At 48.0% G+C, this 283170-nt stretch overlaps 6 protein-coding genes and 2 long non-coding RNA genes across 25 annotated transcripts; 3 read left to right on the forward strand and 5 right to left on the reverse strand.

Moving 5' to 3' along the window:
- Positions 1-28309: 28309 nt before the first annotated feature.
- LOC138730943 (uncharacterized) lies at positions 28310-30526 on the forward strand. Its single transcript, XR_011339122.1, has 3 exons — positions 28310-28542; positions 29032-29220; positions 30385-30526. It is a non-coding gene; the product is annotated as an uncharacterized lncRNA (long non-coding RNA).
- A 5358-nt stretch (positions 30527-35884) lies between these two features.
- Positions 35885-60341, reverse strand: ST14 (ST14 transmembrane serine protease matriptase). 3 transcript variants are annotated; one of them, XM_069876500.1, is made up of 19 exons: positions 60211-60341; positions 49756-49906; positions 49393-49520; positions 48894-48964; positions 47865-48025; positions 47434-47473; positions 46857-47090; positions 46555-46694; positions 46028-46125; positions 44946-45055; positions 43333-43463; positions 42940-43044; positions 41810-41917; positions 41245-41358; positions 40953-41081; positions 40393-40579; positions 39494-39772; positions 39074-39206; positions 35885-37379 (listed from the first exon to the last, which is right to left on the reverse strand). In XM_069876500.1, exons 1-19 carry the CDS (start codon positions 60265-60267, stop codon positions 37218-37220), a joined length of 2538 nt encoding a protein of 845 aa, XP_069732601.1. In that variant the 5' UTR covers positions 60268-60341; the 3' UTR covers positions 35885-37217. The 3 variants fall into 3 exon arrangements, with proteins under 3 accessions (XP_069732601.1, XP_069732602.1, XP_069732603.1); XM_069876501.1 differs by lacking the exon at positions 60211-60341 and adding an exon at positions 59906-60099; XM_069876502.1 differs by lacking the exons at positions 49393-49520; positions 49756-49906; positions 60211-60341 and adding an exon at positions 49054-49211.
- A 9736-nt stretch (positions 60342-70077) lies between these two features.
- On the reverse strand, positions 70078-89874 carry NFRKB (nuclear factor related to kappaB binding protein). 2 transcript variants are annotated; one of them, XM_069876462.1, is made up of 26 exons: positions 89792-89874; positions 88131-88278; positions 87520-87721; positions 87298-87425; positions 86135-86309; positions 85836-85937; positions 85183-85256; positions 84687-84771; positions 84027-84207; positions 83590-83698; positions 82994-83120; positions 82057-82122; positions 81012-81091; positions 80882-80925; positions 80369-80426; positions 79378-79552; positions 78713-78819; positions 78147-78270; positions 77633-77712; positions 76763-76983; positions 76398-76671; positions 75230-75448; positions 73673-74458; positions 72856-72962; positions 71975-72110; positions 70078-71259 (listed from the first exon to the last, which is right to left on the reverse strand). In XM_069876462.1, the coding sequence occupies exons 2-26, from the start codon at positions 88263-88265 to the stop codon at positions 71134-71136; spliced, it is 3921 nt and encodes a 1306-aa protein (XP_069732563.1). In that variant the 5' UTR covers positions 88266-88278; positions 89792-89874; the 3' UTR covers positions 70078-71133. The 2 variants fall into 2 exon arrangements, with proteins under 2 accessions (XP_069732563.1, XP_069732562.1); XM_069876461.1 differs by having other exon boundaries at positions 80369-80429.
- A 2718-nt stretch (positions 89875-92592) lies between these two features.
- Positions 92593-139801, reverse strand: PRDM10 (PR/SET domain 10). Of its 6 annotated transcripts, none has more exons than XM_069876466.1 (23): positions 139690-139801; positions 130760-130949; positions 128788-128952; positions 127080-127139; positions 124171-124290; positions 122957-123164; positions 122333-122574; positions 121119-121322; positions 118662-118734; positions 117893-118010; positions 116844-116973; positions 114148-114375; positions 108619-108966; positions 105885-106040; positions 103299-103478; positions 102446-102556; positions 101201-101401; positions 100071-100214; positions 98763-98933; positions 97398-97538; positions 96211-96379; positions 95571-95683; positions 92593-94081 (listed from the first exon to the last, which is right to left on the reverse strand). In XM_069876466.1, exons 2-23 carry the CDS (start codon positions 130850-130852, stop codon positions 93845-93847), a joined length of 3612 nt encoding a protein of 1203 aa, XP_069732567.1. In that variant the 5' UTR covers positions 130853-130949; positions 139690-139801; the 3' UTR covers positions 92593-93844. The 6 variants fall into 6 exon arrangements, with proteins under 6 accessions (XP_069732567.1, XP_069732564.1, XP_069732566.1 ...); XM_069876463.1 differs by having other exon boundaries at positions 97395-97538; XM_069876465.1 differs by lacking the exon at positions 139690-139801 and adding an exon at positions 133912-134134 and having other exon boundaries at positions 97395-97538.
- On the forward strand, positions 139504-156009 carry LOC138730919 (uncharacterized). 2 transcript variants are annotated; one of them, XR_011339115.1, is made up of 5 exons: positions 139504-139780; positions 142801-142901; positions 148215-148356; positions 153639-154501; positions 155583-156009. It is a non-coding gene; the product is annotated as an uncharacterized lncRNA (long non-coding RNA). The 2 variants fall into 2 exon arrangements; XR_011339114.1 differs by lacking the exon at positions 142801-142901.
- Positions 156010-158861: 2852 nt separating this feature from the next.
- On the forward strand, positions 158862-209707 carry APLP2 (amyloid beta precursor like protein 2). Of its 5 annotated transcripts, none has more exons than XM_069876506.1 (18): positions 158862-159009; positions 182885-183058; positions 184264-184393; positions 188698-188810; positions 190330-190505; positions 191032-191249; positions 192936-193103; positions 195164-195279; positions 195642-195716; positions 196876-197034; positions 197435-197563; positions 200318-200417; positions 200960-201130; positions 201722-201757; positions 205458-205540; positions 206337-206411; positions 206837-206992; positions 208134-209707. In XM_069876506.1, exons 1-18 carry the CDS (start codon positions 158920-158922, stop codon positions 208233-208235), a joined length of 2271 nt encoding a protein of 756 aa, XP_069732607.1. In that variant the 5' UTR covers positions 158862-158919; the 3' UTR covers positions 208236-209707. The 5 variants fall into 5 exon arrangements, with proteins under 5 accessions (XP_069732607.1, XP_069732608.1, XP_069732609.1 ...); XM_069876507.1 differs by having other exon boundaries at positions 205458-205537; XM_069876508.1 differs by lacking the exon at positions 201722-201757.
- Positions 209708-221113: 11406 nt separating this feature from the next.
- LOC138730809 (transmembrane protein 45B-like) lies at positions 221114-228475 on the reverse strand. 3 transcript variants are annotated; one of them, XM_069876302.1, is made up of 6 exons: positions 225836-225980; positions 224887-225091; positions 224444-224656; positions 223345-223529; positions 222216-222361; positions 221114-221554 (listed from the first exon to the last, which is right to left on the reverse strand). In XM_069876302.1, exons 2-6 carry the CDS (start codon positions 225071-225073, stop codon positions 221431-221433), a joined length of 855 nt encoding a protein of 284 aa, XP_069732403.1. In that variant the 5' UTR covers positions 225074-225091; positions 225836-225980; the 3' UTR covers positions 221114-221430. The 3 variants fall into 3 exon arrangements, with proteins under 3 accessions (XP_069732403.1, XP_069732404.1, XP_069732402.1); XM_069876303.1 differs by having other exon boundaries at positions 225814-225963; XM_069876301.1 differs by lacking the exon at positions 225836-225980 and adding an exon at positions 228338-228475 and having other exon boundaries at positions 221115-221554.
- A 5652-nt stretch (positions 228476-234127) lies between these two features.
- On the reverse strand, positions 234128-247626 carry LOC138730914 (transmembrane protein 45B-like). 3 transcript variants are annotated; one of them, XM_069876554.1, is made up of 6 exons: positions 247611-247626; positions 239128-239329; positions 238016-238228; positions 236352-236536; positions 235133-235278; positions 234128-234405 (listed from the first exon to the last, which is right to left on the reverse strand). In XM_069876554.1, the coding sequence occupies exons 2-6, from the start codon at positions 239309-239311 to the stop codon at positions 234288-234290; spliced, it is 846 nt and encodes a 281-aa protein (XP_069732655.1). In that variant the 5' UTR covers positions 239312-239329; positions 247611-247626; the 3' UTR covers positions 234128-234287. The 3 variants fall into 3 exon arrangements, with proteins under 3 accessions (XP_069732655.1, XP_069732654.1, XP_069732653.1); XM_069876553.1 differs by lacking the exon at positions 247611-247626 and adding an exon at positions 246673-246688; XM_069876552.1 differs by lacking the exon at positions 247611-247626 and adding an exon at positions 239629-239743.
- Between the last annotated feature and the right edge of the window lie 35544 nt (positions 247627-283170).

A 283170-nucleotide genomic window follows, 5' to 3' on the forward strand; every position in this document is an offset into this window, starting at 1 on the left:
TCTCTAGAGTACTCAGCATAACTCTGTCATCACCAATCTTAGAGCAGAGAGCGCTGTGAGCAAGCAGAGCAGGGTAAATATGTGCGTGTTAGAGCCTCAGTTACAGCTCGAAGATGTGTCGGTTTCAGTCATCCTGATTTTTTGATCTGTTAACACTTCTTTCAGAGGAGACTGGACTCTTCAGAAGCAGATTTACGCTTGCTGATAGTAGCCCTGATTTTTCTTAGATGCCTTTCACAAATCCTTTAGCAGTGGGCAGCAGATGTGCAGAGTGAAAACCGGGTGTTTGAAAATCACTCTGAAGGCTTGAGTTAACTGCCTTTGACCACGAGTTGCTCACAAAGCCTCCTGTTGGAGATTAGAGAGCAACTCATGGAGGCATCTCTTTGTCTGTCACTTGAACCTTTGCCTGTGACAGCTGAAATTCAAACTTCTATCCAAATGTTGAGGCTAATGACCTAGGTGCGTTGCTTGAGTACATGTTAATTTGTGTGACTGTGCACTATCACTGACTCTTGGATACCCCTCCGTTTCGAATCAACTGATTGGATTGATGTGGGATTATCTTTGAGAATACATCCGCTGCATCTTGCTAAACTGTATTCCCAGCCTTCTGTATGTCTGCCTAAAGCTGGATGCTCAAGCCCTGTGTTTTGTAATACTCCCATCATTTCAGAGATAACAGTTTTTTTCTCACAAAGTACTGCTTGTTCCCCCATGCGCGCACGCGCGCACAACACAAAATCTGCATGTGCTCATTCAGAAGGAATTTTGAACAACGAATCTACAAAAACATCAATTGACCAACTCTTTCCTTGCTGCTTCCCTACAGAAACAGCTGGTATTACTGTCTTTTTGTTGGTTAATTGTCTTCCTAACCTAAGCCTCCAACAGGGATCTTGCTTCCCTTTTCTCTTGGTCCTTACAGACTTGTCTGGAGTGAAGAGCAGAGGCGCAGCTGCCTGTGACCCTGTGCTCCTCATCTCTAAACAGGCTTCTCAGAGAGACAGGACTTGCAGACAAGATATTGATTGTAATGAAGCAGATATATTTTGTGGACTTGTGAAGGGGGTTTTTGGAGGGCAGGAGAGTTGATGGAACCTCAGTGTATTTTTTCTCTTCAGTTTTTATTCTGTGTAGGACAATTTTCAGACTATTTCTGAGACTAAAAAAGCCAACGTCAGCTACCAACAAATTTCTGTTAAGTGTAAAGGACCATTGAGTAAGTATGGGCAGCAAACCAAAGCACAGTCCTTAATTATATGAGTCTTATGAGAGTGGCTGAGGGACCTGGGATTGTTTAGCCTGGAGAAAAGGGGGCTGAGGGGAGACCCTGTTGTTCCTTGCTGCTCATGAAAAGAGGTTTAGCAAGGTGGGTGCTGGTCTCTTCTCCCAAGTGACAGGTGATGGGATAAGACGAAATGGCCTCAAGTTGCACCAGAGGGAGGCTTAGATTGGATATTAGGAAGAATTTCCTCACCCAACGGGTTCTCCGGCACTGGCAGAGGCTGCCCAGGGCGGTGGTGGAGTCTCCATCCCTGGAGGGATTTAAAAGACAGGTTGATGAGGTGCTCAGGGGTCTGGTTTAGTAGTGGTCAGATACGGTTGAACTCGATGATCACAAAGGTCTTTTTTCAACCAAATGACTCTATGATTTGTTTCTTAAAGCATTCAACTGTAGCTTTCAAACTACCTTGGGCCCAAGGTAGCAGGGAGAATGCCTCTGGCATCTACACCTCTAGAAAGACCAAAAGCTAACAGTGAAATGCCTTATCTGGATTCTCCCAGGTGAGTCCAGCTCTGAGCTGAGGAGAATAACCAGAAGTGCTGGGAGAGGGGCTGGGAAACCATGATGCGTTTGTGGGTTGGTGGAGGGGGGTGACTCTCAATGCCAGGATCATTTTTGTGCACAGAAGTGAAGAGAACACTGTGACACACGCAAAGAATGATCCCGCAAGGTTGGATGCTCTGTCACCAAATAGTGACAATCCTCTGGTTTCAGAAGAGCAAGGTAAATTATGATCCCACTCTGCTTAGACATAGTCTGCCGTTCCAGAAACGTGTTTAAATTGCCCCTTAAGAGCTTACCCTGTTTGTGAACTCTCCTTTTGCTGTTGTTTCTCTGACTCAGCACAGTGTATTTTATAGCCTGTGTATTACTGGGGTGCACAGAGCTGGTTTTGGAGCCTTTATTTGCATAAACAGACCCTTGCACTGTGTAAAAACTGGAAAGAAAAGACACCAAAGCACAGAACTAATGGGGAACAGAGCTCAGAAAACCAAAACATCTCTCCAGGGTTGGACTTCATCTTCCCACAATGTAAACGAGAACAATAACAAAAATCCTAACAGACCCTTTTATGTAACTTCACTGTCGCAGCGATCGCTTTCAGGGTTGACGTGATTGCAATTATAAACAACAGTTATGCAACTGCCTCCTTGATTGAATTGAAATTAATACAGAGGAAGAAAGAGCCAAACAAAAAGAAATGGCTTTGGGTTCACTTGTTATGTTTTAAATAAATCAAAAAAATGCTCAGGTCTGCCTCTTCTAGAAGACAGTGCAAGCCTGGGATGAAAAATCTCCTTGAAGAACAGGCAAAGTGAATTGCTCTTAAAATTCTGTTTGTGTTAGAGACTGAATTTAGTTTATCTTCTAAGACTCGCAGCTCATTTTTTTTTTAATCTGACAGTGAGGTAATTCAATGTATTAATTTTGCTCCAGCTCCCTCTACCTTAAAACTCCCTTAAAAACCTGTTTTATAGTAGGTATTTTGATTCCAGTGTCACCAATTCACACCACCTTTGGAGAAGGTCTGTGTATGTGTGTGTGCATACACTTTATTTTCTCCACTCACCGTCTGGCAAACGTTCAGATGTTTGTGAGTGGAACTGAAGACAAGGTGGTTGGTATCTCGGAGCGAGATGCTTCCTTAGGGTGGTTAGCAGTCAGTAGTGCCTGAATTCACATAAAGAAAGGGAAATTCTGAGTCTGGCAGGCTGTGCTGGCAAAGCCTGAGTCCTGCCTGTACTGCACAGGAGTTGTGCCCAGCTCGTCTCCTGTGATCTGTGTGATGCAGGCAGAGATGCAGTTACTGTTCATCACCATTAATGCTTTTGTGTGGGCATGGGCTGGAATTAATTTGCCACTGCGAAGTAGGTGGATAAATCAATGCCAGGGTGGATCTCTTATCAAAGGAACACTGTGGCTTTTCTGTTTCTCCAGAATATCTCCAGCTGATTCAAGGAAGAACACATCCAAGAAGAGATGGAAAACGGTATTTAAACCTGTAGTTTCTCTGCTCCTTTTCACCTTTTCCAACCTGATTCCACCCTTTTCCACAGATAAGCCTCAACCTTGTTGCTTCCAGTGGGAGAGGGGGAAGCAAATTTTGGAGGCTTCTACCCATGATGGATTTGCTACACATCCCCCTGGCCTGTGCTCATGTGAGTCATCCCAGGAGTTCACCACCCTGTGTGCAACAGGTTCAGTGAGCAAAGTGCCAAAGGAAACCTGCAGAACAGAGCGGGCTTGCTATTCGTACGTGCGTGCTCAGCTGTGGTGGGCTCTTGTGCTGGATTCATATCCGGTTTGCGTAAGTAGTTGTTGGATGGATGGCTTCATCCCCGGTAGCCTTGTTGTTGAGGAAATAAAAAGCTGATCTTGGAGCTACCTGCCTTAGCTTTGAGTTTCCAAAGGCCACTTGTTTACAGTTGTGTTTCCTTGGCCAGACACTCAGTGTTGCACTGACGCTTGGTGTGCTGTGAGGTGACATCTAAGGTGGCCAGCAGGTTGAGGGAGGTGATTCTGCCCTTCTATTCCTCTCTTGCGAGACCTCATCTGGAGTGTTGTGTCCAGTTCTGGAATCCTCAACATAAGAAGGAGATGGAGCTGTTGGAACTGATCCAGAGAAGGGCTATAAGGAGGATTTGAGGGCTGGAGAACCTCCCATACGAGGACAGGCTGAGAGAGTTGGGGTTGTTCAGCCTGGCGGAGAGAAGGCTCTGAGGAGACCTTATAGCGACCTTCCAGTACCTGAAGAGGCTACAAGAAAGCTGGGGAGGGACTGTTTACAAAGGCTTGGAGTGGTAGAATGAGGTGCAATAGGTGTAAACTGGAGAGGGGCAGAGTTAGACTAGACATAAGGAGGAATTTCTTCACTGTGAGAGTGAGGAGGCCCTGGCCCAGGCTGCCCAAAGCAGTGGTGGCTGCCCCATCCCTGGAGGGGTTCAAGGCCAGGTTGGATGGGGCTTGGAGCCCCTGATCCATCTGGGAGGTGTCCCTGCCCATGGCAGGGGTGGAACTGGATGGGTTCTAAGGTCCCTTCCAACCCGAACCATTCTATGATTCTATGAAGAGTGCGGTTTCTGTAGCCAGCTCGTTGTCCTTGCATGCCTTTCCTGCTTCCTTCCTCCAGTCTGTTGCTGTGGATTCTAAGGAAGGAAGGGAAAAGTGAAAGCTCACATGGCCTTTGACATCTCTCCAAGCCAGAAATAAAGCCCTGGGAGGTTAAATTTTATGTTTTGCTCAGCCTTCCCCTCTGGAGACATGAAAAGAATTAGAGGAGCTTGATGTATAGTGTGTCTAGGCAGCTGTGATGGGTGCTTTATTAAAGTCTGCAGCAATCGAGCTAACAGAAACCAGAGCCTTTCCCTGTAGCTGTATGCAACCCTTTAAAAAGTGATGGATGCTTTTGCTGCAGGAGTGGAGGGAAATCAGTAGGTTAGATCAAACTGCACAACATGATAACCAGAACAATTAATAGCTCTTAATGCGGAATAGCGAGCTCTTGGCTCCTCGAATAGTACATAATCCAGGACAGACTGTCTTTAAAGCATGGCTCTCATCAAAAGAGTGGCCACAGAGCCTGTGCTACAATAAAGCTGCTCCATGGAGATGATCCTTCTTGCTGGCTGTGATGTCTTAAGTAGTTTTGCTACTGGTTTTGCCCCTCTGCCTGCAGCTTTGGGAGAAGGAGCTGCATTTCTTTCTTTCCAGAACTGGCAGCCGAACTGTTCGCTGGACTCCGGTGGCACTGGTGCCTTTTCCCCATCAGTTGCCATTTGTGCAAATTCACTGAATCAGCTGCAGAGCAGTAACTGGGCACGATCTGGTTTTGTCTTTATTGCTAACAATGATGCCAGAAAGCCTGCAGCTTGAATTCCCATCTCAAAGTGGGTTTGCAGGACCCGTGTTCTGAAAAAGCCTTTCTTTTGTTTGCTGTCCAGAGACTCTGAGCTGGATGTTGGGAGAGACAAAGAACCTAACAGCACAGAATGCAACTTGCTTGAAATACCAGGGGCACGTTTTCCTCTTCTTGAGAGCCCTGGCTGTTTCAATCCCTTAATTAACCCAAAACATTCCATTTTCTGGGTGTCTGCTGTGGATCAGGCAGCTACATATCTGTCTTCTTTCCTAAAGCCAGAGAAGGGGGCATCAAACCTCAGCAGGAAGAGGGACGAATCAAACCACAGCAGGAGGAATCAAAGAGAAAGAGGCAATTCCTGCTGAACAAATGTCACTCTTAGGGTATAAAAACCAGCCTCATGGATCTTCTTGCTGTTTCAGTCTATGCAGGGGCTGGAGGCGTGAGGCTGTGTTTTATCTCCTCAGGCAGCAGCTTAGTGTTTTATGCAATGCTCTGTCTTACTATGACATTGCAGCCACAGCATTGCAGAGTTTCTCGTGTTGTGAGACTGGCCCAGAACTGTTCTAGTGCGCTTACAGACCGAGGTCCTTACGCCCGTAGTGTTTTTAATACAGCTGCATAAAATTCATTACTGTGTTTTTCATCAGGGATGTCAAGCACGTCCTCTTTTCTCATTAGAGCTAACTTTGTTCTTAAACTCCTGAAGGGAGGCGGAGGGAATGAAGAAGTGGAGTTTCGGTTTTCTAAAAGCGTCTCAAAAAGAAAATTACTGGATTATTGTAATTATCCCCAAAGCAAGAATATAAACCCCGCAAAATTGGAAGTTAATGTTCACTGCAACTTTTTAATTTAGAAAGTAACTTCCATTCCGAGTCGGTGGTTCAGTTTGGAAAGACACAGCCTTTTTACATTTTGACAAAATACCTCTGTGATTTTGAAACTCCCCCCTGAAAAATGCCTCCAGTTTCTTTTCTCTGACATACCTTGCTATTAAAGGTTTCCTTCCTGACTTGGAAGACGAGGTAATTTCAGCTCATTAACATTTTTCACCCAGAGGACGCGGTTCCCCGCAGGACTTTGGCTCAGCCCTCTCACAGAAGAAGCAGCCAGCACTCCCTTACTTGCATTCAAGTCATGTTTGGTAGTTTGGCTTTGGGGCAGAGGGGGTTTTGTTGAAGCTTTGAAGAGTAGAAAACAAACCCTTAATTCCCCTTGTGAAAACCGAAAGGAACTGAGCTGGAAGATAGCAGCTCATGGCAAAAGTGAATCGAGAAGGGCAGGTATTTGCAGCTTTCTTTCAACCATCGCCTTAACCATGGAGCAAAATGCATGCCCTCCTTTTTCTAATTATAGAAAATAAATATGATATCATTAGAGCGGGAGAGAGGCTGGACTTAGCAAATTGCATATTGGCAGAGTCTAAATTCCTGTCCTGGAAGAGCATCCGTAACAAAGCAATCTGCTTAATTGCCCCTGGGTCCAGCAGCCTTGAGTGAGAAAAAACAGATTTTTGTGAAGTAAAACCAGTTCTGCTGTTACCTTTCCAGTCCTTAAACAAAGCAGTTACATCTCTGCGTAACCTTGTGGTGAATGAATGTCGAGTCTCTAAGCCAGGTCTGAATTTAGCTTGTGTTTTTTTATCTCCAGAGGTGTTTCATTAGCTCAATTACCAGTGACATGTTCCACTACTGAAAAAACTCAGCCAACCTAAATCCCTCTCCCAGTGGAATCCAATTAACCTCTTACTCCCCCTTCCTTTCATCCTCATGCCTCATGACTTGTTCGCAGCCACACCTTTTAAAGAAGACTAAAGTAAACTACCTGAGATAACAAAGTGAATAACAACTGAGGTGTTTATACTTGATTTTTTGGTTCAGCTGGGCTAGGGTGTATGCTGATATTGTTCAAGAAATGCAAGCCTGTGTTTTTATAATGGTGCCCAATGAGAGTTCCCTGTTGTCCAACCCACCACCTGAGCAAGTGCCCCCCTGTCCCCATCTGTCACAGATGGGCAGTGACCCTCAGTAACATGGAGTAAAGTTGTTGAACGTGAGGATGGTTGGTTGACAGCGACTGAACGTGAGCCAGCAGTGGCCCAGGTGGCCAAGAAGGTCAATGGCATCTTGGCTTGAATCAGAAACGGCGTGGCCAGCAGGTCCAGGGAGGTTCTTCTCCCTCTGTACTTGGCACTGGTGAGACCGCTCCTCGAATCCTGTGTTCAGTTCTGGGCCCCTCGCCACAAGAAGGATGTTGAGGCTCTGGAGCGAGTCCAGAGAAGAGCAACGAAGCTGGAGAAGGGGCTGGAGAACAGGCCTTATGAGGAACGGCTGAGAGAGCTGGGGGTGTTTAGCCTGGAGAAGAGGAGGCTGAGGGGAGACCTCATTGCTCTCTCCAACTACCTGAAAGGAGGTTGTGGAGAGGAGGGAGCTGGGCTCTTCTCCCAAGGGACAGGGGACAGGACGAGAGGGAATGGCCTCAAGCTCCACCAGGGGAGGTTCAGGCTGGACATTAGGAAAAAACTTTTCACAGAAAGGGTGATTGGGCACTGGCAGAGGCTGCCCAGGGAGGGGGTTGAGTCACCTTCCCTGGAGGGGTTTAAGGGACGGGTGGACGAGGTGCTGAGGGACATGGGTTAGTGATTGATGGGAATGGTTGGACTCAATGATCCGATGGGTCTTTTCCAACCTGGTGATTCTATGGTTCTATTATGCAAAACTCTCTGTAACTGCAGAGACCACCCAAGGACATCACTGGTAGTGTGAACGTGCTAACGATCCAGTTTGCTTATACGAACATCAGATCCCAGCTAAGCATTGTTTTGAAGGTGGTTGATGTCCCTGGGTGTTACACCGGCTTCCTGCTTGGGGCTGAGTCTTGCCCTAGATCCATTAATGCTTTGGCAGCAATGCTTCCTCGCTGCTGTTGTCAAGACAGTGAGATGCTGAAATCATCCGCAGAGCACATAACCCTGAATGGATGGGTTGGATTAATGACCTACTTTAACATACAAGCCTTGAATGAGGCTGACCTGCTGCCCATGACCCACTCTGAGACCTCAGCAGCTCGAGACGTTTCACAGCATCCCATGCACTGTCCTGGTTGTTTGTCGAAGTCTTTGCAAGCAAGACTTTCTGTCAGCTGGGGCCAGGAGCTGTGATTTGGAAACCCCGCGTGCGTGATTTGGCTACATCCTGGCCTTGAAAATCCACAAAAACATCTTGATTTTTTTCCATTGCATCCACAATCCATGTCCTGAAGAGCTTGTACTCCCTGTGAATTAGTGCTAGGATTATTAATGGAATTTTGCCTGCTTGTGTGCTTAAATAAGCTCTCAACCTGGGCTGAGATTTAGACTGCAGTAGTTGCTGTTGTGCTGCTAGCAGGCAGTTTTTAAAATAGTTCTGGTTTTGTCTTATAAGCATTTTCCTCCAAACGTGACTACAACAAATTAGCAGTAAAACTTCTAGAGGGGCATAAACGTTCTGTTGAGGATCAACCAGCCCTAGGGGACTGATTGGAACAGGTTACGGCAGAGGTGTGTGGCTACACTCCATAAAGTGAGGAATACAGCAAAAGACAGAGAGAAAAACCCAATCTCTTCCACTAGGGATGCTCTGTGCATTTTGTGGGTCTTGGATCAGCGTGATCCAACTCTCTGCATCCCAGGCAAAGCAAGTTTTGGAAGTGGTGCTACAAATGGCATCATAAAGATTTGTATCTTTGTTGGGTTTTACTTTTTATTGCTGTAGGACTGAGTAGTGGGAGGTGTCCCTGCCCATGGCAGGGGGGTTGGAACTGCATGATCTTTAAGGTCCCTTCCAACTCAAACCATTCTGTGATTCCATGAAACACGTTTCCTAAAAATCTGGTGCGTGGAACAAGAGTGGTGACTGTCCAAAATGAGTCAGTGCATGATGTGGGATAGACTAGAAATCCAGGCATCTGCCTTGGGAAGGCGGACAGGTTCTGGATGGGAGTTGGGATGAGTGCCGACGTGGTGCTTTGGGGGAACAATGGGGGCAGATCCTCCAGACTGCTGCGTGCCTGTTTTTGCAGACATATGTGCTTTTGTGCTGCTCGCTGAGTGATAAAACAGGATGAATGCCCTGTAACGTGGGAAGGCAGTGATGAGGCTGTGCTTAACTGAAAAGTCAATACGGAGAGAACTAGTCTGGTCAGGTTTTCCTCAGACAATTAGCTATATATTCGTTTCATATAACATCTCTCTAAAACCTGTTTTGGCTTTTCGACTCTTCATTCCCTTTTCCTCCCCTAAGCTGAGCATCCATCCTTCCTGTCTTTGGCTGCCTAAAGCCTATTCTTGCCAGGGTCCCAGCGGCCTTCAGACAACACATCTCTCCCTGCTTCCCTTGTCATCGAGAACAGCAGTTTCTCCACCAGCATCCTCCTCGGCCAACCCCCAGGCAGCTCAGAACTGCTGGCAGAGCTTCTGTGGTTTCTCCGCCGAGGTATCTGGGTTTTACGTAGCGATGGACCCAATCCCAACCCTGCCCTAAGCCTGCCTAGAGGTGCTTCCCCACCGCAGCCAGGCTGAGATGCTCACAGGTGTCTGTTCGGTTCAAAACACGCGTGAACCGTGTCCTTTGGCACTTATGCTGTTTGGAACCCACACACCCTTATGTGACTTTAGCCTATTTCTTCATTGAATACTTTCTGTTCTTGGAGATGTTTGTTCCTGCCTCTCCCCTTAAGAGGTCAAGTGCTTCCATGGGTGGTTAGCCTGTAGTTTTCTGTGCACCCAGGCTACTCCGTGCACGAGTGAATTTGTTCGGTGATAATACAGCCGAGCAGGCAAAACCACAAGTAAATCAGACTGAGTTTTTTCCCACTTTTAATAACAGTTTACTCTTCTGTAAGTGCATGTAAAGCACATGCCCTGTTCCCTCAGCCAAGGAGCCTGACAGCTTGTCAGCAAGAACTACCATAGGTCTAGAGTGACTGATTTGTACAAGTAAAACCACATGTGCCAAGACCTGGCAGCAGCTTGATCCTTCTCTTTTTTTTTTTTTTTTTTAACAACTTGGCAACCCTCTCTCTTTTCCTTCATCCAAACTTTTGCCTTTTATAGTCTTTGAATAATGCTTTTTTTTTTTTTTTTAATGTATGGAGCAGTTTCCCCTCCCTTCTCTTTCAGCCATTTGCTCTCCTTATCTGAATTGGGTACGGGACAGGAGATCTTGGCTTCAAGCAAGCTCTTGACTGGGTAGGCACAATCACAAACCCAATTACACAGGGTCTTGTGTTTGTCTGCATGGGAATGGTTGTATCAGGGCTTCATAGCACTTTCTTACCTGTGCTGTGATATTCCCATGCTCATGTGCTTGTGCTAAAACTCACCTTCCTTTGTAGGAGCTGCACATACATGAGCTTGCACCAGTGCAATCATGTTTATTAAGATTAATTCTCACGTGGAACACTCATTTATGGCATTACACAAATTTTACTGCATATCCAAGCAGGAATTCTTGCCCGTGTGCGTACACAAACACCCTGCGTAATCATGCGACCCCCACTGTAGGTTCAAACTTGATTATGTCTGAGGGTTTCCTGATTTGCTCCAGCTCCCTGGAGCCTGTAGTCGGGTCTGGGCTCACACACAGCTGTGCAGCCACGCGGTTTCTCAGACACAAGCATCCTTAGGCACAGACAGTCTCTCACACACAAGCTTATAGATTTATGATTTGTTGTGAGAGTGGAAAACAGCTGCTGCAGGCTAATCAAACACAGCAGAAGATTTAATGCAAAATATTGAAAAACACTGTCTGGTAGGAGGGTGAAATTCTTAAAAACATGCTGGTCGCATGGCGCTAGGCCAGTGCAAGAGGATTTGCACCTGGCCATGATAAACCTCAACAGCAGGTTCGGAGAAGACTCCTTCACCCTTAGGGGGCTGCCAGACACACGGGTGAAGATTCCTATTGGGTTTGGCCCCGTGGGTAAGCTACACACACCTGAGGCTGTGGTTTTTCAGGGGTATGTGAGAAAAGCTGCTTAGCATGGGCTGGTAGGAAAGAAAAGCCGTCCAACTGGAGCACAAGGTTTGCAGCGCGTTGGTAGAGCAGGTTGAAGTTCTTGCTACTGGCTCATTTCTACCCATCTCTGTGGACAAGGGGAAAGTCTCTTTCTCCAGGGCTGTCAGTTCAGCACCTTCCACCAGCTCTGCTAAGGCTGCAAGGGCTTGGAAATAATTAACGGCAAAGGAAAGAATTTCATCTCAGGTTTCTGCTGACTGACGACACAGGCGGTTTGTGATGCCACAAGAAGCTCAGGCTGGGATTAGTTCTGTGTAACTCCCAACGCTGCTGCTTGGCAGCTTAGTGACTGTGTTGGAAGTGACTGAACTAGATTAATACCTCATGGATTTGAACTATAAACTTCCACGAGTTTGGATTTGGGAGGCTTGGCTTCGCTGGGTACAGACTAGACCTGAGGCACTTGCAGCATCCTCCGCTCCCTTTCCCAGTGCTGGTAGGTGGGAGATGTCAGCACAGCTCTCCCCTTTCTCAGCCAGCAGCTATGAACTCACTCACCATCTCCAAAGGTGAGGCCACAAAAGGCTTGGCTGTGAAAATAGTGTAGGATCAGTCTTCAGTGTCCGTCCCACGAAACACTGGCTCGGTGGCCTCAATGGATCTGGAAAATGCAGCAAGTGGCTCCTGCTTCCTTGGGTGCTAGGCAGAGAAAATGTGGTATCTGAGCAGGGCGTTCAGATCTTGCGGCTAAAGGACACGTGTTTTGTTCCTGTCTGCTCTTGCTCTGCTGCAGGACACGAGAGGCTCCTGCGCCAGCAGTGGTTTTGGCTGCAAGAAGGGATTGCTGGTTTGCTTGTGGGTTTTAGTCCCTGTTATTTACCTGCAAACGTGCATCTGTCTTTCTGTTTGGAGACTGGCTGAACCAGCAAGTCAGTCCTCCCTGCAGCCTGCGGTGAGCTGAGAGACAAGGTTTTCTGAAGAGCAGAGCTGATCGTGCCTGTGCCTCTCTGCACAACCTTCAGCCAGCAGCTTACATCCCAATTATTCCCAGATCTGTCCCACCCACACGTGCTGTGAACCCCTCTCTATATTTGCGATGCATTTCGAGATCATCGGGTGACCGGTGCTGTTCAATCTGTTCTTTGCAGCGAGTCACCAGCTGCACGTCTACAAATTGGTGAACCAAGAGCCCCCTGGCTCGTGGCTGACGGGTATCGCTCTGCCCAGGAGCCCCTGTGCCCTTTCCTGGTGGGTAGACAGCCCTGGGTGGCATGAAATACACATTGAAATCCACCATCTGGGGACATGAGAAGCATCTGTTCTTTCCAGATGTTCAGTCATCTCATTGTTTGTTAGATTTGAGGGCAGGAACCCCCCTCAGATATGTGAGGCACTTGCTGTTCTCGGATGTCCAGGAGACCGTGTGGGGTGGAAAACCGGCTTTGTGTGACGACAGCAAGGAACAGAGGCAGAAGTTTCATGCTTTTTGGAGAACACTTGAAAGGCCTTTGAGCTCTGGCTGATCTCCATTGTTCGTGTGCTTTCCGGCAGCAGAACAAGAGAGGAAGAATGGAAAGAGGCAAGAAAGCAGAGCTGAGAATTAGAACTGGAAGCCTTTCCCGTGCTCAGGCGAGCTTGGCAGAATCCATCGTGGCAAATGGATGCAACAGAATCCAGGCTTAAGCTTGGCTCAGATCTTAGACCCAGCAGAGCCTCCTTAGACCTGCAGGAGCTTTGTGAGTAGATGAATGCATTTCAGGCAGCCTCCCTGAACCAGATGCCAGTGCAGCTGTTGAATTCAGCTGTGGAACAGGGCAGAGGGTAGCGTTGCCCAAATTTGAGGCCTTTTTGCCCACAGACATTTTGTGGGTTTGATTCTTCTACAGAATTATTTTCTTCTTTTGCTGTAGATCTCTCAAGACTGTTGGAACTACACATGCTTTGCAGGCTTCGACCCATTAATACAGGTGAGCTGAGACACAAAACTGCGAAATGACATGGACAGAGATGCCAGTAAATGTTTAGCAGAGCTGTGCATTGATGAGCTGATGGCTGGAGAAGAGAAGGCTGTGGACAGACCTTAGAGCAGCTTCCAGTGCTGAAAGGGGCTCCAGGAAAGCTGGGGAGGGGCTCTGGATCAGGGAGGGCAGGAGTAGGATGAGGGGGGGCGGTTTCCAGCTGAAAGAGGAGAGATTGAGATGAGATCTTAGGCAGAAATGTTTTGCTGTGAGGGTGGGGAGGCCCTGGCCCAGGTTGCCTAGAGCAGTGGTGGCTGCCCCATCCCTGGAGGGGTTCAAGGCCAGGTTGGATGGGGCTTGGAGCCCCTGATCCAGTGGGAGGCGTCCTTGCCCATGGCAGGGGTGGGACTGGATGGGCTTTGAGGTCCCTCCCAACCCAAACCATTCCATGATTCTGTGATTGTATCTGAAATACACTGAATTCCACCTTAAACTTCAATCCCTTCCTCTCCATTTTAGCACCGTAAGGGCCATTTGCAGGGTGCATTTTTGGACTGTCTGTGTCGCATCCAAGCTCCAGGTGGACAGTTGGAGACGCAGGATTTTCCCATCTGAGTTTCATTTCTGATGGAGGCATTTCTAAGTGCAACAACACCCCAAACAAACATGACTTGAGGAGCAGAGGTAGAATAGAGACACTTGAATTAGTAGGGGCTTTTTTTTTTTCCTGTATGTGTTCAGCCAGGTACAGAGTAGAGCAAGGCTGGAACAGAAGCCTGACATTGGCTTGAACAGTACCAGAAAGGGCTGTCCCTTCAGGATATCCCCCCATGTCTGTCCGCTGAGGGAAAACACTGTGCAGCCCCCAATCTTTCCCACTAAATGCTTGTTCCCTTTCCTCTGCAACAGCAGAAAAGCTTTGTTCAAAAAAAAAAAAAATAAAAAAAAGAGTAATTTTCAAGATTTCAAATGTTTTGTTCCTGACGGTGAGTCAATGACTTTTCCAGTCCCTCCCCCACAATAAACAAGTGCAAACTGAGTGTGGTCCAGAGGAAAATGTGAGTTACACATGTCCTGGCTACATGCTTCTCTGGTACCAATGATAACCATATGGTGGCTTTCAGCCCCCCACTCTCCAACGAGCAGAAGTGTTAGCAAGGATCAGCGCAAGCTCCTGCAGAGCCCATGCGTAACCTATCTCTGCCTGCGCGTGCCCAGCAAACGCCTTCACAACCCGGTGTGGTTTTAGTGCCTGGTTTTGTGGTTCGGCTTCACCTAAGCTGAGGAGGGTCGGGCTAACGAGCTTTGTTGAGAAGCTCCTTAGGAACCCTCATGTAGCAAACTCATCACTGAGCTTGCAGCTCCTGTTGCACTTCTCTGCTCCAGGACTTTGCTAGGGAGAGGGAATCATACTGCCCATCTCTGCTCCTTCCTGTCTGAGCACAGAAACTGTAGTTTCTGCTCTGGGAAAGGAAATTAAAGGGGGTTGGGGAAGGGCTCAGACAGGCTTTGGGCTAGTTTCAAGGTTTAGGGACAAACCTAGGACAATAGGTACCTTGAAATTCTGTCATCTCACTCATTCAGGATGCTGACAGTACCTACCATCACCAGCTAGAACAGCCTATCAACTGCTTGCCGGGTTTGAGGACTGTCGTAGAAACAACCCTGCCCCAAAAACCAGTGCAGGAACCACAGTGGGAAGCAGTGTCACCTCATTACACCCCTGCATGATGCTGTTTGCACGCCATGCATGCAGCTCCCCGTCAGGCATCATCATCACTATTTCCTGCAGAGCAATAGGAAAGCTGAAGCCCAGATATCCCAGAAGACATTATTCCCATCAGGTACCTAAATACCTTGGCAGATTTGGTCACAGCAGAATCACAGAATCACCAGGTTGGAAGAGACCCATCGGATCACCAAGTCCAACCATTCCTATCAATCACTAACCCATGTCCCTCAGCACCTCGTCCACCCGTCCCTTAAACCCCTCCAGGGAAGGGGACTCAACCCCCTCCCTGGGCAGCCTCTGCCAGTGCCCAATGACCCTTTCCATGAAAAATTTTTTCCTATTGTCCAGCCTGAGCCTCGCCTGGTGGAGCTTGAGGCCATTCCCTCTCGTCCTGTCCCCTGTCACTTGGGAGAAGAGCCCAGCTCCCTCCTCTCCACAACCTCCTTTCAGGTAGTTGGAGAGAAGGAAAAGGAAAAAAAAAAAAAAGGAATTATTTCAGAGCCCTCTCACTTCGAGGCTGGTGTCTTAGTTTCCCTCACAGCGTGTGAGATTTCCCCTTGCACAGTTTCCCATCCCTCTTCGGAAGCAGCTCATGCAAGCTCTCCATCTCTCTCGCACCTGTATTTCTGCTTCCTTATTTTGAGCTACTAAGGGAGCAAAGAGGAGGCTTATTGATTATTCCCTAGCGTAAAATCTCAGCTAGGTAACCTTTATTAAAGCTAAGCTAAATACACAGCAAACATAAGCTTTACTCAGGCAGCAGTTCACAGGAACTTGGCAGGGCCCTGCCTGTGTTTCAGAATCCTTGTCCTTTTTCTAGATGAAAGCCCTGCAGAAGGATTTGTTTTTCAGACGGAAGGCAAGCCAAGTTGGTGATTTCATCCCAAGGCAGGCTGTGTCAAGCTGGTCCTCTTCAAACACGCAGGAAATCAGCTTTGGAGCTCGTTCAGAAATGAGGATGGAGAGTGGGGGTAGGAAGGGGGGCCCTGAGGAGGATGAGATCTCGGATTCTGAAGCCGAGCTCGAAACGAGCAGGGAAGATACCTGCTGTCAGCGCAGAGCTGCAGGGACCTGTCCTTCACCCTTTGAAGGATGAACTGGCAAGGGTTCAAGCAGCATTTCTTGATTTCCAGCCCTTCCAAGAAGCTGCCCCATCTCTGTCCTCGTGGCGCCCTGCGAGGGCCGCGATCGGAGGTCAGGTGGGCGAAGGCAACCCTTCCCCTCATCCCAGTACATTTTTTTTTTCTGTTTAAAGCAATCATTGCCTGATTAAAGCAGTTTAAACGGAGGTTGCTGAGGAGAGGAAGGTCTCTTGCTCTGAACATGGGAGAAGGGAGTGGAAAAGAGGCCCTTGCGAGCTCATTCTTTACCAGCTCATCTAGTGATCTTCACTTCACCCCTTGCGGAGCAGCTGCCGAGCACCAGGGGTGGTGGGGGGCGACGGGTGGCAGAATTCATCACATTTGCTCCTGGTTCTGCTACAAAATCTCTGTGATCTTCGGAGGGTCCCTTCCCTTGCAGTGAGGGGAGCGCAGGGGAGAAAAATCTAGCACAATGACACCGGCTGCATTTCTGCAGCTGCAAACGTGCCTGTTGATCAGCAAAACTACCCCTCCATGAGCCTCCGTCGCAGCGTTTCAAACGGAGAAATCACACAGGAATCTAGGGAGAGAAACCTGCTTGGGATGTCTGGCTGGGTGTGTAATTCTCCATCCCTAAAAAACATCTGCAGAGGCTTCTGAGCAAGGCAGGGAATTTGCTGCCCTGCTAGGAAAACCTCAGACCTGCCCCTTTGCACTTATTCTGTCTCAAGCAGGACTTCAAGGACTCCAGCCCTTCCTTTCTAGAAAATTGCTTTCACGGATCAAGACTTTAGTGGTTTTAAACTCAAGCACTTTCTGATGTGAATAATACCAACAAAATGTTTGCAGCTTGGCCTGGAGGATGGGAAAAACGCAGACAGTGAAATCCAAGGCAGTTTCTTAATGTCGATGCTCATTAAGTACTTTTTAACATTAGTGGCTGGTGCTGGAATCTGCCCACGCAGGCTTGAGGCTGAGGAAATATCATTTGAACACATCTGCTCCAAGAGATACTGTCAGACTTGGGGAGCATCTTGTGGTAATTAGGGGAATTCATTTCCTTATTTAGTCCAGTTGAGTTTTTCCCGGATTTTTTTGTTGTCGTTTATAGGATCCTTTAAAATTTTCTTTTCTGCATTTTTCTTCACCGACTGAAGGGCTCCCAGGTGCTGTTAAGACCCTGTGTCCACATAGCACCCTCCTCCCTGTTGCAAAGCACCTGGTAAAGCTTGCTCAGAAGTATTTTGGAAGTAAAGGAAGAGAAACTTGCAGCCATGTGCTCAAAATACAACATGGAGTTGCAGACCCTAATTGCCTTTCCCCTTTCCTGTCCCTGCTGTATCTTCTCTCTCCTCATTTTCCAGCCAACAGGTGTTGATCTGCTCTCCTACAAGCCCCTACAAGACCCTAGAGTCGGGGTTAGAGCAGACCATGTTGACTTGACTCTCGTGTCCCAAATGGTGCCTTGAACAACTCCCCGATGCCATGGGCAGGGACACCTCCCACTGGATCAGGGGCTCCAAGCCCCATCCAGCCTGGCCTTGAACCCCTCCAGGGATGGGGCAGCCACAACTCCCCTGGGCAACATACTCCAGGGCCTCCTCACTCACATGGTGAAGAAATTCCTCCCTGTGTCTAGTCTAAATCTGCCCCTTTCCAGTTTATACACATTGTCCCCAGTCCTATTGCCACAAGCCTTTGTAAACAGCCCCTCCCCAGCTTTCTTGTAGCCCCTTCAGGTACTGGAAGCTGCTCTAAGGTCTCCTCGGAACCTTCTTTTCTCCAGGCTGGACAACCGCAGCTCTTACAGGTGTCTTCATATGGAAGGTGCTCCAGCCCTCACATCATCTTTGTAGCTTCCTCTAGACCCATTCCAACAGCCCCATCTCCTTCCTATGTTTAGGATTCCAGAACTGGACACAATCCTCCAGATGAGGTCTCACAAGAGAGGAATAGAGAGGCAGGATCACCTCCCTCAACCTGCTGGCCACACTTCTTTGGATGCAGTTTCATTACAAAATCTTTTAAAGAAGAGGACAGCTTCAAGTCCCTGACCTTTCTTCTGAAAGAGGGGCCTCTAATATTAATTTTTCATTGTTTTTAATTAAAAGCTTATTCTGCAGAGCTCATTTGATGTCAACTTTGAAATCCTATGCCTTTAGTTTCCATCTTGACTCTTTCGTGTGTTTAGATCAGGACATTTCCAAATAAGGTTTTTGCATGCTCTCTGTACTCACTCCTGAACCTCAATGCTTTTTGTAGCACTGAGCAGTGACAGGGTTATGTTAACCTCTCTGCTTCACTAGGCACGTTTGTTCCCTCAAGATCAACACAGCAGCTGGAGACGCTGACATCTGAAACGGGGCTGGCTCTCTTTATGGCACAGAGTTTCTCTTTGGGCTCTGTGGATTGCACAGAGCATCTTGCAGCAAGCACAGGCCAGAAAAGCAGGTGCTCGAGGATGATGAACCCATAGCTAGGGAAGTATAAGCTCTTGGGCAACCACTGCCCTCTGAGACACAGCAGCGTGGGAAGGAAGGAGCTTGCCAGCAGCTGAGAAGCTGCTTGGCATCAGCTTTTGAGTTCGCATGGGAAGGGTGCGAGTCCTGGACCACGGCCACCAAAAGGTCCCCATGGAGCACGGGTCTAATCCTGACATCGGAGCTGCAGCACAGGGGAACAGTGTGACTTGCACAAAGCCAGGAGCCAAAAGCAGGCAGCGTGACCCCCAGTTCAGCTGGCTAACTGGTCATCTGGGAGCAGTTTTATTTGGCGTGGAGGAAGCTGCTTGGGCAGCTGGCTGGGCTGTGTGGAGTTTGTGGTGGGAACAAGGTGGGTTCACTTCAGGCCAGGCTTGGTCTGACCCAAATCTGCCACCTGGCTGGGTTTAGATGCTGCTTCTCCGGGGAGGACAGCTGGCTGACCTTGTCCTCTGCTTGGTGAGCTGCTGTGGCCCTTCCTGGGGAACAAGAAGTTTGAAGGAGAGGAGCTCTGGCAGAGGTATGGTTTTGCAGGAGATGGATGTGGGAGAGCCTGGCTGAAATTCCTCTGCCTCAGATCCAGGAGACCAAGCTGTGATGCTTTCAGGGTCCTGTGGTTGGGAACATGCAGGAAAACCAAGGTCAAAAGCGAGTGGTACAGCATGATGCTAAAGTACAAATGAGAAGACAAGGGTATGTCTGGTTTAGTTTTTGACAACCCCTCTCACTTTAAGAAAGCAAAGGTCATCCAGAAAAAGCCTGAATTGAGGCCAGGAACTAAGAAACTTGCAAAAGTAACGCAGAGTTTCCCTTTCTAGCTTGACCACCTGCTAGAGACCTTCCTTGGGTGGCCAAGGACCTAGAAGCCCTCTCCTCTCCTTGAAACAGGACAGATAACAACAAATGGCTGGCTTGAAGAACTGAAGCTTTTATTGGAGCAGCTCCGTTCTGCAGCTGGATGAACGTGCTGAGAGGACAATATGATCAAAAGGTGCCCTAAGTGCTGGGAAGAGAGAGCTGACGTGAAAGCAGGGGGAAGAATTTACTGTGTAAGCAGTTTAAGGTGCCTGGGAGGTGGGCTGGGAGGCAAGGATGCTGCTTTATTCCATGCTTTTTTCCCTGTGCCACCGTCGCGTTAGTGCCGAGATCAGAATAGTTTTAATTTCATTCCTAATTTTATGCGCCGTGCACACATCATAAAAATCAGTGATGTGGTTGCCCAGAGGAGACGAAAGCTGCTTACCTGATGTGTACGGTGAATAACAATGAGAATGAAGTTCTGTCTTTCAGAACCGTTTCTGCTGTTCTAGATGGATGAAACTCAGCCATAGAATAATGGATTTCCTTAAGCTGAGGCTGACTCTTAGCACCTATATTGTCAATATTCCTATGACTCTCCCATTTGTTTCTCTCAGCCTTTGGAAGCCAAATACTCTGAGGTGACTGCCCTGTGTATTAGTTTTGAAATAAGGAAGATTGTGACCCAGAAGTATGAAATTTGGCAGCTTCCCCTGTGTGAGCTGAGGGGAGGGATGGTTATCAGGGTCTCTGCTCTATCAGGGGAGCTTGTGGATTCCTGGGTGTAGTCCTGCGTGTGACATGACTCCTGGAGAGCCCTCCCAGGACAGGGGGAGTGGGAGCTGTGTCCATGGGGCTGCCTTTTCAGGAGTCATTTTTGTTGTTTGATACTAAGAAATGAGTGGTTGTCATGGTTACCGGCCTCCCCTTTCAGGTCTTGCCAACTCTCTTCTCTGGAGCCTCAGGCTTGGAGCAGGATTCAGTGTTTCTCTCTTGTTGAGATCGCGCTCTGATCCAGGCACCCTGGATTTCAAGTGTGCCTGCTTCATCAGGCTGGTGTGACGTTTACGTGTGCTTGGAGACCTCAAGAGCTTTTGCTGCTCCTGTCTTCCTGCTGATACCAAGAACAGGAGAGAAGGAAGTGCAATAAAAACGACCTACGGGTGTACTTTGGGAGGTAGCTCTGTGTTTGCAAGGTGAGCACAGGTGTAGGGTGTCTGGAGGGTGGTGGGGTCGTGGATCACTGTACCATAGAATAGAGTCATAGAATCACCAGCTTGGAAAAGACCCACCAGATCATTGAGTCCAACCATTCCCATCAATCACGAAACCATGTCCCTCAGCACCTCAGCCACCCATCCCTTAAACCCCTCCAGGGAAGGTGACTCAACCCCCTCCCTGGGCAGCCTCTGCCAATGCCCAATGACCCTTTCTCTGAAAAACTTCTTCCTAATGTTCAGCTTGAACCTCCCCTAGTGGAGCTTGAGGCCATTCCCTCTTGTTCTGTCCCCTGTCACTTGGGAGAAGAGCCCAGCTCCCTCCTCTCCACAACCTCCTTTCAGGGAGTTGGAGAGAGCAATGAGGTCTCCCCTCAATCTCCTCTTCTCCAGGCTAAACACCCCCAGCTCTCTCAGCCGTTCCTCATAAGGCCTGTTCTCCAGCCCCTTCCCCAGCTTCGTTGCTCTTCTCTGGACTCGCTCCAGAGCCTCAACATCCTTCTTGTGGTGAGGGGCCCAGAACTGAACACAGGATTCGAGGAGCGGTCTCACCAGTGCCGAGTCCAGAGGGAGAAGAACCTCCCTGGACCTGCTGACCATGCCGTTTCTGATCCAAGCCAAGATGCCATTGGCCTTCTTGGCCACCTGAGCACACTGCTGGCTCATGGTCAGTCGCTGTCAACCAACACCCCCAGGTCCCTCTCCTCCAGGCAGTTTCCAGCCAGACTTCTCCTAGTCTGTAACTGCACAGGGTTGTTGTGCCCCAAGTGCAGGACCCGGCATTTGGCCTTGTTAAACCTCATCCCGTTGGTCTCAGCCCATGGATCCAGCCTGTTCAGATCCCTTTGGAGCCTCCTGATCCTCCAGCAGATCCAGCTTCCACCCAGCTCAGTATCATCCACAAACTTTCTCAGGGTGCACTCGATGCCTTCGTCCAGGTCATTGATAAAGACATTGAACAGGGCTGGACCCAGCACTGAGCCCTGGGGACACCACTTGTCACTGGCCTCCAGCTGGATTTCACACCATTTCCCACCACTCTCTGGGCCCTCCATCTAACCAGTTTTCCACCCAGGAGAGCGTTCACCTGTCCAGCCCAGAGGTGAGAGTTTCTGAAGCAGAATGCTGTGAGAAACTGTGTCAAGTTTCCCAGGCATGGGGAAAGCTTTAAGGGATAGACAAAGCTCTATCTTCTCTCTCATTCTTGTTTCCTGCACGTCTAATGATGCAGTGACCTGAACCACGGAGTTCAGTCTTTGAAAACCTTCAGGCTCAAATCTGACCTTTTCTCCTCCTTTAGTCTTTCCTTTTTTCCCTCAATGCCGGTAGAGGAAGCTTGAGTGAGAGGTGAACAGGTTAAGAAGGAGTCTGTTTGGGTTGGGTTTGAGCTGAATTTGGCTGGCATCGCTTTAGAGGGGGAACTGAGCTCTGAGAAAGGGCTCGTGTGAGCGGCACCGAGTCCCATGCCCAAGGGGATGGCTGGGATCGCAGCAAACCATGTGGGAGAAATACTTGGAGCAGGAGGAAGGTGAAGAGTCTCAAAGGAAGCATGAGGTCATCTCCCTCTTAACACAGCACATTTCAGAGATATTTTAACGATTAATCAATATCTAAATCTGCAGGCCATGATGGGGTTTGGCAATGTGTTATTTTATAGCCCAGCAAATGGGAGCCTGTCTGTGCTAACAGGTTGAATCCCTGAGCTACAATAAATGTTGCTACGACATGGCGAGTGACAACTTGCTCCTCCCTGCCTCTTTTGAGATGAGATCAATGACGTTTGCCATTTATGGCACTTATTCTTCCAATTAAAATGACGAAGATGCAAGGAATCCACTTTTGCTTTCTTTATTTTAAACTTTTAAAGCAATAATTGCTACCAAAAATCTGGGAATGAGGGGCAGGGGAACCTCTCTGCAGAGCAAGCCAAGCGTTATGACATAGCTTTGGCTTCAGGCACCCGAGCTGCTGCTAAGCCCATTCGTAGCCCATGCTGGGACATCTGGTCCATCTCGTGGTGCAGGATCAGCCTAAACAGCCAGGCAGAGGAGCCTGATCCCAGCAGCCTGGACTGTGGAGGCTGAACAGCTGCCTGGTGTTCTCGGCACAGAGCTGGGAGCTGCAGCGCTCGAGACTCTCCTGAGGGAAAGAGCTCAGCCTGCAAGTTCTGCAAGTCGGTGTCCTCCATCCCCCTCCTGGCTCCTGGGTGGCTTGAGCACCTCTGAGCAGAGCACAGGACCTGCAGGTTCCCTGGGCTTCCCCAGCCCTCCGAAAGGGGTCCTGGAGAGGTCTTCTTGGCATGATGTGCACCTGTATGGAGACCTTGTGGTGAGGGCAGTGATCCCATTCTACTTGCTAGCTCTGTAGCTGGAGATGTTGGCCAGTATTGCTCTGCCCTGCTTACAGGCTTAAAAACAAGCTTGGTCTCTCATCCTTTGGATTAATTGACCTGCCCATGAGTTTTCAGGGAGCTGAAAGAGGGGAGATTGAGATGAAATCTTAGGAAGAAATGTTTTCCTCTGAGGGAGGGGACACCCTGGCCCAGGGTGCCCAGAGCAGTGGTGGCTGCCCCATCCCTGGAGGTGTTCAAGGCCAGGCTGGATGGGGCTTGGAGCCCCTGATCCAATGGGAGGTGTCCCTGCCCATGGCAGGGGTGGAACTGGATGGGCTTTGAGGTTCCTTCCAACTCAAACAATTCCATGATTTTCTGATCTTTTTTATTTTGCATCCCTCCTTCATTCTCCAGAAAAACAGATCATATTTCTCTAGCTTCTATCTGGAAGCTTATTTGGAGTAGTGGGCACCAAGCAACTCCTGACTTTCCTGCTAACTAACCTGGGTCCCTCTGGAGACGGAGAGGGAATCGACTGCGTCTGCTTTAGGGGTTATCAGTGAACAGCGTCACGGAAGCGTAAAGGCATTAGTCATTTAATTAACATTAATAGGGCAATTATTGTCTTAATAAAATGACTGATTATGACATTGAAGTTATATTTGAGGTTTAACAGCTACAGCTGCCTGACTGAATTGTATGTTTGTTAATCCTCAAGGAGGGTGTTCTATTTCACTGAGTGATGTTTAGCTAACATGCAATAAGTGTCTTAGTGAATCTCTATTGAAGGCATATGTGGAAACCTTAATTTGAAGCATTACAGAGGAGAGTGAGACTGTTCAGTTCATAAAATCCTATTCAAACACTGTGAGCTCCAAACTCCAGCCAGTGCCAAAGCAAACTGTCTCCCTGCAAGCCCCATGCCAGATGTCTCATGTGGGGTAGGCTAAAAGTCCAAAGAAAATAAGGTCTGAAGGGAACAGTTTGGCCATTGAATCTCCAATCCAGCCTATATAAAGGGGTTTCGTTTCCATTCAGGAAATACAAACCTCTTCTATATGGATCCCGTTCAAAGTGTGTTTGCTGAGCGATTCTTCCCCACAGCAGCGATTCTCGGTATCACCTACGCTTGGGAGCAGAACCTAGAGCTGGTGGGAAGGTTTGGGGAATGTCCTCAACCCCTCTCTAAGTTTTTAAGGAAGGGACAGTAAATCAGAGGTGTCTCTGGATGTCGGTGAAGCTCCAACTCATGCCTAGCCTGGTGCGAGGCACCCCAGATGGTGTTTTGGGTTGGACACAAGATGAAGCTTTAGCCTCATCTTATATTTCTTGTGTGTCCTACAACTTCAGGTAACTCGCTGCCCTGGCTCGTCATGCCAGGCACTCCAGAGTGTTGGAGAATTAACCTCTGGGAGGCTGAGGTGGTGACCTGGAGAGCCTGACTTCACTCTGGATCTGGCCTCTTTCTTTCTGGGTGCCTTTGTACGGTATTTTGCAGGTAGGTGCGTGTTTGTTTTGTCTGTGTTCAGAGACATTTGGATGTGAACCAGGTCTGAACCGGCACCCTGTAGCCATGGTGAACTCAGTTGGGTGGTGGGATCCTACAGTGCTGATTTAAGGCAGCCACAGGACTTCCAGTTGGCTCAGACACAGGCTTAACACACGTGTAGACGCGACACGGGCTGTATCTTGAGCTTCTCTGAGTTTTGTGGCAATGCAGCTCCAAATCCAAATTTGTGAGCTCTGATGCCCTCTGGGCCAGGATCAGGACGTGTGCTCAGCTTTCCTTCCACCTATTGTAGAATAGAATCATAGAATAACCAGGTTGGAAAGGACCCACTAGATCATCGAGTCCAACCATTCCCATCAATCACTAAACCATGTCCCTCAGCACCTCATCCACTCGTCTTTTCAACACCTCCAGGGACCCTTCGTGCTGGCTGAGGGAGGGATGAGCAGCCCTGGCAGCCTTCACGGTGTGAGCTGTGTTTGTTTTGGGTGAAATGCAGTAATTAGAGAGGGACCGATGCTTGAGGCTCCTGGGAGCTATTCCCAGCTCTTACACTGCTTCCTCAGGTGAGGAAACATCATCTCTGAGAAACATACTTGCTGGGGTGGAACCTTCCGCGTGTCTGTATGAGGTCATCTGCTGTAATGTGATGTCTTACATGTTTTCCCATTACATAGCGGGTTCTGAAGTACTATCCTGACTTACAGAAGGAAATGGGGGCACTGAGAGGATCGCTTGAGGCTATTTGACAAGGCAGCTGGCATAGAAGCTGTCTCTTGTCCAAGAGAGGTTATTCAGATCCTGCATAGACAAGACTGTCTTCTCCCTCATCCCTGGCTTCTAACACCTGCATGGTTGGACTCGATGATCCAGTGGGTCCTTTCCAGCCTAGTGATTCTATGATTCCTCCAGTCTGGTGTAAGGTATGGATGAAACATCTTCCTGAGCTCTCTTTGCTGCTCTGACCCATGTCCCTAGCCCAGGTGCCAGCAAAGGGCAGGGTGTTCGGCTCCCAAGTTTTGCTTGGGGTGGGAATTCAGCTCCACACATCCTACCTGCTGCATGGGCCAGAGACCTTGCCGCTCTTGGCTAGCGATTTGCCTTTCCTTGCTTGTAGTTTCTTCAGGGCAGCAAGCCAAGGCCCATAGGCATGACCGAAACATGGGATGAATATTCCAAGTGGCTTGACCTATAGGAACAAGCACATGCGGGAGGGAATGAGTTCATCTCCTCCGTGTTCTTGGCCATGGCAGGGCTGTTCCTATATTCCCCCGCATGCCGCAGCTGGGCGATAAGCTGGTTGCAGAGAGAATGTTCTGTCCTTCCCTGGAAGAAGAGATTCATCTGCATCTTCCTCCTGGGAGCAGTCCTTGGTAGGCAGCTGAAATTTTCCTTTTCCTCTCGTCCCATGACTGCTAGGGAATATACCATCCCTCGCATTGTCCAGAATAATTCCATTGTCCACAGGATGAGTGTGTTTCAATATCTTCAGGCTGGCTGTTGCCTTCCTTGTGCTTTCCAGCTGCTCTCTCCCAAGTTGAGGTGCTTCCAGCCCTTGATTTCTCTTGTTCTTGGAATCGCAGGATGTTGCAAATGGCTTGTAGGAATCTCAAATGAAGCAAAGAGCATCTCTGCTCCTTCCCTGGCTCTGCCCCAGCCCCGGTGACCATGGCTGTAGTCGTGCTGTGGACCATGCAGCCCTTCTAAATCAATACTGGAATAAAAGTGAAGTGGATCCTCACAACCCTGGTTTCAAAAGTGTCTCAATCTGGTGTCTAACCCAGTCTGCAGCCTTTCCATTTCTCTCAATCCCTTTCAGAAAAAACACCTAAATGCACAAAAAAAATACAGAAGCTTAACAACAGAAGAAGTTCTAAGTACATTTTTTTCCTGTACACCTTTGCCCAAAGAGATGAGGTGAAATCGCTGCCAGCTCATACGCCACGAGGTAGATCGAACCATGAAAAAGGCACATGGTGAAAGGTGAAAGGAGACCCTGTCATGTTAAAAATGTCTTGGATTTCTGGCACAGAGGGGTGGGTAGAAGGGTGACTGAGAACTATGTTTGGGGGAGCAAGGTGAGGTGATGGTTTTGAGAGGTTTCTTTTCTGATGGGAAGTGGTCTGAGTTTCACTTGCTCTTCTCTGCTTTCTCTTTCCAGCTCCGATAACTCTTCCGTTCCTCCGTGTGCTTGCCCGGGGCTATTGTATATGACTGTTTAAACAGTGTTTAAACAGCCCTAAGCCTGTTTATTTGCTAAAGCTATAAATTATCTTGAAATCAGAATTCATCACCCTGTAAATACCTTGTTTTAACGGGCAGCCTGGCTCTGCTGGGATGGCAAGAGTAACAGACCTGCTGGCTCCTCTGCCGAGGCTCTGTCAGGGGCGAGTGTCCTTGCATGGGCAATTGCTGCCTTCCTGAGATCCAGGCAAGCTTGGAGGGTGATTTCCCTCTGTGGATTCTTCCACGAGGGTGTTGGAGAATGCAGCAGCCAGCGCTGGCCTCTGATGGATGAACCGTGTGTTCGAGTGATCTAGTGCTTGCTGGGATTTGCTAGGAAACTAATGATCTGCCTAGTCCAGTGTCTTCCAGGCATTAGCAGTTGTGTCCAAAAGAAGCACGAGAGAGGCTGATATTAATCAAGGAATGAGCTTTTCCTAGTGCAGTATTGTCCCTCACCCCAGCTAGTAAGGCTGAAGCATGTGGCTTCAACAACACAATCAGGAGCATCCTGAACAGAGGATGCTGGGGGGTTACTGGGGTCGTTTCCTCGATGAAGAGGTTTTCTAAGGCATTGGACTTGGTAAGTACCTGGAAGAATTTGTCTGAAAACACGTAAACATCATGCTTTCACCACGTGAAGTGTAAATTCCTTATCACATAACTTCTGTCTCTATTTGAGCTTGGAGGTTGAACCAGTCGCGATTAAAAGCCACCAAAGTGACTGCTGGAAGCTGACTGCCTTCTGCTGTCCTGGCTGGGTTCCATAGGCTCTGGGTTTTCCTGTGGATGCTGAAGTTTTTTCTCTCATTAGAAGCTGCTCCTCACCTCAGAGTGAGTGTGGTCCTGGCAATCCAGAGCTGCTGTATGAGCTGTGTTCATCAGGTTGACTCATTTTGGCAGGTTTGGTAGCAACTGTTAATCATCGGACGTACCTGTTCTGCACTGCGTAAGCTATCGCCTCTGCAAATTTCTGGAGCCACAAAAACTGGAGATGGGAAAGTTCTGAGATCATCCAACTTCTCCATTTTCCCCCCGTGAGAGAAGTCTTGTTCCCCACATTGGATTTTCCTGTCCTGGGTCCAGTTTTAAGTGACTCAGGCAGCAGGTTTTTTGTTGTTTCCCTTGGGAGCCTGGCAGATTTCTCACCATGAGAGATGTTTTCCTAATCCTCCACCTGATCTGTTCCCCTCCTTGATTCCAGCCTCAAACTGGGAGAGTGAACAGCACAAAGCTACAGCGGGTTAGTGCTCATCAGATTGCTTGAGTACTGGTTAACTCTTTCTGGGTCACTTTGATGCATGAATAAAAAGAATATTGAAAGAGGGGAGGTTGAGATGAGGTCTCAGGAAAAAAAACTTTTTGCTGTGAGGGTGGGGAGGCCCTGGAACAGGTTTCCCAGAGCAGGGGTGGCTGCCCCATCCGTGGAGGTGTTCAGGGCCAGGTTGGATGGGGCTTGGAGCCCCTGATCCAGTGGGAGGTGTCCCTGCCCATGGCAGGGGTGGAACTGGATGATCTTTGAGGTCCCTTCCAACCCAAACTATTCTATGATTCAATGTTATGGTGCCACTCTGGTGACTCTTGTCTCAAAGACTGACAAGTATGTGACTACCAAGAGCTGTGGTCCTCCATGGGAGTTACAGGTTTGTACAAGGTTTTCCACTGGAGAGTACAAACATACCTGCAACTGGTGGAAGATTGCCCCTGAAACATTGAACTGCAAGGCAAACAGGGCATGCGGTGATTCCTGTTTTTATTTTAGGTTTCGCTTGTGCCTAGCACTTGGTCAAGAAGCTTGGTTTGTCTTCAGAAGCTGAGGTTATTCTCATGGATTGCTTTCCTTGCTTATCCTGTCTGGGCTGCTAATGCTGTGTAACCAGTAGCTTGACTGTAGTGCTAAAGTAATTCTTAAAACAGTCTGCTAAATAGATCGGTCATGACGGGATAAAGCCATTTTCCATGAAAAATGAGTTGGATCAGACCTTGGACACACTGTCAAGCGGGAGCCCGCACAAGAAGGAGGAAAAATATGTTTAAAGTGTGGCTGTGCAAGGGACAAAACTAGAAGTAAGTCCAGTGGTCCCTCACTAAGATGATTCCAGAAATATTTAGGGCAGGGTGGGAAGTGAAAAGTGGTTAAGAGGTCTGTGGTACTGTAATAACTCATGCGATGGGAATCTTTGTAGTTTTTTTTCTCTCAGGTCACTTGGGAAGCTGTTTCATGGCTTATCCAGAATGAGCAGAGGGGTCTTCAGCCCTTGTTCTCTACCCTGGCTTGATGGGACGCAGGGAGTGATGATGTATTCACACTTCTACCAGGGAAATAGAAGGTGGTTAGTGGCTCCGTGCTCCCGTCACGACCCTGTGCCACACACCAGTCCTATAAACATCTGTGTGCAAAGCAGGAACTGCTGCTTTCTTGGGAAAGAGGAGTTTCTCTGCTCTGATGAGCACTGTGGCCGTGCTGGCAGGGCAAAGCCCGAGAACATGACTAACGGTAACATAAAAAACCACCTTCCACGCAGCCTGATTCACCCGATCCTTGCACAGATTCAGCCTTTCCTCCAGGAATGGTTGATAATGCGGAGCACACCGCTGAGATCACCCTTCTGGCAAGTGCCTGCTGTGGTATGAGACCCAGTCATCTGGCAGCACGGTGCTTACTGCAGTCTCCAAGGCAACTCTCCATGCTGTTCTTCTTTGGAAGCTCTGCGTGTTCGTAAAGAAGCTGTCATCCTTCTTACAGTAAGTGCAGCAGATGTGAAAGATTTTACCTGTGCCAATAACTCTAGACCAGGAGGCTGTTGCTCCAAGGAGCAAATGCTGCCTTGGGTGGCTTCCTGCTATGTCTGTCCACTCGCTGTGTCATAAAATTCTGTTCTTTCCTGCTGTCACCCTCTCTGCAAGCTCCGCAAGCCTGCTGCTCTGTCTGTGTTCATGCAGCCCTGTGCTTGCATGAAGAGGCTGGGCTGCATCACCACGTGGCGAGTCCCAAGGTGGATTTGCCAGTCCTGCAGTTGTTTGCTCTTGGTAGGGAAACAACAGAGCTGCAGCTCATGGTTACGTCCCGCAGTGGCTTCTCTGAGCTTCTCTTGAGGAGAACCTGTTGGTCGTATGGCTCTGGAGGAGCAGCCAGCTCTCTGTTTTAGGTGCAGAACAAGGCCAAATGCCGGGTCCTGCACTTGGGGCACAACAACCCTGGGCAGCTCCAGACTAGGAGAAGTCTGGCTGGAAACTGCCTGGAGGAGAAGGACCTGGGGGTGTTGGTTGAACATGAGCCAGCAGTGGCCCAGGTGGCCAAGAAGGCCAATGGCATCTTGGCTTGTATCAGACACAGCGTGGCCAGCAGGTCCAGGGAGGTTCTTCTCCCTCTGGACTCGGCACTGGTGAGACCGCTCCTCGAATCCTGTGTTCAGTTCTGGGCCCCTCACCACAAGAAGGATGTTGAGGCTCTGGAGCGAGTCCAGAGAAGAGCAATGAAGCTGGTGAGGGGGCTGGAGAACAAGAGGAGCGGCTGAGAGAGCTGGGGGTGTTTAGCCTGGAGAAGAGGAGTCCAACCAGGTCTAATAGATGCTGCGTGCTAGATAGAAAGGAGCTCTACCGGTGTGATGCTCACCTCTGCTAAAGCTCAGTAGGGAACTGCAAGGCTCAAGGCTTGTGTTCTGCCTCCTGTAGCTCACTGAGGGCTGCTCTTATCTTTCCTTTTCAGGTTCATCATTTCAGGTACTACAGAAAAGGGGGTCTGGGGCTGGGCTCTGTTGGGGTGAACAAGCCCTCCCGTGCTCTTTGTGGGAACACCCCCTGGCTAGACTGTGTATTGACCTGAGACCAAAGGGCTTTGTCCAGCTTCTTCCCCTTACAAAGGGGCATTTAACCTATGTTCTTGAGCTTGGGGTCATCTGTGAGTAGGGAGAGACTCCTATCTCTTTGGAGAAAGCCAAAGCCCCTGTCTCAGAGAGGCTGAGCCCTCTGACAGCTGGAGTTAACTGAGGTGATGGTAAGAGCTGGCTTAGCTGAAGCATCTCGAGTTCCCTGTGGGTGACACGGTGCTCCTGAATTATAAAAACTCTGTCACTCTTGTCCTCCACCGTGAGCCCTGGGAGGGAAAGCGCTGGGTTAGGTGCAAGCTCTGGTTCACTGCGCAGGTGGTTTGCTTGCCAGCTCCGTGGCGAGTGGCAGCCACTAGGAACAAGCTCCCCTGGATCTTTCCTTTCCTCCTGCCTTTCTGTCAAAGTCTGTGCTCCCTGAGCTGGCAGAGCCTCCACCCAGCACACCTCAGTCCCTGCTTTGCTCTCCTGGCCCCAGATTTCTCTTGAGATGCCAGCCAGGATGCCGGCGTGTGCTTTCCAGGAATTCCGCAGTGGCTGCCGTGCCTGCAGATAGTGTCACTTGATATTTCCCAAGGGACAGAGGGGAGGAAAGGTATTTCCCTCTTGCTATCAGGGTGACACTGCGATGCTCAGGAGGTGGGAGCTGGTTTGCTTGGTGTGTCCAGCATCTGGGTTTGGAGAGGGAGGGGGGATCCCATCCTAGGCTGCAGGGCCCCAGTTCATCGGCACAATCGAGACTGGAGTTGCTGGGCAGCAAAACCAAGAGGGGCCGAGGCATCCAGCACTCGGGGTGAGCCTTCAGCTGTGATAAGATAAGAGTTGTGAGGTAGAAAGCCTGCCTAGTGGATTGAGATCATCGCTGTTGAAGGATGTTATTGAGACAGTCCACTTACAATCTTGGCTGCTGTGCTGGATTTAGATTTTTTTTCTTTCCCTGTTCATCTCCCCATCAGCGAGCTGGGGAATACGTGTGGGAAAACAAATCAGCAGACAGTGGCATGTGAAGTGATTCTCCCTGCTGGCACAGATGTGATTGCAAAGCAACAATACAAGTGGTGATTTGAAGGCCAGAGAAAACTTGCTGCTTTCTTGCTTGCAAGCCCTAAAATGGTTTGGAGGAAGGAGGTGAGAGCTGGAGCCTGCTAGTTGGTGAGGGATGTCGGATGCTGCTCAGCTGCTATTTTATCTAATTGATTTTCTCTAAGCTCGTAAGCAGTGGGGCCAGGCAAGTGTTACAGCACACGACAGCTTGAGCTGATGCTTTACTGGCGGGCAAGCACGTGTGTTTGTGCCAAAGGCTGTTATCTCCCAGGTAAGACAAACCTGAATAGATCTGTAGAGGTTTCCCACCCTTCAGCTCTACTTGGGGAACATGCAGGGTCTCCATCCCCAATGGGTTTGCTGGGCAAGAAGGAAGCAAGGTCTCCTCCAGCTCTCGCCACGCTCAGTTGCAGGAGTGAGCAAGCTGCTGGAGCTGGTCTGTGTGAGCACAAAGGAGAGCTGCTGGCAGGAGGGCGAGCCAAGAGGGAGTGAGGGAGCTGGGGACTCGCGGTGTGCATCCACGCAGAAGGGCAGGAGGCAGGGGAGCGGGGCTCGGCCAAGCAGAAGGAGACCTGGCACGAGACCCAGGGCTGGGAGGGTGGCAGGCGCTGTGCCGCGTGTCATCAAGGGAATTGCAGCCTGGGCACAGAGCGGAGCAGGGTGCAGCTGCTGCATCCATTAATCGTGGCCAGGGGGCATAAAGAGTATTTCTGTAGAGCTTAACTGCAGCCGTGGGTCCGTCTGGTGCCCTGCAGGGCGTCTCTGAGCCTTAATGCCTCGTCTGGAGACAGCTGAGAGCTCTGAGGTGATGAAGAGTAGGGGAAAGTGCTTCATGTACCCTGGATCAATTCATCTTTGATCCCAAAAGGGCTTTTTAAGCACCCAAGGCTTCTGTGGGTGTGAAACTGCCTGCAGTAGTGTGTGGCGTCCAAGAGAGCAGGGTTGATGAAGAGGATGGTCCCTGCAGCTCAGGGCACAGATGCAGCCCCCCAGCCTGGTCCCCTTGCTGTGCACGTCCACGGGAGCAGCTGGGCTGCCCGAGAAGGCTTTCCGAGCAATTGTGTGGGATGTTTTCCTTTGATTCATCAGCTGTAATTCTTCCCAAAGACCTGGCGTGCTTTCCTGGTGGTTTGCCTCCTTCAAGTCATCTCTTCCCACTTGGGATGGGCCGCTCGGGGTGGTGACCTGCAGGCAGCCTTGCCTGGGGTCACTTCCATGGGATGCAGCCCTTCCTGCCCCCTTGGAGGTATCCAGAGAGCTCCCAGTGCATGAAATCCTCCCGGCTCCCCGTTCCCTGACCCCGCTGTTTGTGTTGGCATCCTGGGGTGAGAAGTTGCCCCCAGTGACTGCACTGGGTTCCCTCATCTCTTTACTTTTCTCACGGTTTCTAAGACGACCGATGCAACGAGACGCCAATGCCAGACCCTCTTATATTTTGTGTGCCTGGGGCCAAACCAAATTCAACTCCACCTCCACGCTGCTGCTGGATTGTACAAGCCCCTGGTGTTGCCCCTTCTCAGTGTGACTGTTAACAGTGCCCATCCTTGATTCCGTGGCGTTTCGTAGAATCAGAATCACCAGGTTGGAAAGGACCCACTGGATCATCGAGTCCAACCATTCCCATCACCGGTAGGTTTCACTCTTACCAGCACAAAACCAGGGCTGGGTTTACGTTCCCCAAGTCCCGTGGTATCAGAAACGCCCTGCGCCAAAACAAAATGCAATATTTGAGGTCTGACAACTGGTTTGTTCTAGCAAGAAACGTAGAGGGTTTTTTCCTCTACTGCCTCCAGGTGCCAAGGCGGAGGTGGAACAGTTTTGGAACTGCAGGTGGACTGAGAGGGAGAAAAAAAAATCCAGTGGGCTGCTGACCATCCGTGAACTCTTCGATTTGGCTCTTTAGCCTGAGAGATGGGACTTTCCAGGCTGATTCAGAGCTGCTTTTCCCCCAGAGTGCCTCATTTAGGCACCTTGCAGGCAGTCCAGCTGCTGGAGCTGCCAGGCTCCATTCCTCGTCCCGCACTGCCTACACTTGTTTCCCTTCCCTGCCCACTCACTCCTTCTCTCTCCTCTTGGCTCCCTCCTCTCTGGCCTTCAGGGAGAGGGGTTTGAGGCTTGCAGCTTGCTGACCTGCGCCTTCCCTGCTTCCCTGGAGCTTCTTCTTGGTGATGCCTCAGGAGCAAGCGTGCCTTGGCCAAGGGAGACATCTAGTGGGATCTGAACTCAAGGACCTGGCATTGAGGTTTTTTTCCCACCTTATTTCTCACATTTTTGTTTATTTATTTTATCATCCTGGTTTCTGTAGGAGCAGGAGCAGAACTGTTTCTGAGCAGAACTGGGGGCAAAGCAGACCTTTGGTGGGCCAGTTCATTGGGTGTTTCTCAGTGTGACTCTTCCCAAGGGGTTCTTGGTTCCCTGGACACTCTCTGGAGGTGCTGCCCCTCCAACGAGGAGGTGTTTTCTGTCTTAATCTTGCATCATGACAAGATGTGTTGAGTCCTTTGGAAACTCCCTGGTGGTCAGCTGTGCGCTGGAGGAAGGATTTTGCCCTCACCGGGGAGCATCAGAGAGGAACACACTTGCATGACAGCAAAAAGACCTCTTAGTTTTGGATGCATCCAGGCCTCCCAGAGCCCACCTGCCCCTTGCATGTCTCCCAGCTTCCCCAAGGCAGAGCTAATCTTTCACTTACCATGGTTTATCTCTTTCTGAGATCCCGCTCTCGGCACTCCTCCTCCTCTTCTCACCCTCCCAGGCGGCAACGAGCCAGCAGAAGTAGCTGGGAAGAAAACATGTGAGGGGAAAGACTTCTGTGTCCTCGTGCGCCGCTGGGGAGCAGTGGGGTTTGTCCTGGGGAGAAATCACGGAGCCTGGAGGTCTCTGGTCCTACAAGGTGCCTCCTAGAAGGAAGCAAAGAAGCCTTGCAGTTATCTTTTCCTTTCTAGTAGGGGAGCATACAGATGCATCCATTCCTGCACCACCGAGCCTGAGTGTGGAGGGACAAACATCGAGCAAGAGGGTGTATGCAGAGGGCCAGTTCAACAGTGCCCTTAAATCTGCCTCTAGGGTTTGAGAACTTGATCCAGAGTATTTCTGTTGAATAGAGAAAGGAGAGAGCATAATTCCTCCTGGAAGGGGGAAGAAGCTGGCTCTACAACAACTGCTCTACCCCAAAGCTTTGCAAGGACTCGGCGCATTACAATAGCGCGATAACAGCTTTGGTGAATCAGCCAGAGCCCCCACTGCTTATATTTGTGCCTTGGTTGAAATAATATTTTTATCCATGTCCATTCTTGTCCTTTTCCTAGACCATGAGAGCTGTGAAAGGCCGTAACCAGACTACACTCTTGCACCCAGACACAGGCAAGCGCTGCCGTGTCCGTGGAAGCCGAAGTGCCTCCCTTACAACTGCACAGTGAGGCTTGGGAAGAGAGACCCACGTCAACACCATAATCTCCAGCATACCAGAGCAAACCGAAGTGCTGTGCTGCTTCGTTACTTCTCTCCTGGCTCCTGGACTCGCCAGTAGATTTTAGACACCCCTAATATTGTCTTGAATTAGCTGGGAAGGAGTCACAGCTCCGTGTTGGTGCACACCAGTCCTTGGGATAGGGCGAGCACAAAAGCTGGGCAAGGAGGGAACCAAAGCAGTTATTGTACCATTGTAAAGCACTGAGTCATAGAATCACCAGGTTGGAAGAGACCCACCGGATCATCGAGTCCAACCATTCCCATCAATCACTAAACCATGTCCCTCAGCACCTCATCCACCCGTCCCTTAAACCCCTCCAGGGAAGGTGACTCAATCCCCTCCCTGGGCAGCCTGTTTGCAGTCCTTGCAAAGCTTTGGGGTAGAGCAGTCGTTGTAGAGCCAGCTTCTTCCCTCTTCCAGGAGGAATTGTGGTATCTCCTTTCTCTGTTCAACAGAAATACTCTGGATCAAGTTCTCAAACCCTAGAGGCAGATTTAAGGGCACTGGCCTTTCTCTGACAAGGGGAAGGTGACACTGGAGTCATAGCTGAGCCCTCCATTAATGTTCTCTGCTCTCCTGACCTCTTCTTCGATATCACCTTTGCCAAACTGGAGACCTCGAGAGCTGCAATCCAAACAAGCCTCCTCTTGAGTTACAGGCGCAGTAAACACGCATCCAAAGCGACGCCAAGAGCGAGCACGGCCTTTTTGTCTCTGTTCGCCTCCCTCATGCACCAGATGATGTTACACGAGGCTCGCAATCGATCCCCTCCAGCTGGGTTGATGTTCCAAGGCTGTGGTGGTGGGAGAAAGGAGCCCTTCATCACGAGTTCATGGAGAGGTTGCTTGGAGCAGAAGGGAATGCAGTCTTCCCAGGTAATCGGATCCCAGTTATGTCTGCGTGTTTGGGGCATAGAGGAAATGTGCTGGCAAAAGCAAGGATGATTTTGTGGCCTCAGCCAAAAAGGCTTTTAAGGAATTCTCCCATCAATAATTCAGGGCAGATGATGCTTGGTGTAGAGCCGATCTCTGAGAAGCGCTGCTGATCCCTGCGCCAAGGTGGAATGAGTCTGCTGGGCTGGAGGGATGACTCCTACGGGTTTCCAGGTGGGAAGCTGCCTCAGAAACTGCACAGTGTGACACTTGGCTTCAGTCCTAGGTCTTCCTGGGCTCTGGAAATGCTGGAGCTTGGCTGTTTTGTTGAGGGTGCCCCAAGCCACCCAGCGGAGTGGCCACACACTGGAGGGTTAAAGCCTTCTCCTTTGTGGAGCTCAGCCCCCACGCAGCACCGGGGAGCTGTGCCTCAGGTTTCCCAGGTCAGGAACACTCTCTCAGCCAGTCGTGAAGAACCACACAGCCAGAGTAGTAGAAAATATCCCAATTTATTACAGCATCTCCACTTCATAGAGAGTTTTACAAAACAATGTATTTACAGGCAAGGAAGGGGCTAGCTAAACTAGGTCGGAGTGCACTCTTCTAGGACAAGGGACAGGCTACACGGAAAAAAAAAAGAAATCAAATCAGCACATTCATGAGTCAGACTGATGCATTTTTTGTTACAGAAGTAATAAGGGTCTGGGTGGTGCGGGGACAAGCAGGAACGCGGTCAGCATGGTCCCTCTGCCCCTGCAGCGAGGGAGAGGAAGGCGTCGAGTGCAGCACAGCCCCACAGGGATGGAGCTCGGAGGACAGGTCAGCGAAACCACAGCGCAGCGCGAAGGCACAGGGCCAGATCTCACTGGGGGACGACCTGCACGCTGTGTCCCTCCAGGTAAGCGACGGCTTCTTGCAGCCAAACCTCTCTCTTCCAGGCTCACAGTCCTCCATGTGATGTGGCCAGATGCTCAGAGAGAGGATGGAAAGAGGAGAGCACAGCGTGGGACAACACCAAGAGAGGGTCCCCCCCAAAACCACGGTAAGAAATTCTCCCCCCACCCAGGACTGAAGAGTGGAGAAAGGGGTGCGGACGGCTGTTTGAAAACAGGTGATGGAGGTTAGAATATATTCTGAAAGCTTGTTTTTGAACCTGTCTCAATAAAGTTTGCCTCTAAACACACGAAGTGTTTGTCTTTTTTTCCTTTTTTTTTCTTTTTCATTTAATTTATTGTGTATTTTAATATGTGTCTGGGATGGGAGCTGTGCTAGCTCACCCCAAAGGGAAATTTCTTCTACTCCAAACATTGATTCCAAAGTTGAGCTGTGGGAACACTAAGGGCTAAACTCGGCCATTGGCTCTGACAAGTCCCAGGCACTCGTGGCGAGGTAGAGGGAGGGTTGAAGAAGTTCACAGTAGAGGCTCTGCGCTGCCGGAAGGCAACGACAACTCCGAGCATCCCCGGGGCGCCCTCCAGCCGGCTGTGTCCGAGAAGTGTCCGTGTCCACACAGGGCTGAGCGTGTCCCTAAAGGCCGGTCTGCACTTTGATCCAGTCTCGCAGGCTGGTGAGGCGGGTGTAGACTCCGGGCTTGTTTCTCTGAGCGCAGCCATTGCCCCAGCTCACGACGCCGGCCAGGAACATCCGACTGCTCGGCTCCACGCTGACCAGAGGCCCCCCGGAGTCGCCCTGCACAGACAAACGTTGTAAACACTGACCCAGCACATTGCCCAGTGCAAAAACCACAAAAATCAAGCCTTGAGAAGAGGAGAATGGGGGAGACCTCATTGCTCTCTACAACTGCCTGAAAGGAGGTTGTGGAGAGGAGGGAGCTGGGCTCTTCTCCCAAGGGACAGGGGACAGGACGAGAGGGAATGGCCTCAAGCTCCACCAGGGGAGGTTCAGGCTGAACATTAGGAAAAAATACTTCATGGAAAGGGTCACTGGGCACTGAACAGGCTGCCCAGGGAAGGGTTTGAGTCACCTTCCCCGCAAATGTTCAAAAGACAGGTGGATGAGGTGCTGAGGGACGTGGTTTAGTGATTGATGGGAATGGTTGGACTCAATGATCCAGTGGGTCCTTTCACAGAATCACAAAATCACCAGGTTGGAAGAGACCCACCAGATCATCGAGTCCAACCATTCCCATCAATCACTAATCCATGTCCCTCAGCGCCTCATCCACCCGGCCCTTAAACCCCTCCAGGGAAGGTGACTCAACCCCCTCCCTGGGCAGCCTCTGCCAGGGACCAATGACCCTTTCTGTCAAAATTTTTTTCCTGATGTCCAGCCTGAACCTCCCCTGGCAGAGCTTGAGGCCATTCCCTCTTGTCTTGTCAAATCTAGATTTCCAATCTAGTGATTCTATTATTCTAAGAAATAATCAGTAACTCTGCAGAATTGTTTTGGGGAGTATATCACCTGGCTGTGCAGTTTCCGGAATCAAGAAAAAAATTGTATGTATACCTGATACAATTATTTAAGTACGGCAACCAGAATCACAGTGCCAGAATAACAAGCTAAAAATGTGGTCTACTGTCACACTGTTCTTCCTCATGAGGTGGTTTTTGAGTCTAAGCTGGCTGAACATGAGCCAGTAGTGGCCCAGGCGGCCAAGAAGGCCAATGGCATCTTGGCTTGGATCAGAAACATGGGGTTAGCAGGAGAAGAGAAGTGATTGTGCTGCTGTACTCAACATGGGTGAGGCTGCACCTTGAATCCTGGGTTCAGTTTTGGGCTCCTCACTACAAGAAGGATGTTGAGGGGCTGGAGAACCAGGGTTATGAGAGGTGGCTGAGGGAACTGGGGTTGTTTAGCCTGGAGAAGAGGAGGCTGAGGGGAGACCTCATCACTGTCTACAACTGCCTGAAAGGAGGTTGTAGCAAGGTGGGTGCTGGGCTCTTCTCCCAAGTAACAAGTGATAGGATGAGAGGGAATGGCCTCAGGTTGTGCCAGGGGAGGTTCAGACTCGATATTAGGAAAAACTTCTTCACTGAGAGGGTTCTCAGGCACTGGCAGAGGCTGCCCAGGGCGGCGGTAGAGTCCCCATCCCTGGAGCGATTTACCAGACCAGCAGACGAGGTGCTCAGGGACCTGGTTTAGTAGTGGACAGGTATGGTTGGACTCAATGATCTCAAAGGTCTTTTCCAACCAAACGATTCTATGATTCTATAAGCCATGCTTTGGTGGTCGACAGTTTGAGACTGTCATGGATCAACCCAATTTTCTGCTCACACTCATTCCAAGTTGTCCAAATCAAGGAGGAGCCATTTAGATTTATTGTACATCGAAGTGTGGAAGTGCTGGCATAAAAAAGGGCTGAACAAAGGAGCTACTGTGGCTCTGCCTAACAGCAGCGACCCCGAGTGCTGCCGCTGGCGTACCTGGCAGGCGTCCACGCCGCCGGTCAGGATCCCCACACACATCATGCGCGGCGTCAGCTGGTCGGTCAGCAGCTGGTTGCACACCGTCTGGTTGATGACCCGGATTTCTGCTTTCTGCAAGATGGAGGCTCCTCTGCCTGCGAGGAAGGAGGGGAGGTGTAAGTACAAGCACACAGCATTTTTAAGCAGCATTTCCCTCCCCTGCATGCTCCGTTCAGGCACTGAACGACTGGCTAATTGCCAGCTATATCCCCATTGCAACAACCTGCTTGTTTGTAATACTGGTTTTCCATTAACTTTGTACACTCCCACGGGAATCCCTTTGATTCCAGCCTCGAGGCAAGCTAATAAATTTAAATCATATACAGCCTGCTCCCCTTTTCCCTAAAGCCACACGTGAAAAGAAGACAATGACAGCACTTGCCTCCTTCTGAGGTCGCTCCCCATCCAGTCACCCACAGGTCCTTGCCCACAGGGAAGTTGTGGGTGGCATCGGGCAGGCAGATGGGCTGGATGACGGAGGAGAAGGCGACAGGGGTCTGCAGCTCCATCACAGCGATGTCGTAGTCGTACGTGTAGTCATTGAAGTAGGGGTGGGAGATGACGCGCTTGATCTTGCGTGTTTGCACTTGAGGGTCATTGCGGTTGCCTTGGTCGGTCAGACCCAGGTAGGCTGTCCACAGGCTGGGGTCTGAGTATCTGCATGAGACACCATACACAGATGTGAGTCATAGAACCACAGAACCATAGAATCACCAGGTTGGAAGAGACCCACCGGATCATCGAGTCCAACCACTCCTATCAAACACTAACCCATGTCCCTCAGCGCCTCATCCACCCGTCCCTTAAACACCTCCAGGGAAGGTGACACAACCCCCTCCCTGGGCAGCCTCCGCCAGTGCCCATTGACCCTTTCTGGGAAAAATTTCTTCCTAATGTTCAGCCTGAACCTCCCCTGGTGGAGCTTGAGGCCATTCCCTCTCGTCCTGTCCCCTGTCCCTTGGGAGAAGAGCCCAGCTCCCTCCTCTCCACAATCTCCTTTCAGGGAGTTGGAGAGAGCAATGAGGTCTCCCCTCAGCCTCCTCTTCTCCAAGCTAAACACCCCCAGCTCTCTCAGCCGTTCCTCGTAAGGCCTGTTCTCCAGCCCCCTCACCAGCTTCGTTGCTCTTCTCTGGACTCGCTCCAGAGCCCTCGCTATCTTAAACAGGTCCCTTGAGAAATGACTGTAAAAATTGCTTTTTCCTATTCAGAGAACTGTCTGAAAATGGAATCACAGCCAGCAGGGCGTCCTGCCTGTCCCTGACGTGGCTCTCACCTACCTGGTGCCCTGTAGCTCCACGAAGCAATGTGCAGCGGACACCAGCCAGTGCTCTGAGACCAGTGAGGCTCCGCAGATGTGGCCCTGGCCCTTGACGTGGAGGCTGACCTGCCACGGCCATTCTCCCACGTCCGAGTCCTGCCCACCGACGATCCGGGACTTCCTGATGTAGGAGCGGGTCCCACAGTCTGCGGTGGGGAAGAAGGGGCACTTGGTTATGTGAGTTCGCATCCAGCTCGTCTTCTTTGTTCCCCTGGGATGTCTCCCACAGAACAAATGCCCTGCTACCCATGTCAGGGATGGCTGATGCCATCAGCACAGGAGCACAAATGCTAGATTTGCTAAAATATTTACCGGTCAAGACCATAAATGTGCAGACAAAGCCCTGAATTATCTGTGCAAGCCTTCTCAAACCACACAGACATGAAGTGTGCTACTGAACAGCACAGCTGGACTCTCATCAAACCCCAGGAAAGCCCAGGGGCTCTCTCCACCACGCTTTAGGATTTCTATAAGGAGCCCAGGCAGAAACCCACGTCCCCTCTTCCCCAGGGCACTCACTGCAGTTGTCCTCATCAGAGTTGTCATCGCAGTCCTGCTCCCCATCGCACTCCGGGTTCTGCTTGCTGATGCAGCGCCCGTTGCGGCATTTGTAGGTGTATTCCTTGCAGGGGACAGTCGTGTGGGTCGCTGTGGGCAGGAGAGAGGGAGAAGGGTCAGCCCCAGCTCTGGGGATGTAGTTCACCTCTTCTACCCAAACCCAGCACGTTGCCAACCCATGAAAAAGTGCCTGTCGACGAGGAAAACCATGAGAGGTCTCATCTGGGGTGTCCCCTCCACAGCCCATCCTCACCAGTGCTGCAGCTGCCCTCGTCGCTCCCGTCCCCGCAGTTGTCTTTGCCATCGCACTGCTGTGCGCTGGGAATGCACTTCCCGTTGTTGCACTTGAAGGTGTCATTTGCACAGCCTGGAAGAAAAGTCACTCCTGAGTGACAGCTCAGCACAAATCCCACGGCTCCTCCAGCACAGGGCTACGCCCGTCTCCCTTCCCTCCCTAAGGAAAGCTCTGCAGCTCCAACACACCAGCACCTATTTCCTGCATCCCCAATCTTCTCTAAACTGCACATCACAAAATCATAGAACGGTTTGGGTTGGAAGGGACCTCAAAGCCCATCCAGTTCCACTCCTGCCATGGGCAGGGACACCTCCCGCTGGTTCAGGTTGCTCCAAGCCCCAGTGATGCCCACCACCACCGATTCATTGAGCCCTTCATTTCCCAAAATCCAGACTTCGTACACCTCTGCTCATCCTCATTTTTCTCCTCCCAGCTCTCACTCGGGGCTCGAGGAAGCTGCTGTGCCTGCAAATAGTGGCACGTTTTGTCCCTGGCCCTCCCGCCGGCGGGTTGAGCTACTCACTGCACTGCAGCTCATCGCTGTTGTCGCCGCAGTCGTTCACGTTGTCGCAGACCCAAAACTTGGGCTTGCACCAGCCATTCTGGCACCTGAACTGCTGGTTGGTACAGGCTGAAAAAAGGGAGGGCAAGAAATCAGAGACCTGCAAAGGCACCAGCGACCCATCTGCCATCATGTCTCTCCACAATCTCCTTTCAGGGAGTTGGAGAGAGCAATGAGGTCTCCCCTCAGCCTCCTCTTCCCCAGGCTAAACACCCCCAGCTCTCTCAGCCGTTCCTCATAAGGCCTGTTCTCCAGCCCCTTCACCAGCTTCCTTGCTCTTCTCTGGACTCACTCCAGAGCCTCAACATCCTTCTTGTGGGGAGGGGCCCAGAACTGAACCCAGGATTCGAGGAGCGGTCTCCCCAGTGCCAAGTCCAGAGGGAGAAGAACCTCCCTGGACCTGCTGGTCACGCCGTTTCTGATCCAAGCCAAGATGCCATTGGCCTTCTTGGCCCCCTGGGCCACTGCTGGCTCATGTTCAGTCGCTGTCAACCAGCACCCCCAGGTCATTATTATGTAGGAGATAGCTCTGCTAATTCAAGAGGAAAACGTGCTGCCCAAAGAAAGAACCCAATGAATCACAGAGTTTTCCAGACACGCTCCCCAATTCCTGCCTGGTTTGGTAACAACACAGTCCTTCGTAGCAGCCAGCTCAGCCAGGCACAGCCAAACCCACAACAGCCTTCAGGATTAAATGGAAAGATACATTCACAGCTGGGAGGGACTGGAAACAGAGGGAGATCCCACTGGGAGAGGGACGGATTAGCAGGAATCCATGGCTCCTACACTGGGAAAGGATCCCACATTGATCATAGAATAGAATCACAGAATGGTTTGGCTTGGAATGGACCTCAAAGCCCATCCAGTTCCACCCCTGCCATGGGCACGGACACCTCCCACTGGATCAGGGGCTTCAAGCCCCATCCAACCTGGCCTTGAACACCTCCAGGGATGGGGCAGCCACCACTGCTCTGGGCACCCTCTGCTCTGGGCACCAGTGTTGGTGCTAGGAAGAAGCCCAGAGCAAACACTTGTGGCCACCACAGAGCAGGGAGGCCCTTCTCCAGACAAATCAAAAGAAAAAGGCTTACTGCAGGATCGCTCGTCGCTGCCGTCTACGCAGTCCAGCCACCCGTCGCAGCGCATGCTTCTTTCAATGCAGCGGCCGGTGTTGCAGGTAAACTTGCCAGGGCAGGCTGGGAGTGGGAAAAGGGATAAAACAACGTGTGAGCCTTCCAGGTGTCCCCTCTCTGTCCCCTTGCCAAAGCAGACAATGTTCTCTGAGCCTGCATACAGCATCCAGCATTAAAACCACCTTTTCCTCGGAACAGGAATACAAGGAAGTCCGCAGGAAAATAAGACATGCTCCTGTTCCCCTGGGAAAGTGTGTTTCCCAATTTATGTGGCAGCATAAGTGGAGGAAGGAGAGCCTCCAGACCTCAGATACATCAGTTCTACCCCCCAGCCCCAGGGTTTTGACTCACGATCGCTGGAGTCGTAGGACAGGTACTCAGCGAGGAAGCCAGTGTCCGTGTAGGACTGGTCTGAGTGGAACCGGACCTCGATTTTGTTGGTGGTACTGGCCACCACAAACTGGGTGAGCTCCCCACAGTACCTGCAGGGAGAGGAAGCAAAGATGAATGGAGTGTTGTAGGTCAGTGCTGAGCAAACAATCTTCCATCCATGCCCATGGGTCAGCTCCCACGCTCAGAGAGCGGGTGGGAGAAGGGAGAACCAGGATTCCAGCAGGAGCTGCTGGACCAGGGTCTGCACAGGAAAGATGAATTTTGCTCCCATTAGCAGATGTTTGGAGCCAGTTGCAAACACCAAGTTGTGACCTTGGAAACAACAGGGTTTGAGTTGATCCAAATCCCTGCCTGACATGGTGATAACTCTGACCTCAGATCATAGAATCATAGACTCATAGAATCACCGAGTTGGAAAAGACCCATCGGATCATCAAGTCCAACCATTCCTATCCAACACTAAACCACATCCCTCAGCACCTCATCCACCCGTCCCTTAAACCCCTCCAGGGAAGGTGACTCAACCCCCTCCCTGGGCAGCCTCTGCCAGTGCCCAATGACCCTTCCTCGTAAGATGCACCGTGTCTCTGGATCTGTGGAGGCTCTGAAGCTGCAGGATGCTGTCCCACCACGGGAATCACACAGGCGCCACTGCAGAACCCACTCAGGGCCACAGACACACGTCCTGACTTTGAAACTCTCTCTCTTCATGGAAGAGTCAGCTCCCTTGCCCAGGGCACTCTCAAACAGCCCAGCTCACTTCCTCCAGGCAGTGCAAGGATGTTGAGGCTCTGGAGTGAGTCCAGAGAAGAGCAACGAAGCTGGTGAGGGGGCTGGAGAACAGGCCTTATGAGGAACAGCTGAGAGAGCTGGTGGTGTTTAGCCTGGAGAAGAGGAGGCTGAGGGGAGACCTCATTGCTCTCTGCAACTACCTGAAAGGAGGTTGTGGAGAGGAGGGAGCTGGGCTCTTCTCCCAAGGGACAGGGGACAGGGCGAGAGGGAATGGCCTCAAGCTCCACCAGGGGAGGTTTAGGCTGGACATCAGGAAAAAATTTTTCACGGAAAGGGTCATTGGGCACTGGAACAGGAAGGGGGTTGTGTCACCTTCCCTGGAGGTGCTGAGGGACATGGTTTAGTGTTTGATAGGAATGGTTGGACTCAATGATCCAATGGGTCTTTTCCAACGTGGTGATTCTGTGATTCCATAGCTTACATTTAGTGGCATTTATTGGCAAACGCTAAATGTAATAGTAAATGCATCACAGAACATGATGTAATCACCCTAACAATGGAGACTTGCTCATGATAGCAAAACCACAGCAGATGCTCCTGCCCTTTGGCACACAAGGCATGCCGTGCGACGCCCACGTGTGCTGCTCCTCTCCCACGGGGCACCGGGCTACAAGGGCAGGTCACACCCCATCGCCCTCCTGCTTCATCCCATCCCCAAACCCACCAGCACATTTGTTCCCACAGCAAGTTTAAGGAACGCAGGAGGTGCCACAGAGCTAAACGCAGCCCTTTGCACCTGACGGGCCAAAGCCACAGGCAGCAGAGTGCCTGACACCTACTTTGTGCTGTTGACCTGTACGTAGTCCTTGGTGCAGGAGCTGACTGGGATCCCAGGCTCTAACACGAAGAACATGTTGAAACGCACCTTCACGTTCTTTACAGAGGGAACCTGCAAAAGGAGGCAGAGTCAGTGGCACACTATTTTCTAGAGCATGGAAAACAGGAATGTTTCATGGGAAAAGGGCTTGGAAAGAGGACAGAAGACACTTGGAAAGGAGTCCAGCAGAAGAAGGAACATCTTCCTGAGAAGCCACTACTGTTCACTCTGTGAACAAACCTCCTTTAGTTGGGCTCCCTGACTCCAGGATGCCAGATCAAACAGGCGCACAGAGCAGGGCTGAAGCCAGGCCCCTCTCAGCAGTTCCTGCTGTCCAGGGCACAAGGTTTCCCCCACCACCAGTTTTCACAGAATCACAGAATCACCAGGTTGGAAGAGATGCACTGGATCATCAAGTCCAACCATTCCTATCAAATACTAAATCATGTCCCTCAGCGCCTCATCCACCCATCCCTTAAACCCCTCCAGGGAAGGTGACTCAACTCCCTCCCTGGGCAGCCTCTGCCAGTGCCCACTGACCCTTTCCGTGAAAAATTTCTTCCTAATGTCCAGCCTGACCCTCCCGTGGCAGAGCTTGAGGCCATTCCCTCTCATCCTGTCCCCTGTCCCTTGGGAGAAGAGCCCAGCTCCCTCCTCTCCACAACCTCCTTTCAGGTAGTTGGAGAGAGCAACGAGGTCTCCCCTCAGCCTCCCCTTCTCCAGGCTAAACACCCCCAGCTCTCTCAGCCGTTCCTCATAGGGCCAGTTTTGCCAGGAAGTGACCTGCCTGTCCCAAAGCCCACGCGGTGTAATGGTTTTTGTGTAAAGCTCTGGTTACTGGGAGCTACAATTAGCATCATGCCCTGCATGGTTTGGTACCCTTGCAGCCTCTTCTGCCTTTGGCTCCAGCTCCTCAAGCCTCCCTGCAGTCAGGGCAGACTCTAGGTCTCCAGACAGCGTCTGCTGTAACCTCCCTGCACCGTGTCCTGCATAACCCAGCCCATTTGACAGGTGAATTGAGGCAAAGAGAGGACCTCATCTCACCTCAATGTTCCAGACACAGTCCATGGCAGGTGGGTAGTGTGCTGGGTAATAGGGAGTCATGAAGGTGCCACTTGATCCTTTCAGTGTCCCGCCACAAGCTAGAAGATAAGCAAGAAGACAAAAAACAGGTTAGAGATACAACAGGACTTGGTTTTCCCAAGCCTTAGCTGGCTACAGCCCGGGGCAGGACGGGAGGCAGATGCAACAGTCTCTAACAAGGTTAAATCAATCTCTGGAGAGAGCAGCTCTGCTCCGAGGCTTGGAGAGAACCCAGGAGCTCAATTAGGTGCTTCCTGCATATATCAGTCTGCATGTCTAATGCAACAGAATTCTTATCTTGCTCTCCTCAAGGGACATCATTAGAGCAGCCAAGAGCACCACGGGCAAGGCAAGCTCCAGGAGCCAAGATGTGATGTGCTTCCAGGTCTCCCAGCCCTGGAAACAGCCCTGGCAAGCTGACTGCAGCCACAGCTGCACCTCCGTCCGCAGGGAAAGATGAGGGGAACCGGGCCAAAGCCTCTGCTCACCTTTCATCTTCGGGAGCTGGAAGAACTCAGCCTTAAAGCCGGGGAACCTCCCCTCCTTGTTGGTAACCAATGTGACGAGCATGACGTTCTGGGAGGACAGGAAGGTCAGGTTGTAGGAAGGGGCATAATTCCCACAGAGCCTAGGAAGCAGAGGGCAAGATCTGTTAGACACGACTGCATGGAGAGCTTCAAGAAGCAGAGATCACCTCTGAGCTGGGACAGGAGCTCAGTTACCGTCAGGACTTCTCAGTATCACCCTCCAGCGTTGCACCACGATGTGGTGCTGTACAGAAAACACTCACCTGACCAAAGCGTGGGGCTCCACGGGGCTGAGAGAGTCGTACACCTTGATGTAGTCACTCCCATCCGTGCACTGCTCCAGCTCCAGCGTCTTGAAGGTCAGGCTGATGATGGAGTTGGCATCTGCCCTCAGTGCCCAGTAGCAGAGCGCGTTGTTGGGGTACGGGCTGTTGGGGAAGCCCGGTGTGGTGAAACTGGTGATCTCCCCTTCCTTGGCATGGAGGGCAAAGATGCAGCTATCTGCCCAGGAGAGCAGGGAAGAGTTAACAAGGCAAATGAGGAGGCTCTACTTGTAATTCCTCCTGCCTGCAGGTTGTCCCCAGGCAGATACCTCTTGAAGGAAGCACCATTGCTCATTAACATCAATCTACAAAGCCAGGCACTGGGGAAGGACACCTGGGGCCACCCACTGCCAGATAACGGCAAGGCCACCTCCAAACCAGCTCCAAGCAGCACACGGAAGTCTGTCCTGCATTTAGAGCATCCCTACTCAAGCCCTTCCCAACCCGACAAGGGAAATCGCCACCCCAAAGAGATCTGGGGATGCACAGAGGCTGTTATGAGACTGAAGAACTGTACTTACTGTCCCGAGAGGAGTAGGCTATGCTGGGGTCGACGGCTGCAGGAGAAAACAGAGGTGGTGTCATCCTTTGGGCTGTAGAAAGTCCCTAGGTGCAAAGCTGATCCCTGGGACCCACTCTGATTTGGCCTTGGGCTCTGGGGAGGGGAGCGATCAAGCTTTTCCTCTGCAGGGCTCTCCCCTGTCCCCCTCCAGGTGGGCTCAGAGTGGAACGCAGGGTGTTTGAGCTAAGGGGAGCGGGTCTGCATGGTCCATCAAAGCAGTGCCACGAAAGCCGGGTCTGTAACTCAGCCTTCGAGCAGTCCCTGCAGCCAAAAGCACGCGAGCCGCGGCTGGCAGCTCGCCCCTCCAGAGGAAAGCTCCCCCCTCCAGAGGAAAGCTCCCCCCAGGTCCCGCGCAGAGTCCCGGGGACAGCAAAGCCAGCACTCACGGAAAGCGACGACCGACTCCACCTTCAGCATGGGGTTTCGCAGGCGGGGGTTCAAGCTCTGGACCAGGTTCTGCTTGTCGGCCATCGCCCTGTCCAGACTCTGCTCCTGGTACTTGGGGACAAGGAACTCTGACCAGTAGTAGGCAATGACGCTGCCTTCGCTGCCAGGGAAGGGCGATTACAGGGTGAGAACAAGGAAGGCTCAAGGAGCAGCGGAAGAAGGGGCCAAGATACTTAGTGAGCCATTTTTGGAGGATGTCCATGGGGAAGGGAGAGGCTCAGTGACAAGTTAAGCAAACTGCACCCAGCAAAGGTCTCTGCCGGCCCAGGGAGTCCCTTTGGAAGCTGCCAGCCACCACCCACTGAGGCTCCCAGGGCTCTACTGCCCAAGACATTCCCTTCAGCGCACAGTGATGAGGACTGGCAGAAAACAATACGCATTTTCAGGTTGCTCTTCGCTGCCCACCCTCCACTGTGTCTCCCAGGGTGGCTACTGAGGCACCTCCGTCCCCAACAGCCTGGGAATGAGCGACAAAGCTGGTGAGGGGGCTGGAGAACAGGCCTTATGAGGAGCAGCTGAGAGAGCTGGGGGTGTTTAGCCTGGAGAAGAGGAGGCTGAGGGGAGACCTCATTGCTCTCTCCAACTGCCTGAAAGGAGGTTGTGGAGAGGAGGGAGCTGGGCTCTTCTCCCAAGGGACAAGGAACAGGACGAGAGGGAATGGCCTCAAGCTCCACCAGGGGAGGTTCAGGCTGAATATTAGGAAAGAATTTTTCACAGGAAGGGTCATTGGGCACTGGCAGAGGCTGCCCAGGGAGGGGGTTGAGTCACCTTCCCTGGAGGGGTTTAAGGAACGGGTGGACGAGGTGCTGAGGGACATGGTTTAGTGATTGATGGGAATGGTTGGACTCAATGATCCAGTGGGTCTTTTCCAACCTGATGATTCTATGATTCTATGATTCCATATGGCTGTGTGACATCCCAGCATCACCCTCAGCATCCCAGACAGTTCTCAGACAGCCAACACTCACCTGAACGCAGTTATCACTGTCTCCTTGTGGTAAGGGCCAATACTTGCATGGTTCCTGTAGATCTCTTCTACCTGAAAGGTTTAAAGAAGGGTTTGCAGCACGTCTAGAAGTGAGAAAGGGGAAAGGCTGAAGACAGATTGTGGAAAATCAGGTCACACACCCAGCATTCCTGGCTGCAGGAATCTGCAGGGGTCAAGGAGAGGAAGAGGGAGAGTTGAGAGTCCCAGAAGAACCCAGACCTGCACATCACAGCATGTTCTGACTCAGCTCACCCCACTCTTCCCCAAGGGAAGCGCAACGAGTCCTCATATCTGAGGGGAAAGGCAAGACCAGCCACGGTGAGGAGATCCTGTGGCACTGGGTAGCCCAGGGTGTCACAGCAGGGAGAGCTGAGCAGAGCAAGATAGCTCCAAGCAGACTTATATGCAAGATCCACACAGCCACAAGGCAAGAGGAAAAAGTCTTGCTGGCAGAGGGAGGGGTGCAAGAAAGCTCTTACCGTGCTCTTCACCTTCTTGGCCAGCATGATGAAGTCTGGAGAGCTGGAGTTCTCGTAAGCATCAAGGAATTCCCAGTTCAGAACCCGTAAGTGGCCATTGAAAACCTTCCGGACAGGCACGTTCCTGTCTGAAAGGCAGGTCAGAGGCAGAAAGGGCAGTCAGGGCTGGGATCAGAGCACAACAGGTTCCCACTAACAGCATCCAGGGCAGAGGGGTGGAAATGCCATTCCCTCCACGTCCTGGAGCCTTCCCAGAGCTAGAGAGGGCACAGGTGAGCAACACAGGATAACAAAGCTTTTCCACGTGGACATGCTCCCAGGATACGACCCTAGATGCCACCACCCACCAGACGTCACACTCACATTTGAAGTGCCAGACCAGGAGGCCGGTGACGAGGGAGACGAGTAGGAAAACAATGATGAGGACAGTGATGACCACCCTCCGCTTTGGGCCACGCTTCTCCATCTTCTTGGAGTTCATGGCAGGGAGGAACTCCACCCCTTCCTCCATGTCCTAGGAGAGGAGAGAAGCCAGGATGGTGGGAAGGACATTCCCAAAGGTCCAACCACGACACGGTGTAGAGCGGAGCAGCAGCTCCCCATCACTGACAGCTCAAGGCATGTTTTGGCATCGGTGGCTCCACAGACCCTACAGGCTTTGGCTTTGCTTTTCCACACACATCTAATTCCTTTTTGGACCTAATCAATCAGCTCACGAGAACCATGGGGTGAGTCCACAGGTCGCACGCCTACAACCTCCAAGATCTGTGCCTGCCAGCAGATGAAACTGCAGAGAAAACGTCACATGTACAAAAGGCTGGTGGTGTGGCAGGCGTCACCCACAGCTCGTGGGGCACAGACGCTATAAATAGCATTCCTGTCAAAGAAGAGAGCAAGCTACTTCCTCCCTTTGCATTCACCCAGCTCTCTGTTCACCTCCAGGGCCAGCGCAGCACTCCTGTATTTCTGCTTGGCATCTCCTGTTCAGCAAATACCGATTAAAAGAAATCAATCATTAGCCGAGGTGAGAACACAGACGGCATCCCCACAGCTTGGCAGGCTCTCACGATAAGACGCGTTTGCTAATGAAGAGAAGCCATCCAGGAATGAGGAATGATGCCTGCAGCTCTCACTGCTGTCCCTGCCCCGTGCCAGCCCGGGTGACGAAGAGGAAGGGTGATAAAGAGGAAGCTCTCCATCGAGGTGCTGCATCAGCTGCAAAACCCTCAGTGCCCAGGGCTTCACCTTCAGCTTGACTGCCCTCCGTCCTTGCCCTGCTCGCCTACCTGCGCCTCCAGCCCGGGGCTGCACTCCCCACTGTTTGCAGAGGATGCTGCGCAGACCAGAGCATCCTCAGTTTGAGCAGATTCTGGGGACCCAGATCTGCAGTCGCTGCCCCAGCACTTCCTCTCCACCCCAGGGCTGGCCAACCCACGTCAGGAGCACAAACCACATCTGCTTTCTTTGTGAGCCTCCCCTCAGGCTGGAGAGCTGCCTGGAGGAGAAGGACCTGGGGGTGTTTGTTGGCAGCGACTGAACATGAGCCAGCAGGGGCCCAGGGGGCCAAGAAGGACAATGGCATCTTGGCTTGGATCAGAAACAGCGTGGCCAGCAGGTCCAGGGAGGTTCTTCTCCCTCTGGACTCGGCACTGGTGAGACCGCTTCTCGAATCCTGGGGTCAGTTCTGGGCCCCTCACCACAAGAAGGATGTTGAGGCTCTGGAGCGAGTCCAGAGAAGAGCAACGAAGCTGGTGAGGGGGCTGGAGAACAGGCCTTATGAGGAACGGCTGAGAGAGCTGGGGGTGTTTAGCCTGGAGAAGAGGAGGCTGAGGGGAGACCTCATTGCTCTCTCCAACTCCCTGAAAGGAGGTTGTGGAGAGGAGGGAGCTGGGCTCTTCTCCCAAGTGACAGGGGACATGACGAGAGGGAATGGCCTCAAGCTCCACCAGGGGAGGTTTAGGCTGAACATTAGGATAGAATTTTTCACAGAAAGGGTGATTGGGCACTGGCAGAGGCTGCCCAGGGAGGGGGTTGAGTCACCTTCCTTGGAGGGGTTTAAGGGATGGGTGGACGAGGTGCTGAGGGACATGGGTTAGTGTTGGATAGGAATGGTTGGACTCAATGATCCGGTGGGTCTCTTCCAACCTTATGATTCTATGATGAGCTCTCTGCCTGCTGCAAACTGCTCTAACCACGCAGATCCCTCGCCCGCCTTCCCATTGTCCCCATTCCCCAGCCTTACTGGGCATCCGACAGCTTCCTGTGCAGCGGCACGGGGCTCCCAAAGATGATACAACACAAAGTGCCAGCTAGCACAAAGCCACCGCTTCCTGTGCAGTGGCACGGGGCTCCGGATGACAGCAGGGATGCCACAACACAAAGTGCTGACCTGCACAAATTCACCGCATTCAAACGCATTCCTGCGCTCCCGGAAGGGGTAACGTTTTCCCACAAACATGATGCCAGGTCAGATGATGACTGACACAAACAGGACACTAATGGCTTGGGATAATTTGATGCAAATGGCACCAACCCCTCCAAGTCAGGAAAACCAACCAGCTAAGGGCAGCCTTTTGACAGAGGGATCTCTGAGACCCTGTGCTCTCATGATGAGCCATCCTCGCTGCACTTCCCGATGGCTTCATGGTCTTATCAATCCCAAGCCTCTCAGCTCCTCCTTGCATCATAGAATCATAGAATCACCAGGTTGGAAAAGACCCACAGGATCATCGAGTCCAACCATTCCCATCAATCACTAAACCATGTCCCTCAGCACCTCATCCACCCGTTCCTTAAACCCCTCCAGGGAAGGTGAATCAACCCCCTCCCGGGGCAGCTGTTCCAGTGCCCAATGACCCTTTCCGTGAAATATTTTTTCCTAATGTCCAGCCTGAACCTCCCCTGGTGGAGCTTGAGGCCATTCCCTCTTGTCCTGTCCCCTGTCCCTTGGGAGAGGAGCCCAGCTCCCTCCTCTCCACAACCTCCTTTCAGGGAGTTGGGGAGAGCAATGAGGTCTCCCCTCAGCCTCCTCTTCTCCAGGCTAAACAACCCCAGCTCCTTTTACCCTTTTCTTCACCCAGCCTCTGTCCTCTCCTCCCACCCTCCACACCTCCTCAGAGCCTCTCCTCCCTGCGGTATTCGCCTGGGGCGCTTTACAAAAGAAAGGGAGGTGGCAGGGAGGCACCTGAGCCTGCATTTTTGTATGGGACTCTCCAAGTTTAATCCTCTGCAAACACTTACTGCGAAGTCACCAGGGCCAGAGCAACCTACCAGCTTCACACCATCTGTCCGCAGAACAGTCTGAGTTTATCATTCAACAGCTCTCGGGGAAGGAAACCTCCATGAGATTTAGCACTCAAGGTCATTCAAAAGGAAACCAACAGGAAGCCCACCTGCTCCAAGGTGCCAGGCTTTTTCTCTCACCAACATCCAAGAAAAAAAACATCTAGCAGAACCACAGACAACAATCCCATGGGTGATGCGCTGATTCTCAATCCACTTCAACAAACACAGAATCATAGAACGGTTTGGGTTGGACGGGACTTTGAAGTCCATCCCATCCCAACCCTCTGCCGTGGGCAGGGACTGGATCAGGGGGCTCAAATTTGATAGGAATGGTTGGACTCGATGATCTGGTGGGTCTCTTCCAACCTGGTTATTCTATGATTCTGTGATTCTATGATACATACAGGATCAACTTGGAAACGTAAGCCAAGAAAACTTCAAAACAGAAGACACAAAATAAGGCTTAAATGCTTACAGACATCCTAAATCAAGAAACTCTTCAATCAAAGTCAAGAGTGGCACCACCTCTGAAAAAGCCATTTGGCTCCCATCAGTTTCCAAATCATGCAAGAAATACCCTAAAACCAGGTAAAGAGAAGGAACTGGCCACAGATCTTGCAAACACCTCCCTTCTCCCACCATGGGGCTGCTTGCAGCACCAAGCCTTCCCAGGACTTCGGATACATCGCCACTGCTAGGAGAAAAAATATTATTTAATTCTTTTCTAATGTCTGCAGGAGCCTGTGGAAAAGAAACAACCTCAGGGCCTGAAATTATCTCTATATGCACGGAAGCAGCTTTCCCAGACTACCTGGGGCCAGCGAGGAAGAAGCACCCGCCCGCAGCTCGTGGTGGGAAGACAGCATCTCTGTGTTCTAAGAAACAATTTTTGGACACACGTTGTTAAATCCTGGACTGAATAACATGCTCCCCTGACACACAGAATTCAAGTAGATGGCATTTCTTCCTTGAAAGAGGAGGGATCGCACACTTCTTGCAGGAGAGACATCATGTTACGGGGGACTAGTAGCAGCAAAATGTCACGATAGCGAAATAGCTACGAGGAGAGCAAAGAAAATCCTATTTTCCAGCAGCAAATCCTTCAGCTAGGAGTACCTTCAGCTCTCTGCAGAATTCCCAAGATTCAGTTTCACCAGACTGCTAGGAAAAAATGGGGCTCAGCTGCACTGAGGAGACAGCGCTGGAGCAAACACCTTGTGCTTGCCAGACCACACAACCCTGTGGCTGATGCATTTTAACATCCTCTTCGAGCTGTGTCTTTGCAGTGAGAAAACTCTTAGAGGGGAGCAACAAATCCCTGTGAGGAGATCCAAAGGCAAACACAGCTCCCCTGCCTCCGACACACACAGACGGGCGCCTGCAGCCGCAGCGTGATGGTTAGACAAGAAAACTCACCAGCTGATCTTCCTTCAGACTATTTCTCTGCTTTTCTTGGGGAAAAAAATGATCCAAGGAGGGGGGCTCTGAGGGGATTTTCATTATTACCCCTGTACAAGGTGCAGAAGCAGTCCCTGACGCTGTTACTTGCCAGAAGTCACCCAGTGATTAGAGGCAGATAGGGCCTGGGTTCAAAGAGGTTTCCCCCTTGATTTGTATTCCAGATCTCGTCTTCTCCCACCCTCATACCTCATGTCCATCATTACGTTCCCCAGCCAACTCTGACGCTCGTGGGAAGCTGCTTTGAAGATCTGTCGTGTGTTGCAGCCTGGGTCAGCAACACTGAATCCCTGCAAACCATCTCCTCTTGACGAGGCAAAGGCTCTGAAGCATCCCCCAAGCACTACAGGAATGCCAAGCTGGGTCGTGCTGGCAAGATTTCATACAAGTCCTGACCTCTGAGTAAGACCACTTCCCTGCCCACACTCAGCACGAAAATCACTCATTTGACCTTGGTGCTGGAGTTGTTCGGTCCAGAGAGCACTGCTCAGCCTCCACTCCCTCGCTGTGCTGCACACCCTCCCTGCTCCCATTCCTCCCTGTTGGGGAAAAACACCTCGTCTGGATGGTCACCACCCTCCGAGCTTGGCAGAAACCGCACGGAATCAAAAGCAAGAGAAAGATAACTATGCTTTTAATCTCCTTTAGCTGGTGGTTGCTGCACGTTCCCCTCACAGGTACATCGCAAAAGCAGACGTGAACCGGGGAGGATCTGAACGCTCCTCCTGCTCTCACCTTCTCCACGATTCCCCGAGAAAGAGTCTCCAGCCCAAAGTGACTCAAAGCCTGACTCTCTCGCCCTTCTCGAGGAAACTACTCCAATAAACATCACTAACAGAAAACCTTCCTTGATATTCTCTCTGCCTTAGTCATAGGGTCAGTTACTTCCTCATGCTTCTCCTCGCTCAGCCCTCTCCGTCACAGCAGAACCCAAGGCTTTCTGGTGCTGCAGCCACTCCATCCCCTGACAGAAAAGCCACAAGCGAATGGGTCATAGAATCATAGAATCAGAGAATCACCAGGTTGGAAAAGACGCACTGGATCATTGAGTCCAACCATGATCAGAAAGTCAGAAAGTCAGAAAGTCAGAAAGTCAGAAAGTCAGAAAGTCAGAAAGATGTTGCCCCATTTCTTCCATGTCTCGGTTTACCGACTCCACCAGGAGCCTTGGAAAAGAAACACGCACAGACTTATACGGTGCTTGGAGGTCTCCTGCATATAACTGCCCCGTGCAGAAAAGTCCCGCACATAAGCAAACTCTTCCACTCCTCCTCTGTAAGCCAACTACACGATTTATTTTTAGCTGTACTCTGTTGGACTGGACAAACCAGATGCAAAAGTGACTAATTCTGTCAGCAGGAAATCAGAGAATCATTAAGGTTGGAAAAGACCTCTATGCTCATCCAGTACAACCATCAGCCCAGCCCCACTGTGCCTGCTAAACCATGTTCCAAAGTGCAATGTCTACATGTTTTTTGAACCCCTCCAGGGATGGAGACTCCAACACTGCCCTAGGCAGCCCTTTCCACTGCTTCATCAGTCTCAATAAAGAAATTTTTCCTAATCGCCAATCTAAACCTCACCTCGTGCAACTCGAGGCCATTCTCTCTCATCCTGTCCCTTGCAGAGCCCAGCACCCACCTCACCACAAACTCCTTTCAAGAGCTGCAGAGAGCAATGAGGTCTCCCTTCAGCCTCCTCTTCTCCAGACTAAACATCCTGAGGTCCCTCAGCCACTCCCAGAACCCCTGTGCTCCAGCTCCTTCCCCAGCTCCATTCCCTTCTCTGGACACACTCCAGCCCCTCGAGGTTCTTCTTGGAGTGAGGGCCCCAGAACTGAACCTAGAATTTGAGATGCCGACTCACCAATGCCAAGTCCAGGGGGACGATCCCTTCCCTGCTCCTGCTGCCCACCTCATGGCTGATCCAAGCCAGGATGCTGCTGGCCTTCTTGGCCACCTGGGCTACTCCTGGCTTATGCTCAGTCCCTGTAGACCTGCGCCCTCAGGTCCTTTTCCACCGGGCACTCCTCCCCAAGCCTGCGGTGCCACATGGGGCTGTTGTGAACCAAGGGCAGGACCTGTTGAATGTCATACAACTGGCCTTGGCCCATTGATCCAGATGGTGGGAACTGCCACAGTCAACCCTGTACTGGTGATGCATCACAGAAAGGCGAGGACTAGCCACAGAGTACAACTCTCCACTAAGAAGATTTCTGGGATGTTTACAAAGTGGGGTCCAGCTAGGGTTGGCAATGGCCTCAAGCTCCACCAGGGGAGGTTCAGGCTGAACATTAGGAAGAAATTTTTCATGGAAAGGGTCACTGGGCACTGGCAGAGGCTGCCCAGGGAGGGGGTTGAGTCACCTTCCCTGGAGGGGTTTAAGGGATGGGTGGATGAGGTGCTGAGGGACATGGTTTAGTGATTGATAGAAATGGTTGGACTCGATGATCCGGTGGGTCTCTTCCAACCTGGTGATTCTATGATTCTATGATTTCTTCCTGAGATCTCATCTCAATCTCCCCTCTTGCAGCTCCAAACCGTTCCCCCTCACCCTGTCCCTGCCCTCCCTGATCAAGAGGAGAGCTCCCCAGCTTTCCTGGAGCCCCTTTCAGCACTTGAAGCTGCTCTAAGGTCTTCCCAGAGCCTCCAGGCTGAACAACCCCAACTCTCAGCCTGTCCTCGTACGGGAGGTTCTCCAGCCCTCAGATCATCTCCGTGCCCTCCTCTAGACCCATTCCAACAGCTCCTTGTCCTTCCTGTGCTGAGGATTCCAGACCTGAATGCAGATGAGGTCTCACAAGAGCAGAGCAGAGGGGCAGAATGTCCTCCCTCACTCTGCTGGCCACACTGCTTTGGATATAAGAATAATCTCATTTCCCTTCTTACTCTTAGTAAGGAAATACATGGAAGAGCACACGTACGAGCTATGTTTTCATAAGGCATATTCACACTGTGTTGCCCCTACACAGGCAGTGAAGCACTGAGGAAACTTTCCCAGCGTGTTATTTTTCATTTTCAGTTCCTTATTAAGGTCAATGACACTATAAAATGATGGCATCCGAACTAGCGAGGGAATACAGAGCAGGAAATAAGGGACACGGAGTCCTCGAGACCGTCTGCCTTCACAGAATCACAGAATCACAGAATCACAGAATAACCAGGTTGGAAGAGACCCACCGGATCACCGAGTCCAACCGTTCCTACCAAACACTAAACCATGTCCCTCAGCACCTCGTCCACCCGTGCCTTAAACACCTCCAGGGAAGGCGACTCAACCCCCTCCCTGGGCAGCCTGTTCCAGTGCCCAATGACCCTTCCAGGCAGAAGGCAAAGGCAACAGTGAATGACACAAGTCACACACACCTATTTCACACACCAACCTCAAGCTCAGCCCTCTGCAGCATTCAATCGTCTTGTGACCATCCTGAGTCATACGAGAAACCAAATTCCTTTAGGTTTATTACCGAAGAAACTGAAGTTAATGTTTGCACAGGACAGCACGGGCTTGGCCTGCTGCCTGGCAATGAATCATAGAATCATAGAATCACAGAATCACCAGATTGGAAAAGACCCACTGGATCATGGAGTCCAACCATTCCCATCAAACACTAAACCATGGCCCTCAGCACCTCATCCACCCGTCCCTTAAACCCCTCCAGGGAAGGTGACTCAACCCCCCTCCCTGGGCAGCCTGTTCCAGAGCCCAGTGACCCTTTCCATGAAAAATTTTTTCCTAATGTCCAGCCTAAACCTCCCCTGGTGGAGCTTGAGGCCATTCCCTCTCATCCTGTCCCCTGTCACTTGGGAGAAGAGCCCAGCTCCCTCCTCCTATGGGCTTATCACTGCGGCTACGTCATGCAAGACAGCAGCTCGGGACAGGCAACCACGCTTCTGATCACGTTTCTGTTGCAGCAGAACCTTTTACATGTAAGACAGCAATTCTTGGGGAGAAGTCAGAAATAAAGCTGCCTCACAGGTCTGATGCAGGCCCTGAGGAGGCCACAGAAAAGATCAGAGGGCTGGAGAACCTCCTGTATGAGGACAGGCTGAGAGAGTTGGGGTTGTTCAGCCTGGAGAAGAGAAGGGTGCAGGGAGACCTTAGAGCAGCTTCCAGACCTGACAGGGCTCCAGGAAAGTTGGGGAGCTTTCCTCTTTATCAGGGAGGAAGGGAGAGGATGAGGGGGAATGGTTTGGAGCTGCAAGAGGGGAGATTGAGATGAGATCTCAGGAAGAAATGTTTTGCTGTGAGGGTTCGGAGGCCCTGGCCCAGGTTGCCCAGAGCAGGGGTGGCTGCCCCATCCCTGGAGGTGTTCAAGGCCAGGTTGGATGGGGCTTGGAGCCCCTGATCCAGTGGGAGGTGTCCCTGCCTGTGGCAGAGGTGGGACTGGATGAACTTTTTGGTCCCTTCCAACCCAAACTATGGTTCTATACGTGTAGCTACGAGCAATGAAATTCCTTCTTAAAACCTACCAGGAAAGAAGCATGCTGCCGCTGCAAACAGCTTACTTAAAACACTCTTATATAAGACTTTCCTGGTACAGAAAGTACTGTTTGTGCAATAAAAATGCCCTCCAGCATCCTAAGAAAAACAGCTGCGCTCCAGACCTCGATGAAACACTCCATACTCATCATGACATTTCACCCACGCTCTTGACCGAGTCTTATAGCTTTGAGGTGGATCTGGGCCACAACTTTTGGATGTTTGGAGTCAACAGCAGGGGAAACATTAACATCTCTGACCCGGTGAAGCCTTTGTCTGGCGAGCCCATGTCTATTAGCTGCTCCCTCCTCCGCCCGAGTCTATCACCCAGATATCGCGGTGCATTCGCCCCAGCAGCCTTTGGATGGAAACGGCAAGGCCAGAACCTTTGGTCTGATACATTCCCCGTAGCCAGGCCCTCGAAACCGCTTTTGCTGCTCCCTCAAATGCTTTTACAAAGTGATCTTTTGTTTGCTGAGCAAAGGTCTGGCGTGCTCATGATGAGCCTCAGCCTTTTTCTCACTGTGCCTTCCTTATCCCTGTTTGCTTTTGGCACCAACAGCAGCAAAACTGGCCTGAGCAGCAGCCGATCCACCAGCCACTACCCGAGAGAAAAGCTCTTCCCAAGGAAGAGGAGTAGCTTCTCCTCACTGTGCCCAAGAACTGCGGCAGCTCCTTCTCCGTCGCAGGAGGAGACGCGGTCATTGCAAAACCACTCATTGTATTTATAGGAAGCCAAGCCCAACAACTGTTGGCCCATGGGGGACAAACTCCTCAGACTCTTTACTTCCAGGAGAGCAGGTGCTGCCTTCAGGGAAGTTCTCCTGGATCAGCTCAGCTCCTCTTGGACTGGTGCAGAGGGAAAACTCTTGCTGTCAGCCAGCTTGCTGAGCAGTCGAATACCTGTAAATCCTTTGCCGCTGCCACATAACAACTTCTACAGCCTCAGAGACCCACACCTGACAGCCAGCAGGTGAGCTTCTAACATAAAACCCCAGCTTTGAAAAGGCTCTGAGGCACAGTACGGGGGCTGGAGGTGGAACCCACAAACACCAGTCCCTGCCCGACCCTCAGCCTTGAAGACACAGAGAAAATCACGACCACAAGTGAAGCTCGCTCCCATTTCAAAGCACGTTGAAAACGCACTGGTTAATCAACAAAGCCCCAAAGCCCTTGGTTAAACTCAGACCTTCTGTTGGCTTGAACAGGTTTAGTTAGATCTGTTGCTAAACAACATGGCCCCACGCACTCTCAGCAGTTCTTCCCTGCACAGTTTAACTACACTCACAGCTCCAGTGCCGAGCTCAAACCAAAATCAAACCTGTCAGAGTGATGATAGCACCGATATCAACCTGCTGCATTCCTAGTTTTTCTTTTCCTGCTCTGCTGGGCTCGGCAGCGTCCCCCAGACGGGTTCTCCTGCCCTTACTTGACGGTGGAGGTGAAGCAGGAATCTCCCAAGCTTCTCAAGGGATCCAGAGCTGCCCTGGCCGGTCGTGACCCGAGGCTCAGAGGAACCAGAGCGAGCGAAGGACGAGGCAGCTTGGCAAAAGGTTCCTGGCAGAGCCCCACCGCCCTCCCAGCTGCTCTCACCTGAGGCTGAGCGCTGTACCTCATGCCAAGCCCGTCGGCCGCGGGGCCCCGCTCCATGGCGAGGGCGGCTCTGGCTCAGGCTGCCATGGCGTGGGTGCTGCTCACCTGGGCTCCGTGCCCAACCCCTCCTCTTCGTGCTCCTGGCAGGTGCGGCAAGACGGAAACACGCTGTGGGTCCCCAAACGCTCCCGCGTCCGGTGGCAGCTCCCGCCTCTCCCACGTCACAGGCGCTCGTGGGAAAATCAAGGAAAACGTCGGGCCCCGAAAGCCGTACCCCAAAACGCCACGCAAACTCCAACACCATCCAAAGACCATTTTGCTACGTGCTTTGCTTTAATAAATAAAACCAGAGAAACCTTCTACCACCAGCAGCCACCCTGCAGTGGGTGGGAGTGTTTGCTGGCACTCATGGACACAGCGGTTTCCAGGACAAATCCTTATATTCTCAAGGTCTCATTCCTTCTCCAGTGACAACTACCATGCTATGAAACCTTTCTGCAGAGTTTGCACAGGCACTTCGGCCCCAGAGACAAGACTGGTGTTCCTCAAAACATTCGGTACACAGAATCATAGAATCACCAGGTTGGAAAAGACCCATTAGATCATCGAGTCCAACCATTCCTATCAAATACTAAACCAAGCCCCTCAGCGTCTCGTCCACCCATCCCTTAAACACCCCCAGGGGGCTGCCAAAATAAAATATTCCCTTTATCCCAGCCTGAAAACTGCTCCCAGTGAGGCTACAGCACTTAAGGAACGAAGTTCTCTTACTGAACAGAGACCAGATGCAAAATGAGCAGCACAGCAGAAACTGCACGTGTCTTCAAATCTGGCTCTCACAGTCACATATCGACCATATGGTCTAATATTAAACAGTGCCTGCAGAGAAGAGGACCAGCAGCAAAGCCCTGGGTTCTGAGAATACTCAAAAGCAAGTTAGAAAGAAGGCTTTTCACACTGAAATCTGCATCACTGACATAGTTTTAATCCATTATTTTCCCATTCTTGGAAAGATGACTCCCCCCCCCCGCCCCTCCAATATTTAGATTTCTCACATTCAAGAATAAGGGAAGATTAATGGTTGGACTCAATGATCCAGTGGGTCCTTTCCAACCTAGTGATTCTATGATAAAAGAAAGCTGGACCAACATCATCTTTCTTGGAAAGCAGCTTCACTTCTCTGCCTTACAGGTGATAGTCCACATGGCCATCAATCTCTGAAAGCTGAACTGGCCACCTCAACGCTGATCTGAACCCCTTTACACCAACCACATCCAGCTCTGAAACTGATTTTTTCCACACTTGAAGGTTTTCATCTCCCAGAAAGCTGTTTGTGGGGTAATAGGGGTTGCCCACCACTTCTGGGTCACCTTCATGGCCCCTTGCTCTAAAATGCCTCTTGCAGAGCACAGACTTTGTATCCCTTTTGCTGGTGTTTCTCTAGGGGAAAAAAAAGAGATGATATCCAGTCTCTGATCCTGCTCTTTCCTCTTTAGGTGAAAAATATAACTGCTGTGCTCCTACCACAGCTTGCCAGGTACCAGAATCCCACCTGCTAGCAGGAAGTATCTGTGGATTTAAGGTATTCCCCTTCAAAATGTGCCTTTGTTAGTCAGCCTGGTGAAACCACCCGGCTGATGTCAGGAGCTGCTCTCAGCTCTCCAGCCGATGCCCTGCCCAGCGCTCCACTTTTCCAGCCACTCCCTGCCTGGCTGCCTGTAGGTGCTCCAGCCTGGCTTCATACCCCTGTCAAACACCATATTTTAGGTATAAAGCTGAACCACTGCCTTTTTTCTCTGTAAATTCCTCCTCTTCTGCACATCAACCCATCTCCTGCAGGCGGGTGCCAGGTGAGCTCTGGGACGTGGCTTTAGCAGGCATGCTGGCCTCTTCTCCCAAGGGACAGGGGACAGGACGAGAGGGAATGGCCTCAAGCTCCACCAGGGGAGGTTCAGGCTGAACATTAGGAAAAAATTCTTCACAGAAAGGGTCATTGGGCCCTGGCAGAGGCTGCCCAGGGAGGGGGTTGAGTCACCTTCCCTGGAGGGGTTTAAGGGACGGGTGGACGAGGTGCTAAGGGGCATTGGTTAGTGATTGATGGGAATGGTTGGACTCGATGATCCGGTGGGTCTCTTCCAACCTGGTGATTCTATGATTCTATGATTCTATGTTGGTGTTAATGGTTGGACTGGAGGACCTTAGAGGTCTTTTCCAACCTTAACGATTCTGTAAGGAGAGAGAGAGATGCAGGATGGCTCTTTGAGGCCGAAGGATCCACAGCTCTTGGTTTCACACCAGGGTTACCTGCCACTGAAGCCTCTGACATCGGACAAACTAATTCATCAGCCCAACCGGCTCTTCGAGCAAGGGGCAAAGAGAAAGCAATAGTGTGTGAAATAGAAAATATCCCATAGCTGGGAAGCTGCTGCTCTAGAGCCTCAGGGATGAGATTCCCGTTCTGGGGTGCAGAGATGTGCGTGGTGGCTGAGTCGCCAGGGCTCAGCGCAGCCCCAGAGCATCACAGAATCCCATCAGCGAGCTGCCATCTACTTTCTCTCCAGTTTGGTGAAGGATGCTGAGCCCAGCAGAGGAAAGGTGAAAGCCCAGGCCACTTACCCCAGCGTGGTAGTAGAATTCAGGTGGGAAACAAGGCTCTGTTTGTCCCCAAATCCTCGGCTAGAAGCTGTCACCTCCTCCCGACCTTGTCTCCTGGTCTCAGTGTGGCCCCAGCAGCATCACGAGAGCGGAGATCCAAGGTGTAACACGCCTCAAAGGGAAGAACCAAGCCGGTCGTTGTCAGATGTGTGAGCTGGAAGAGTTAAAACAGCCGGATTGCCAGGAGAACCGCAGAGGAGGCAGGGCTGGAGCAGCAGGCAGAGCTCTCCCAGCCCTGGGAAAGGGCGTCCAAGGGAACAGGGAGCCGGCAGGGAAGAGTCTTGTGGCCGAGGCAGCTCCTGGAGATGCCACCATCCAGCAGGCAGGCAGGGACAAAGGCTCTGACCCCGCAGAGCTCGGTTTGCAGCCGGACTCCTCAATTCAAACCCGGGCAGCGCCTCCCACCCGGATTCCTGCCAGACAGCCCGAAACCAGCCCCGTCCCTGCCGGCAGCGCAGGCCTCCAAGCCGGTTCGGCAGCTTCGGCAGCGATACGGGAGATGGGGAGAGATAAAAACCCCGCGGGGTGTCCTGTTACTTTGCATTCCAAAGGGTGAAACGCGGGGCTGATTCAATGGGAGGAGAGGAAAACGTCACCCGGGAGGCCTGCGGGGCCCAGCTGGAGCAGCAGCCCCGGAGCAAAGCGAACAGGGGCCTGCGGAGAGCTTCCTGGGGCACAAACCCACAGAATCACCACGTTGGAAGAGACCCACTGGATCATCGAGTCCAACCATTCCTATCAAACACTAAACCATGTCCCTCAGCACCTCGTCCACCCATCCCTTAAACCCCTCCAGGGAAGAGGACTCAACCCCCTCCCTGGGCAGCCTCTGCCAGGGACCAATGACCCTTTCTGTGAAAAATTTTTTCCTATTGTCCAGCCTGAACCTCCCCTGGTGGAGCTTGAGGCCATTCCCTCTCGTCCTGTCCCCTGTCCCTTGGGAGAAGAGCCCAGCTCCCTCCTCTCCACAACCTCCTCTCAGGGAGTTGGAGAGAGCAATGAGGTCTCCCCTCAGCCTCCTCTTCTCCAGGCTAAACACCCCCAGCTCTCTCAGCTGCTCCTCTTGTTCTCCAGCCCCCTTCCCCAGCTTTGTTGCTCTTCTCTGGACTCGCTCCAGAGCCTCAACATCCTTCTTGTGGTGAGGGGCCCACAACTGAACACAGGATTTGAGGAGCGATCTCACCAGTGCTGAGTAAAAAGAAGTCATTACTCTTCCAAAAAAAAATTGGGATATTTTTGATTTAAGCTAAAGCAGAGTTAAGTTTCAACCGAGTAATCTCTCCCCGCCCCCTTTTCCCTTTTCCCCTTTTCCCTTTTCCCCTTTTCCCTTTTCCCCTTTTCCCTTTTCCCCTTTTCCCTTTTCCCCTTTTCCCCTTTAACTTAGACACAATGTCCCTCTGACAGCAGGTTTTCCTTCCAAGTGTCTTGCCAGGCACTATTCAGTGTGTTCAGCCTCATCTGTTGCCTGTTCTTCTCTAATCCCCTCTGCCTGCAGCCTTTCCCCATCGCAAAGAGAAGGTCAGGTTGAGAGCTGGAGTCAGCTCCGCATGAGCAAGAGCTTTGACTGTTGTGAAGTTGGTCACAACGTTAAAATCAGACCTTGGAAAGTAATAGAATATGTATAAGATTGCTGGGAAAGGTTATACATATGCATGTAAGTGGGAAATATATTCTATAACCAGCTCTTGTCTCCCTACATCATTGATGGAGATCGCTCCCTCGTGTTGCCCAGGTCTAATAAAGGATGCTTGCTTTACTAAAACACTGATATGAGTTTTAAAGAGTCAATTTGCTGGCATTTTCGATATCATCTGGGGCAGGATTCATCCTCACCATGTGTATGCAAGAATAATGACTGCCTTTGGAGAACAGGACCTGTAGAAGTGCAGTGAGTTGCCTTTAGTTGGCCACACGCTTCTTCCAGGCAGAGCCTGGGGGTCCTGCTGCCTTTCAGAAAGCTGTTCAGGTGTGATTTGGATGGGAACTTCCCCTTGGATTTCAAAATGCTGCCTTCAAGAGCTCTGGAGTGAGAGTCCTCCTTCCAAAATGTGTCCTGGGACATGGATCACAAGGAGCTTTGCCCTCCTGAGATCATACAACAAAGGGCCCTCCTGCCCAGCTCCATCCAGTGGAAGGTTTGGATGTGAGCGACAGGAAAGGTTTGCCACCAGCTCGCCAGGAGAAAGCCTGCCCTCAGCCCTCAACACCTCCCAGACAGCTCTGACAGCTTTCCATATTAAAGGGTTTCATCTCCAGTCCCTCTGTTGCTCATGGAACTCCAAAGGGAATCCAAAGCCCTAGGAAACACACCATAGGGTGGAAGCTAGCTCCCAGGACTGTGCTATTCCCTGGGTCTCTTGACCTCCTCTGTGGCTTGTGAAAGCAGAGAATCTCTTTTTTGTGAGCTGTGAATCAGTGACAGCACTATTCGCCAGCCAAACTCTGAGTGCAGCCGAGTGGATGGGCTTGACTGCCCGGTTTCTGGCACTGGGTATTTTGAAATCTGGCCGCACGCTCGGGCACACCCAAGATTCAAAGTCAGTTAAGGTCTGTCTGCCTAAGGAGCTGCAGAGGTATAAGCTGAGGCCGTGATTTTGCTGGCGAGAGAGATACAGACCATGCCTTGGAATTACTCATTTCTCTTTGGTTTATTACCAAAGTAGAGATGAGCCACGTTCACCTGCTCGGCCACCTTATTTTCAACAAAACAATAGAAGTTCAGGCTTTGTGTTGGCACTACCTGAGCTGTTTACAACCAAACCAAAACAAGACACCGCTTCGACATCTCACTTACTGCCCTTGTGTCCCTCCTTTTGTCAGTGCAGAGGTCAGAGGGATGTGACACGGGGTTCTTTGCTGGTTTATGGTCCAGCTCCCGCTGTTTTCCGGACAACTGATTGCCTGATGTTCTTCCAGCCGTCCCTCTGGTGGGTTACGGCCAGACTGCACACGCTGCTGCCGTGCCCACCCTAAAGCAGAAACCCAGCTGCGAACTCTCCCACGGAGTTCAGTCTGTCAGAGGTGAACGACAATACCTGCTCTGCTAGGTGATGCTGGCCTCCCGGGATGAGGTGGCAGGCTGGATGAGACACCCTGCTGGCTGAATCAAGCTTGCAGACCTGCTCTAGTCCGTTCTCCACCCCAAAAGCAGGATTGCTACCTATAACATTTCTCTGGAAACTCCCCCCTCCCAATAAGATCTATTGTAGCATCGAGGCGTCCTTACTTTCTGTGAGTTTTCATCACATCCAACCTAGATCTCCGTCACGGCATGAAAACTGGGAAGCTCTGACTTATTTCCTATGGTTCTTCTACCAGTTCTCTGGTGCACAGAGATTTGTTGCTGGCTTACAAGTATTTGTAGGGAAAAGGCTGTTCCTGAGCTGGAGGAGAGACCACAGGCGCCTTCCACCACCTGCCTCACCTTGCAACCCATCCGAGAGAAGAGAGCACTTCTCTTCAAGAATCAGTGAGCCAGGAACAGAGGTTCCTAGCCAAGTAGTTGTTGCTCTCTGGGACACTTGGCTTGTATCATAAAAAAAAGCAGGGGAAACATAAACAGGGATTAAATCTAGCCCTACTGTGAACTTCTTGATAAAATGGCTAAAATCCAGGCACGTGGATGTAGCCAATGAAAGGTTTCTCCCTGCAGGAAGAGCTCCTGGGTTTGCTGGCTCTAATCACAGTTCCCTTTCAGCATGCTTGCCTCTCTTCGACTCCACAGCAGGAGCCGAACAATAAAAATGGAACAAATCCTATCAGCCAGACACAAACTCAGCTTTGAAATCACAAAGGACTCACCCCTCTGAGAGGGGGCTCTCTCCCTTGGTCCCAGCTATCTAAAAACACAGTTTCGTTGCAATAGGTGCTAATTTTGTGACAACGAAGCACTTTGGGCTGTTGGAGAAGTCCCCAGCTAGGCACATTAACACCTCCCGCCTGCCCAGCTGTCCCAGCCCATGCTCGGAACAACTACCCAGTTAAGTTTATGATTTTTGATAAACTATCAGCTTCCCACACAAAACATTGTGACAATAAAACTGCCTTGCTCTTTGCTTTCCCCCAGCTTTAAAAACCATGGAGCCATTACAGGGGCCAACCAAAGTTACTGCACTTCCAGTAGAGGAACAGGGCTAAAAACAAGCCTGGGTCCATGGCTTACCAATTTATTCCTTCTCACTTAAGCTACTCAGGCTACCCCAGCTATGAAACAGAACTTACTCCCTTACACAAGCAAAGCAGTGCAAAGGGAGATCAGTAATTCAGAACACTGTAGTGACTCAAGGGCTTTTGACTCATAGAATGGTTTGGGTCCAAAGGGACCTCAAAGCCCATCCAGTTCCACCCCTGCCATGGGCACGGACACCTCCCACTGGATCAGGGGCTCCAAGCCCCATCCAACCTGGCCTTGAACCCCTCCAGGGATGGGGCAGCCACCACTGCTCTGGGCAACCTGGGCCAGGGCCTCCCTGCCCCCACAGGAAAACATTTCTCCCCAAGATCTCATCTCAATCTCCCCTCTTTCAGCTCCAAACCATTCCCCGTCATCCCATCCCTGCCCTAACCAAGACCCTTCCGCAGGTTTCCTGGAGCCCCTTTCAGCACTGGAAGCTGCTCTAAGGTCTCTCCACCCTTCTCTTCTTCAGGCTGAACAACCCCAACTCAGTCTGCCCTCATACAGGTGGTTCTCCAGCCCTCAGATCACCTCCATGGCCTCCACTGGACTTGTTGATGATGCTAAGTTTGTATTCAAACAGCTCCATCAGCTACAGTGATGCCACCCTGAAGCTTCTATCAAGTCAATGAATATATTGAGGCACTGTAGAATGGTCCAAGGTAGCACCGAGGATCCCCTTTGATGTACAAGACATCAGACCTACCCCAGTAGCTATGATTCAAGTAAATCTCAGGCTGAGCTGAATTGCTTGCTGTGGGGCAATGGTATTAAACCTCATTTATTCTGGAGCCAGTTTCCACCTAGGACACAAAACCAGGTTCTTTCCCCACAGCTCCCTTGGCATGACATCTACCGTGACTTTGCTGCAGCTTCTGCGGCTCAGGTTCACCGCGTGAAAAACAAGCATTAAGGCGTTTGTATTTACCCAAGAACTGCACCAGTGACTTCAAGGCATTTGGAAAAGGAAGAGCAACCGTTACAAACATGCAGGTTGATGTCCAATTAACTGCTTGCTTCTGAAAAGGAACACTTGAAGTAACCCCAAGGTGAGTTCGTTGGGTTACGAGGGCACCCTGCCGAGGCACAGAAATGGAGGTTGCCACCTGGAGTTAAATAAAGCAAAGCAATTCTAAAAATAAAGGTTAGGAGGCTCTAAACAGCCCTTGGCAGTTTATGTAGCACGCTTGGTTTCTGTACGCAATGACGACACAATATGCTTTTGCTGGAAATAAACACCTACCCCACAGTTTTCAAGAAATAATTGAGGCTCTTGGATAACTCCAGTGAGCAGCTCACTGCGAGGAAACAGGCTGTGCTTACATTTCTTAATTAAAAAGGTAACAGAAAAGACATATCAGGCTGAAAGCCCCTTTAGTTTCAGGCAAGACAGATGGAAAATGGGTCATATCAGTGTAATACTTACCCTAGGTGAGAATCAACTCTGCACGCCTGCTCCCCTGGGCAGCTCTGACTGCAGCGCTCAGCCCCAACAGCTTCCAGCCTCCCGAGCAAGAGGACACGGGAGCAAACACCACCTGGAACACCGTCTGGAAAATCCACCTTCACCCAGCCCCAGCACACCCCAAGCCCCTCTCTACCCTTCAGCTCGCTGCAAAGAAGGAAAAGTTACTTATTAAAAACACGGGCTCATTATTTGCAGTAGTTTAAGGGTTATTTTTCAACCAGGGTGGACGCAGCCCATCAGCCAGGTGACAGCTGAACCTGCACTTTGTTCCTGAAAGTTGAGTGTAAACAGGTACGATTTAATCCAGCGTTCGAAAGGAGCCCACACAGCAACTCGTGCTCTTTCCCTAAAGATTGCCTACTTCAAACAGCCAGGCTTCAGCAAAGCAGTGTGGGAATCAAAGGTTGCTGACAGGTTAACAACAGGATGAGCAAAGGTAGGTACGGAAGGAAGGAGATGGCATTGACCCGAGCTGCAAGACCGTAAAAACTCAGACCCTAAAAACTCAGACATATTGAGCTCATGGCATCAGATGGTTTCTTGTCCTTAATACTCCATAGACTCGATGATCCGGTGGGTCTCTTCCAACCTGGTGATTCTATGATTCTACTGCCAAAGCCTCCTGTGTCTGGTGACAAGTTCACAGTTACCTGCAGGAGGATTCACAGAAACATGAGGGGCACCACGCCGGAACCACCTTTCAGCGCGTGACTGTAGGGTTTGACATGGAAGAACTTTTTTCATTACGAACCGAACTAAGGCAGCAGGATTATCTTGATTAGGTTTTGAATTTAGAGCGTCTTTCACATAAGCAAAACCAGGCAGTGACTTGCTGTCTCTTTCATTTCTAATTTTAGCATCGCAACTAAAAGGACTTAAGAATGTCCTCACCTCCCTCCCAGACCTTTCTGCTGGACGCGTCCAACTCAGTTCTTTAAAGAGGTTGCATTCAGCAAGGGGGGAAAAAAAAGACTGTAATTGGGCTTAAAAGAACCACCTTACAAAGAAGGTTCCCATTCCAACAGCACCTGGTGAGCTCACCGGCTGGAGCGCGTATGGAGAAGGGAACAGAGCTGGGGAAGGGGCTGGAGAACAGGGGTTCTGGGGGCAGCTGAGGGACCTGGGGTTGTTTAGTCTGGAGAGGAGGAGGCTGAGGGGAGACCTTATCGCTCTCTGCAGCTCCTGGAAAGCAGATTGTAGTGAGGTGGGTGCTGGGCTCTTCTTCCAACTAAGATGTCATAAGAAGAGAGGAAATGGCCTCGAGTTGGGCCAGGGGAGGTTTAGATGGGATATTAGGAAAAAATTCTTCACTTCCCTGAAAGGGTTTCTCAAGGCTTGGCAGAGGCTGCCCAGGGAGGTGGTAGAGTCCCAGCCCTGGTGGGATTTAAAAGACACGTAGATGAGGTGCTCAGGGATCTGGTTTAGCAGTGAACAGGTACGGTTGGACTCAATGACTGCAAAGGTCTTTTCTAACCAAATGAAAACATGACATGGACAACCTATTAGCCCTTGACAAGCCAGACAATGGCTATACACAAAGCGGCATGCTGTACAAAACTGAAAGGAGCTATAAGGCTTTCTGCACTTTTATTCTTCTCCTGGTACAACATGTTTTCTTATCTTTTTCCAAGAAAGCTTCAAAGTTCTGTCAGAATAGCCATGAATTCATCTCTAGTATGTGCAAAATTCAAACAAATTTACATAAAGAGATAAAATTGCAAAGGTAAAAACAAAACTAAAGGCCAGGATCATGGGTTGAAGTAATTCTTCTGCATCCAAGGGAATAGTTCGGGTATAGCTGAAAACATGTTCCAAACTTTTCAAACAGGCTACAGTCTTCTTTCACTGATAAAAAGGTTTATTTGTTGAGGAATACTAGAGGATCGTCCTGGGGAACACTTCCTTTTTTCTTTCCACTGTATTCCCATCTACTGACAGACTTGTTCACATAATGACTTTTGTTACCTCCTCCACTTCTCGCTCTTCCACACGGTCCCTAGCTATTTTACAGCAAAAACCGTCCTGACTCATGGAAGTGGTTCAAAAGAAGTTTGAGCTCAGAGATAGGGGAAGAGGTATTTAAAAAGTTGATAAATAGTTTACCGAATGTATTATGGATCTACTTCCAGGCTATGTTACAAAATCTGGTGTCCCAGTCACCATCCTAATTCATCCTATAGAAAAGTAGTGACAATAGGCTCCAGCAAAATGAGGCATCTTCTTCATGACTTTGAAATCTAAATCACCCTTTCCAGGCAGGTTTCCCTTGTTAAAGAAGGCCCGAGATCAACTGCTTCAGCTACAACTCAAAATGCACTGAAATGATATTCACAAAAAGCCCTTTGGATGGGAACAGAACCAAGAAGCAGAAGACACTTCTTAATCGATCCAATGCCACAGCACTTGGCTTTACAGATCTGGACTGAAATTTTTTGTTTTGTAGGTACAGCATCGTTTGCTGCTGAATATCTACCTAGACACACCACAATGCTGACTCCAGACAAGCAACGCGACAGAATCCAGTCCAATCCGTAGCCGTGACTGTGATTAGGCAGCCTTGGATGGTTGGATGGAGGATGACCAAGGGCTCAGGTTTTGCGAAAACGATCCGTTTTCAAACCAGTGTTCATAGCTGATCTTGAGTCTGTTTTGGAGATGGAGCTGTTGTCACAACCACAGTGGAAACCGCTTTAGTAGAGCCAGACACTGTTCCCTGCTGGAGATGGGAGGCTGGTACTGTTTGAATTCGCACCTGTGTGAAATGAAGAGAAACAAAACTCGGCTCACGTCAAGAACAACCCAGTGACACACCACATTTGTATCCTACTCTGTTTCTGCTGCCAATCAAAATTCAGTTATATGAACAAGATCAAGCACGAAAACACATCGAGAACAGAATCTGTCAGAAGATCTCTCGTCTCGATCCACTGTTCATGATGGTGGCGAGAGATGTCAAGATAAGAAAAACGAGTTTGAATAAAACCCTACATGTCAGCTGCTTTTACAAGTTTTCAGAAGGACTTGGATCCATTGGATACCCCACTTGTACAGCCTTGTTACTGGCAGCTCTCAATGCAAATTAACTCTTTGGAATTACAGAATATTTAAGTTTCCAGACAGAAAGACGGATATTCAAAGATACAATGCAATTTCGGCAAGAAACAGTGGCCCACAGAAGCCAAAGTACAAAGCACGCCAGAAAGAGCAAAGTCTACAGAAACAATCCTTCAAGCAGCTGGGAATATTCCCTGACAGGATTTTTGGGTTTACATTCATCCTACTATCAGGGCTTCAAACCTGGATGGAGGGAAGGTGGAGGAGATGAAGCACTGCACGTGCTTAATGCAAACACCACAACTGAGTGGTGTCCCTGTGCTTTATAGGGAACCCCATGTATCAAGCGTAAAGCTGTCAAGGAGACTAAGTCATAAAAAAGCAAGCAATATTATCATTCTAGGTGCCGTTACCTGTGTGGCCTGGCCTTGCTGCTGCAGCTGCTGCAGTTGCTGTGCAGTCAGAAAACTCACCGGCTTGTTCCCAGCAATCAGTTTTGTTCCTGCTGGCATTGTAGTCAGGATGATATTTCTACCTAATCCACTGATGCTGAGAAAATAGAATCGTTGGAAGGTTAGTAAACAGCACAGTGGGCGAGGGCTTTCAGGCTCACAAATGGTTTTTCAGTTGCTAGGAGATTAAAGTTACTTATCTAACTTACTAATGAGCCTAAATAGTGGGGGTTTTCTCCCCTCATAAAAGTGGCAAATAAACAAATTTATGCCAACATTTATCACTATGATAGAGAATTGCTTTATCACACAAATTAAACCCCCTAATTCTGGCCCGTGCACATCACCGGGTTGGGTCTGACCAGACCTGAACACTTCTTAAGGAACACAGTAAATAGTCAAGCACAGTGCTCTGCCTTCAAATATTAACTACAGGAGACGCTACCAGAATTCATGGAAGAATAAACAAAAGGACTTCAATATCTGAATGCCAGAGGAGTTCCAACAAGGCAGTTAACACTTCCCTGGTTTCTCTAATGGAGAGATGACCTCAGATTACACATATTTTTAAGGTATGCCAGCAGATTAACTCTTGCTCGAACACACAGAACTAACCTAATAGCTGCTTCGAGGCAAAGAACATGTTTTTCTTCAGTATATTTGCTAGAACTTATATCTCAGGGTAGCTACACACCAGAGACTGTATTCATTCAGCTTATTGCAGCTATCAACGGGCTGCAGGTCTATTCCGCTCCCTGCTTGCCAGCTCCCCAGGAATCTTTGGAACTCAGGCCTTTCTCAGCTTATTGCTAAAGCAAAACTACCAGATGCAAAGTACTCACTTGGCCCCGAGGTTGCCCTTGATGATGGGGGCTGTCACCACACTCTTGCCTTTCACCGGCTGGCTGATCACTGACAGCGGCACCGTTATTCGTGCTGGCAGTTTACCCTAAAGAAGTTGAAGAACACATGAGGAGCCGTGGGGAGTTCAGCAGAGAAACTGCTCGACAACATGCAATTACTACTCAGCTTGCTTTTCAGGAGCCCTGGGAATAGAAACCAAGAGCAGCTTTGCTGATGAAAACTGTGCTCCATTTCAGGCTCATCAAAATTCACCTCCATCTCTTTCACTTCACAGCTGCCTCCGCCCTGAAAACTCGCATCATCTTTGCACCACAGTATTTTTCTGGGAAGGATTATTGCATCCCTCCATGACTTTTATCCTTAGAAAGCTATGCTGATGTCAATTAGCCTACTCAACTTTCACAATAGAGAGCCCTCAGCTTTGGGCATTAAAATTGCATTAAACAGGGAATTCTGTACTAAAGTTAATCCCTAACAAGGGTTCCTAGTTCTGACACCATTCCAAAGGAGATTATTTCAGAGGTGCGGGGCAAGACGCTGAGCTGTACAAGGCAGAACTTCAGATAAGCAAAGTTTATTTCATTCACTCACAACAGGAGGTAAGGGAAGACATATCTGATTTTTCTGGTTATTCGGCAGGTAGCTACAATAACAACACCACGAAACGAGTTGCAGATCCACATCCTGCTGTACTTAACTGGAGCCTTTGTGGACGTGAAGCAAAGTTTTCAGCCTTCAGTGTATTTCAGCATTCCCTTTCTCACCCCCCTCCAGAAGAAGCTTAGCGTTACTTACTGCCTGGGATGTGGATACCACTGTGGTGCTGACTGGTACCTGCCGCACGGCAGTGGCTCCTGTGCCTATCGTTATGGGAGTCCCAGTGGCTCCCGAGGCCACAGCAACCGCTTTTGACACTGTGGTGCTCATGGTTGGCAAAGAGACAGCCGAGGTATGGGCCGTGCCGGCCACGCTCACTGCCGAGGAAGAGGGGACTTGCTTGGCATGAGTAGCTACAGCAATAGTCTGCCCAGCTTTGGGTGGCATCACCCCCAGCCCCTGCACGATTCTTATAGTTGCGGCCGGCTTGGCCTCCGTGGATGCCACCGTGGTTACAGCTTTGCTCTTTTGATCTGCCACAGTCATGCCCAGAGCAGGCATCAGTCGGAAAGCGGAGCCGCTTGGCTCCGCAGTCTTTATGTCAGGAGTCACTTTAACCACTGCGTTCCCAGCCGGGCTGGAAGAAGCGGAAGTAGCCGTACTAGTCTTAGCTGGAGAATCAGCAGTCTGGACAGGGTTGGACGTCACGTGCAAAGTTGCCGAGATGCCTTTCCCACTAGCACCGCTTCCCGCAGCTGCTGTGAACAGGTCCTGAGTCAGTTTGACAGTTGTAACTTGAGATTTGGCCAGCGTGGCCATCATGTCCGGGGTGATGCGCAGCACGGTCTGTCCTTTCGCATCCGTGGTGATGGAAGACGGGGGCAGGCGCAACACATCCTTCCCTTGGATCCGAAAATTGGTCGCTGTGAGTGGGATGCCACTTCCAGGCTGGGTCTTCATGCCAAGCTGTCCCGTAATAGCCACCTGGAAGAGATCAGAGAATGGCTGTATCAGACCAGGACACGGTCCAAGGCACAGTAAAACTTGCCAACAGGATGTTTGCTCCCACCAGAACTGAAGCAGCATGATGTTAGCGTTCGATACACTGCTGAAAACAGTTTTGCTTGCATATCAGATGGCATTCCCAAAACCATATAAAGTACAAAATACTGTGGAGCTGCTTTGTCAAACAAGATGAACGAAATCAACACCTGAAGATAGTTAACTTGGGACCAACACATCTCATCTTCAAGGAAACTTGAAGATCATCCAGTTCCAAGTCCCCTAGGATGGGCAGGGACACCTCCCACTGGATCAGGCTGCCCAAGGCCCATCCAACCTGGCCTTGAACACCTCCAGGGATGGGGCAGCCACACCTGTTCCAGTGCCTCATCACTCTCATGGTGAACAAATTCTTATGCCTAGCTTAAATCTGCTCCTCTCCAGTTTATACCCATTGCCCCTCGTCCTATCAGACGAATGCTAGAAGTCAGAGATACTCCACTATTTCCCTGCAGCCAAACCCACCTGACGAAGCACTATGGTCTGCGTGGATGTAGTTGGAACCTGCATGTGAAAACAGGGCTCAAATACACCACACTAGCAACTGAGTGAACCTGTACGGTCCATAACTCATACAGCATTGCAGCTTGCTAGTTTTCACTGCCTTTTCACATCTACACACCACACCTGTCACCACAAACAGGAAACAACTGTGTCATGGAGCCTGGTTCCTTGTCTCTCCTTCTTTCTCACCTGCTTGATGATGTTCTGGCCAGCTACGTTCTGGATGACAGTGGTAGAGGAGGTGCTTGTAGCAGAACTGCCCGGAGAGCTGGTTCCTGGCTTTACAGCAGGACTGGCTGCTGCAGACAGTCCTGTCACAGTGATGCCCGCCTGTCCCGCCACGGAGCTTCCTGGTCTTTGCACTTGGACTGGGCTGGTTTGAGCTTTCACTGGCAGAGTCATCACAGCCTACAGCAAGACACAGAAGCAGCCTATGAGCAGGCTAACACAATACCAATCATTCACAGAATCATAGAATCACCAGGTTGGAAAAGACCCACCGGATCATCAGGTCCAACCATTCCCATCAATCACTAAACCATGTCCCTCAGCACCTCGTCCACCCGTCCCTTAAACCCCTCCAGGGAAGGTGACTCAACCCCCTCCCTGGGCAGCCTCTGCTAGTGCCCAATGACCCTTTCCATGAAGAATTTTTTCGTAATGTTCAGCATAAACTTCCCCTGGTGGAGCTTGAGGCCATTCCCTCTTGTCCTGTCCCCTGTCACTTGGGAGAAGAGCCCAGCTTCCTCCTCTCCACAACCTCCTTTCAGGTAGTTGTAGAGAGCAACGAGGCCTCCCCTCAGCCTCCTCTTCTCCAGGCTAAACACTATTTGTCTCATGCCTTGTAGCTAACAAGCTCTATGGACTTTTTACTTTAAGACACAATTTAATGGTGCCACATAAGCAGGCAACAGGGAGCAAAAATGGAGCTCTGGGCAACGTTATTCATGCACAACTGATTCTATGCTCCTGCTCTGCAGTTAATGCATGTTTCAAGTGAGCAAGTCACCCCTGTGCACCATATCAAAGTAATACAACCACAGAATCACAGAATAGTTTGGGTTGGAAGGGACCTTGAAGATCATCCAGTTCCAACCCCCTTAGGATGGGCAGGGACACCTCCCACCAGATCAGGCTGTCCAAGCCCCATCCAACCTGGCCTTGAACACCTCTAGGGATGGGGCAGCCACAGCTTCCCTGGGTAACCTGTTCCAGTGTCTCACCATTCTCATGGTGAAGAAATTCTTATGCTTAGTTTAAATCTGCTCCTCTCCAGTTTATACCCATTCTCCCTCGTCCTATCAGACAAATGTTACAAGTCAGAGCTACTCCACCATTTCCCTGCAGCCAAACCCACCTGAGGAAGCACTTTGGTCTGCGTGGATGTAGCTGGAACACGGATTTGAGGCACCGTCGTGGGTTGCTGCTGCGTTACCACTGGGGCCTGCTGCGACACGGCTGGCAGGTTGGACTGGGCAGTGACCACCCGGACCTGCGGCAGTCCTGAGGAGGTGGTTTGATTTACCACCCGGGCGGGAGGTGGCTGCGGCCCCGGCTGTGCCTGTGAACTCTGAGCCGTGGAAAGCAGCGTCCCGAGCTGTGGCATGGTAGGGGATGATACCAGAAGAACACTACGGAAAAGACAAAGCCAGTAGGTCAAAGATGTAGGAAATGAGGGAAAGAACCGGTTACATTCACAAGCGACGTACGAGACAGAAGTACCTTTGGCTGGGTTTTGCTGGCTCTGATCCAGCGCTAGAAACACTCTTGCTAACCACAGTCACTGGTGGGGGTGAAATAGGTGTTGCTGGCAATGCCTGTGCAGTCGGCGTCACCGGAGTCACAGGAGTTGGTGGCATGCTGGAGTCACTAAGGCTCAGCTGGCTGGGTTCTGATGTGCTGCTGGGCAGCGCTTTCACAGAACTCTCCTTGCTACTGGACTTCTGCAGAGAAACCACATCGAGCATGAAGGGCTCCACAAAACCTGGGTTTGATTGCCACGCTCCGGAGAGCAGGCTGAGCTCTTTAGGCAGAGCTCTGTACCGTTACAAACAATGCCTCGGCGCCAAGTCCTGAAGTCACAGATGAGTGACTGCTTCCCCCAGCTGCAGCCACAAGCGGGCTGGTGTGTTTGGCTGCTGCTCTTCTCAGGGAAAGCGCATCTCAACAGCAACGAACATTCAAAACGTGCAGATTTCTACCTTGGTTAATTCACCAACAGCAACTACCTCAGAGACATCCAAATGCTGACAGCTTCAGCACAGCAATGGGAAAGCTGAAGACATCTTATACACTCTCTGCTACAGATTAACCTCAAACTGGATCTGAAAGCCCATCCCTAAGATGGGGAGCGCAGGCAAATTCCAATGACCCTTCTGCTGAGATCAACAAGGATAAAAGTGGAAGCCAGGAGGAGCAGAAGTTCCCCCTTTCCCTGTGCACTGGTGCTAGACGAGCATTGACATTCATATACCTAATGAACTGATAACTCAAATAGGTGGTAATTTTCATCAGCCACTATGGATACAGAATTTATGGATGAAGCCCATACCTCCTTCCCAATCCCAAAAGCATCAGCACTAGGAAATTTACCATTTTAGCTGGAGGTTTTGGCTTCTGCTGCTGAGCTTTCTTGGCCTTCACTGCAGCAGCTTGAGCCTGGTGGATCCGTTCTGCAAATACAAATTAATGGTTAGAGCTTCAGAACACAAGGAAATGGATTTAAGACAGAGGCCAATTCAGAACTGCGAGTTCACCTTCAGACAATAAATCTAACATAGATTGTCATGTAATTCTGCAAAGAAAACAGCAAGGGAAATCAGCCAAAAAAGCTAAAACAAAGAGATGCGAGATATGAATGTACTCAGACACCTGCAGTTCTTGTACACAATGTGCTATTTTCTAACAAATAATTCTAACTGACCCTGCTCTGCAAGACTGGATTTAAGTGCCAATGGGCTAACATTAGCTAACTGACTAGAGAAAAAAGCTAGGCCAACAAATTAATGCTCATTCTCAAGCTGGACCAAAGCTCAAGAGCATGGAAAACAAGAAGAGATTTATATAAGTGCTTTAAATTCATAAGACAACACCAAGCCAGGCTTACCAAACTCTTCCTCGCTCCTGTCCCGGTGCAGGTAGATCCACAACTTGCGTCCGATATCGTATTTCACACAGGGATCTTTCTCATAATGTAGTCGATCCAAAGCACCGCTAACAACAGTATTAACCTGAAAGTTCAGAATTTACAGAATTACAAGATGCTCCTGGCTGGGCTGGCCAAAGGTCACAAATAGAAAAGTAATCCTACTTGGCATAAAACCTGAGCAAGCTTCTAGAAACCTTCACTGGAGTAAGAACCGACAGCAGCACAGGATGCTGTTTGGATTAAACAGAGCTCCCACCAAAGCTGAGGGCTCTGAAAACTGACTGTTTCTGACACTACAAAGCGAGCAGATATCAACACTGTGTAAATTCTGTGGCTTTTCTAACTGTTTTATCATCATTCAGAGTTCGGTGCAGATTTGCAGCAGCTCACAGAGTAGAACATAGCTCTCATAACCAGTCAGAGCAGCATAAAAACTTACTGGACTGCAGCCACTGAATGCTGCCCGGATCTGTGTGGTGCATCTCTAAGAGAATGTTTGAGGCCAGACATGACAACCAACTTACTTGAGCACTTGTGACATCAGGAGCTAGGAACTGGGAATCTTTAAGCAGCTCACAGATTTCAGCACGAGTTCCTTCCCCATTAGGAAGGCGAGCAGCAGCGTCACGAACTGAAATACAAAATCAGAGGTTAAAACTTTCAGCCGTGACTAGGTAACTGAATTCAGGTGCTTCAGCAGATACATCTTGGTATTGCTCTCTTATTTCTGCCCTCACGGTTGCTCATTGAAATCCAGCCCCCAAGATCCCTCAGAGATGAACAGAGATTATAAAGGATGATTTTAAAATACATCAACTGTGCTTGGTGCCAGGAGTGATGACTTTGGGGAACAGCATAGAACATCATAATGACTTTGCAATTTCCCAACTTCACAACTCCGTACTTAAACCACCCTCATTTGTTTTCAGGGTTATCTGAGCCTTAGCTCTAGCCGCGCCCCACAGAATCTCTGCTGCATTTCCCCTTTTGTCTCAGGCCAACAGCAATACACAGATGCCATTTTTTGTAGTTATTCTTGTTCCCAGCATTCCATCACCTCTATTCCACAGGATATATTTCTTCTTCTTCACTTACGTCATCCCAGTCTGCCCACCCTTTCCCTTTATAATGCCTAAAGTCATTGCTTAGGAGGCTGTTTTAAAAACACTTTTTTTGGCCATCACCTTACCGAGGGACAAGATGGTGACATAGGCTGGTCTGTCTGAGCGCAGGAGAGAATGCTCTCGGGCTTTGTTTAATGAGGTTTCCTTGTCAAACACCCCCTTCACAGGACCCACAACTGACTCAAAGCCATGCATGCGGAAAGTAAAAGCTTTGTGGGGCTGGCTGTAACGGTAACGTTCCTGTATTTGGAAATAAGAGGATTGAATTTAGCAGGAGACAGAGCAAAATCTTAAGGCTTGTGCTGTGTTATAATATAAGTTATTATCATTCTCTAGAGAAAAAAGTTTTTTAAACTAGAGGTTAAAATACTGCAGTATAAACTCATTTTGGATGAAGACAAGCACAAACTACTCCAAGCAGAAAAGAAAGCACCATCTAACCAAAGTGTGCAGGTGCAATACCTCAGGCTAATTGTTAAGCAGCTGCACAGACTAGAGGTGCCAGAGACAGACTTTCTGCCCAGCAAACTGCCCTTCGCCCAGAGCCTTTTCTTCCTCCTCTAATCTGGCAAGAGATATTTCCAAGATCCAACCTGGATGTTCTATGAGGCACACAGCACATGCAGCCAGGGGGAAGAATCGTCGTCGTGTTTTTACCCCTTAAAACACACTTGCATCTAGAACAGAGAAGGTACTCAAGTGTATGGGTGACCTTACTGCCACTTGTCTTCTGCCTGTACTCATACATGCTCCAAAAATACAGAGACGAGTTATCCTTATATGTTGGGGGACGGCAGAGGAGATAAAAAGATCTGCACTACCGATTTCAATTAATTTTGCTCGATACAGATGTTTTTGAAGTAAGCAGCTAGGCTGTATTGTTAGCAAGTTTTGTGAGAGGCCAAAATACCTGCTTCAAGGCAGAAGAAACATATGAATTCTTTACAGTACCAAAGTTTGTGTAAAGTATAAAGCTGCCATCCCATACCAATCACCTTCAGTGGCCACCAACCATTTCAACATATGTGTTTAAAATTAAGAAGATTCTCTCCTTACCTGCTCCTGAAACACACGTTTCTCCTCTCCAGTGCTAGGTCGGACTACATAGTCAGTCCTTCTGAAACAAAGGTTCATCATCAGTTCTGAGCAACACCAAGCACACAACAGTCCAAAGAACATCCCAAAGCTCAGTCACCTCACCTGCAAACTATTCTGAACAGATTCTGAAAGCATTTGATGATATAAGAAAGCCCTGCAGGGATCTTAAAATATGCCCTGTACACTACCTGAAGGTCAGCTAGGACTGTAAATAAACAAATAATCACAACATAAGTTAGATTACAGGTTAGCTCTGATAAAATATGTGAATGTGGAGAAAAATCAGCTGGCTTTGTGAAATCTAGTTACTGCATTTATAAAATCAGAGTCTCAAGTTCCCTCCTGCCCCACGATGTAAAATCTTCTAGTTTTAAGCAACCCATCATTCAGACTCGGAGGCGCGAGGACCAAGCTGCACAGCTTTAGCACGCACTATAAAAGCTTTCAAGCAGTATTATACATCACACTTACACCCTGGGAATTGGTGTCGTGGCATCTGAGCTGTCTTCATTTTCCTATGGAAAAACAGAGAAGTGTCAGTGTTGGATATACCTCAGTCAGCCTTTGTGCTGCTAGAAGGTGATTTTTTTTTCCGACTCACTTTGAAAAATGTCTGGTCTTTGGTCTCCAACCAGAGCTGAAACAGTGCTGCCAGTTCCTTTTCATGATCTTGGTAAGAACCTAGTTAGAGAAATCAGGAAAAATGGGAAACAGGAGGTCCTTTCTTTGTTATGAAACCAGTTACTTGTACTTCCCAGTCATCTCCCACTCCCTTCCCAGCTCTACGCATCACAAGGTATCTTCCACACTTCAAGGATGCTCCAGTTTCAATACTTGAACACATCCAGGCTCAGAACAGTGCTAAAATGTGGTCAGTCCCTTATGCTGGTCTGCAGGATGGCACCTCAACTCCTGGCCCAGCAGGCAAGGTTCTGTTTGAAGTACAGCCACCCGATATTTAGAGACCATTCCCACCCTCCGAGTAATCCCAGCCATCAAGTCCCTGAGCTTCTGCTTGCTCCTACATAACCTCCACCAGAGGGGAGGTGAAAGGGGCCAGGAGAATAGCTTTCTGACTCCAAATCTCTGCCAGCTTAAGCCTGCAAACGCAATTGCTAGAATCACTATAGTTAAGGATGGCAAATTCTGCCTAGCAGCTAAATGAATGAACATAAACAAAGAAATCTAATTCACTCAGCATGAGCCTGCCAATTTAGTCTCTGGTTCCCACTTTTAAAAAGGAGAACAGTATCACTTCGCTCCACAGAGAAGCTAAATTCATTTATAGTTCTAATAACTAACAATTACTCTGAATAATCAGAAGGCACACTCTACAGAAGGGGAAATATGAAGATGTTCAGACAGATCTGAAGGGCGAGATAAACACAGTTTGGTCAGCAACACGGAGAAATACAGCCCAGCGCCTTTGCTCACTTATTCCCTGCTGCTGCTGCTGCGGCTAACATCCTGTGAAAACCCAATTCCAAGCCATGTCTGTGCTCAGCTAAAAGACAAGAAAAGGCCTAACTAATTAACAGCTCTGTCTGTCCCTCTCCCTGGGCTGCAGCAAGCTGAAAAGTGAAGTTCCGGAGAAAACAACAAACCTTTCCTGCAGCAGAAGTCACAGAAAGGCACAAGATACTCACCAAGCAATTTCCACTGCTGAGTTTTTTCCTTGAATTCAACAAAAGGTGAGAAGCTGGAAGGAATATCTGCAATGAAAAATGTCCATGTCAGAGACATCACACAACTGTCCAACCTCCAGAATCCTACTGCTGTAGTGCAAACTGTTGAATTAGACTCATGATGGAAGAAAAAGGATTTTAAGTGATTGTGTAAGCACCCCTCTAAGTTCATGCTTGCCCAAAGGGAAGGTAAGCATCTCGGAATCACAGTGCAAGCACGAGAACAGAACACGATAATGAGTCTTTCGTCTCCAGGCTGCCAGATGAGATCCTGTTCATGTTGTGAGGCACCTGGAACTGTTACTGGATGGTGACTACTCATGGGGACGGAACTCAGGATCGATAGCATTCACCAGCATCACGGGAACATAACAAATCCATGCTGCAAAGGCCACTATGATCTACATTATCTCTCCCTTTTACAACTCCCCACTAAGCACATGAGAACCACAGAATAATCTAGTTTGAAAGGAACATCTCAAGCTTCACTGGTCTAAGCCCAGGTCAACTTCACGTTTCCAGTGGAATGTTCTGGGCATCATCTAGTTTATTTTTTATAATCTCTGAAGACAACCACAATGCCTTCACATCAGGAAGAGTCTGATTTCTTCCTGCCTCAAAAGTCCTGCCTGAAGCACATAATCTAAACAGGAGAAACTGCCTGTCTAGAGGCAATTTCACACACATTTTCCCTTACTCTGAAATCAAGCTGAGTCTAATCTACTATCCACATGCAAAACAAGTCTACTGCAATCAAGAAGTCAGCCATAAAGCCTGTAATAGAAATGCTGACAAGAAAACAATGACTTATTGTAGTGATAAATTAGAAGTTGATTTGCGCTACAACATAAATGAGCTCTGTACAAGAACGATTAGTGCTTTTAACAGCCATCCTTACCTCTGCTGTCACCTGTCAAGTACTGCAAGGCAGGCAAAACCAGTTCAGACCAGTTAGGGGCAAAAGAGAACCAGTTATTTAGTGCGCTGGCAGGAGAAGATTGCCAATCTAGGACTTTATCTTCAAGCTGAAGAGGAAAACGAAACATTCTATTAAAGATCTCATGCTTTAAACTGTGACTGTTTTAATAAAGAAGAACACAAAACAACTAAACGTATCCAGAGGAAAAAATGGTTTTAGATACATGGAAAATAAAATTGCTTGACTTTTCAAGTAACCATAAGGTGATATTTCAGACAATGGACATCAAAAAGAGGGTAAAAAAACCCCTTCCCTATCATCTCAGGCCTTAATACATAGCACATATCTATCACCTAAAGAACAGGTATGGAAAGGACTTACAGATTCAACCAACTCAATTCACGCAACATGTGAAAAACAGAACGTGTTACACACTCCCAAAGTGAGTAGTGTAATCTACATCTTGATATAACTTACAACAGGACAACTCTGGAGAAAAGTCACCATTACAGAGCTCCAAAACCCTCTACTGTCACTTTCTGCTGATATTCCTAGATAAGTGGGTGGTTCCTTACCACAGAAAGAGTAGCAGGTCCTTCCAGAAACAGGATCTCCAAAAGAAGGAAAAAGAAGCTGGAAGATATTTCATTTATCCCAAGGCATGGCTTCACATCTTCAAGAGGTCTTCAGATGAAAGAGACCATAAGCAGAGTAAGTTCCCCAAGTAAATATTCACCAAAGATGAACACCACACACTTCACATCCCCAAAACTGTACAAAACCAAAGTCAACGGCCTCTGCGTGCGCCTTCCAGTCTCAGGCAGCAGAAATTCACAACAGCAGCTCACAGCTAAAATGCTTCACCCCATCAAGGGTGAAAGAACCAGACCCAGCAAAGGCAGAGCTCGCTGCACAGCTCTGCAAACATCCCACATGTATCAAAAAAACTGTGCTGCAATATCTGTTGCTCTCTCCACATGTGCAAGGGTTCAGAGCCCTTTGAAGCACTTACTCGTCTTTGACAGATGACAGAGGAATGGGAGAATGATCCTGAGACATTGATGGGATTCCATCTGCGTTGCTAAGAGAGTCAGCCAAATCTTCCACCTCAGATTTAATCATCTTCAGCTTTTTTTTCTTCTTATCTTCCTTTTCCTTCACCTTTTTCTTGAGGGTTGCCAGGTCATATAAGGCTTTAGATATGATAAAAGTGAAGATGAATGAGAAAAACTTCCTACTCTATTTCATTGAGAATCAGAGACTCGGACACATTTAAACATGTATTCAGAAATGTGAGTATGTGCACACCCATTCATCACCGGCTCATCCCACCCTCCCAGTCATTTCCATCAATCTTTATTTTTCTCCTTAAAGTTTTAATAGAAAACTTCTAGTTCTTAAACCAAGGTACATGAAATGAGAAAGGCCAAGGTGACTGCTTAGAGCAGAGACAGAAATTAACTTCCATTAATGGGTTGGAAGCACCTTCAGTGGAAAATGGAGCTGTCTGTGAACAACTGAGATGGAACAGCTCACAACCCCAGAGCAGTCAGCCAGCTCTGGGAAGAAAAAAAGGACATAATCTATCCAGACCACCTTCACCCTTAGCACCTCACATACACGGGATCCCTCTATTCATGCCGTGCATGAGTACCACGTCCAAGCCACTGACCTGCCAAGGAACCTTTCCTGCCAACATTCACTCGAGTCATAATGTCCTCAAGAGTCAAGTCTGTCGTCACCAGGTCGGGGTGGTCCTACGCAGGGCAATGGGAGAGAAATCAGAATTGGGAAAGGACTGTGTTAAGGAGGCAACAGGGGTTCAGAAGATGACCCAAGCATTGAAATGCCCCAAACTAATCCGGGGTCAGCTTATAGAGTTAACTGCAATGGAAGTCGGGGAGTCTCCTAACACTGAAATCCAAAATTCTGTCTCTCCAAAACACATCACTAAAATTACAAAGTAATTCTAAACAGATCAGCATAGACAGGAGTTGCATATACACACTGACAATTAAATATGGGTTGTGAGAAAGGGCTGAAGGGTGAGTGCACACACAAAAAAACCCAGCGACCATTGTCACCCAGCAGCGCCCTGAACTTTACAGCTAACAGATAGAAGACTAACAGATAAAACACAGCCCTGGCCCCCAGACTTCACATCTTACCGGTTGACGTTTTCGTTTCTCACGGTGCTTCCTCAACATCATCTTCAAATCACTTTCCCCAAGTTCTATTTTGTCTGCAATGAAAAATATTCAGAGATTATTTCCATTTTTCCACAGCTGTTACGTGACAGACTTCTAAGAATGCCTTCTTCTATCTGTTCCCACTTTCAACATTCTCCAAATAACCAAATTTTCTTTATTTGAACTTGATTCTTTTACACAATCAACTTATTTCACTACTGTTTTCCTTGGGTCATCAGATTTCATTGCTGATGCAAGTATGGAAGTGAACAGAAGTGAGAACCAGCTGTGCTGCATAAAGGGTTTGCAGGCTCGATTGCAGTAATCTCCAGAGGGATTCCTTTGGCACCTACAACAAACTATTTGGACTACGGCAATGCTTCAGCAACTAAAGGCAAAATATAACAGAGAAATCAGTGGTATTACACAACCTGTAGATCCCTGTGCTAAAATACTATCCTTCCAGGAGGAAAAGATTAAATAAACTGGCAAAAAAGCCAACCGATTTTTGGGATTGCAAAGATGATGCACTGCAAGATTTCCCACCAAACAGATATTCAAGCCGACTTCTTACAAGGTCTCAAAGTAATTGTCACCCCAAAATCCACATTAACCCCTAGCCTGGTTCTCACCTGCTGTTTTCATGTCCAAGGTTGACAACGTGGGGATCACTCTCAGGGGAACTGGTGGACTCGGACAGCGTGCTGGAGAACTTGGAGGCCAGGACCTTAGATCTGAAACAAATATACAAATAAGCAGTCCTGCAAGACTCAGCACAAATCTACAGAAATCTATTCTGCTGCGTTCATTAGAGCACAGTTAATAAAACCAGAGTCCAGTTTCCATTCTTCTATCAAAGACGCTGTCCTCACATCAAAAATAATCTTTCCCCATTCCCACAGCCAGTGTTGAACTCAGTCGAAGGCATTACCTTCCTCATCAGATGACAAGGTGGTGTCTCCACACTCCTCTTTCACCTCCCTCAGAATCTTCAAGTAGCGCCGATGTGCTCGCCTGTCTCGTTCCTCTGTGTCGTACGTCGGTGGGATGTGCTTTCTCCTCAGGGTCATATCAGGGCCTCCCTTCCGAGCTAATTCCAGCAAGTGCTGGAAGATGAGATACGTGTGACATGAGCTGTCTCTGAACAGACAAGCTCCACGAACACACTTCCAGCAAGTTTAATGTTTGGAGTTGGTGTCCTAAGCATCTCCGTTCTTTATAAAATAACCCTTCCCAAGTACCAGTAAATGCCACAGATGTGATTTTAAACCCAGCATTTTAGACCACCATGTAAAGTGGAGGAAAGCAAGGATGGACACAGTAAGACCTTCATCTCCACATCCACCACTGCACTGCTATTTTATGTGGGCTGTTGAGAAGGAACTAACCACTGTTCTGAGACACCTGTGCATTTTCTGTGCCCAATATGTAATACAAACATGGGAGACTGCCTCTCTTGAAGAAAACATTTTACCCCTTACAGCTATAGAGGAATTTACCTCCTACGCAATTCTGTATTCTTTTGCCCCTATTATAAAGGCAGACTTGCCTCTTCATCCACACATCCCACATATTTCAATGCCTAATCTTGACAAAATACTAAGCGAGCAAGTATTAGCAATGAACACGTTTCAGTTATCAGCCAAGAAGAGTATCTACAGAGGAAGAGTTCATCAGGGAATTACATAACCAGAACTGCTTTTGTATCTATTCTACACCAGTATCCAACAAAGCTGGGGAATCCACACAACTATGTGTTTAGCAACCTTTTTTGTTTCACAATGACAGAAATGGTAGAAAATGAAGGCAGAATAACTTGTTGAAAGGACAGCAAGGTGTAAAGCAGTAAATGCCGGAAAGGATGGCAAGGTGGGCAGGGAAAAAAGACACTATGCAGAAGTGAGAGCTATCAGAGCTTCAAAACCTGAAAACTGCAAGCGTGTTTCCAGTGTTTTCACGTTATAAGGGCCACTGGAAAACTGGAAATAAAACAATCATTAAAGCAAAGACCTCTGATAATTGTGAATGCACAAATAGCAAGGCACATCATTATAGAACACAAGAAAGCCACGACTGCACCCCGCAGACACTCACATTGCGCGATGCAAGGATCTGCTTGAGCAGTCGGTAGAAGTACTGCTGCTGAGAGCTCAAATAGCGTTTGTACTGGGACTTGAAACAGAGCTGCCGGTACTTCACAACCTCTGGATTGAAGTGTCCATCTGTAAGAGAAAGGTAAAAACCCCTCCAGTTCTCATCACTGCCAGACAAGAGCTTAACCCCCAAACCACACAGATATTTATTACACTCACTGACCTCGGAAGAGTTTCTGGGCAATGTGCAGTGGATTTCCAAATCGGAAGTTTTCACCGCTGAACAACACGGAGATGAGTTTGTTCTGATGCTCTCGGTTGTTTTCAGGAAAGTGAGGCAGGAATTTCTTTAGGTGCTCTCGCTGCGCTTCTGTCAGCACCTCCTGCCACGTAGACAAGCTGATGACCTCAAAGAAGATCTCAGGCTAAAGAAAGCAAAAAACAACAGTGAAGAAAATGCATCCGCATCCTTGGCAGTTTTCTAGCCCTGAAAGTTTTCTGCGGTTAAATAACACAAGTGATAGGACAGTGTCTCACCTAGTGCAGAAAACAGAGTAAAGAGGAAAGGTGAGGAAATTAATGACACTACTGGCAACAAGAAATTAAATTCAAACCTTATTCTTAAAAGCATTTTTAAGATAAGAGAGATTGTTATCCAGAAAATCAACGCAATGGATTGGTTTAAAAAGATGTTTTCCTGATATTAATCAAAGCCCTTTTGACAGTCAGAAACATTTTCCCTCTTTTTCTGGTTTGCTCTGTAAGCCCCACAAAGGTAGCCAAACACAATTTCGTCAAGGCTCTGAAAAGGTGAGGTAGCCAGGCACTACTCACGTCCTCCAGAAGGTCCTCAGGCAGGCTCACCCTGGTGGTACCCAGCATGCAGTCCTCCATGATGCGTGTCCCATGTCCGTCCCCACAGGGTCCCAGCTCCAGCGGATCCGTGAGCATGTGATCCAGCGAATCCATCCCTCACCCCTTCCTGCACAACAGAAGCAAAGCCCTCAACAACCCTGAATCCCCAAACCCAGGTACATTCCCAAGTGAGCAACGACTAAGACACCGTGTTCAATGATGTGGTGGTTCATTCACAGGCTACCATGAGATACACACGATCACAGAATCATGGAGGGGTTTGGGTTGGAAGGGACCTCAAAGCCCATCCAGTTCTACCCCAGCCATGGGCAGGGACACCTCCCACTAGATCAGGTTGCCCAAGGCCCATCCAACCTGGCCCTGAACACCTCCAGGGATGGGGCAGCCACCCCTGCTCTGGGCAACCTGGGCCAGGGCCTCCTCACTCTGATAGTAAAGAAATTCCTCCTTATGTTAGTCTAAATCTGCCCCTCTCCAGTTTATCCCCATTGCCCCTTGTCCTATCACCACAAGCCTTTGTGAACAGCCCCTCCCCAGCTTTCTTATAGGCCCTCCAGGTACTGGAAGGTCACTTTAAGGTCTCCTTGGAGCCTTCTCTTCTCCAGGCTGAACAACCCCTACTCTGTTAGCCTGGCCTCATAGGGAAGGTGCTCCAGCTCTCGCATCATCTTTGTAGAATCACAGAATAACAGAATAACCAGGTTGGAAGAGACCCATCGGATCATCAAGTCCAACCATTCCTATCAATAACTAACCCGTGTCCCTCAGCTCCTCGTCCACCCGTCCCTTAAACCCCTCCAGGGAAGGTGACTCAACCCCCTCCCTGGGCAGCCTCTGCCAGGGACCAATCACCCTTTCCCTGAAAATTTTTTTCCTAATGTCCAGCCTGAACCTCCCCTGGGGGAGCTTGAGGCCATTCCCTCTCGTCCTGTCCCCTGTCCCTTGGGAGAAGAGCCGAGCTCCCTCCTCTCCACAACCTCCTTTCAGGGAGTTGGAGAGAGCAGTGAGCTCTCCACTCAGCCTCCTCTTCTCCAGGCTAAACAACCCATGTTGAAATTTCCAGAACTGGCCACAACACTCCAGATGAGGTCTCACAAGAGAGGAACAGAGGGGCAGAATCCCCTCCCTCTCCCTGCTGGCCACACTTCTTTGCATGAAGCCCAGGTCACGGTTGGTTTCTGGGCTGTGAGCGCACATTGCTGGCTCATGTGGAGCTTCTCACCCCCAGCACCCCAAGCCCTTCTCCTCAGGGCAGCTCTCAATCGCATCATCCCCCAGCCTGTACTGAAACCAGGGAATGTCCCGACCCAGCTGCAGGGCTCTGCCCTTGGCCTTGCTGAACCTGACGAGGTTCCCACAGCCCCTTCCGCAGCCTGTCCAGGTCCCTCGGGATGACATCCCATCCTTCTGGCGGGGTGACTGCCCCGCTCCCCTTGGTGTCACCTACGAACTCCCTGCGGGTGCCCTCGATCTCGCTGCCTGTAGCACCGAGGGAGGTGTTAACCGGCACCGGTGCCAGCACGGAGCCCTGAGCGGCCTCGGCCCTGGGAGCCCCGGCGAGGGAACCGCACCAACCACGCGGACGACCCCTGAAACGACCCGCAAAGCGCATCTCGTACCCGCTCCGCCGGCGCCGGGCGGGGCTGGGGCTCGGTGCCAGCACCCGGGGGCCTGGGCCCGGCGGGGCCGAGGGACGCAGCGCGGCGGACAGGCCCGAACCGGGCCCGCGCGCACGGACCCGGAAGCGGCGCCGCCCGCGCATGCGCGCTGTCAGCGAGGCCCCCCCCACGCCTGGCCCCGCCCCCTCGCTCTGGCCCCGCCCCCTCACTCCCCTCTGTCACTCTGGCCACGCCCCTCGCTCTGGCCCCGCCCCGCTCTGGCCCCGCCCCCTCCCTCAGGCCCCGCCCCCAGTCACCCACAACGGCTTCTATTTTTTGGGTTTTTTTCCTATAAAAGGGGAAAATGTTTATTGTTTGTGTTCTTACACGATGAGCAGGGTGCCGGCGCGGACACAGGGGCACAGAGCACGGGGCGAGGGCCGAGCGCAGCCCCAAAGGCCGCCCAGGAGCCCCGAGCAGGCCCTGAGGAGGCTCCTTGGGGACGGATCTTTGGGTTGCTCTGCTTGAGAAACATCAACAGCAGCGAATCCTGCGCCTTCTGCACTGCAGAAACGGGGGGGGAATCCATGCAAATGCGCCTCGGATTTGTGCGATCGCTGCTCCTTGCTGGGGAAAGGCGCCACAATTCCCAGGGATGCTGCTCTCACACCGGGGCGTTTGTTAAACTCAGGCAGAGTCACTCACGTGGGACAGAGTAGAACCATTAATAAGGAAGATTTGAGTCCCAAGAGGTCATTGTTTCCAGGATCACCTTGTGGTGTCCAGCTTTCACTGATAAAAGTGTCCATCCTGTGATCCTTTCCATCAAAGGTGAATAGAACAAGCTATTTGCTGGTTAATACCTTCCTCAGCGCTACAGGCAGCGAGATCGAGGGCACCCGCAGGGAGTTCGCAGGTGACACCAAGCGGAGCGGGGCAGTCGCCACATCGCAAGGACGGGATGTCATCCAGAGGGACCTGGACAGGCTGCGGAAGGGGCTGTGGGAACCTCGGGTTCAGCAAGGCCAAGGGCAGAGCCCTGCAGCTGGGTCGGGACATTCCCTGGTTTCAGTACAGGCTGGGGGATGATGCGATTGAGAGCTGCCCTGAGGAGAAGGACTTGGGGTGCTGGGGGTGAGAAGCTCCACATGAGCCAGCAATGTGCGCTCACAGCCCAGAAACCAACCGTGACCTGGGCTTCATGCAAAGAAGTGTGGCCAGCAGGGTGAGGGAGGGGATTCCACCCCTCTGTTCCTCTCTTGTGAGACCTCATCTGGAGTGTTGTGTCCAGTTCTGGAATCCCAAACATAAGAAGGAGATGGAGCTGTTGGAACGAGTCCAGAGGAGGCTACAAGGATGATGTGAGGGCTGGAGAACCTCCTATACGAGGACAGGCTGAGAGAGTGAAGGTTGTTCAGCCTGGAGAAGAGAGAGCTTCTAGGAGATCTTATAGTGACCTTCCAGTACCTGGAGGGGCTACAAGAAAGCTGGGGAGGGACTGTTCACAAAGGCTTGTGGTGATAGGACAAGGGGCTATGGGGATAAACTGGAGAGGGGCAGGTTTAGACTAGACAAAAGCAGGAATTTCTTCACTATGAGAGTGGGAAGGCCCTGGAACAGGTTGCCCAGGGAAGGTGTGGCTGCCCCATCCCTGGAGGTGTTCAAGGCCAGGTTGGATGGGGACTTGAGCATCCTGATCTAGTGGGAGGTGTCCCTGCCCATGGCAGAGGGGTTGGAACTGGACGATCTTTAAGGTCCCTTCTGACCCAAACTATTCTATCAGTCTATGATTCTATTTAAAAACCCCACATCTGCAAAATCACTGAAGGGCAAAAAGTTTGATGTTCATCTATACAGGCTGCAGGCCTTTTAAGACTTAAAATTGTAGGGCAGCATCCACCTGGAATATTCCATTTCCAAGTCTCCTATTTCCTATTGCTCATACAACTTTTGACTCACTATCAAACCCTCTAGCAGCCTGAAGATGGCCAAGACATATCTCCCTTCTCTTCTCCCACACCAAAAATGTGACAGCACCTAATGCTGTAATTGATTCGCCCTCAGCAACACGACTTCAAGGGAATTGGTGGGAACTGCAGTTGCTTTGGCAGAGCTGCTGAAGTCAGTGGGCTCCCAAACCCATTGAATTGAAAGACACCCCCCACTAAATGGGAGCTCTGGTCCTCATTAACTGACCCATCCCGTTAATGCCCCAGCAAAGCACGAGAAGCCAAATCCCAAGAACACATTAATCCGCTTGTTGGCAAGTCACTTCAAAGCCACCTGAAAACAGTTCTGAGCTGGCTGCTGTTTTCAGTCTGATTTATTTTACCACGCACAGTGACTATTTCCACACCATATTAACAGATATGTTAATTACCAAAGCAACACAAGGCTTTGCCTGCGAGGAACCGGACTTTCTCTTGTCCAGTCTGAGTGTGAAATTCTCTCATGTCTAGGAGCTCCATAAGGCCTGATACCACGACCTGTAAAATCTGTAGCGCTTACTCACACAGGTAACCCTCATCTAAACCTGTGAGAGGACTTGTGCAAATAGTCCTGCATTTAGACAAGCAGCACAAGAGAGAATGAATCAAAAAAACCTCTTCCAGTTCTTCAGTCTCAGGGGCCATTAAGAGAATACATCCTTCTTTGTTTTTGTTTTATAAATAAATGTATCCTGGAATGCATAGACATTCTGGGATGAGTTTTCAAGCAGAGAGAAAGGAGGATTAGACATACACAGTATATCCCGTCGAGAGGCAATAGAGTTGTGGTCCTGTTCTTGCAAGTACCAGAATATATTAAATAACCAACCAGACTTGTGAAGGAGAATTATGTAAGAAAAGAAAAAAAAGAAAAAAACACTGCCTGAAAAGATAAACCTTCTCTTACCCCTTCTCCTGGTCCCTAAAAGTAACACAAATTCTGTCCACAGACCAGGCCCACCAAAGCAGGCAACCCTCACAAACGGCTTTCTGCGTCCCGTAAACAGTGGTCCACGAGCACGTTCCTTGTCTGTCCCACAAGGAACTATCCAAAAGAATTACAGTGCATTGTTAACAAGGTATTTGGAAATCAGAGTAACACCTCTCCATCCAGTCTTCAAGGGGGAAACACATCCACTTGGAGGCGGCAGAGATGTCTACCCCGCATCTTCCCCGAGGTGTGCTCCTATACCCTTGCTTTCTCCTGGCACAACAATTTAGATCACAGATCAGGCCAAACTGAGCCTTTCGTGTTTACAGGCAAAAAGGTCATTTTCCCTGCAACCACTGGAGGGGGAAAAAGGATAACAGCATCTTCGTTCTACTGTCACGTGCTACCGTGATTTTGATCAGTTTATTCCAAACAATACGGGTTTAAGACCGCACTATCCCTTCTTTCTGGAACTGCTTGGTAAAATAGGGCAGGGCAGACAGCATGTAAACACTTCCCAAGGGTTGGAAAAATAATAATTTAATGGACTGCTTCGGCACATCTTCACAGCTTCATTGTTATGTCCATCCCTGCACACGTGGGCAGGAGCCACTGCTTTGCTCCTGCTCTGTTTCTCCAGGCAGCCTGCTTGCATTGAGCTGGTTTATTCCCTTTCACCTCAGCTGCTGAAATCAAGACCCCAAAAGCACGTTCTGGCAATTTACACGACGTTTTCCCGTTTAACGGCTCCTCTTAAAAATATACACACAACTTAAGCTGCCAGTTCGCCTTCAGGGAGGCAAGCTCGCCCCCATACAATTGAAATAAGAAGTTGATTACTGGAGACACTTCCAAAAAGGAAAAATAAGGGTCAGCAGACATGCCAAAAATGAAGTCCAGAGCAAGCAGAGGTTTCACTTCTCCTCTCATTCTTTTCGTTCAAAGCTGCATAAAATGGCACCCCAAGAAGGATTTTGAGGGTACTTCATGGTCACTGGGGACTTAAACCCACTTAAAGCATTAAGAAGAGCTCCGAGATTTTAGTTGAACTTAAGTGAGCCTTTACTTTAAAACAAACTGAGCTCCGGGGTAGCCACACATCTGGGCTTTTGGGGAGAGGTAACAAGTACAAGCGAGTGACACCACAAGGCTTCTTCATTCATGTTCTGCGGAGAAAGTTCTTGGTTTAGAGATGTGCACTTCACTGCCACCGTTCCCATTGGTGGTTGTAGTGATTATGTACTGGGTGGTTTGCTGCTGATTGCTCGTTTGTGATTCCAAGGTATCCGTGTGGGCTGGTGGCTGGGAAACGCCGACCGGTACCTCGCTGGAGAGCGAAGAGTTTTGTTTGACGTCCAGATCAGGTTGACCTTCAGATATCACGTAGTGAGTCTGCGTGGGGAATATAAAACATAAGTAATAATTGTTGCATCCTCTGTAACGTTTCTGTTCCAACAGTCTATAACTTTTCTGTGGCTGTGCTGGAAGATATTTCTGTAGGAACAAGGTGTTTTGAATTTCATTTGTATTTCATTCAAATGAATTTGAGAGCGAGTCCAGACAAGAGCAACAAAGCTGGTGAAGGGACTGGAGAACAGGCCTTATGAGGAGCGGCTGAGAGAGCTGGGGGTGTTTAGCCTGGAGAAGAGGAGGCTGAGGGGAGACCTCGTTGCTCTCTACAACTACCTGAAAGGAGGTTGTGGAGAGGAGGGAGCTGGGCTCTTCTCCCAAGTGACAGGGGACAGGACGAGAGGGAATAGCCTCAAGCTCCACCAGGGGAGGTTTAGGCTGGACATTAGGAAAAAATTTTTCACAGAAAGGGTCATTGGGCACTGGCAGAGGCTGCCCAGGGAGGGGGCTGAGTCCCCTTCCCTGGAGGGGTTTAAGGGATGGGTGGACGAGGTGCTGAGGGACATGGGTTAGTGATTGATGGGAATGGTTGGACTCGATGATCCGGTGGGTCTCTTCCAACCTGGTGATTCTACGATTCTATGATTCAACATAAACCTTGTCCTTTGATTTGAAGGACGTCGGACTACTTTACATTTGGTTAGCTTACAAATCGTTAAAATAATTACACAATTAACATAACAGTACAAATTAAAATGGCAATTTTTAACACAACCATTTTGAAAGTTGTTTCCATTTTCCACTTGTTTTAGCTGAAGCTGCATTTCCAGTGTCCAATACCAATGCAGTACAACAACCTGCCTCCTGACACTGGACTGCTAACTAGGTAAGATAGCACTCTCCTTATTTTGTGATCCTGCAGATAAGAGGAAGCTATCAAAATGTTTCTAGAAACTGTTCTTATATTTGATTTAATGGATACAGCTTAGTCATAAATATTTCTAATACTAATTGATACCACTAAATCATCCTTGTCCTGCAAATGTGACTGAGTGAACACTTTCAATTCCAAAGAGCCATCCATGCAGAGGCCAGACAGCGTTGGCCTTGCAAACGGCCAGATGCAGAACTCTGTGATCACCACATAGATGAATATGATGCTACTTCAAGGAAAGAAACCAGATCTTTTCCTTGAAGCTCATGAAATTATTTTCTGCCTTTTGTAACCTCCAGTTTAAAACATTCCTAGGTTTGAATAGTAGCACTTTTATCCTTTGCTTATGCCACAATACATCGTATCATTTCTTATCCGCTTTGCCCACAGATTCTGCCCAGTGTGGAACTCATGACAATTGTTACAGAAAGCAAATAATGCCCTTTCAGACTATATGTCCTGGACCTTCTTTTGGCACACCAGAACCCTCTACTCTGCCCCAGTTATCAATTTGGCACTTCTTTAACCTTCAAACTGAAGGCTTTAAGCCTGATGCATTATTCTGGATGGAAAAAAGGTCCATGATTGTTTCCTTACCTGAGTAACCGCTTTCACTTGCCCTGTGTTGACAGTGGTGACCGGTGTACCCACAGCGGTCTCTGTGATCACGTACTGGCCTTGGGGAATGGTCATCATCTGAATCTCGGATGCTAAAAAATGGAAATAGGAGAATCAAGACTTTCAGTAAGACTCAAAGAACCCCTTGAACGATAATGTCTTATGTCAGTAAGATTTGAAGCGTGAAACGGTGGCTGTTGAATAGAAATTCAGGTACTGTGAAGCCTTGTAAAACCCTACAGGCCTCGATGGAATTACACCAGTCAAGAAATCATTTCATGTCACCCTCATCTTCTGTAAGATTCTTTCAGGCATCCCTCCAAATTTGAACAAGCTGCTATGCAACACATGGATTCTTGCTGAATCCAAGTTCTTTGGAATAAAGGAAGCCAGTCTGCCCTGCCCAGAACACGCATCGCATAATTACAGATCTATAGGAGAAAACCTAGGACAACCATCGTCATTTGTATAAAACCATTTATCTTCTTCGACCTCTATGAATATTAATCATGAAGCTTAATAAGCTCAGAAAATACTCTCCCAGTCGGTAGCTGGAGGAATGGAGCTCTTATTATTCCCCTATACAAGACAGACCTCTAGTGAGAGCTACGCTACTTACAATAACTCCGAAATGAGTTCCACGTGCTGGGAAGATACGTGTGCTGAACTGGAGCCCCTTGCTGCTGCTGCTGGAGGGCTTGGTTTGGTGTAGATGTATTTGCCTGCATCTGCGAGGGGCTGAGTTCCTGCTGAGGCTGTTGTGAGGAGGGACTCAAAGGCTGAGCTCCCTAATGAAAAAAAAGGTAAGTGTTCCCAGTGTACTTGGGATTGCACCCCTCTACTGTTACAAGCATCCTGCTTATTAAGGGAAAACACAGGTGTGGGCAGTGGGTTCTGCAGTTTATTGAGCACTAGAACCACAAAGCTCCTCCTTCTACAACTCGCTTCACTCTGCAGTTGGGTAAGCAGACATCAGAAACAGAAATGGAGACGCTGCTCACCAAAGGTTACAGAGTGAGTCTGTGGCAGAGAGCTGAGACAAGAGGCTAAATACGACCCAACAGCACGAAGAGCTGAACCTCAAATATTTGAGGGATGCCAGTTTCCATTTATCCTTTCAGCTGGCTAACTTTATTTAAGCTGCAAATTTGTCTGTTCCCAAGCCGTTAATCTCTACCTTGTATACAGAAACCCCAACCCATAGCAAAACATCCCCATACACCGTAGGAACATCTGGGAGCTACCTGATGATCTCAGAGATGTTCACGTGACAGTCACAGGATCATAGAATAACCAGGTTGGAAGAGACCCACCGGATCATCAAGTCCAACCATTCCTATCAAACACTAAACCATGTCCCTCAGCACCTCGTCCACCCGTCCCTTAAACCCCTCCAGGGAAGGTGACTCAACCCCCTCCCTGGGCAGCCTCTGCCAGTGCCCAATCACCCTTTCTGTGAAATATTTTTTCATGATGTCAAGCCTGAACCTCCCGTAGCAGAGCTTAAGGCCATTCCTTCTCTTCCTGTCCCCGGTCACTTGGGAGAAGAGCCCAGCTCCCTCCTCTCCACAACCTCCTTTCAGGGAGTTTTAGAGAGCAATGAGGCCTCCCCTCAGCCTTTTCCAGGCTAAACACCCCCAGCCCTCTCAGCCATTCCTCATAAGGCCTGTTCTCCAGCCCCTTCACTGCATGTGTGGCCCTTTAGATGACACAGAAAAGACGATCTTCTGCATCATCAGTACATGCAATGTGCCAGCAGAGCAGACTGGTGGGGCAAACATTTCCTGCAAGAGAAGAACGCACTACCTGCGAAGACGGCTGAGCGGCTGGCGATGGCTCTGTGACCTGGATGTGCTGCACCTGGATGGCATGCTGGGTGTACGTCTGGGGGTCATGCAGCTGCCCAACGTCCACTGTGGAGTGCTGGGACTGGTGAGGTGAGGTAGCCTGGAGAAAAAAATCACAGCAGAGGTGTAGACTTCACATTCGTTGCAGAAGGAGCCATGTAAACCCCCTCTGTGCTACAAGGTCCGGAACAACGAAGTATTAGTGAGGCCATGAGCACTCCTTGTTCATGTCCCTCTTTGCACTCCTGGGAGGTAAGGAAGTACACTCAGCGGGTGTACTGGGATGGTTACATCTCAGCGATATCAGTGGAAAGGACTTGCCTAAGGCCATACAAGCTGTTTGTGGTAGAGGCTGGACTCAAATCAAAGGGTCTGAAACCCAGGATTAGTGTCAGCCACTGGACCACCCTCCTTTATGAGCATCTTCCTATAAAATGTACACATCCTCAATATCTGCATATACAGTACTGTAGCTTGATGTAGTTCTGTATCAAGATTAGTGCTGTGTCTACTTTTTTGAGCAAAACCTACTAATGCTACCAACTGGAGTAAGTTAATTAAAAGTCTCAGATCTTGATAAAACTAATATTAGCTGCAGGAATCAGTATTCATGCTCTGGTATCATTAGGAACAGCCATAGTCAATATTAGCTGGAGCTATTTAGGCCTTCATTAACCAAATTCATAACCTAATGTGTAATGAGGGTCTGGAAAGAACATGGGATATCAGAATCAAATACAAATACGTGGTAGTTTCAGCTTTACCCAGTGGGTAACAGATTTGATGGGGATTTCTTACAGCTGCCCAAGCTATTTTCCTCAGCTCAGTTACTCTAGTTACACTCTGTTTTCATTTTTAGGAGCTGTTGAGCGTCACAGAGAATGAATATTCTAATAGATCACATGAAGGGAAAAAGCAAGTGCTTTCCGTACTTCCAAATTTTGGCTGTGGCTCACTAAGAACAAGGAAGTACAAATTAGTCTTCTCGACTGCAAAATGGGTCACCCACTGACCCACTTTCCCAGTTGCTGGAAAACCTTCCTAGAGCAGACTCGAGCGAAGAGGCCCAGATGGGTAGAACTAAATTAGGACTGTATTGTATGTCTCCAGCAAGCTGATCAAGACTGGCAGGACTATTTGTGGCCAGTACGCGATGCTTACAGTGGGAACACTGGGCATTATCGATCCATTTATCCATAAAAATGGTCTGCACCACTTTTTGTAACTATTCCTTAACCAGCTTGCCAGCAGTACAGCCCCAAGAAAGTGCAGGGTCGGTACGGAGGGAGTCAAATCACATCAAGCCTGGCAGCAGGTAACTCACCTGGGCCACTTGAACGACCTGCAGCTGTATGTGCTGGGGCTGCTGCAAACCGGTTGTGGACTGCGACACGGGGATGTACTGGATTCGCTGGTAATCTCCCTGGGGAGTCCGATAGTCCGTTGTGAGGGTCTGGGATATCTCTGTCATTGCTTGTGTCAGTAAATCTGTTGTCTGAGCAGGTAGAGATACACACCATCACCACTTATTGTCTACTAGACTGGACACTTTGGCAGGGCTGTCGTTCTTCCACCGATGCTGCATCTACACTGACACCACTGGGCTCAGTCATTTATTTCCATGAGCTGAATGCGTAGAGGGGGTGGGGTCATAAGCGATCACCAAGGATCACCCAGAAGGATTGCTCTCTTCTGTCTAGATGCAGGCCAGGACCATTAAGGGCTAACTTAACATACAATAATAATACAGTGATTTTAATCTTTTGGCTTAACAGTATTCTATTTACCATCAACCCCCCTGCATTTATACAGAGCTGACTTGATTTCCAAGTGAAAAAGTGCTTCTTGGATGCATTCCACCCTTCCCCCTCCCCTACCAGAGTGTTCCTTTCCTCAACAACTCTATTTCTAAAGTGTGTAGAGACATTTAGCACCAAACAAACCAAGTTTTATGAAAACAACAGCATACTGATTGAATCTGCCCATTTTCAAGCAAAATGGTCCAATTTTAGTCTTCAAATAGGAAGTTTTGAACTGCAGTTATTAAGATTTTTAAAACTATGCAGCCTCCCAGCACCAGTGAAAGACACAAGACTGATTTTCTAGTCTCAGCTTGCACCTCTGCAGCAGCTGATGCATTAACAGCGGAAAGATCAGCCGCTGGAGGTACACACCACTCGTTTCGGTGCTGTCCAAAGGATTACAGAAAAATTTTGACTCCTCTGAACAGTTTGGTCCTCAGTCATCGTCCAGCATGTCCTCTTGAACCCAAGGACTGCAAGCACCTCAGGAGAGCAGTCCCAGAGAAAATCCCTGGGCTGCATATTCCTGAGTTAATCAGGCATGGGTGGAAGTATTACATGGAGTCGGCAGCATATGGGTCTGAATCAAAGAAGGGAATGGAGCAGGAAAAAAGACACTTTCTCAGAGCTCCAAAAGAGAGAAATGCGTAGCTCCTGGCAGAGCAAAACTACAACACACAGATTCAGGAACAGAAGTGATCTCAAATAATGTCTTAACACACACTTTAAAACACTGTCTGCCACATAAACACTGAGACTACTACACCAGAGGGTTTCTGTCCTGCTTGTTTCCCTCCGCTGGCCTGATCTAATGTGTTTTGAACCCTTACCACGACGGTCTCTCCAGTAGCGCTGTCGGTGGTTAGAACAGCAGGAGTGGAACTGATGACCGCGGTGGCCAGCGGGGCATGGATGGCGTTAGGGTGTTGAGCAAACTCCGGGTGCTTCTTGCGAATGTGCTGGACCATCTTTGTCTGCGGAGAGATGTAAAAGAGCATTAGAAAGATGCTCAGCAACTGCTTCAGGCCAACTGCAACCAGACAGCCCTGCGGACTGCAGCTTTTAAGTTTCCCTCAGTAAGGCTGCATCAAGATTCACACTATGGATGCTCTGGTCAGCAAGAAGGCGACAAGGATCACAAACTTGCTGCTAATTAGAGCAATCTGATACAGAGATATTGCCCCCAGTGTCACAATCTGTAAGTCTTTTACCCTAACACAGGCCTTATGAGGAACGGCTGAGAGAGCTGGGGGTGTTTAGCCTGGAGAAGAGGAGGCTGAGGGGAGACCTCATTGCTCTCTCCAACTACCTGAAAGGAGGTTGTGGAGAGGAGGGAGCTGGGCTCTTCTCCCAAGTGACAGGGGACAGGACGAGAGGGAATGGCCTCAAGCTCCACCAGGAGAAGTTTAGGCTGGACATTAGGAAAAAATTTTTCACAGAAAGGGTCATTGGGCACTGGCAGAGGCTGCCCAGGGAGGGGGTTGAGTCACCTTCCCTGAAGGGGTTTAAGTGTCGGGTGGATGAGGTGCTGAGGGACATGGTTTAGTGTTTGATAGGAATGGTTGGACTCAATGATCCGATGGGTCTCTTCCAACCCGGTTATTCTGTGATTCTATGATTCTAAATATTTTGGGGACCTTTTCCAGGTCACCGTTTCTACATTTAATTTCCCTATTCCTTTCCCTCATTGCTGCCAGTGAGCAGCTTCCAAGTTTTTCCATTTGTGGCCACACTCTGATAACATTTCCATTTTTTTTTTCAAGCTCATGCCCTCTACTTAGGGAACCTTTTTGCCACAAAATGAGCAGGCTGTGGCTGTTTTATCAGCACGCAGCATGAAATCAGTGCTCTGACTCAGCCTAAAAGAGCCCTGCTGGCAGACTGACAGAGGCCAGAGACCGTGGTGGAAGAGGATCAGCAGGGAGAGGCTGGGTTCTGAGGCTCTGGAACAGCCCCGTACCTTACTGCTGTACTGCTTGGAACAGTGTGGACAGCAGACCGGAGGGGTGGCTATAGTGCCTGTCAGCTGAGTGTGGGTGCTCAGCATGGGATCCGGCTCTCCTGGACCTGCAGGCCGCAGTTTCCGGATGCTTGGAGGTAGCTCAGCACCAGGATGGTTCTTCAGGATGTGTGCTTTGCGTTTACTGGCACTCTTATACACCTGCAGGGTAAAGGTTTGGAATGAAAATGGTGTAAACGTGATGTCAGCACAGGAAACAGCTACCCGTTACCTTTACCTGGAAGGTCTGCACGTTGCTTTAGACAATATGTTTAGTTAAATCCCCAAACAATGCCAACATGATGCATGCAACCAGCCTCCAAAAGCAGCATGCAGACACCATTTGAGAACATGGTGCATGCCACAACAAAACATCAAAGCAGAACAGAAGGGAAAGAGGAAAAGCTTTTTTGCCAGATACTTGAAAGTCAAATGTCAGAGAAGCCACCAGTCTCCCCAGCTGCAATTTGCCCAATGTTTGTTTGTCACAAGGGCTGATGCCTCCACTCTTGCACAAGGCATCAAACTGTTTTAATAGCCTTCAGCGATCAACATATTTTTTAGTTCTTTTTAGGCACATGAAACAAGTCTTCTGTAACTTATATAAAACTATTTATGTTTTTTCCCCTTTAAACAAATGGAAGGAGGCATCACGGAACGATGTACTGAGGATAAGAACAGGCAGTCAAAATACACTCCCTGGTAACTAACAGCCCATAGGCACTAAAAGCAAAAGCCAGGGAGTAAGAACAGGAACCCAAAAGCAGCTCAGAAACGGCTTCAGGCTTCACTGAACACTGGGAATCACTGGCATGTGACTAAGTAAGCAGCTTAAACTAAAAGGAGTTAAAGACTAACCTTTAGAAGCAATATAGAAACCAAAATACATCAGTGCTTGGGAATTACAGATAGGATACTCAGTCCTGGGTTGCTAAGGGTGGGTGACTGCTGGCTGGATCATAGAACTGAAGTTTTACCAACTCCAAAGACAGCAGAAAAGGAGAACTACAGTTTTCAGTTAGCGTTCAGCTGCCTTGGCCTAAGCACATTTTGTCTTTCTTTCTTTTGGATACTGCTGCAGAAAAGTTGCTGGCAGGCACCTCAAAAAAACCTCCAAACCCTGCCAGATGTTTCTTTGCTAAGAAAAATTGGTTGCATAAAGGTGTAGGATGAAGCTACCCTCCGAGGGGTGACTTCCTTACAAACCTTATCACAATACTGACAGAAGTAATCTCTGTTGGGTTTGATGATGGGCAATGTGAGTTCTGGCACCTCTTCTATTTTCATGTCTGGATGCCTCTTTGATAAATGATTCACCTTAGGAGAATGGAAAAAAAAAGAGAACAAGAGAGCATATTAAGAAGAAAGCCAAGCATTTTCTTTTCCTGGACATGGATAATAGCTAAACCAAAATTGTAACGAGCCTAGCCAGCAGCACCAGAAGCATTTGCTGCTGCAAGGGTTATTTGTGCACTCCCAGGCAGTTGAAGGTAATTGCTAGATCATATTTACAGTTTCTTTAATCAAAATAAGATGGAGGAGGGGTAAAATAGCTTGCCAGCACTCTCCTGCAGCTCAGGGTGAAGTAATGTAAAGGACCCATGCCCAGGGAGGCCTTTGCTAGCAGAGATAACAACCCTCGTGAAATGTTTGCAAATAAGATCTCTTGCTGCATAAATCTCTACTCAGCGGCAGTGACAGGGCACAGCCAGGAGAGGCCCCTCGAGGAGGAGGAGAAACAGAAAACCAGGAAAGACAATCAGGAAAACCGAGCCAGTGAGGCCGAGCTAGGCAATACATTAATCTCGTGTTCTGCTAAACACATCAATCAGCGTTCGCGTGGCGATATGGTAGTGACAGCCAGACAACAAAATACACAGACATACATGTCTGCTGAAGAGACAAGGCACATCGTTTTATAAAAAAGATTTATAATCTCAACTCAGCTACAAAATTCTCCCAGTTTCACTGCATCCCCACGTTCCAACCATTGGAATTCCAACTTTTTTCCTTAGCTATTCATCAAAATTGAGTACAGAAGATGCACACAGCCACTCACCAACATCCCCCTCCGGCGGAAACCCATCATACAGAGGCGGCACTTGAACATGAAGCTTTCGTAGTCAGTGGAAGCTATCCGAGGTTTGAATGTCTTTGAGCGGCTGATTCGATCAGCTTTCTTGGCCTCCCTCTCCGGGTTGTGCATCCTCTGCATGTGCTCTCGCAGTTTGTCTTTCCTCTAGGCAAAGAGCAAATTGGGGAGAAAAATATCAGCACTGCTTACCTGTTACAAGGAGAAGCCACTCCCTAAGTTCCTCAGAGATCTTGCTCCAGCTTTTCCTCTCTAGTGAGACAGAGTTGCATGCTCAGTGTTGGAACCTCAATAGAAACCCTTTGGACTGAGGTTTATCCTTCAAACCGAGATGAGGTTGCTCAGCTACAAAAGCAGGAGCCAAAGTAATGCTAACTTAGCAGCATCCTGAGAACCAACCCCTCTGCTCTGGCTTTTCTTTGGAATTATGTAAAATGTTAACGCTCAACCCTGTACACATGGAAACTCACATCAAATAATGCTCTGAGGAGTCCCTCATGTCCTACAACAGCACTGAACCTACTGCCCAGATATAATCCAGACTTGCTGGCACGCACTGTCTAGAATGTGCTGCTTCACCTGCAAATATCTAGTAGGAAACCGGGTGACAAGGAGCAGGCTGCTGCTGCCACAGTTTACCTGGCTGACAGCCTGCTCCATCTGGAAAGGCATCTGCTTGTCATGTGTGGACAAGACGTATCCCATGGACACCAGCACCCTGTTGTCAGAGTTGTCTTTTCTGCCCTTTTTAAAAATAGGCACAACACTACCCTTCTTCCAGTCACCAGGGACTTCTCCTGATTGCCATGACTTTTCAAATATCATGAAGAGTGGCTTGGCAACCACATCTGCCAATTCCCTCAGGACTCTGGGATGCATCTCATCAAGTCCCATAGACTTATGTATGTTCAGGTTCCTCAGGTGGTCACAAACCTGATCCTCCTCTACAGTGGGAGGGGGTTTATCCCCCTGGTCACCATCTTGCTGTCCCATGACCCAGGAGGGGTGAGGAGAGCAGTTATTGGTGAAGACTGAGGCAAAAATGTTGTTGAGTACCTCAGCCTTCTCCTGGTCTGTTGATATGAGGTCACCATTCCCAACCATCAGTGGGGGTACGTTCTCTTTGACCTTCCTCTTTTGATTGATGTACCTGTAGAAGCCTTTCTTGTTAGTCTTTACTTCCCTTGCCAAGTTCAGCTCCAGCTGCACCTTGCCCTTCCTGACTTCTCCCCTACATAACCAGGCAGTGTCCCTATACACGTCCCAGGTTACCCGTCCCTGCTTGCTCTGCCTGTGCAGTTCCCTCTTCTTCTTTAGTTTAACCAGCAGGTCTCTACTCAGTCATGCCGATCTCTTCCCTTCCCTGCCTGATTTTCTACATACAGGAATGAGCACTCTTGTGCTTTATGGAAAGCATCCTTGAATATTTTCCAGCTCTGTTCTCGGAGGATCGTGTCCCAGGGGGTCCTACCGAGTAACTCCCTGGAGAGCTAGAAGTCCACTTTCCTGAAATTTAGTGTCCTGACTGTACTCCTCACCTGTCCTATGTCCCTCTGGACCTTGAACCCCACCAGTGCATGATCACTGCAGCCCAGGCTGCCTCCGATCCTGATATCACTAATGAGTTTGCTCATATTGGTGACCACAAGGTTCAGTATTGCACCTCCTCAGGTGGGGGTCTCTATCAGCCGGACTAACAAGTTATCCTCAATGCACTCCAGGAGCCTCCTGGATTGCCTACAGCTCTCTGTGCTACTTTTCCAGCATATGTTGGGGTGGTTGAAGTCCCCGAGTAGGATGAGAGCTTGCGAGTGTGAAGCCTTCTGTAGCTGCAGGAAGAAGACTTCATCAGTTGGTACTCCTTGATCGGGTGGCCTGTGATATACACCAACCACAATGTTGTTTTTTCCATCCTTAATTTTGACCCACAAGCTCTCAACCTGTTCGTGGCTACTCTTCAACAACAGCTCTTCACATTGTATCCCTTTCCTGTGATAGAGAGCAACACCTCCACCCCTCCTTCCTGGTCTGTCCCATCTGAACAGCCTGTAGCTGTCAATCACCACACTCCAGTCATGGGATTTGTCCCACCATGTGCCCGTAATGGCAACTAGATCATAGCTTTCTAGTAACACGGCAGCTTCCAGCTCCTGCTTGTTACCCAAGCAGGATATCCACTGATATCAGCAAGAAGTTTTCTTAACTCAACTGATAAAAGCAATACAACCCATGCACCTGGCAACCAAGCTGTATAATGACCCAGTTCTTAATCAGAAGATGAAACTTCCTTTGCTATTCAATGATGAGAAATAATATATGATAGGTGAGACACGCTGTTCCAGCAGAGCATGCTGGGGTGGATCTTGCCCCTCGTCCATCAGAAATAAACGCCACAGCAATGCAAAGCAGTGCATGCGACTGGCAGGCACATCTAGCATGTTTACACACGTTAGCTTCTTCCACCTTTGAGAACACGAGCTTCTCTCCTTGAGGAGAGTAAAGACTGGTGTTCTCCACCTACATCAGGAATGAGCCAGCCAAGAGCCATCTTACTTTGAACTGCTTGCCACATGTGGAGCACAGGAAGTCTTTGCGGTCTGAGTGTCGCAACATATGGAGTCGTAACTTGTCAGGACGGCAGAAAGCCTTGTCACATTCCGTACACTGGTAAATCTTCTCTGAATGGAAACTGCGTACATGTTTCTTGACCTAGAATCACAGAATCACAGAATTGTTTAGGTTGGAAAAGACTTTTAAGATCATGGAGTCCAACTGTAAGCCTAACACTGCCAAATCCACCACTAAAGCATGTCCCCAAGTGCCACATCTACAGGCAAATGGAATTTATTCAAAGGAGAAGAGTGCTGGTTTGGGCTAAGGCAGAACATTGTCTCTGAGTTTTCAGCTAAGCCTGATAGTTCTCACCATGGCAATGGGCCTTCGGTGTGTAGAGGCCACTGCTACACTTATTCCTGTGTAAATCAAGGCCATCTCGGTGTTGGTGGCCAAGGGGAGTCACGCCTGCTGGGAGGAGAGGGTAGGACAAGTGACTGAGCCTGGCCAATGATGTATTCCATGACATACACGTCATACTCAGTATAAAACCTTCGAGATCACAAGAGTCAGCTCCCTTCTTCCGTGGCCGATGTTCAGGGAGGACCTCACCTGTCTGTCTGCCCCTGAGCCCTTTCACATCTCCTGAATCCAGATCCTGGATCCAGTTCCTGAGTCCAGCCTGAGACCTTCCCCATGGCTGCCATGCAGCATCTTATACATATATATTATTTTTTCCTTTTAATATTATCTTCCTTTTATAATAGTTGTTGCATTAAAGCTGCTTCAGTGTTAGTTTCCAACCCACAAATCTCTCTCTTGTCTCCGCTTTCCCTTTCCTGAGAGGGACTGGGATTAACAGCTGCCCAGTTTTGCTACTGACCTGGCCGGGATGGGGGATAAACCCCGACAACTGGTAAATCTTTTCTGACTGAAAACTGCATATGTGTTTTTTGCCCTAGAATTGCAGATCATAGAAAAATGGAATTTACTCAAAAGAGAAGAGTGTGCAGTGAAACTGCCTAGGAAAAACTCTTAGCGAAAAGGATAAAAAAACAGAGGAAAAAAGTTCTAAGAGTTCTCTAATCTGCTCTGTCTTAAAAAGTACGTTATCAAAACAGTCAATACCTTGGCAATGGTTTCTGTAAAACCATAGTATCTTTGTCATCCATCTGATGGACAATTTGATTTCCTCAAGACTGATTCTCGAAGGCATCAGCTACTGCACAGTTGAACATCTAATGGGCAGCAAAAGGCCATGATGTACCAGTTTCATTGAACGTTCGTGACTTAACACTTTCATCTGAGGTTCATTATCTTTACTTCATTGATAAGAAACCTAAATGCAGGGACTAACTCTTTTCAGCCGGAGAGAATGAGCTTGCAATTACAACTGGCAAAAAACCTCACCAACATGACAACTTTTGCATACTTTGAGACTAACCTTGACCTCTTCAAGCATCTAGTGAGCTTTTTTCCCCCAATAAAGTATCTAATGAGTCTCGACATTTGAAATCCAAGCATTACTCAAGAAATTGATCTGTAATGAAATTGTTACTGACCACACATGGAACAAGTTGGTGTCTTTATCTGCTCCATATACAAGTATTTAAGCAGGCACCAGCCTATGGTGACCACACTTGACTGTTCACATACTACCAAATTAAAAAAATCCCCTTTAAATTCCAAAATAGAGCTGAACAGCTGGGGAAAAAAAAGTGGGATCCTCTTCTGAGTGGCTCATTTTCACTGGAATGTTTATGGGGAAACAGGTTGCAGCACAGCATTTCTGAATCAACATTTTTTCTGGTTCAACACTTGCAGAAGACAAAGGGTTTTGCCAGGATGGAATTCTATTAGTAAATCACTTTCTCCCATCCTTTCCTCTCTAACCTATCAGATAGTCTATCAGTTCCTATTATTTGATATAAACTCGATTTCTACATTTCAATTTCAGCCAGGCAGCTCAGCAAGACACATCAACCTCTTTGTCCCTCTGAATATTGAACATGTACCTGGTACAACTCAGTTGTTTTCTTACTGAACATCGAAACAGCATCCTTAAATTCTATTAACGATCTTCTGCAATGGCTCCTCGCACTGCACAAAGTAATTACATCACTCACTACTCCAGTGCGACCTCTCCTAAGCAGTGTGCAGAGAAAAGGAGGAATAAAGCACGGAGCTGAAGCCCAGGGGGGAAGTCAGGAAGCAGAGTATCCTGATCTGTTCTGGCATTCCTGCAAGGTGCTCAAATGAATTGTCCTGACAAAAACTGTCAAGGCACTAAAAGATATTCGGATCATGTAAAACCACCTTTTTTTTGGTTCAGAGTTTTAACGACAAAGGACAAGGTGTATTCAAGTTCAAGCTGCATACAGCAAGAGACAATTCCTTCTTGTTCCATGGATCTGTACCAAAAGCAGTCAGGAGCTCTGCTTTAGGCATTTCCTGGGGCTGAGGGGTCACCCCTCCACTGTACAGTGCCTTTCAATGCCAGATTCAAGTACCTCATCTCATGATCTGGTGGAAAGAGGACTTCAATTGCTTAAGACCACATCTAGCAATGCTAGGTCCCTTTTCCATTTTGATTTCCAACTGGCATGGACCCCTTTCTTTTGTGAGAAAGAACCAGCATGCTGTGTTACATAGGAGGAGTAATGAAAAATCCATAAACAGGGCGCTTGCAAGAGTGCTGGGGAAGCCAGCGCTTCAAATCAGTAGGGCATCTCACCTGGATAAAATCTGGAAAGCGTTTTTTGCAGGTAGGGCAGGTGAAATAGCCATCATTGACATGGATGGCCACGTGATCTTTAAGCAGGTCCAAGCGGTCAAAGGATTCGGGACAGAAAATGCAGGAGTATGTTTTCTGGTCCATGTGGAACTTCATGTGGCTCTCGAGAGCGCCGCTGTTGATGAAGCCCTTGTTGCAGATGTCACAAGTCAGAGGGCAGTTCCCTTCGCGTCCGTGAAACCGCAAATGCTGATCCAGTTTGTCCTTCTCGCGGAAGGCCTTCCCACACTGCAGGCATTTGAACGGGCGGAAAGATTTCCGGATGAACAGGTGCTGAAGAGCTGCGTTCTGGAAGAAACATCAAAGACACTATTGGCTTTTATTGCTATAAATAGATTCCACATCCAAATATTTTCAAGATTAAATATACCAGATGATCAGTAAGCCTAAACTTCAAAAAGTGCTTTTGTTTAAGAGACATTGTCCTCATTTTACAGGAGGGGAGGCTGTGCCAGGCAGAAGTTAAGGGACACATCTGCACTTCCACACCCAGTTAGGAGAACACAATGTGGGGATTCCCTCCCCGTCACTATTTTCTATTGTTTTAGCTAACTTTTGTCTTTAGCCTGACATTCTTCTGTAAAATAAAACTAAGCCCTCTCCAAAGCACAGACCTGGGCCTCAGAAAGGTTGCAATTCCAGCTGATTTTCAGAGATTGGGTTAAAAATTCAGCCACCAAATAAAGGAAGGGCAAGCTAATGCCCCATCTTCCATGCAGGAGCAGGGCTTATGACATCCCACAGCCCTTTACAAAATCAGCTTCTGCCCCAAAGATCACCAGAGGTGTGCAGCAGTGGTTTAGCATTGCCTGGAAAACTTCTGGTGGAACACACCTTTAATCTTTATTATCACAAAGAAGACAGAGTTTCAAAACATGACAGCAGGGGCAGAACGGCAGGTTTAGGTAAGGACTTGTGAGCAATTGGCTCGTCTTTTCCACTTAGCACATATCACGTGCAAGAGCCTGAAAACGAAGTAGAAAGATGAAAGATAAAACACACTGGTGCTAAATCAAGAGGAATTCTGATAGATTTTGTTGTCTACTCAAAGGGTAGTTGATGGTACGGAGTCAAACCTGAAACTCCTTTGCTTGATATTGTAAGAAACTAAGAATATTATGAACTGAGCATAATGTGTGTGGTGCAAATATTCGTTTTAAAATTTAATATACTGGGCTGCAGTTCTCTTTCTCTCCAAGCCTACCATGCACAATTTCTCTCCTCAGTCCCTGCTTTGCTTGGTGTGTGCTTTCCTTCGGTCTGCCTTTTCTGTAATATTTCCTAATTGCTATCTCTTCCCTTCCTCCCCTTCCCCTTCAGATCAATGTTCCAGAGCCAGCCCAGCCGGCTGGAGGGACAGAAGCCGCTGGATGCGTTGCCTGGAGGAAGAGGCAAGTGTGCCCTGCACCTGTGTTTCAATGTTGGATGAGAACGTCTGTGTTGGGTAGTTGCAAAGCTGGAGGTCAATCGTACCCCAGCACGCAGCAAACCCCACAGCATGGATCACCCACACTGTGCCCTCAAAGCGCGCTGCAATATTGCCATTTCTCTGCAAGAGGCCCAACAAATACTTAGTCTTCTCCAAAATAAGATCTGTATATCAGCAGTTATTGATTGTCTTCTCTTTTTAGATGTTGCACACAGCTCCTACGTCACAACAGTTAAAGAAATGGCACTAGAATATGGCTGGCACCTACGCTTACACACATTCTCCATGAGATAGTTTTAAGACTTCCCTGGTGTCTTCTCTCCTTTTCTTCTGGTAATGTCAGGGCTCACGTTTGCTGTGACCCTTAAATGTGCACCAGCAGCTGTCACCGAGGAGGTAAAGTCAGGAGTTCTTCTGCTGGAATGAGGGAACAGCTGGGGAATACTGTGAAATGCTATGGTAGGGATTAGATTAGTGAATCTGGATGATCCTTTTCACCATCTGAACTGCAGAGGGAAACCTACGCTTTCATTCCAGAAAAAGGAACATGAGAACAACTGTTCTGCGGTAAAACAGCTCAGTTTCCTACAGGAGCCCCAGATGAGCCCTCCCATGGATTGTCACAATCTCTATTCTCCATTTGACTCGTGGAGAAGTGGAGGCAATGGGAAAAACAGGGATGCGCTGTAAGTCACACCGTGAGCTGGAAAGGTAGATGAGTGCTGTGTGAAAATTAAGAAGTTGCTTGGAGTCAGGAGTGCATAATTTTCCCCTTAACTACAGTTCTTAGCTGCACTGTTACCATGTTTTGCTGTCCGTAACCCACAACAGCCTAAGGGATAAGGCAGTGGGCCAGACCTCTAAGCCAGGGAAACCAACATGGTCCCACTGTCTCAAAGGCTGCAGAAAGGCAAAACGTTTTACTGCTCTTTGGTTAGAAAAACTATTCACTATGAAAACAGAAACAGAGAACTAAGTGTTGTCTCATTAACTGACAACACTGATCCAGTGCAAATCCTCCAACACTTTAAGATGGGTATTATAGTACTTCATTCAAGCTTCACTCCTATAATATTCACCTCAAGTTTGCAATTAATTATTATGAGAAAAACTAGAAGAGTGCAAATTGTTACTCAGATAACACTTGGTTCTGGACTCTGCTTGTTTAAAGAACATGACACGTGTGATGCGGGGTCAATCAGGAAACACCAAATGGAAGTTGGACAAAACAGCATGGAAGGCATGTTACGTACCATTCAATTAGATACAGCAGAAAGCTAACAAAACAAAAAACCAAACCAAACCTACCTGCAGCTCCAGCTGAGCAGGCAGCATTGGGGGAGAGAAAAATACTTGTGTTATGCAGTGGACTTCAAACAGAAGCTTTGACTGCTGCAACAGTCACGCTTCTGCGGGTCAGTATGAGGGCAGCTCTTTTAGCTGGAGTTTACTCTTTACTTAGGTAAAACTCCTTGGAGGTTTTTGCCTCAGGAAACACTAAGCAGATCTTCAAGAATTACCCTGTAGTTAATAACTGCCCAAGGGAGTTAAAGGCCAAAGATAAAAACCACAGATAATCTTGAAGGTGTTTTGTGACTTTTCATGTTTTCTGAGAGCTGATTAATAATGATGTAATGCGTACTACAGAGCCACAGTGAGGATGAAACACTTCTAGAGAAGTGAATAGGGTAGGATGACAACTGGGCAAATATTGCAAGAGTGGAAAAGTTAAGGAGCAGGGACTTTTTTAAAACTCCTTTTGTTTATACTCTTTGTTATAAAACTGTTTGCCTTTCTTTCAGCATGAAGAAAATGTGCTTTCCAAATCATATCCCTGGCACTTGCATCCTCTGGGTAAAGCGCTCACCTACACAAAGGACATTTTAAGATCAGGTTTCTATGCAAAAGATAAAAACAATTTGGAAATGCGGATGTTTCTGGGATCAGCCCATAGACACTGCCCAGAACTGAATTAAACACAAATATTCATTTTGGCTGTGGACCAAACATCCCTCTAATCTGTTGCCAGAGTAGTTGGAGGGTAGGTGCATCTCTTTCCAGCATTAAGGACATGACTGCCACATTCAAGGTCTGATCTCCAAGGTAACTCCACAGGCTCTAAAGCAGATGCTGAAGAATGGACTGATCCTACCAGGACATGAGCCCTGGGGGGCCAGAGATCAGTGCTTCCAGCTGGAATGAAAGCACTCACAGAGCATCACTGCCTTAAACCTTAGAAGACTTGAAGACATTCACAAAGAATTATTGGGTTTGAAAGTTAAATCCTACTTTAGTAATAAGGAGGAAGTAGAGCTACACAGGCCTCCGGATCATAATCAAGAGTCAAGACTCCCGCCTGTTCTTTGGAAGTGAATGATGTACTACACATCTTCAAAACAAACATTTGCTTGCTTATATCATTAAATGCATGTTGCTGTAAGAAGGTGCTGGAATGGTTGAACTGAACGAGAACTCATAGGGTGCAAGGGCTTGCTGTGATTTTTCAGTGTTTAAAAAACCAATACTTGCTAGTTTACTCTTATCTCAGGTTCTCTTTGCTCACAGTCTGATGCAATACAAAAGAAGTGCTATGCACCATCCCTCTGCCATTCTGCCAGTGCCCCTAGCTCAAAACATCTCCAGGACTTTGCTGAACACAAGCTGTCATGGGAAGTTTGGGAGATTTGGGATACAAACATGTCACTGAGGACTAAACCACCACTGCACTCCTCTTAGTTGTGATCCATTTGTGATGAATTTCCAGGCAACAAAAGCTGAGTCACAAGACAAAAAAGCAATTTCAGAATTTTTGTCCCTTTCTTCCCACATTCACTCTTTAAGATCTTGAGTTCACATCTTGGGTTCAAAAGTTTGTGGAAACAGGCAATACGTTCTCTTCCAATCACACCCAGGTCTCAACTTGCTACTGAGGAAGCTGTGGCGTATGGTAAAGAGTAAATATCCATGCTCTTTACTGTCAAAACCTCTGCATCTGTTTTTGTGCTCTGTCATCCACCCTTCAATGCATTCAGAAAAAATCCCCCAAGCTTTTAACATATGAAAATCAAATTACTGGTAGGAATTTGTCATTGAGAGAGTCAAGCGTTTTACATGGTTGAAACTTCTGCAGTCTTAATGAGCCCAGGACAAATTCTTCCTTCAAGATATGCCGCTGTATTTACAGAGTAAACGGCACTGCTGGTCACACACACATTGTTACAAACCTAGAGCAATATTTGGCTCAGCATCGTCCCGTATGGAACAGTTACTCAACTCTTTTCTAATCCTTTCTCAGCCTCTAAAAATGAAGTCTTACCCCAATCACAGCTGTTCCTTTCTGTAATCAAAATTTTACACATGGAAGAGAAAGAAAAAGATTTTAGGCTAAATAATCCAATCTCACAGTTACATGGCTTGAAGGATTATTTGCTTGAATCATTTCCCTCCCACACATAGTTGAGAAAAAACAGCTCACTCAGCTGACACAAAGCTCAGGCTCAAAGTATTTGCTGTCAGTACACAAAGGTCTTAGCACCTGTTTCAATCTCACAAAGACAGGCAGGTTTTTCTACCCCAAGAAAGTACTTTATCACTAAATACCATCATCATCGTCCACTACATGGATCTAAACTGAGGTTCTCTTTGGCAACTATTTGCAAGACAAGAGTTCTGAGAGACGCAGATGGTGCTGTGAGCAAGTCATTACTCTGCCACAGCACCATGATTCAGCCGGCTGCTCCAAGCATTCCTGCTTGCCAGCTTGGATGGACTGCATTTCTGTGAAAGAATTACTGTGCTGGAATTGAATCAGCTCCAATCGGTGATCAGCATTTATGAGATACTAGTTCTTTACATGAGATTTGTCTCCCTCTCAGTGCAAAGCAAATTGCTAGGAACGAGACGCTTTATTGAGGATTTGGAAACGGACACAACGGTGAGAGAAAGAGACCAGCTGGTCCTGCAGGCAGAGCCAGCGTTCTCTGGGCTACAGCAAATGGAGAGGGTGAGAGAAGCCACGATCCGCCATCCTCTTTGCTTACCCTGATACGCTTTGCTCGCCTCATGTCATCTGCTGTCATGGTGCTCTGCGTAGGCACCGTGCTCTCATCATGCTGCGGCTGGATTTGTAGTGGGTGATTTTCTGACTGCTGCTCCAGTGCCGACTGCGTCTCTGATGGCACTGGAGTCTGTTCCTGCTGCTCCAACCCATTCAGTGTGGCTTGTCCGGCCTCATCAAACTGCCCCTTGCTGGAAAAATGCAGCAAGTCCTGAAATCGCAAACCATACAACCAGTGATTATTCCCCCCACCCACTGAAAAATGCTTCGATAATACTCAGCAGACAACATGATTTCTACATATTTTATCAGAAGCTGTAAACGAAAGATGTCTATGCTAATGCATTCTTGCTGTGTTCCACTGATGCTCTCAGCAGATCACCTCCACCTACAGCAACAACATTCACAGCTGCAGCAAGGAGACTCTTGGCCATCATAATGTGTGATCAGACACAGCCAATTTAAACGACCCTGCTGTGAAAAGCCAAGCAAGTTCTTCTGCACTCGTGACCCTCCCACTGCTTTAACTAAAGGTGCCGTAGGCTGACCTGTGAGCAATGTTATGACCATAGTGATTGGCACAGACCAGGGAAAGCAGAGAATTTCTGTCTCGTTGAAACTGTTGTCACTTTGAACCATTATCACATTATGCAGTGTCCTGTCCTCTCCTCTCTAACAAACTGGCTGAAGTGCTGAACTGCGGAGTGACAAACGAGGTGATGATACTGTGCACTGTGTTTTGCTATCCAGTTTCCAGGCTCTGCATGCTTTCACCTACCCAGCAGCATACACCACCTACACCAGGAGGACAGGCTGAGAGAGTTGGGGTTGTCCAGCCTGGAGAAGAGAAGGCTCCAGGGAGACCTTATAGTGACCTTCCAGTACCTGAAGGAGCTACAAGAAAGCTGGGGAGGGACTGTTTACAAATGCTTGTGGTGATAGGACGAGGGGCAATGGGGATAAACTGGAGAGGGGCAGATTTAGACTAGACATAAGGACAAATTTCTTCACAATAAGAGTGGTGACACCCCAGCCCAAGCTGTCCAGGCAAGTGGTGGCTGCCCCATCCCTGGAGGTGTTCAAGGCCATGTTGGATGGGGCTTGGAGCCCCTGATCCAGTGGGAGGTGTCCCAGCCCATCACAGGGGGTTGGAACTGGATGATCTCTAAGGTCCCTTCCAACCGTAGCTATTCTATGATTTATCACACAAAGCTGTTTTCCTCCTCTTTTACATTAGCATGAAAGCAGAGGGAGAGTGTTTGGAGCAGGGAGGACATGCCAAAAATCTACATTCTTTTGGTATAAGTTCAGTAACTTCTCCAAGAAAAAAAAAAAAAAAGACATAGTGACATCACTTAATGCAACCAAGGAAACTGAAAAGCATGAGCTTTTTAGAGAAAAAGAAACAGAGAACCATAAGTACATGAGCTCAAGGCAGGTACTGTCAGAATGCAAAAACAGCATGGGAGAAGAAAGCCAGGGAGGTGCCAGGAGCGTAGCTGTTACAAATTGGGAATGCTTACCAGGGAGACACTTAGCAGAGCAACACGCCAGCCAAATGTCCCGTCCTGGTTTAAGTGGCCAGTTTCCACACTCGCTGCGCTCACAGCATCTCAAGTCTCAAGTTCTCAGGCAGATGAACTTGTGCCTAGTCAAGAGCAAAGCAGGCAGACATCCAAAGGCCTGGGACACAACCACGGCCCTGCTCTGCTGTGTAGAGAGATGTGAACTAGCTCCAGGCCATGCTCCAAGCTGGCAGGATGGGAGCCATTCAGACACACTGGCACGGGATGGAGCCCAGTAAGCTCTGTCTCGCTGGAGCGAAGAGTTTGGGAACAGCATTATGCTTAACTTCGCTAAATGCAGCTGGCTTCTGTCAGGTCAGCTTGCAAAGAGAGTGATCTTACAACTGTCTGCACTTAATGCAACGTTCAGGGCAATGAAAATGAGCAGCAGGCACTCGTAATAGACAACATATACATTCCTCCCTCTGAGTCAGCACCAAACTGTGACCCAGCATGGTGCCAGAGGAAAATTACCATTCCAGATATCAACTTGCAGCAAAGTCATAAAACAGAGCAATTGATCCATTGTGACACCTTTCATAAAAGGACTTGGTGGCAACTTAAGCATGGTCAGCAAAAAGGATTTAGCATTTCACTCATATAAGTACATCACATTAGGGCCCTACAGAACACAACCTACAGCCACAAGCAAAAGAACGTTTTGCACGTGGCTGTGCCTACAGCCACCCTTTCCATTAATATTAACAAGTTAGAAAGAATCATAGCTCAAACTGATTTAATTCTACCAGCAACAGTTGTAAGACCAGACTCTGACCTCACGTTCCAGAAAGGACAAATAGGAACCTAAATTCCCATTACAGTTTTACTGTCTAAATTACTTCTGTGATGCTGCTAAACTGCCGCAATAACCTATCTCACTGCTAAGTGCTTTGAGATGAAAGTTGCTGTAGAAATTCAAGTGATTTTACAGTTTTTATAGAAGCTAAGTAGTGCGCTCTCCTGGCAGAGAATCACAGCTGCAAACCCAAGAATTACTTGAGTATCAATCCACAGCACGCCTGCAATTTGCACTGATGCCCCAAATTCTTTTAGTTAAGAACTTATGTCCCACGTGATTGATTTTTTTTCCTCCTCCCCAGCCCCCAAAATATACCTGCGTCCCTTCTTCACACTTTTCCCCATTTTCACTGGTTACTTCCATACGCATGAATTTGGGAGGGCGCCCCGGGCGTCTGCCTGGTCCAAACCTCCTTTTTCCTCGCCCGCGACCTCGGCCTCTGGCTCTGCAGAATACATAGTGCTCCAGGTTAGACAAAAAAAGATGGATTGGGAATCTCCACTGATTTTATGCTTTCCTTCTCTGCATCACTATTTGCCCATTCAACTCTGTAACAAAGACCTGAAGAAATTCTGGAAGCAAACAAATGGGAGCTGGCTGGTATCTATTTTGTGCTCTATGAGAAACCAAAGTCCGGAACGCATCACAATTCATTTCACTAATCATGAGACCAAGAGGACTCCTGGCTTCTAGCAAGTCCTCTGCCACGGCAACTCTTCTACTTCCAACACCCCAGTGTATGGTGTGCTGGAAAGCATTTTGAGCAGGATGGAACAAACGCACACGGAAAACAATTGAAAACCTGAAGCCGCAACATCCCTGCCCAACAAGGCCTTTACCATTGATGTCAGGCAATAAACTGAAGAGAACCATTTTCTGTGTCAAAACAAAGAAAACAGAATGCAACCACTTGCTAAGTTTCCAGAAAAAGGCACCAGTGCCTTCTGCTCGCTGATGGATGTTTGTGGATTCAGCTTTTAATAGATCAGGATAAAATACCTTGCCAGCCCAATGAGGTGCCAAAGCACTCGAAGTTTTGTTCTCTGAGCTCTGTATCTACAAGCATCTGAGAAGCATCATTATCTCAATATTGTGGTACTGAAACGATATTTTAAGCCATTGTCAAAAATCCAAAAGAGAACCAAAAAAATCTCATCTTTCCCTGGGATATTTATTTCTCTCAAACTGCTTCTTTTGCAAAGTCTCTTGCATCCATCAGCTTCCTGGTGCCATATTCTAACCTTCTGGTGCTGAGCTGTTCCCTCATGGGTACCAAAGTCGGCCAGTGAGATCTGTGGGGCAGAAACCCTCCTTTCTGCCAGCACCACAGTGACACACACAGACAAAACTAAAGCTCCCAGTACCTGCTGAAGAAGTCCAGCTTCTCATCGTGGGAGTTGAGGTGCTGCTGAAGTTGCTCTGAGCTCATGAAACGACGATTGCACTCATAACATGGCCAGTTCTTCTCTTGCTCTCTGAGAACTATGTTCAATTGGAAATGTCAATAACACCATTTCAGTCACCATCAATTAAATGCCTCATTTTTTCCCCAAGGCATTCTGTCCTCTGTGGGCTGTGTTTCTCCCCTGAAGGTTAGAGGGACTGAGGAACACCCAGCATTGCTCCACTGAGCTTTGCTTTTATCCCCTCTGCACCGTGGCACGGCTACAGTTCATTGCAGAAAGACAGAAAGGTCGCTGGGGACAGTTCACACGGATTACGTACACTGCTTGCAATTCAGGGAGCTTTTGAAATGTACCCTTGTATGGAAGGACACCTACAAGACTCTGTCGCTGGCATAAATTAGGGGAGGTCAAGAGAAACTTCTCAATGCAAGGCAGCAGCATATCAGTTTATGACAGGCTCAACATTTGACATCAAGTACTGAAACATGCCTCTCTCCAGCAGCAATGTAACACTTCCCAGAAACTAAAGCAGAATGTTATACTGTAATGTTAGCATGAGAAGAATGAGTAGAAATAAGTCCAAATAATGCGATCTAGATTTGGTTTAACTGGCCTTAACCTAACAGAAATCTGGGAGCACTGTACAGGCCATTTACTTGTGACTAAGAGGTACAACACCCAGCCACCCTCACAGCGCAAACATCGAGAGCAGAAGAGCCCGAGTTACCCTTCCTTTCCTCCTCAGATATGTCATGGATCTTCTGGTTCACAAACTCTGCGTACGAGGCAGCGTACCACACCTGCAGCAGGAACACAAGGCAACAGAGCACTTAGATGGAATCAGAACTACAGGGAATTTGTTTGAGAATGTTTTTAAGCAATACATTTACTTCACTCGCTTTAACCACTGACTCCTATTGCTCCTTTCCTCTTCAATAACAAAACCTATGGAGATCAATATGCCCCTACTGAGGAATAAAAGAGCTTTGCTCAGAAAGCATATCCTTTTAATTTTAAGGTATAGCCTCCTAATGTGAATGTTAATCTCACACATGGCTACCAGTGGCTGTAAAGGAAATATGATTAATCTCTTTAGACCTAACAATACGATTGTGAAGGATGGATATCAGCAGAATACTGTTACTTGCTGTACCAAGAGGAATGGAAAAGTTTTAATTTGAGAGATTTCCTATTTCTTTGCTGCTGTCTTTACATAGACAACAGGCACCACCGTCCACAGAGACCCATTTGAAACGTTTCTGGTCTTCTGAAGGACTGGAGAAATACGGTCCTGCTTCCCAAAACAAAGAGTTGATGCCCTGCAGCATGCTGAACCTGTCTTCATTATAAGTGGGATTTAGGAGGCCATCAGCAGAGAGGACCACAGGAGGCAGAAAGACGAAGTTCATTAGAGTCTAAAATCAGATGCTTACAACGGCTGAGAGAGCTGGGGTTGTTCAGCCTGGAGAAGAGGAGGCTGAGGGGAGACCTCACTGCTCTCTACAACTACCTGAAAGGAGGTTGTGGAGAGGAGGGAGCTGGGCTCTTCTCCCAAGTGACAGAGGACAGGACGACAGGGAATGGACTCAAGCTCCACCAGGGGAGGTTCAGGCTGGACATCAGGAAAAAATTCTTCACAGAAAGGGTCATTGGGCACTGGCAGAGGCTGCCCAGGGAGGGGGTTGAGTCACCTTCCCTGGAGGTGTTTAAGGCACGGGTGGGTGAGGTGCTGAGGGACATGGTTTAGTGATTGATGGGAATGGTTGGACTCGATGATCCCGTGGGTCTCTTCCAACCTGGTGATTCTATGATTTAGCTGAGAATTTTTGCATCATTTCTCATTTCATCCTACTGTTTGATTAAAAATGTTCAATTTTAGAAGAGGCTTCTTAAAGAAGGCACGAACAGATTTTCAGCATGAAACCTGGGCAAGTTTAAACTTGCAGGGGGCCGCAGGCATTTTCACAGCATGCTAAGTGGCATTTCTAATACCTTCAGAGACTCACTAAGGGGAGCATGTTACGGTGCAGGCATCTCCCTAGCTATACGAAGAAGAGAGCCTGTAGCTCCCATGCTACTCAACTGCCATGTCAGGCAAAAGTTCTCTAATTGACCCTCCCAGTTCAGTCTTCGAACAAAATCTGTATGAAAGCCCCACATCCACTGAGGGAGGAAAACACTCTACAGAGTACAGGTAATTAGCTTTAAATTATCAAACAGATTTTACCCTAAAAGACACTACCAACACATGAAGCAAGAAAAACAGTGCTTCTACTGGCAGGTCTGTAGAGATTTAATTGACGTCTGATTTCAAATTCATTTAAAAATTGTTGAGAAAATTATGTTTGGATACGCTTAAAATGGGTTAACAAGGTTTCTAGCAATTCAGCTTAAATTAAGGACTGATTTTGGGGAAAAGGAAAAAAGAATCCTACTTTTAAAAATCAACAACAAGCGTGTAAGTGAGCTTTTGCCCTGGTTTAACTAAGTGTGTTTAAAACAGTTTTTTTTTTGTTAAACTGTTGAAAATTACATCCAAGAAAAGATTTGAAGAACAATTTCCTGATATCAGCCTATTTTGGTTACCCCCAGTTCCCCAAAAGATGTTGAAAATGAAGGTCATCTCAGCCAGCCACACTGCTTTGAGCTCAAAGTAATCAATACATTTTCAGAGGGAACAAAATGTAACTCACAGGACAGTCACAATATCCCTTATCATTTTCCACATGCAAAGTTTCAAAAGTTCCAGGAAAGGCAGGCAAAGTGAGAGACCACATTCACTTAAGGGACCAGAAAACAAGTGAAGGGCACAGAGGACTAACGGGGAAGGGCACCCAGAACTAAATGAATAAGACCGCTGCAATAAAAATTAGATTGCATCAGCAAAACACAAGCAGTGTAAAGCATGACAGCGACAGACGAATCATTTACATACTTTTATTTTAAACCTCCTCATTTTATGCTTGAGCCAAAGCTCATTGGAAATCCCTAGGCTGGTGGCTAACTGCTTACTGACCGTAGTGACATTTGATTCAGGCCATCATGTGCTTTATCAGAGAAAAAAGACCTAAAACTATTTACAGCAATCATTTCTGGCACTTGGAGATGCACTTATTACTTAGCAACTCCAAGATTTGATTTCATCAGTAGAAAAACGAGTCATGAAACATGAGTGATGCCATACCTTGAGCTCCTGCTTGGGCTCCACATTCTTAATGGTTGTGTAATAAATATGGTGGCCGTACTGATAGGCAACCAGGTTCTGCTCCAAATGGTTTTGAGCTGGACGCACAAACATCATCCAGTTACAAAGAGCCTCGCTGGAAAGTTCAAACCACAGATCCTCTTGCAAATCTCTGTCTTTTCTGTCACCCTTATCAAGGGACACCTGTAGCAAAATCCAATTACATGTGACTGAAACTGCCTGGCAGCAGGTTCAAAGGAATCTAAGTTTCTAAAGTACTGTGACCATGCAGCTTTTACATTAGGAAAGCAATGAAGGCATCACTAATTTCCTCCTTGCTAACAAGGACCTGAAACAGTAAGCAGTTAGAAAAATCCTTAACAAATGGTAGAGATTTAATTATGGAGACACGACAGCCCTTTCCACGGCTTTCAAGGTCAGGAAGCATTCGTTACAAGGGTCAGGATCTAACACGTGGCTATGAATGAGGCACAAGAAGCTGTAGCTTTAGCAGGCTATATGGCACCAGTTGGAAGGTATTTCTAACCGGCAGACCCACTTCTCCTTTCATTTCCTGACTCGTGACACTGTCTTAAGGTGGAAGCAGCATTTCCTTCGCTGAACTTCTTGTGGGTTACTGAATCTGCCTGTGGTCACAACCTCCTTCCCACTAACCATCAGAGACCAGCAGTCCTAAGACTGTGGACCTAATCTCTAGCAAATAAAAGACCAATTTCTATAAAGAAATCAGTAAATAAGTGGATAGAACTGAGTCAAGTCCATTATACCTCACGCCTACAACCTGGCACGAGGAAGGGAAGAAACAAAAAAAAATCTCTGCCCTACATCTTGTCGAGGAGGGAAAGGGGAAGAGAATATTTTTAATTGAAGTTACAGCATGACACAAAGTAATGGCTACAATGCATCCTCAGAGGGGGCTGCTATTTTTATGTCCAGATGCTGCTTCAGCCCATGTGAGAGTGATTCACAGCACTAAACGTTATGCAACCTGTATATCATAACCCCATAGTGCCAGTATGTTCCCCACGATTGTGTCTTCATGAATAACGGTAGATTAGAAGCCAAAGCAATCTGGGTATTTCTGAGAAGTAACACAGGAACAGCTCTTGTGAAATAACTGATCGCAGCAAAGCAACAAATACATGAAAACCAAAGCTTAAGCACAAATTATCTCTCGTGCACACCTCTCTTACCTTCAAGTGGATGTAGCAGTCTTTGAGTTCAGTTTGTCGAACAAGAGGTCCTTCCACAGGTCCAAACTGTGTGCGTTTTGGGATGCGCCTTTTGGAGAACACACCTCCCAGGAACCTGTCTATATAGAGCACCAGGGGGAGGCTGGCTCTCGCCCTGGTCAGCACAGGCCGGTTCGGGATTGGATGCAAAGGTCCGTGTTTTGGGCACACCGAGGGGTGTGCATTATTACACTCTTCACACCCTACAACATCAAGTCAGAGAGGATATGACTGTCAGGCAGACACTCACGCACCAGCTCAGAAGAGACAGCCTTATCTCTCTCTAAACATCTTTGGCTCAGCCATGGGAATGTTTATTCCGATAGACTGTCTACAGTTTAAAACATTAGAGAGGGCAGCCTCCTGCAAAATGAAGAACAAAGCAGCTCAGAGTCTCCACCTGAGACAGAATCTTGCCTTTTCAGTAAAGCAGCCCGACACGAGTCTGCATTTCTGGATATAAAGGGGTTTATTTATAACTGATAAAATCTGAATGATTTTGACTCTATTTACTAGACTCCAAATGGAGAGGAAAGAAGAAAGGGGAGGGCAGCTAAAATACCACATACTACTTCATATGCTTACACAAATCATTGGGATCAAAGGGTCGAGGTGGATCTGGATCCCATTCATCCATGTCAGTGTCTTCCCCATCTTCATCTTCATCTTCGTCATCATCATCTTCCTCTTTTGTTTCCATCCTTTCCATTTGCTCCTGCAGAGGTCCTAAAGGGTCGGAACCATCCATTCCCTCCATAGGAGGTAACACCTGGTTATGCACCGGTAACGACGCCTGAGGAGAGAAATCACAACGAACAAATGGATCCACAAGGAAAAACACTCTTTCAAGGACAAGCAATGAAGGTTCTTACTAGTCCGCCCTTTCTGCTTCCTTTGGTAATGGAAAGAAGGACAAGGGAAAGTAAAGTGGCGTGATAAACGATTGCTGAGGGATGTTTCGCATCGCTGCTGCTGACAGTCTCACTCAGGACAGCTCTGTGTCACTACCCAGCTCTGCCCTGACAAGGACTGACTTCTCAGGAGAAGGAAAGGATATCAGAGAAGTTCTGGATCCTCACAGAAGGCCTGAAACAAAGTCCAGGCTCTGTGGAAATTCTCAAGAGCCTAAGGCTGTGTTTTAACTTCTGGACAAGTGAGAGAATCCTGCACTTTGAAGATGATCTTTTCTCTCCTGTTGTACAATCAAACACACACAATCCCAGAGTACACACAGAGATCAACAAGGGATGAGACAACACCGGGACCAGATATAAACTATGGGACGTGGAGGATAGCTAGGGGCATCGTATTCTTTCACTGATTTTGAAGCTTATCCCTTTTATTCCCTACAAAAGAAGGCAAAACATTAATTGAAGTGCACTGCACAGAGTAGTCCATCACCCCACGCAGGTTTCTCAGGTAGAGAACAAGAAATACTACACACAGTAAAGCTGCCTTAAAGAACTGGCAAAGAGACCCAGTGGATGCCAGTCGCATGTGACAGTCAGCATCACACCTTCTGTTAACTCTGCTCGTCAAAGCCGAGAAGAGCATTTTAAGGGGGTTGCTCAAGACAGAACAATCTGCAGACCAGGTGTCTCTGTATATTAAACACATGATCTCTCCTAAAAAAACCCCACACATTCCATGGTGAGACTACGAAAGACGGTACAAATCTGTGCTACAGCCTTCTCGCATCTCCTCCCGCATCACTCAGACGTGTTTTAGCACTGGAGACAATGGAGCAATGAAATCGGTGTAGTCGTACATTTAAAAGAAAAGGGTGCCTGGCGACTTACTCTATCTGCTTGTGGACCCTGCTCCAGAGCCATTTGCTGGGGGCAATCGGCAACGTTGCCGAGCACGGACAGGTTGGTGGGATTCATGCTCTGAGCAGCAGCAGGCAAGAGCACAGTTACCTAAAATTATAGGCACTCATTTTAGCACTGCGTCATTTCTGTCAGTCATTTAAGATACGGGCAGTGCCCTGCATGCAAAGCTCCCGGAGTCCTGCACTAGGTCAGAAACTGCAGCAGTCCAATGATTTGGTATTTTTCATCAAGGATATGGACTTGGACAAAACCTGCAGATCCAGCAATAAAGGGTTCAAATCTCAGTCTAGACTTTGTGGCTTTTGAATCTCCTACCTCCCACCTTTGGCTTTAAACGAAGGTCTTATCCAGCTAGGGTTCAAACTGCACTACACGCAGATGTGAGGAGCTCTTCAGCTCTTGGTAAAACCAGTGATTCGGGGTCTTTTTCTCTTCTATCGTGAAATTTACTTTTAAGGGAAAAGGTAAAGTGGGAAAAAGAAACATCTCCTCTTTCGGCCTTTCTTTTTCTCAAGCCAACCAAGATCCATTACAACACCAAGATGGTGCATTGACCTTGCTGGAAGATCAAGCGCTTTAAGAGGAGGATTCCAACAATTATTTTATCTTTACATTATTTGGTCATATCATGCATTTTCGGTTGTTTCCGTGCTCTTTTTTTGTGTGTGTAGTAACAAGGAAACTAATGCATCTTACTGTACTGCTCCCATCCATTCAACGATAAAACACAGCAGAAGTAAGATCCTAGGAATCACCTTTCCTGTCTCTTGTTTCCTGCTTATCTATGCAGGAATTTGCACTGTTATCCTGCATGATTTTTCATCCCTCTCTGAAGTTGACATCATGTGGCTTCCAGTTTGTGCCCCTGACTGTTAAACAGCTTTTATGCTAAAATTAAATCCCCTGCCCCTCTACAGAGTGTTTAATAAATATCAGACAAAACTGAGAACAGTGAGTTGTGCCAGCAGTGAAGGAGCAGGCAAGAAAATCCATAACATAAGCAGACAGCCAGTCTTAAAACTTGAAATCTAGTTGTTTTGTTTAAAGATGTATTAAGAGTAATTTATGAAACTGCTTAAAAAATACAGCGAGAGACTTCAGGGAACAGTGTGACAGCGAGGAGGAAACCGCCAAGATGACAGCTGAACCAATCTGTCTGGTATTGATAGTTCTGATGCCAAGTGGCAACAGAAAAGGCATCATTATCGAATGGCAGACCTCCAGGTCTGCCAGAAATGAGGTTCACACAAGCTTGTGTCTGTTTGTACCTCGTATTAGCATTTCCTACCACTAATCACACTCCAAGCGTCTCCCTGCTTTCACTTCCATGTCAGACACTGCAAGGAATATAGGCATCATTTTAAAAAAACTTGTAGTTTCTTTTTAAGATAAAGTTTCTTTTGAAAGACAAGGGGAGCTTTAGTTAACATTTGTTGTCAGTTCACGGATGTCCCACACAAAATGCTGATGTAAAAAACCCTGCAAAGGCAGGAGCTGCCATAATGAGGGACTAACTGCTCACAAGCAGATGAACATCTCTGCTGGGGCTGCTGCCAGCGAGTGCTGGGAGGGAAAATGGGCTGAGGACACACGGACACGTCCTGGTGCCCTGGTACTCAACACCGGACAGCAACAGCACGGCCACCTCTGCTGTCAGTGTCATCTGCACGGCACGCATAAGTAATCTCTACTTTTAATTAGGTCTTAGATTTATTTGCTAAGTGGCCTTTTAGACAATTAAATAGGACTCTTTGGCCTCTTAACACAATGAAACCGATGTGGCAAAAACATCCAGAATGACACTCCAAACACCTCCAGAGAACTGGAAGAAAACAGGTGACACCTTTACTGTGTCTGTCACACCATTTCCTGTCTGTGCCTCAACAGCTTCGAGCACCTCCTTCTAGCGAGAAGAAAAATTCTTTTTCAGTGCACATTTAGCCCATCTCTCTGCCCCAAGAGTGTCAATAAGCACGCATTTTAATGATGGCGTTAGTGATGCTTCAGATCTAACATGTCAATGCACACACGCCATTAAAGATTCACCAAGCAGTAATGATTTTAAGTCTCTATGACAAGCAGAGAATGTGAACTGGAGATCTGAAAGCACCTAGACCTGATTACCACACTGCAGTCCCCAAGACACTAGGAAAAGTGAACAACAAAACCTTCCTAGCCATGACAGATGAAAAAGTACAAATCATCAAAACTTCATAACCACAGGCTCAAATTTTGTTCTGTTCCTCACTCGCTTCACATTGGCAGGTGCATCAGACCTGGGATGCTCTGGTAAGGTACAGCAGCCAGTAACTGGTCCTTTTAGGACCTCTGCAGGTTGTGCAATGAAATTTCCTGTGAAGTGTCTGGTAAATTTAGAGTTTGATCCAAGCTTTCTGTCCTTTGACAGTCTTTTATGAATTTTGAATCATGGTTTGGGTTGGCAGAGACCTTAAAGCCCATCCAGTTCAACCCCTGCCATGGGCAGGGACACCTCCTACTGGATCAGGGGGCTGAAAAGCCCCATCCAACCTGGCCTTGAACCCCTCCAGGGATGGGGCAGAGCTTGCTGACTTAAACGACCACAGTTAAAAGATTTTTGCATTATATCTGGGATAGTAAACTAGGATTTTTGTTGAACATAAATTCAAAAAATCAGTCTCGTAAGCTTTTGCTATCATTCATGTACAAACTGGCCAACATAAAAGGGGTTTGTTATTGTAACCTTTCTGCTCTTGGTCTCTGAGGTGACAATAAATAAGTGAAGACTGACAAATACAGAGATAGCCGATTATGCTCCAGCACCACACCAACGTCCCTTTGCCTTCAGTAACAGCTTTACAGTTTCAGGCCCAAGGAAAATAATGTCTGTCTCTTACCTGCTGGGTGGTGGCATCCTGTTGGACGTAAGCCACTTGGGACGGATCTGTAAACAGAGTCTAGACAAAGTGAAAAAGGCTTATCAAACCGGCCTTGGGGATGTTTCCTCCCAGATCACACATAAACCACCCTGCTACCAACAAGTGACCCACATCTGATCCTCTGCTAACTTCTAATGTGCCTATTAGCACAGTAGATTAGTTTAACTTACCCAAGGGGCCCTATGTGCAGAGAAATTAAACTAAAATTAGGTACTGTTCCATAAAAAGAGAATATATTCTTGTGGCACTTTTCATCTATGTACTTAAAGTACTTCACAGGATTTTTTATTAAATACAGAAGCACTTTGCCAATTGATGACTTGATAAATTCTACAGGATGAAATTCAGTAGTGGTGTGATGATTACGTAACACTTGAAGGCAGGGTAGAAGATAACGGTTAGCTTTATCTTTCTGCAAATTCACACCACATATGCCTGATAGTTCCTCAGAAGGAAGCATGCAGATCCTCTATGTGAATCTGAGAGGGCCCGGAGGCTGAGGGTTTTAATTTCATAGAAGACACAGCACCTTCAATGTTCTTACAGTAGCCTGCAAGAGCAGCCCTGATGCATGAGCTTCCCCCTAGGAAAAGCAAGACTCAAATGAAAACTAATTGTTGGCTGAGGTCAGACTTGCTTGCTTTGCCAAAACATGGAATATCTGAGCTTGTAGCAGTCTGGCTCCAACAAAACACAGCATGGCATCACACAAATTCCATTAGCGCTTTGGTAATTTCATTTCAGTTGCATGACAGTGTCTCAATACCACACTTTATTTTTTGACAAAATAATAGTATTCAGAGTTTTGGAGCTGTTTGGTCAGTGAGATTCCTGGGAGATACCCTCTCAGAACACCTTAACCTCTCAGAACACCTTATCCCCTCAGAAAATCCCACCAGGTAGGAATTGTTTTTATGTAACAGCTAAAAACTGCACAAGAGAGACCATGCTGTGCGAGACTATGCCAGCGCTGCTGCGGGTGTCAAGTACGTGCACTTTGTAGCATTGCTAATCCCTTCTGTCAGCAAAGACATTCTGAAACACTCTCGACACAGCGTGCCTGGTCCTCTTTTTTTATCTGCTCACACAGAGGTACAGACACATCCTATATTAACCCCATATAAACACACGTTGTCAGAGACTAAAAACTATTTGCTAGAATTAAGAAAATAAAGGATCTAGCTCTATAAAATCAACAACTTCTCTGAAAAGAGACTACAAAACTAGATCGAATACACTGAGATCCTCTGCAAAAAGACATGAGTTATTGTAATTATCAATTACGAGAACTGTACTATGGAGAGACTCTTCCAGAAGACACATAGCTTGCTCTTAGCTTCTTACTGAATACAACACAGGCAGAATTTCTGAAGAGATTATCAATGTTTTGTAAAACACCTGTGATTTAATTATAATCTCATCCACCTTCAGAGAAATAACCAGCATTTCATAATTCATAGCCTCAACATCCTTTGATTACCACATTTGCACATCAGACAAATGAACAGCACAAATTCCCTGTTCAGACACGGGCAGATAAAAGTGTTAAGAGCAACTGCCTGCTATTTTCCAGTCCCAGCATTTGGCTGGTAACTAACTTTCATCTCAGACAAGATTGTTTTGTTTTCTAAGTGCCAAAATGGGGCGGGCTCAGAACCACACATGCCTGCGTAGCTTCCACGGGATGGATGTAAACAAGAGTGTGCTCTGAGGTGTCCACGGAGGTGTAGGAGGTGCCATCCGCTGTGTAGACAACCTGCTGCGAGGGACGGTCCTGCTCATCGCTGTACACAATCTGTGCCACCGCCCCCCCCTCGGGGACAAAGTGCACCTGGAACAAAAAAAACGTAGATCCTGTATTGAAACTGGAATGTTCACCGATGAGAGACAAGGTTGTAAGGTGCCTTGGAAAGCTGAGAGTACCCTGTGTCCCACTACCTAGCCAATGGTTTTGAAAAAAATACAAACTGCATCGTATAATACACATTTAAAATCTCATTGCATTATGCTAGCAATACAAAAATCTGGACATAAACTACCATCGCTTTCTGCCCTTGCCCTGCGTTTTAACTCACCACTTAACTGGTATAAAGGGCACCTACCCATACTCAGTTCTTGCACAATGCTTTGAAAATGCATAAAAAAAAAGTGAGCTGAGATTTGAATTGATGTATCTGTGTAATTTATTGGTATATTGTTTCCCTTTATTCTCATATTCCTTTCTGGATTTACGATTATTGCTTTATTCCGCCCGTTCTGTAGTTGGAGGCAACGTTTTGTGTTCGATGAGCAGCTGACAGAACCTATTAACTTTGATACTGCATCAAGCAATAGTATTGCACCTTTTCTGAGGCAGCAATAGGACATGTTACGTTGCTGCTCTGCAGTGCGTAGATGCAGCATCAATAGGAAATTCAACTCTATAAACAGAGAAACATATAACTCAAAGCATTAAGCAATGATTCCAAGGCCTACTGGAACAAATTCTGTCTAGTGCAGCAGGTTAAATGCACTCAAGTTGATTTTGACAGAACATGATGATCAGCAGCCCACCTTAAACAAGCCAGAATACTTAATTCCAGTGGCAATAGGAACATGTTTATCTTTTGACAACCTTTACAGGCTGAAAACCACTTTCAGCACATGGGAAAAATAGGACTGTTAGCAAGAAACCTAGTTTTAGTATCCACATTCATATTCACATAAAATGTCTGCACATAAAACGATGCCGCAGTTAGTTATTTTATTTATTTTGTTTCACCTTTTAGCTTATGCTTCAGGAGACACCTGATACTCCCTGGTGGATGCTGAGTGCTGATTTTGTACAATAAATCCTCATGCAAACACTACAGCAAGGATGCATGGAGGGTTTCACGTTTGGAGAGCACTCTGCAAACAGTAATTAAGCTTTAGAACTGCCACGAGCCAACAAGAGTATAGTTATCCCATTGTACAGATAACGGAACACAGGCTGTTAAGAATTTCCTTTCTTTGCAAATTTCAAAGCTGGAAATTACCAGGAGAGCCAGATTTTCTCAGTTTGGGGTCAAATAACAAGCAGCACCTTCTTCATAACGTTTTCAAAAGAATAAACCAATGTGCAGCCTTCTAGAAATCTCAGTGGCATCGTCTCAGGGACAGAAAGACAAGCTGCACACTTCAAAATGTGACTGTATTAGTCACTAACAATTAACATTTCTCCCTTCCTCACTACTCAGATGTCTGGCTGGAAAAAATTGTTCATATTACTTTCCCCAAGATCCACTCACAGTTCTACCTGATTCAACTGATTTCCTCAAAATGGGCTGCCACAAACCACAGATTTTGTTAATATTCATTAATCTGAATACCCTTTCACTTTCCCACAGGGCTATACATATATTTAGACACCGAAACTCCTATAGCCACTGGTTGGTTTTGTTCAGCTTGTTTCAGGTGTCTGTGTATTCACTGCTGTGGTTTGCACAGCTCACTTCCCAGAGCTTTAATCCAAAATGATCACAGATATGTTTGTGTTTCTCCTCAAAGGAAAGCTGCATTTACAGACGGGTCGAATGGGAATGCCTGCTTGCTAAGCCCCCGCAGCCAGCCCAACTCAGCCTGAGCAGACACCGAGCACTCTGGAAGGCACTAGTTACCTGAGCAGTATTCTGTTCCTGCTCAGCGGAGTCAGCCCACACCTGAGGACTTTCCTCCTTTGAGTCCAGGTCCTCCCTGCCGTGGTGCTCCATCGGGAGAGAGATCTACTGGTGGAATGTCTGCCTGAAGGGATTCATCTGTTCACTGTGTTACTACCTCCAGAAGATAAGGTGATCTTCAGTAACATGGCTATAGAAAGAGAAGAGATAGAGCTATTAAAATGAGCGTGACACACACGGAACAGAGGTACGAGGTCCCAACATCAGTTATTGCACTGCCAAAGTAAAGCAGGCTGGGCTCTACAGACACGTGCATTCTCATTTACTGTGCTGCATGATACTTTCCACGTCCTGTAGGAGGAAACAAGTCAACCATCGCTCCAGTTGCACTGAAGGATCACACTGAATGCCTCCTGCACTGAAAGACTACCTTGAATTCCTCCCGCTCTTCTTCCCTTGGCCGCAAAATACTGTCCACATTGGCCTTCTGGCACATACAGGTCAATAAATGATGCAGAAAACTGACCTTCAGCTTGCAACAAGAAAACACTACATTCAGAGATGCATTGCCAGTTTCTCAATTTGTTTGAAAGAGGTTTTGTTAGAGAATCAGTTGGCTTTACACCTACAGGCAGCTTTCACCTCGCACAAAACTGCAGTCCCAGTTGGTGCCCAGGCAGCGTTACAAAAGACAATTGTTAGAAAAAGAACAATGACCCTTAAACTCTAGTTCATGTGAGTCTGAAGAAGCTGACAAATTACTTCCAAGGTAGGCTTTATTCACCTCTCGCAGTTTTACTGGGGCCTCTCAATCTGCCACTGGGAATCTCCAAAGTGTAATTTACAGCTCCAGTGAGTGGTTTAGTCAGTGGTTCAGCACCTTCCCAACCCTTTATGTCTAACGTCATCTTAAATCACAGGCCCAGGAATTAGCACGAGGCTGAGCCCATTTAATTTTTCAGCTAGCCCAATTAACTTGATTTTATCCCAAGTGCTTCACTGGGCTGATCCAATGCCAGTCCCCTGTCTATGCACCAGGAAGAAAGCAGAAGGTTCCTTGCTGATGCTTTCATTCATTTGCATTTTAAATGCAAATTATTTTAGTCATAATTTATTCCCTTAAATGTTAGCAGTTGGCTTGTCATTGACAAACTAAAAAAAGATAAGGAGGGAAAAAAAAAAGGCAGCAGGAACTTTCTGCTAATTTTGCCAGTAAAAAATAAGCTCTGCAGACCCGAGCACTGACTGTATCGCTGGTCCAAGCCAGAAGATCTGAATCAATGGGACAGGAAAGTCTCAGGCTCACATCACCGAACTTCACTGTGGGGGAAAAAAATCATAATACTTCCACATATACAAAGAAAAACTGTGAGAAAGATATTTCTGGTCTTTGCTAGACATGCAATTACTGGTGACTAGAGCCTAACATTTGCTGTCTCACGCTCAGCAGCGCAGTACACGTGTGCCTGGCAGTCCCTGCACAAGCACAGACTGAGGAGCAGTATGACGGCTGTTCTGACTTCTATTAGACCCACACATCCTTAGGTTCTGGAATAAAGGAACAGAAATCTTGCATTAATATTATCCAGAAAAGGCACTGAGGAGAAAAGAAAAAAGGAATTACTTGTAGCTGTGCACAATGCTTTAGCCAGGGTATCCCATTGGCATGGAAAAACAAAGTGCAGCTAACAGCAAGGACTGACAAACACCAGCCTGGCTCCGCACATGCTGAAAACCAGGGCCATTTCCAAATAAATAGAATTATTTCTATAAATATAATTACAGCACACACAAGCTCTGATACGTAAATAAATACTGTCTATCCCTAGATGATACCTTCTATCCAGCTATCTCAAAGCTACTTGCAATGGTACTAAAGACCAATTCAGGGATTTCCTCATACCTAATCCCACTCTCCACTCTCACTGAGCTCCATCACTCACTTTATCAGGTACATGATCATCACAGCATCTAGAACTGCTGGTGTGAAACACGACAGCATTCGTGTCACTAACACCCTGAACAACTTTTGCATAAAATTAAATGCCTGTCCTGTTAGTTTGCTTTGGTTGGTTTATCCCAAACAGGTCTTTTTCTTGACTGTCACTACTAACCAAGAGCCAATGCAGCTAATTGCCCTAACAACAACAAGCAGTTTAATCAATTACCTAATTGCTTAGAAAAATAAAAATAAATGCTAGAGATTTCAACTTTGGGTGGTTTGGGTGTTTGTTTTTTTAATATAATTATCCTGCTAGTAATAATGCAATTAAATTAACCAGTGACTGAATTAAGAGAAAGGCATGGTTCTGGCTAATTCTACATGGTGCAACAAGTGGCAGAATGTTTTGGCTGACCTTCCCTACAAGCAGATACTGAAGGTCTGAAGGGAGATGCTGACTCACTTCTGCAGATGCATTTTGGCACAAATAACTTACAACTTGAGTGAAAAGGAGACCAGAGAGCTCAAACAAGTCTTTAATAGACAAAAATGGGCATTAAGATTCATCTCTGCAAAAAAAAACCAGTACCAAAGAGCTGGAAAAGAAAGCAGAAGACGGTCGTTGCAAGTCTTCCCATGGTTCTAAAAGTTAGCACTAGTCTGAGATCTCAAGGGAAAAAGTGAGGTTGAGCCAAATTCTGTGGCTCAGTGGTGCAGTTTTTATAAATGGTACTGTTATTGCTGTTCTTCACAGAAACGAAAAACCACCCCGCTCAGCCCCGCCAACTGTGTAGTGATAACAACAAGAAAATATCAGAAGCTGTAGGATTTGCTGAGGATTTCAACTTCTGTACTTCAAAATACACCTCTGGTACGTATTGCTACCAAAGACTTCATCTCCGACAACTCTCATCATTGCTATCATCACCAAAATACACAGAAAAGCACGTTTCTCTGGGAATGTAGATGCGCCATGTGGGAGGGGCGGAGAGGCCACATCCCAGAGAGGTCCCAAGGCCTGTGGCAGAGATAAGAGTTGAAATTCAAACGGCACAAAAGCCAACAGTGAAACAGGAACTGCAGTTAGGGTCAGGAGCTGGGAAGCATGGCGTGGTCCAAAGTCACAGACAGCAAAACTACCAGGAAACACGAACACACAAGTAAGTTTTCCAACACTGAGGACAAAAAAGCCTGTAATGACTTTGCTCACTGGTCCTCCATAGGATGCTCTCCCTCATTCATCCTGCACAATCTTGCTTTCTTCTTTAAATTCCCCTCTCAATACCCATTACAGCTGTGATGCTGACAGCCCCAGTGCCTCGAGATTTAACGACTTCCCTGTGCTTTTCCCTCGCAGAGCTGTCTCGCTGCACAAGGAACAGGCAGACATCCAGCTCAGCACAGAACCACAGCATTTTTCAAAGGAGCTGCAGAGGAACCACGATGAGTACGTTCAGGTATGTGGCCTCTACACCAAGCACATCAGCAACGCCAGTTTGGGAGACACAGGTAAAGAAAACACGCATTTTCTTAAAGGGTCCAATTGGAAGCTTGGTTGAGCTTTTTGACAAAAATAAACATGAAACTTTGGGCATAAGTATTGCCAAACAGCTGAGACGCAAGGGAACACTCTGCTGCTCAGCTTGCTCTCCACTCAGATTAACCTATTGAATTGTTGATTTTCAGACAAGCTAAGTGCCATGGCAAGCACCTCAATGGAAATTCTGTGTGCCAAAGGACACACACACACACACACGTTATCATAGAACGGTCTGGCTTGGAAGGGACCTTAAAGATCATCCAGTTCCAACTCCCCTGCCGTGGGCAGGGACACCTCCCACCGGATCAAGCTGCTCCAAGCCCCATCCAACACCTCCAGGGATGGGGCAACCACAACTTCCCTCAACTGTGACTCTCACCACCCCAATGCTTGCGCACAACCTGATAAGCAGCACACTTCTGAAAAGGAAGCAATGCCAACACGCGAGATGCTAAACCAATGACAGTGACTGTGAAGATGGCATTTTCCTCCCCAAAATAGCAGGCGTGCCTCACCCAGTCCGCTCTGGGTGATGACACAAGCTGAAACAGCAAGAGGTAAAAATATAACCCAGCATCACTCCAGTATGTCACTGGCGGGATGCAGCACGTCAGAGAAAGTGAATCAAAAGATAAGATACAATGTGATTTGAGAACCTGCAGAACTCCTATTGCTTTAAAAGAGACATATTTAAATCCAACATGGAAGTAACCCTGCACATACCCAAATGACGGCGCACACTCCGGCACATAAAATATCTCCTCCACCCATGGGTGCTGCTCTTGAGCTGCCTTTGATGTGTCCATGTTTTTCACGGGAAGAAGCTTGCTCAGAGTTAGGAAGCGACACTTGTGTGGGGCTGTGCTTATCTCTCAGTGAGGCTTATCAGTGCAGGAACAACCCAGTGCTAACCACAACTAGAAAGCACCTAATTTAGAGTCGGAATGCAGTCAGCAGACACGTAGGGCAGGACGAGCATTCTCTGTGCACCCATAATATCCAGCTGCATGCCTCATCAGGCGAGTGCAACTAAATCCACCACTTCTCCAACACAAAGTAGGTTTCAGTATGCCGTTCACATTTACCTGCCTTTTCTCAACACCCTCTGGGGACCTGATGGTGTCAGAGACCTCTAGCCTTCCTCTCTAGTTGTTGCCTTTTATATCAAATCCAAAAATCTCATTAATGGCGAAGCTTCTCCTCTGCAGCTCCCGGAGCCTGCAAAGCGCCTTTGTGTCATTGTCTGAACAGTTCTTCATCTTTTTGGAGATCTCGCTGGAAAACCTGTTTTGACTCCTGTGATATTACCCCCCTCTGCTGCTCCTGCAGCATGTGTTTTATCAGAAGCTGTATGATTAAATCAGCAGCTCTCCCCATCCACTGCATTTGGCTCCAGAGGACAAGAAAGCACAGCTCAGGGGCAAAGCACCTCAAAGCTCCTCAAGAGCAACGTCCTTGCTGGCCTCAGCATCCCACAGCACTCACGCCATGGCACCTTGTAGGTGCACTTCTGACTCCTGGCACCTCAGGAATGGGAGTGAACTGTGCTTTCCGAGAAAACCTCCAGCAACAGCAAAGTCGCGGTTGTTTTGTAGTTGGCATGTAAGAATTTTTGACACAAGCTGAATATAGTGAACTCGCACAGTGTTTCAAAGGAAAGCTCAGATCTGAAATTCAGACAATAGCATTGCCAAAAACCCCGAACCCACAGTAACCCTATTTTCTTGGCATACCTGCTATTAAGGAAGAAAATTTCTTTTGATGCTGCAGCTACACAAGGAGATAAACAGACAAAATCCCTGGGGACTTCATCTGCAGCAACCTCTCCAAGTCTAATTAAGGACGTTTTACAGAGAAAGCACTCGAGCCAGTGGCTGCCAAACATTCATTTTTGTCCCCTCTCAGAGACAACAAGAATGGGAGAATATTAAAGCTGGGCAAGGGGAAGAATCCACCTCCCTGCTAAGGGAGCCATAAAGCCACTGCAGTATCTCAAATGAGAATCCACTTTACAATAATGGTGCATAAAACAGCTAATGTGATTTACTCCCCAGCGTAAGAGAGGCTTGCATGGAGACTGGGGTTCCCTGCAGCAATAATAGCAGGGGCTATTAGCTTAATCCTTTAAGTACTGAGCTCACTGACCACTATTTTTCACCATCAACCATATGCAAAGACAGCAAGAACTGCTACAAAAGGAGTTTTTATGACTACGGGTCTTCCTCCAGCTTTTAATATGAAAATGATTTATTATACTCAAAAGGAACATCACGTGTGTCTGCAAAAAGCTGTATCCCACACTTAAGTTAATTATCCCAGCCTGCCTAGAAGGCAGAGTCGGTGCATTTCCTGAGATCCCTTGGCAAGAGCACTCTCTGATTGCAGCAAGAAGGTTTCTAACCTCATTGAGGACTGAGTCACGACTGCTGTCTCCCCCTCTGCATTCTCATCCATCAAAAGCTCGTATTGTTTCAAGGAACTCTGGCTTGGTGCATTTTGGCTGAATATTAACAGTCAGGTAATATATAACCACAATATTTTACGGTGAGTTCAAAATGGAAATCATAGGAAGGGCTGGGGCAGCAAGGATTATTTATTTCCACAAAAGGAAAAATGGCTTCAATTTATTTAGTCGTATAATAAAGAGAAGAGCTCAGCCAAACACAAACTCACTCTTAACTCAAACCGTGCATAATTAATCGATCTATCTATAGCTTTATGGCGCATCCATCATCAAAGCAACAATGATCTGGAAGAGATCTGTCAGATTTCCAAGGCCAGTCCTCTGCTACTGTGTCCCACGTGTGCCACAGTCCTTCTCCTAAAGGGACACTGGCCCAAGCACTGAAGGTGAGAGCATGGCAGTTCTCTCACAAAGCATCAGGTGATTAGCTGTGAGTTTAAACTGTTTCTACCATGAAACATAGGAAATAATCACACCCCCCAAGCGAGCCCCAAGAGGAGAGATTAGCATCCTCCAGGGGGAATGCCACGAGCTGGGCTAGAGACCTACTTGAAGATGCAGTTCTCACTTCTAGGGCATCTCTATTTATTCCTCATTCTTGTATAACCAAGTGCTTCTCACAGTATCTGTCCTTCACCTTCAGAAGGGCTAAGAGACAAATCCATTACGCTTCTGTACATGCAATGCTCTTCTCGGTCAGCTCTCCTCCCATGTGCTCAATATCCACATATCCACTCCAGGAACTAATTTATTCCTCGCATCTTTGGCCTCCCGAACATGTGACCGCATTCTTCACATCATCTTCTTCCAAATGTTTCATAGTCTGAGGCCCCTATGATACCATCGTTTGTTACTATCACACACTATGATTCTCAGGCTCTGACCCTGTCTAATTAATTGAATCGGTATATAAATGATAGAGGGAGAAGGAAAAAACAGGAAAATGTGTACTTAAAACTACAATGTGACAAAAAAAGAAGAGAGGTCTGTATCAAAACACGTGCTATACTGCTGTGTACACAGCCTTCAAGGTGGCACTCTCAGGTTTCATTGAAAGAAAACAAAACCACACCAACACCACCACATCGCTCAGTTCCCCTCCAGCTTCCTCTCACCCTCTTTTCTGCCTCCTATCCCCTCTCCTGCTCAGGCAACTCTTCACAAAGCTGCTGACAATTAGAGGAGGAGGAAGATGCTCCCCTTCCTGCAAGTGGATGGTGGTTGTACTTCCTCCCTCCCTATATTGTCCTATCACTTGTCACCTGAGAGAAGGGACCTGCACCCACCTTACCACAGCCTCCTTTCAGGCAGTTCACAGAACTACAGAATCACATAGAACGCCCAGTTGGAAAGGACCGCAAGGATCATCTGGTCCAACGTTTTTAGGTGATACAGAGTTTAAATGAGATGACCCAGCATCATGTCAAGCTGAGCTAATGTAGAGGAATCTACCATTTCCTCACAGAGATTATTTCAATGTTTGACTATTCTCATGGTGAAAAATTTTCCTTGGGAATCCAATTGGAATTTTCTCAAGGGCAACTTATAACCTTTACCCCTTGTCTTCTCCACGTAACTCCTTGTAAAAAGGGAGTCTTCATCCTCTGAGCAGACAGTTGCAGACAGTGATGAGGTCTCCCCTCAGCCTCCTTTTCTCCAAGCTAAACAATCCCAGTTCCCTCAGCTTCTCCTCAGAACCCTTGTTCTCCAGCCCCTTTCCCTTCTCTGAATGCAGTATGAACTCCAGCAGAAACTGCAGAGGGGCAGATTTAGCCTAAACATTCCTGTAGTGAAGAATTCCTTCACTACAAGAATGATGCACTGGCCCAGGTTGCCCAGGGAAGCTGTGGCTGCCCCATCCCCGGAGGGGTTCAAGGCCAGGTTGGATGGGGCTTGGAGCCCCTGATCCAGTGGGAGGTGCCCCTGCCCATGGCAGGGGTGGGACTGGATGGGCTTTGAGGTCCCTTCCAACCCAAACTATTCTACGATTCTATGCGCTGCAGCCTCTCACTGTCCTTGTAGCACGGGGCCCAACCCGAGCCTCAGTGCTGAGTACACGGGAAGGATAACTCCCCAGCTCTAACCGACCACGCTGTTTCTTATACAGGCCAGGATGCTCCTGACCTTCTCGGCCGCAGGAGCCGCTCCTCAAGGGGCGCTGAGGGCAGGGCAAGAGGGTACTAGGCAACCCCTCCACGCCCTCGAGCCGCACTGAGCAACCCCTCTCGCCCTCTGCCCCTTATATACCCTCGGCCCGGCTCCGCCAGCCAATCCGGGCCGGGGGCGCGCGCCCCCTCCCCCACGCGGGCCAATGGGAGGCGGGGGCGCGAGGCGCGGGGCCAATCGAGAGGCGCAGGTGGCCCCGCTCCCTTGGGTGAGCGCCCCGCGCGCCTCGCGCCCCGAGGCGCCCCCCCCCGCCCCCCCCCCCCCCCCCGCAAACGGTCACTCGGCCCCAACCACTGCGGCCCCCCGGGGGGTGGGACCGGAGCTGGCGGAGAGAGACGGTGCCAGGCAGGCGGAGGAGAGCGGGCAGCCTGGCAGCCGCGGGAACGGAGATGGTTTAAGCACGGGGTGTGGGGGGCGAGCGGCCGTGTGGGATGTGGGGGGAACAAGATGGCTCCGCTACCACCTCCACCCCACCCCGCCGCCGAGGTGCTGGGGTCCGGACTGTACCATCCAGGGAGGGGTGGATGGGGGTGGGGGCAGCCCCTTCTCCCTCTGCCCGGGGCGGGTGGGGGATCCCGGCTGGGGCGGGGATGGGGGGGGGAGAGCGGACTGTACCTCTCCCGCGAGGGGGGGGGGGAAGGAAATGCCCGCCCCCCCACTCCCGCGAGCGAACGGTTCGTCCCGTCCGCAGCGCTAAAGGCGCCGCCGGCCGCGGGCGCCATCTTGGGTGCGACTAAAACAACAAACGCGAAACCCCCGGCGCGGCCCCGCGGCGGCCCCGCACCGCGCTGCCCTCCCGGGCCGTCCCATCGCGTTACCTGAGGGGGTCCCGTGCGGGTGCCGCGCCCCGGCCGCCGGCGCCGGCGCCGCTGCGGCCCCGAACGTCCCACCTGTCCTCACCTCACAATGGTAGCTGCAGCGCGGGGGGGGGGGGAAAGGGAGAGGGGGGGCGGCGGCCGCCCGCGCCTCATTAGCATAATCTGCCTGGCAACCGGACGCGGCGCCGCGCGCCGATTGGCTGAGGCCGAGACGGGGCGCGAGGGTCCTCGAGAAGAACACGGCGAGGAGGGCAGGGACGGGGAGAGGAAGGGGGGACCCCGAGCTGCGGGGGCTGGGGCGGGGGAGCGGACCCCTACCCGGGCCTTCACTCCAGCCCCCGCCGCGGCCAATCACGGCGCCGCTCGCACCCGCGCCCCTCGCGGCCAATCAGCGCGCGGCCCTCGCGGCGCCCCCTGCCGGCGGGGCGGGAGCGCGGGGCCCTCGGGGAAGGGTTGTCGGGGGATCGTGGGAAGGTTCGGGGTGGAAGGACCTCAGAGCCATGCAGTCCCACCCCATGCCATGGGCACGGACACCTCCCGCTGGATCAGGGGCTCCTGGAGCACTTTTCAGCACTGGAAGCTGCTCTAAGGTCTCCTCGGAGCCTTCTCTAGGCTGAACAACCCCAACTCTCTCAGTTTGGCCTCGTACAGGACGTGCTCCACCCTCAGTTCATCTGCATGGGCTTCTCTGGAGTTGCTCTCCAACAGTTCCATAGCCTCCTTACGCTGGGAATTCCTGTGCAAACCTCATGAGGTTCAACAAGGGCAAGGGCCTACACCTGGATCGGGGCAGTCCCCGATTTTGGTACAGAATGGGGAATGATGCGATTGAGAGCTTGGAGGTGCTGGGGATGAGAAGTTGGACATGAGCCAGCACTGTGTGCTCATAGCCCAGAAGCCAACCGTGTCCTGGGCTGCATCCAAAGAAGCGTGGCCAGCAGGTCAACGGAGAGGATTCTGCCCCTCTATTCCTCTCTTGGGAGACCTCATCTGGAGTGTTGTGTCCAGTTCTGGAAACCTCAACGTAAGAAGGTTATGGAGCTGTTTGAACGGGTACAGAGGAGGCTACAAAGATGATGTGAGGGCTGGAGCACCTTCCCTATGAGGACAGGCTGACAGGGTTGGGGTTGTTCAGCTTGGAGAAGAGAGGGCTCCTAGGAGACCTTATAGTGACTTTTGAGTACCTGAAGGAGCTACAAGAAAGCTGTGGAGGGGCTGTTTACAAAGGCTTGGAGTGGTGGGATGAGGGGCAATGGGTATAAACTGGAGAGAGGCAGATTTAGACTAGACATGAGGAAATTCTTCACCATGAAGGTGGGGAGGCCCTGGCCCAGGTTGCCCAGAGCAGTGGTGGCTGCCCCATCCCTGGAGGGGTTCAAGGCCAGGTTGGATGGGGCTTGGAGCCCCTGATCCAGTGGGAGGTGTCCCTGCCCATTGCAGGGATGGAACTGGATGGGCTTTTCCAACCCAAACTATTCTATGATTTCAGAACTGGATGCGTGGTTACAGATGAGGTCTCACCAGAGTGGAACAGAGGGGCAGAATCCCCTCCCTCCCTGCTGGCCACGCTGCTTTGGATGCAGCCCAGGACACGGTTGGTTTCTGAGCTGCAAGCACACGTTGCCGTCTCATGTAGAGTATCTCATCCCCAGCATCTCGAGTCCTTTTCTGCAGGGCAGCTCTCAACCGCATCATTCCCCAGCCTGTCCTGAAACCGTGGATTGCCCCAACCAGGCGTAGGACCTTGCACTTGTACTTGGATCAGGTTGCTTATTATCTGAAATGAGGTCAAAAATAGCATTCCAGCAGGCTTCACTATAATTTTATTTATCAACCTTTAAATTAAAAGCTGAAGCAAGAGCTAGTTGCATCTGTTGAGGGACAGCCCATGAGGAAGCGTCCCCAACAGGGCTCCTTCTGCCTAAAGAGACCCAGTCTGGAACCTTTCATTTTTTTTCATGGTTCCTGTGTCTGAGCCCTAAATGTCAGCTCAGAAAAGGTTAATAATTACTATTGTTTGGAAATTTAACTGATTGGTCATTCCAGTGGAGTTATTGCTGTACTTTTGTTGCTGCTCGTCTTAAAGAGGTGTTTGTATTATGGTGATATGGAAAAATACTGCTTTTCTTACTCTGTTTTTGAAATTAGCATGCACTCAGAAAGCTTTTTGATCTAGCAGTGCAGTGGATATTTCTTTAATAAGGCAATCTCTGTGTTTGGTACCTTTTAAGTTTATTCCAAATGACTTCATGAACTGCATGTGTGCACGTACACAATGAACACTGTTCCGCTGAAGCGTGGGCAGCTGCTGACCCTGCAATGGGCCATTGTAGCAAGTAACCCAAACCTTACTAATAAAGGAAGGGTAAATTTTGGTTAAAGATGACTCGCTGCTTTTACAAAAACTGGTTCTGCTCATTTTCTGCCCCAGGAGAGCAGCGAGAGGGTCAGGTCTTGGGGTAGTCAAGCTTCCATCTCCACCAGGTCCGTGTTTTTAAAGTCTTTTAAATTAAGAGGCACAAGTGTATGTTGAAGCCATAGGCGGTTGTATTGACCTATCCATTTCATGAACGTTCAGCATAAAAAGCAAAATGCTTGTGCTTCGTAACTTCACCTTAAATTGTTTGTCGAGAAAGAATTTTAAAACTGAAACGAGCAGAATTAGTTGCTCAGTTACCAGGGGCTTTTCCCCTCCAAGATGCTGCTTGACTCCTCCGAATTGTGAAAGTTATGGAGTCAATTTATTCCTCTAGCCTACAAAACCACTTTACATTGCAATATACCATCCTAAAATGCGATTAACCAGTAGCACAAGGAAATACATAAGACCCAACAAAATGGCTTTATTTCCCTTAAGCCTTAACAGTTCTATGTATTACTTCTAAAAAAAATGTTGTGCTGTCAGTGTCGTATCTTTATTTGGGATTCCCTAGAGTCTCCCTAACCTTTTGAAGATGTACTGACTGTGATACGAGCACACCATTGCGCCGTGGTATCATATAAACGTGTAGTTCTACACCTGGGCACCAAACAGTGCTTGCCTTTGGGGCTGCTGTCCCTTCCATGCTCTGAAAGTGATTCCACAGGTTGGTTTTCTTCCCCTCCTCTTAGCCTGGACAGACCAGTGCAAGTGGCCAGTGGATGGAACAAGCTGCCAGATGCAGAAGCAGCCTGCTGGTCTGATTCATCATCTGCAGTATCTGGAGGCTGATGTAATGCCCATTGTATTTCCCACATTTGATGTGTTGTTTCTGGTGCTCCAGTGCAGGCTTTGTTTTCCCAATAGCTTTGTGCAGTCAGAGAGGGAGAAGCCTTCACATTAGGTTAATTTGTTTATTCCTAATCATCATAGCTGGTCTACATAAGCCACAAGAAGTAATTTCCCCTTTTTGCCTGGATGACCTGGCCCAGTGCTGTAACCCTTCACTGAATCTGCTCTTCCCCCTCACCGCCTGGCTTATCAGATCCATATCTACATCTCTGCCTTGTCTCCTTTCTGCACTGCAGTTTCAGCGCAGCCTCTGGTGCTGGTGTCCTGTCTTCCCTGTTTTGTCTCTTCCCTGTTTTGTCTCTTCCCTGCGGCCACTACCCAGCTCACTTTTCCAGGCTGCAGCACCCTCTAACACGTGGAAGCGTGCATACTGACATCTTCCTGGCAAGGCCCATTTCCTCCATCATTTCAAGTTCCAGCTGGAAAAAGAGCACTGCAACCCCCCCGTTTACTTTACTTGCAATTATCTTTGTGACCTAACTTAAGGACATGAACCTCTTCTTCCATTCTCTTTACGTCAGAAAGCCACTGCCTTTTCCTTAAACGCAAATGTCCCGTGCCTGGACCCCAGTCCCCTGAAGCTGCTCACTAGTCCTGTCGTTCAAGCCTCCTAGAAACCTCTCCTGTTCTTCTCCTGTCCGTACTTGTTCGTTTCTGGATTTGCTGGGTTATTTGCTCTTTCCTCATGGCATGATCCCGTTGTGAGAAGCATGTTGATTAAACCATGACAAAGAAAAATGCTCAAGTGCTGTAAACTCATTTGAGTTATAGAAGCAGACGGTGCCTCAGTGGCCCTGTTGACCTCCCAGCCTACATCTGTGCATGATAAGTAGGTACTTGTGCCTCGATTTCCAAATTAAACCATGCACAGAATCGGGCTGCGTATTGTGGTACCCGTCTGCCTTCCCTTGTGCGAGGCAGCTGTGATTTAGAACACCAATCTAGAAGATGGAAAAACTTCAGCGCTCTCCATGTTTCTGTTAGAATCTGCTAAATTATAATGCAACTCAAATGTAATTGCTTTACATTCTGCACAGAGAATACAAAACATGAAGGTACTGATACAAGTTTACTGGTTTAGAGCAAGCCAGAATAAATGTAATTAGGATGGCATCATGTAAAACATACAAATACCACAAAGTTATCCTGTTATGGGTCTCAGGGTCATTTCCCCCCTCAAAAAAGAGTTTAACTTGTGTTTTTAAGCAAGCTGAATTAATCCCCTTCAACTGCAGAGTGAGGTTTGACTAAAGGAAATCTGGGTGCTTGTGTGTTTTAATAGGATCTACCTCATCATCTCAACATTTTAAAAGTAGTTTTACTTGAAACTAAATGAAAAACATAACATTAGGGAAAACATTTTATCACATACATTTGCTATTGGCTACCATTTTGCTGTACCCACCCTAATGGCCTTTATCCCCCAATATTTAGTGAAAAATCCAGCCAATAGGTACAGCAACAGATGAGGAAACAATTGACAGCCCCCCATAGTCCTTACTGAGCGCTTGGTGTTAGGAACAGGGAGCATTTCAGTTCACCATAAAAACCCATTTAGCAAAGCCGCGCTGTTACGCGGGGATGGGAAAAGTGAGTTCTGGCTGCAGAAATGCCTGCGGGGGAAACGCTTTGCCATCACACACCATCTCCCCAGCTCCAGCGTTTAAGCCTCGTGCTGCTGCTGCTTCTGATGGTGTCTGGAGATCTCTGGGTTTAGGGGAAGACAGAAACCAGCCAAGGGAGTTCTGTGTTTCACAAGGTTGATGCAAACTGTTTTGCAGGCATTTCTTGGGTGAGAAAGATCTTTTCCCTTCTTGTGCCCGGCTGCTCCTGGGCAGAGCTGGCTCTAAGCAAGGCAGGCGGGTGGCAGTGGTGCCAGCAGGTGCCCCAGCTCACAAGCATGGCAAGTACCAGAGCATGGATGCAGCAGAGTTGTTCTCTGTATTGCAGGACTTCTTAATTATTGGAGCACTTCCCAGAAACCTGCACTGGGTAAATGTAGCTCAGTTTCAAATCCGGGTCAGCTACTTCTTCATCTGGGATCGCTGTTTATTTAGTACACATGATTCTTCTCAGGGAAGGGTTCAGCCGTGATCAGCCTTGCGAGGCGCGATGGAGAGCACCCGCCGAGCTGGCTGTCCTTCCACTCGGGTTCAGGTGTCGTCTTCATCCAGTTCTGGTTATACAGAAGCATTGGCATTAGCAGGACATCGTTTGTGCATCAACTGCAAAGCAAACACAGAGGCTGTGTGGGTTTCCTCTCCATTAAGCAAGCTGGAATGACTCAGAAACCATTAGAAACTTAGACTCATTTGGTTGGAAAAGACCTTTGAGATAATAGAGTCCAACTGTACCTGTCCACTACTAAACCCTGTCTCTGAGCACCTCATCTATCTGTCTTTTAAACACCTCCAGGGATGGTGACTCAACCACTTCCCTGCGTTGCCCGTTCCAGTGCCAGAGAACCTTTTCAGTGAAGAAATTTTTCCTGATGTCTAATCTGAACCTCCTTTGGTGCAACTTCAGGCTATTTCCCCTCATCCTATGATTTACAATGCTTTTTGTTACTCATGCGCTTGCTAGAAAGTTGAATAAATGTTGAATATTCTGTTAAAGTGAATCCTGCATCTAGGCATTATAATCTTTACAAAATCAACATAAAGCTTTGCAGGATTTAAAGGGGTTTTAAGTCTTCTAGAAAGTTTCCATGTCTCCAGCCCTGGGAAAGGACTTGTTATGCACAGCCTTTGATAGCTGTTTTCAGAAAAGCGATGGTGTGATGATGGAGTTGGTCTTACCCAGCCTCTGTCAGGATAAGAGGGATCTTCAGAGAGATTCCTCCTGCTTCTGGATACCCTTGGTAGATAAAGAAGAGAGGCAACATGGAAAAAAAATTAGTGATAGCTCGTGGTGGGTGTTTATACAGCAGCCATGTTTTTAAAAAAGCAACATATTTTTTAATTTTATTTTGTGTATGTGCCAACCATAGACTGTTTATCTGGGATTTTTATAGTACAAAAAACCCTAAATCCCCTAGCTGGGAATATTCTGTCTTATATTTCAATACGAATGAAGACATTTATCTGTCAGATGGTCAGTTTTTCTCCTTCCCCAGAATCAGACTTTAAGAAATCTGCCCTTCTCGTGGATGTAGGAGGTGGCAGGGGGTTTCCAGGCCACTGAGCCCTCTCAGCACAGACACCACAGTACGTAACCTGAGCAGCCTTTCCCTTAAGAGAAACTAAGATCTTTGTTCTTGAAGCCTTGAATAAGAGACTAAATTTAAACATCACTGGCAACAAGTTTTTTTCCAAGGCCTTTTCCTACTTATTTGTTCTTGTGCCAACATTTTTATACAGTTTAACTGGGAATTTTTTTCATTCCCCCGTGTTTACTCTCCTGGTGTATTTATAGACAGCAGTCATATCCTCTCCCAAAGTTTATTTTGTTAGACTAAGCAAGCTACATTTCTCTCATCTCCTCCTGTACAACACATTCCTCATCCTCCCATCTGTCTCACTGGCTGCTGTGCTGGTGTGGGGCAACAACGCCTTTAACAAGATGCTTTCATCTTGCATTTTCCTCAACAGCTTTAGAAACATTTGTTGATTTCTAAGAGTAAAAAAATCTTCCTCTAGGATGTCTGTAGCTCTTATGCAAAAGTTTGGATCTCCAGGCTGTACCACCAGGTACAGCCTCATCCTTCAGCACCTCAACAGGATGAGTGAGGCTTATCCGGAGATGGCAATCAATCAGGGTCATTCAAAGATCCAAGCCAACAGGCAAGTTCCAGGGCGTGAGACAGGCCTGAAGTCCAGACAGGAATTCAGTCTGCAGGCTGGGATGCAGGCTGGTGAGAGCAATTTGGATTAGACAAAATCCACTAGTCTTTTACCATGCCCAAACAGTGAGACAAGTTCAAGATCAAGCTGGAAAGTGAGATCGGAAATCCATAGCCCGGTACAAATGTCCCTAAGCTGAAGGCCCATGCTTGTCTAGGGTCACTCAGACAGGGAATGAGGTCCCAGAGCTCAGCTGAAAAAGAGCTCCTGGCCCCATGGGTGGAGGCCATAGGCAAAGCTCAGTCGATTTACGAGTGTGCTCAGGTCCCTGGCAAGGTGCTCCTTGCTGCCTGGGTGCTGCAGGTACAGCTTGGTCCCTGCAGCAGCCCTGCTTTTAAGCAAAGTAGGTTGGGGTTTTCCCCTTAAGTTTTGCTTTAGAGTTTGTCTTAAACATAATGTTTCTGATCTTATCCTATTTATTAAAATGCTGTGTTCAAAAATAAACAACTTAAAATTTTAGAGGAGGTTGCATGTTTGTTTTTTTCCTGCGGTTTGGGTCTTCACTGATGATATTTTCACGCTTTTCTTCCATTTTCTATCAACAACTGGGAAGTTAGACTGCTGAAAAGAAAAGCACCGCTGAAACTTTCCCACAGGGTTCTGGGGATTTGTGGTTAAGCAGAAGTGAAACAACCTGTGCACCATCAGCAGCAGGGGTATCGCTATCAGCACCTCTGGCCTCGGAGCTTGCAGTGTCCGGTTGGAATGCCAGACCCTGCCGCGACAGCCGGCACCTGCAGCGCTGGGGGCTGCACTGATTCCGATGTCACTTTGGATTGCATTCAAAACCTTTTTGCAGAGTGGTTCTTTGCAGTTGGTTGTGTCCTTGGAGAGGGTAGTTGTCTCAGCAGAAGAGACGTTTTTGCTTTAGTGACTGATTAGTTTAAAGGAGGAGATATTTTGAAACTAAACTGAGCTTGGAAGGTAAGTGTATTCCACCCACACCATAGACCTGAACGCCTTTGAGAACAACTGTCTTTGCAGCACAGTGGGTATCAAATGGAGTAAATGCATAACAAGTGCCAGGATTTGTCAGTGCATTCGGTGCTGCCTTCTCTCTACAGCAGACAAAAAGAAAACAATATCATCTGAGACAGCCATTAAGATTGAAGCCGCAGCCTCTGCCCCAGTGCAGATGGCTATGAGTGAAAAACTCCTGTTGTCAGCCAGGCAGGAAAAATATGAGAATTTGCTGCTCAAAGGAAGAGCGTAGAGCTGCCCAGAGCAGGGAATTCTGGCAGGTCTTCTACTGCGCTTCAGACAAATGACACCGGAGGAGGGATGCATGCACTGTAGGCTACAAAGAAATAATACAGCAATGCACTTCCCCCAAATCCTTCCTTGAACACAACATAACCCAATTATTTTGAGCTGGTCTCAATTTTTTTTTTCGCTTTTCTTTTTCCTTGCAGGAAACGCTCCTCATTGCCAAAGCCCATGTGATGCTCCTCAGGTGCACCCAAATGTTCCTGTGTTCCAGGTGTGCCCAGGCACCTGGCCAGCCTGAGCTGAAACAGAGGCATTCTCTTCAAAGCAGCAGAATTACACAGTAAGGTGAGAGCATTCTTTCAAATGCACTTATGACAGTACTTAGGGATTCTCTGTTATTACAGAATTGTTCAGCTGTTACTTTGAACTCTTGTAACCTCAGCCTGCATACAGTGGAAAAATTCAGGGTTTGCTCGCCCGAGCGTGAGGCTGCAGCTCACAGTATTTCCTGCAGTTCCAGCTGAGAGCGCTTGTGCGTCCTGTGTTTGGCTTCGTCTGCCTTAATTTTGCAGGGACCCTTCTGCAGCTTTGTTTCAAGAGCTCTGCTGCTAGAGTAGAACTCATATTTCCCAGTTATCTAAAATCCATTTGTTCAGGAAGATAGCAGGAGCTGAGGTAGGATTTGGGCTGTAAGTTTTATCAGTGGATCCTAGAATTGGACCCCTGGTTCTCAAAATGCTCTGACATTTGCCACTTAGTGAATTTGCCTGAACAATAGAGGCCCACAGTAACAACAAGGGCATTCCTTCAAACAAATTTGGAGTAATTTTGATCAAGAGAGTTGCCAGCTGCAGGCCCATCCATTCAGAACCAAATTTTTATACTGGAATACCTTTTTCGCCACCGTGGTCTTGAAAGTTGTTATTTTAGTTGATGAGGTATTTAGGAATGCAAAGGACAGGAATACGCCTAAAATGACTGTTATTTTGTACTTCTCGGATTGGTCTGATGAAGCTGAATTCATCTCCCCACTAAGTTCTCTTTCTTCCAAGAATGCCCTGATAAGTTGAATGAGCCACTTCACATCCTTGTGGCCCTCCTTAAATGCAGAAAATTGTAATGACATCTCTCCTTCTGTGTTAATCTTCATAATGAATTCCAGAGCCTGCCTCCCTTCTCTGCCCTCTCCTCGCTAATTCCCTGCAGAACTTCTAGGAAACATGCTGGCAATGCCCATTTTCATTTTTTTCCTTCCCAAGATTGGCCCTTACCTGGTTTAATTTTGACCATTCACTGTTTCTTATAGTGGTTGCAGAAACCATAGAAAAAAAATTTTACAAAATACCATTTATTTTAATACAGAACAACTGCAACACAGCAAAACTATGTTAAAGGTGTAATTAAGACTAAAAGACAATTGAGTATTCCTGTAACACCTGCTGGGGGCTTATCTCCTTTCACAGTCTTTCACCGGGTTTTCTCTAACAGCTGACATGTTGGTTGGTAACATAAATACGAAATAAAAAATGCATGAGAGAGTCCTCTACCATGCAGAACGCAGGCTGCTTCCACGATGAGGCACTCAATAGTGAATCACGCAATTGTTGAAAAGCTATTGGCAAGCATTTGACTCGAAGGCAGAAGAAAGACTTAACATGAGTGGGGTTTTTTCTTCCCTTGCTTTGAAAAAAATGTTTTCACAATGCATGAACCTTTCATGAAGAGAAAACCTTACGCAGCCGTAGACTTGTTTGATTCCTATTTTTCATTGCTGTCCTTCTTGGATGCTCTTTGGTAAATTATTTCCTGCCCCGTGCCAGATGCTGTTTTCATTCACAATGAAGTCACAGTCCTTTGTGAGTGATATCACAGTCTTATACCAGAGACCTTATTGTGGCTTCTCAAATTTAACCTACTGAAATACACGCTTTGTTGGTTGTTTGGGGACTTTTAGATCTAGGGGTTGATTGAAGTCAGACTGTAACAAAAAGGAGAGAACAGAGCCCAAAGAACTTGGACAATACACAATTTGCAGACAAACATGGAAACAAAAGAAGGGCAAAAAGTTTGAATATTTGATATATTCTGTCTCCTCTTGTATAGGTAAAGGGAAAACTTGAAATGAGACCTGTGTCATTTGTTGGTTTTCAGGTCATGAAGTGGTATAGATATTTAATTGCTGACCCTGCCAAGGGATCTACCCCATGCCTGCACTGAGATGCTGTAGTTGATGCTGGATCGGCAGGTAGCATTGGCTGGGGGGCCTGGGTTGGGACCCGCTCCTGTTTCACACAGCACTGCGTGTGCCCCAGCTCTGCGCCCACACAGTAAAGCAAATGTATCCAAATATGGCTAATTTCTAGTTCTTCAATTAGGTCACAGGATTAGGTCCTTCTAAACGAAGGCTAGAAACCATGCAGTTCCCTTTTCAACATGTGTCCTGGGGGTTTCACACCATTATGACACAGCTCCATCCTCTACGAGTATCAGGCTTATTAAAACTGTTTGTGCCAGTGTCCATGGGCACAGAAATGAGTTCTTGTGAAGGGTTATGTAAAGGTATATTTTCCAGAAGACGGAACAAATACAAGGAATCCAGTTGAGTTACTCTAGGCCTGATTGTGCAAGGAGTGGAGCACTCTGAATTCTAAATGCAGGTTAGAGCACTTGGCATCCCCCAGGTTCGTGGAAGGCAGCAGGGCTGTGTGTGCACACGTACACGTATGTGTTTCAGCATAAACTGAACTTATGGTCATAATTATATGTGCTTATTTTTTTTTCCCTTTAGAAGTAAACCAGTAATTATGAAAAAGAAAGCGAGATGGAAAATGTTCCTTTTGAAATTGGTATGTAAGTGTGGGTTTAACATCTTTGCTTAGTTGACACTTTTTTGGATAGCTTTTTTAGCCTTTCTAGTCACCAAAGGAGCTGGCAAAAGGGCCTGTCATCCAGCTATATTTTCAGGAAATATGGAAAAGGTCTTGTTAGACTTTTTAACAGAAAAGAAGGGAGATATTTATAATACCTGATAGAATATTGATATTGCTAAATGTGCTGATATATGACATTTTAGAAAGTGTGGTCAGATTTTGTCCTCAGTGTAGTCCACTGAGACTGCAGCAGGTAATATGTTGAGGAAAAATTTGGCCAAAAGCAGTTTTGAGGGAAGCTATTAAAATGCAGATTAATGAAGATGTCTGGCTGACCAGAAGAATCTGTATTCATGTGGCGAATGTTTCATTACTTATACTGCAATGCTTTCTGAAGTATATTTTTGTATCATCATTTCCCATTTTAAATTCAGCTCATAAGTCCCAAAAGGGAATTAACTACCATCCATTTGCATTTTAAAGGGAAAACGCAAACCTCAATAGAGTGCTCTACTTAAAACTCCTTTTATATAACTTAGCCAATGAGCTGCATCTCGGTGGAGACCTGAGGGAGTCAACCGAACGACAGAGACTGAGACAAGGCAGGAAAACCTGGACCTGGTAGAAGCCTTGTTGTTTGCTTCCTAAAATGCAGAATACTCTGGTATCCTGCAAACTGGTGCTTTCATTATTGTGGGGCAAAGTGCCTTTATTGTTGGTGAGGGAAAATGGACCTTCAACCTTTGGCAACTGGGACGGCTAGAGCTCCTCTCTCTTCTTGTGTGTATGGGAATATCCTAGTGAAAAGAAGTTGTAAAATGAAAAGAGCAACTTTTAATTCAGCCCTTTGCAAGACATGGGAGAAGACAACCAGAGTTACAGGAGAAGTGATATGGGTTATAACAGAGATATGTCCGAGGCTGACTCATCTTCTGAGAAGATATGATTCAGGACAGGAGCTGAGGGGGCCATTCTCCCCCTCAGGCCATGGGTTTGCAGTGGAAGTTGTAGGTGGGTGGAAGTTGTAGGCGATCCACTCCTTCCCTTGGAGACATTGGGATTCATCTCCTACTCAGATGGCCCAGTTCCTTCCAGCTGTGCCAGCCCGCATGCCTTTATTCAACAGAAACAGACTTCAAGCACATGTGTTTCTTTATTACTTATCACCAAGAGAACTATAATCTAGCTTCTTGCTGCCTTAGGAGTTGAAAGCTGTGGAAGTACTATTACTGCTCTTTTTGTGTGGCCTCCAAAGATCTGCGCCTTTCAGAGGTTATAAAAAACCCAGTGCAGAATGTGAAGCCTTTCCTCATTGAGTTTATAAACAAGGAGCACTGGAGAGCACTGTCTGTATGGGGGGCATTCAATGAAGTGGTAGAGCTAGGTCTGCAAAACCAAATTCCTGTGGGTGGTCGTTCCAAAACGCTGCTGATTTCCCCTAACTCTTGAGTTGAAGAGCAGGCTGCTGATCAGCACAGGACCCTGCTACTCACCAAGCGTGGGCTGGTGACAAGTGCTCCAGGGCAAAGCTGCAGGCTCCTGCGCGGCCCCGTGTGCAGCTCCCTCGTCTCAGGGTGTGCATGTCAAGAAACTAAAATACATATTGCTGTGTTGACATAAGAATGATTGAGTGGTCAGGAGCCATGAGGCTTCTAATGATGATTGTAACAGGAAATGTACTTTAATATTTGTTTAAATAGAACAGCAGCCGTCTATGCCGAAATCCAATTAAAGCGAGTAAGGAGGGGATTTTTAGTGGAGTTCTTATGCTTTTAAGCACACCAGAAGATTAAGTACTTAAAGAGTATCGTGCAGCTGATGGAAAACAACAGTTCCCAGTAACAGAGCTTTGTGGTATCAGACGTGATGTGTCACCTAGACATTTTAAAATTCCTCATTGTCTGTTCCTGTGTCGTAAGTTACTTCTCAACACACCCTGTTGCTTGCAAACTTGAGTAACTGCACAAACAAGTGATGGGGAGGAAATAAAAGACGGCTTCCCTGTGCCATAGAAGAGCTTGTCAGCACAGGTTATTCCATGATGCCTGATGTAACAGGCGCTGAATCAGACCTGATTGCAGAGGGAGGGGTAGTTTTTTTTCTGTTGAATTGCACTTATCTTCAAAGCTGCTGGAAATGATTCTACCTTTATTCAGCAGGACAAGTCCTGAGGTTTTTATATTCAATGTTGTTCATCACTGTGCCACTTGTTAAGATGATTTGGCTTTTAATCCACCGATGAATACTGAATAAAAAATTCAATCATGAGTCAGATCTCTTCTTTTGCTTGCCAATCATACAAGCCATTTGTATTTTCAATTTCAGGTTTCTTTTACAGTGCAGGACGAAAATAAATTATGAGTGGAAAGAAGTTAAAATTGTTCCTCTCGAGCAACTCTCCTGCATCAATGCTGAAGCCCTCCATTATGTATGACATCATTAATCACTCTGCTGTAATATTTGACACACGCCTTTGTGGGACAAGTTCAGATCTAATGTAAAAGCTGCAATAATACTGACTTATGTGGGACTACAGCTAATTATAACATACTTGAATTTTCATCTTTCATGAAAGACCTCTATAAAATGCACAACCTTTCACACTGTTGAGATGGGACTGTCTGAGAGAGGCAAGCAGATGCGAGGAGAGGAGAGAAACATTGTCCAAGGACAACAGGAGAAATCTCAGCCGATATCTGTGGAAAACCTGCTCAGTTGCTGCTGTGGATTTTTTTAATTGTGCTTTTTCCTCTTTAGGTTCTCATATGGCTTCTCCACCACAAACTGCACTGCTCAGCTTACATAAGGTGGAATGGTTTGGTTGCCTTGGTATATGAAGGACTGATTCTACCATCTTCAGAGACTAACGGGCACTTCTATCTTCACAGAGGGACTAGAAAAGAGAAAGATGACAGTGCGCCTTCAGCCCATGATAGGAGATATTATGATATGAGAGGGTGAGAATGTACTAAATATCTTCTGCAGTACCTCCCTTCTCCCAGAGTCTTGACTGTACCTTTATTTCTAGACTTCCAGACCCCCTGGCTTTTCAGTTCTGCATTTCAGGTTAAACAGTTGCGACCATTCTTTGAAAAAGCATCAGGAATTATTCTGCCTTGAGCTCCTGCCAGTCCCCAAAGCTTTGGATACTTCGCCACCTATTCTGTGTTGATGTGCTTCAGTAAAACAGTAATATTTCCAAACCTAAAAGAAGTGGTTGTTTTGAAGTTTGGAGTTATGGTTGAATGCGTGTTAAGTGTGTGATAGGTTCCTTAACCATACATTGTATGCTGTAGGCCAGGATCACGCTGGTTGGGGTTAATGTAGCACAAACTGCTGTTTAAATCTCCCCCAAAATATCTCAATACCTGCACGAAAGCCAGCTTAGTGGCATTGTTTCAGGCACAGAACAAAGCAGTAGGAAATAAAGAGTTAAGGATTCAGGGATACAATAAAGGATCCACTTTTCCTCCCTTCCCTGCCAAGCCCTTTTAAAGATGTCTTTGAGCAGAAACAGAAAGGCTTGTTGTCCACCACTATTCACTGTGTCACTTCCTTTTCAGATCCCTGCACTGTTTTTCCTCACTCCTGCAATTACTCCTTTTATCCCTGTTTTTAAGGTACGACTCCATTTGCCATACATCTGTTCTTATTTATTCTCCATCCTTTCACTTTTATCAGCTTCATTGTGTTCCCTTAGAAACCACCTTTCCTTTTTTAAACTCCTCTCTGCCTTGCATTGTGTTCCAAGGCCTCGAAGGTCTCTGCTCTTTGTCTTCCTCTATGTATACCTTGTATCTCAACCTCCGTGTTTCTTCAGCAGTTTCCTACATCTCATCGCTGCCGTCCTTTCTACACCTCCTCTATCACATGTTGCCCTTTAATTACACATGGAAAACTGAGTCGCAAAACTGCAGGAACTCTGGACTTGCTCAAAGAAATCCAGCAGCCTAATAGAGATGTCCAGTTCCACTTTCTGATGTTATTTATGGGCTTTGGAGAAGTATTATTTCCCAAAGGCGCTTATATAGCTGGATGGTAGATAACATTTTAGTTGACTAGTAAATAAGTCTTGCATTGCTTTGTTAACAGAAAAGATGTCCCGTCCTGAGTGTAGTATGGCTCATGATGTGTTGTGACAGTTAACTGTGCATCATTCAGGCAAGTTGGGCTTTGTATTTTTCAAGAAGCAACGTTTAGTATTTCTTACATTACTGAACTGTGCTGGAATGAGTTCTCTTTACTCAAGCCCACCATGTGCTGTAGTCATTTTCTAACTGAAGTTTGCATTCTACCTCCTAAAACCAAGGCAACTCAGCTTTACCTCTGCAACCTTGAACTTGCACCTATCTGTCACGCAGAGTTAGTACAAATCATATGACGTGCTGCTTAGATCTTCAATCAAGTTTTTTTAATTAAGACCTGCATAACATTACCATTAACAGGCTAGATCAATTTTGTACTTTAATTTGTGGAGTTTTAAGAGAATGGTGGGAATACTTAAAGATTTTCTCACTTCTGTGAACTCGTTTGCAGGTACTTGGGGGATCTCAGCACATCAGTTTGCCAGAGCTGCTGCTCCCAGTAAATTTATCTGGCACGTCTCTCACCACCTTCTCTTCACCTTTATCAAGAGTTTAACCTCTTGCTTTCTCAGGGCACATTTTTGCAATCACAAATGCACTCTTTGTGTTTACTCAGGTGTGGTCTTGCAAGTGATAATGGCCAGAGATGTTCTCTTGAAACATTTCTTACAGAATAAACAGCAGCAGCCAAAGGTAAGGATGAGATTTTCAGCGTATTGTTAGCACAGATGTTCTGGGAAAAGGGCACTAAAAGCCCTGGAACCATATAGAATGAAATTCTTAGAAGGAAATGAAAGCTGCCACCCACCTAACAGGGTTAACAATGGGAAAGGTGTTCTAGGGAATGCCGCAGCCTTGCAGCATTCACTCAAAGTGGTACTGTTGTCACAGGCAACAGCTAATACCAGTTCTCATCTGGAATATATCGACATGGTAAATTAACCACAGCCATTACGAGTGTCAGCAGACCTGCTGTAGCATAACCGGCCATTCCTGTGTTGATTAGTACTGATCTGAAAGCTACCACCTCCAAAGCCTTTCCCTGCTGAAAGTGTTTGGTTATTTCCAACTGCCAGAATCACATTTGCATTTTGCTGGAGCCACTTCTCAGTCTTCCTTCCTCCCACCACCCAGCAGCCACATGAACTCAGCTGCATTCAGAGCTCTTGATGAACACCAAGGAAAGAACAAGGTCTGGTGGGTCAGAACTGTTTTTCTGGGGATTATTCTTCCTGGGGAATACTGATCTCTACATGGAGGGGATTCTGTTATTCTTCAAATTTCCATTTGTCACTTGTTTTTTAGGTAGAGAACTGAGTACTGTTGGTCTTGCTTGTGCAGCAGAACATGCTGCGTTGCAGGCTCTTTTCCCTGGTGGATCTGCAGTGTGGTACTAGGAGAAGGCTGTGTCACTGGAGGGGAGGCTGCAGCTGAGGTTGTACCTTGTGCTTATCCGTGAGACAGCACCGAATGTCACCAGACTGAAACTCCTTTTTGGGAAAAGGATAACACTGTTGTAATACAGGCTGTCAGTAAAAACACTCCAAAGTGAATCACGGATCTGTTTGTATGCCAGGCCTGTGGATGGGAATGCTGCTTTTTATGTTAATAGCCAATGTCCTGCCCTTAATTATTGTATCCAAACAGGCTGAGGTAGAGGAGTAGGTGTATTCGGGTCATGCTGTTGCTCCAGCACTGGCACCGCGTGGCTGTGGAAATTCAGACTCTGAGGAGGGCCCTCATGCTTTGCATGCCTCTGTATTTAGACATTTGTGACGTGATTTCAAGAGCTACTCGGTAACACGCAGCCAGCTACTTCAGTATCTGCACTACCCCCAAAATCATGTCTTCACATACCCCAAATTAACAAGCCCTTTCTCTTTTTGGAGCCTTTTTGCCATCCTCAAACTGCATTGCCTCACAGAGGGGTCGAGAACATTAATTCATACTCAGCAAGCACTATGTAAATATTAACTGCATTAATTTATACAGCACTTTAAATACTATATAAATTCAACCTCAAATGAAAGCCTCTATCCAAAGATTTACACAGAGCTTGTACACTTTGGCCTGTGGAAAAAAGAAAAATACTTCCTTTTTTTTTAAGAAAAGGGAAAAGCTTAACTTGGAATGTCCTCAGTTATTTACTCTTGTATTCATATTGCACAATAAAATATTTACATTAAAATCGGTATCAGTTTTCAAAAGGAACTTGTTAACTCCATTTTCCAACTGAAGACAGAAAGAAAATTATAAATGCCAGAGGACTGCAGTAAAAGAGATTTAAGGGTTTTCAAATACTATAAAAAAGGGACTATAATAAGTGAGTAGTGGACCAGTCAGCTGTTTTAATTAAAGCTGGGCTGCTTATTGATCTATTGTACACATTTACCCCATCTGCAGCATTTCAGCAATGTTCCCTTCAACCATTTCAGCAAATGGCGCTTGTAAAGAAACACTAAAGAATATGGAAGCTGTGAATGGAAATGTTTTATAACTGTGTCATTTTGTACAAAGATCTTTTTTAAATTTCATTTTGTTAGTAATGTGGTGAAATTAAAATAGCCTCAATGCCAATTTGGTGCAACTGGATTTAAAGCCAGAAACGTGTCCTTAAATAAGGGCACCAGATATTGAAAGGAGAGGGGAGGCAGGGCTGTTTCACCCCAACCTGGTGGAGATGAGACCTCTGATGGGGTCATAGAATCAGGGAATGGTTTGGGTTGGAAGGAACCTAAAAGCCATGTTCCACCCCCTGCCATGGGCAGGGACACCTCCCACTGGATCAGGGGCTCCAAGCCCCATCCAGCCTGGCCTTGAACCCCTCCAGGGATGGGGCAGCCACCCCTGCTCTGGGCAGCCTGTGCCAGGGCCTCCCCACCCTCACAGCAAAACATTTCTCACTAAGATCTCATCTCAATCTCCCCTCTTGCAGCTGAAAACCATTCCCCCTCATCCTCTCCCTGCCCTCCCTGATCAAGTGCCCCTCCCCAGCTTTCCTGGAGCCCCTTTCAGCACTGGAAGCTGCTCTAAGGTCTCCCCAGAGCCTTCTCTTCTCCAGGCTAAACAACCCCAACTCTCTCAGCCTGTCCTCGTACAGGAGGTTCTCCAGCCCTCTGATCATCTCTGTGGCCTCCTCTGGACTCGCTCCAATGGCTCCATGTCCCCCCTGTGCTGAGGCCTCCAGAGCTGGACGCAGGGCTCCAGTTTGTGTCTCACCAGGGCAGAGCAGAGGGGCACAATCCCCTCCCTTCCCCTGCTCTGGGTGCAGCCCAGGACGCGGCTGGTTTCTGGCTGCGAGCGCCCATTGCCATGTGGAGCTTCTCATCCCTCACTGCAAATATCTCTTTTACGGAAAAAAAAAATTCAGCGACCCCCCCCCCGTCCCGACTTTTATTGCAAACCGCGAGGTGCCGGAGCTCGCTGGCAGCACCCAAAGACCCTCACGGATCCCTTCCCGCAGGAGGGATTCGCCTCCTCACCCTCAAATCCCTCAGCGGCCCCGGCTCCGCCGCCATCGCCCCGCGGGCGGGGCACGCCGCGCCGCTTCTCATTGGCTGGGAGCGAGGAGGGGGCGGGGCGTCCCGCACAGCGACACCCGCTATTGGCTAACAGCGGAGAGGGGGCGGGGCGTAACGCACCGCACAGCCTTTCATTGGCTGGGAGGCAGGAGGGGGCGTGGCGAAAGACAACCTGTATTCCCATTGGCTGGGAGGGAAGAGGGGGCGCGGCACGTCGCAGCGCGCGGCTTTCCATTGGCTGGGAGCGGGCAGGGGGCGTGGCTCCCAGCTCCCCTTCTTCCCTCGCGATTGGCCGGGCGGCCTGCGGGCGGCGTGACGTCACGGCGGCGGCGGGCGGCGATTGGCTGAGCGGGCGGGGGGCGGGGCTTGGCGCGACGCGCGGCCGCGGGGGGCGCTGGGGCCGCAGTCGCGCTCGGGCGGCGGCAGCGGCGGATGGCGGCGATGGGCTCCGCGCTGCACTTCCCGCTCCTGCTGCTCCTGGCACTCGCCGCGCCCGCCGCCACCTTCGCCGGGTACATCGAGGTGGGTGGGACGCGGGGGGGCGCGCGGGGGCGGCGGGAGCGGGGATCAGGTGAGGGGCGGGGGCCATTCCCGCCTCTGGGGACTCCCACCCCCCTTGGGGATCACCCCCCCCATCTCGGGGTCCCCCCCTTAACGTTCCCCTCCTCCCATCTCGAGCTCCCTTCCTTTGAGGTTCCTTTCCTGCAATCTCGGGGTCCCCCCCATTTAAGGTTCCCCTCTTCCCATCTCCGAGGTCTCCCCCATCTTACCCTCCCCCCCCCATTTCGGGGTTCCCCCTCTCCATCTCGGGGTTTTCTCCCCACTTTGGGGTTCCCCCCTTCTCTATTTCGGGGTCTCCCCGTCTCCAGTTCGGAGATCCCCCCCCCTATCTCGGGCACCCCCCTCTTTTCTCAGGGTTGTGTTGTGTCCCCCCCACCCCCACCCCAGCTCGGGGCTCCTTCCCCTTCTCAATTTCGGGGCTCCCCCTGAGGTGAGGGGTCCACCCCAATCCTAGGGCTTCTCAGCCTCGGGGCTCCCCCTGAGGTGAGGAGTAGGGACACCCATTGCAAGCTTCCCCCCCTCCTCCCATCCCGAGGCTCCCCCTGAGGTGAGGGCTGAGGGTTCCCCCCCAGTCCCAGGGCTTCTCCATCTCGGGGCTCCCCGTGAGGCGAGGGGGTTTCACCCCCCAGGATGGGGAACGCACTCGAGCCAGGGACGTGCACGTCGTCTCATTGGGATGCTCAGGTTTGGGCTCTCTGAGGAGTGACCTCTGCGTTCCTAGCACGGTGGGAAGAGCTGAGCTTCAGATTGGTCTAGAAGCGTGTTAAGAGGGCGATTTCGTAGGGAGAAGCCTTGGCTAGGGGAATCCATTTGGTTGCTGTCCGCTCAGTCAGTCTTCAGATTGGGCTGTTCCCTCGTCTTTTGGAGGAAAAGATGCGTTTAAAATAGAAATGACCTGGATGCTGCAGTTTGTTTGTCTATACACACACATGTATCCTTTTGATGGGAATGGTTGGACTCGATGATCTAGTGGGTCTCTTCCAACCAATTTTATGATTCTATGATTCTATGTACGTATATGAATGTATATCCCATTCGTATCGCTATCATATAATTTATATTATACCTATAATATCATTTATAGCTCTGTATACGACACTAATCAGAGAGAGGATTTCCCAACTTTACCCCTAAAACCAAAACCTTCCTGTAATCTCACTGTCCAAATGACAAGATGGATGGAAAAAAAAATCCTGGCAGTTTAAGAACTTCACGCTCTAACCTCTCTATGAGGGTGAAACGGCAAAACAAGGAACAAAGTGCATGCGGAGCTTCAAACGCAGCATGTAGAGAGAGTTTAATATCACCCCAGTGTTGATTGGAAATGCCAAACTGGCTACGTCTGTTTTGTATAGATTGGGGGTCATTTAGGGATGAACAAAGAGCAGTCTTGTGGCTACTTGTGAATGGCTGAATTTGACAGTTCGCAGTAACAATTAACAAGCTCGGTTAAGCAGAACATCTCCCTCTGTGTGATGCAAAAATCTGAGGCCCTAAGCTGGCGCTAATTACCAACTGGCAATGAGCACGGTTATTTAGTATTTTTAACGTGTCATGTGAAATTAGCCTAGTTCTCTGCCTGCTTCTCCAGGACCAGCGTTCCACCTACTTTGTACCAGTCCTGTTAAATTTCTGTAAGTCAATGGAATGTGGTGATAATCTGGAAAAACTTGTGCAGAGGTTATCTCGCAAGAGAGAGAACTTCAGGCTCTGGGGGAGTCCACCCTTGCCAAGATCAGGTTCTTGGCATCGCCGTGGAGGCTGGGGACTGTCCTGGCTGCTCTGCAGTGCCCGTGTCAAATCTGATCTCTTGCGCCTGTTTGGAAACTCCTCCGCTGTAGGTCACTTCCTCTGCCATATCCGAGAGAAATGCGGCTGCTCTTCACGTCCCAGCTGGAAGCTGCTGCTGGTTATAGAATCATAGAATAACCAGGTTGGAAGAGACCCACCGGATCATCGAGTCCAACCATTCCTATCAAACACTAAATCATGCTTGTGGACGTGTGTTACAAAATGCCAGGCTGGAAAAATAAACCCAACTCTAAATTTTATTCCGAAGCCTTGTGTCCTTCTGAAGAAGCAGATCCCAGGCGCAGGGTTGGCAGAGGGTTTGGCATAGAGGGGAGAGCAGCGTGGCACCGCTCGGCACCCCGGAGGGGCGCGCAGCCCCGCAGAATGGGGGTGTTGACCTCTTTGAAAAGGATTAAAATGAAACCGTTTCCGCCTGGGTTCTTTCCCAAAGGAGGCGATTCCTCTAGCAGGGTTGGATTTGGTGGCTGCGGGCTGGCTCCTGACCCGCATCAGTGCTGGGTTGGTGCTCCCGGCTCTCCGCGGTGCCGTGTCGGTCTGTTCAGCCCTTCCTGCTGCAGAATGGGTGTTCTCGAAAGGCACGGTGGCCACGAAATGTCAATGGTGGCATTTTAATTCTTGGTTTTGCTGCATTCTCTCCCATTGTCTTGTCTGTGGGGGACTGCGGCTCTCGCGTCTTTATTGCTGCCACGTTCTCTCAAGCAGAGCGTCTCGATGCGGAGCTTGGGGAGCGAGATGGTTACTGTTCTTGGTGCTCTCGGGTAATGTGATGAGAAATATGCAAGAGATTGATTGATTTAATAGTAGAGACGACGATTGCAAGTGTGCTGGAGTTAAAGACAATGCGCAGCGATGTCTGCAATTATTAGTTTAGTTGGATTGGCACGGTCCCATTAGGGGGATTTTCTTTCGCTTGATTATCTTAGCTACCAGTCCCTGTCCCTGGAACACCCGCTAATCTTCTTATCGACTACAATTTGTTTTTCTTTCTTCCCTGCACAAAGCAAGAGGAGTGGCAGGGTTGTTTTTTTTTTTTTTTTTGTAAATTATTGGTATGTGAACCCTTGCATAGGGCGTTCCCAAGGGCTTGTCGGTGGTGACAGCCAGTCTCCCTTCCAGATCATCATGCGTTGACGGCAGATAACCTTTGTCAGCCTCTTCCAAATGGATTTGAATAGAAGGGCTTAAAGAAATCATTGATACCCAGCAATTAACGTTTTCTTTCCATAGCGGTGCGAGTCCCAGGGTTGTGTCTGAATTCAGTGACTACTCTGTTTTGCTTGTGCTTGTGTCCCCGACAACTTAAAACATGACGCTGATGCCAACTGGATAAAGAAAATAAATCTATTCTAATTTGATCTGTATTGCAGCGATAAACTGCTTCTGCTGTGCCCTTGGGGACTTTAAAGATGCAGAGCTTATTTTTTACCACTTGACCTTTTTGTGTAACCAAATCTGAGGAGATGCAGACTCGATATTGCTTTTTTTAATCACGTTTGGTTTTAATGGTCTTTTTCCAAAGCTCTCTGGAACGCTGATGCCTGTTACCTGTCTGGTTCAAATGACCAGGATTCAGGACGAGGAGAAACAACAGCATGTTTTACAGCAGAACTGTGCGTTTCATGTTATTATTTTTGTATTGTATGCTTAAATCCTCACCGACATATCAGTCTTGTGCCACTTCTGCAGACCTTGGGGACTTGTAATTGCCTGCTGCATTGAACAAAGAACTCCACCTAGGGGAAATTTCCACTTCTCTGTTGAAGTCCTGGGTAGAAACAGCTCCGTAAAATTCCAGTCTTGAGCGTGTGGCCTTTAGCTTGCTTTCAGTTCCTGAAACTTCACTCCCCAGTAAATGTTAGGAAATAGACTTTCTTATGAAAGTGGTTGTATGCATTGCCTCTTCTAAGCCTCAACAAAAGCTTCTCTGAAGCAGGGATGCCTCTAAGGAAATAAAGCAAGTAGTATGGACATCTGATATTGCAGAGAGGCTCTGGAATTTCTGCTGCGTTGTAGAATGCCACAGGAAGGTAAGCTCTGCTCTTGGGAGGATTCTACTCTCCTTCTTTCACATGTGAAATATCAATGACCTCTCTTAAAAGTTATTTAGGCATTAATATTTCTACCAGGGATTAAGTGATTTTTTTTTTTGTTAGTGTGTTTGTTGGGTTGCCCGGGAGCTGCTCAAAGCCTATTCTGTAGGTGGCTTCAGTGGGCTGTGAGCTTTATCAGTGCCTGCTGCTCCTCCTCTGGCACCTTGTAGTGCCTGGAAGGGTGAGCGCAGCATCTGTTCTACAGACTGGTTACGCTTTCCTCTAGAGGTTGCTTATAAAAACTCCTTTGCTTTTTTGCTGTGCCTCTCTTTTGGGGGTGTGTGGACTCAGTCTTTTAAAAATTTGTTGTTTTGACTGCGGCATCTCCTTCTGCAAATGTAGTTAAACCATACCCTGCTCTTCAATTGGAAATACAGGAGAACTGTAGTGTCCCCAACTCTCTCTTTCTCTGTTAGAACAACAGAGCCTTTGCCTCTCTTTCTACACTCGGGCATTTCAGACTCCTGAGGTTTTCTGGATTGATGCAGTCCTTCAGATGCTCGCTGTCATGCCACTTAGGTGCAGTAAAACTTAATGCAATTGATTTTTAGTTCATGCAGTCAGCACCTCTGAAACACGTTGTTAATTTAAGATGGCACTTGCTTGTAATCGGAATGCTTCAGATACTTGCAATGGCCTAGAAACCCTTCTGGTAAGGCTTCTAATTCAGAGCTGTACTTGAACTTGCTAGATCACCCCTTTTTTCTCCAAAAGTGCTGTCTACACCCCTAATAGGTAGCAGGTAGCAAGTTTGTCATGGGCAAGCAGCATATCCTAGCACAGGTTTTACCTTAAACAGCGTCCTTAGGGTGCTTTGACTTATTAACTTTGTCCTGGCCCTTCCAATAGTGTAATTTGCAATGTTTTTCAGGATGTGCCAATAAGGCTCAGGTTTGTGGGAAGGGGGAGAGGAAATGGATTGAGTGCATTGTGCAAGCCTCAAAGTAATTCTTCTTCCACTCCATCTGTCTTCTCAGTTGGAGTTAAATATATATTTCTGACTGCTTCCTCTAAGCTATACTGCCTCTTGTGAGAACATGGAAAATGCACATACAAAAGAAGACAGAAGTCAAATTTGCCTTCTAGCATGGCTTTTAAATGGTTGATAAGTTCTCATGCTTGCCCCACGGGCTGACTGGGTTGGTCAGCTTACTGGAACAGGCTGCCCAAGGGAGGTGGTTGAGTCACCATCCCTGGAGGTGTTTAAAAGATGGGTGGATGAGGTGCTCAGGGGCATGGTTTAGTGGTTGATAGGAGTGGTTCGACTCGATGATCCTGGAGGTCTTTTCTAACCTAGTGATTCTGTGATTCCATGTTTAAAATGCAAAACTTTGTCTCTCCATGTGTTTGTAAAAAGTTTAACTTCCAACTTAAGATGAACGATTAAAATACTAATATTCTACAAACGACGTTAAACTAATCTTTCTAGCAGCAAACCTCTGCACGCTTGGCTCTGTGTAATCAGGTGCCCACCTGATCAGAGACGCATGTGGCTAAGCTGCTTACCAGCTCTTGATTTGGAACTATTACTGTGGACGGTATGTATACAGCCAGTGAGGGAAAGAATGCGCTCCCTGTTTTCTAGAGATGGACCCACGTAGCTATTTAGTTATAATGTGTTGTTGCATTTCATGCTGTCAGTGATAATCATGTTTTTGTATGCATTTATACATCACAGATGGTGTGATCATCACAGACTTTGGGTTCTGTCTTGATCCAGTGTGCTGCTCACTCTTAACTAGCGTGCAGAGTCAAATGTCGCCGCTCACTGTGGCATTCAATATTTTATTTCCATTTTCATTGGCGACACTGGAAAGTCAAATCATATGTTGGTTCTCTGTGGTCTGTGAGGGAGAGAACTGGGGCATGAGGCATGGCTTTTGTTTGCTGTTATGGACCAACCTGGTTCCTGAGCATCTACACGCATATTCATCTGTTTTGACATCAAGACTTGACCTCTCCGGGCCAGCACAACAGTTGTGAGGGTGGCTGCTGCTGGGCCACCACTGTACTGGTGTGCTGGCTATATCATTTCCACCCCCCTGCCCAGGCAGGGACACCTCCCACTGGATCAGCGTGCTCAAAGCTCCATCCACCCTGGCCTTGAACACCTCCAAGGATGGGGCATCCATGACTTCTCTGGGCAACGTGGGCCAATGCGTCACCACCAGTGAGGAATTTATTCCTAATATTTCATCTCACTCTTCCCCTCTTTCACACAGATAACTGTGTTATGCCATGCAGTAACTTCTTCCAGCAGTGGTGTGGGGGAATTCTTAGCTCTCAACCTCACTGAACAGTGTCTGGCTACAGAGTTGAGTTGAATCTCCTTTGGCTTTCTGAGGGATTCCCCTTTTTCCTTTGCAAATTCCATCAGTGATTTCAACTGCCAGGCTTCCCTGCACAGGCGAGCAGTAGGGCAGGTGGTTATAGCTGGACAGGCCCTCCTGTTATTAAGCAGGGTCTGAAGTTGGTATTCTGTACAGTGCCTGAGCTTCAGAGAAGTTTACAGAGGAGACAGAATCAATAACTGTTTGGCTCGGATAGCTTCTCTGTGTTTTGAGGCTAACTGAAAATCTTTATGAATTGATGACTTTGAGTTCAAGTTTTTCAAGTCACCGAATATGAAGGGCTTAAAAATTACCAGGGTAGGTTAGATGCCGCCTGACAAAACCGTCAAAGCCACAGAAGGTGGGAGCTGACTTCTTTCCTGGCTGTCTCAGAAAAGCTTCCCTTGTCCTGGATGAGGCACAGAGTCCTCCCTAATATTAGGGTTCACCTTGACTATTGACTGTGTGAGGAGCACACGGTGTCGTGCAGAGGTGCTGCCTGGGCAGTAGCTGCATTTCAGCACTTGGATCCCAGGCTTGGGATCAATGACAGGGCTGCATTTACGTGATTTCGTACAGTAAGATTCTCTCTAACAAAATTACAACAGTCAGAAGTGCGTTTTGATGCAGGACAAGGGCAGAGAGAGACATACAAGCACTCGGGGCTGGCTGGGGCCAGGGCTCCTCAGAAACACTAGGTTGATACTTGGAGTTTCCATTTATGAGCAGCTGATCATCATGTTCTTACTGGTGACTTCATGGTTGAATAGAAGCAGTGTTTAACCTTGGAAGTTTCCTTACTCGTTCAGGTCTTTTTAACTTGAACAAACATTTGCTGCTTAGGTTATGTTTTCAAATGTCTGGTGTGTTCTGAGGTTTTGGTCAGTGTTTGGGGTTCTTGCTGCAGAGAGAAGGTTTTATGTCATAACATGGGCTTGCATTTTCAAAGGCTGAAGAACTTGAGCACAGCACCTGCGTGAAAAAATTCCCTGAAGTAGTCAGTGAGGAGACCTCAAAAATCATCTTATGATGATAATGTGAAGATGAAACAGCCGTTTTGATAAACTGGTATTTTCCAGGGGTTGCCCGATGCTGACTTCAGTACTGAGATGCTTAAATCAGAAGCCAGACATTTACATTTTTAATCTTTGGGCTTTTCTTTAAAGGCTCTTACTTTATTTTTAGCTCCAGCTCCCTACCAAAAGCTTTGTCCCCTTGGTTTTGGATTTTGAGTTGATGAATCCCACTGGTTATGATGTCATTGGATAGTGTGAAGTGACAGCAGCAAAAAGAAAAACCTTGCCGATACCATCTGTTACAATAAACATTATGCACTCCTGTTGGATTTCGAGCGGATTTGGATTGCATATTCACAACAGAAGCTGCTCTCTGCTTAGGCGTATGGTGACCTCCAGCGTAAAGCTTTTAATCACCAAATTCTCTAGATGGTTTTGGACTTGGCATGACACGTTGCCAGGTCTGAGTTAAGTAGTAGGGGGGTTTTATCAGTGTTTAATCTTTTCCCATTCATATTGGGGCTAGTAACTTGCCAAAAATGGTCCTAGAGGAATCTACATGAATTAGCATAATTCACTACTACCAAATGCTGGTTGGCTTCCTTTGCTGGTAGTCTGACAGTAATTGTGGCGTGAAACAGAGAGGAGCAGATATCCTTTAATCTGCTAAATATTCCTCTCAAAAGATTAAATGCAAAATGTTGATTCAAACCTGTGGTTCGAGTTCCCAGTGAGTATATCGGCGTTTGAACGTGAGTCTCTCTCTGCATAATTTATCAAAGCTCTTGCTGAAGAAATTGAATTTGATGTCTGGTTCGTTTTACACAGAAGGATCACACAGGCATTTAGAAACCCTGAAGAATGAAGCGGTGTCAGGATCCAAGCTGAGCACGTTAGCCTGTGTGTTCGTCCTGGCCAAAGGTTAATAATCCTCGAGTGTCGGGTAGGGCAGTGCTCATGCGTGGACTAAAACCTTGCTGCTTGTCAGGAAAAAAGGGAAACTGAGAAATTGTTGAGGGTGCGCGTTATTGGAAAAACCAATTATTACTCTTGAATGGAGCGGGATGCTCACAGCTTCCGCTTGGACTGTTGGAATAAGATTAAGTGCCTCTAAGTAGTTTGAGTTGCAGATTTTCAAATAACTGCTTCATTTCCAGAGTTTTTAAGTACAGCCTCACAGCCTAAGCATTGGAAATGCCAAGTGGTGGAGAAGGCTTTTTTCTTGGTATCCAGCCAAAATAGCTGTGATTTTGTGTTTGTGATGTACATGTTAGAGCTCAGCCTTTGGATGCGAGTGTCCACGGTGCTGCAGACTTGAGCCACCCGACCCAGTTGGGAGTCATCCCTGCCCATGGTAGAGGCTTGGAACTGGGTGGGCTTTAAGGTCCCTTCCAACCCGAACAACTCTGTAATTCTATGACTTACCTGGGTAAGAGCCAGACCCCAGAAGAGGCTGAGTGAGCTTTCGTTGTGGGCTGTGAGATGAAGTTAGGATGTTCCTATGGATGTGTGAAGCTTGGGCTTGGGACAGAGCATCATGTCACAGCAAGAGAAACTTGCTGGAGGCTTTAAAACAGGGAAAAAAAAATGTTCCTGCCCCTGTCACTCCTGATAAATGCTGTCTTGTTCAAATTGCATCAATGCTTGCTCTGCAACAAAGCTAGTCAGTATGTGGATATTCTGTTTAGGGCAACAGCCGCTTTCTCGGAAGCAATTTGCCAGTAACAAAGGCAGGAGATGAATGGCCTGCCAGAGAGCAGCCTCGGTGCAATGTAATATTTTGCACTGCTGTATCCCTGTGCTGTCTGCTGCGGGCTTTGTGGGCTCAATCACAGCTTGCCATTTGCTTAGGTCCCTCACCTTCTGGCTCCCTGCTTAGGCTTTTATTGGTCCTTCCATGTGTACAAGATAGATTTGAGCCTGCGAATAAGAACTTTTATTAATAGTAAGAGCTGAAAACTGTTACCTACGTTTGAATCCATAGTGCTATATATTATGTGTAGTGTTTTAGATAAATTAATCGTAGAATCATGAATCACCAGGTTGGAAAAGACCCACTGCATCATCGAGTCCAACCATTCCTATCAAATCCTTAATTTTAAATGCTAGAGTCTTGCTTCAGAAGGTCTTTGTTCCTCAGGGTAAGAGACAAAGACATAAACGTCAGCCAGCTGATCACCTCCAAGTCCTTTTGCCTTCTCTCCCTGTCCAGCAGGTCCGTCACTCAGCAGTGTGGCTCCAAGGAAGACTACAGAGAAGAGCTTAATTTGCAATGTAACGGGACAGTTAAGATTGCAGGAAATCTTTCGGATTTGCTTAAATGTCAAATCCACAATACAGACAAAAGACATTTAGAAGTTGAGACTGGAATTCCTAGCTTTGCATGGAATTTTTGCACAGTTTTATTGAGCAAGCATTTGCAACTTGCTTCATGTGAGCATTAGTGTGATGAGCAGAATACTTTTCAGAGCATAACCATATGGGAGGTTTTCCACAGGGCATCTATAGCATGTTAATTCCCTCTTTCATTACAGGGCACTGACTAGAATGCATCCTTGTAATCCTTTTGTAATAGAGGCTGATGTATTTCAAGAGCGTTACCATTTTGAAATAGCCAGTGTCATACTTGCTTAGTCTGTATGCAGAAAGCAAAGCTGGTTGCTCTAGAGAGGAACGTTATGAAGATACCCACAAAACTTTGGGCCGCAAGCTCCGTCTGTAGCGTAGAAGCGAGGAGCACCGTGTTCTAAGACTCAGTGGTCTTCTGCTTCAGGAAACACACAGGTGACCTCACTTCATTTGCCTTGCTGCCCTTGCTTTCAGCTGGGCTTTTCATGTTTCCTGTTGCTGTCTTTAAAGAGTTATGCAAAAAGTTAAGTCGTTATTCCCCGTTACGTAAGTGACTTTACTGATGCTGTTCTGTTATCTCATAGTCCGTGATTATTAAGTTTATGTTGATCATATGATTGAGGGCATAGCAAGCACTGAGCCACAGCTGGCAGCCGAGTGGAAGACGGGCTTAACACGCACAGCTTTTTGTAGCTACACTTCAGCAGCTATTCCCCCTCTGTTAACTTGGGGATGTGTTGCCACTTACATAGTTATTCATTTAGTCTTTTTTTAAGAGGATGCTACTGAGCTGCCCATGAGCTGCTTCTTGAACTGTAACAGGGGGCTGGTAGATTTTCAGTGTTAGCAGCTAGCTTGGAATACTCCAGATCAAGTAAAGCAGAGATTTTTTTGTAATATTTCCCTTCTGCGCCTTGGAATATCTCTTCAGATACATCTCTTGAGCAGCATCCATCGAACAGTATGTATCTGCATCACATCTAGGATGACGTTCATCAGTGATGAAGAGGATTAAAATAGTCATTAAGCTGCAAAATACACCACGTGTCATGTAAAGTACAAAATAAAGACCCAGCCAGACTGAGCATGCTGGAGTGGTACAATCTGTTGGGATGCACCAGGATGTGAATGCCTTTAACTCGAGCCAAATTCCGAATGCTCCTATTGCAGGAAGATGAAACTGGGGCTGTGTTTGCATATGGAAGTGCTGGGCCGGCTGCTGTCTGCACACATGCTTTCTGCTTTCTTTTTCTGTGCATGAATGGGTGGTTGGGTCTCTGTAACACCTTGACTCCTGAGAGAAACCTAACATTGTGTGCTTAACAGCACTTGCTGGAATGCTTCCTGTAGTGATGAGAACTAACTTCAGGAACAAACAGTGGCAGAGGGCTGTTCATATTATTCCTGCCTCTACTGGTCTAACATTTACATCCCTCTTATTGATGGAAATACAGATGACCTCTAATGGAATCGTGTGACAGCATAGCGAGTCCATTTGTCTTTACTGTCCAGGCTTTAGAATTGCCACACAGCCTTGACCCGTGTGAATTCATTCTGTGCCGCTTACCCAACCTGTCTGCCTCCTCAAACTCATTTTAAGATCAGATAAAAAAATTCTTAGCGCAATATTCTTGGAGCCTTCTGGATGTTCCTGGCCTCTGAACGCAAATTCACCTGTTACTGGTGTCACTGGGGACCGTGCAGGCTGAGGCAGCCTCAAAGACAGTCAAGACATAGTTTAAGGAGCTCATTTGGGCTCTCGGTGGTTTTAGTTTTTATGTGTCCAAAGAAAGGGTATGAGAATGAGCCACGTTCCTAGCTGTCTCTTGCTATTGCATCATCAAGCTATAATTTCAGCCTGGCTTTCTCGGGTGCTGATCTGTCATGATGCGAGACATCTGGATTCATTCCATAGGACTAATGCACAGCAGTGATTCGCCAGATTGCAGCCAGGTTAATATTTGCAGCTGAGATGCGTGTGCGGCCACGATTCTGAATTAAAAAAAACCTCAGTGGGCTGTGTCTGAGATGAACTGGTGACAGTGAAACCCACCGCTCCCTGGGCTTTGAGCTTTATGCAACGTTTCCATCCTTTGCCTTTGAGAAAGCTCTACTGAAACTGCTCAGCCTGTGGCTGGGAAAACGGTGAGTAGCCGAGGGCATCGGGGCGCAGATCTGTCTGCCCTCCCACCTCTGCCCCAGAGGTGGGATTTGCATGTTAGGTCAGCATTTCCATTGCTCTCCACGTCTGCTTGTAGGGTGAAGGAAAGTAAATCTGGTTTGTGGTGGCTGACTAGTTATTTCTTCCTTGCTTGAGTGTGTACCATGCTAGAGAAGAGCGTCTGAGCAGCTAAAAGAGCTTCTCTGAGAAAAAGTAAATAGTCCCCCTCTTCTCCTCTCTTACAGTTCCTTTCTAAGGCGAAAATAAAGAATAATTTGGAATCTTTGTGTTCAAAATGCCGTATCTTTAATTTTCTCCTTGGTGCTCCTCCAGCTGGTTTTAGGGGGAAACAGAAATGGTTTTGCTCCTGAGATGGCCAGCCTGGACAAAGGGTTTAAATAAAATAAAACAAATAACAGCGCCTTTCAGAAACTTGAAGAGGAGTTTCCCTTGAGGTAGAAAGTGCTTCAAGAAACCTTGAGGAAAGCAGTATCGGTGTACACAGAGCTCATTCTTCCCACTGAAACCTGGATGAAATTGCTAACGAGCTGAAGTCTCATTTTATCACAGATAAAAATCAGTTCTCCCATTTTGTTTTATTTCCATGCAGTGTGATACAATCTGATACAGCTCAGTAGACTGGAGAGCTGTGAAACTCAGGTACTGGTGTACAACATACAAAGCCAGCAATAGCCTGGAAATATTTGAGTTTCTAGGCTGGCTTCTGTTGAACTAGTTTTATTTTCTGGATCAGCAAAATCAGTAAAGGGGATCTGGACCCAGCCGGCTTTAGTCTGTGCTATAAACTACTGCTTAATTTTCTAATAGCATTAAGCAGTTGTGCTAAGTAGAGATCTGTAGCTTCCCTTAAAGGAGCTGTTTAATACATCCATTAGAGTTTCGGGATGCTAGCCTAGCTATGATATGGCACTGCAACTATTAAACCCCAGCTGATAAATTAACACTTCAGAAATAAAATGCTACTAAATTAGTCAGGATTGCTTTTAAAGAGTAAAAAACTGAAATCCATTAAGCAATTACTGAGGTCCTTTCTTCACTGTCTGTGACCCTGCTGCTGACAGAACTCCAGGGGTCTTCAAAAGGCATTTTGTCATTCAACCCCACTCTTGTGTCAGATCTCTAAATCGAGGTGTGGGACTCTGCGGGACAGGTGCAAGTTCACTGTTATCCTCTCCTTTGGAAGAATTATAGACTCATGGAATGGTTTGGGTTGGAAGGGACCTCAAAGCCCATACAGTTCCACCCCTGCCATGGGCAGGGACACCTCCCACTGGATCAGGGGCTCCAAGCCCCATCCAACCTGACCCTGAACCCCTCCAGGGATGGGGCAGCCACCCCTGCTCTGGGCAGCCTGGGCCAGGGCCTCCCCACCCTCACAGGAGAACATTTCTTCCTAACGTCCAGTCTAAATCTCCCCACTTCCAATTTAAAGCTGTTGCCCCTCATCTTGTCACTCCATGTCCTTGTAAGAAGTCCCTCTCCAGCTTTCCTGGAGCCCCTTTCAGTACTGGCTGCTCCATAACATCTCCTCAGAGTCTTCTCCAGGCCCTCAGATCATCTTCGTGGCTTCTGGACTGGATGCAGGACTCCAGGTGGAAGGAGATTGTGAGATTTGGGCCTGAATTCTGCTATGGGTACTGGGATCCTTCTGAGAGGTGTTTGGCTGTTGGGTGACAAGCTTAAAAGTAACCAGGGATTTCTCTCACCATCTGACTTTGTGAAGTATGAGGTGTTGCTCTGAGCTACTCCACCCTTCAGCCTCTTTGCTGCACAGGTAAGGAATGTTTGTCATTCCTTTTCCTGGCTGCCTTTCCACAGCTTGATTGCTCTTTCCTGGGATCAAAAATAGTTGCAGTCAGGAGAATGAAAGACCGGTTTTTTATGGGAATTTGAGATGGTTTTGCTAAGCTAATTCTTCTGCATTTATTTTTAAGCCGTAAATGGTAGGAACTTTTCCTGATGAGCAGCTGGCTGAAAACTGAACTTCCTTGGGGCCACATTTATGTTGAACTAATCTGTTTAAGAAAAAAAAAATTGCATTTACTGCAGCTAAATAAACTCAGACCATCAGGATGGGAATCTTTGAACAGCAAATACAAAGATTTTTTTTTTTTTAGAATGATTTCTGCACCCATAGATATGAAAGGTTCTTAAAAGATTTTGTCTTGTACACGGACAGTGATGGAATATGCTGCCTGAAAGATGCTCCATAACAAGCCATAAGCAGTTCTCAGAATAAATAATAGTGGGAGGTGTGTGGGAAGGTGCGTGGGGAGGTGTTTTTCGTTTACAATCCCAATTTGCATTATTTCTTAAGTATATCTAATAAGAGCTAGAGTTAAGTTAACCTTTCTGGGTGCTATCTCCTGCAGACTATTCTCATAGACCTGTAGCGTACAGGAGTAATCTGTGCTTTTGACAGAGCTGTTTTAAGTATAAACATATCCTTGGTTTGGACACTGAAAACAGCAAGGCTGGTCCTTCATTTCTTTGGTAATGTGTTAATTTTGGTCTGGCTCAGCATACCCTTGGCAGCAGCCAAGATGAAAGCAGCCCTGCAGTTGAGCTGTGCATTTCCTCTTTTCAGAGGGTGGTTGTTAGATGGTTGGGAAAGCCAAGGCTTAAAAACCTTGCGGTTTCCTCTCCCAGATTTGAAGTTTCATCTGGACTGTTTATAGGGCAGGATTGCAGTTAATTTAGTTGGGGTTTTATTCATTTGGGGGTGGACAGTGATCAGCGTGACCTGCAGAGCTTCAGCATTGTTAGAGCGTGTTATCGTTCCTGTGTTCTGTAGGGAAGTCCGTGTGCAGACCAGTGCAGGACTTTAAGATGCCAAGTGAGTATTTTACTGCATTCCAGAACAGCTGCAGTCTGTGAACATAAACAGCCAACAACATCTCTAAAAGGAGGGTGCTTGAGCTCATGATTGGTTGAAACCAAACCCAAACTGCATTGCAAACTGCATTCCCGCTTGTTATCTTTCCTTTATCTTGCATTTTTTCCCAGATATTTTTCCTTGCTGCTTCAAATTCTTCATGCTCTGTTAAAACACGCCCTTCAGTTTCCTGCTTGCGTTTTCGATCATTGTGTGTTAGGTCAACCACAACCTCTGCAGTCTTTTTACTTGGAGTCACTCGAGTGGTGGAGCTGCATGGTCAGACTGAGGAACAGCAGGTTCCTACAGCTTTATTGGGAAGCTCCCAGTGAGCTTCACGAGATCTCCAAAATGAATGTGCTGCTCCAAGGAGATGGTTTGGTTTGGTTTGGTTTGGTTCCACCCCTGGAATGTTCAGTCACTTAGGGTTTGTATAGCTGATATTAATAAATTATTCTTTTCTGTCAGTTTTGTCCACTTGGAAAGGCAGAGAACAAGTTGTGTTTGTGGCTTGTGAAGAATTTTAGTCCAGAAGTTATTTTGGCTTCAAACAAATTGCTTTGAAGTGATGGAAGATTTTGTAAATGTACTTTCCTGTGTATTACGGAATCTCTGTATCCTGGTAACCACAGTGGTTGTGTTCACCAACTCTTCTGTCGCTGAAGTGCCTTAAGGTGGAAAGGGCTCATTACGGAGCCATGTAGAGAAGTCCCTTACGAAACAGCTTATCTCAGCGCTCCTGCGTACGTGTGCTGCTGTCAGTAGAGCCTTTCTGCTGTGAACAGTGATCATTCTTATTAACTCAGCTCAGTAATGAACACTGGTGAGAGCTGAGAGTCAAATGTTCTCTCTAATCAGAGTGAAACGCTATTATATCATAGCAGCTTTTCCTACATTGTGTTTTAGGTCTCTCTTCCAAGTGTCCAGGAAGGCAGAGTAGCCCCATGGCCTCTTTCTTCAGTAGATGTTCAGTGTACCTGAAGGTTTCTACTAAAATTTTCACTTGCTAACATAACACCTTGAGTCTCTGTGGCTTCGATGCCACAAGAAGGATGTTGAGGCTCTGGAGCGAGTCCAGAGAAGAGCAACGAAGCTGGTGAGGGGGCTGGAGAACAGGCCTGATGAGGAACAGCTGAGAGAGCTGGGGGTGTTTAGCCTGGAGAAGAGGAGGCTGAGGGGGAGACCTCATTGCTCTCTCCAACTCCCTGAAAGGAGGTTGTGGAGAGGAGGGAGCTGGGCTCTTCTCCCAAGGGACAGGGGACAGGACGAGAGGGAATGGCCTCAAGCTCCACCAGGGGAGGTTCAGGCTGGACATTAGGAAAAAATTTTTCATGGAAAGGGTCATTGGGCACTGGCAGAGGCTGCCCAGGGAGGTGGTTGAGTCACCTTCCCTGGAGGGGTTTAAGGGACGGGTGGACGAGGTGCTGAGGGACATGGTTTAGTGTTTGATAGGAATGGTTGGACTCGATGATCCGGTGGGTCTCTTCCAACCTGGTTATTCTACGATTCTATGAAGTAATTCATGTGGGAAAGCAGGTATGAGTCTTGCTGTGGAAGGCGAAATGGTGACACAGCTCGGAGCAATGAGGAGTGGAGGATTCCACTGGGCTGAGCGTGCTGGCAGGTGACCTCAGATGAGTTGCTTGACTTTGTGCCTGAGTTTAGCCCAGTAATAAATAGGTCCAGACTCTGTGTGCCGTGACTTAGAATCGCTCCATAAAAAAGGTACTTTAAATAGCCCCTGCGCTGAATAAGGGAAGGAAGTGCAGCCGTCTGGTGCTTTGCATGAGAATTGTTCCTATGTCCTTGTGAGGAGTGGAGCCCGACTGATTCAGCATATTTAGGCCTACCTGTGTGCTGTGTAAGGGTTATTAATGTGTAATAGTTCTGCCTACCTCGTTTCTCACTCCTCTAATTTTAGGGTTGCTCTTCGGGTGAGCTGTTCCAGTCCCAGCCGTTGCGCTCAAGGCCCATCAATTCATCTGTTCTGAAGAACACAGCTCTGGGGACAGGAACATTAGTTCAGGGAATGTTCCAACTCAGTTATTCTGAACTTTGTCTTTCTAGGGGTAGAAAAATGAATGCCAAAGGCAACCGTGTTACACAAACAACTTCGGGAAGCCAAGACTACGGTGAATTGTGGGTTTCCTGAGTTCGGTGGCTGCTCCCTGAGACCGGCTCTGCCCCGGTACTGCCCGCAGTGCTGCTTTCACTGTTGGAATGTGGCAGTTGCTGAGTGCAGATGTCTGACAGGCAGATTATCTGCCCAATGACTCATGTAGACTCGGTTTATGGAGCATGATAAACTAGAGGAGGAGGGGAAATAATCTACTACCTCATTAGTACAAATTCCAAGGGCAAAAAGGCTGCCTGTGTGTTGCAGGTACTTGGAAATCTCCTCTTTTCTCTGTAGAAAGGCAGAGGAAGGTGCAAAAGCAGCAAGGAATGCTTCATGCTTCAGCAATGCTTTGCTCTGTGGAATTAAGTGGTTGCTGTTGGCACGTATGTGAGTACATGGATTACTGTTGCTGAACTTCCGAGTGTTGGAGGCTGCATGTGAGCCATAAACAGCGACGCTCTAAATATAAACTACACCCGAGCTAGTGCTGCAGCTCCTGCATTGGTTTCCACTTTTCTGCTGGTGCAGAATCCTCGACCACAAAAGTCAATAAAGGACGAGCAGATGAGAACTCCACCCCTTCCAGCAAGTTCAAGTAAGCCAGAGACTGCTTTGCTGAGATTCCTGCCATTTAAATTCAAAAGCAAACACAGGCTGGTATTATCAGCTCACACCAGATCTGCCTGCAGACAATAATTCTTCCTGTCTTGGACCTCTGCCCACGTGCATTATTGTAATTATCAGCAATTTAAAAAAAAATAAAGCAATAAAGCTAGGATGAGCTGCTGGTCTGTAGATTTACTGCCTGCTGCGTCAGGCATTCATTAGCCTTCCTGGGTTCAAGCCACCTATCTGCTGAATAAAAGCAGGAAGGGAAGCTAAGGAAAACAAAGCATAAAGCATGAAACACAATCTGAAGCACGAATTGAAAGCTCTGCTCGTGTTTACAAGTTATAACTCCAAAACCAGGGGAATTTTAAGTATTCTCCTCAGAAGTTCTTGCGCGTAAAGTCCCTTTGCCAACTTCCCTCGCTTTTTAATTGAAGTGTTGGTTTCCTCAATGTCAGCTTGCCATAAACCATTAATTTACAGGTGAGATTCACAGCACTGAACATGATATTTAAGGGCAGTGTGGCACATCGAGACCCATGAGGGCTCAGCTGTACAATTCCAAGCCAGCCATTCTCCTTCCAAAAGCTTCAGACTCACCTCAGGTGGCAGTGGTGGCATGTGGGACTGCAACATCTCTCCTTGATTTTTTATTTTCATTTTGCCAGAGACTGGCTTCTTCTTGTGGAAGGAGGAATGCCCACAGCTCTGTAGACAGCAGGGACATGGCGGGTGCAGCTTCGGAGCAGTCAAGACCCTGCTCAAATACACATACTGATGTTTCATTCGAGGAAAGGGTGAGAAATTAGAATAGTCACACATTTAAAATCGGCAGCCTTAAGACTGCTAAGGAAGTGAGACTCATTTTTGTATTAAAGGAACTATTAAAACTCCTCTGTAGTCTTGCAAGAGTCCAATACATACCCCTGTACCTGTGGGTATGACACTGCCAGAGGAGGAGTTCTGATGCTGACACCCTTGTGCTGCCCTCCAGGTAGAGCAGAAAGTAGATTTTTAAAAGAAATCTATAAAAACTTCTTTTAAATTTCTTTTTCTTTAATTTAGTAAAGGCTGAACCAGAATTATCTGGATAAGGACTTTGCTGAACAGCATGTTCTGCAGTTCAGGATGCGGTTCGTGAGCATTCTGATTTAATAAGTGGTATTACTTTTGAGGGGCTTTGCTTAATTAAAACCAAACAGCACAAGTAATTTTTCAAGGTACTGCCTGGCATTTTTTGTCAGTGTAGCAGCAAATCCTTGTGGAGGACTTGTAACTCTTGTGAGTGGGGAATTGTGATCCGACCTGCAGACAATCCTTAAAGTCTATGCGTTTTCTTTTGTGGCAGTGGATGCCCTCAGCAGTGTTAATCCTTGTTGTCTGGCTCCTACATCGGTGCGATTCACAATCAGAGGTTTTTCCAGCAGCTTATAAATTCTAAGAGGGTGGGGTTTCAGTTTTAAAGCAATTTTGTCTTCCATGGTTGGATCCGGCCAGGGCTGCTGCTGTGTTGCTGCAGGGGAAGCCTGTGGAGAGCAGGAGCAGTACAGGTTTTCCTAGCAGTCTCTTGCTGTTCCTCAAGCCCTTCTGCCTGCCCACCAGGACCAGTGTCACTCGTTGTGCACGTGCCCATGGGCTGATGTGTCCTCTCCAAATGCGCTGGCTGGGAGATTCTATTTTTCTGTAACACATCTGCCTAGGTTTTCTTTGGAAGCAATATGCCATGTGAACAGCTCTGGCATAAATGAAAAAGGAGTCTACGATTTCCTTCTAAGCTCCCATCCACTCTGGTTTTGCTGGAATAAAGATCTATATTCTGGCTAATCTGATCAGATGAGCAAGGTTACTGTAATGTTTGACCTCATGGAAGATTCAGGAGGTAGTTGAACTTGATGTTTTGTGGATACTTGTGCGCTGGAAGGGAAGGCTCTTGGGAATTAATTTCTATGAAAGATAACGAACAACAACTCTTCACGAAAGAGAAGCTCTGATCACTCTTCTATCCTGAAGCCCTCATACCAGAAGGTTTTCCTGAACAGCATTCAACAGAGAGCATGCTCGGTAAGCTATGAATGGTTGGACTCGATGATCTGGTGTGTCTCTTCCAACCTGGTTATTCTATGATTCTGTGATTCTATGTTGTGATCAGGTTTAACAGATCCTGGAAATACAAGGCAAGGAAAATGAGTGTATTTTCATGTGTATGCTTTTTTGAACCAGAAATGCAGTGTATTGCATACATTCCAGAAGTAGGTGTCAAATATTTACGTAACCTAATAGGAATTTCTATTTCAGTGTTCCCAGCATTGAAGCAGAGGTGCGCTGGAGAGCAAGAACGATGTAATTTCACAAAAATCCTCCCTCAAGAATGCTGTTGTGCTGTGCCATGCCCAGAAACTCTCTAGCCTTGCATCCCTCCTTTGGGGTGGTGGATACTTGAAGGAGCAAAAGTGTAGAGCTCCAGCCTTTGGATGGGTAAAGCTCACTGACCAAACTGCTGTCTGCGTGGAGAAGGGAGTAGTAAAAGGTTGGATACTTGGCCAGAGGCAATTCCCTCTGAGAAGAAGATTTAGAGGTTTAAATTCTGGTGTTTTGGGACCATAAATCAGGCACTGTGTGACAGGGTGAGGAATTTAACTGACGTTAACTGGCCAGAGATTTATGTGTTTGTTGAATCAAGTACTACTTCGGTCTTGGAAAGCAAACTGGGTAACAGAATTATACCAAAAGGCAGAGCAGAATTTACCATGAAACATCTTGTAAATGCAAGTGCCAGTGAGGAAAGTAATGGTTTATGTAACAGTCTTTTCCCAAATAACATTCATCTTATGGATGTATATTAATAGGATAGTAGCTCCTAAAATACTGTTCTCCAAGGATGTATGCAACCGGGTGAGCTCTCTTCTATTATGTGTGTGCTGCCCCTCCAGGCCGCCAGTCTGCTTATTTAACAGATGGAATAGTTGCTCCCCAGCACTAGAAGAGGCAGCTGCTTCCATTTACGGCTGGGAATTTCCCAAGGAAAAACGTGCTGTCGGTTTGTTATCCCTCTGCGATGTGGAACGGGTGAATTCCCTGCAGTGCTGAAGCGCTTCACTAAGGACGTGGCTTTATCCCAGGCTTGGTGCTGGCTTACGTGTTCCCCAGCCCTCCTTTTGCAGAACGATGCCTGGGTGTCGACTCGCTGACCTCGGGCACCGTCAGCTTAACAATCAGCTTTTCTCTTTGTGCACCACGCAACAGAAACGGACTTTGTCCCCGAAAACTCTTGTAGGTGACTTTCTGCTCTGCTGAAGTAGCGGTGTTAAAGGTGCAGCCTCCACTGGTGCAGGTGATATTGGCTGTGCTGTGTTCTCCCATGCCTGAGATAGAAATCCTACGTTAAATACCTGATGTGTTTGGCTGGAACGGATGCTCAGTGGTGGAAAACTGAAGCCCATTATCAAAAATCTTATCTGGCAGGTCATGAGGTTAAAGTTCCAGCTTGGGGATATCAGAGTTCATTACCTGACTCAACGGCGCAATTCGAGAGAAGATTTCTTCCATTTGATTAAAAGTGATGAAATCAAGCAAGTAATTAGTCTCGTTTGTTCAGCTGTGAGTTGGGGCTTAGCATGTTCTGGTAGCTACGGCAACAGGGGTGCCTGATATGTGAGGTATTTGAGCGATCCAGGGGGAAGCAGCGATACCTCTGGCACCGTGCGAGGTGTCAGACCCGAGAGCGGCGAAAACAAACAGGAGCTCAGGGGCTCGCGTCAGCGTGTGGGGGGTGGGCATGATTTCAGGAGGCTGGCATGTGTTTGAACAGGAGCTTTGCCATGAATGGATTACAGATGGATGTTTCTGCCTCTCGGAATGCAGTCTGCACCTCACCCGCCTGTGCAGTTACCTTATTCTGCTGCGTGCTTGTTAAGTTTGCTTTGAAGAGAACACATTTCAAACGCAGGCGATGCTAATGGTCTCCAAACTCTTCATAACACATGCATTTTATTCTCTTTTGATGCGCTGTATTCTTCTTACAGGGGTTAGTGCTTTGTGCATACTTGATCTTGCATTTCTTTTTGTTGTTTTCAGAGTTCAACGTGAGTCTTGGATCTAGTTGTAGCGTTGTCATAAAACAAAACTGTGTTGTGGATGGTTTCCTTGAACGTGTCAAGTCTTGTGCTCTCTGAAGAGCGGCTCTTGGTGCCAAAGTGGTGTTTGTTTGGAGAGAGATGAAAGACCCTCTTACAAAGTTTGCGCGTGTGTTTATAGAGGTAGGAAGGATCATTCTAGGTTCGTCTTTTTCTTCAGAAATAATCTGGCAGTGAGGAGGGCAGTGTGAGAGCGTGGGTTTTGCTGGGTGGTACCAGTAAGCACTTGTTAGAAGCACGTGTTTATGAAATTATTTGATCTCTGAAGGAACAAAGCTCTTGCACCCCTTTACCTGGGCTCGGTGTGTTTGTCGGAACGCTTCTTATAAACCTGGAGTACGTAACTGTTCTCTCCCTCAGGGCAGAGACAACAACTGTACCTACACTAACTTGAAAGTATTGATGAACTTGGAAGCATTTTGTTACCAGGACACCAGTGCTGATACCTGTTACGTAGTTCAGTGTTTCATTACTTTGTGATCTGTGCTAAAACTTGCTCTCATGAGCATCTCTTGGGTGAAAGGATTATGATAAGCCACAGTGTTTCTCTTAAAAGTGATGTGCAGTTGAATGGTTCTTGACACCCAGGGGATAATTTTTCTGAAGTTAAGGTGTGAATTGATACTTTTGTGTCTGAAGTTGGTCTTATCGCTCAAGCACCAGCCACGTGTTTTTGTTACTGAACAATCCTTGATTTTCTCATTGTTGAAATGCCTTCTCTCCAGGCAGTGGTTTTGTATGTGAAAGAGGAGGGGGAGAAATGAGCTAATTATGGTGGAGTTAATTCTTCCCTAGTACCCAGCAATGAGGAGCTGCACACAGGGGTTGTTTAGTTGAATTCTGCTCTTTCTCCTGTATTTGCGTTAGGCATGCACGTACTGATATAAGCTGATGGGGGCCTGAAGGCAAGAGGGGATGAGCAGTGCCCACAATAACACATGATTTTTGAGTGCTTGGAAAGTTGAATACCGAGGCAAGGCTGCTACCAGGAGAAAGCAGCTATGGGGCAGGCGGTGCCCCAAAGCATTTGCATGCTGCTGTTCTAGCCTGCCTTGTCCAAAGTAATTGAAATGGTTTTAATGCCCATAAACACCTGAAAGAGTTTTTTGATTTAGGCATTTGTCTGGGTTTTGAGTAGTTCCTTTCTTTCCTTTCCTTTCCTTTCCTTTCCTTTCCTTTCCTTTCCTTTCCTTTCCTTTTCCTTTTCCTTTCCTTTCCTTTCCTTTCCTTTCCTTTCCTTTCCTTTCCTTTCCTTTCCTTTCCTTTCCTTTCCTTTCCTTTCCTTTCCTTTCCTTTCCTTTCCTTTCCTTTCCTTTCCTTTCCTTTCCTTTCCTTTCCTTTCCTTTCCTTTCCTTTCCTTTCCTTTCCTTTCCTTTCCTTTCCTTTCCTTTCCTTTCCTTTCCTTTCCTTTCCTTTCCTTTCCTTTCCTTTCCTTTCCTTTCCTTTCCATCCCCATCCCCATCCCCATCCCCATCCCCATCCCCCTTTCTGTTTCCCTTTTCCTGATGGTTATTTAGGGAGATGGTGTTCAGCTCCCAGCATCCACTCAGTCTTTTCAGAAAAAAAACCAACTCTGCAATTTAATTTAGTGCCCGTTTTCTTCTTTTGGTCAGCCAGCAAGACTGCAGAAGGGGAACCTGACCTTGTTTTCATTGATCGGTCTGCAGTTCGACCCGAATGTGGGCTGGGTGTTTGTCTGCTGGTGAAGGGTGGGAAGCGGGCACAACGCATGTTGGAAACCAGGGAATGTGCTGAGGGAGAGACAACAGGCTCCGCGGAGTGGGTTGCAGCAGCTGTGTTTGTCTGGTTCTGCAGAAGTCATCTTTACTTGCATGCTTGGAAGCAGCTTGCATGCCCCTAGTATTTGAAGATCTGGGGAGAAACATGTGGCTTCCAACTCTAAGCAGGCTTTGTGCAGTTGGAATTATCTATTTTATTAATAGTAGCAGTATCAGCTTTGAGTGTAACATCACAGAGACGCTTCTACCATAAGTTATTAGTTATTTATCTCCAAATATCAATTTAAATTTTTCTGATATCGGTGGTGGGCGCAGGCTTTCAGTGTGAATTACTCTTACTTTTTGTAAGCTGTTGCTGCAATGATAAAAACAGAGTTTGGAAAAAGAATCTCCTTGCTGGTGAAAACTTGGTGTGGGCTCACTGGCTTTGAGGAATACGGTTACAAAATAAGCTTTCAAGACAGATACCTGGATTAAGCAGGATCTCTCCAGAATATGCTAGAGGGTTTCTGGTTCTGTGAGTTGTTCTGCTTTCCATCAGATAAAACAATCAACATATTTTGGTTTTGTTTGTCTTCACAGGCACTTGCAGCCAATGCTGGGACAGGGCTTGCTGTGGCAGAGCCTCAAATTGCCATGTTCTGTGGGAAGCTAAATATGCATGTGAATATCCAGACTGGGAAATGGGAACCTGACACTTCTGGGACCAAGAGCTGCTTTGGAAGAAAGGAAGAGATTCTGCAGTACTGCCAGGAGGTGAGTTTTTTTCTGTGTAATCCTGAATCTTCACTGCTGCTAAGGAATTGGATTCCCATTTAGCCAGTCAGTAGCAAATTAACCCTGCAGGAGACTAACCTGCATTTGACTAGCTTAGTTCCCTGAGCTGTCCTGCTGTGTTACGGCACAGGAAGAGCAGGGAGGATGCTGTGTTGGGGCTTAGGAGCTACCTCTGATTTAGATCAGCTTGCACTGCCCCAGAAGGTCCTTGGCCTGTCAGTCAGAGGGGTACCTGTGTCTGTCTTGGCAGGGATTCTTTCAAATGTTCTGCCTCTGAGCCAGTTAACCAGCTCTGTGTCTGTGCAAATGGCACCTGACACCTATTCTAATTAGAATGTGTCTGTGTCCTTATTGGTGATGTGTTCAGGTCAGCCAGAATATTAGAAAAATATTTTCATCAAAATATTGAGAGCATTTTTAGACTCCTCATGCTTCATTGCAAAAACCAATCCCTTTTCAGCGTGCTCCAGATACACTGTGGCATATTGGCCTTGATTAGTGTCTGTAACTGCTCCTCTGAGGTGACAGGCACATAAAGTACCATGAGGAATTTCTTTTTTAAATGAGAAAATGGTAGAGCATACCATGTCTGGACTAGAAAATGTTTAAAGCTGTTCTACAAGGCTGATATAACTGGGGCTACACTTGGTTCACGTAGCGGAAGCCTAAATATAAGTCAGTGTCTGGACTTGAAAACTTGAGCAGGAGGTAGGGATCATGTTAATACATCAGGAATGGAGCAGGCATGAGGAAACCTGAGCTAATAGCTTGACAAGTGACAGGAGAGTCTGAAGATGTTACTGAGCCCTACTTGTTGGTGATTGCCCTCTTCCAGAGGGTATTGTGCTGCACCAGGCAGAATAGAGCAGATAAATACTCCTCCTCCATGGCCATGCAAAGCCAAACACCTCAGCTTAATGCTGATAAAGACTCTTGCCCCTGACCTGGCTTCCTTCTGCCGCGAAGGATCGGTGACACGTTCTCTTGTCTGTGTGACAAACAGCTGGGGGCTTTTTTATGTCTTCAGCTGTTGTAAGCTTGATCCAAAAGAGGATGCGTGTCCCTGTGCAAACTTGAACTTGTTCCTGTGTAGGGAATCAGCCTCGCTGCTTCTGCTTAGGAGCCACTTTGCATGTTCTTTGTCCTTTCTGGAGAGAAACCTGTCTCTGCATCTCGTTAAACAGATGTATCCAGACCTGCAGATTACAAATGTGGTGGAAGCCAATCAGCCTGTCAGCATCGACAGCTGGTGCAAGAGGGGGAAGAAGCAGTGCAAGGACCACACTCACATCGTCGTGCCCTACAAGTGCCTGGGTGAGTGCCTGCTGTGATGTGTTTGTGCATTCTTGTAGGAGGAACATCTCCTGGCATCTCCCAGAAAGAGCGACCCGGTTTGTAAGGATCCTCTCCTATCGGGTTGCCATTTCTACATCCAGCTTCTACTGAAACATTTTTATTTCCACAAGATGGAATTCTGCCTTTCTCGAACAGATCGACAGCTTGATAACAGCTGTGGTGGAATAATGGTGCCTGGCGTGGAAAAGAAATCCCCGTTCTCTCTGCAACGGCCATAAAAACCTGAAGGCTATTGTATTTGAGTATCACAAAGACATTCAGGATTTAATACTCTGATCCTATTTTTGTGGAGCTTTAATATTTTGTTGCCTTGGAGACTTGAATGCTCAGTGTGTTCAGGCTTCCTGCTTTGGTCTTGGCAAGAGATCTCTATTCTGTTTCACTGGCTGTATTTAAACTTTGCTGTTTCAAAGAGGCCCTGCTTCTTGCAGCTGTATCCCATGTTCTCACTTTGAACTGTGAAAGAGTATGAGATAAACCGTGATGGATTTCATGGTGCTTTCCAGAATCTATCCAGCCACTTGAATCGGGTGGCGTGTTTAGCTTGTTTACCTTGTGGCTTTTGACCTGCAGGTTGGGCCTGACGTTCTGCTGCACTGCGTGGGTTTTTAGTAGCAGACTTAGTCTCAGCCAGCTGAATTTCTTTTCAGCTGTCCACCTATTTTGTGAGAAGTCTTGTGCAGTCTTGGAGGGTCTGGCTGCTGGGAACATCCAGTGGGAGCCAGTTTTTATAATTTGTATCTGTATCTCAGGTTAGGATGTGGTTTGACATGGGAGAACACAAGAAAATCTGCAGCACTGTTATACATAATGCCCTCCGCTAGGCAATCACAAAGCACTGTAAAAAATGAGATGTGGTGGAGACACGTCCTGGAAGAAAGACACAGTTTTCTATAGATGTGGAAATTTGGGTTTGAGAAGCAACCAAACCTGGCTAATCATACTGAGGGCTTCTAATGAAAAGTGAAAGCACAATCTCTGAATTTGTAAGGAGTCATCTCCTTTAGAGATAATCTTCCCATAAGCCTATGCCCAGCTGAAAAATCAGCTGATTTTAGTGCACTGCCCTAAAATTTGCTAAGCATTAAACTACCCATTAAATTTTCACAGTGTTTTTTACTTGTGTGGCCCAGCCATGAAGGCAGCTTTCGTTTTCAGATCAGAGTTGCAAGTCAGGAGGCCATATATGTATGAAATTCATCGTTTTTAGCAGTCCCCGTGTTGCTTGTCAGAAATAGCTGAATGGTTTCTTTGGGTCTGTATGACTTTTTGACGATTGTGGAACTGTGTTTCTTTGTTCCTATTCCTGCTGTGTCTTCCTTGAAATATTATTGCTGGTTGGATTTTGCTCTCTTTCTTGCTGAACCTTCTCCTGCCTCCCCCACCAATGCTTTTTTGTATTTTAAATATGAAGAGGGGGAAGAGGAAAACCCATTAGCAGTGCCAGTGAGCTGTAAAATAGAGGTAACAATAGGCTGATGGGAGTGGGGCCAGCCTGGTGAGGTGTGGACAGGCAGACTGTTGACAGTTCTGGCTGAGCTGCGAGGTGGCATGGAAACTCTTAGGCTGCTCTGACCTGGGAAAGGAGAAAGGTTTTTGGTTTTTTGACAGCAGTGGCCATTGATAGGTAAGGTGTCCATTAATCCTAGAATCACAGGATGGTTCTGGTTAGAAGGGACATTAGAACCCATCCAGTCCCACCCGCTGCCATGGGCAGGGACACCTCCCACTGGATCAGGGGCTCCAAGCCCCATCCAACCTGGCCTTGAACACCTCCAGGGATGGGAAAGGCACACATAATGTGTAGCGTGTAAGGGTTTCCGATTCATAGAATCATAGAATCACCAGGTTGGAAGAGACCCACAGGATCATCGGGTCCAACCATTCCTATCAATCACTAAACCATGTCCCTCAGCGCCTCTTCCACCCTCTCCTTAACCACCTCCAGGGAAGGTGACTCAACCTCCTCCCTGGGCAGCCTCTGCCAGTGCCCAATGACCCTTTCTGTGAAAATTTTTTTCCTAATGTCCAGCCTGACCCTCCCCTGGTGGAGCTTGAGGCCATTCCGTCTCGTCCTGTCCCCTGTCCCTTGGGAGAAGAGCCCAGCTCCCTCCTCTCCACAACCTCCTTTCAGGTAGTTGTAGAGGGCAATGAGGTCTCCCCTCAGCCTCCCCTTCTCCAGGCTAAACACCCCCAGCTCTCTCAGCCGTTCCTCATAAGGCCTGTTCTCCAGCCCCTTCACCAGCTTCGTTGCTGTTCTCTGGACTCGCTCCAGAGCCTCAACATCCTTCTTGTGGTGAGGGGCCCAGAACTGAACACAGGATTCGAGGAGCGGTCTCACCAGTGCCGAGTACAGAGGGAGAATATTCCTAGGTGAACAGAGAGAACCTTCCCTTTATTTTATGCTGTGCTGCTAGGATTCAGTGATTTTTGAGATAGCTGCTGATTGGCTGCTGTTTAGTACTGAGTGTTGTGACTGATGAGTTGGAGTCTCCTCTTCACAGTCCCCTGAGCTACCACCTCTTGATTTTAAAGTTTAGTCAGTTTTAGCTTTTTTATCAGAAACTTTTAAACTTCTTGTGAGAAGGAAGGAGGGAAGATTATTAACTTGAAATTCTAACTGGTCTATTTTGAGGTAAGAAAATAGGGAAAATATCATTGCTCTGTTGTCTCTATTGGTTTAACATGTAACTAATTGGAAAAGGCTGCTAGTTGTTTTCATGATATTGCAATTGTCATCCGATAATCTGTCCCTAAATCTACCAAACTTATGTATGATTTGTAGAAGTGTCCTTGAGCCTTTGGTGTCAGTGCTAAGGGACTGCAAAAAAACCTGGCATGCAAAATATTAACATTGATTTCGAGAAGATGTTGTTGAAGATTGGTTGGACAAGTCATTCAACTTCTCAGAGAGTCCATGAAAGGACTTTGACTTAAAAGTTTTCCTCCAACTTTAAAAGCTGCTGGTCATGTGTGCAAGGTATGTTACTTCGAAAGAGTTGGACTGAAGATCTTTTTCCAGTCTTGTCAGAGTATCTCCTTATTTTGAAGGTACTGGACGTGGTGTTTAAATCTGCAAGAAAGAAAGAAAAATCTCACCTTTGAGAACATTTCATATTTTGAATTCCAGTGGCAGCATTTGTTAGGGCTTCTGGGCTGAGAACAGCAAGCGATGCTCATAAAGTTGTGACGCTTATTACATGTGTGTTGGTACCAAACTGAGCTGTGGTGGAAATTTAGGCTAAATAGCTTTTAAGTCCAGCTAATACGGAGTCTGTAGAGCGGGCTGATTCTCTCTCTCCTGATTTTCTCAAAAGCAAATCTGATTTTAAGGTTGTGCCAGACTTCATCATGCTGGTTGTACACTGATTTGGGCTGTATAGGTTTTATTTTTCCTGCCCTCAGTGTTTTGGTTAGGACCGTCCCAGTCAGGGATTGTGCTGCAGTTGATCCTGAATGAAACCATCTGGAAACAAAATAAAACCAAAGCAAACAAGACTTGTTTGGATACCCAGACTCTGAAAACACAGATAACACTGGTGGAATATAAAAATTTCCAGGCTGTTACAGCTCCAGACAGCATGAACCGGCTTTGGTATGATGCGGCTTATTTAGAGGTCGGTGATTAAGGGGTTTGAAAACTTCCATATGCAGATGCAGTCTTTTCAAGGATTGTTCCACAATCAACTATTTATTAACTTGTGCTGTAAACTGTTCCTTTGGTTCAGCCTTAGAGCTCACACAATGTTGGTCCCTACTCCAGTTTTCACCTTGGAAACTCTGGGGCTCTTTTTCTCTGTGAATTTGCAGAGAAAGCTGCTGGTGTGTCCTGTGCTGCTGAGAGGAGGGAGCTGGGCTCTTCTCCCAAGTGACGGGGGACAGGACGAGAGGGAATGGCCTCAAGCTCCACCAGGGGAGATTTAGGCTGGACGTTAGGAAAAAATTCTTCACAGAAAGGGTCATTGGTCCCTGGCAGAGGCTGCCCAGGGAGGAGGTTGATTCACCTTCCCTGGAGGGGTTTAAGGGACGCGTGGACGAGGTGCTAAGGGACAGGGTTTAGTGTTTGATAGGAATGATTGGACTCGATGATCCGGTGGGTCTCTTCCAACCTGGTTATTCTATGATTCTATGAATACTCCAGACATTTAAGGCACTTACATCCACATGTGCTTTGGGGGAGTTCCCATATTGGCTTCGTTTCTTGTTGGGAGCTGGACATGTGTGATGGGACAAGGGAACTATGGACATTTCTTGTTTTTTAGTGGGCGAGTTCGTTAGCGATGTCCTGCTGGTTCCAGAGAAGTGCCGATTCTTCCACAAGGAGCGGATGGACGTGTGTGAGAGCCACCAGCACTGGCACACCATGGCCAAAGAGGTAACTGGGCTGCTCTGGCAGGAATATTCCTGATCCAGGGATTTTGGATCTCTCTGTTTGGATGCTTGTGGTCCTGGAGCATAACAGGGCTTATCTCTGGGATCTGTTACTCCCACGTTCGCTCTACGGGCTAGGGCAGGAGGCAGTGGAAAAGCAATTTATGAGTACATGAGTGACTTAAAAAAAACATGTAGATAGCTGAGTTATTCTTCACTCATGAAAGGTTGTCCTGGGTAGCTTGTCCAAGATCATATTCTAGGATGGTGCTCAGAATTGAAATCAGGTCTCAAGGATATTACTTTAACCAGACGCTCATCCTTCTCTACAGGGTAGAGCTGCAGTGGTCAGGATTTTGCACAACTGTACCTGCTGCTGCCGGGGATTTGGTTTGGGGAGCTTGCCTGGGGACAAGCGGAGTTTCACTGTGGCTGATTAGTGGAGGTTTTACATAAGAGATGGATTATCTTCTCAGAGTAAATCTCGCCCATGGCGGGGGGGGGTTGTTTTTTTTTTTTATCTGACTAGCAAAACTGTTCAAATTCTCTGCACCCATTTCAGCTGGGAGTAATGAAAACAAGATCATGAGGAAATGAACGTGTTTTCCATTTTGTAGGAGCAGAAGAGCAACACAATGTTCAGTTGTGATACCATTTGTAAAGATGAGGTTAAGGATGCACCAGTTAAGCTTCCTGTTTTTTTAACATCTTGGCAGCAAAAACCTATCTAAATAAAGCTGTGCTAGAGGAGTTACCTTTTAATTGAGGCCAAACTTGCTAATGTCTAGCAAATTTAAAAATCACTTGCTTTCAGTGTGGTTGAAGAACTTTTCCAGACATCTTTGGCTCATTTTACGTCTGTGCTGTAACAAAGCAAAGCACAGAAGGGTTCTGATGTGTAGAATAAAGCCTTTCTTACTTCATTCTCTTCTGGGACGCCACAAAGTCGTGCCATTTCCTTAGCTTGAGAGAAGTGTATAGACATAATGTCTAATCACAGTTCGCATTTGGCTTTTTTCTAGAATTATCTGACTGATTTTCATCTACAGCATGTTAAAATAATCTTGACACAAAGTCCATTTGAGCAATTATACACTTACTGCAGTATAAAGTTTAATAGATAAATTTTAATAGATAAGGTTTAATGAAATAGCCAGCCCAGAAAGGCAAACAACAGTTGTGTTTCTTTCAAGTACTCTCTCCCATGAGCTGGCACAAAACATTGAGTTGTTTCTCCTGGATGCAGCCAGGCTGACAAATCAGTGGTTGTTAGGGGCTGGGGGGGTTTGCTACATTAACACTAAGAAGCACAGCATGGCTTTGAATCTGAGACTGGATTTTGCTTAAGCTACAGGTTTCAAATTCATTCTTCAACATTCAGACTGAGGTCATGTGTTGCTGTTGTCTTTCTGCTGTAAAATTTAAGCCATCGGTAGCATCCTTGGGATCTACGATAGGTAAACATCGGTTCTATCCAGGCAAGAACCTGATGCTGAGCTGACGTAAACGGGTTTCTCTTTCAGGCCTGTCTGACAGAAGGGATGATCCTGCACAGTTACGGCATGCTGCTGCCCTGCGGGGTTGACCAGTTCCACGGAGCAGAATACGTTTGTTGTCCTCAGACAAAGGTTGTGGATGAGGCGCTGTCCAAAGAGGAGGAGGATGAAGATGAGGATGAAGACTATGACCTTTACAAAAGGTGGGTTCTTACTGTCACAGATGTTAACAGCGCTGTATGTGGAGCTGCTGTTACCAATTTCATGCAGCGACTCCCTGGTGGTGAGGACTGAGAGGAGAATTTCTGTGCTTTTGAATGTCCCGAGCTTGAAAAAGCCTTGCGGAAGGACGGATGACTTTGCAGTGCTCCTGTTACTGGAGGAGCTGAAAAGCCCCGCTCTCTCCATCCATAGACAGTCAAAAAGATTGATTGCTACCATAGGGACCTCTCCGAGATGTGGCAGGCTTTCGTTTGCTGAAAAGAAAATGCAAGGAGATGAGAAAATGCAAGGAAACTCTGCTAAGCCAGAATGTGTTCCTGTAATAGCCGGTGTGTTTGTAACGAGGGAGGTCCTGTTGATGGGCGTGATCAATAGTTGGCATGTTTGTTTTTCCCACCTCCTCTGTTTCTAGAACCAGATGTTAGAAATTGTTATTCTGGTGCAACAAAGGTTGGCTGCAAAATGATAAACCTTATCTCACCCCCTAACCTAACCGTATCCCTTCAGTGAGTTCCCTACAGAGGCTGGTGTAGAAGAGGTCACAGGAACAGCTGTGGAGGAAGATGAGGATGAAGAAGATGAAGAGGAAGAGGAGGAGGATGTGGTGGAAGACCGTGATTACTATTATGACAACTACAAAGTTGATGATTATAATGAAGAGACCCCCACCGAGCCTAGCAATGACAAGGCTGTCTCTGAAAAAGAAGTCAGCAGCGATATGAAATGTAAGACACATTCTAGCCTGCAGGCCTTTTCCTTCCTTGAGAGTGTTCTTGCTGGCTGTCAGTTTGTGATGGGGTTTTGATCAAGTCAATAAATGCCACTTGGAAGTTTTATTTGCCAGATAAGTTAGCAAACAGAGGAAAGCTGATGATGCTCGTGTTTCAAGTACTGAAATTAACTCTCTGGAGCAGGGGCCATATGCTTCCAGATAAACAGCAGCGCTGCTGGCAGAACGCCCGGTGTTCGGCACATCGAACGAGCACCTCTGAAGGTGCATTGTTGAGTCAGAAAACCATATCTGCGTGGGCTAATTTTGGAAGATCTTAAAGAGGCGTTTGGGGCACAACACTTAAATTTTAAATTCACACTGTGAATTTAAAATCCTGGTTTGGGGTGATTGTCTTGGTTATGGTGTTTTATACCAGTGCCTGGCTGTGCTCTGCAGAATCATAGAATCACCAGGTTGGAAGAGACCCACCGGATCATAGAGGTGGCATAGAGTTGCCACCTGATTGCGTAAGGTTGAGGAAGATGCTTAAATAGACTTTGCACAGCCCCTTCTCTTTCATGAAAGCAAGTCAGCCAGCACAATTGGCCCAGTTTTATTATGAGTAATAAATTCTTCCTGCGGTAGTGAGATCTGCTGCACTTGTGGTAGCTTTTGTTACGCCGTGGGTGCCGTTGCAGAGGGCAGCTGCTGACTGTGGGGTGCCTCGGCGTTATACCCTGCCCTGTTCAGAGTCTGCAGAGGAAGGTGGAGGGGAGAGAGAATGAAATTCAATTAGCTACAGATCACCGAATCATTGCCAGCAGTTCTTGCATCTTTTTGGTCAGATGCCAGCATGCTGCAGATAATTTTGCTTGCTGAAACAAGGCTTAGCTCATACATGTACAGGGCTGTTACAGATCTGCAGGTGTGGAAACAGAATTGGAACAGTGTGATTGGAGTGTCTGTTTTGGGGGTACACAGTCTTTTTTACCTGAAGTGCTATGAGCAGTTGCTAACATATGGACCATATCTGTTCTCTTGCCTCAGAACAACCCGGCTGCTTGTATTGCCTGCTTATTGTGAGGCACTTCACGTGTTGTGGCTACCTGGAGTTTCAATAATTAGTGTATAGATGCTTGCAAACTTAAAAACCTTGGCAGTCATATTCCTTTTACTTAGCCTGCCATTTCGCTGGCTCTTACACCTCACTTTAAGATGCGAAGCGTCCATCCAGGCATAGTGCAGCAGAACAGGTCATCTTTAAGCAGCCCTAATGGGATTTCTTTCCATCGTGCTGATTTTATACGGTGGAGACTCTAGCGCTGAGGCGCCCGAGGCATAACGCTGTGGCATCAGCAAAATAGAGCCGTGCTGTTTCAGCCTCTAGCTAAGCAGAAATCGCTCTGGCAGATGAGAGCTCCATGTTGAGACAACTGCTGGGGTCGCCTGCTGCTTCGCGTTCACTCCTAAGCACCACACACAGGCGCCTCGCTGACAAACTTTGTGAGGAATGCCTTTGCATTGTTCAAGATCCCCCTCCAAAACTGACAAAAGCCCTCTGGTCGGTGCCGGAGCGACGCTGGGGCCAGTGCTAGTGCCTCAGAAGAGAGTGTGAACTAGAGCCACCACTGCTTTGTGTAAGTCGCTTGGCGAGGCTTGTGCTCCTCACTAGCTCATGTTCTAACCCGTCTCCACACAGCTGTCTGCTCCCAGGAGGCGATGACAGGGCCCTGCCGGGCTGTGATGCCTCGTTGGTACTTCGACCCTAACAAGAGAAAATGCATTCGCTTTATATATGGAGGCTGCAGAGGCAACAGGAACAATTTTGAGTCAGAGGAGTATTGTATGGCTGTGTGTAAAAAGATGAGTAAGTCCTGCCCCCACTGGCCTTTTTGCAGCTAGCCACTGTCTGTCTGGCGTTTGGTGTCTCCTCCTCCTCGTCTTGGTCAAGAGAGGATGCGTGTGTAGCTCATCCCTTTGGTTCTGGTGTCCGCAGTGGGTCTGTCTGTCCTTTTGCAGCAGTCTCCTCTTGTCTCCACTTCTCTAGGTCTGTAGGGTGAGCTTTTCTGGGGAAAGTGGCTCTCAGCGTCTGCTATCTGTGCTCGCTGTTGGGTTGCAGCTCTTGCTAAGGGCTTAGTTCTCCTCCTCCTGATCTGTAGCAGGCACCAGGGGCTGTCGTGAACCTCTTGTGAACACATAGCTTGCTTGTTCCCATGAGTGGCTTTTTTCCAAACACATGGAAGGAAGCACTCTCTTTCCCCAGTTGTTTCCCCATGTGTTTGACCAGTCGGTCCTGCACAACAGGCTGCTACTGGCCGTTCTCCTGGTTGTATGCGTTTTCTTGCTATTGTATTCTGGGAAAAGATCAGAGAAGTGGTATAGAATTCAGATTCCCACTTTCAGCTCGGTTTGAAATATGAATCATGACTCAATCCCTGCATTTTTGAGAGCTTGAGGTTTTTGGCATCCGTTTCAACTGGCTTTTATGTCAGATGATAAAACTACCAAAAACATTTTAACCTCCTTATTAATCTTATTGTTGAACTCCAGCACTTCCACTTCAGCTGCCATTAAAGCCTTTTGAAAGGCTTTTTGTGTTATCTGGGGCTTGGCAGTCTGACTGTGCCAGCCGTAATCCTGTTTACAAAATGGGCTTCACGCAAGTGCTTTAGATTGGGCTGATCTGACTGAAGTGGTGAAATAAAAGATGCGGATGTCAGGAGCTTTTTGTACAGAAGTTTGTCCTGTTCCAGAGGGATTTGGGACTGGGAAGGGAGTTTTCCGTGTCCAGGCCTGGTCAGAAGGGCAATGGGCAGGCCTAGAATGCAGCACTGACCTGACGTTGTCTCCTTTACACAGCGGTGATGCCTGTGCTCTATGTTGCCATTATTTCATCAAGTAATTCTTTCCCCTTGTTCAATCCTTCTTCCCTGATTAGAGAAAAGGTTCCTGGATTCAGGAAATTCTGCTAAACTCTTACCCTGTATTTGTGCTAAAGTGCCAGGTAAATTTTTTCTGACATCTACTGTCTTTCAGTGACATGTGGGAGGTTTTGTCCACCCAGATAACTCAAGCAGATGAAAGCTCTCCATACCTTTCCCTTTCTGCGCTCTCTCTGCTGAAGGGCTACAACAAAATGCATCTTGTTTGCCGTAGATCCTTCCAGAAAGGGCTCTGGAATGTGTAGTTTCTAAAATTGTAACACAGAAACTGGGTTCAGTGTTTCCAGAACTGCACTTTATGGAGTGTATCGCCTCTGTTGTGAAATCTGCAGATGCTTGAACTTGTCAGTTCTGAAATTTTATTTCTCCCTGTGTTGGATTTGAATGTCTTAAAGATACAAACCATCCAGTTTATTGGACAAGTCGATGTGTCACACTGATCCTCCTTCTGTTGCTGTCTTGTCTAATATCGTTGCCTGTTAGTCCTGCATGGTGCGTCTGGTAGGGAAGGTAGATCTGAAGTATAAAATATTGGATAGCATTTTGTGCACATTTATTGTCAAGCTCCCTAATCATATTAATGATGTCTGGAGCCAGCTTGTCAGCGAACGGCTAATGCGCAAAATGTTGTTTAAACCATCCAAAGCCAATGTGAAAGGGAAGAGAAAACACATTCCTTGTTCTGCAATCCAAATGGTTCTGGTGCTGGAGCTGAATAATGCTCATCCCAGAACTAATGAGAAGACTGAGAGGTGCTGGTGGTGGTTGCTGCAGTGCATGGCTGTGGTGTTGGGAGGCTGTAGCTGGTGGTGGTGTGTGTTAGATTGGCAGCTTAAAGAGGCCAAACTGGACTCCTGGTAGGTGGTGGTTCGGTAAACTCAGCCTGCCAGGTTGTTAATTATGGAGATTCTTCTCCCTACCTGTCCTTTGCAATCCAGGATCGCAGTTTTCTGGACCTTTGTTTATCCTTGCCCTCTCTTTGCAGTGCCAACTGATGATGTGGATGTCTACTTTGAAACCCCGGCTGATGATAACGAGCATGCCCGCTTCCAGAAGGCGAAGGAGCAGCTGGAGGTCAGACACCACAACCGCATGGACCGGGTGAGTGTCTGTAGCTTTAGTCATTTGTGCCGCACTGCGGAGTTACTGCCCATGTTTTTTTTTTCCTGGACAAATTGATGGTGAATTGGCTTCCTTTCCAGTCGCCCACCTTCTGTGTGTCTCTTGCAATGTGACCACACTGTGGCAGTTAGATTTTAATTTCTTCAAAGTGATGGGAGAGTCGAATCACGGGGGGACACTTGGCTTGTTGCCCAGAGGGCTTAAGTTCTAGCGTTAAGCCCCACAGCAGCTCTTTTGTGCCTTCAAAACCTGTACAATGATCTGCCTGTGAAGGCAAGTTAGCTTGCAAAGATCAAACGTAAATCTGTCTTGTCGATGTGATCTATCCTTTCCTTATCCAGGTGAAAAAGGAATGGGAGGAAGCAGAGCACCAAGCCGTAAATCTCCCCAAGGCAGAAAGACAGACTCTCATTCAGGTAAGAGTTGAAGGACTTCAAGAGGAAAGTTACTGGTGCTTCGCCTTCATCTTCTTGATAAACTCAATGAGAGATGCTAATATTCAAAGCCAAAAGGCGACTGGGATGGAAGAACAGCTTTCCTGTTCTGTCAACAGCTGCCTTTTAGAGGAGATTTGATTCAATTGCGTGCTTTGTTCTTAAAGCTGGGGGTGATCCGATACTGTGCCAGGTCCTCTCCTGTGCCCAGTAGAAGGAAGCTATCTCATCCTGCAAGCAGAGCCAAAAGCAGAGCCAAACTGTAACTTCAGACCTTTGGCCAGTTCTGCACTAACTGGTGGCCTCACAGCCCTGTTCAGATTGGCCTTGACTCTCCGGACACACATTTCCTGTTCGGGCAGGCTTAGTGAAAACCACTTAGGCAGCAGATCCCGCTGGTTCGCTGCCAAAATGCCAATCTTGTGCCTTGTGTGGAGAGTTCAGTCAGACTGTGAAGTTAATCAGGGATGTGCTCAGTATGGGATTGGTAGGGGCAGGCTCTTCTGGCAGTGACAGCTACATGAAGTTCCCTCAAACCACTATCCAACTGAGTGGCTGACTCCAGCTTTTAAGCCCGCTTCGGATTTTATCCTGGAACATGGTTTTCTCTCTACATTTTTTAATGTAAGCCACTCTTAAGTCCAAAAGAGTTTTCCGTCATCTCTGATGAAGCATACCAATGCTTAATGGAATCTTCTGGCTCCTTTGAAGATGTGGGTTATGGCCTTTCTAGTAGAATAGATAGAGATTTGAGCTGAAGATGCACTGATGAAAAGTCCTCTCTGCAATACCTGTGTAAATGTTTGCAAATTCAGATCGACAGCTCTAGGCTGAAGGGATCTGTCCTGTTCCCGTGTTGCAGGGTTGAGGGGAAGAGCTAAAACTGTGCCATTCAGTCAGTACAGTTTGGATCAACACAACCTTTATCTGCAAGGCCATGTGTTGTCTTCAGACCGTTGAAAGGGGTTGTGAAGCAAGTTTTGAATTTGCAGAGGTGAAATCTGTGTCAACATCTGTCAGTGCCCTTCTCTCCTGCTGTAAATGCCGAGGACACGCTGTGTGACAGGTTCCGTTTGTTCTATGGGTTACACGACTGAGAATAGGTGACCCTGATGCATGCAGACTCCTTTCTTTGTTCCAGCACTTCCAGGCAATGGTGAAATCTCTGGAGAAGGAGGCAGCAAGCGAGAAGCAGCAGCTTGTGGAAACTCACCTGGCTCGCGTGGAAGCTATGCTGAACGATCGCCGTCGGATTGCTCTGGAGAACTACCTGGCTGCCCTGCAGGCTGACCCACCGCGGGTGAGTCCTGTTGCGATGAAGTTTTACAGCAGGGCAGCACTGAGTGGGGTGAAAGGTGGGAATGAAGGTTAACCTGTGTCCTGTCGAGGCAGAAACTGGGAATAGGATCCCAGTATAAGCTTTCTCCGTTGTGGCAGTTTGTGCCGAAGGCCTAGCAGTGGGCTGCCTGATTTACTTACCTTTCTGCCTGGTTCAAGCCCCCTCTGCTTTGTTTTGTGTTCGCAAGCATTCTGTTCTGAGCGAGACAGACTTGATTTAGAAAGGAAATATCTAAGAGGTTAGCGCAGGTGATTGATCTGTCCAGCAACAAAGCAGGCTCACATCTGAAGGGCTGTATTTCAGCAGTGAATTTTATTTGAATCAAATGGATTTGAACTCTTCCCCTCCTCAACTCCTGCAGCCCCACCGCATCCTGCAGGCTCTGAAGCGCTACGTTCGTGCGGAGAACAAGGACCGTCTGCACACCATTCGCCATTACCAGCACGTCCTGGCAGTTGACCCAGAAAAGGCTGCACAGATGAAATCTCAGGTATAAGAAGGCTTCTGTCAAGGGAAGCATTGTTACCTAGCCCTGACTAAGCGTTGTTACCCAGCCCTCACTGTCAGGGACTTTTAGAAGCCTTGCGTCAAGTCCTTGATGGTTTGCTGGATGCTATAGCAACTTCTCCTACCTGTGCAGAGACCTCCCGTTCTGTACGTGTATTGCCTGCCACCAGTCTGTACTATTTTCCTTTGTGTTAGGAATTGGAACTCTGGCTCATACATGAATTATTGTTGGTGACAACGAAGAGTCTAAGGGTTTAGAACTAGTTCGTTATCATTTTTGTGTTTCCTTTGGTCGGACACCCATGAAATTATTTGCTGGAGCCTTGGTCACCCTTGAACAGACTTCCTCACTGTGTTCCTTTCATTAGGCCTGTTCTTCAGGATGCCTGTGGTTTGGGTTTGTGGGCATTCTCTTGCTTTAGCAGAAAGTCTGTTTTGATGAGTTCATTTTGCCCTTTTGCAATATATTTTACTCCTGAACAGCCAGAAAGCCATTTTCCTTCTGCTGCTTAGGAAAATGTGAATATGCTGCTTCAGGTGGGTGTCAAATCTGACCATTGTACTTAGAAGAGTGGTTACAGATATCCTGCAAATCTTTCAGATTGTGTCCTTATACTTGTTTTTAATTCTCAAATGGTGAAAGAGATACTGAAAGGCCTGAGATTCAAATTAAGAACTGCCCATTGATGCTGAAGGTCTGTTCATAAGGGGATGTCCTTTCTTGAGTTTGGAGAGAAGCAGAGAGAACTGACTGTGCAATCACAGCCGTAGGAGTATAATTGGTGTACAAGTCCCAGTTTATTGGGAAAAAAAGGCTTTGTTACCTGACTGTATAACCGGGAGGTGGAAATGGCTGGTTTAGGAGGAAGATGGGGCGTGGAGTCTGTTGCTGTGACCTCTCTTGAGGCGTGGAGAAGCGCTGCAGGGATTTTCTAGAAGCTGACTTCACCTTTGGATGTGCCTGGTCCCATGTTGTTCCTGGGTGCTAGCAATGTGCCTTCAGCCCTTGGCTCTCGCGTTGCTGCTGCTGCTTCTGTGGTTCTTGTGAAGCTGCACATCCTCAGACAGAGCAATAGCAATTGTATTTACACACTGGTGTTCAGCTCGCGATGCAGAATACGTGATTTCGTTTCCAGAGGCAGCTTAGCATATCAAGCACGGCCCACCCTGACCCTTTGTTCTGATGCTGCCAAAGCCCAAGGGGGATTGCGTGAACTGTTTTCTTAAGCTAAAACCTAAACAGCCTTTAATTCATCCTGAAGGCTGCAGTGTCAACAAATCGACATGCGAGGGATGTGGGTGGTACAGTTCAATTTCCATTCGCTTTACTTTTCAGATGCACTTTAAGCTCTGCAGTCGATTCCCTTGATTGACAAGCTGCCACATGTAAAATTAAATTGCTTTCATCCTTGCTCTTAAAGGTCAGGCACACGTCAGACTGTAAAACAGGTCCATTCAGCTCCTTAGCCTTTTCCAACATTTGAGCATCCATATAAACGTTTTCTTGGTCTGTGTGATCCCTGATAATGCAGCACCCTCTTCAGGTCAGGCTTGACTTCACCAGTGAATTTAATCTGCTGGGGAAGAGCGATTTGAGGTTCTGCAGCGTTTAAATTTATGTCTCTAATAAAGGGAGAGCGCTGCTGCCAGTGAGTGGGTGTAGTGGGTGTAAGACAAATGTAGTGCCACCGCTGTTCTGAAAGGCACCTTTGTTTTGAAACCAGGGTTGATCACAGAATCACAGAATCACAGAATAACCAGGTTGGAAGAGACCCACCGGATCACCGAGTCCAACCGTTCCTACCAAACACTAAACCATATCCCTCAGCACCTCATCCACCCGTGCCTTAAACACCTCCAGGGAAGGTGACTCAACCACCTCCCTGGGCAGCCTGTTCCAGTGCCCAATGACCCTCTCCGTAAAAAATTTTTTCCTAACGTCTAGCCTAAACCTCCCCTGTCGGAGCTTGAGGCCATTCCCTCTTGTCCTGTCCCCTGTCACTTGGGAGAAGAGGCCAGCACCCTCCTCTCTACAACGTCCTTTCAGGTAGTTGTAGAGAGCAATGAGGTCACCCCTCAGCCTCCTCTTCTCCAGGCTAAACAACCCCAGCTCTCTCAGCCGCTCCTCATAAGGCCTGTTCTCCAGCCCTTTCACCAGCTTTGTTGCTCTTCTCTGTACTCTCTCCAGAGCCTCAACATCCTTCTTGTGGTGAGGGGCCCAGAACTGAACACAGTATTCGAGGAGCGGTCTCGAATAAATAATATTTTTAAAATAAATATTTTAATATATATTTTAAAATAAATAATTGATAAATAATATTGTCTGCTCCCTTTGCCTCTATCTTTTCTAGGAGTCAGGAATGATAATCCATTTAATAAAGCACTTGCTTGTAGCTGCCCCAGGAAATGAATTATGACCATATCTGGCGTGTGGGGAATACCAGCTTCGGTGTTTCCAGTGGAGAGCTGGTTACAGTGGGAGTCGGCTGAATCCTCTCTCTCATCCCAACCTTTCTCCAAAATACGGGGTGTGCTGTGTACAGGTGGCAATTCACTGAAGCAGGATGTGTTAGAGAGCATCAGCCAGAGAGCTGGGCTAGATGGACCCATGTCCCACTCAGTCGTGGGTCACGGCAGGTCCACCAGTAGCAGATATTTTATTAAATAAGTGAAGTGCTGGTACCAGCCAAGGGCTGACAGTCTTTGCCTGCTCCAACATGCTTTTGTGCGTTTGCAGGTGATGACACATCTCCATGTGATCGAGGAGCGGATGAATCAAAGCTTGTCTCTGCTCTACAAGGTGCCATATGTGGCTGAAGAAATCCAGGATGAGATTGGTGAGTGTCTCTGTGTGCCAGCTTCCGTGCCACCCTGTCAGACTACAAGCTTTTACATCAAGTGAAGTGGACTTGCTCACTCCTTTGAAGAGATTCTCTAAGCAACAAGCACTTAGGCTTAGGCTTAGGTGCTGCGGGGCAGATCATCTCTAGGTTTGCAACACTGCCAGTCGGAATAGCTTGTTCGTAAGAATTTCCACTGTCCCTTTAAAAAACGACAGCAACATTCAGGACAGCAAAGAAATCTCTCAGAGGGTGATGAAAAAGATCCATAAAAATAGGCAGGTGCTTTCATGCTTTATTAGGAGTTTAATCCCATCTTGCCACATCAAACCTCTTGGCCCATATTTGTATGTATTTCTGGGCAACGCCTTTACCGAGCCTTCCAGATGAGAGCTGAGAGCATGCAGGATGAGGTAACCTGGCAGCCCTGAACAGTGTTCCCCTGCAGCCCTGCTTCAGCTCGGTTCAAACCATCTGTCCCTTTCTGCTCCTGCCAGGCCTCATGCCGTTTGTGTAATATTTCCTCTCATTCCTTTCAGATGAGCTGCTTCAGGAGCAACGTGCAGACATGGATCAGTTCACATCCTCCATTTCTGAGTCCCAGGTGGATGTCAAAGTGAGCTCTGAGGAGAGCGAAGAAATTCCCCTGGAGGGCAAACCTTTCCGTCCTTTCCAGGTGAAAACCTTCCCAGCCTTGACTGAAAGTGAAGGTATGTGGAACTGAAAAATGGGTTCACTGGCTTTAAAATCCATGGGTGCTTTCCAAGCCAAAAGGTTCAGTGAGGTGGAAGAGAAAACTCCATCCCTTTGGGTGGTTTAAGAGCAAAGCAGTTGCCCCAGCAGTGCCCCTCACACTCTGTCCACTGGAACGAGGCAGTGCCGCTGGTAACCAAGCTGCTGTCTTTATTTTCCAATACCTCTCTTTACAAAGTTGTTTTATCTCTTTCCATTTTGCAGGAGTGTTAAATTGTTACTGTGTGCCCTGACTCTGGAATTAATTTCCAACCAAAATGCTCTCGTGTAACATTAAGTCTTTGTGCTGTGACTGCTGGAAGGGCTGCAGGAATTGTCTTTATTTTTATTTAAATATGTATATCTCTATTTTTTGTATCACCGGGTGTTGACAGCTGGTGTGTGTGTGTGTATTTTAAAAGCGCTTGAAGAGAGTCCTGAGCTTAAAGAAAGCTGTATACTAAAAGCTTTTCCCAGGGTCTGAGTCAGAAATCATGCGCAAGCCTTTTTTCCTTTCTCTCTTAATCTCCTTTCTCTGCTATTTTTGTTTTTGTTTTCCCTCCTGCTAGATCCTCAGCCGGATTTGTACCATCCAATGAAAAAAGGTTGGTTCTAAGCTGCTCCCTCACAGTGCTTTCGATCACTCTCCTACCTTCTCTGTGTGTTTGATAGCTTCATTTTAGTTTCATACTCACCTTTATCTTCATTTCCCTGCTTTCATTTAGATCAGTAGCTTTCGATTTGCTTGTTTAGGCCTAGTGTTAAAGAAACCCACTGGTCTGAGCATCTGATCGATTGTGTGTGTTCCAGTCTGATGGGCTCGCGAGGTCTCTTGGCGTGCAGGGAGCAGCATCTTTGGGCCTAGCAGGCTCTTTGCAGCCATGCTGTCCTTCGCATATCTTCACTTGTATCAGAAACGGCGTGGCCAGCAGGTCCAGGGAGCTTATTCTCTCTCTGTACTCAGCACTGGTGAGGCCGCTCCTCGAATCCTGGGTTCAGTTCTGGGCCCCTCACCACAAGAAGGATGTTGAGGCTCTGGACCGAGTCCAGAGAAGAGCAACGAAGCTGGTGAAGGGGCTGAGTGAGCTGGGGGTGTTTAGTCTGGAGAAGAGGAGGCTGAGGGGAGACCTCATTGCTCTCTCCAACTACCTGAAAGGAGGTTGTGGAGAGGAGGGAGCTGGGCTCTTCTCCCAAGTGACAGGGGACAGGACAAGAGGGAATGGCCTCAAGCTCCACCAGGGGAGGTTCAGGCTGAACATTAGGAAAAAATTTTTCACCAAAAGGGTGATTGGGCCCTGGCAGAGGCTGCCCAGGGAGGGGTTTGAGTCACCTTCCCTGGAGGGGTTTAAGGGACGGGTGGACGAGATGCTGAGGGACATGGTTTAGTGATTGATAGAATGGTTGGACTTGATGATCCTCTAAGTCTCTTCCAACCTGGTTATTCTATGATTCTATGATTTTTAGCTCATTATTAATTCTGCAGTAACTCAGTGCCTGGCTCGAAAGGAGCTGCGTGGGCTTTAAGAGCGGCACAGAAATGTTGGCATTAAATGAAATCCTCTGTTAGTGATACAGCCTGAGGTAAAGATCAGGTCAGGCTGATTTGCCACCACAGGTCTGGTTCCTGAAGTAGAAGTGGAAGGCTGACAATTAAAATGCTCTTGCAGGGCAGTGGTACGAGTGCTGTGGGTGAGGAGTGAACCCAGCCTTTGGTTCCAAGTATATTTGCAGAATCTCAAAGGAGAGCAAAGGATTTTGCTAATAACCATTTTATATGAACACGAATACTTTTGTAGCATGGTGAAGGCCAGATAGCTTGGAACTATTCTCATATCAGCATTTCTCTACCAGTGTAAGTCACTTTCATCCCTCTTGTGGAATGGTGTACAGCTAACTCGGTGTACTGGCTGCTCTGGAAACAAGTGGGACAACCTTAACTTTGGTAGGTTGGGGTTTTTTAGATGACTGTTTTGTTGGCTTAAAGATGAGGAGGAGTGGCTGAGGGACCTGGAATTGTTTAGGCTGGAGAAGAGGAAGCTGAATTAGAGACCTTATTGCTCTCTACAGCTGCAGTGAGGTGGGTGTTGGTCTCTTCTCCCAAGTACGAAGTGATAGGATGAGAGGAAATAGACTCAAGTTGCACCAGGGGAGGTTTAGATTGGATATTAGGAAAAATTTCTTTACTGAAAGAGTGGTGAAGCATTGGAGGAGGCTGCTCAGGTCAGTGGTGGAGTCACCATCCCTGGAGGTGTTAAAAAATATGTGGCTGTGGCACTTCGGGACATGGTTTTGGTGGCTTAATGGGGTTGGGCTGACTGGATGAACTTAGAGGTCTTTTCCAACCTTAGTGATTCTATGATAAATCTAGGCTGGGTCTCCCCATTTGGAGAAATGGGAGAGTTTCTGATGACCTGGGGACAGAGATCATATCCTGCACTTGCTCCTTCTCTCCCATCCCTTCCCATTGAATTTCATGAGGACTGCCAGGGAGTTTTGGGGATTGCTCAGGTATTTTTTTTTTCACCTGGGAAGTCTATAATCTAAACTGTGCCTTTGAGCTGCATAGAGCTGGGTCTGTTATTTGTTGCTGCGCTCTGTGACAAACAGCAAAGTGCAGCACAGCAGATGAACTCTCAGCCCTGGAGACCGTGCTGTGTTGGCTCCTGAGAATTGAATTGCGGAGCCATAGGCCAAAAGCTGACACGATAGTTCTCTTAAAAAGTAGAGAACTATTTGTGGCCAATCTCTCCAGAAAATCCCCATCATTGACTTTCACAATAACATGACCTGCTTCGACAGCCGTGAGAAGTCAGACGGGCAGCCTTGGCCATGCTCAGAATCCGATTACTGTCTCCAGAGACCAGTACAGGGAAGGGGATGCACTAAAACCCAAGATGCTGCTTTTGGGAGGAGTTGGAGTGAAACGTTCGTTTCCTTGGCTTTTTCAGGCAGTAAAAGCCTGTCACTGTAAAAACTTAGCTTGGAGCCAACTAACCTTTGCTTGCATCTCATCAAAGAACACGGTGCCAGTTTCAACAGTGTTTAACATAATGTCTTGGGCAACCTGCAAGCTCAGCAGCTCGAGGAGAGGGGTGTGCAGTCACTGGCAAAGCATTACGTGGTGTAGCTGGACTTTCCCCACCTCACACTCCTCGTCAGAAGGACCCTGCGGTAGGCTGGGGGCTTTGCTGTCTCCTGTTCTTGTGCTGGGCAGGCATGGGTGTTGTGAAGGATGTGACATTGACCCTGCTGGTGAAGGAAACCTCCCCTCAAGCTCTGCCAGGGGAGGTTCAGGCTGGACATTAGGAAAAAATTTTTCATGGAAAGGGTCATTAGGCACTGGCAGAGGCTGCCCAGGGAGGGGTTGAGTCACCTTCCCTGGAGGGGTTTAAGGGACGGGTGGACGAGGTGCTGAGGGACATGGGTTAGTGATTGATGGGAATGGTTGGACTCGATGATCCTGTGGGTCTCTTCCAACCTGGTGATTCTATGATTCTATGAAGGAAAGCTGGCGTTCTCCTAACTTGCTGTGTTATGTTAGGTCTGAGTGTTTTGTATCAGACTTTTCTGTTATTGATCTGATCTATTTATAACTGCTTCAGATCAAAACAGTTTGTGCAGAACAGCTGCCTTCGTTAATTGATATTCTTCTCTTGAGCCTGTGCTAGTTTCAGCCTACAAGTGGGCGAGTGATGTTCTGGTACAAAAGCTGCCGTCGTTTTTTGCTCCTCCCTTGCCCTGGGATTTATGGTTTCTGGGCTGGTGCCAGATATGGGACAGCAGCTCATTACAGAGCCACGTTGGGTGACCTTGAAAGTCTCATTCCTGAGGCGCTTGCTGCTGCACTTGATTTGAAAAGCCTGGGTTGATGTTGGCCGTGCGGTTGAAAGTGTTCCCTGCACACTGATTCTCAGCGGAGAAGGGATGTGTGTTTCTGTCACGGGGGTCATGGTGAGGTGGTGGTGACCTGGGGTGACACTGGCAGACAGCTCTGCGCACTCACAATTCACGTTACGTGTTGCACTCTTTAACAGCAACGCTTAATGGTTCGGAATGTCTGGATTTACACGGTTGTGGTGAGTCTTGTCTGCTCCTCTCATTGCACCTCATTTCCCTCATTAACAGATCCTGCAATCACTTGTCACCGTAGTGTAGATCATCAGCTCCCCTTCTGACACAACTGCATGAAGACAGGTTAATAACCAGTGGTTTATCACACTAGCGACAGCAGCTCCACAGAGTAGGTGGCCCTTCTTCTGCGTCACAGAGAGGGCTGATGGGCTCTGCTTTGCTCTTTTGGTGCAGGTTCTGGCATGACCGAGCTGGATGGGCTGATCGGCGCTGAAGAAAAAGTGATTAACAGCAAGAACAAGGTGGATGAAAATGTGGTGAGCCCTCCACCTTTATTTTGTAAAAGCAAAACCTGCCGCGGACACTAATTAATAGCGGTGGCTTATTTCCACGTCTCCTTCCTGCTTACAGAATGTCAGTGTGTTCGTTATCCATATGGTGTGGGGGAGTCAGTTTTCTGACTATTGTAGGCTCTTAATGCTGATTAACATCAGAAGGGTGGGAGGGCGAGGGAAGGGGAGGGAACCAGATCTTTGGCAGCCTGAGTTGGAGAACTGGGATTTAGTAACTGCTTTCCCAAGGAGAGACCTTTTAAAATGCCTTTATTTTAGCTAGATAGCTTGCCATCGGAATACACCAAATGCTGGTGTGTTCCATCTGTCTTCCCACTTATTTTTCATGGCAGGAAAGGCTTCACCTTCTTCGGCAGGTGAGCGACCCGGTAGGTGTTGGCTCTGCGTGCACTGTGAGAATTCACTAGGTTACAGCGGTGGCCGCCTTGCCTCAGTTCCCTGGGTTTGGGGAAAATAAAGGTCAACTTTTGAGAGTTTCAGTGCCACAGGTTAGATACTACACAGCAGAAATGCTGTGTCGAGGCACCTAGTTCTTTTGCGTCTTTAGTTTGATGTAGTGTGGACAACCAAATGGGTGCAGCACTGCCTCAGGTGGCTTTAAAAGCTGGGGAGCATCCCACGCTGCTGAGCACAGGGGAAGGGTGCTAGGTGGTTCCAAGCCTTTGCTAGTGTTCATTTAAGGTCTCATTTGTCTTAGTGTTCCTTCTCCCACCAGTTTTGAACGGCCCCTTTCATAAAATGCTTTTGTGACTGTTTTCAGGTAATTGATGAAACCCTTGATGTGAAGGAAATGATTTTCAATGCAGAGCGTGTCGGTGGGCTGGTGGATGAGCCGGTATGTATGTGGCTACCATGGCCAAACTCCTAAAGCTGGATTTCAGTTCCTGTGTGTTACTGAATTGGGGCTTTGGTGCCTTGACACTGCTTTGGTAGGTCAGGCAGAGTGGTTTTTCTGCATAAGGATGGCAGCAGTGAACACGCAGGAGGCAACTCTTCAGTTGCAAAAGTGTTTTGTGGGATAGGAAGTCGGTGTGGACCAGTGCCTGTCAGGAATGCCTAGGTGGGGAAACAGTTTTGTGTTCATCGTCCTTTGGTGAAGAATTTAGAGGTGAAATATTTCTGCTGTCAGGTGTAACTAGTCATGTCTGGTACCACAGATGGTTGAAGACCTTGTTGGTGGCCACCTTTTAGGTTTGCATTTTGCAGTGAATCTCCCGCATCCCTCTTCCTCTACCCGCTCTGTTGTTTTCCTCCCTCCAGGATAATGACAACTCCCTCCGCGATGACTTCAGTTTCAGCAGCAGCGCCCTTATTGGCCTGTTGGTGATTGCTGTTGCCATAGCTACCGTGATAGTCATCAGCTTGGTGATGCTGAGGAAGAGGCAGTATGGCACCATCAGCCATGGGATTGTGGAGGTGAGAAACAACCCCTGCTCCATCACCGGGGATGAAAATACTCAGCGCTGAGTCACACAGTGTGTGTGTGGGGGTGAAGATGGCAGCAGCTGCCAAGCCATCAGCAGCCCTGCCCTGCCCGGCTGGGTCCTAGCGCTGAGGGTGAGGATGAACATCTTCATCGTGTGTTTGTTAGTGTGGGGGTATCAGTCATCGATGTGCCATGCTGGGACCTGTCACTTCGCAGCTGCATTTGCTTATCACAAGGAATTCAATTAGGCTTCCCTGGCTGGCTCAGGATAGGATTTAGCACTAAATGAGCTTTCCGCGATATCTTTAGCGAGGGAGCAAGTCAGTCAATCTATAGCAATTTGTCCTCCCAACTAATGTAACAACTCTTAAGATGGGCTGAACGCTGAGAAGTGATTCCTTCTTTCTGCTCCCAACGTGCACGTTTCTACCGACACCTTAATGGAGCCTGGAGAGAGTGGCTTTTGCCTTTGCCCAGCCAGTACGTGAAATGGCCTTGTGAGGAGCAGCTGAGAGAGCTGGGGAGTTTAGCCTGGAGAAGAGGAGGCTGAGGGGAGACCTCATTGCTCTCTCCAACTCCCTGAAAGGAGGTTGTGGAGAGGAGGGTGCTGGGCTCTTCTCCCAAGGGACAGGGGACAGGACGAGAGGGAATGGCCTCAAGCTCCACCAGGGGAGGTTCAGGCTGGACATTAGGAAAAAATTTTTCACGGAAAGGGTCACTGGGCAGTGGCAGAGGCTGCCCAGGGAGGGGGTTGAGTCCCCTTCCCTGGAGGGGTTTAAGGGACGGGTGGACAAGGTGCTGAGGGACGTGGTTTAGTGATTGATGGGAATGGTTGGACTTGATGATCCTGTAAGTCTTTTCCAACCTGGTGATTCTATGATTCTATAGTAACAACCTTTTTAATGAGAGAAGTGGGTCCCAAATTTGTACTGTTAGCTTGTGGACAACATCCACGTGGCGGTGGGGGCAGGCAGGAGGTGTTGGCACCCGAACGAGGTTTTCGTGGCTCATCTTTTTGCCTGTGCACTGCCTGCCACAGGATTTTTCCAGTGTTTGTCTGTCAGCTCTTGTTACTCTGAAATGCGACTGCAGGTACCTCCCTCGACCAGTAACCATCTGCTCTTCCTGCAGGTTGACCCAATGCTCACCCCAGAAGAGCGGCATCTGAGCAAGATGCAAAACCACGGCTACGAGAACCCCACCTACAAATACCTGGAGCAGATGCAGATATAAAAGAGATGAAGATACAACAGCCCTGACCGGGAAAGGAGCAGGGCAGAGGGCCAAAGGGGTCCAGCGTTTTGGATCAACTACTGACCAACAGTTGCTTCGAGAGGACTTCATCTTACATTCAGAACTCCTGGATCATTAAGACTATAATTACTACTGTAGAGTTGCAATTTCCATTCTTTTAAATGGGTGAAGAGATGATAATATAACAATATGATATATAAATCTCCTTAAATGGGAAAAATGGATCTATTGCAGATATTTGACTGAGATGTAGTTTTCCTTTTTTTTTTTATTTTTAACGATCTGAGAAATACCAGTTCCGCTGTACTGTTGTCTGATCCGAGCTCTATATATAAAACGGGAAATGTTGATTTTTATTATTTCTGATAGACCACCTGTATATTGAGGGTCATTTGTACCAGCCCGCCTTGTCACAAGGAGGTGGTTGTGGCTCTTCAGTCATTTTGGCTTTTATATATAAAGCAGTATTCTTTTTTTCCTTTCTATTTTTTTTTTAAAGTGAATTTCACTGGGAGTTGCAAAGAGATTAATTTAGGAGTAGGAACTGTGACAGCATAAGCAAGGAAGCAATTGGGAATGATAACTAACAAAAATCCTTATAAGAAAAAAGAAAAAATTAAAAAAAGCAAAAAAAAAAAAGCCCAAAAAGCTCCCCCATCCTCATATGCCGGCGATGTGCACCCTGCTGCTTAGCAGTTCGGGCTCTAGGAATCCAGACTCCCTGGAGGCAAGGAGTTAAAAGGCTTCTAGCATCTCGTTGATAGTTATTCTAGTGGAATGTTAGACCATGGTTCGTGCAAACCGGGGTCTGCACATGCCCCTTCCAGATTCAGTTCTGCTCTAGAGTTGGAAGTTCCCAGTGTTGAATTGAAATCCTCCATTCTGAACCAGTTTCCTTCAGTACTCACCTGGCATTAACAGCCCCCTCTATCTACTACTACTTAATTTTCCCCAGCCCTCCTGCCTCACCGACAGGGTAAGTAGTTAAGAGACGGAGGCCTTGGCGCCTTCGCTCTCTTCGGGCGCTGTTGGGCCACGGGCGTTGGTGTTTGCCCAGAAATGACAAATCACTGCAATAATCAGAACCTTGGGAGCTGATGAACGTGGAGTTCAGCGGGGAGGGAAGAGAGGGACGAGTTGGGAAGGGATACTGCCTGCTTTAAGGGAACTTGGAAGCATAGGCCCCGAGAAGAACAGAAGGGGAGTTGTTCCACTCACCATCATGTCTTTGTAATGCTTGTATAGTTGGTGTTAATGCTCACGGCTTTTTTAAATCTGGAGGTTCTGGTAACCTGTGGTGTATTTTTTCTATTTTTCCTGTGACTTTTATTTTTTTTTCTTCTCCCTTCCGTGTCTCTTCCCACTATGCACAGATTTACCTGCAAACTCCTTAGTGTGGTCTGTGGGGAATGTACAAAGTTTAAACACATCAATAAACACTTTAACTTCCAGGTAGTTTCTTTTCTTTATTCGCTCGAGTTCCTCTCTCCTCCCACTGCATCCTTGCCAAACCCCTGGAGACCTTTTGTCCCCTTGCTGTCCACGTCCACCTCGGTGACCATTGTGGGAGGGATGTGGTGGCGTTGAGAACCGATAGCTGTGCCCAGAGTCTCCTGCGGCGTTCCCAGATCCTGCGGACCCGTGCGGAGAGAAGGAGGTGTGGTACTAAGACACTTCTAGGAGAAGTCTGTCTAGAAAGCTGCCTGGAGGAGAAGGACCTGGGGATGTTGATTGAACAGGAGCCAGCAGTGGCCCAGGTGGCCAAGAAGGCCAATGGCATCTTGGCTTGGATCAGAAACGGCGTGGCCAGCAGGGCCAGGGAGGTTCTTCTCCCTCTGGACTCGGCACTGGTGAGACCGCTCCTCGAATACTGTGTTCAGTTCTGGGCCCCTCACCACAAGAAGGATGTTGAGGCTCTGGAGCGAGTCCAGAGAAGAGCAACGAAGCTGGTGAGGGGGCTGGAGAACAGGCCTTATGAGGAACGGCTGAGAGAGCTGGGGGTGTTTAGCCTGGAGAAGAGGAGGCTGAGGGGAGACCTCATTGCTCTCTCCAACTGCCTGAAAGGAGGTTGTGGAGAGGAGGGAGCTGGGCTCTTCTCCCAGGTGACAGGGGACAGGACAAGAGGGAATGGCCTCAAGCTCCACCAGGGGAGGTTCAGGCTGGACATCAGGAAAAAAATTTTTCACGGAAAGGGTGATTGGGCAGTGGCAGAGGCTGCCCAGGGAGGGGGTTGAGTCCCCTTCCCTGGAGGGGTTTAAGGGATGGGTGGATGAGGTCCTGAGTGACATGGTTTAGTGTTTGATAGGAATGGTTGGACTTGATGATCCGGTGGGTCTCTTCCAACCTGGTGATTCTATGATTCTATGACAAGGTCTGAATAACGTGATGTCCTCATGCTGCCACCGTTAGGTGCTGGAGCACAGGTTGGGTAGAACTGCGGCTGCTTTATGTGTCCCACTCGCTGTAGAAGGCATCATGAGTGGTTCTGTGGCAGTGAAGATGCTGGAACCGCTCCCGGTGTGAAGGTGGCCGCTGGCACAGCCTCTCAGAGTGAGCCGAGCCAAAGCGCTGGGTGAAACCGAGCTGTTCCTGCGCTGCTTGGCGACCTGCAGAAATGGATCCAGGCGGTGGAGAAGCAGATTTGAGCAGTGTGGTGATGGTGCTGCCATTGTGCTCGGAGCTTCTATTGCCCACAAGCCTTAGGAATCAGGATGGACAGAAGGGCGGCTGCAGGTCTGCAAATTTGTAGCAAAGAGGAGCCTCAAACAGTGACGCGGCTTCCTTGAGCGCTGCCTGTTGTGGATGGACTGATCTAGTCTTATGAGGAACGGCTGAGAGAGCTGGGGGTGTTTAGCCTGGAGAAGAGGAGGCTGAGGGGAGACCTCATTGCTCTCTCCAACTCCCTGAAAGGAGGTTGTGGAGAGGAGGGAGCTGGGCTCTTCTCCCAGGTGACAGGACGAGAGGGAATGGCCTCAAGCTCAGCCAGGGAAGGTTCAGGCTGGACATCAGGAAAAAATATTTCACAGGAAGGGTCATTGGGCACTGGCAGAGGCTGCCCAGGGAGGTGGTTGAGTCACCTTCCCTGGAGGGGTTTAAGGGACGGGTGGATGAGGTGCTGAGGGACACGGTTTAGTGATTGATAGGAATGGTTGGACTCGATGATCCTGTGGGTCTCTTCCAACCTTGTGATTCTGTGATTCTATGATCTAGAATACTCTAAAGACGTGAAGAGCCCAGGTCAGTAACAGGCTTTGGTTAGCATTTACTGTATCACTTGCAATGTTTTTGGTTTATGAAGGGAAATGACTTAACTCTGAGGTTTAACTTTCTCTTCCAGGACACCTAAAGTCACCAGCCTGTGCCGCTCAGCTGCCTCTGCGCCTGTATGTCATTCCTCTTCCTTTTCCTTCTTTGAAGTGTGACCTCAAACACAAATCCATCCTCTCTCGTGCAATGACTGCAGAGTCTTTGCCGTTTGAATGCTGGGGTAGGATCCAAGGGACAGAATTAATCTGCCTTGGTATTGATCGGAGCAGCTCCCAATAGTTCTGGCTGAAGAGGGGAGAGGAGGTGGGAGGGAAATGTGAAGGCTTAGTGATTCCAAGTAGGAAACAATCGCGTGTCCTGTTTCTCCTTAAACCTGGTTCCACTGGAACTTCCATATTCTGCTTAAATTATTCAGGCTCTGCAGGAGAGAGCAGATGCTGGCCTAGAAAATGCCGTCTGTTGCCTTGTCACAACTGCTTGGGGAAGAGCTCTGATTTTCAACTGGAAATTCATTTAAATGATACCAGAGAGAAACCTCGGTCCAGGGCTGCTTCCTGAACTGCACCCTCGGGTGGGGTGACCTGAAAGAGAAACAAGCAGAGGAGGCAGCCGGTTGAATTCCAGGATCGAATTTGGGTATTAGATATTTGCTTCAATATCTTCTATTAGTCCTACGTTAGGCTGGAATCAAAGCCTGTTGGTTACCTGCTTCGGCACGGGCTGCCAAGTGCTCGGCATCGATTCTTCAGGATGGATTTAGGCTGCAGCTTCTGAAAAGTGATGTATTCACGTGAAGATCTGTGCCAAGATGTCTTAATGGTACCAGCCTCGCAAACGAGGGGACGCAGGGCAGTGGGGGAAGCACCACACCTTTCATCACCTTCAAAAATTGCCTTTTAACAAAAACGTTAGTTTTTGTTTAAATCACAGCTTGTGATTCATCCTCTTGGAAGGAGGATGGCTTAAACTGGAATGACTTGGGACATTCCTGTTTTCTGGAGGCTCATCCTCTGGAGCTTCATGAGGCTGTGGGTCCCCAGTCTGGCTGTGGATGCACTGGGAAGGTACGTGACTTAGCAGATCATCTGTTTGCCGTGCCTTAGACTTCCCCAGGTGGTCCCTTTGATCTCTGGGAGAGCAGAACAGGTGGCGGTGGGGGCAGTTTTACCTGGAAATATTCCTCCTACCATCCTCTAAGTCCCTGCGGTCTCCATGGCAACGCGAGCTGGTCCAAATCCTTCCCGTGAGCCTGGGCTCGAGGCCACTCGGGAGGCAGAACCTCTCGAAGACTGGCTGCTCGGGACCAGGAGCTCCTCACTCTTCTCCTGGGAGCACAGATTCCCCTGGAACCCTCATCCCTTCCTCACCTGCACTCAGCCAACGCTTCGTGCTGGGGAGCACGTTCTGCTCCGCAGCCGGCGATGCTGTGGGCGCGCGAAGAGCCCGCGGGGCAGCCCCACGTGAGAGACGCACCTGGGGCTTTGAACGTGTTATTTGGGCTTCGCTTTGAAACATTCCCTCCTGCCAGCTGCCTGCGTCGCTGCTCCTGCCAGGTATCTGTGCTCAGAGCAAAGAGAAGGATGCGGTTTCACCCGTGCCAGGGAGGTTGCTGCTCGTATGAAGCCTGACGACCTCCAAGGCTGCAGCGTGTCGGTGGTTTTACCAGGAGCTGTGAGGTTTATTCCATCCAGGGAGATGGAGGAAGCGTTTCCTGCGAGGAAGGGAACTGTTCATTATAGGAGAGAGAGAGAATTTTCTTAGAGCATAAGCCGTCTAGGAGTCATCATGTCACTGTCAAGCCAATGAGCGGCATCTCTGCTGCTGTACCCTTGTGAATTCCCATTTCCTTACTGGGAGCTGCTGGGAAGGGCCCCCAGTGACCTGCAATTCCCATTTTCTTACTGGGGCTGCTGGGAAGGGCCCCCAGTGACCTGCAATTCCCATTTTCCTACTGGGGCTGCTGGGAAGGGTCCCCAGTGACCTGCAATTTTCATTTTCCTCCCTGGGGCTGCTGGCTCGGTGCCCCCAGCCTGTGCCTATAGCTGAGAGGCCACCCTAAAGCGATCTAGTTGATTAAATTATGGGGTTTTTTATGTCTTGCCTGGGTTTTTGTGGTGTTTTTGGGAAGGGGAGGTTGTTTTGCCTCTGGTTTATGGAGCAGGGACTGGCACATGAACAGAGCGGAGCCGATTCCCTCGGGGTCGGCACCGCGTGATCAAATGCAAGGTGAGTGATAATGGTTTTATCCAGCGTGGTGGTTGGGCAGGGAATAATCCTTTTCATGGAGAAAAGGAGGTTGGAGGGGACTTCTGGAGGGCATCTCGCCCACCTCCAGCCGGAAGGGCGGACGCTGAAGTCAGATCAGGTCACTGCATGGTTGAACACGACTCTGCCTGTTCCTGCAGCTCCCCTTCCCCCCCTGTGGGTTTTGGGGCAGGAAAAATTGTTGGAATAATTATATCAGGTCAGTAGAGACTAAATGGGAATTCTTACTCCATCTTAACAGCCGGCCACAAGAAAAACATTTAATTTTTTTTCTACTAGGCAAACGTCCTTATCTGCGTGCAGCTCTTTCCTCTGTGGATGCAGCTCTTGTGATGCTAAACACTATTTCTGCACTATCTGGGGAGGCTGAGCAGAGGGATGGGTCCTGGAGTCTCTTTTTATGATACAACGGAATAATCTGCTGTACAGGCTTCAAGATCCGTATCCCGCAAAGTCACAGCCGTGAGCTTTCAGCAGGGACTGAGGTTGAGAGGGAGGCAGCGCTGGTTTCGCAGCATCTCTGGAGAGCAGCGATGTGGAAGAGAAAGACACCGCAGGTGGAGAGCTGGTCGGGTTGTGCTCTTCTCGGGGGCTCAGAGTGGTTTGTGGATTTTCTGGGCTGAACTGGGTTTTTAACACCTGGTGGCAACACAAGTTTGGAGCAAGTCCCTGGAGCTCAGACCAGTGATAGAAGCAGAGCCAAACTGGGACCAGCTGGGGCTGCAGGAAGGCTGGGGAGGGGCTTTCTCCAAGGGCCTGGAGTGATAGGATGAGAGGGAATGGCTTTAAATGGAAAGGGGAATATTTATATTAGAGATTAGGAAGAAATTCTTCACGATGAGGGTAGAGCTGAATAAAGAGGCATGACTTGAATGGTTGGACTTGATGATCCGGTGGGACTCTTCCAACCTGGTTATTCTATGATTCTATGATTTCACCAAAAAAAGAGGTGGAGGTTTGGTTTTTTGGGTTTTCTTTCCCTTTTAAAAATGGCAATTTTCATTTTTTCAATAGCAGATGTCACGCTGGAACTTCTCTCCTTCATTTGAGGGCTTTGCTATGGCTTAGGTGGTACCAGGGACAAAACTCAAGGGGGTAGTTTCATTGTTATTATTGTTTTACATTTTTTTTAAACTATTTTAGGGCTGGTACATTATATTGTACTTAAACAGACTTCGAGTATCACAGAATCACCAGGTTGGAAGAGACCCACCGGATCATAGAGTAGGTGATTCCTTGCCTTTATCTTCTGTACCTGAACCAAGTTAAAAGATATCCTGCAATTTCTAGAAGTCATCTTTTAATTTTGAAGCTTCTCCACTTAGCCCTGCTACCCACTGAATCACAGCAGCAAGAGGAAGCGTGCAGCACTTCGAATAAGACATAAAACCACAGAATAAACGCGTTCTGTCACAACAAGAGCAGACACGGAGTTCTCCTGCCTCGCTCTGTGCCCCCGGAGAGCTGACAACCCAGCTCTGTGTTTATACAGCTCGTGCAGCTCCAACCTGGCTCAAAATATCATCCGGCTTCTACGTCAGATGAATCAAGCAACACATGAGCTCACAAGTGTCTCAGCCCCTGAGCTCAAGGGGTAATTAATCACTTAGTTAATTGGGCAAACTGCTGCAGACATGGCTCCAGGAGCCGAGCTGTAAAGCGCAGCTCCAGGGCTTGGTCTTTTTGCAATTTAAATCTCAAGTTTACTTGCGCTTTGCTCCAGAACTTCATCAGTTTGAACCCTGTGCACAAGATAACTTAGTTGTCCTTGAGTCAGTAAAACAGCAGCCAAGCTTTTTGCACATTTGCACATCAGATCCTCTTGGAAAAACTCAGTAGATGCACAAATTTAAGCCAAGTCCTCTGGCTGCACCTTCTGAAGGCTTCTGTAAAAAACAAAAAAAAAGCTTTGATACAGCATTAAAGGCAGAACTGCAGCACAATGGAAGTAAAAAGGAAAAACTGAAGCCCAAACAACTCACCTGAGCCCTGGCACCACTTGCTTTTTCTGGCACATTCAGGTAACGGGCAGGTTTTTTGGGTTGCAAAGAGAGGCTCTCAGGGAGAACGAAACAGCTCTCAGGGAGCTGCACCACATCTATCTGATGCCACCAGCCCACAAAGCAAAACAAAACCCCAAACCCAACAAGATATCTATTGTTTTCCACCCTTGCGTCCCCGTGCCCGTGCTCACTGGGTGACAGAGGGGTTGAAGTGACAGGGGAGCAGTGGTAGCGCATCGTGGGTGGCCAGGTGAGTAAGGGGTGTATCACAAATACACTGCAAATCACACAAAAATGGCACATTATACAATAGATTCAAATAAAACCATCTTCCCATTCAACTCTTGCGTCAAACAGGCATTGCAGATGTTTTATTTTCCAGCAGCAATGGGATGAGGCGCAATTAAAGTCGGTAGGGGAGGAGGTAGTAAAGGTAACTGCTGTTCTTTCATCATCATCATGGTACCCGTTGGGGAGAATGGCTCATCAAAGCCATTCCAGGGCTTAGAATCATAGAATCACGAGGTCGGAAAAGACCCACCAGATCATACTTGATACAGTATTAATGGCTTGAGCTGCATTTCCAGCTCATCGTTGAGTCCAGCTATTCCGCACCCATCCCACAATATCCCCCTGCTTGGGGTTTTCTACCCAGTACATGCCTGCAAACCAGGTTTTGGAGAAGGAAGGTCTTGACAATAATATTAAGCATTAGAAAAACCTTTGTGTTTATACTCACACCTCAGTATATGGAATAAGCCAGAAATATCAGAGACAGGAGCCGGAGAGCTAAGCCCGACTGCGATCGCAGCTGGGGACTGAGTTCAGCCTCAGGTTTGCTCAGCACAACAAAGACAAGAGGTTTGTTGCAGTCGGGGTAGAAGTTGTGAGCAAAAGAACACCTTTATTGATTTTACAAGACTTCTTATACCCCTTCTCGAGCTGCACGTTCATGCACGATTGGTTTAGCTAGAGACCAACAGTTCATAATTGGATGACTCCTTTTCAGTTGTAACTTCATAATTGGGTGATTCCACCTGCAGCCTGGTAGCTTCCTAATTTTGTTTACTCAGCTCTACTTGGTACCTTCTAGCTTCTCCAAGGATACACGGGCATCTATTCAAGGCCAACGTTAAGCTCACACGCTCTGACTCCCTGAACTAGTCGAGGTTTCCTACAGAGGTTACCAGATTTTAGCAGTTGCATGCAAGATGTTTTCAAACTTCTTTAAGGAAAACAGTAGGACAGGCAGTTACCACCTCATTGGACTCAACTTTGCTGCATGAAGAAGTGTGGAAAGCACCGAGCACTTACCACCACGACTGGTGCACACACGTGTTCCCCAGCTGCCTATTGTGCTTCATCACCTGGATCTTCACACCAATGCACCAACTGCTGAGGAAGAGCTGGGGAAAGCTGGTGGGCTCCATATCACTGACATTTCTCCTATTCCTGTCCACGTGCTGCTGAGCTCTGCTGAGGAGTGACAAAGAGCACGGACTTCGTTGAAGCTACCTTCAAGTCAGAAACCAAACAAACAGCCTTCTCTTGGCAAGATGTTGACCTGGGAACTTCTCGAGGGACCAACATTTCTGTACAGTCCAGTGTCGATGGGGAAGAGGAGAAGCTTGCTTTGTTGAACTCCAGATTGCCCTCCAGAACAAGCACGAGCTGAGCATCCAGTACAATCAAGCAGCCCAAGACCAGTATTGGAAGGAAGAGGCAGTGTGTGACTCTCACCATCTCTAAGGCAGATAGATATTACTAAGCTTAAGTATAAAATACAGACTGTGATTGTGTAGGGGTTTTTGAAGCATATTTTGAAATACCTCTGCCATACCCAGAGATTTTTCCTCACCTGAACCTGCCCCCACGTTTGTGTTTTACAAGAAGCTGCTCTGAGCCAAGGTAAGAAGCACATTGCACCTTGACTGTTGGCTGAACCACCACGAAGCCGCAGTGCTGCACCTTCCCACATGGCCTCACTGAGCTTCTCCTCCCTCCAGCCGCAGCCAGACGACACCCTAAACCATACCTTGTGTTCACCAGCCCGTTGACTCAAGGTTCTCACAGCCAGCTCTCCGAGGGCAAAAGCCTGTTCCTGACATCTGCCAGCAGCATTTTGTGAAAAGGGGAAAACTTTCACCTCCCCCTTTCAGTGGTCTCGCAGTCCTTGACCACTCACAGACCTAAATCTGGAAGGACAAGGGTCTCCATTTCATCCAAACGCTTCAGCGTGCACGTGCGTTGGGTGTCTCCATCAACTCCCCAGCCTGGGAATGTTTGCCCTTAAAAACACTGCTTTTAGTGTTGCTGCACGGTAAAAGCCAGGAAACAAAGATAAAATGTGGGTAAGTGTTACCTTGGCTCCTGGCTCACACAGCACCACGTAGTTTAACAACTCACTTACATGCAGATCAGCAAAGAGATCGCTTTCTGGTCCAGGTATTAGGAGCAGATCACATCCCTCCAGCCATCCCAGACTATGAAAAAAGAAAATCAGAACTGGAGTGGCACACGCACATCGTTGCCATCTCCTAGGGAAGCATGGATAAACCACAGGAGCTTCCCAAAGTTCTTTCACCAAAGATCACTCCATCAGCAAGGGAACAGCATCAGTCATGTCCGTGTTTAGGCTGAACATTAGGAAAAAATTCTTCACAGAAAGGGTCATTGGGCACTGTCAGAGGCTGCCCAGGGAGGGGGTTGAGTCACCTTCCCTGGAGGGGTTTAAGGGACAGGTGGATGAGATGCTGAGGGACATGGGTTAGTGATTGATGGGAATGGTTGGACTTAATGATCCAGTGGGTATCTTCCAACCTGGTGACTCTGTGATAACAATGAGGACCCCAGTAATTAACCCCACCCTGGAGAGGCAGGGATTGCAGTGGAGTGGGATGTCCCAGCTCTCTACTCCAACCCTATTTCCAGGTCAGCTCTGTGGTCACAGCTCGCTACCAGCATGGACGGAGATGGTCTTGGGTGGACAGCGCAGCCTTTCCCAAGCAGTAAATTGTTCCCTAGTCAATGAGTTTCATTGCCTCCAGGCAGTAATAGGAAAGACCGTTTCGGGTTAAAGGCTTGTTACAGAGGATCTCAATTCCACACACGGACTAGGAACAAATGCAATTACAGCCACAACAATATCATTTCTTCTTTCTACTCTATTGACCCAAGTGGTGCTAGTCTATCTCAAGTACTGGCCACCTCTATCACCTGACTGGATGATGATTAATTCTGCATGGCCTGTTCAAAGAAACCTCCTGCGTTACCTTTAGGCACAGCGTGTGATCCCGCTAAGCTTGTTAAAACACAGCCAGATGATCGCTAAGTATTTGCTCTTATTTGCATTTATTCAAGGAAAAAAGAAACATCCCTACTAAAGGTCTACACTAAGTAGAAAACCCCAACGAGAGGGGGATTCAGCATTACTCAGATAACACCAGGGCACAAAAAAACAGGCAAAAAGCAACACTAAGTGGTCAAAGGGGAAAGATTTTTTTGCCTTTCTTCTCAAAGTGCAGAACAGAGGGTTATAACCTGTGCACTGAGCTTCCCGTTAGTGGCAGATAGTCTATAACAAGTTGACTGAATGACCCTGCTTCCAGTCCCTCGAGGACTATTAATAACCAGAGCACATCACCTCCACAGAGCGCGTTTGAAATGCTCGCTCCGGCCCAGGAGACCCACATCAACCCTAGCTAAAGGAAACCTGCCCTGCTAAATCCTGGAAAAAACTTTGTTTATGAATTCCAGCCTGCTTTACAACCCCAAACAATCGTCCCATGTGTGGATGCCAAACCTGGGGGCCCAAAACCCTGCACTCACTTCAGTTTCTTCGCTCCTCAAAGTCCAATTCTTGACAGCCGCCAGCACAAAGCATTGAGCTGCTTCCAGCCGTGCTCCCCAAAGGAGAAAATTAAAAGAATAAAATAGAAGTATTTGCTCACCCAGGGACCTCCTGTGGGGCTGGCAATCAACTGCTTTGAGTCAGGGTGGATTTTTCTTTCCTCCTTCCTGCAGTTTTTGGAGCTGTGCAGACCAGCAGTGACGTGGTTACACTAAGTTGTCTTCAGCACATCTTCAGGGAGGAGCAGAGCCAAGGTATTAAAAGATGATAACAACACTGTTTTTGTTCCCTGGTCACCTAGCCTAGCCCTTGATAAAGGGCATGGCACAAGCATTTTATATATATAGTGACCTTCTAGTACCTGAAGGAGCTACAATAAAGCTGGGGAGGGACGGTTCACAAAGGCTTGTGGTGATAAGACAAGGGGCAACAGGTATAAACTGGAGAGGGGAAGATTTAGACTAGACATAAGGAGGAATTCCTTCACCATGGAAGAGTGGAGGCATTGGAAGAGGTTTCCCAGGGAAGTGGTGGCTGCCCCATCCCTGGAGGGGTTCAAGGCCAGGTTGGATGGGGCTTGGAGCCCCTGATCCAGCGGGAGGTGTCCCTTCCAACTCAAACTATTCTATGATTCTATGAAATGTTAATGGTGAACTTTGTGATTAACTTCTGTTCATTCACTAATCCTGCTTAACGACATCTTTCAAGTTAGGTTTTGATCTTGATGGCGGGGAGCATCTCCTTGTGCTGTTCTCCTGCAAACTTAATGAAGGACCTAAAGGGGAACCCCCATACCTCACTCCTCGGACACCAAGTGCAAAGTAGCCACCAAGAAAGGTCTTGTTTCTGTCTCTGTGTTGGAGTGACCTGCCCCAGGGGGGAACAAAGTGGTTGGAGAAGGAGAAAAGTCATACCCAGACTGAGGTTGCGGCACAGCCTGGCTCTCAGAGACTCACCAAGCAGATCTGTATGCTCAACCTGGACTGGCTGAAGCCATCATCCTGCTTCCAGGGTCTCTCTGCAAGCTGAGCTCTGCCCAGCAAACACCCCATCTCCCAGGCAAGCCAAAATCCATCACAACCAGGCGCCTCATCCACCTAACTCATCCTCCCAGCTTCTGATTCAAACCATGCAAGAGAGAAGCTACACAACAGTGCTAAGAGGAAAATGCCCCCCCTGCCTTCCACCCACGGGCCACACACCCCTTTCTCCAGGCAGATTTGGCAACATTAAGTCATGTACAGTCCCATTCTTCCAACATTCATCTACTTCTCAAACCGTTTTGAAGCTGGACATGGCCTTAACCTCCAATCTTAAGGATTCAAGAGATCCAGCAAGGTGATTCATTAAAGTACTTTATTGGGGTTCGCATATGCTCTGTGCACATTAAGCTTTGTATAAAAATCCCCTCCACTAACACCAGGGTGAGCGACAGCTACCAGGAGCTTTGAGTGCTGGTTTGGCTCCCTCCTACAGAGGCAAACCAAAAAAATGTCCAAAAAAATTAGCTAAAATCAGCCACACCAATTGGATTCTACCAGCAAACCAGTTCTGCTGCAGCAAGGAAAATTAAAACATCTCTCCCAGACAAGCTGGTTTGCTCTTGCTGCCGTCAAAGGGATACACAGGAAAGGGTTTTATATCTCCTGCTGTGCTCCTCCATCAGGGTCCTGCCTCCCACTTCTGATGCTTCGCCAACAAGTGCCATTGTAGCTTATCAAGACCAGTTAAAATCCTCGTCTCAAGAGTTCTAAGCCAGCAGAGCAGACGTTTCCAGCTCACTGCAGCCTCATTTGTCGTCCGTGGGGCTCTCCGGCAGCAGGGCTCCATTCTTGTTGCTTTTGCGGATGCAAACGCCACAGTCCAGCTCCACATCGATGTCCCCAAACTTCAACTGGCAGGACTCGTTGCAGCTGCAGGAGGGACAGTGACACCAGTCAGGTATTTGCAGGCAGAGAGAGCCATCAGCTCACCCCAGCCCTCTGGGGAACTCTGCTCAAAAGCCCAATCTTTGCAGCCAAGCAGCTTGGGTGTGAGGGCAGGTAAGAGTTGGGGTTGTTCAGCCTGGAGATGAGAAGGCTCTGGGGAGACCTGAGAGCAACTTCCAGTGTTGAAAGGGGCTGCAGGAGAGCTGGGGAGGGGTCCTCAATCAGAAAGTGAGGGGATAGAATGAGAGGGAATATTTTTCAGCTGAAAGAGGGGAGATTGAGATGAGATCTTAGGCAGAAATGTTTTCCTGTGAGGCTGGGGAGGCCCTGGCCCAGGTTGCCCAGAGCAGTGGTGGCTGCCCCATCCCTGGAGGGGTTCAAGGCCAGGTTGGATGGGGCTTGGAGCCGCTGATCCAGTGGGAGGTGTCCCTGCCCATGGCAGGGGTGGAACTGGATGGGCTTTTAGGTTCCTTCCTACCCAAACCACTCTATGATTCTATGACATCCATGGACACCCACTTTTCTTAGCCCACAATGCACTGTTGGCTGGATTTCCCAGGGTGGCACTGGATCTAGGTATTCCTCTTGGTCATTTGAGCTCACGCCCAGTGCTGGGACCCCCCAAAGGCCCCTGTGCCCCACGTACCAGCGAGATGCAGCAGAGTTTGCTGCCAAAACGATGAGAGCACCCGCGTAGTGCCAGCAGAAGCACAAAGTGAGGAACGTGAAGTTGCTGCGGTCAGTCGGGTCCCAGCCTGGTCCTCCCCACGGAGGGGACAGCACAAACCCAACCTGGTCACAGATGCAAGAGATGTTACACATCGACACATGTCAGGCTTTAGCACAGCCCTCTTCTCTTTTCCTCCTGATTTTAACCATCTTGCTGCAGCTGACTATGGACTAGAGGCACAACAACCTCAAGCACCACCTGGATTGATGCTGGTAGCACTCCCAAGCACGCGTGTCTCCTCCAGCTGACACTGGGGTACATTTCAGGTGGAGAGGGATGACCTGTGGACAAGCCTTAGGGCTCACAGTGCAGCTCAGCATCTGCAGAGAAAGCTGACAGCCCAGAGGGTGCACTGCCAGGCTCTGCATTTCTCCTTAGACCCAAAGATGGTGATTACAACATTTCCTGATACTTCCAGTTACTTGGAACAAAAAGAGGAAGAAATCGGAAATAAGAATTGGTGAGGGGGCTGGAGAACAGGCCTTATGAGGAACGGCTGAGAGAGCTGGGGGTGTTTAGTCTGGAGAAGAGGAGGCTGAGGGGAGACCTCATTGCTCTCTACAACTCCCTGAAAGGAGGTTGTGGAGAGGAGGGAGCTGGGCTCTTCTCCCAAGGGACAGGGGACAGGACAAGAGGGAATGGCCTCAAGCTCCACCAGGGGAGGTTCAGGCTGGACATTAGGAAAAAAATTTCACAGAAAGGGTCATTGGGCAGTGGCAGAGGCTGCCCAGGGAGGGGGTTGTGTCACCTTCCCTGGAGGGGTTTAAGGGACGGGTGGACAAGGTGCTGAGGGACATGGTTTAGTGTTTGGTAGGAATGGTTGGACTCGATGATCCGGTGGGTCTCTTCCAACTTGGTTATTCTACGATTCTATGAATTACAGCTCTTGCACTGAGTCTTGTTTCCTCCTCTTATTTACTTAAATTCCAACCAGCTTCCAATTTTAACCCCAACAGACGTGCTGTAAAGGGCAGAGCAGCCCCCACCTCTGCCTTCCTGGGTGGGAAGCTCGCTGCTCAGGGGAGAAAGTTGGATACGCACTGACCTGCCAGAGCCAGGAGCCCTGGAGAAGGAAGGAGCTGGTCCTGAAGGTCTCCAGGATGATGTGGTCTCGGATGAACACCTCAAGGAGGGTGCAAAGGGCACCAGCAAAGATAGCGAAGGCCAGCAGGGAATGGAGGTGGTGGTCCAGAACCGCATCGCTGTAGTCATGGAAACAGAAGAGCAAACCTGCCAAGATTCACACTGCATTAGAAAAGGATACCCTGGGAGTTGTTTTCTTGGAAAAAACATCTGGAAACTGAGACTATGCTCCAGGTCTTGCTATGATCTGCCTGGCGGGAAGAGTCAGACAGCAAGCAGCCTGCTGTCATCGCCTTCACTCTGGACCGCGCAGCCCCCAGTGCCAGGGTCTGATCTGCCTGCAGAGAAGCCCCTGTGGCTGCAGAGATCTCCGTGCCCCAGCCAGGACCAGAGAAGTATCAGGAGGAGCACAGTGCCAGGGACCTTCAGCTCAGGAGGTTGCTGAGAGGTTCATATCAGGGTTTGTGTCTCCGCATCCAACCAAGGTCGGGGGACAAGATCTTTTTTCAATTCCATAGAGTGCCAGCTGCTTGTCACCAGGGGAAGCATCCATCTCTAGGATCTCATGCATTCCCTGTGCACCCAGGGCATCCAGCCATGGCTGGATTCATATTTGGAGAGGAACCACGTGACAGGGGACAGGACAAGAGGGAATGGCCTCAAGCTCCGCCAGGGGAGGTTCAGTCTGAACATTAGGAAAAGATTTTTCACGGGAAGGGTCATTGGGCACTGGCAGAGGCTGCCCAGGGAGGGGGTTGAGTCACCTTCCCTGGAGGGGTTTAAGGGATGGGTGGATGAGGTGCTGAGGGACATGGGTTAGTGATTGATGGGAATGGCTGGACTCGATGATCCGGTGGGTCTTTTCCAACCTGGTGATTCTGTGATTCTAGGGCTCCTTCAGCAAAGAGCCAGCGTCATGCACCTGCACCCTCTCCAGCTCTGGCTGCTTGTGCAGCACCTCACTGGCCTCAGAACAGCCCAAGATTTGGGGCTGCAGCTCACACTGCTGACCCTCCCCTAACCCACACTCCGTGATCTCCCCGGCACCTCCTGTGATTCACCTTCGATGAACAGAGCCACCGACAGCGAGAGCCGATCTAAGCCAAGCGGCAGCTTGAGCGGAGAGTGCGAGATGATGTCCACGATGCCAGAGAGGAGGAAGAAGAGGTAGATGGTGGTGTAGTGCCAGTGGGCAAGGTCAGTCCAGCTGTGTGTCTTGGGGCTGTACAGCTGCAGGTGAGGACCAGTGGGAACAAACTGCTCGACCAATATTCCTGGGCAGAGAACAGAAAGAACAGGCTTGCAGGAAAGGTTCCTTGGCAACGGTGAAGTCGTAGCGATGTTTCCCCAGAGGAAAGTCAGCAAGGTCCCATCACAGAGTGCTACAAGCATGTCCCCAAACCCTCCCACAGCAGCCACAGATGTTTACCCCCTAGAAACAGCCTCAGCCTCACATGAGAGGATGGTGGAGACATCAGGGCAGAAACTCCTCATCATCTCTTACCTGCCAAAGCAAAGAAAGCCTTGATCGCCCCTTCGAAGACTTCCACACGCTGGATCCCATTGCTTGGCTGACCCTCAGCATTGCCTTTCCGCCTGAGATACTTCAGTGGGTATCGCACAGACCACCAGAGACCAAATACAAGGAAGAAGGTGCCCCGGAGGGCGCTGCCGAGGAAACTCGTTGACATTGGGCTCTCTTGCTGGACCTGCAAGGACAAAAAATGCCTGGGACCAACTCAAAGCATCCCCAAGGGAAATGGGCTTCTCGCTTGCTTAGCATCCCCAGGAAACTGCATCCCAACAGAGTGGGTGTGCACGGCCGCGCCATCAGGTACAAATGAGTAATACCAGAAATGGGAACTCAGCACTGCGAGGTTGCCACCATGCACATGTATGTATACCTATCATTAGGACCTCATTGTGCCAGAGAAAAATACATTAGTACCCAAGGAAGCACAGCAGCTCCGTGCTTTCAGAAGAGGAATTATAACAAAGATATTGCTAATAAAAAGCAACATGACTATTATTTTCTTGGAACATAAAATCCCTTCAATAATTACCGGGGCGTGAATCCAGCCAGCCAAGGCTTTGCTGGGCCCTACAGGCTGCACAGCAGGAGGAGGCAGCAATGTAAGAACCATTTCCAAAAGGAAATATTCCACATACATATTCCACACAACCTTTGTGTCACACAAAAGCGGTGACTTGAGACAACAGAAAGATTTCATTTCCAGTACGAAGAACTCACTGGACCAACATCACCAAGCAGTGAAGATGGAGAAGAGCAGGGGTACAGCAGTTTGACTGGCCGCCACAGGCAAAGTTACATCCTACAAAGTATTTAAACCCATACTCAAAGTGTTTAAAAAAAAAAAAAATCCCAGAGCAGCCAGCACAGAAAGGAACAATTAACAACCTAAATGCTTACAGCAGTGAGCTTCTGATGTTACCTTGGGGTGGCCTTGTTTCTTCCAGCAAGACCTGTCTCCTTGCTCTCTGCATGCATCTATCACCTGAGGAGGTCTCGCTCTTTCCCTTCTCACAGGCTGTCTGGTCCTTTTCTAGCTCGGATGTGCATGGAAGAAGGTATTACTCATCCTGAAACTACTGAACTAGCTTGCCCTTGCATCACAAATCACATCCTCGCTGTGTTTATAAATACCAAAGCAAATTGCAGAGGCTGGATGAACAACTCCAGCACGTTCTCCAAGTCCTCCCACACTAGAAAGTAATTAGATACTGCAAAATAAGGGTAGGATGCAGTGTGGCAAGCGCCTTAGGTGAGAGAGAGCTCTGCAGGATGTCCCCTGGCAGGTTTTGACTGCAGAGCTGGAATTCATGGAATCACCAGGTTGGAAAAGACCCACCGGATCATCGAGTCCAACCATTCCTATCAAATACTAAACCATGTCCCTCAGCGCCTCATCCACCCATCCCTTAAACCCCTCCAGGGAAGGTGACTCAACCCCCTCCCTGGGCAATAGGCTCAGCCCTGCGTGGGCAGGAGTGATGTTTGGGTGTACAGGCTACTGTCATCCACTGCATCTCTGGTAACAGGGAGGCTCAAAACTGTTTACACCGCGTTAAGGCTTCCTTTCAGGAGGGAAGTTACTAAACAGCCTTCAAGGCAGATGAGAAACACCCCATCCTAGGAGCTGGTTCAGGGATGGGTGATGGTTTTCTGCTCTAGTTTAGATACCTGTGTTAGGGAGAGATGCCTCACACCCCAGTCTTTCCTGATTATAGCCTGGACACCCAGCCCAGGGCACATCACTTAATGCACATGCTGAAGTGACTAAGAACAAATGCTACTAAAGCACACTTAAGCAGTGCACAATTGCACGATAGATAACCAAATTTTACCATTGTCCTACCAGGAATGTGACTCTAAGGGCAGCAGCCTGAATCTGGAGTCAGGAACCATACCCTCATCAAGATACACAGCAGGAGTGTTAATTTGACAGGCTTAATTGGAGGAGAGCAGAGACATCCCAGTGCTCAGCCATTAGGAATGACAACCGACACGTCCCACCTGCAGCTCCAGATGTTGCTCCAAGCTGCACCAGCATTTCATCCAGCTTTAACCAGGGATTTATCACCCCACATCCACTGGGAATCCCTTCACCTTAATTACCAGCAGCCCCCAAAACACTCAGGTCCAGAGCTTTTCCTGGGATGTCCTGCCCCAGCCATCCCTCTCCCAAGCAGAGTAGCCTCACTCTTCATTTTGGTGCTGAGGACCCTTTTGTTTTGTCACCTCTCAGCAACCCAAGTCAGCAAGGTTTTTGGTAGTTGCCATGAATCCCTCTCGCTTCCTAGCACCTGGACCCAGCACTTCAGCAGCCACCACGTGTCCTGGGGCATCTCCGACCTAGCAGAGGTGTCCCAATCCCACCTTTCAGTGAACCAGAAGCTTGGATGTAGCCCACTCAAAAAAACCCCCACCTTCTTTTGCAAAACAGCTACTATTTTGCAGAGAAACCAGACACGTTTCCAAGCAACAGTCCACTCACACAGCTTATATCCAAAGTGCAGAAAAACAACATCGACACAGCCCCTCAACCACCCCAATGAGCCCCAAACTGGTACCTCTCACCTGCCAGCTTCCCCCGCCCCAATATTTGAGTCCATGTTCACATAAAAGCTGATTTAGCTCCAAGTGAGCCATAACCAGGGAAGAGAGCACGGCTGAGGAAAGGCATCCAGGTTATTTATTTTTCCTGCAAGCTAGTTTGTCTGTCACAGGACTTGAAATACGACTGCAGTCAGAAGTTATTACCTGAGCTGCCCTTCTCCCTCTGCAGCTTCCAGGCTGCGATGCTTTTGCTTAATAGCCATACGGGAGCTGCCTGCTCTGCTTACGGTGCCTTGTGCTGACTGCTCACAGCCTCCCTGGGCTTGGCTCAGGAAGGATGGAATTTCTGTCCAATTTCCAGGCTCCCCCTCCACCAAAACCATCGCAGCTCCATCACCATCGATAACTTCAGCCCGGTGTGGGGGCTTGCTCCCACTGATTCAGGGGGATCAGTGCCGCCAGGATGATGTTGTCCATGGGGATTCATGCGTATTCCCTACAAGCACCCGCGGGTGCAACCATCAGCATCGTAGGACGGTCAACCTGTGTGCAGAGGGCAAGCTCAGCACCTCACCACGGACATTTGAAGGGTCTTCTCTGTGGATCCTCCTCCATCCTTGCTACCCAGAACAGATGAGGCACAAACTCCTTCTCCTGCCAACCTTCTGTCATGACATAGCTCCAAAAACGTGATAACACCCCTAAAAAAGAGCTAAAGCCACAGATTGCTGGCAGGCTGCCTCCACCAGCACCAATTCTACCATCACACTAAGCCTTTTCCTTGCGCTGATGGGCTTTCCCCACCTCCCTTCTCCCCAAGCTCAAGCGACCACATCCATCCCACGGCACAGCTGCCCACCGACGTGTTTATCTCTACCTGCGACTCCTGCCTGTCCTTCTCCCAGCTCCAGATGTAGCAGAAAGGAGCGGTTATTACTCAGGAGAGGCAGATAAAGGGAGAAGCCACTGTGGGGAGGTGGCTTTCCGACAGGATGTTTAGAGCTGAACATCCCGCGGGCCACTTCAAGGCGCACTGAGTCAACTGGATTTCACAACCTGGGACACCTCCTGTCTGCTATTAAAAAAAATAAAAAGCTAAACAAAAAAAGCCTCCCAGACTTTGACACAAAAATCAGGATGAGCAGCCAATTCCATTCCCAGGACAACTATGTTCAGTTATTATGTTGGGTTTTTGGATGACTGGGGAAGAAGCCAAGAACAAACAAGGCTATAGCATCGCCCGGCATGGCCAGGCTCTGCTGGGAGGGCTCTGAAGTCCCTCAACTGGGCTGCCAGGTACATGATAACCCTTTTAGGGGCTATGACCTTATAAAAAGTACCTATAGGCAGGAGATTTTGGGCCAGGAGCTCACAAACCCATCTCCCAGCCCAAAGCAGCCAAGAGGAGGGAGACGACAGCCCTCTCTCCCCAAGAAGGGAGGACACAGCAGCCTGTTCCCACTCTTTTTTTACCCACCCGACACTTGATGCTGCCTGACACCAAATATCCAGACAATTCACTCCTGATCTGCTGCACATGACGTTCCCAATGGCTGCACAGCCAGGCTTAGCATCCCACCAGCTGCTCGGGTGAGCAGTGCAAGTATCTAAAGACAAATAAATCCCTCCAGGCCACCCCAACATCCCCATCTCCCTCTGGAGCAGCGAGCTGATGGTGCAGAAACACTTGGTATCAAGTCCTGAGCCTCCAACCAGCCGAGGGCCACTAACAACCACTCAGTGAATTCGCAACCCGGTATTTCTTCACGTTGCAACCACACACACATAACTCCTCATGCAAGCGAAAAAAACCCCAAGCAAGGCCACAGGGTAAGCTGTGCCCAGCCCTGCCAAGAGCCACACACGTGAGCCAGCACCCCAGGAAGCCTCAAGGCTGGAACAGCATGGAATCACACCAGCACAACCTTCCCAGGGTGATGGGCTGTTCTCCAGCACAGCCATAAAAGCCACCAAGCCATAGCCAGGAGCTCTTTTATAGCCATTATCTCCCCATCAGCAGTAGCATGTAGGAGGAAAAGGAGAAGCTGGCAGTGCTGCTGAACCCTACATCCATCACTGCTCGCCTCCAATGGCGCTCAGGGAGCAACACAGAACCATAGAACAGCTTGGGTTGGAAGGGACCTTAAAGATCATCCAGTTTCAACCCCCCAGCCATTGGCAGGGACACCTCCCACTAGATCAGGGGCTCCAAGGCTGATCCAACCTGGTCTTGAACACCCACAACTTCCCTGGGCAACCTGTTCCAGGGCCTCCTGACCCCCATGGTGAAGAAATTCCTCCTCATGCCCAGTCTAAATCTGCCCCTCTCCAGTTTATCCCCATTGCCCCTCATCCCATCACTCCAAGCCTTTGTAAACAGCCCCTCCCCAGCTTTCTTGTAGCCCCTTCAGGTACTGGAAGGTCCCCTCCAGGTACATCTGAGAGCTGAGCACACATGCAAGAAGGTCCTGACACAGCAAGGAAGCCCACAGCACCAGAGGGGCTTCTAGAAACAGAGGCAGCTTCACAAGCTCGCAGGGCAATACCAGGTTAAGCCCAAGCACAGAGAGAAATGCAACACCCATAGGAGCTCTTCCTTACAGACCCAACACTAAAAATAGCAGAGCAAGAAGAGCATACCCTTATTGATGGAAAAAGAGCAGCAAAACCAGCAACGACCTCTTTGAAGCTTGTTTTTTTCTTTCTGCAACCACCTAGCTCAACAAACCATCACCCCAAAAGGCAGGTTGGCACCAAGCCATTTGCCAAGCAGGAGGATTTAAGCCTTTGGAGAAAGTGGGGAAAATGCAAGCTGGGAGGGCAGCACCTGGATGGAGAGGGGAGGAAACCAGACCCAGCTGGAAAGGATCTACTAGGGGCTGAAGGTGCCTTTCTCCATGGAGCTTAAAGGGCCAGCGAAGTGTAAAGCCCAGAGAATCGCAGAATGATTAGGGCTGGTAGGGACCTCAAAGCCCATTTAGTTCCAACCCCCTCCCATGGGCAGGGACACCTCCCACTAGACCAGAGAAAATTTTCAATGAAAAGGGAACTTGTATTAAATCGCCTGTGAGTCAGACAATAAAAAAAGATGGTAGGCGCAGTAAATGATTGAAGAAAGGGGGATTTGAACCTTCTAAACCATTTCCATGATAAAAACGAGGATGAAGTTGTGACAAGGGGTTGGGAACAAGAGCCTGATGAGGGGTACCCAGGGGAAGGATGGCACCCCCCCAGTCATGGATTGGATCACTCGCAGAGCCTGCATCCTAAAATCATTGTGGGAATAAACAGAGCTCCATTACAGTCCCTTAGCTGCAACCCCCTGAAGCGTGGAATATTATGGGATTATACCAGCACACGCCTGCCCTCCTCCTCCTCCCAGGGAGAGACCGGGGGAGGCAGATCCATATCTGACCCACTCCAGCCCCTCCACCGTTCTCAAACCGAACCCTGGATTGAATTCAACTTTATTTTTTCTCTTTTTCTTTTTTTCCTCAGCTGCAACTGCAACATCCTCTCCCTGCAGGTTCATCATCATCCTCGGTGCTAATGAAAAAATGTGATATTTGCCTGCTTCCTGGGGGTGGTGGGAGGCACAATCTAATTAAAGGTTTGCCAGCCACTCGAGCGCTGCAGATGGATGGTTGTTCGGGAAGTGCAAAGGATTATTATTATTATTATTGTTATTATGACGAATGCTAATACCGGCTTTCATAAACAGGCAGCAGAGGAGGTGAAACAGGTGGTATAAGCATGGGCAGGGCTTGTTCTGCTGCCTACACCATCATTTCAGCCTTACAGAAATGTGGCTGTGAGGGATGGCAGATCCTATCCTTGAATGAGGAATGAGTGGCTCGTGGATGGGCTGTCCTAGGGTTCCTTGCCTTTCAAGCTGAAGAAAGAGCTGCCTGCCAAGATATGTGGCTGCTTTGAGGGGTGTTGTCTGGTTTCCTTTGTAAGAGCATCTTGCTTATCACCGTTGGGATGATCAGTGGCTCCTTCCTAGCTCAGATGAGCAGGTTATTTCAGGAACAGCTGTGGCCCTCACCCTTTAGCAACACCATCCAACATCAGGCTGCTCTTACACAAGGCAAAATCCACCCTGAGATGTTGCCCAGGTCACTACAGAATTTTTGGAGCCAGCTGTGGATATGGCCACACCTCTACCCCCTAGTCTGCTCCAGCTGCATGGCTAATGGGTTCAAGTGTCATAGAATCATAGAAGCATGGAATGGTTTGGGTCGGAAGGGACCTCAAAAGCCATCCAGTTCCACCCCCTGCCATGGGCAGGGACACCTCCCACTGGATCAGGGGCTCCAAGCCCCATCCAACTTGAACACCTCCAGAGATGGGGCAGCCACCACTTCTCAGCACAAAGACACAAGCTGATAACTCGATTTATACAGTGAAATACATGATTTAGGACAAGTGACTGATATTCACATTGTTGATAAAAGCAATGCCGTCTTTAGGACTGTGCTGGTATGTCTAGCACAGAAGAAATAATTGTGAGGATGGCCCGTGCTCCTTGTTATAGAATAAGCCACCTCTAGACCTCTTACCATGCCCTCAGCAACCTTCATGCCCTCATTCGGATACATAGACTATTCACAGATATGTTTTGTAGCTAAAACAAACCCCTCACTTCTCATCAAGAAATGAACACCACCTGTATTTTCTTAGTTAATCACGGGCTGTACCTCTCCTCCTTGGCTGACCTTCATACCTTGGGAAAGAATGTGTGCCAGAGCTGGAAAACAAATTAGCAAGCTCTATACTGACAGTCCTGGGATGTTTGTAGGACCAGGGAGTTAATGAGGCAGACAAATTATTCCAGACACCGAGGGCTACAGAGGGGAAAAGCGTTTTTTTGACTATATAGTGACCAGGGACAGAAAATATTGAGGTGAATGGAGATGCCGACTTGTTAAAGAGCAGCAAAGAGAGCTGTGAAGAGCTAAATCAAGCCTCTCCCACCTTCTAGAGCAAGGAGTGCTTTTAAAAACCGAGGTCAGCTTTAATCTTGGATTAAATGTGCCCTGGGATGGAAACCACCTCTGACTTTTGGGGGTAGCAAGGAGGAGGTTGTCTGCAAGGTGACTGCAACCTCAGCCAGGCTGGAGTTGTGTCCCTGCAGCCCTGGGACCTGCTGCTGCCCTCAGGTGGCTGTTGGATGGGAGCAGGGAAAGGCAATAATTCAGAGCAGAGCCGGAATAATTCAGAGCGCCACGCAAGGCCTTTTTGCTGTTCAATTAAGTCGATTTCTGTCCCATGGCACTCTAGGTAACTGGGTTTGTCACCTTGCAAATAGGCTTTTGGCTGTGCATTAGGAGGTGGCAGCCTGCAAAACGCTCTGCCCGGGTTGTGCCTCATCACAGCAGCAAGAGGAGTTCATGCAGTTTAGAAAAACTATTCCACTCGGCAGACCGAAAGTATCTGCAAAGTGATCAGTGGTTACAGCTCATGAGACCTAATCGCATGGCGTTTATCAGATGGATTTACAGAGATGTATTGCTCCGCTGTTTTAAATTCTCTTCATACCAAGCTGTTTGCACCTCCTGATATCCAGCTCTGCAAAATAAACTGGCTCGGTGGTGGAGGTATAAGCTGGTTAGACTTTATAGCACTGTTAATAAGCCATAAAATCCAGCCGGTAGCCCCCTCGGTCTCCACCAGGCTCTTTGCACAAGGGAATTGCTGTTAAAAGACAAGCTCTGCTGCCTCTGGGTGTGAGCACACAGCCGCAAATGCCTGCACCTGCAGGAGATGCTCTTGCATTCAGTCAAGAGCACAAGCACACAAATCAGCTCCCCCTCTCCAATCCATCCATCCATCCATCCACCCCCCACGTTACCCAACAGTGAGACAACTTCAGTCCAGAGCATCCTTCCAGCCCCAGGGTCTGAGACATGAACGGTTACAATACAGCTTGCATTGGTTTTTCTTATATATATATATATGTGTGTGTGTGTATATATATATGGGTTTTTTAATACCCATACTCACTACTGGTACATTTTCCTCCTGTCTGGGAGGTGACATTTCCAGTCACTTTTGGCAAGAAATTTGCTGGCAAAGGCAGGCTAAAAACAAAATTCGTGCCTGTTTCTTCTCACTTTCCCAGCCCAGGGGTTTATTTTCAGTGGAAAACTGGGACGTTTTATGAATCCCTGCTGCTTAGCCATGTATCTTACAGCCCTTCAGGCTTTACAGGTCTGAGGGATGGATTTGTCTAAGTTATTATTACACACTCTATAATTTATCAGACTTAAATTTAAGGATATCAGCTCAGTGAGGATTTATATTTCACATTTATTCACTCTTCCAGCCTTTAAGTGAACGTGGAAACTATTAACGAAACTCTTCTTTAGCTCAAAGCTTCAGTAATAAAATTTGTATTGTGCACAATCAAGCCAGGATGTTGCAGATTTGACATAATCTCGCTTTCAACACTCTTCTACTCTTCCTCCTTAGGATGATGCCTTGGTCTGGAGGCACACGACCTCAAGTCTGGAGGTTCCAAGTACTGAAGTCAGGAAAAAAGTGAGCTGGCCAGAGGATGCCTTCCATCACCACGGCAACACACATGGGAACCCACAGCAACCTCATCGTGTGGAATTTCTGCACTGCAAACAGCGCTGCTTCCAGAGCTGGTGATATTTGGAGGGCAGATACCACCCATGTGCTCAACACGCTCCCCAGCAGCAGAGCAGTGGAGCCCTTCTTTGCTCTTCCGAAACATAAATATATAATTAGGTTTTAATTGTTTTTTTTTAGTTCTAGAAAACAGATTCTTCGCATATTTAGAGAAGGAGATTGCATCCTCTTCACTCTTCATCAGAACCATTTAAGAAGGCGGCTTGGGAGGTGGCCTCACACTTTTGCTGCCGGACTCCAAGCCCAATGTAAGGCTCTCGGCTGCCTCTCCTGCACCTCTGGAGGCAGCTGTAACACACCAGCAATAAATCACAGTTAGCAAAACACCCACACCCGTGCCAGACTGCTCCGGGGAGCAAAGTGCAATTGTAATGAACACACAGAGGGGGAGAAATTGCTATATGGGTCCTAAAACACTGGGGCTGTGGAGGTTTTTATTCTATACAAAATCTATTTGCTTGTATAGACTGGACTAGCCCTTCTGTAGCCCGCATCTTGCAAGCCAAGTAGCATCCCTGAGAGGCTCAGAGGCTGTAGGAGCACCCCAAAAAGTGGAATAAAGTCCCCTTGGAAAAGCCACGCAAGGAGATGGTGATGTCTTAGCAATCAGACAGTGCTGTCATATCTCTGATAACCCAAGGACTGTCAACCACTTCAAAATCCTTGCACAGGAGAGGACAATGTGTCAGGCTGTCCTGGTAATGCTACAATTTTTCTATTGAATTAAAGTTTGACTTCCAGCACCCAGCACGGATGCAAAATAGTGGGGTGAGTTCCTCAAGCAGCGTTGGGGGCTTGGTTATTTGATTTCTCCACCTCTGGAGCCCATGCTGACTCTCTTTTGCATTCTGTGCGCTTGACAAATAACATACACCTTTGTCTCCATGACCTACAACTGGCAGCAGTCAGGGGCTGCTTATTCAGCCACGACTTTGGACTCCAGGACTGGCTGGAGTACATCAACATCTCACTCCAGCCATCCCCAGCCCTGCCCAGATCCATGCCCCAGCCCTACCAGTAAGCGAGGGTGTAGTTTATAGCCAGGATGGCCACGGCGGCTGCCCAGTGCCAGAAGAAACACATGGTGAGGAACATGATGTTGCTGTGATCCGTCTCATCCCACATCGGACCTCCCCACGGCCGGAATAGCACGATCCCAATCTGGGTAGAACAAGCGATTTATTACCTCGGAGGGAAAAAAATCAATGCACTGAAGCCCTCCAGCAGCCCTCTGTCCATCTCTGTTATCACCTTCATGACCAAGGCACTTGAGCCCTGACCAGGACACTGGTTTTTGAAGCCTTCATTGAAGCTCAGCCTAGAAATGAGAGGTCACAGAGAGCAAGTCTGTGCCTATAGTCTCTCTTTTTCTGTACAATATGCAGACACAATTGTCTCTCTGCCTTGCAGATTCCTTTAACAACTCCAAATATAGCATTTCACAAGCTCATCCCAGGTTTAGAATCATAGAATCATAGAATCATAGAATCATAGAATACTTTGGGTTGGAAGGGACCTTTACAGGTCATCTAGTCCAACCTCCCCTGCAGAAGCAGGGGCATTTTTAACTAGATCAGGTTGCTCAAAGCCCCATCCAACCTGACCTTGAACATTTCCAGGGATGGAGCCTCCACTACCTTCCTGGGCAACCAGGTCCAGTGTTTCACCACTCTCATTGTAAATCTCTGTTTAATCTCTGAATAAACCATTTGAGTTAGCGCAGCAGACCTAGGACTGACAAAGAGGAGGAGAACCCACATTTTTTTTGGCAGTGCAGTTTTGGGAGTGGTTATCTCCAGCTGATTTCTTTGCTTCTCCAACCACTATCAAAGCAATCGTCTGGCTGTATTTTTACTCAGCCATTTTATTGCTTGGTGGCATTTGCATCTCTCTGCTAAACCAGAGGGAGTGCGGCCGGGTGCATTAGACACATTAAGCAATTAGTACTTGGTTGTTAGATACTGTAAAATGTTGCTTGCTGACTGAGAGCGCTTGCTTTTTCTCTTCCCCCTAGAGAAGCCATAAGCCAAGCCAAACAGCTATTTCAGCAGGAGCAGCCATCAGAGATGACCTACGATAAGTAAATTTTCATTCTGGGTTATGATCTATTTATGAAGTGAGCTTGGAAAAATTATTCTTCAGAGATGCACAATGGATATGCTATGTATGGCTTCTTTTCCTCCTTGCCCATTGCTCTCCTACCTTGATGCTCCTCAAAACAAGACACAACTGACCTGCCAGAACCATGTTCCTTGGACAATGGTGACACCGGCTCTGAACATCTCCAGGATAATGTTGTCACGGAGGAAGACCTCCAGCATGGTGCTGCAGGCGCCTGAAAAGATCGCGATGAGCAGCAAGGAGTGGATATGCTGGTCCAGCATGGGGCGGTGAAGGACGTGGTAATAGAAGAGACAACCTGCCAAAATACGTATGTCACCCTTAGAGCAAGAATAACAGGCTGAGAGAGTTGGGATTTTTCAGCCTGGAGAAGAGAAAGCTCTGGGGAGACCTTAGAGCAGCTTCCAGTGTTGAAAGGGGCTCCAGGAAAGCTGAGGAGGGGCTCTGGATCAGGGAGGGCAGGGAGAGGATGAGAGTGAATTGTTTTCAGCTGAAAGAGGGGGGATTGAGATGAGATCTTAGGAAGAAATGTTTTGCTGTGAGGGTGGGGAGGCCCTGGCCCAGGCTGCCCAGAGCAGTGGTGGCTGCCCCATCCCTGGAGGGGTTCAAGGCCAGGTTGGATGGGGCTTGGAGCCCCTGATCCAGTGGGAGGTGTCCCTGCCCACGGCAGGGGTGGAACTGGATGGGCTTTTAGGTTCCTTCCAACCCAAACCATTCTATGATTCTATGACCGCAGAGCCCTGGCAGAGTAAATCACCTGCCTGGTAGGTGAACTGAAACAGGTCACTACAAATACAAAGGGCTCCCCATAGCACCATCTCTCCAGGTGTCCTGGCATCCCACCATCCTGGAGGGATGAGTGGGTCTCTTCCAACCTGGTGATTCTGTGATTCTGTGATTCTGTGATTCTGTGATTCTGTGATGAGATGCCCAGCCTCGGGACAGGAGGATCTGAGCAATGTGGGGACCACAGCCAGAAGACAACAGAAGGGTAGTTTTCTTCCCATGTTGGTGCCATCACTACTTCAAATTGCCCTCCCCACATAGCCAGGTTCCTGCTGTGTCCTGCTTTTCTATTGCTTAACTTCATCATTTTCTTGGGAGCTGGAAATGATAGATTTCCTTTTCTTACATGCCTGTTGAGCTGCCCCTGCTGCTGCTTCACAAAGCGCTGGGATCAGGGAAGAGAAAATAACAAGAGATGTGCCTTTATTAAGGGATTTTCTATATAAACAAGACCTTCATTTCATAGTGACTTTTCCCTGTCTGATCCAAGAGGGGTCTGAAATCCTGACTTGTGAACTTGCAAGACAGCCTGAGACAAAATTATATTCATGATGTGCTGAAATAGGAATAAGTCACTTGAATTTGCCACGTGCAGTGCAAGCAGATGAGGGTGACGATGCCTGCAGTGCAATTAATGGCTCTCAAGGGGGAACGCAGGGCACACAAACAGCTCTGTAGACGGAAGATAAATGCAGCATCCACAAGCCATTTATCATAACGGGGAAATTCAGCCTGCTGCATTGTACCAGTTACCCTAGGAATCCCAAGCCAGGCAAAGCCAGGACCTATCGATGCACATATTTCCCATCTTACTACAAGACTGAGCTTCTAATAGATCATCTACATCCTAATATATCATGTTAATATATCACCTACGATGTGTCCTGTCTTCACAGGCGTTCGGAGAGATATCTCAGTCCGGCAAATCGTGGTCCTTCTCTGACTTCCCTTCAACATCCCTCCCCAAGTTAAACACCACCTTAAGACCAACCTTCAACGAACACAGCTATGGAGAGCATGAGGCGGTCCAGACCCAGTGGCACCACCTGGGAGATGTAGGTGAAGACGTCCACCACCCCAGAGAGGCCATAGAAGAGGTACATGGTGGTGTGCTGCCAGTTCATCAGCTTCACCCACTCGTGGTTCTCTCCACTGTAGAGGTACAAGTGTGGACCATCCGGGACGAACTGCTCTGCCAGCATCCCTGCATGGACATGGGAGATCAAGCCATGTTTCTCATGGTTTATACACCATAATATTTGATTATAGAATCACAAAATGAGTGGGGTTGGAAGGGACCTTTACAGGTCACCTAGTCCAACCTCCCTTGCAGTGAGCAGGGACATAGAATCATAGAATCATAGAATCATAGAATCATAGAATCATCAGGTTGGAAAAGACCCACTGGATCATCGAGTCCAACCATTCCCATCAATCACTAAACCATGTCCCTCAGCACCTCATCACCTCGTCCCTTAAACCCCTCCAGGGAAGATGACTCAACCCCCTCCCTGGGCAGCTTGTTCCAGTGCCCAATGACCCTTTCTGTGAAATTTTTTTCCTGCTGTCCATCCTGAACCTCCCCTGGTGGAGCTTGAGGCCATTCCCTCTCGTCCTGTCCCCTGTCACTTGGGAGAAGAGCCCAGCTCCCTCCTCTCCACAACCTCCTTTCAGGGAGTTGTAGAGAGCAATGAGGTCTCCCCTCAGCGTCCTCTTCTCCAGGCTAAACACCCCCAGCTCTCTCAGCCGTTCCTCATAAGGCCAGTTCTCCAGCCCCCTCACGAGCTTTGTTGCTCTTCTCTGGACATCTTCAATTAAATCAGGTTGCTCAGGGATTTCTGAGACAAGAGTTGATGGTTTTGCATTACAGAGAAAGGACTGGATATAAAAATCAGGCCTGCCTGTATTAAAGATGGCTCAGTTTTGGGAAGGGGTATGAGACTTGGTCTTCTCATGCTGTACTCCAACATAGATTAAGACAAGATGAACATCAAAGACACATCCTTCCATATCTGGATTCGTTTCTCTAGAGTAAAGGCTGCAGCACAGTCATCACTACAGGCTGGGAAGTTATCAGCATAGATAGTAAAATATAACCCTTACCTATTAGAGCAAAGATGATTTTGATTCCCCCTTCGATGGCATCCACATGCTTAAAGCAATAAATCCTGTAGGTTTTCTTATTTGCTTTCTGGTTGATATACTGCAGTGGGTATTTCACAGACCACCAGAGCCCGAAGAGCAGGAAGAAACTGCCTGGAAGCGCGTGACCCTTGAAGTTTGCCATCCTGACAACGTCCTCCGACTACAAGGCAAAGAAAAATAACACCCTTATATAGCTTCCACCAGTTATTTGATGTAATGCTGGGAAAAAAAAGGGATTTCCCTTTCAGGGAGGACAGGCACATGTGAATAGGAAGGAGCACTGGAAACCCCTCCAATGGTGAGAGGTGGGAAAATCGGAGTCCTCTCTGAGGTCCTTGCCCAGGGGTTAGGTAATATCTAAAAAATCCAGGGTCCAGACTATTTTACCACAGTCCCCACATCTGCTGCTGCCTTTGACATCCCAGAAACCCTCCCAGCTGCAGCTCCTGCTTTTCCTACCCTTCTGCAGGTACGAGCGAGAGCATCCGCTGCAGACCAGGGCAAAGTGGGCTTCTCGGGACCAGGCAGGAGAGAAAACACCCAGGGTAAACAATAAGGTCCAGGGTGTTCATCACTGGGTTCTTTAGCTCCTTGCAGAGCCACAGCAGTGGTGTTCTGGGTGGAAAATTGTTTAAATTCCTGACATTTTTCCAGTCCCTGGAAGGTGAAAAGCCCACCCCGCGTGTATTCCACAAAGCCAAAGCATTTTGTTTAAAATATAGCTACCCCAAGACTGTTGGAAACAAAACATCTTGGTTCTGGGCAAAGAAACCAACTTGTTCCCTGCCTCACCGCCTCCTCCCACCCCTTCTCCTCTCTCCAGAGCATCACTAAGCCGGATTGGCACAGAGCTGGGGGATCCCAGCCGAGCTGCTCAAGCCTCCTGCCCTTCGTGCTGCAGCACACGCGTGCGGGGTTAGTGGGAGAGCCAGGGGACCCGTTTCCTAGGAGAATTACAGCAATTAAAACCCAGCCGGCTCCTGTTGGCCATTTGCTGGTTTGCTTAATTAGGTAGGAGAAACGATTAGCTGTTTGATGTGGGCTCGAGCATATGTTCGGGGGCTGCCTTGGTGCGATCGCAGGTCGGTTGTGTTGGGCTGGTCAATTAGGAATTTTTTTTAATTGAGAGCAAAGGCTGTGCTGCTGGCGCCCAGGATTTCCTCCTCCATTTATTAACGCTCCTCTCCGTGCCGAGCTGCACTTAATGCTGGGCAGAAACCAGCTCCCTCGAGGTATGGATGAAATCCATCAGGGGTGTGTGGTTTGGTGCTGGACCTGGCCTCTCCATCCCAAATATCCACAACTTGTTATGCTTAAAGCACTTTCCCTGGGCTGCATTTTGGGTTTCGGTCCCTACCCACTGTTATTATAAACCCCAAAATGTTCTTATTCTGCTGTTACCTGCAGGTTGCCCGGGGAAGGGGGTTGAGTCACCTTCGCTGGAGGGATTTAAGGGATGGGTGGATGAGGTGCTGATGGACATGGTTTAGTGATTGATGGGAATGGTTGGACTCGATGATCCGGTGGGTCTCTTCCAACCTGGTGATTCTATGATTCTATTATTCTGCATAAAGACTAATTCGGGAGTGAGGTTGAACGCGCCTTGCTGCTGCCAGCCTTTGAGAGGGCAATGCGGCTGCTTTGGCTTTATAACTACCTGATTTGAGGTCGGTTTGTCCTGGGGACACCTTGTTCCTCTCTGTTGAGTCCATTCCCCCTGGCTGGGTGCAGATACCATCTCCCAGAGGCAGCTGCCCCAGGGCAGGGAAATCAGCCAGGTTGGATCAAACCTGCTAAAGCCCTGAAGCCAACCTGCCTGATTTGAACCAGTTGAACCAAACCAGCTAATCCAACACCTCGAGGTAAGCAAACATTGGCTCCTGCTGCAAACACCTTCCAGGAGCACGCGGCTACTGGCAGTAGCAGGCACGGCTGGCGCCCTTGCAGCTTACACCAGACTGCACAAATACCCACCAGATATCACAGTGGGCTTCACCCAAACAAGTTTAGGAGGGGTTTTAGGGTGGAAAAGCTGTGCATGGGAATAAAAGACACTATTAATATATTCATATTTGGACTGTGAGGGGTTGCCCAGGGCAGTGGTGGCTGCCTCATTCCTGGAGGGGTTCAAGCCCAGGTTGGGTGATGCTTGGAGCCCCTGATCCAGCGTGAGGTGTCCCTGCCCACAGCAACCGGTGGAACTAGATGATCTTTAAGGTCTCTTCCAACCCTAACTATTCTATGACTCTATGATTCTATGACTATTTTCTACCCCGTGGGCTTTGCAGGCAGCCGTGAGCAGCACTGTGAGGCTCTGCCTTATTTCATGACTTAAAAGGAGAGTTTTGTTGGTAGTAGGTGCACTGGGTAATTAAATACAAAATCAAAGCAAGGTGCCATTGACAGGCAATGCTAGCACAGTCCAGTGGGTTAATACAATAGAATCATAGAATTGTTTGGTTGGAAAAGACTTTTGAGATCACTGAGTCCAACCGTACCTGTCCACTATAACAGTCTTCAGTCCTTTGAATGAGACAACCAGGGTACCAGAGCATCCACCTGTATCCCTCTGATTAAGGGAGCAGCGTACCTGAGCCAGGGAGATGGCTGAAAAATCTGCATTTTCTGGGTGAGTAGAGAATCCCACCACATACATGCAATGGTGTAATGCCAGGATAATGACTGAAAGCAGAACTAAACTGATCCCAGAATACCACGACAAGAAGTACTGCAGCCATACCATGCTAGTTTAATGCTGTAATTATAACACTACAGCAATATATAGTAAAAAATATAACTCCATGGCTGAGCATCAGCAGTTATATTTTAAAGGCAGATATTTAATGGGATCTGATGGTTTCGCACGAGATTGATGCAGTCAGAACAGCAGGACCTAAAGGATACATCGAACAATCAAATAGGGAAACTTAAAGGTCACTTAATGGAGTATGCACGACCTGGCTGGTCAGCACACCCACCTTGCAGCCCTTTGGCAGGTTGATGGGGTTGTTTCAGGACTGCTGCCACCCACACCCTCCTGATTGCTCACCAGCAGGAAGCAGGGTGGCTTACCTGGGATGCAGAACAAGCATAGAATTCGTAGAATCATAGAATTATTTGGTTGGAAAAGATCTCAGAGATCATCAGCTCCAAGTGTACCTGCCTACTACTAAGTCATGTCCCCGGGCACTTCATCTACCTGCCTTTTAAACACCTCCAGGGATGGGGACACAACCGTTTCCCTGGGCAGCCTGTTCCAGTGCTGGAGAACCCTTTCAGGGAAGAAATTTTTCCTAACGTCCAACCTAAACTCCCCCTGACAACAGCTTGAGGCCATTCCGTCTTGTTCTATCACCTCTCACTTGGGAGAAGAAACCAACATCCACCTCTCTGCAACCTCCTTTTAGGTAGCTGTAGAGAGCAATAAGATCTCCCCTCAGCCTCCTCTTCTCCACGCTAAACACCCCCAGCTCTCTCAGCCGCTCCTCATAACCTTTGTTCTCCAGATCCTTCACCAGTTTTGTTGCTCTTCTGTGGACTCGCTCCAGGACCTCGATGTCTTTCTTATAGTGAGCGGTCCAGAACTGAACACAGGATTCAAGGTGCAGCCTCACTAGTGCTGAGTCCAGAGGGAGAAGAACCTCCCTGGCCCTGCTGGCCACGCCGTTTCTGATCCAAGCCAAGATGCCATTGGCCTTCTTGGCCACCTGGGCCACTGCTGGCTCATGTTCAGTCACCGCCAACCAACACCCCCAGATCTTTCTCCCACTTCTCTTCCTCCTTTGAAAACATGCAAAAGGTGAGTACAAAAAAACCCAATTATGTTTGCTGCTGTGAGTGCCCTGGAGCAAGCAGGTCTCATTTATCCATGCAGTGGGATTTTGCCTGCAATCAACCTCACCAGGGAAGAGAAAAAGCTGAAGGTCCAGCTGATGCTGTTGGCAGCACCACCACTATTACAGGGCATTGCTGTCAAGCACGCTGCTGCCCCATTCCTTCATTGCCTAACTTGCACGTTTGATAACGCGCCTGCGTCCCTGCTGGCTTGTAATTAATGCACTTTGTCCCCTGTTTATTACAATGCCGTGTGCTCCACCGGCTTAATGATTTACTGTTTCATCTGCTCTTATCAACTCCCGAAGGAGCTGGTTTCTTCTTGGTTCATGCTAATGCACCCAACCACCCAGGGAGGCATCCAAAACAGCGTAAAGAATGGGAAGGAGCACCCTGGCAGCCACAGATAATCCCTTTGCAGCCAAACCCTGGGCCCTTTGAGTTTTCCAAAGGTCTTGTTTGCTTTACTGAGGTTATTTTTGGTAAAGGTTTTATTAGTGCACGTCTTGGTAGGGGCATCACTTCCATTTTCACCAGCTTGGATATTAGTCTGAAGTTCACCACTGGAAACAGCTCACAGCCACCACCCTGCAACTAACTTTGCCCTTTGACCTCCACGAATCAAGCAGTTCAGACACACGTGAGCTGGTTTGCTCGCCGTGGGACCTGTTACCTGTCTCTCGGAGAGTCTGTGGCTGGCAGGGATGGTCCCCAGGGAAAGGCTGACTCAGTGAAGAAGATAAATGTCTTGGCTGGCAAAAAAAAAATAATCTAAGCTCAAGCTGAGCTGGGGAAAGCCATCGAGGTGTGTGTCTGGGAATAATGAAGGTGGTTTGGGTCTCTCTGGCTGCTTCCGAGACAGCAGGAGAGCATCAAACCCAGACCTACAGATGGAAAGCAGCTAAGGTGCTTTGGCCAAAAAAGCATCCTCCATCAGCCCATTTCCTACCTACACGCTCTCTGTGTGCATCGCGTCTTCCTCTGAATACAAATAGTCCCACAACCCAAGTCCCAAAACGGGAGGCTGGGAGGGGAGGAGTGGTTCCACCACTGGAGGCGAAGACGTGGAGGAGAGACAATGGTGCCTCTGCAGATGGAAGGATGGCAGAGGAGACGCCCGGGCGATGTCAGGAGAAGGATCTCCCGCAGGATGAGCTCTCCTGTTTCCCTCTGCCTGCCTGCACTGCCTCGCTCCATTACCAGCACTGTCTCATTTGTCTGCAGAGGCACTTCTAATCATAGCAGCACTTCCATTAGCTCCCCTAGGAACTGGATCCCTAATGCATTAATGTCGAACTAAAACCCCACTCTGAACCATTTTGTCCCATTATCATTGGTTTTATCTATCTCTGCCTCCATCTGCACCGGGGAGCGCGAACAGTGACACCGAGCAATCATGATACTTGTCTCTAATACAAGCCGTGTCTGTGAAACTAGGAAAGCAACTTTTCTGCCTCTAAAAGATCCTTAAGGGCTTTAGTCTTATGTTCAAAATGATCATCATCATCAGAACCTATTAGGCTCAATTGCTGGGGAGTATCTGAAGGACCATCAGGTGCTGTGGGAGCTTGTACAGCAGCTGCTGACAGACACGTGAGAGAGACCCAGGTAATGCTGAAAGGCCCATTGTGATGGGAAAACCCAACATGGAAATTCAAACTGGGATGAAAGCTTCAAACTTGGGATGCAGGACCCGAGACCTCTTTAGGAGACCAAACAGACCCACTTGAAAAGAGACACTGGGGGAGAGAGACCAAAATGCTGGTGATGGAGAGGTAATATTGCTCCCTGCCTGCTGCCTCCCTTTGCCTTCTGTTTTACAGGTCTCTGCTTTGGAATCTCCATTCCTACCTCTGTGCCGAGTGATGCCATCAGGGAGGTAGCAAGAAGCAGTTCTGAGTTACAGCCCAGCAGAGAAAGCTGGGAAATAAAACAAATTAACCAAAGCCATCTTAATTACAGGGGCTCAGAGTGGGTGCTTCATCATCGTTCTGCTTCTCCTTATGACCTGCATTTTTTTATTTGTGGTTTTGAGGCAATGAGGTCTGACTTTAAAAATGATCTGTTTTGGGAAATGCATGTTACCATCCTAAAAGCCGTTTTTCTTTGCCTCTGCGTGATGCTTAGGAGATTAAATGCTTTCTAAAGGTGGTGGTTGCCATGGGACTGGGGAGCCAAGGTCAGCACAACAAACAGCCCCTCCAGCTCCGCAACGTCCAATGATGGAATAACCCTGACTCCACCAACCCCTCTTACCTCACACGTACCGACACAAACCAGCGACCCCAAACAAGCTTTATCGCCACAAAAATGGGTGTTTTCCAAAGATGAGGTGATCACTCATCCTAAAATGGTCCCAATTGGCCCACAATGCAATATAAGCTAAGCTATCCTCCCAGCTGCCTTCGATGCCCCTCAAGGAAAACTGTGCAAGACAATCTCCTGAAGAAACCATGTGCATTGCGATACATCGCAGCTATATCCAGTTATCTGCCTTAAACACATAAACCTAAGCCTGGTGAGCACTGCAGCCACCCCTCGGTTTATTCGAGAGCTGTGGCTGCCCGGCACAAAGCTCTGCAAGCACTTGTGCCTCCACAATCGCACCCTGCACTGCAAAACTGAGATGTTATTAGAAGCGAGATGTTACTACAAGCCCGACGTTACTAGGGTGTTAACGACAAGCAGGTAGGAAGAAGGTATAAACGTTTCCCCAGAAGCACCCTGGAAAGGGAGGCACCGTCCCTTGAGCAGAGCAGTGCCCTGGACTCTGCTTTTCCTCCAAATCAACGAGGATTTGGCCACTAAAGGCTTTTCTGGGCAATTCTTCAGGAAGAGGAGGGTGGGGAGGGAGTTATTGACTGCATGCAACAGCGATTTTGGTCTAGCTGCTAGGCAGCGCTTTTGCATTTAATTTGGCTGAGAGCAGGGAGCTGGAGAGGGAATCAGGGCTTTAGGGGTAACTGCTTGTCCCCAGGCTGCCCTGCTCCCACCTCTGGACCTTTGGGCCCCATACATCGAGTTTATTTTCCAACTTCCTCCTTGGAAAATGTTTCTCAAGGAAAACGTTTCTGCTCCTGTGCCCTATCCCACCTGCCCTATCCCCTTCTGCCTGATTCAACCTGCCCCATCCCCTTCTGCTCCATCCCACCTGCCCCATCCCCTCTACCCCATCCCACTTGCTCCATCCCCACCTGCCCCATCCCACCTGCCCCATCCCCTTCTGCCCCATCCCCTTCTGCCCCATCCCCTTCTGCCCCATCCCCACCTGCCCCACCCCCTCTACCCCATCCCCTTCTGCTCCATCCCACCTGCCCCATCCCCTCTACCCCATCCCCACCTGCCCCATCCCCTTGTGCCTCAACCCATCTGCCCCATCCCACCTAACCCTTCCCCTCTACCCTATCCCATCTGCCCCTTCCCATCTGCTCCATCTCCACCTGCCCCAACCCACCTGCTCCATCCCCTTCTGCCCCATCCCCACCTAAATTTAGGGTCTCCCCACCCTTTCCCACCTGGGTAGTAGCTCCTTTCCATCCACCTAGGCAGGTGAGGTCCCTTCCCCTCCCAGGGACAGGGAATTAGTCCCACACCTCAGGATGACTTTCCCCAGACCCTGTCTGACACGAAACCCCCTCCGCACTCCAGCCCTGGCCAGTGCAGCCTTACCTGCCCCGCTGCTCCGGCTGCTGCACCTGTACCCAGGTGAGCTGTGCTCCTCCCTCCCTGCCCATGGCTCCTACCTCCTCCCAGGACACTCCCCAACCCCTGCCAGGAGGGAAAGGTGACCCAGGACACACACAAAACCCTCCATAGTTGGCCACAGTGGGTTCTTTAATTTACAGTTTTCCACCCCAAAACCCCTGACCTGAAAATGTGGCTGTTTCAAGGTTTTTTCCCCTCAAATCTTTATTATCTCGCATTTCATTGTGATGATTTAACCTTCCTCCCATCAGACTCCCCCACCGCTGAGGGTGCACGGGGCGATACCTCCACCCCAGGTCCCTGCACCGGCGCAGCCCCAGCCATGAAAAGCTGCAGAACAGATTAATTTCTTTGAAACACTTCATTTCCCATGCTTCCTGGGTCGTGATGGATGCTCCTCCAGGGATCCCTCCTCACGAGCCGTATTTCAACTCCGAATGCAATTTTCTGACCAGGCCTCCCATAAAATGTATTTTATTCTTAATAATACTTTCCACTTCCATCTCCAGCCCTGCGAGTGCTTTACAAATGTTAAATAATTAACCTCCACGACACCCGTGGGAAAGAAGTAAGCGTTATTATCTCTATTTGTAAGAGAAGCACTGACAGAGCCTTCTGTGCAGGAGCCCTGGGTTTAACTCACTTTTACGGAGCGGCACAGGTACTTACATCACTGAGCGTAGACACACCCCCCGCGGGGAATTTCTAGTAAAAAAAAAGTGGATTTTAATATTCTAAATATATTCACCATGTTCCATAGATGATTTCATGGTTAGAGGCGCTGTCTGGCCATCCCCTGTCTCTTATTATTATTATTATTTTGATTTGTTCAAATCAAATCTATTCCCTCGCCCTGTCCCATGATGTTGTTTAAACAGGTGACTTCTTGTAAAAATAATTACCCATTAAATCATCTTTTCTCACCTCTTGGAGAGGTGGGAACTGCTGGAAGGCAGGAAGCATCCCGCAGGCATCCTCTCATCACTGATTTTATCGGCGGTGGCGTTGGATGGCCAAGCCATGCATGTTTTTTCAGACTTTCCAGAGGCAAAAGCCAAGCTGCAGGCATTTCTTTTCTCTAGGTAGGCAGCTCCTCCTTTAAATTGGTCCATGGATGTTCTAGGAACCTGCTGCCATTTTAATGTGTGTCCTGCAAACCTGAAATAAATCAGAATAAATCAGGGCACTGCAGGCACACTGGGGTTTTATCCCCAAAATAACCTACACCTGGAACTGAAGCTAAGAAATAAATGGGAGGAAAACAAGAGATGGATGAAGAATCAGTGAGCTGGGGTGTGGTTGTTTCTGTGCAAGCTCATGAAAACAAAAAACCCAGGAGACCTCAAAAAAATGCAACTTAAGCATCAAGATTGCCACGTAAAAATCGTGGTCGCTAGCGATAGAGTTGTTAGGTCTGGTACATAAATCCCACAGCTCCTCTCATCTTGAAAGGCTGAGTTAAGCAAAACTAGAAACCTTTATCTAAACCTGACTCTGAAATGGAAATTTGTCCCTACCAAACTCTCTGCGCTGTTGTAGTCAAGGAAAACCAACACCAGGAAATTTGCACTGGCAAATATTTGCAGAAGGAAACCATGGGGTGTGTGGAGGGGGTGGATCTTACTATAAGGGAATAAATAACTTCTGCATTTGTATCTATTGTAGTAAAGACCATCCCTCAGCTGGAGGCTAAACAGAATCGAGCCGCAGCCAAACTCGTTTCCGTGTGGTCCAGAGCAAGCATTGCGCAATAAAACACATTAGAAATGAAAAATAATCTCTAATTTTGGGGCCCTCGGTACAAGCAAGATATTGAGCTGCTGGAGGGCATCCAGAAAACAGCAACAGAGCTGGGGAAGGGGCTGGAGAACAGGGGTTCTGGAGGTGGCTGAGAGACCTCAGGATGTTTAGTCTGGAGAGGAGGAGGCTGAGGGGAGACCTCATCGCTCTGCAGCTCCTGGGAAGGAGGATGGGATGAGGTGGGTGTTGGGCTCTGCTCCCAAGGAACAACGGATAGGATGAGGGGAAATGGCCTCAAGTTGCACCAGGGGAGGATTAGATGGATATTAGGAAATATTTCTTCACTGAAAGAGCAGCAGAGGCTGCCCAGGGAGGTGGTGGATTCTCCATCCCTGGAGGGGTTCAAATAACATGTAGACATGGCACTTTGGGATGTGGTTTAGTCAGCACAATGGGATTGGGCTGATGGTTGGACTGGATGAACTTGAGAGATCTTTTCCAACCTTAACAATTCTATGATCTGATGAATTTATAACTCTGTTTTCACTGGGGCTCGTCGACCCCTTAAAACCCTCATAGTTCCTTAACTGGTCTTGAAATCACATTTAAAGACTGTAATTAATCTAAACAGTGTTGAGATTTTGGCCTTCCCCAGCCATGGGCAGTAGGCTACCACTGAAGATGGAAGACCCAGGCACCACACTGTGGTGAACACCCAGTCAAAGAAAAGCTTGGGCTCAAGTCCTCATTAGCAGTGTCTCTAAATCTGGTTGCCTTCATGTGAAATTGGCCCTGGAAATATTCCACCATTCCTGTTCCAGGTATTTTTGCAGCCTCAAAAAGCTGTGTCGTGTCCTGCTTATCTCTAATTTTCCACCTCCTGAGGTCTATTTTCTCCCACCTACCCCATGCAGAACTTCAGCCCCTAAACATATCCATAGGACCTCCGATAGCACAGAATCATAGAATCATGGAATAATTAGGGTTGGAAGGAACCTAAAAGCCCATCCAGTTCCACCCCTGCCATGGGCAGGGACACCTCCCCCTGGATCAGGGGCTCCAAGCCCCATCCAACCTGGCCTTGAACCCCTCCAGGGATGGGGCAGCCACAACTTCTAGACCAACAAGCAGTTCTGCAGGGAATGACCAGGAAAGCCAGATTTGCTGCTCTCAGAATCATCTCAGGATGCTCTCTGGGAAGATCCACTCAGGTACCTGCAGTCTTCAAGGATGCAGTGTTAGCTACAGGCTGGAGTGTGCAATACTAAGAGGAAGGAGCAACACATAAATTTGCTTGGGAAGAGCTCAGAATTAATTACCCAAAGAAACAGGGGAGATGATGCACTGTCAGAGGCAGGAAATGAGTTCCATCATTTTTGTGTGCTGGCAGAGGGGACAGGTGAGAGAATCATCTGCCGCGTAGAAACGCATCCGGAGAGATGAGCTACACTGGTTGCCTGCAGTTTTAAGATGCGGGAAAATTGGAAAGCGAGCTGGAGAGCTGCCTGGAGCACTCGTCCAGACACAGATATTTCTGTGGTCCCTCACTGAGGTGTTTCCCTCCCCATGCCCTCCTGCACCCGTGCATGGGTGCATATGAAACCTGCCTAAATGCACGGGTGTTGTGCAGTGTAGCATATATCTGCAGGGAAATAGCTGCTTATCTACATGCCACAAAGATGATCCGAGGGCTGGAGAACCTCCTGTATGAGGACAGGCTGAGAGAGTTAGGGTTGTTCAGCCCGGAGAAGAGAAGGCTCTGGAGAGAACTTAGAGCAGCTTCCAGTATGGAAAGAGGCTCCAGGAAAGCTGGGGAGGGGCTCTGGATCAGGCAGGGCAGGGACAGGATGAGGGGGAATGGTTTGAAGCTGAAAGAGGGGAGATAGAGATGAGATTTTAGGAAGAAATATTTTCCTGTGAAGGCAGGGAGGTCCTGGCCCAGGTTGCCCAGGGAAGCTGTGGCTGCCCCATCCCCGGAGCGGTTCAAGGCCAGGTTGGATGGGGCTTGGAGCCCCTGATCCAGTGGGAGATGTCCCTGCCCATGGCAGGGGTGGGACTGGATGGGCTTTGAGGTTCCTTCCAACCCAACCCACTCTATGATTCTATGATCCTCACATTTTAGATGACTTGGCCTCTCCAAGAGGAGCCACCTCCTATGGATGCTACAGCTAGGAGGTCTCACATCAGCCCTCCCTGGACCTGCTTTAGTCCCCGTGCAGAGTGTGATGGGGAGGAAAAAGTGCCCAGGGAGGCACAAACTGGGAATTAGTAAAGAGATGGCAAAGGACTCCATGAACCCTGCTCAAAATGTGACCTGATACTTGCAAATGCCTTGTTGCCTCACAAAGACGTCTAGGAAGGAGTTTGCCAGATGGCAAAAGGAGAAGATGAATAAATCCGATGCGGCACATCTGCAGCTGCAGAGACCAAAGCATCTGTGTGTGGCTGGGTCAAAAAGGGATCAGTCTAGGGCAGAGCTTGGCAAAGAAAGCAGACACAAGCATAGAAAAAGCCCAACAGTTTCTATTACATCCCCCCTGTGAACAGATCTGAGACCCGTGATGGTCAAAACCGGCAAGAGGAGACTGGAATTAAATAAAAGCAGGGAGAGCTCAGCCATGATGTGATTCAAACTGCACCAGTCCCAGCTGGATGCCAGCACTGCAGCGTGCTTGGACAAGGCAAAAGCATTAATAAGGGACAGGAGATCATGAAAAAGAAAATTGTGTAGTTAGATAAAAGAAATATAAGCGAAAGCAAAGGCGGAGAGCAAGAAAACAGTGAATGGCAACAGAAAGGGAGACACAGGGAGAGGTGGTGAAGGCTAAAGGTAAAAGAAATTGAACAGAAATGGGAGCACAAAGTGGGTGAAACTCCTTGGGAAATTTTAACTGGGTGAAAAAATAACTTGCAGCTGATGTAGAAGGGGGAAAAAAAAGTAAGCAGGGAATGAAACGTTTGCTGAAACCACCTCCATCCCTGCACGGGAGAGGGATGATACCCGGACGACCCGGCCAGGAGAGGTCCAGGCTGCGGTGGGCAGCTGCAGCAATATTGCCCCCATGGGAGGCTGGCAAAATCCAATCTTCCAGTCCTGCGAGCTGTCCCTTTTTATTTCTGCAGCAATCATTCATTGCACAACTGCAGCATTGCTTGGCTAAATAACTTGCCATTGTCCCCCAGGCTCTTATAAAGCGAGCTGGTGCGAGTGGAGGAAGGGCATAGCAAAGAAATAAAACCACCCTAGAGGCTTCATTTTTGATTTCCACCCCCTCCTTCAAGCTGCCAGTCAGCAGTGAGTGGAGCAAGGGCACATCTCGGTGGCAGAGGGAGGAATGTCACCTCCCAGCCCCACGCCTGAACTTGCCCTTGACACCCAGGACACCTACCAAAAATGAGTAGGTTTTATTTAGGGATGCGTTGGACTTCAACATCTGGAGCTGGAAGGAGCATCCCTGGCTGCTGGTGAGGTGACTGGGGACACAGAGGATGGGCAGGAGCAGAAACGGTGGGGTTTCACCTGAAAGGAGAGAAGGAAAGTCAATTCATCCTCTTGCCACGTTAACAGCAAACTCTTTGCTTTTAAAATCAAGTTTGGGAAGTGTCATTGTTAATACTGGCATTAACTTTTTCTTCTTCCCCATCTTTACCATCAGTTACAGTTTTTCCTGCTTTTTCCCTCCTTCCCAGCACTCCAACTCTCCCTCTTGAGCAAACATTTATGATTTCTGCTAATATTCAGCATCCCAATCAATCCTAAAAATTACATTTCATCGAAAACTACACAAGAGCAAGTTCAAAACCAGATATTGATTGACCTTCACCAGTAGAAACAACAGCTCCAATGTGCTGCAAAGCAGCATCTGGTGGTTGGTGAAGGGTTTGGAGGGGAAGCTGTATGAGGAGAAGCTGAAGTGCCTTGGTCTGTACAGCCAGGAGAAGAGGAGACTGAGGTGAGACCTCATCGTGCTCTGCAGGTTCCTCACACAGGGAGGAGGAGCAGGAGCTGAGCTTTCCTCCCTGGACCCAGGTGAACGGCAGGAAGATGCACCAGGGGAGGGTTAGGTTGGACATTAGGAGAAGGCTCTCCCCCCATAGGGTGGTGGAGCCCTGGAACAGCTCCCAGGGAAGCAGTCACAGCACCAAGACTGACAATATTCCAGAAGCCTTTGGTCAACACCCTCAGCCCCACGGTGTGAGTGTTGGGGTGTCTTTGGCAGGGACAGGAGCTGGACTCGATGACCCTTGTTGGTCCCTTCCAACTCAGGGCATTCTGTGATCTCCCCAAGCTCTGCAGAATTGACCTTGAACGGCAAAGCATTTCAGCCTGCCCTGTAAATCCATGCCCACAAAGGAGGATGCTTTGGAACAGCTGTGGGAAGCGAGTGCTGGGTTTTTAGGAAGCAATATTCATACCCGAGAGCTTGCACAAGGGATTTGTGGTGTTAGATGGGAGAAGGGAGGCAGCAGTTAGGGAGGATGCCTGTGGATGCAGGGACAGAGGTTGTGGGATGATGCTGCTGTCCCAGCCTTGGACACCAGCCCCCACGTGATGTCACTGGACGTGTCTTGAGTGCGCAGAAAAGAACCCCAGGAAAATTTGGGAACACTAGGTGGTGCTGAGGGCTCGCAGAAAGTCTCCTTCACCTCCAAGGGATGCTCCGGAGTACCAGGTTGAGGGCCTGGAGGACCAGATTCTGCATCTCCCTTTTGGGGCTGGATTTCCACCAGCAGAGCTCAGTTTCAAGCCAACCCCAACCTGCCGTGTGAAGCTCCTCATGCCACTTTGCCACAGCCCTCTGTTTGCTAATGGCATTTTGCAGCAGCTGGGCTGTTGTACTGATTTTAGGAGGACTAACTCTAACGCGGTGCGTTCCCCTCCTTTTCTAGTGCTGCACCAGACAGCTCATTCCAGTTTTACCAATGGGGAAACTGAGGCACAAGGCGACGTAGCACCCAGGGTAGTTTCCACCCCCACCTGCTGTCCTATCAAGCAGCATTTTTTTTTCAGCGAGGAGCTACCATTGCCTTTGGGTGAGCCCTAAAACAAATCCCGAAGGGTTCAAACCATCCTTAAAGAATAGATGGATTGCGGCGAAGTGCCTGTTCTCAGCCTCCAGTCTCTTCAGTGCTGCGGCTTCTGCATGCAGAAATGCATCCTCCAGCACCCTTGGTCACCCCTGTGGGGAACGAGGGGGCTGCTAATTACAGTGAAACCCATTCAGGGCTCCCTCCCTTCTCCCCCATCCCCTTCGCCCACCACCTCCCATTCCTCCCCACCACCCGCGGGCTCCGGTTACGCATTTGGGACCGTAAACAGCGTCTAAAATAATTGTGCAGTTGTCACCATTGGGCAGGGGTGGGAGGGGGGCTATTTTAAAACACCCAGCTTAGCCCAAAGGGCTGAGGGGATTGCGGCACGTCCCAGCTGTCCCCACTGAGCGCGGGCGGGTGCTTCAAAGTACCAGGCGGGATGCCTCAGCGCCAGCCTGTCCTCAGCGCTTTGGCTGGGGAAGGGAGCCAGGCTGCCCGGGGACCAGCTAATGGGGCTTTGACGTGTTGTTTCAAGGGCAACTGCTGGGGCTAAGGAGATGCAGGGAGCAGCTGGAAGGGACATGGGGGTGATGGAGGGGAGGATCAGACGCGGCGTGGCCAGCAGGTCCAGAGAGGTTCTTCTCCCTCTGGACTCGGCACTGGGGAGATCGCTCCTCGAATCCTGTGTTCAGTTCTGGCCCCTCAGCACAAGAAGGATGTTGAGGCTCTGGAGCGAGTCCAGAGAAGAGCAACAAAGCTGGTGAGGGGGCTGGAGAACAGGCCTTATGAGGAGCGGCTGAGAGAGCTGGGGGTGTTTAGCCTGGAGAAGAGGAGGCTGAGGGGAGACCTCATTGCTCTCTGCAACTACCTGAAAGGAGGTTGTGGAGAAGAGGGTGATGGCCTCTTCTCCCAAGTGACAGGGGACAGGACGAGAGGGAATGGCCTCAAGCTCCACCAGGGGAGGGTCAGGCTGGACATTAGGAAAAAATTTTTCACAGAAAGGGTGATTGGGCACTGGCAGAGGCTGCCCAGGGAGAGGGTTGAGTCACCTTCCCTGGAGGGGTTTAAGGGACGGGTGGATGAGGTGCTGTGGGACATGGTTTAGTGATTGATGGGAATGGTTGGACTCGAAGATCCGGTGGGTCTTTTCCAGCCTGGTGATTCTGTGATTCTATGGGTGAGAGCTAGGGGTAGAAGAGGGAGGTTGAGAGATGTATGAAGATTTGGCAAGGTTTCACATCTCATTTCAGTTCAGAAATTGGATAAAAAACCCAAAGCAGGAGGATGCTGCAGTGCTTCTGGTCAGGTGCTGCAAGCCCCGAACAGGACATAGGGAGACGCGAGCCCGAAAGGACGTCTCTCACCATGATTTTCCCCTCGTCCTGTACTATTTCTGACAGTGACACAGTCAGTATCTACTCTCACAGGGTATCACTCACCTCTTGACTGCATGAGGCAGGGCTTACACGCAAGGACAGAGTCTGCTCCTCCACCGCCACATGAATTAAGGAAAGCAGCATTTCATTGCACACTTTTGCGGTGCAGATGCTCGACCATCTCACACCTCATCACCGAATGTACCCATCTGGCTGAGCCAAGCCACTCATGGGTGGACTTGCAGGTTGCTTTCAGCCTTGCACACAGTAGGAACACCTTCCCAAAAGCCACCTCTCCTCCTTCCATGAATAATCAGCTCTTTAAGGTCTCCTGTGAAGACCGTCATGGGTTTTCCCATATGTCCTGTACAATAGCCACGACTGGATAAGCAGATCATAGAATCATAGAGTCACCAGGTTGGAAAAGACCCACTGGATCATCGAGTCCAACCATTCCTATCAAATACTAAATCATGTCCCCCAGCACCTCATCCACCCATCCCTTAAACACCTCCAGGGAAGGGGACTCAACCCCCTCCCTGGGCAGCCTCTGCCAGTGCCCAATGACCCTTTCTGTGAAAATATTTTTCCTAATGTCCAGCCTGAACCTCCCCTGGTGGAGCTTGAGGCCATTCCCTCTCGCCCTGTCCCCTGCCACTTGGGAGAAGAGGCCAGCTCCCTCCTCTCCACAACCTCCTTTCAGGTAGTTGGAGAGAGCAATGAGGTCTCCCCTCAGCCTCCTCTTCTCCAGGCTAAACACCCCCAGCTCTCAAACCACTCAGGTCAAACCATTTAGGAACTGTATGCCCATTTTGGAGAGCCTGAAGGCTTGAACTCCTCACAAGGTGAACTCAAAGGGGTTCCCAGCACCGTCTTTCAGCAGCTGCAAGCCATTTATTAGACAGGTTCCTGCAGAAGCCGAGACTGGGGGATGGAAGCAGTGGGGGCAGACAAATGCAAAAAAAACCCAATTGTGTTAATTATGGGTCCATTTGTGTGCCGTGAAGCTGCCCCAGTCCGTCATTCCGTACCCCCACGTCGCGGTTTGTTGAGTCTTAGGCTTTCATGCTGGGGTCCCAGTGGGACCCGCGTTTCTCTGCATCGCCATAGGGATGGCAGCTGCAGCTGACTTCTCCCGTTAAAAGGAACCGCCGGCACTCCAGAAACCATTTCGGCAGCATTTGTCGCGACAGCTTCTGCTAATCTCTCTTTCATTTGTAATTATTTTCTCACCCAGACGCTCCGACACCAGAGCCGCCCTCCCAGCCCGCCCCTGCAGCCGCACAGGAGCATCCTTAACTACACTTGGTGAGATAAAAAAGGATGCGAGGGTGGGAGATGAGACAGTCTTGCGAGGAAGACGGTGGGCTTCAAACGGGCTGGGGCTCCTCTGAAGGGGATTGAAGTGGACTGAGGGATGGAGCTGGCAGCTTTTGATGCAGCCCGCGCCATCTCAGCCAAGAATAATTGAACAAATAGTTTATCTGGTGAACCAACAGCTGTAGGGAACAGGCGATTTCCAGAGGATTAGGGGAGAGCTGTGAAAGGGAGCTCCCATGGGAAGCCTAAAACCCTCATCTTGAATTCAACTGGCCAAGAACACATGTTAGAGCCTTCGACTTACTTTTTAAGCAACTTTTTCTCCCCCCGCCCCTTTTTTCCCAAACTATTCCACAAACCCAGAAGCCTGAGTTGTTGAAGCACAAGGCAGGAAAATTGCATCCGTGGGCCAGAGATGAATTACTTAGGGAGTTATTCATCAACATTCTAAATAAGGTTTTCCTATTTTATGATAATACTGCTTCCAGGATTAGATCAAAATAACTTTTTTCCCCTGCCATTTCAGTTTATTGGGTTTTAAGTTCATGGCAGTCACCAGCGAGGCAAGGAAGCAAAAGAGATGACTTGTCAAGCAAAGCTTAGCCACAATGTGATGCTGGGATGTGCTTTACCTTGGAGCCACTTCACATCACAGCTTCTTCTTCCTCTGCCATGGCACAAACACCCAAAACACTCTACACCGGCTGCTGTTTTGCCTCCCCGGGTAACATCAAAGCAGATCTAATCCCAAACCCCTCAGCTCTTGATTGCATGTGAATAGATGCAATTAGAGAGAAAGATAAGGCACCTCGTGAGCCTGCTGGCAGCTCAGCTATGAAAACTACTTCTACATCTTGTCCCACGCAGTGCTCCAACCACGACCTGAAGGATCATGTCTAGGAGAGATCATCCCAGCTGTGCCCCACACCTCCTCTCCCCAGATCATAGAATCATAGAATCACAGAATCATAGAATAACCAGGTTGGAAAAGACCCACTGGATCATTGAGTCCAACTATTCCTATCAAACACTAAACCATGTCCCTTAGCACCTCGTCCACCCGTCCCTTAAACACCTCCAGGGAAGGAGACTCAACCCCCTCCCTGGGCAGCCTCTGCCACTACCCAATGACCCTTTCTGTGAAAAATTTTTTCCTAATGTCCAGCCTAAACTTCCCCTGGTGGAGCTTGAGGCCATTCCCTCTTGTCCTGTCCCCTGTCACTTGGATGTTGCATGCCACTGAACCAGACTCTCCTAACACTTTTCTGCTCTCACTCAGACACGGATTACAGCTTTTTCTGCTGTTGTTTGCAAGGTCCAGAGCCTTCAGTAGCCAAGGCTCACATTGCTCAAAAGTCAAGTGACACGGAGGAGGCATTGTATTGGAGATGCTTAGGGAAAGCCTCTAGCACATGCTGTCTCTCCCTTGAAAACACCTGCAGACTATCCAAAACCATCTCAATCCACCTGCAGACCACCTCAAAAGCATCTCAATCGACCTGCAGAGTCATCATCATGAGGCATGAGCTCACCCTGGACAAAAAGACATGTCTAGAAGAGCTGAGATGAGCTGCTGGCTTGACTTCCCTCTCTCTCCTTTCTCTGTCAAGTCAACCAGCTTTGATTAAATATCTCATTGTCAAAGAGAGACATGAAATAAAACCCCTTTTCCCAGCTAGAGGTAAACTCTGGTCACCCAGGTCTCTGGGCACAACAGACCCTGCCAACCCAACACTGAAATTGCATGCATGTATTCACCCCAAGTCAGCCCAGGTTTGAGGTTGTCCCCATTTTCCCCAGGGAGAAACAGTGTCTCAGCCTAACCTACACCACATTTAAAGCTGGAGATCTGGTGGTGTGGTCACTGCAGGTTTCCTCCTAGCCCTGGTCTGCAGGAGATGAGAGGGCAGAGCTGGTGGAAAGCGTTAAGATCAGTGGCACCCTCCTTCCCTTCATGCCAGCTCCAGATCCATCCTCAGACTTAATTTGGATCAAGAGAGAGACAGATTTAATGACCTAATCCCTATTTTTAGAAAACTAGTCCTCTGTGGAGTATGTATTTGGCAATCCCTGCAGCTGCATCACCAGCAATGAAACCCTTTGGGGATGGGCTTTGCCTAACTCCAGTCACTCAGCAAGAAAATAAACTTTTAAGCTCTTCCCTTGCTGGTACAATATTATTCATTACTGCATTTTCAAAGGAGGTTTATCTGGGCTAGTTTTAAATTCATAGACAGCAAGAAGTCCCTGTAAAATTATAGCAATTTCTAATCTTTTCTTTTTATTACACAGGGAAAAAAAAAAGTGACAATTTCTGGAAGAGAGATTTGCAGGGGGTTATTAAACCCCGACAGGTTTTGGTTTAGGAAGGTTGTAAACCACCAACTGCTGAAAGCTGCACAATTTACTAGGAAAAAAAGAAATGTTCTGTGCCATATTTCTCAAGGATGCAGGGCTCAAAATTGTCCTTTTCTTGCTCTCCTTTCCTGCATTCAGTGGATCTGTGGTTTATGCTGGGTCCCAGATTGTAGGTAAAAAAGGGGTGAGAGCAGAGGGGCTAAAGATCATCAAAGCCTTAGATGAGTCACTTGGCATCGAAACACATTATTGTCAGCTTCTGGCTTTGGTGGACTGGGGGTAGGTGACTTCCTACCTTCAAGGCAGTTCTAGCTGACTTCAGTACATACACCACAGTTCGAGTGGAAAAAAAGAGGGGGTAAAACTATTTTAAATTATGGGCTGGTGAGACCTTAACCAAAGGAGTCTCATTTGTTGGGTTGGGTTTTTTCAAGTACCATTCGATCAATCCCCTGACTGGAGAGACCTTAAATTGAATCTCAGCCCTAGAAAATGCATTACTTACTGCTGAATTGATGTCACTGTCAAAATATTTTCTCTAGGCTTAAGCAGTCTGCAGCAACACGCCAGCGGCACGTTTAAGATGCTTCCCTATTTGCGGAGGGAAATTCCTTGTGTTGGTTCTTCACTTTTCCCCTTTCTCTCAATTTTTATTTAATTCCTTTGGGGGGGGCTGGGATGTGCAGCTGGAGCCAAGTGGGTAGAATGAATCATAGAACGGTTTGGGTTGGAATGGACCTCAAAGATCATCCAGTTCCAACCCCTGCCATGGGCAGGGACACCTCCCCCTGGATCAGGGGCTCCAAGCCCCATCCCACCTGGCCTTGAACCCCTCCAGGGATGGGGCAGCCACCACTGCTCTGGGCAACCTGGGACTGGGCTTCCCCACCTTCATAGTGAAAAATTTCTTCCTAATATCTGATCTAAATCTTCCCCCTTTCAATTTAAAGCCATTCCCCCTTGTTCTGTTGCTACGTGCCCTTGTAGAAAGTCTCTCCCCAGCTTTCTTGTAGGCTCCCTTCATGTATTAGAATGCTATAAGAATGAAACAGGAGTTTGCTGCAGTTTTCTGTGGTCAATAGGATATTCTTGCACATCCCATCTGGATTTTGCCCACAGCATCAAGGATTCACCTCCAGATTCCATGGGCATCACTACATCTCCCCTCTAACCTCCCATCCATAATACAAGCTTGATTTAGACACCCATTAATATCACAATGAAGATTCCACATCTACCAGGGGTTTGATCCAGAGCCTCTGCAACACAGGACCTGTTTGTCTCTTGAGTTTCGAGGCGGGTATATTGATGACAAACACATTATCAGTCCCGCAGCCTATCACTACGGCTGGCTCAGAGGCACGGACCTTGTTTGCATTGCCAGGCTGCGGTTCCCAGGGTGTAGACGCTGGAGCTCCTCTGCAAAGGTGGCAGCTCCAGGTCACCACTCAGGCACGCTGGCGTGATGTTGTGCATTGCAGCAGCATCACCTGCAGTATATTATGGGGCCATTAGATGTCTCCATGTGCTGTGATACGAGCTGGGATGGAGTTACACCTGGAAACAGAGAAAAATCTGGGATCCAAGCACAGCAGGAGTCTGGCTGGCTGTATCCTCAACTATTCTCTGGTCCAGAAGGCCATAAACCCACGTAATGCTCAATACTAATGCTTCACGGAAGGACAACAAGTCTGCAACACATCAAGCATCTATTACCTAAGTGCATGGTAGAGCCAGCTCTTTGGGCAGAATGACATTCTTTAAAGGCTTCAGTTTAAAGCATCCTCAGCATTGCTTGGGCTTCAGTAGAAATAAAGCATCTTGATTACTTAAAAGGCTCAAATCTTAATTTCTTTCTCACTGCAGGTTTTTCCTGCTTCCCTATTCTGGTACCCAAAACATGGTGTCCTTTGCTTTTCATAGAGCGGTCTGGGTTGGAAGGTCCTCATAGCCCATCCAGTCCACCCCCTGCCATGGGCAGGGACACCTCCCACTGGATCAGGGGCTCCAAGCCTCATCCAACCTGGCCTTGAACCCCTCCAGGGATGGGGCAGCCACCACTGCTCTGGGCAACCTGGGCCAGGGCCTCCCCACCCTCATAGGAAAACATTTCTTCCTAAGATCTCATCTCAATCTCCCATCTTTCAGCTTACTTTTTACTTTTCTCCCTTTCTTTTCTACATAAAGGCAGCCAGGACTCCATTCACTACTATTTTTCTCTCTAGCCCTTGTGACGTGTTACCTGGTTTTCTTCTTGACAGAGCTTTGAAATCAGGACTTTTCCACATTTCCACATAGGTTATTTGTTTCTGGGGTTGCAATGGCTTTGTTTTTCCCCTTTTGGCACCAGATGAGCACAGAACAGCTTTTTATTATTTGCATGCAAAATCACCTCAATTTCTTGGGTATCAGCTACATCTAAGCACCAGTTTCATTTAAAAAGTAGAAATCAGCAGGTGCTTATCTGGTACTTTATGCTGCTAATATCTTAAGACTGGAAAAATTGCCACGACCCCACAATTTGTCCACTAGGGATGAGGGAGCTATGGGAATGCAACATGGGAAGCAGAACCTTTCTGATAATTAAACCAAAATAATTTAATTCAACTTAGGAAAAAAAGGATGTCAAGAAACATCTGCCCCAAGAGGTCCCACAAAGCCACGGAATTACCTTTCCACTTCCAAGGTTATGGAGATCCAGGGAAAAAACCCTCCAAGGCAGCAGGTGCAGGCACAGCGATGGGGAAGGAGCTGCAAGCCTCCAAACTGGGGTTCCCTTTCCAGCCTCTGCCCCCCCACCAATGGAGCTGCACCCCTCAGACTGGGGTCCACCTTCCAGTCCCTGGCTCCTCAAAGATCTTCTCCATCACCACATCAGCCAGATTTCACCACAGGCAAGGGCACAAGTAGCTGCCTACTGGGTTTTCTCAGGTCCATGGTTTATCTGGCCCTAGCAGCAGAGCTGATCTCAGTAGTAGGAAAGACAGGCTGGGGCTGGCTCATGTTTTATAGGAGCTGCCACAGAGGGGTTTCACCTGAAGGTACTTGGAAACACCGAGTCCCATTGGGCATGCTCAGGTCTCTTCCCTAGTCGTGCATCTTCCATCCCTTGCCATCCATCCATCCTCCCCTGGCTCAGAGAAAACCCTTGAGATCTACTAAACCAGCTGATATCCTGGGATTATTCCATACATTTCCACCCTGGAAGGAGATGGGGGTTCACTCATAACGCTATCTAGTTTTTCTATAACACCCATCTCTCCCAACCCTTCTTGACTGTCAGCAGGCTCCCTCAGATCTGTCTTCACTCAGGTTGTTTTCCAAACCTCCTGAGCCTCAGAGGCTTGCAGTTCAGCATCCACAGTGTCGAGGTATCTGCACGAATGCCACAGGAGATGCTCCCAAGAGCAAATATGCAAAAAACCGTACAGGAAACTACATCCTAGTGAAATCAGGAAGATTTATGATCTCATCAGAATGCAAACATCTGATATCTGGCCCTGAATATGTCTTTTAAGTCTCACACTGACTACAGGAAACGTGCTGCACCATTTCTATAGTGCCCTGGGTTCTTTTTATGGGTTCATTGCCTGAAGCCAGATCAGTAAAACTGTGCAGTAAGGGGCTCTCAATGGACTCTTGGGAATGCTGCTAGGAGCCAGGGCTTTGCAAACCTTTCTTAGCATCTTAGAGGTGCACAAATGCAGCTAGCCAGCATTTTTGCCAATCCTTTCCCTCCCATCTTATTTCACAACCCCTCTGTCTCTCTCCTATCATCCTCCCTCCCTGCACGTACAGTTGCTGATGTCTTCCCAACCAGATGCACACCTGCAGGAAAAGTTGGCATCTTCTCTTTCCAAGCTGTCATAAAATCAAATAGTTTATGAGTCTATTGATGACAGATAAATTAATTGCAGAAAATATGAATGACTTAATATATTTGTGTGCTAATATCTTTTTTTTTCCTTCTCTCTGCTTTTAAATTCACGTCACAGCGTAAGATGTATCTCAGGCTATTTGGGTTGTGTTCAGATTCCCATGTCTCACCATCTACTTAAGGTGGCAGAAGTTACCCTGTGGCTTGTGAGCTCTTGAATCTGATGTTTTAAACTTTTCTGGAAAGGGGCTTAATGAACTTAACCCAGCCTGGACTAATCAGCAGAAAATCAGCAGCTTTTATGCCCCCCCCCAACAATCTCCTATGGTGGATGCCGTGAGCGCTTAATTGCTCCACATCTGGGTCTCCAGTTCAAGTCATAGAGAGGGGATTTCTTAGGTTTTGGTTCATTCCCCATCATTAGGCAGCTGCTTGCAGCCTCAGAGGGAGCCCAGATTATGTTTGTAGATGCCCTGGATGTGGATGTTGTAAAACCGGGTTGAATTTGGCCATAGATGCCCTGTCAATTATGCACGTATTGATGACTAACCCATTACTACTCAGATAAGGATCTCCAGTTGATGTATTAGATCATTGCCTGATATTGATCCAAAAGGCTTCAATTATCTACTTAGATTTAAATGAATTTCAGTTTGTGGATTGAGGACAATCATCTATCTGTTTTATGCAACAAGAGTAAGCGGCAAGACTGATGAGCAGTCTAGAAAACATGATATCTTAAGGAAGCCTGAGTAAGACAGGGTGCTCAGATTAGAAAAGAGGGGTTGGAGAGGGAGGAATAATTAAAGCCATGCAGAAATATTTAATTGAGGTAGTGAAATAGCCTCTGTTCACTCTCAACAGGATGAGTAAGAAGTGAAGTGGAACTGGAACGAAGAGGTTCAGGCTGACTTTTAGGAAACATTTAAATATAACAAAAAAACCCAGAATGGATTCCTTAAAGAAATACGGAATTTGTGTCACTGGTGGTTTTTAAGGATATGACAGACAAAAGTGCCAAGCACAGATTAGACAGAGTTGTCTCTGCCTTCGCACCTTGATGGAGCAGGTAGGTTAGGCGATGTTTCAAAGTTGCTGCCCCATCTCTGCCTTCTAGACTTGCTAGAAAACATCTGGGCACAACACTGTCACTACTGAAGTGGAGATTTATAGCTCAACATGTTCTCCACTGGCCTGCAGATCTTACACTGCTGAAGTCAACAGCAAATAAGAGCAGCCCTCCTCAGTCTCCTAATGGGTCATTGAAGTAGTGTAACATGGTATGAGTGCTGTCTAGAAGCAAGAACTAGGATTGAGACACTGAGTCTGCCCCCAAATCTTTATGTGCCTTTAGAAGAAGGTCTGAAACCAAATGACCTACATAACAGGCACACAACGATGTGTTTGGTCTGCAAACTTTGTTCCTCATTAGGGATGAATGAGGTCACCCTGCCACTTGCAGCGCACACATTTGGGACGAGATGCTTTATGAGCAACCAGAAGATGAGATTTCTGCTCCCACGCACCAAGACTGCTGAGTCTGTGGTGCTACCCAGAGGCGGACTCTGCTGTCTGAGATCGTCGATGACTCTGTTATTGATGGATTTCCTCCAAATTCTACCACTGATCCCAACGGCCCTTGTTAAACCACTTCACATCCCCCACTTTCTAGATTGGAGGTGCATTATAAAGCACAGCATGACCAGTTCCTGGGCCAAGCAGCACTTTAGCAACACTGTCTGGGCTGAAACTAATGCCATTTGCAACAGATTTTTGCTTAGTGTGGTAATGCATAATGGGTGAATTCCACACTTTTGTTGCAATGACTGTTAATTGGGTCCGTGCTTTTCCAGGGGAATAATTATTTAAATGAGAAGGAGCAGGTTCCTCCCCACTTGCTATTTAGCCTCTAGGATGTCAACAGAAAACAAGTCCCGAGTGGCAGAGGCCTTAGCACAAGCCAACCAAGCATAGCAAGGTCTCTGCCCCACTTCCAAGGAGAACAATATTTTCTGGTAGAAAAGTACGCACCTTAGGGGTGTTCGTTTTGGTGAGGGGGATCTGGAGGGAAATCTGATTTCCTGCCTTTAGAGCCAGTTCACCTTAAAGTAAAATAAAGAAAGAAAAGCTTTCAAATTGGATGAGAATGAAGCCAATGGAAAAGTATCTGGAGAACTGTGCTGCAGATGACACCTTCACTATAAAAAGTGACTTTTGATAATTGCTGGAAAAATGCCCAAGTGTATTTTGGGAGAGAGAGGGGAAAAAAAAAATTAATCTATGACCTAATGTTTCTGGAACCCATCCACCAACCTGGATGCCCTGTGGCTGTTTGATTTTTTTATCTGCCTTTCCAACAGGCATTTCACAATCTGGACTGTTTTGTGCGCAAGGCAGAAAGAGTGAGGCCGAGCCCTTTCAAGGGCCCTCTCTGGTCTTGAATGGCTTTTATTCAGGTGAAGAGCAGATAATACCTCTATAGCCCATTCATCATCCACTGTAACAACCTGAAGACCTCATTAGCGTGGAGCCATGAAGAAGGGTGATAATTAAATTTAGATGTAATTAGACGAATGCTCTGTAGTTTTACTGCTACTACTCTGACTGCTATTGGTACTATTGTAAAACAGCAATAAAAGAAAAAAAAATCCAAAGGCCAAGTATGAGTAATGAGTAAATGCTGTTATTTTATGCTAGCATGTGTCATTTCTGCTACTTTTTAATATATAAATATATCCGGGATGATTCTATGAAGTCTGTGCCTCAGTGAAGTTTCCTAGACCTGTTTTCCCATGGGGAATGATGCTGTGATCTCTTGGCTCCTACGGGGAAACGCTGACTTCTCTGCATCACGCAGGGCAGGATCATGATCTGAGGCTCTTGAGGACACAAAACGAAGCAGGGCTAACAGTAAGATGCAAGCGTTAAGAGGCAAAGTAATTAACCACTGGCTCAAGAGTTGGTGCAATGCAAGATATTTTTGCCAGTTTTACAGACAAATCTTCTCAAATGTGGTGTTATAAATGAACCCAAAGTTTTTTGCTTCATGTAGAAATTAATCTGGTTTTTTTTGCTAGACTAGGCTTAGAAAGAACCTTATCTAGATGATAACTGCATTTGCTTCTGGCTGTGAAATCACCATAACCACTTACAGCATGATGGATTGTGAAGCCATCTGCAATCTGAGGGGGTTGATGCCACGTTTTGGAGAGGTTCAAGGCCAGGTTGGATGGGGCTTGGAGCAACCTGATCCAGCGGGAGGTGTCCCTGACCATGACAGGGGGTTGGAACTGGGTGGGCTTTAAGGCACCTTCCAACCCAAACCATTCCATGATTCTGTGCACTTCGGCTTTCAAAACTTTAAGCTTGTCTGGCTTACAGAAATGTCTATAAACTGGTGGTCCAAATAACTACCCTGTTTATAACCTTCTGTCCCAAGTTCCTACTCCTAGGCTGCCCAAGTACCCTGCTTGTAGGAGGGGGAGTGACCCATCCCAGGCACCTGGTGGCTGTGACTGCTCTCACTCTCTTTGCCCTGGAAAGGAGCATGCATCTCATAGAATAATCAAAATTCGAAAAGACCTCTAAGCTCATCAAGTCTGTCAGCCCAACCCCACCATGCCTGCTAAACCATGTCCTGAATTGCCACTTCTACACGTTTTTTTGTACACCTCCAGGGAAGGAGACTCCACCACTGCCCTGGTGCCTTGTCCAACACTTAACATCGATCTCCCTAGCACATCCCTGCTAGGATGAGGACTGAGCTTGAACTCATCCTGTGTGATCCATGCTTCTACCATCATGTCCATGCTCTGCCCAGCCTCTCCTGATTTAACTTTGGAGAGATCTCTCAAGAGAAAACTCTGCTTTAGGGTTGGGGGTGTAACGAGGCTCACATGGGTTGGGTGCGTGGGGTGACATGAAGCATCTTTAATACCTGGTGCTGGGGCTGTTCTGTGATTCCCACGGGGCTGGGTGACACTAGAACCATCCAGTGGAATTTGTGGCAGACCGCCTGGGGCTGCTGGCTTTTGGGACCTGATCTCTAGACATCTGTGAGTGTTCGGTATGGACATGTGCAGCGATCGTTTGGAGTGTGAATTTTTACCTTGTAACCTCCCGTCCTCCCTCGTCACACCCTTTCGACTCAGACTGTAGCTGTGCCATGTGAGCCTACATTTTCCATTTGATTTTACAGCCTGTAGGGCTGTTTGTACAAGATTGGCCGGTAGGGATGTTAGCAGATTACGAATCAAAGGGAAGGAATTTGCTCCAGAAAATGCAATGGCAGTGATGGCTCCCACTGAAGCCTTCATCAGACGTAATTAAACAAAGCTTCATATTAGGAAAATGCTTGTACATGCTAACTCCCCTAGGCTGAACTGGCTCTTCTTTCCCCACCAATTAACTCTTTCGGGCATAAGAACCACCAAATGCTACTAGGCAAAGCAAAGCAAGCTACTGTGTTTAGCCTGGAGAAGAGGAGGCTGAGGGGAGACCTCATTGCTCTCTACAACTACCTGAGATTGTGGAGAGGAGGGAGCTGGGCTCTTCTCCCAAGGGACAGGGGACAGGACGAGAGGGAATGGCCTCAAGCTCCACCAGGGGAATTTCAGGCTGAACATCAGGAAAAAATATTTCACAGAAAGGGTCATTGGGCACTGGCAGAGGCTGCCCAGGGAGGGGGTTGAGTCACCTTCCCTGGAAGGGTTTAAGGGACAGGTGGACGAGGTGCTGAGGGACATGGTTTAGTGATTGATGGGAATGGTTGGACTCAATGATCCGGTGGGTCTTTTCCAACCTGGTGATTCTGTGATCCTGTTCTCAGCCCAGGTAGGGCAGCAAGCTCACCCCTCTTGTCTCTCATGCCAAATGGAAGCAACAGCATCAATTAATACGAGACCACAGAAGCCTGAAATAGCAGCTTTCATGACACTTTTCAGTTCTGCGTCACCTGTAAAGTAACAGCAACACCATTTCAGCCACCACTAGTTGCTAAGACAGGGAACACTAAACCCACAAAGCCAAACTCTCTGCAGTCCATGGAAAACAACCAGGACGTGAACTTTTAGGTGCAAAAGTCACATTTTCCAGCTCATTGGCAGTTAGTTTCTCTCTGCAGTTCCACCTTTTTCCCCTTTAAATGGGGGCAGTAGCTCATTGCCACAGCAAGCTGCTCTCCTCAGTCATGCACTCAAGGTGAAGGCAGAAGCTTCAGGCAAAGCATTGCTGTGGTGAGAGAGGCAGAGGGGCTTGAGGATGATTTAGAAATGCCTTGTGCTCTCCCGGTGGGCAGGATGCTCAGCATCTGCACACGGCTGAGGGGGAAAATAAACTGGAAGAAAACACCATGTCTCAAAGTCACCCTGCAGCAAATATTTGAGGGTTGTCAGGGAAGATTTAAGGGCTTCCCAGTTCCCTCACCGACCTGCAAAGTTTGGGGCAGAAAGTGTGAAAGTTGGAGGACACAGAAAATCAAAGGGATTATGACATTTACAACAGAAGAACAGGGACCAGAGACGCTTTGGGGAGCAGGCTGGGACCAGGGTAGCCCTGGAGCACCCAAGAAGGTGACAGGCAGTGAAAGTGCTTTTTCCTCAGTAAAACACGTTTTTCTCTAAGCATTTATTTTAAATGTCCTTATTATTAAGTAGATTTTACCTTCCTTGACAGTGTTCCTCACTGGTGATGGATCTAGTATGGGTGGAGTTGCTGTGATACAGGACCAGGGCTAAGAGTGGGAGAGTTAAGAAGAAATGAGATGCAAAAATGAAGCAGAAATAGCCCTCAGGTGCAGGCTGGGCCTTGTGAGGGGCGTTTAGGTTATGTGACAAGAGCAGATTGTCCCTGGTAACCCCTGGAAGGGAGTCTGGTCCTGTGCTCCAGGCTGGGGGCCCGTGCCCCTGGTTAAGGAGAGAGAGGTAGGTTCTGGGTCAGGTCACTGCACGCTTGTCTAGGACCCCTGAGTTATTTCACCTCATCTCCCTCAGCAATTCAGTTCCTTTGTGCAAGCTGCAGGTGTAAAAGCATTTTTGATCTAAGAACCACTTTGCCTTTCACTTGAGTCTTCGTGTAGCATTTCTGAGGTTTTCTATTCGATACTCACCTGGTGCTTCCTAGGAGCCGGTGGGTGAACAACAGCCCCTTTCATGTTCACTGCTGAAGCTTTAGGACATCTCAGAAGTGACGCAGCCTCCCAGGGACACAGAAAATGGGGAAAACTTCACTTTTCTGTGTGCCACTGACTTACTGTGTGGTCTGGGGCAAACCACGTAACCTCTCTGTGACTCTGTTTACCAGTCTACACAACAAGAAGCACAGCATTTACCTCATCAGAGGCTGAGAGGCTTAATTATTCCCAGATGGATGGATGCTGCTTAAGTGCAAAGTGTTACGATGACTAAATCTTCCTGGAGGTGCCTCTAATATCTCTGATTAGTTTGTTTATCCCCCAGATTCTGTACCACGGGCATGACAAAGACTACAAGGAGCGTGTTAAAGCAGGGGCACAGATGCCGTGCCAGATACCTCCGGGTCAGAGGGAAACAGATGATGGAAAACCAATTAATTTTTTACGGCAAGAGAAATAGTTACAGGATTAAGAAACATTAATTATTTATTGAACTGCTGCCCTTGCAGAAAAAGAGAATTTATACATATCTATATCTATATATATAAAATAATCACTCATTGTACACAACAGGATAATAACTTCAGTAATCTGAGCTCCTGTTTTGGTATTGCTCTTTTCTCAGAGGTCAATTAAAATAATAAGAGCAAACACACTTTGAAGCCTCAGGAAGAAAATAACTATCGCAATCATGTCAGGGGGTTGAGTATTGAATATTTAGCCCATGGTACATGGAGCCTTGGTATGATATGCTGCATTTCTGTGGGTCTGAGCAAAGGGAATTCGTTTTAGCTGTGGATCTGCCCTGAGCAGGTTCCAAGCACCAGTGATGGGGAGAAGCTGCAGCACCTTAGCAAGCTGCCATCAGCAGGGCTCTCTATCCCAGACATAGAATCACATAATGGTTTGGGTTGGAAGGGAACATAAAGATCATCCAGTTCCAGGTGGGATGTAAATGCAGGTTGAAACCTATTTACTGAACACGCATTCCTGCCGGTAACACACTCAGCCTTGGGAATTCAGCACTGCAAAAACCTGATCACCTCTGATTCTGTGCCTGGATGGACCTCAAGACACTGGTGGTGTCTTCTACTGATCCATGCTGAGGACCTGCTCTGGCTCATAGCACACACAAGATCTGCAAGGTCTAATGGTTGGACTCGATGATCCGGTGGGTCTCTTCCAACCTGGTCATTCTATGATTCTATGATTCTCATTGCTGGGCAAGAAATCGCTTTTTTCATGAGCTTTGATTTAGCAAAACCTGTGTTTGGCTTCAATGTTCCTGTGAGATGCAGCTTGTTTCCCTCACGTGCACCCTTGGACACACACGCGCTTCACTGGCATTCAAAACAAGGACACTCAGACAAAGCAGCTGTTTGCTGTTTTGCCTGGAAATCAGAAGAAAACCCGATAAAAACTTCTGAACAAGCGGAGAGTCTGGAAGCCGAGTGCTGTATCTGAGTCTTTGGCTGGACTTGTGGAGGGCACCCAGGCTCTTGCTGGGAGAGCACTGGGATTTCCTGGTGTCCTGTGCGATGCTTTGCAGATCCTGAGGTTACAGCTCTTCTCTCTTGTCCTCTGGGGATAAGGTCCAGGGTTTCTGGATGAGTCCTGCCTCCTTATCCAGGATAGGATTAGCTGTGTGAGGCAGATCCTTTGGGACCCTCTTGGCACCCTTGCCTGGTATATACAGGTACAAACCTCAAAATGCAAACTAGGAGGGAGAGGAAAGAAGCAGAACATATTTTAACGCGTGACTCCAGAATGGACTTTGCATGCATGCCTGGGGACAAGAGGACCTCCAGGCTCCATCGCTGATGGGGCATTTCCCATGAACAGCCTCGTCCGGAGCAGAATGAGCAGCGGAGCCAAGCCAGGGCTGTCATAGCAGCGACTGGGAACAAGACAGAGCCAAAGAGCAAGCCCATACAGGCCTCCAGCGAGCGCACCCAAGAACATTTCATCTGCAGAAGGCCCTCACCCACGAGGGCCTTTCAGGCTATGTAGCAAGATTTCTTTCATCCAGGAGGCTGGTAATTGATTTGGAGGCTCTTCCTCACTGGAGGAATGGGATGGAAGAGGTGCCCCAATGAGAAATTGCAGCTGCGTCCCTTAAAGCTGGGCCTAAACCTAACCCTGGAGTCTAAACAGCTACTGAACTTCTGGGGAGTGAAAGGGGACGCCTTGCAACACGTGCAGCCTGGGAGATTGATTGGCAATGATATTTCCCAGCTGGCTCCCTCCACTGCTCAACTAGATTCCCAAATCCCAACACCCTCTGGCTTCACGCGGCCGGCACAGCTCTGGCTTTAACCCCCCAGCCCTCAGGCCAGGCTTCATTATTTCTTGCTGCAAGTTCCTTCTTGGATTAGGTGTGTTTTGGAGCACAGCCTGCTCTCAAATGTTTGCTGAGCCCCGGTGCATTTCTTATGCAGACTCGAATAGGCATATTAAGGTTACCTCTTCGGACAAAGCAGCAAGTCAACAGGGGGGTGGATTTTGCCTGATTGCAACCTATAGGAGAAGAGTACATGGCCCAAATTCAATGTTCACGGCAGACCTTTTTATTGATAAATAATTTAGCTGCAGGAAACTGCTTTTTCTAATGCAGGAGAGGAAACAAATTCAGTAAATTTCCATGCTCAGGTGTCCAGTGAGGACACTTCAGCAAACTCAGCACTGAAAAGAGCTCAGGTCTCTGCTGAGACCTATTTGCTATGATTTCAACCACAAATCCCAACATCTACACCCTCGTTTGCCAGCCTCACCAGCCTCGGCCCTGCCCACACTCCCCCCACCGTGGGCAAGAAGCTTCTCAGTCTACGGCTCTTTCACTGCCTAAAAGGACTTAACTGATCCTCCCATTGACCCTGATTATTTTTGGCGCTCCAGTAGTTTTAGCAGAGTTCTTTAATCCAAAAACAATGCAATCATTTGCGCAGTCATGTCAGTAATTATCAGTACAAAATAGAAATAATGACAAACTAGGCACAATAATTACACACTGTCCCCTCGTAATCTGAAATGGCAAAGAACAACTGGGTTTACTTGTTCAGCATCTCCAGCTGTTGATGCTGAGAATGAAGGTTTGGCACTTGGAGCAAACACTTAGGTAACCTGGGAACAAACTTGGTGCTTGGGTTTTATTCCCCTGCCACTCACTTTGGAAGTCAGGTCCATGTCTTGGCATGGTGTCTCTGACCACAGGAGCTCAGGGTTTCTTTCCTCTCCAATCAGGATGTGCAAGAGCCAAGGAAATGCTCTCAAACTCTTAATCTGTTTTTTCAAAGCCACACAGAGATGGTTTGATTTGAGCCCAGTTCAAGTTCATGGCACATTTGCCAGGAGGTAGCGAAGAGGAAGAAGATAAAACAGAAGGAATATCCTATGGCTCTTCTCCATGAGCCTTCCTATCTCTGTCTTCATTCCCCTAACAATTAAGCAGCAACAGAGGTTTCCATCTGAGGTTTTTTTAATTCAGCAAACCTCAGCGACTGACAGAACTGACTTCTATTGGACTTCTTTTGGGGAAGAGAGAAGAAGAGATCAGAAGGAGACTGTGTCCCATGAGAACAAGGAGGTAAATGTTAAACTTTTTCTCCCTACTAAGAAGGATTAATTTCTGAGGTTCCCTCTGCAAGTCACTCAGAGCAGCTCCAGTCTTGATACAGTGGCACAATCCTGGGGCTTCCAAGGAAAGAGTAAGAGACAAAAGTTTGATTCATAAAAGCCTGGGGAAGCAGGGGGGGGAAAGGCAGGAGGAGATGATAATAATAATAATAAAAGTGCCTGGGGGTGATTTCATAACATTAGTAGGTAATGTAGTCAATTATGAAGGCTTATTTTATTTCAGCAAAGTGCAGGTGGTGAGCTACATCTCATCGCAGGTGCTTTTCCAATTAGCTGTACGTATTCTAGGTGAATAAATGGCCAAGTGCCAAACCTCCGTGCCACTAGCAACAGACTAATCCAAACTAATCCGGAGGACTCATCTTGCTTCATGTTAAAGCAACTAGAGTCTATTTTATTTATTATCTCTTGAAAGATCTCTCCTCATCTTGGAAAAACAAGGGGGACTATTTCACATCAGAGGCCATAAATACACTTCACTCGGCATTCCATAACGGCTGGAAGACTGTATCACTGTTTAAATTCAATTGCTTATTACCATTATGTAATAGCAGATGAATATCCTGTTCTGCATTTGCTAAATGTTTTCTTTTAATAATCAACTCATATCCACATAATGGGCGAGCTTATGCAATCGGCTGCCTCATGAGCTCTTCAAGGAGACATCTGTTTTTCAGCATACTTAATTACCAGCATTGGATTATTAAAATGGATTTATTTACTTCTGTTATTACAACTGGGTGAGCCCTATCACTTAAGAAAGCAGCAGGCTGATAAGACTGCCTAGTGTAGGCAGGAATTATATGTGAGGTTCCCCCCCTGCCACATACCTGCATCTACCAAATGCTTTGGCTTCAATGTGATGCCTGGATCGTCCTGAAGCGCCTGATGATGAGGTCGGTACGGAGCAGACAGGCAGGAGAAAAGGAATTCTACCATCCCCGGGGGTTTAACTGTTCATTTTAACGTCAATCCGTGTGAAATCCAAGACCTCATTTCCAGAAACGTGCGTGTTCTGCCCCATAGGATGGATTCCATGGGGCATCATCATCATTTTTGTGACCACTGAAGATACTGGGCATCCCCATGACAGCAGAGCAATGCAGCAGCTCCCTGGTAGTTTGATCCTCAGAAAAGGGACAAAAATGCTCGGTTTTGACCTGTTGCAGGGATATTTACAATATCTTTGAGGGAAGGCTGTTTCCCAGTTTTCCAAAGGGACTGACATCCCATGATGAAGAAAGATGCTGATAGAAGTTTCTCAGAGGGCCTTAGGTCCCTCATTCCCATTAATTTCACTGGCAGCCCAGCCCCTCACACCACAAATTTGCACAATATTGCTCATCAAAACTCCCTAAATCCTCCTCCTTTTCGGATATGCCAAAGCACCAACTCTGTGTCACCCACTGATCCCCAGCAACTCTATCCATCTGCACCCGGCTTGCTTTGGACACTCCTGGAAGCCTCATCACTTCTTCGGGAAACCCTTTGAAAAACAACAACCCACCTCTTCTGGTGTTTGAAATGATGACCCCAGGAACTCTTTTAGGTTGGGGGGAAGAGGAGTTGGCCAAGATGAGAGCTGCCTGACATCATCCAGATCCGGTCCAGGACCATCAGACACCTGCTGAGCCTCCCAATGTAATTCCACAGCAGCTGCTGCCCTAACCCACAAGTGCACAAGCGGGAACATGAGTTGTTTGGATCGCTTGCCTCCAACATTGTTCTCTGGAGTGTTTAAAAAAGGCCTAATGAAATGTGACTCAGAAATAACTGACAAGAGCCAGCCTCACCTTCTTATTGTTTCATCAAAATGGGAAAGACAGCGAAGGAGAAGAGTCAACCTCCACCAGATCTGCTGTCCCAACTTGCCTGCAACTTGCAGGCTGAGTGAAATGTTGACACAGGGTTGACATCTCTGCTTGATTTATGAAGAGCTTGAAGGGGATGCGGCAGGGGGAGAAGAATTAAACATTATAAATCAATGAGTAACATCCATAACCCTGAAGTGCTTGTTGTAAACAATACAAAACACCAGCCTAATTTTTATAAGCATAATTTACGACGAGCAATTCCTTCCAAATGAGAAAATTTAAAAGGAAAAAAACGTCACTTGTTAGAATATCATTAATTCAATCAGATGAGAACCAAGCCAGCCATTGTTCCTAATGGGAGAAGGTTTCACGGGAGCTAATTGCTCCTGCATGTTTCCTCTCAGTGCGTTTCCCTTCAACTGAGTGGAGACCTGTCAATGCTGGAGGAGAACCACGGCTGGAGGTGAGAGCAGGTGATGGGCATGGCCGGACCCTCTGCACTGCCAAGTCCTTGAGCAGCCCTCAATACCACCCCACCCTGGCTGGAAACCCATTTCCAGGTGTGAAGCTGGCTTTATCCCAGCATCTCCCAGCTCCTTCTTCTCTCCAGGGACTTAGTTAGAGCCTGGAGCAGGGAAATCTGGCTGGCTAATGATCCGGTCCCTTGGGCAATGGGCTATCACAGGTCTCAGGACAACACCAGGTCAGCAAAACCCAAGTACTGTGGGTAAGCAAAGGGTGTTGAACATGTTGCCAGGGTCAGGAGTGATGTCCAGACTGACAGTCAGAAGCTATTTTGCAGCTGGAGTTGCTGCTCCAGTGCTCAGCTTGCCAAAACCCTCTCCTGCCTGCTGACATAAGAATTAAAGCTCCTATGGTAAGGACATGGCAAAAAGTCAACCCAGAAATCCTGCTGCTATTTCTGCCTGGCTCATTGCTCACCAGTAGCCAAAAATTCTCTAATATTCACCACTTCCACTGCTAAAAGCTGGTGTGTTATAGCTGCAAAAGGCACTGTGGGGAGACAAAACCAAATCCATTTCCCACGTTGTGCTAGCACAGAATAAGAAACATCCTCTTCCCATCCCAAAGATCTGGCAGTGCAAGAAGAAAAGGAAGAGACGGAGAGAGAAAAGAGATGTTTTTACACCAACCATCACACCAAGGCTAAGCCAGAGGCGGATGCTCAAGCTATTACTCTCCCAGCTGTAGGTTAAACTAATCTGTGCCAAAGCAATTAAGGAGTGTGTGTTGTGGTGCTGAGGCAGTGGCATCTTCATCCTCTACACCTAGCTCCGAAAAACCACGTCCACTTACACAGATTCAAGCAACCTGCTTTGCAGAAACGCACGGCAGGAGCAGCAATCGAATCCCGACTCAAATGGCAACCCAGAGCCTAACTGACAAGAGCCTTTTTGTGTTTTTCTCCAGCATTTTCACAGCAGATCTCATCTCTCCGGGCACACTGTTTGCCTTTAGGTGCTTAACAGATTCCAGAGTGCTTGGGGATGGAAAGTTCTTCATAAATAAATAAATGGATCTAACAGAGACGTAATAAGACCATAATTAATTAACATTTGCAGAACACCATGAGAGGCACGACAAAATGTGCTGGTAAAACGCAAGGTATTACTGCAGAAAATGTATTATTGTTGGCACACCGGGGTGCATTAGCAAAGCTCTTTGCTTGCTATCTGCTTACCTTCCGTGCCGTTTCACAATTGTTGTTCCTCCTGAAGGGATGCGGGGTGCTTAACCTGGTGATTTTCATGCCAGCAAACTGCTCTTTCATTAAGGGAGGTAATGATTGAGGGCACCGAGCTGGGAGGGTGGTGTTGGGGCACGGAGCTTGCGTGTCACACTGGGTGTGCAAAGCTCGCCCTGGAGATGCAGCGTGTGCAAGAGGGAGTCTGTGAGCTCAGATACGTGGCAGGATGGGGCCTCGACTGCAGGATAAACACTTGGTCAGACCAGAGACCTTCCACATTCAAATTCGTGCTCAGAAGAGGGGAAAAAATGCCTTACCAGGGAGCGCTCGGGCATTACTGCTCTGTGCTAGAGATGTCTTCACCTCCTAATGTTGCAAATGCTCTTCAAGCAGCAAATTCAGCTTCAAGTTTTAAGGGTGTCACCCTCCTGTCCCTGAATCCCTGTTTAATTCTCACAAGCTGCAAATATTTTGAGTCTTCTACAGACAACTCCATAGTTTTGACAGCCCCACAGCCAGATATAAGTGACCTTCCAGTACCTGAAGGGGCTACAAGAAAGCTGGGGAGAGGCTGTTCACAAAGACTTGGAGTGATAGGACGAGGGGCAATGGGGATAAACTGGAGAGGGGCAGATTTAAACTGGACATAAGGAGGAATTTCTTCACCATGGTGAGGCCCTGGCCCAGGTTGTCCAGAGCTGTGGTGGCTGCCCCATCCCTGGAGGGGTTCAAGGCCAGGTTGGATGGGGCTTGGAGCCCCTGATCCAGTGGGAGGTGTCCCTGCCCATGGCAGGGGTGGATCTGGATGGGCTTTGAGGTCCCTTCCAACCCAAACTATTCTATGATTCTATGACCATTCTTAAATATAAGGCAGAAGACTCTATTACTTGGAGTTATCTAAGCTGCTCCCTTATATTTGCACATTAAAGTCAAAGTGCAAATAGTCAGGATTCAAACAACAATGAATATCAAGGTGCGGAAAAAAAAATGCTTTACACATTGAGTTTCAGCCACATTGAGAATCTGCCCTTGGGCAGTTCATAGGAGCAAGGTTAAGATTAAAGATTTCATATGAACAGCTATGGATAAGTATTTATTTCACCAGAAACACTTGGAAAATGCAGGAAAACACTCTTAGCAAGTACATTGGCAAGTTATAGGCTATCGCTTTTTACACATACACAAATACACATACATGTATCAACACAGAAGGAGGGGGAACAGTAGCATTCAGAGAGCAGGAAAAGTGAAATAAATCCATTTCTACTCTATGTGGAAGGGAAGGAACTGAGGCAAAGTTGCAATACACACACTTCACAGATTGAGCAATGACATTTGGTTTTCGGATAAGCTCTTGAACGTTTTGAAAGAGGTGAAACTCAATCCATCTACAACATAAGCCTAGAGTCATTGATTCTAAAGCCATCCTCTCAATTACACTTACAAACAGCATTTTCCTGTATGGAATTAGGAGGAATCCCCACAATCCCTTGTCCATTGTAGTGCAGAGATGATACACGTCCTCACAGGCTGCCAGCGCAGCAGGTCTCACGCAGGCAGGATGGAGAACTGCTCCAACAAAGACACCACAAGGAAACAACCTGATATGGCACCAGAAATGTCGTAGTGTGGTGGGCAAAAAAGGCAAAACTGCTGCAAGGGATGCTGCCACCCACAGAGCTCGTTCACACCCCACTCTTAGATACCAGGGAGCTCCACATGCCAGCCTGATCAAGCTCTGCTGACCTTCATCCCTTGTCTGCAAAGCATTCTGGTGTCTGGGAGGGATAAACAGGAAGGCAAGGACGAACCCACCTAACAAGACTGATGCGTGACGGGCTGCTAAAGCATTTACTAAGTTGCAAAGTTCATCTTTCCAGCACTGGTAAGATGGGAAATAGGCAAATGTTCTGGGAAGGAAGCAGAGGAGCTCAATAGAAATGGCCAGAGGACCAGGGAACATGGACCATGCCAAGAGATACAAAAGACTCATTTCTACTCATTCCCAGATTCAGACCTGGAAAGCTCTGAGAAACCCAACACCACAAACTGCTGGGGGTCGGCTGCAAAAAGAGATCTGTCATTCTGGGTGCCATGGCAAAGACTGAAAAGGGAACTGCAAACCTAAAAGCTACAGCAGCTTTGTGGCCTCCATGACTCAGATGATGGATTTGGATGCGTTAACACTGTGTCCAGCCAGCCTGTCTGCTGGGATGCAAAATGACCCCAAAGGGCAACATCCTAATGAACTTCGTGGAGACCTGCATGGCCATATATATCTCTTATCCATGAGCAGTCTCTTGCCTAAACGCTTCCTTGTGAGGCAGCTTCCACAGGGGTCTCACATCTCACCTACCCAAACAAGGCTGTTTTCAGTGGGTTAGCCCAGGAGGGAGAGTGGAAGTCTGCTTGATTGCCAATATCTAATCATAATTGGGGATCCAGAAAACTACTTACCTTGGGAATTGCTTAATAATGCACTTAATGTGTGAAGGATTATCATTGTGTATAATTAAATGCGGAGAGTTACACGGAGGGAGATAAGGATCCAGTGCAAACGGACGAGAAGGAAGGTAATTGAGACTGAAGCTTCTGCTCTGCCAGCTTCTCACCTAGATCATTGTGAACTGTCTCAACATGTGCGCCTGGAGAGAGAGAAGGGCTTGGAAAGAGGGAATGGAGATAGGGGGAAGCCAGCCACGTGCATGTCGCTCACTCCTGCCCTGTTTGTCCCTGCTCCTCTGTTTCCACAAGCGGTGCCCACAAAATCCACAGGGAACCCTCGAGTGCAGCTGGGGAATCAGTGCAAAGGAACAATTAAGCCCTGGGGTGTAAATTACTTAGTGCTGTGGAAGAGCAATTAAGCCTTGCTAGCTATTTTGTCCAGCCCCATAGCATATTTGAGTTGGAAAGTGCAGGTGAGGGGTGACACAGGGGACAAGTCCTTCCCAGGCTGGGAGGGCACCTCAGGCTGCCGCCTCCAACTTCTTGCTTTGACTTAAAGGACAAAAATCTCTGTTGCAGCATTGGGACCATCTGCTAGTTTGCACAGGAGGTCATTGCCAACTTGTGGATTGTTTTAGGGGTTAAAAGGGAGTGATATTCAACAAATTCCTGCTGCTCCTGCTGCCTTTGAGCTGAGCTGCCAGGTTGCAGGAGGTCGAGCATCCCTCCTGGTCGCTAAGGAGAAGGGGAAAGGACAGAGGAGAAGGGGAAAGGACGGAGGCTGTATCTGATTTATTTTGTTGCTCTGCTGGCAGAGGACATGGCACAAACAAGCGAAAGAGAAGGGAAAAGTGTAGGAAAGTGGAGGAGAATACAAATGAGAGTAGAGGTCCCAGCATGACTTTTCTGCCACAAAATTACCTACATTTTGCAGTCATGCAAATGTTGCTCAGCTCGTGGCAGAAAGGGGATCTCTTCGTGGCCCCCTCCTGAGGTTACATGAGCATTGGCAGTGCTGTTATTTATGGTGTTTATCATGGAACCCATAAAGCCTTCCTCAGAGACCCTCTTGTGCCAGGCACTGAAAAAATATGAACCCAAACAAGCAAACCACTCTTCAGGGAGCCAGAACCTACAGAGCCTGCGCATACGCAAGGAGCAGAGAGGCTGCAAACAGATGAAAGGAGAAAGGCAGCTATTGCTCACAATTATTTTCCAGTCTTTTGTGCTCAGGAAAGAAAAACAGATTAGAGATTGTGTCTGGAATAGCAGAGGGAGCAGCAGGAATCCAGGAAAGCACCTGAAACTTATTTCTCCAAGCCCTATATTCTCTGCACCTACTGAGTCTCAATCGATGCATCCTAATTACAGCATCCAGCTCCAGCATCATAAATCAAGGTGGACAGTGAACCCAAGAGAAAAGCTCCATTCAGACATAAGATGTTCTTGTCAAGCTTCTGCACCATCTCAAAAGCCAGAGGATTGTTCACTTTGTCCTCACCCAAGGATGCTAAAAGAACAAGCAAATAAAAAGTACAAGGGAAGAGGAAAATGGTTCAGGTCCCCTTGGCAAGATAAGCGCTAAGCAAGCACCAGGCTTTGTGCTAACCAGCATATCAAGAAACAAAACAAAGGTGTAACAGAGGAGGGAGAAAGTATTTAATGGCTTTTAATTTCATTTTATGGGGTTCTTTTTCCCTTTCACCAAATAATATTTATCCCATGGGGCTTTGACAGCCAGCTAGAAACCACAAAAAAAACTGTTTGTTCCCCTTCACCTCCTGGGTAGGAGGACCAGTGGAGCAGCTCTGAGGAACGAGGGTGAAAACAACCAACCTGGCTCCGCTATTTAGAAGGGAGAGGAAGAGCAGTGTGGAGAGGGGCAGAGGGGACAAATCCCTGCCAGGGAGGACAGGAGAGTTTCGGAGCCAGGAATGAGGAGAAGAGCCCGGAGTCCCTGCCCTGCGTATGGGATGGAAAGGGCTGTTTCTCCTTCTGTGCTCACTTTCTCTGATTCTGAGCAAGGAGCTGATGCTCCACGTCCCTTCCACACCGGTCCCCTGTAATTCAGTGCACCCTATCACCCCTCCTGACCCAAAAGGACCCATGTCACACCCAAACCCACTCCCAAGCCATCAGCTAAAGCTTGGCTGTAAGAAAAATCAGTTGATGATTTCACTTGCATCACTGATTCCCAGTTCTTTTTAACGCTGGGCTTGAAGCCCTGTTAAATTGCAAAGGTCTGCAAGAAATCTTGAGTGATAACATTGGCTCCTTCCAACCATGCATTTAGGACACGATAAACTTGGTCTGAATTTAAACTTCCTCTCACGGGGAGCTATGCGAGCCAAAAAGTGCTTTTAAGACACCTTCACAGAGGTGTAATGGATGTGGGACTAAAGCAGTGGTTTTTAGGTAAGCCATAATCCTTAAAAAATTACAGATAATCTGTACATAAATGGGTTAAAAAAACCTATCTGGATACTTTTAATAACTTAATGGCTGAGATAAGAGAAAAGAAGATATAGGAAGATCAATTAGATATTAATTTAAATGGAAGACCAGCTTAACAACCCCTACAAATGCTCGTTTTATTTCGGGAAACGCTGGTCTGATGGAATTGAAATGCTCCATGGGAAAAGGACAGGTTTTTAAAGCATGGGAGAGTTTGGAGGCGGACAGAAGGAAACAAGGCACTGGTTCAGAGTTGATGTTTTTTCCTTTTTGGAGCGGGGGGGAAACAGAGGGAAGAGAGCTCATTATATTAAAGGTGAGCATTTTGATTGAAGTGCTAAGGATTGATCCTTTTTCTGAATTCGAGGTGTTTTCTATCTCAATGGCTTTACAAAATGTTATGATGAATGATTTTACCAGCAAAATACTGAGTTTTCATAAAGGATTTCTGTTTGCAAAAGGAATCTTAGGGTGAAAACCAAAAAGGGCTGTTAGTATTGAGCATTATTTTTTTTAAAAAAAGGACATTTTGTTTTCTCTTTTTCCCCAGTTTCAATTGTTCAGTAGCTCTCAAGTGCAGCATATTTTGATTATCCCAGACTCCCAGCCTTCCTATATAAAGCAGAACATCTAGAGCTGGTGTGCCCCTGCAAACACCCACGTGGGTCAGCAGAATTTTTCCACTCATTAATCCCCCCCAAAGCCCCTCTGCACAGCAGAGGATTTACTGTAACCTGTGCAGAACCCCACAAGAGGGTCTGTGGGATTTGGGATGTGCCACTCAATGCTAGACATTCACCCTGGGCACCAGTCTGGTCCCACAGGGGCTTTTCCTGGCTCGCTGCATCTACAACCTTGAGTATCGCCAACAAACAGGGATCTGAACAGGCTGGACCGCTGGGATGAGACCAATGGCATGAGGTTTAACAAGGCCAGGTGCCGGGTCCTACACTTGGGGCACAACAACCCTGAGCAGCTACAGACTAGGAGAAGTCTGGCTGGAAACTGCCTGGAGGAGAGGGACCTGGGGGTGTTGGTTGACAGCGACTGAACATGAGCCAGCAGTGTGCCCAGGTGGCCAAGAAGGCCAATGGCATCTTGGCTTGGATCAGAAACGGTGTGACCAGCAGGTCCAGGGAGGTTATCCTCCCTCTGTACTCGGCACTGGTGAGACCGCTCCTCGAATCCTGGGGTCAGTTCTGGGCCCCTCACCACAAGAAGGATGTTGAGGCTCTGGAGCGAGTCCAGAGAAGAGCAACAAAGCTGGTGAGGGGGCTGGAGAACAGGCCTGATGAGGAACGGCTGAGAGAGCTGGGGGTGTTTATCCTGGAGAAGAGGAGGCTGAGGGGAGACCTCATTGCTCTCTCCAACTCCCTGAGAGGAGGTTGTGGAGAGGAGGGAGCTGGGCTCTTCTCCCAAGTGACAGGGGACAGGACGAGAGGGAATGGCTTCAAGCTCCACCAGGGGAGGTTCAGGCTGGACAATAGGAAAAAAAATTTCACAGAAAGGGTCATTGGGCACTGGCAGAGGCTGCCCAGGGAGGGGGTTGAGTCATCTTCCCTGGAGGGGTTTAAGGGATGGGTGGATGAGGTGCTGAGGGACATGGTTTAGTGATTGATAGGAATGGTTGGAGTCGATGATCCGGTGGGTCTTTTCCAACCTGGTGATTCTATGATTCTATGAAATAGGCTGAGCACCCCATCTTTCTGCAATAGAAACATCGCTCAGAGCCATTGCCATCTACCTGTCCAAAACTGGAGGAAAATTAACACCAGCTTTGCCAAAACACCAGAGTTTGCCCAGTTTGAACACACTCCACACACTCCTTAATAGTGCTTTAAACCTGACTCTTTCCTGATGTCTTGTAAATCACTTTTCCTCTAACGGGCTACCCCTCCTGCCACTGCCAGAGGCACAAACAAAACCCAAAGGAGCCTGCAACCAACACGGGCATCGAAGCTGCGAGAAAGGGCAGGATCAGGTCCCCCAAGTCTAATCTTTCATGACTCGCTGGTACATTTTAGCAGGTGATGGATCCGGGGGCAGATAATTCTGCTTGCTGGTTAATTAATCCAGCATTACAAGCACAACAAGAGTCTAATGACCATCCTTAATCCCCCTGCAATAACATTGCATACCAGGTTTCAAAGCGGGCCACCTGTTGGGGTGCAACCAGGGTGTTCAGGATCGCAGTGGCTACTGGTCATTAGAACCGTATCCACTGCTGATATTTTATTAGCCATCATTTGATATGTTATCTGCCTTGTACACTCGATCTAAGCCTGAAATATTGTTTTACAACATTAATTAAAAACATTGACACTGAATGCTTGGTTCACATGCTCTGATGTGATTTACAGGGTTACATTTAATTACCTGACAACCGTGATTTACAGCATCTACCTGGTAGGTACCATGTGTACTTAAACCATTTAATGTTTGGCGGCTTTAGTATATCTTGGGAAGAAGGGAGAGTTTCTCATGAACAATTAAGCTCCAGACACACACACAAAAAAGGACAAGTCAGAAATTTCAGGCATCTAAACTGCAAACAAGATAATGTGACCTGGGCA

The sequence above is a fragment of the Phaenicophaeus curvirostris genome, chromosome 25 (genome assembly GCF_032191515.1).
Source record: "Phaenicophaeus curvirostris isolate KB17595 chromosome 25, BPBGC_Pcur_1.0, whole genome shotgun sequence".
NCBI classification, from domain to species: Eukaryota; Metazoa; Chordata; class Aves; order Cuculiformes; family Cuculidae; genus Phaenicophaeus; species Phaenicophaeus curvirostris.

Excerpts from the sequence above, each read along its gene's own strand:
- APLP2 (XM_069876506.1), top strand. The coding sequence starts at position 158,920 with ATGGCGGCGATGGGCTCCGCGCTGCACTTCCCGCTCCTGCTGCTCCTG. Across the intron at positions 193,104-195,163 it reads GGCTGTGTGTAAAAAGATGA|TGCCAACTGATGATGTGGAT; the intron begins GTAAGTCCTGCC and ends CTCTCTTTGCAG. Across the intron at positions 195,717-196,875 it reads AAAGACAGACTCTCATTCAG|CACTTCCAGGCAATGGTGAA; the intron begins GTAAGAGTTGAA and ends TCTTTGTTCCAG.
- PRDM10 (XM_069876463.1), bottom strand. The coding sequence starts at position 130,852 with ATGGAGCACCACGGCAGGGAGGACCTGGACTCAAAGGAGGAAAGTCCT. Across the intron at positions 106,041-108,618 it reads GCTTTCCAGATTTTATCCAG|GTCAAGAAACATGTACGCAG; the intron begins GTGAGATGCCCT and ends CTGTGATTCTAG. Across the intron at positions 94,082-95,570 it reads AAGTGAAAGCGGTTACTCAG|ACTCACTACGTGATATCTGA; the intron begins GTAAGGAAACAA and ends TTCCCCACGCAG.
- NFRKB (XM_069876461.1), bottom strand. The coding sequence starts at position 88,265 with ATGGATTCGCTGGATCACATGCTCACGGATCCGCTGGAGCTGGGACCC. Across the intron at positions 80,430-80,881 it reads ACGACACCAATTCCCAGGGT|AAGGACTGACTATGTAGTCC; the intron begins GTAAGTGTGATG and ends CCTTTGTTTCAG. Across the intron at positions 78,271-78,712 it reads CTGATGTCACAAGTGCTCAA|GTTAATACTGTTGTTAGCGG; the intron begins GTAAGTTGGTTG and ends CTGAACTTTCAG.
- LOC138730809 (XM_069876302.1), bottom strand. The coding sequence starts at position 225,073 with ATGTCAACGAGTTTCCTCGGCAGCGCCCTCCGGGGCACCTTCTTCCTT. Across the intron at positions 222,362-223,344 it reads AGGGCTCCTGGCTCTGGCAG|GTTGGGTTTGTGCTGTCCCC; the intron begins GTCAGTGCGTAT and ends ATCTGTGACCAG. Across the intron at positions 221,555-222,215 it reads AACTCTGCTGCATCTCGCTG|CTGCAACGAGTCCTGCCAGT; the intron begins GTACGTGGGGCA and ends TCCCTCCTGCAG.
- LOC138730914 (XM_069876554.1), bottom strand. The coding sequence starts at position 239,311 with ATGGCAAACTTCAAGGGTCACGCGCTTCCAGGCAGTTTCTTCCTGCTC. Across the intron at positions 236,537-238,015 it reads CATAGCTGTGTTCGTTGAAG|GTTGTCTCTTCTATTACCAC; the intron begins GTTGGTCTTAAG and ends GTATTTTGGCAG. Across the intron at positions 235,279-236,351 it reads AAGGAACATGGTTCTGGCAG|ATTGGGATCGTGCTATTCCG; the intron begins GTCAGTTGTGTC and ends TGTTCTACCCAG.
- ST14 (XM_069876500.1), bottom strand. The coding sequence starts at position 60,267 with ATGGAGCGGGGCCCCGCGGCCGACGGGCTTGGCATGAGGTACAGCGCT. Across the intron at positions 49,521-49,755 it reads CCTGGTCTGGCACTTCAAAT|ACAGGAACGTGCCTGTCCGG; the intron begins GTGAGTGTGACG and ends CCTGCCTTTCAG. Across the intron at positions 37,380-39,073 it reads GCGGCGTGGACGCCTGCCAG|GGCGACTCCGGGGGGCCTCT; the intron begins GTACGCCAGCGG and ends TTGTCTGTGCAG.